This window comes from Pecten maximus, chromosome 18 (assembly GCF_902652985.1).
Source record: "Pecten maximus chromosome 18, xPecMax1.1, whole genome shotgun sequence".
Lineage (NCBI taxonomy): Eukaryota > Metazoa > Mollusca > Bivalvia > Pectinida > Pectinidae > Pecten > Pecten maximus.
In genome coordinates, this window is record NC_047032.1 from 10,370,706 (window position 1) to 10,659,063 (window position 288,358).

The 288,358-nt window shown below is 38.3% G+C and overlaps 2 protein-coding genes across 2 annotated transcripts; both read right to left on the reverse strand.

The window, feature by feature from the left end:
* Window positions 1-4,054: 4,054 nt before the first annotated feature.
* Window positions 4,055-143,000, reverse strand: LOC117316701 (adenylyl cyclase-associated protein 1-like). The gene is made up of 14 exons (XM_033871447.1): window positions 142,890-143,000; window positions 126,812-127,319; window positions 103,356-103,459; window positions 97,399-97,479; window positions 91,383-91,436; window positions 87,424-87,513; window positions 87,058-87,143; window positions 67,407-67,512; window positions 13,655-13,856; window positions 12,460-12,641; window positions 10,076-10,199; window positions 9,262-9,344; window positions 8,316-8,456; window positions 4,055-6,177 (listed from the first exon to the last, which is right to left on the reverse strand). Exons 1-14 carry the CDS (start codon window positions 142,965-142,967, stop codon window positions 6,100-6,102), a joined length of 1,917 nt encoding a protein of 638 aa, XP_033727338.1. The 5' UTR covers window positions 142,968-143,000; the 3' UTR covers window positions 4,055-6,099.
* Window positions 143,001-164,022: 21,022 nt separating this feature from the next.
* On the reverse strand, window positions 164,023-166,800 carry LOC117316820. The gene is made up of 2 exons (XM_033871595.1): window positions 166,689-166,800; window positions 164,023-165,398 (listed from the first exon to the last, which is right to left on the reverse strand). The coding sequence occupies exon 2, from the start codon at window positions 165,388-165,390 to the stop codon at window positions 164,485-164,487; it is 906 nt and encodes a 301-aa protein (XP_033727486.1). The 5' UTR covers window positions 165,391-165,398; window positions 166,689-166,800; the 3' UTR covers window positions 164,023-164,484.
* Window positions 166,801-288,358: the final 121,558 nt, after the last annotated feature.

Consider the following 288,358-nt stretch of genomic DNA (forward strand, 5'->3'; position numbering starts at 1 on the left):
CCACTTAGCAAGCTTTATTAGGTCACCTGAGACAAAGTCTCAAGTGACCTATTCTAATCCCCTTTTGTCCGTCGTGCGTCGTGCGTCGTCCGTCCGTAAACAATTTACATTTTCGACTTCTCCTCCAAAACCCACCAACCAAATTCTATGAAATTTGGCAGGAAGCTTCTATGGCTAAAGGTCAACCAAAATTGTAAATTATATGGTCCCCACCCCCCAGTGGCCTGAGGGGCAGGGCCAAAAAGGGTCAAATTGACTAAAACTTCAAAAATCTTCTTCTCTACTCTCAGATATGCTGGAATCAAACATTCTTCATAGATGGAAGGGTCTTAAGGTGCTTTACCAAAATTGTAAATTTCATGACCCAGGTGTTTCACGTTTGTCCCTGGGGAGGGGCTAAACTTTACTATAGTTTATATAGGGAAATCACATTTTTGACTTTAATTGATTTTATTTCTATTGGAATTCATTCTAATTTTGTAAACATTGTCAGCATGGGATGACAGTTTGATGGCATGCACATGTTGGCCCTGACTGACCTCCAGGGGCTGATGGGCGGGGCTAAAAAGGGCCAAATTGACTAAAACTTCAAAAATCTTCTTCGCTACTCTCAGATATGCTGGAATCAAACACTCTTTATAGATGGAAGGGTCTTAAGGTGTTTTACCAAAATTGTAAATTTCATAACCCAGGGGTTTCACGTTTGTCCCTGGGGAGGGGCTAAACTTTACTATAGTTTATATAGGGAAATCACTTTATTGACTTTAATTTATTTTATTTCTATTGGAATTCATTCTAATTTTGTAAACATTGTCAGCATGGGATGACAGTTTGATGGCATGCACATGTTGGCCCTGACTGACCCCCAGGCGCTGGTGGGCGGGGCTAAAAAGGGCCAAATTGACTGAAATTTCACAAATCTTCTTCTCTACTCTCAGATATGATAGAATCAAATACACTTCATAGATGGCAGGGTCTGAAGGTGCTTTACCAAAATTGTGAATTTCATGACCCTGGGGTCTCAAGTTTGACCCTGGGGCGGGGGTAAACTTTACTATAGACTATATAGGGAAATAACATTTTTGACTTTTATTTGTTTTATTTGTTTTTGAATTCATTCTAATTTTGTACACATTGTCAGCATGGGATGACAGTTTGATGGCATGCACATGTTGGCCCTGACTGACCCCCCGGGGCTGATGGGCAGGGCTTAAAAGGGCCAAATTGACTGAAATTTCAAAAATCTTCTTCTCAAGACTGAAATAAGGTGGAATCAAATACTCATTATAGTTTGAAGGGTCTTATGGTGCTTTATTAAAATTTTAAATTTCATGACCCTGGGGTCACAAGTTTGCCCCTGGGGAGGGGGTAAATTTTACTATAGTTTATATAGGGAAATCACATTTTTGACTGATTTGTTTTGATTTCTATTGGAATTCATTCTGGTTAACATTTTCAGCATGGAATGAAAGTTTAATAATATGCATATGTTGGCCCTGACTGACCCCTAGGGGCTGATAGGGGGGGGGGGCAAAAAGGGTCAATTAAATAAACTGAAATATTTCAAATCTCAGGTGACCGTTAAGGCCCATGGGCCTCTTGTGTTGCCTTCTGACAACTCTTGTTTTTAAGCGGATATTGTACAAAGAATCTGTGACATTACATAAACAGAATCTTACATAAGTTTCCAGGTTATGAAAGCATGTTTAATAATCTATTTTCATTTTTGCAATCCTCTGGCAAGCTAAATGAAAGAATAATGTGACAAGTTTCATAATGGTTTATAAAATAAATGGCATGTTAAGTGATCACATAAAAACATTTTATACCAAATTTGTTTCCTTCAACTGATTAAATGGAGTGATAATGTTCTGATTACGGAAAGTTTCTTTTATGGCAAAACCTCGAAAAACCTGTTGCAACACCATGAAGTGATGTAACAATTTAATATTTTCAGGATCTCAACGCTATGGATCTGTTACGTTGTATGTACACTTTTCAAGTATGCAGAAAATTTATTTTTATAGTAATGGCGAAATAAATGACTTGAATGTACATTTAGAATTGAAAAATATGGGTTTATTATCAACAAGTTTTAGCAAATAATACCCGATCAATTCATTGTTGTTTGAATTGAAAAGAAATCCAAAATATATAACGATAGGATCCACTTTGAAGTGTTCCAAAATTGATATTTATAGTAGCAGTGACCTTATCCTTTGACCTTTTGACCCAAAAAGGTATAGCAAGCAGTCAATCATGATGAGGAAGCAGTGTGTGAAGTTTGAGTTTGATTTGTCCACATGAACTCAAGCTATTATATGGAAATATTGATGTGGATGGATGGAATGACAAAATGATGAGAGGATAGAATGATGGATGGGTTAGTCCAGACACTGAGGTTTTCGTGTACAGTGGAACCTTGTTAGTCCGGACACTGAGGTTTGTGTGTACAGTAGAACCTTGTTAGTCCAGACACTGAGGTTTGTGTGTACAGTAGAACCTTGTTAGTCCAGACACTGAGGTTTTCGTGTACAGTGGAACCTTGTTAGTCCAGACACTGAGGTTTGTGTGTACAGTAAAACCTTGTTAGTCCTGACACTGAGGTTTGTGTGTACAGTAGAACCTTGTTAGTCCGGACACTGAGGTTTTCGTGTACATTGGAACCTTGTTAGTCTGGACTCTTTGGTTGGTATGTACAGTGGAACCTTGTTAGTCCAGACACTAAGGTTTGTGTGTACAGTAGAACCTTGTTAGTCCAGACACTGAGGTTTGTGTGTACAGTAGAACCTTGTTAGTCCGGACACTAAGGTTTGTGTGTACAGTGGAACCTTGTTAGTCCAGACACTGAGGTTTGTGTGTACTATAGAACCTTGGTAGTCTGGACACTGAGGTTTATGTGTACAGTAGAACCTTGGTAGTCTGGACATTGAGGTTTGTGTGTACAGTAAAGCCTTGTTAGTCCGGACACTGAGGTTTGTGTGTACAGTAGAACCTTGTTAGTCCGAACACTGAAGTTTTCATGTAAAGTGGAACCTTGTTAGTCCGGACACTGAGGTTTGTGTGTACAGTAAAGCCTTGTTAGTCCAGACACTGAGGTTTGTGTGTACAGTAAAGCCTTGTTAGTCCGGACACTGAGGTTTGTGTGTACAGTAGAACCTTGTTAGTCCGAACACTGAAGTTTTCATGTAAAGTGGAACCTTGTTAGTCCGGACACTGAGGTTTGTGTGTACAGTAAAGCCTTGTTAGTCCGGACACTGAGGTTTGTGTGTACAGTAAAGCCTTGTTAGTCCGGACACTGAGGTTTGTGTGTACAGTAGAACCTTGTTAGTCTGGACACTGAGGTTTGTGTGTACAGTAGAACCTTGTTAGTCCAGACACTGAGGTTTGTGTGTACAGTAGAACCTTGTTAGTCCGGACACTGAGGTTTGTGTGTACAGTAGAACCTTGTTAGTCCAGACACTGAGGTTTGTGTGTACAGTAAAACCTTGTTAGAACTTCATCAGTAAAGACAGTTTTTTTTGTCCCCGTGGAACCTCATCAGTAAAGACAGTTTTTTTGTCCCCGTGGAACCTCATCAGTAAAGACAGTTTTTTTTGTCCCTGTGGAACCTCATCAGTAAAGACAGTTTTTTGTCCCTGTGGAACCTCATCAGTAAAGACAGTTTTTTGTCCCTGTGGAACCTCATCAGTAAAGACAGTGTTTTTGTCCCCGTGGAACCTCATCAGTAAAGACAGTTTTTTTTGTCCCTGTTGAACCTCATCAGTAAAGATAGTTTTTTTTGTCCCTGTGGAACCTCATCAGTAGTTTGGTTTACGTAAACTGTGTAACCTCACAATTCCAAAAGTTTTCTATTAAACCTTTGGGTTTATGGATATGTATTTCCATTAATCGTGAATTTCTGAATTTCAAGCACCAATCACAAAGTTAGGTTCTGAACTGTTAATTAATTTTCTGTACCACTCAAGTGAGAAGAAACAAGGTCCCACTTTTCCTATGATATCTATTTTATATAAACAATATTTAATTGACAATATTCAAAACAAGACATACATCAGATGGTTTACAAATTTATTTATATGGTTTTTGTTCGTATACAATTTAACATGCAGAAATACAAGCAGTAGAAGTTCCTCTTTACAGTCCCTTTCTATCCCAGAATACACCTGTTAATGAGTTTGTTTAACTTTATGCTGTGCTGTGTTTTCAGTTTGGCTGATGACAATCAAATGTTTGGAGGGGCTGAATCTCCTTTTTGAGAAATTCTATCAATATTTTCCAGACTTACTCCATTGCTTTTCCTCATGTGTATTATTATAGGGGCACAGGTGGTCATTATAACTATCCCCTCTTCCATAAACATAGACTGGACTGGGTTAGTCCATCAAAGCCACATTAGGGATAGCAGGATGTGAACCTAAACAAGGGTATTGGTTAATAAAAAGAGGGAGCTTAATTAAATAGGACAGATTAATTAAATATAGGCTTTTAAATTAGATACATATATCAATAATATTACTTAACATATATTGCTTCATTACTTAAAATCAAAATGAAACCTTATAATTAATTAAATCACTTTGAAATTTCTGTTTAATTTATTTAAATCACTTTGAAATTTCTGTTTAATTTATGTCATTTTCCACAGTCTATACCAATCAGACATTTGCAGAATTGAACATAATCGCTGGGGTCACAACTGTTGACCCTACACAATCCATCACACCCTTCGTAGTGAAACACATCAGATTCATTTCGTAGCTTGTTTGGTCTCTACTAGTAATACATAAGTTACAAGCATATAGATGATGAGACATACGTAAGGAGGACAACCTTACATACCCCCTTCATTCACAATAGATTTTCCCGTGTGGATGATTGCACTATGATTTCTTAAGGGGTGCAAGGTTTACTAATCAATAATAATATGCAATTCATAGGTATACACATCAGTTTTTTTATAGTACACTTTATACATTTAAATAAGTAAGACTATTTAAATCCTCAAGACTTCTGGCATTGTCAGTTTATTTTACTCTAAATAACTCCATAATTTTAGAAGAACATTTTTACTTTAGCCTTAGCAGCTATGAATTATCACAAAAACTTGCATAGATTTTAATACCACCGTTTTGTCCATCTGATAAGCCTCAAATTGGATTAATTAATAAACAAAGATCTGTGATGAAGTTATATACAAAAGTGAATCTGTCATATTTCTCTCTCTGGGAAGACAATTCAAATTAAAGTTTCATGCAAAGCATTAATCATATTCAATACTGTTAGTTTCAGACAGAGCAGTGGTCTAAGGGAGGTAACTACAGATTTATTCAACACTGGTCTAAGGGAGATAACTACAGATTTTATAGACAATTTTGTTTGTGAAAACTTTACAAATAATGTTGTGTTAACAACACAAAAGCAAGGTTGTATCAAACACGAGGGTTGTTGCCAGGGGTGACACTATGACTGGCAATGATCATATAGACACCAGTTTGTAAGCATCCATTTGCTGTTTTTACTTTCTTACAAAACCAAACCACAATGAAAGTCTTAAGTACATTATCAGATGAAAAATTGACTGGGATTTATCAGCACACATTTTATGGGATATGAATATAATTGCACTATGTCATAGAAGTATAATTGTGTAAATCAATATTGACTGTATAATTTTAGCACTTTATGAAAAGATTTTTACTCATATTTTAAAATAATCTTAACTAGGCCTTAATATTTTATTTCATATAGAATGTTCTTCCATTTTCTTGTAAAGAATTTTAAGCTTAATATTGGATAGTCTCCTGAATGCAAACTTTTGAGCAGGCCATTTGAAACATCCTTCTATATATATATATTACTAAAGATAAAAATATGTTGGATAAACAAACATGGCCGTTATGTTAATGATTCTTACAAAATATAAGCACAAAAATAAGGCCTCCGTTGATAGCCTCTTGAAGCATCTTTGTGGACCACTGGGCTACAGAAATATTATGGCCAGATTCCAAATCTATTTTATTAAACCTGGAATGATATGAGAGCTGTCTAGCATAGTTCAAAATGTGTCCACTAGGTGGCAGTCTTCTTCACATGTGTTTAGATGTCTGAGATAATAGTAGCCATTTTTTTGCCATCAAAAGTTGACTTGAATTGTTCTGGGAGAGCAAATTCAACCTGAAACGAAAAAAATCAAATCAATTTTAAAATAAACAATAAAAAAAAATAAAGTCATGATCAGTTGTCCAAAATAACTTGAGAGGTGCTTCTGCATTTATTAAAACAAACTGTTATACAGCGAAACCTAACTTTACTGACACTGTATTGGACCGAGTCAATGTGTCGGACTGACTTTACTGACACTGTGGGACCGAGTCAATGTGTCGGACTGACTTTACTGACACTGTGGGACCGAGTCAATGTGTCGGACTGACTTTACTGACACTGTGGGACCGAGTCAATGTGTCGGACTGACTTTACTGACACTGTATTGGACCGAGTCAATGTGTCCGACTGACTTTACTGACACTGTGGGACCGAGTCAATGTGTCCGACTGACTTGACTGACACTGTGGGACCGAGTCAATGTGTCCGACTGACTTTACTGACACTGTGGGACCGAGTCAATGTGTCCGACTGACTTTACTGACACTGTGGGACCGAGTCAATGTGTCCGACTGACTTTACTGACACTGTGGGACCGAGTCAATGTGTCAGACTGACTTTACTGACACTGTATTGGACCGAGTCAATGTGTCGGACTGACTTTACTGACAATGTATTGGACCGAGTCAATGTGTCGGACTGACTTTACTGACACTGTGGGACCGAGTCAATGTGTCGGACTGACTTTACTGACACTGTGGGACCGAGTCAATGTGTCGGACTGACTTTACTGACACTGTGGGACTGAGTCAATGTGTCGGACTGACTTTACTGACACTGTATTGGACCGAGTCAATGTGTCAGACTGACTTTACTGACACTGTGGGACCGAGTCAATGTGTCGGACTGACTTTACTGATACTGTATTGGACCGAGTCAATGTGTCAGACTGACTTTACTGACACTGTGGGACCGAGTCAATGTGTCGGACTGACTTTACTGATACTGTATTGGACCGAGTCAATGTGTCAGACTGACTTTACTGACACTGTGGGACCGAGTCAATGTGTCAGACTGACTTTACTGACACTGTATTGGACCGAGTCGATGTGTCAGACTGACTTTACTGACACTGTATTGGACCAAGTCAATGTGTCAGACTGACTTTACTGACACTGTGGGACCGAGTCAATGTGTCGGACTGACTTTACTGACACTGTGGGACCGAGTCAATGTGTCAGACTGACTTTACTGACACTGTGGGACCGAGTCAATGTGTCCGACTGACTTTACTGACACTGTATTGGACCGAGTCAATGTGTCGGACTGACTTTACTGACACTGTGGGACCGAGTCAATGTGTCGGACTGACTTTACTGACACTGTATGGGACCGAGTCAATGTGTCAGACTGACTTTACTGACACTGTGGGACCGAGTCAATGTGTCAGACTGACTTTACTGACACTGTGGGACCGAGTCAATGTGTCGGACTGACTTTACTGACACTGTATTGGACCGAGTCAATGTGTCAGACTGACTTTACTGACACTGTGGGACCGAGTCAATGTGTCGGACTGACTTTACTGACACTGTGGGACCGAGTCAATGTGTCAGACAGTAATTGGACCTCATGACATCTTTTACAGTGATCTGACCTCATGACGTCTTTTACAGTGATCTGACCCCATGACGTCTTTTACAGTGATCTGACCCCATGACATCTTGATAATCAACTAGACTCAAGTTTCATCCATGTTCCATAACTAAAGGAAATTCTATACTATTGTATATCATGAAACGTTCGTTGTTGCTACGGAACCACGAATATAAATACAATGAATATTGTTGTTTGTATAATTGTTATAATTATAATTGAAAGAAAGTACATACAAACATTCCTTGTTATACAGTAACTAAAAATTGTTCAAAGATACAGAATTTAGATTTTTTTTTCTTAAATCTAATAATACTTTTGTATCAAAAATAATTTTAATCAAGGAATTTGCTTAAGTTAAGGAACATGTATGAAACAAAAGCAGAAGACTTATCTACTGTGTTATATTTCTAATACTTTTTCTGCATTTCATTTGGAATAATCAAGTATGTGCTAGCTACATTTGTATGTACCCAGTGTCTGACCTTATATGTTTGTGATAGAAATGTTAGAGATAAACATAATTTATTTTTACATTGCCAGCTTGAACTTACAAAGTCTCCGTCCTTCGGTATGACAACGTTCATTTCTGAAGACTTGGCGCTGACGATTTCCGCCTTCAAGGAGTCCTTGCTGAGGTATATTTGGGCGCCGTCTGTTTTGTCTATAGATACAGTCGGCATTGTCCCTATCACCTGTTAAATACGAAATACAGTTAATGACTGTCAGAGAGGTCAATTCTAGAATTTTATTAACAAAATGTATAGAGGATCGATATTGAATGGTTTCCTGTTTAACATATCATATATTTTACGAGTATGACAGAATATCGATATTTTCACGAGCGGAAGCACTAGTGAAAAACAGTTTAATATTCAGTCATACGAGTGAAACATATGTTATATTCAAAGGGAAACCATTCAATGTTCTTTTTATTGCATTGTATACTAAAAAAAAAAAAAAATTAATAACATCTAAAATTCATATTGTAAAAAAGTGTGGGAATCAGTCACATAATTCATGCTGTCGTCTCTTTGTGATTTTACTCATGTCAACTTGACGGCACCATTTTGAAAGGACTGATCAATGCAATTTAAGTGTTTTCTGTTGTTATCAGAGAATCTGTACATGAAAAGCTAACGTCAAGTGAGAGTTAGACAGGAGGGCATTCGTCCATACACACCACTTTCATACAATGTGATAAAATCAAATCTCAGCACTATGTTTATATAAAGCTCTTTTTTTAAACTTTGGTTGCTATCATGATTTTGCCATACCATCACTCCTAGACCTCTAATGAATGTATAAACCAAATTAGAAGGGCATGAGGTGTATACTTTTGGACTTACAAGCTTTCCAAAAACTTACCCCAAAAACTTTAAAGTTTTGGGGTGGGACGCCGACGCTGGGGTGACAGCATTAGCTCTTGGTTACTCGAAACCGGTGAGCTAAAAATAGAAACATTTGCCTACTGTGTTAAGTTTTGTGGGTAGATCTTACCTGTCCTTTGACGCTCTGACAGTTGATGAACTCCAAGGATGACACAAGGTCATCAAAAACCACGCCCACTTTCTTACAGGTGTCTGTAATTACCAAAACACATTATAAAACTATACATGTAGGTCTACTTTCTCAAAAGTGTCTGTAAATGAGAAGATATATGGATGTACATCTCACTTTTGCTTGAGTGAGTTAAAACACGGTGACATCAATCATGTCTCTCACACGAGTTGATTAGTTAACCTTTGACCTTACCTTAAATGCTGTAGTCAACTAGTTAACCTTTGAACTTACCTTCTTGCTGTAGTTGACTAATTAACATTTGACCTTACCTTTATTGTTTACTTAGTTAACCTTTGACCTAACTTTCATTGCTGTTGTTGATTAGTTAACCTTTGACCTTACCTTCATTGCTGTTGTTGATTAGTTAACCTTTGACCTTACCTTCATTGATTAGATAATTAGTTAACCTTTGACCTTACCTTCATTGCTGTTGTTGATTAGTTAACCTTTGACCTTACCTTCATTGATTAGATAATTAGTTAACCTTTGACCTTACCTTCATTGCTGTTGTTGATTAGTTAACCTTCAGCCTTAATTTCAATGCTGGAGTTGACTATAGACACTTATTCTGAATTTGACCTTATCTCAGAATTGACCTTTGACCTAAGCTTCTATGTTAGGACTGATGTTGATAGCTGACCTTTGACGTAACCTTCAGTTCTGGAGTTGATTTGGATAGTTGACTTTTTACATGAAGCAAGATAGTAGTATACCTTTGACCAAATACATATAGATTTGACCTTGAGCTTACCTACAACAATGGAGTTGACCTTGCCCTTGATCTGGATGGTTGACCTTTCACATTTGTAGATGTACACCGTCTGGTTAATGGAGGTGTTTGTAATCTCAATGCTGGGGTTGTTTACATGGTTCTCCTGTAAAATTCATTAAAACACGATTTTAATACAGAACACCTCAGTTTTGATATACTTTAGCATATTTGACCCCTGTGACCTTTTTTGCAGGTCGAGGTCATTCATTTAAACAATTTTTATAGCCCTTCATCAAAGCATGCTACAGACCCAATATCAGGTTTTAGCATATTTGACCATGTGACCTTGAATGAAGGTCAATGTCATCCGTTTGAACACACTGTGTAGCCCTTCATGTTAGCATGCTACAGCTTGTGAAGAAGTTGAAAAAGTAGATCTTGATACTAACTTTTTGTGAACCAAATCTGCTGAGGGGTTCTCAGGTAATGGCATAAATTCGAACGAGACAGGATACATGGTGTCCCGTGCAGAAGGGATCCAAGTTCAACTTTGACCCTTTAACCTTGACCAAAGATTACCAGAATGTGGCCAGGCATAGAGATTTGTTATGTTATGGTATACATACGAACCAAATCTGTTGTGGGGTTCTCCAGATATGACATCGATTCCGAAAAATGATTACTACAATCCACTTTCCCACAAACTTACCACGACCCATTTCCCCACTAACTTATCACAACCCACTTCGCCACTAACTCACCACGACCCACTTCCCCACTAACTTACCTCGACCCACTTCCCCACTAACTCACCACGACCCACTTCCCCACTAACTCACCATGACCCACTTCCCCACTAACTTACCATGACCCACTTCGCCACAAACTTACTACAATCCCCTTCACTACAAACTTATCACGACCCATTTTCCCACTAACTCACCACAACCCACTTCCCAACAAACTTACCATGACCCACTTCCCCACTAACTTACCACAACCCACTTCCCAACAAACTTACCATGACCCACTTCCCCACTAACTTATCACAACCCACTTCCCAACAAACTTACTACGACCCACTTCCCCACTAACTGACCACGACCCACTTCGCCACTAACTCACCATGACCCACTTCCCCACTAACTTACCATGACCCACTTCCCCACTAACTTACCACGACCCACTTCCCCACTAACATACCACGACCCACTTCCCCACTAACTTATCACGACCCACTTCCCCACTAACTTATCACGACCCACTTCCCCGCAAACTTACCACGACCTACTTCCCCACAAACTCACCACGACCCACTTCCCCACTAACTTATCACGACCCACTTCACCGCAAACTTATCACGACCCACTTCCCCACTAACTTACCATGACCCACTTCCCCACTAACTTACCACGACCCACTTCCCCACTAACTTACCACGACCCACTTCCCCACTAACTTACCACGACCCACTTCCCCACTAACTTACCACGACCCACTTCCCCACTAACTTATCACAACCCACTTCCTCACAAACTCACCACGACCCACTTCCCACTAACTTATCACAACCCACTTCCTCACAAACTCACCACGACCCACTTCCCACTAACTTACCACGACCCACTTCCCCACTAACTTATCACGACCCACTTCCCCACTAACTTATCACGACCCACTTCCCCACTAACTCACCACGACCCACTTCCCCACTAACTTATCACGACCCACTTCCCCACAAACTTACCATGACCCACTTCCCCACTAACTTACCACGACCCACTTCCCCACTAACTTACCACGACCCACTTCCCCACTAACTTACCACGACCCACTTCCCCACTAACTTACCACGACCCACTTCGCCACAAACTTACCACGACCCACTTCGCCACTAACTTACCACGACTCACTTCGCCACAAACTTTACCACGACCCACTTCCCCACTAACTTACCACGACCCACTTCCCCACTAACTTACCACGACCCACTTCCCCACTAACTTATCACGACCCACTTCCCCACTAACTTACCATGACCCACTTCCCACAAACTTACAACGACCCACTTCCCCACTAACTTACTACGACCCACTTCCCCACAAACTTACCATGACCCACTTCCTCACAAATTTACTACGACCCACTTCCCCACAAACTTACCACGACCCACTTCCCCACTAACTTACCACGACCCACTTCCCCACTAACTCACCATGACCCACTTCCCCACTAACTTATCACGACCCACTTCCCCGCAAACTTATCACAACCCACTTCGCCACAAACTTACCACGACCCACTTCCCCACAAACTTACTATGACCCACTTACCCACAAACTTACCATTACCTACTTCCTCACAAACTTACTACGACCCACTTACCCACAAACTTACCATTACCTACTTCCTCACTAACTTACCACAATCCACTTCTTGCCGTTCTGTAGCTCAGTGACTGGAGGTTTGGCTGCGGGTTTGGCTGCGGGTTTGGGAGCAGGCTTGGGTGCGGGCTTCACTGTTGGTGTAGCCTTGAAGGGAGCTGGCCCTTGTCTCAGTGCTGGGTTCTTGTGGGTCTTCATCGAGTCTGACACCTTCTTAAGGCCTGTTACAACAAATCATCGTGAGCAAGAATTTACCCCGGTAAATATCTAGTACACAAGTTTTATGCTTCAGAGATATCAGATGGATACCACCAACACCCAACCTTACAAAGTCAGGGTAAAAAAAGAGGCACAGTGGGCCTGTATTGCTCACCTGTTCTGCAGCTCATGAAGTTAAGACTTTGTTGACTTCAGTTTTGAAATGTGGAACTCAAATTCATACATTTGCCAGGGTTCATAAAGACTTTAAGTCATCATCAAGTTCCAAGGCTTTTTCAAGATTTTCTGTCATTCAATTCAAGGACATTTCCAAGACTATATAAAGCTGGGGGAGTGATTGACTTTAAGTGAGATACAGATATATATATTACATAACTTCTATTCAGTATTTGTACCATGTTTATATTGTAAACTTGGAAGTTGGGTATTCAGAACAAAATACCTCAAGATTGTCACATATTTGACCCCTGTGACCTTCACCTCAATATGCTGCTGGCTAAATATCATGACCTTGACCTTTGCTATTGAGAAGTCATAAGATTTTACCACATTCAACCCCTGTGACCTTGAAATATTCAAGGTCATTCATTTGAACAAACTTTGTAGCACTTCACCAAAGGAAAACACTGGGCAGATATCATGACCCAAGGCCTGAATGTTATTAAGAAGATGTTGTTGATTTCAATTAAACATGGCATAAACTCACTTCTAATTTAAGTAGGTGAGTTAAAACGAGGGAATGTATGATTTTCTACATACTCTAAATGTGGTTATTATTGGGGTTGGGGGGTTGGTTGGGTGGTTAATTTCACGATTTCGATACGTTAACTATATGCACGGGGCACATTTTCGCGATTGACCCACCTTTGTTTGTAGTTTGAGTATACTCAAATTAATATCAAAATAATACATGTGGGGGGAATTTTCGCAATCAAAAGGGATCCGGGTAATTAGCGTAAATTTCCTCCTCGCGTAAATGTCCACGTTTACAGTACTGTACCATCACATGACCTACCTTTGGTGATTTCAGTTCCCTGGTTGATAGCATCAAATAGTTTTGTCCTTCCGTCACTGTCACTGCTTTGTTCTGTCGATCCAGCTGGAGCATCGACCGCTGGTGGAGGGGGTGGTGGTGGGGGGCCTGGTGGAGGGGGAGCCGGAGGACCTCCAGAGGGGGCAGCTTTACCCCCAGCAGAGAAGCTGGCAGCATCTCCTCCCTACAACATACAAAAGGATTGGTTTGGTTAAGTATGGTTAAATGTCTTATCCACAGCTCTAATCATTAAAGGATGGATACAAAGTGACATCAATCATGTCTATAACGAGTTAAAACACGGTGACATCAATCATGTCTATAACGAGTTAAAACAGGGTGACATCAATCATGTCTATCACAAGTTAAAACACAGTGACATCAATCATGTTTATAACGAGTTAAAACACGGTGACATCAATCATGTCTATAACGAGTTAAAACACGGTGACATCAATCATGTCTATTACAAGTTAAAACACGGTGACATCAATCATGTCTATCACGAGTTAAAACACGGTGACATCAATGATGTCCATAACGAGTTAAAACACGGTGACATCAATCCTGTCTATTACAAGTTAAAACACGGTGACATCAATCATGTCTATCACGAGCTAAAACACGGTGACATCAATCATGTCTATCACGAGTTAAAACATGGTGACATCAATCATGTCTATTACGAGTTAAAACACGGTGACATCAATCATGTCTATCACGAGTTAAAACACGGTGACATCAATCATGTCTATCACGAGTTAAAACACGGTGACATCAATCATGTCTATCACAAGTTAAAACACGGTGACATCAATCATGTCTATCACAAGTTAAAACACGGTGACATCAATCATGTCTATCACAAGTTAAAACACGGCGACATCAATCATGTCTATCACGAGTTAAAACACGGTGACATCAATCATGTCAATCACGAGTTAAAACACGGTGACATCAATCATGACTATCACAAGTTAAAACACGGTGACATCAATCATGTCTATAACGATTTAAAACACGGTGACATCAATCATATCTATCACAAGTTAAAACACGGTGACATCAATCATGTCTATCACAAGTTAAAACACGGTGACATCAATCATGTCTATCACAAGTTAAAACACGGTGACATCAATCATGTCTATCACAAGTTAAAACACGGCGACATCAATCATGTCTATCACGAGTTAAAACACGGTGACATCAATCATATCTATCACAAGTTAAAACACGGTGACATCAATCATGTCTATAACAAGTTAAAACACGGTGACATCAATCATGTCTATCACGAGCTAAAACACGGTGACATCAATCATGTCTATCACGAGTTAAAACATGGTGACATCAATCATGTCTATTACGAGTTAAAACACGGTGACATCAATCATGTCTATCAGGAGTTAAAACACGGTGACATCAATCATGTCTATAACAAGTTAAAACACGGTGACATCAATCATGTCTATCACAAGTTAAAACACAGTAACATCAATCATGTCTATAACGAGTTAAAACACGGTGACATCGATCATGTCTATCACAAGTTAAAACATGGTGACATCAATCATGTCTATAACGAGTTAAAACACAGTGACATCGATCATGTCTATAACGAGTTAAAACACGGTGACATCGATCATGTCTATCACAAGTTAAAACATGGTGACATCAATCATGTCTATAACGAGTTAAAACACGGTGACATCGATCATGTCTATCACAAGTTAAAACACGGTGACATCAATCATGTCTATAACGAGTTAAAACACAGTGACATCAATCATGTCTATAACGAGTTAAAACACGGTGACATCAATCATGTCTATAACGAGTTAAAACACGGTGACATCAATCATGTCTATCACAAGTTAAAACACAGTGACATCAATCATGTTTATAACGAGTTAAAACACGGTGACATCAATCATGTCTATAACGAGTTAAAACACGGTGACATCAATCATGTCTATTACAAGTTAAAACACGGTGACATCAATCATGTCTATCACGAGTTAAAACACGGTGACATCAATGATGTCCATAACGAGTTAAAACACGGTGACATCAATCCTGTCTATTACAAGTTAAAACACGGTGACATCAATCATGTCTATCACGAGCTAAAACACGGTGACATCAATCATGTCTATCACGAGTTAAAACACGGTGACATCAATCATGTCTATCACAAGTTAAAACACGGCGACATCAATCATGTCTATCACGAGTTAAAACACGGTGACATCAATCATGTCAATCACGAGTTAAAACACGGTGACATCAATCATGACTATCACAAGTTAAAACACGGTGACATCAATCATGTCTATAACGATTTAAAACACGGTGACATCAATCATATCTATCACAAGTTAAAACACGGTGACATCAATCATGTCTATCACAAGTTAAAACACGGTGACATCAATCATGTCTATCACAAGTTAAAACACGGTGACATCAATCATGTCTATCACAAGTTAAAACACGGCGACATCAATCATGTCTATCACGAGTTAAAACACGGTGACATCAATCATATCTATCACAAGTTAAAACACGGTGACATCAATCATGTCTATAACAAGTTAAAACACGGTGACATCAATCATGTCTATCACGAGCTAAAACACGGTGACATCAATCATGTCTATCACGAGTTAAAACATGGTGACATCAATCATGTCTATTACGAGTTAAAACACGGTGACATCAATCATGTCTATCAGGAGTTAAAACACGGTGACATCAATCATGTCTATAACAAGTTAAAACACGGTGACATCAATCATGTCTATCACAAGTTAAAACACAGTAACATCAATCATGTCTATAACGAGTTAAAACACGGTGACATCGATCATGTCTATCACAAGTTAAAACATGGTGACATCAATCATGTCTATAACGAGTTAAAACACAGTGACATCGATCATGTCTATAACGAGTTAAAACACGGTGACATCGATCATGTCTATCACAAGTTAAAACATGGTGACATCAATCATGTCTATAACGAGTTAAAACACGGTGACATCGATCATGTCTATCACAAGTTAAAACACGGTGACATCAATCATGTCTATAACGAGTTAAAACACAGTGACATCAATCATGTCTATAACGAGTTAAAACACGGTGACATCAATCATGTCTATAACGAGTTAAAACACGGTGACATCAATCATGTCTATCACAAGTTAAAACACAGTGACATCAATCATGTTTATAACGAGTTAAAACACGGTGACATCAATCATGTCTATAACGAGTTAAAACACGGTGACATCAATCATGTCTATTACAAGTTAAAACACGGTGACATCAATCATGTCTATCACGAGTTAAAACACGGTGACATCAATGATGTCCATAACGAGTTAAAACACGGTGACATCAATCCTGTCTATTACAAGTTAAAACACGGTGACATCAATCATGTCTATCACGAGCTAAAACACGGTGACATCAATCATGTCTATCACGAGTTAAAACATGGTGACATCAATCATGTCTATTACGAGTTAAAACACGGTGACATCAATCATGTCTATCACGAGTTAAAACACGGTGACATCAATCATGTCTATCACGAGTTAAAACACGGTGACATCAATCATGTCTATCACAAGTTAAAACACGGTGACATCAATCATGTCTATCAGGAGTTAAAACACGGTGACATCAATCATGTCTATAACAAGTTAAAACACGGTGACATCAATCATGTCTATCACAAGTTAAAACACAGTAACATCAATCATGTCTATAACGAGTTAAAACACGGTGACATCGATCATGTCTATCACAAGTTAAAACATGGTGACATCAATCATGTCTATAACGAGTTAAAACACAGTGACATCGATCATGTCTATAACGAGTTAAAACACGGTGACATCAATCATGTCTATCACAAGTTAAAACATGGTGACATCAATCATGTCTATAACGAGTTAAAACACGGTGACATCGATCATGTCTATCACAAGTTAAAACACGGTGACATCAATCATGTCTATAACGAGTTAAAACACAGTGACATCAATCATGTCTATAACGAGTTAAAACACGGTGACATCAATCATGTCTATAACGAGTTAAAACACGGTGACATCAATCATGTCTATCACAAGTTAAAACACAGTGACATCAATCATGTTTATAACGAGTTAAAACACGGTGACATCAATCCTGTCTATTACAAGTTAAAACACGGTGACATCAATCATGTCTATCACGAGCTAAAACACGGTGACATCAATCATGTCTATCACGAGTTAAAACATGGTGACATCAATCATGTCTATTACGAGTTAAAACACGGTGACATCAATCATGTCTATCACGAGTTAAAACACGGTGACATCAATCATGTCTATCACGAGTTAAAACACGGTGACATCAATCATGTCTATCACAAGTTAAAACACGGTGACATCAATCATGTCTATCACAAGTTAAAACACGGTGACATCAATCATGTCTATCACAAGTTAAAACACGGCGACATCAATCATGTCTATCACGAGTTAAAACACGGTTACATCAATCATGTCAATCACGAGTTAAAACATGGTGACATCAATCATGACTATCACAAGTTAAAACACGGTGACATCAATCATGTCTATCACGATTTAAAACACGGTGACATCAATCATATCTATCACAAGTTAAAACACGGTGACATCAATCATGTCTATAACAAGTTAAAACACGGTGACATCAATCATGTCTATCACGAGCTAAAACACGGTGACATCAATCATGTCTATCACGAGTTAAAACATGGTGACATCAATCATGTCTATAATGAGTTAAAACATGGTGACATCAATCATGTCTATAATGAGTTAAAACACGGTGACATCAATCATGTCTATCATGAGTTAAAACACGGTGACATCAATCATGTCTATCACGAGTTAAAACACGGTGACATCAATCATGTCTATAACAAGTTAAAACATGGTAACATCAATCATGTCTATAACAAGTTAAAACACGGTGACATCAAACATGTCTATCACAAGTTAAAACATGGTGACATCAATCATATCTATCACGAGTTAAAACACGGTGACATCAATCATGTCTATCACGAGTTAAAACACGGTGACATCAATCATGTCTATCACAAGTTAAAACACGGTGACATCAATCATGTCTATAACGAGTTAAAACACGGTGACATCAATCATGTCTATCACAAGTTAAAACACGGTGACATCAATCATGTCTATCATGAGTTAAAACACGGTGACATCAATCATGTCTATCACAAGTTAAAACACGGTGACATCAATCATGTCTATAACGAGTTAAAACACGGTGACATCAAACATGTCTATCACGAGTTAAAACACGGTGACATCAATCATGTCTATAACGAGTTAAAACATGGTGACATCAATCATGTCTATCACAAGTTAAAACACGGTGACATCAATCATGTTTATAATGAGTTAAAACACGGTGACATCAATCATGTCTATAACAAGTTAAAACACGGTGACATCAATCATGTCTATCACAAGTTAAAACACGGTGACATCAATCATGTCTATCACGAGTTAAAACACGGTGACATCAATCATGTCTATAACGAGTTAAAACATGGTAACATCAATCATGTCTATCACGAGTTAAAACACGGTGACATCAATCATGTTTATAATGAGTTAAAACACGGTGACATCGATCATGTCTATCACGAGTTAAAACCTTTTTATCATGCCATCATCAATGTCTCATTAAATGTGCACTGTAATTGATGATGTCATCAATTTGTGATATGGTTATACTACATAAAATGATGATGTTTCACTAATGTGAGTGTGAGGTCATTGTGTCAGCTGTCTTTTCCTACCCCATGTGAGATCAATTTTTCTCTTACCCTGGACAGGGATATCCGCAGTTTTACCGGGGTGAGATTTTCTTATCTTTTCTTATCTCACCCTAGGGAAAAGACAAGATACACATCCTCTTTTCACGTTCTCAACAATTGTATTTCGTCACGTCAACAATACCATGACATCACGGCAACAGTACAATGACAGCACGTCGACAATTAAATCACGTCACGTCGACATTTCCTTGCATTGATGTAACGTCAATATTGGATACATAAGAGGGTAACTTAAGAATCTTCCCCTTGGGTTGAGATTCCCCTGTCTCACCCCCAAGGGGGTGAAAGGTTCTATTAATCCCATCCTAAGCAAACAAGGGATCACCATGTGAAGTATGCCAGAAAAGAAAATCTCACATGGGTAAAATTGTCAATATTCCTGTCCAGGTTTGGTTTGGTTTGGTTTATTTTGTTTAACGTCCTATTAACAGCGACATGTATGCGTGTGGTGAGTGCGTATGTGTGTCCAGAATAAGTGAAAAAGAAAATCTCGCACGGGTAAAATTGTCAATATTCCTGTCCTGGGTAAGAGAAAAAGTTAAACTAGAAAATGCCTGTAAGACATAAATGCCTCGTTGCGACTTGACATCCCGAGTTTGGTGAGGACCACATCAGCAGTTCCCGAGATTAGCTAGTTACTGATTAGCTAGTTACATTGCATCGGGACGGGACGGTTGGGACAGGTCTGGACGAACATGGGTACGAACGACCTCCATTCCAAAATCACCAGCCTTAAGTCACATTAGAGAGGTGGTCATTATACAGAGGGTCGTTATGTAGTAAAATCTCAAGGGGGATCTGAAAATCAATCATTATAGACAGTCAGTCGTTAGAACAGGTTTGACTGTACCGTTCATCCTGTAAAAAGCGCATACATGGTAATATGTCCACCAATATATTTGCAGTTTACTTAAATTGTCATCTTATCACCTGGCACTAACTCCAAACTCTGTATTTAACACCTGTAGAAGTATGTTGACCCCAGGGTTAGTTACAGGATAAATAAGGTATGCTGTAACTATCACTTAAATTAACAAACCACTACTTAAATTTATACATCTTTATCTTTTGATAAACTTTTATTTAAAATTCCTCACAGTCCTGGAGACCAGGAAAACAAAAAACAACTCCATCATGGCAGATTGTATTTGTTTGTTTTCAGTCGAGATGATACATTCTGACAATTTTATCCTCCATTTTATAATTTTAATGGCGAACCCCCATCACCTAGCTACCAATGTGCCAGAGTTATAAATGATCTTTTCGATAGTAAATGGCCGGAATCTCGCCCATCCACTCAACAAACCCGATAAAACTGACCAGCTTACTCATACTGACCACATATCTATAGAAGTTTCAATGGTCAACACTTGGAAACCATTTATCACACTCCCTTTCACTTATTATCTGAGGTATTTTCAAACCTTATGGTCCTAGAGAGTTCTACAGATGGATGATAAAATTAGTTACCATAGCAACAAGATTTAAAATCTTCCAAATGCACACAGCTTTGATAACACATCAACATTTGTTATCATTACGGTTGATTTCAACAGAATATGGATGTAAACTATTCCAATTCTAGAGAAAAGAATTCAACACTGAATTCTTATCTTAACAGAAGGCATAACTTTTGTGTGAAACAAATATTTAAATTTTTCCGATCACCTGTTGTATGTTAAAAAACCCCAAACATTTAAGAGGATCAAGACAACCAGTCCGTTCCCAGCTACTGGTGGGGTAGTCCATCCCCAGTCACCGGTAGGGTAGTCCGTTCCTAGGCAGTGGTGGGGTAGTATGTCCCCAGTCAGTGGTGGGGTAGTATGTCCCCAGTCACTGGTGGGGTAGTCCGTCCCTAGTCAGTGGTGGGGTAGTACGTCCCCAGTCAGTGGTAGATAGTCCGTCCCTGGTCAGTGGTGGGGTAGTCTGTCCCCAGTCACTGGTGGGATAGTCCGTCCCCAGTCAGTGGTAGATAGTCCGTCCCCAGTCACTAGTGAGGTAGTCCGTCCCCAGTCACTGGTGGGGTAGTCCGTCCCCAGTCACTAGTGAGGTAGTCCGTCCCCAGTCAGTGGTGGAGTAGTCCGTCCCAAGTCAGTGGTGGAGTAGTCCGTCCCCAGTCACTGGTGGGGTAGTCCGTCCCCAGTCACTGGTGGGGTGGTCCGTCCCTAGTCAGTGGTAGATAGTCCGTCCCCAGTCACTGGTGGGGTAGTCCGTCCCCAGTCACTAGTGAGGTAGTCCGTCCCCAGTCACTAGTGAGGTGGTCCGTCCCCAGTCACTGGTGGGGTAGTCCGTCCCCAGTCACTGGTGGGGTAGTCCGTCCCCAGTCAGTGGTAGATAGTCCGTCCCCAGTCACTGGTGGGGTAGTCCGTCCCCAGTCACTAGTGAGGTAGTCCGTCCCCAGTCACTAGTGAGGTGGTCCGTCCCCAGTCACTGGTGGGGTAGTCCGTCCCCAGTCAGTGGTGGAGTAGTCCGTCCCCAGTCAGTGGTGGGGTATAGTCTGTCCCCAGTCAGTGGTAGATAGTCCGTCCCCAGTCAGTGGTAGATAGTCCGTCCCTGGTCAGTGGTGGAGTAGTCCGTCCCCAGTCACTAGTGAGGTAGTCCGTCCCCAGTCACTGGTAGATAGTCCGTCCCCAGTCAGTGGTGGGGTAGTCCGTCCCCAGTCAGTGGTGGGGTGGTCCGTCCCCAGTCAGTGGTGGGGTAGTCCGTCCCCAGTCACTGGTAGATAGTCCGTCCCCAGTCACTGGTGGGGTAGTCTGTCCTCAGTCACTGAGTAGTCCAGAATCATTTGAAGAAAAGCTCAAACCTGCTACAGTATGTAGTGTATATCTACAATGAAATCATTCAAGTAGTCTGGACAGTTATAATCACCATGATGCTTAATGCAGATATCTCTAACACCATTAACACACATTTGGAATGAGAAATGGTTTAGATAGTAAATCTCCGGGGTGTTTTAATCAACACACAACTTTTGTTCTGTTGTACTTGGGTTATCTCCCTTACTCCACAAAATTTGAATGGTTTAGGTGTTCTTGCTATTGAGGATGTGGAGGTTGTGAGTTAAGAGGATACTAATGTTTTAATATAGATTACCCAGTCTGTGGGTTACAGGGGTGTGGTGTAACCATGACGGGGTTAAGAGGGTACTAATGTTTTAATATAGATTACCCAGTCTGTGGGTTACAGGGGTGTGGTGTAACCATGACGGGGTTACAGGGGTGTGGTGTAACATGACAGGGTTACAGGGGTGTGGTGTAACATGACGGGGTTACAGGGGTGTGGTGTAACCATGACAGGGTTACAGGGGTGTGGTGTAACCATGACGGGGTTACAGGGGTGTGGTGTAACATGACGGGGTTACAGGGGTGTGGTGTAACATGACGGGGTTAAGAGGGTACTAATGTTTTAATATAGATTACCCAGTCTGTGGGTTACAGGGGTGTGGTGTAACCATGACAGGGTTACAGGGGTGTGGTGTAACCATGACAGGGTTACAGGGGTGTGGTGTAACATGACGGGGTTAAGAGGGTACTAATGTTTTAATATAGATTACCCAGTCTGTGGGTTACAGGGGTGTGGTGTAACCATGACGGGGTTACAGGGGTGTGGTGTAACATGACGGGGTTAAGAGGGTACTAATGTTTTAATATAGATTACCCAGTCTGTGGGTTACAGGGGTGTGGTGTAACCATGACGGGGTTACAGGGGTGTGGTGTAGCCATGACGGCGCTAAGAGGGTACTAATGTTATAATATAGATTACCCAGTCTGTGGGTTACAGGGGTGAGGTGTAACCATGACGGGGTTACAGGGGTGTGGTGTAGCCATGACGGCGCTAAGAGGGTACTAATGTTTTAATATAGATTACCCAGTCTGTGGGTTACAGGGGTGTGGTGTAACCATGACGGGGTTACAGGGGTGTGGTGTAACCATGACGGGGTTACAGGGGTGTGGTGTAACATGACGGGGTTAAGAGGGTACTAATGTTTTAATATAGATTACCCAGTCTGTGGGTTACAGGGGTGTGGTGTAACCATGACGGGGTTACAGGGGTGTGGTGTAACCATGACGGGGTTACAGGGGTGTGGTGTAACCATGACAGGGTTACAGGGGTGTGGTGTAACCATGACAGGGTTACAGGGGTGTGGTGTAACCATGACAGGGTTACAGGGGTGAGGTGTAACCATGACGGGGTTACAGGGGTGAAGTGTAACCATGACGGGGTTACAGGGGTGTGGTGTAACCATGACAGGGTTACAGGGGTGTGGTGTAACCATGACGGGGTTAAGAGGATACTAATGTTTTAATATAGATTACCCAGTCTGTGGGTTACAGGGGTGTGGTGTAACCATGACAGGGTTACAGGGGTGTGGTGTAACATGACAGGGTTACAGGGGTGTGGTGTAACATGACGGGGTTACAGGGGTGTGGTGTAACCATGACGGGGTTACAGGGGTGTGGTGTAACCATGACAGGGTTACAGGGGTGTGGTGTAACCATGACGGGGTTACAGGGGTGTGGTGTAACCATGACGGGGTTAAGAGGGTACTAATGTTTTAATATAGATTACCCAGTCTGTGGGTTACAGGGGTGTGGTGTAACCATGACGGGGTTAAGAGGGTACTAATGTTTTAATATAGATTACCCAGTCTGTGGGTTACAGGGGTGTGGTGTAACCATGAACGGGGACATTTATGGGTGTGATAATGCTGGCATCAACACCAACACTTGTATATATGGTTACCCAGACATCGAGTTGGGGTTATGGAGAGGGGGTACAGAAGAAAAGGGACATGTATGGGGGTAACAAGGGAGGGGGGAGGTGGGGGGGACCAACACCAATGCATGTTCATATAAAGAGCTAGAGTGGAGGGCGGGGGGGGGGGGGAGAGAAGAGAAGGGACAAGTATGAGGATGATGATTAAAAACAATAGTTACATATGCATGTACTAATCAACAATAACTTTGTATGGTTAAGAGTGGTACAATATGAAGTCAACAATGGGATTTGGGAATATAATAACAATATATAACAACAGATTTTTCTATGCTTTGTTCAAACCTAACAGCAACATATTTGCACACCATCAGATCCCCAACATTCACCAGAGTTTTATTTTTTTAATTCACAGGCCCCGACTTGTGTTACTGGTCTGGAACAGCTGTTAAGCTCCTGTGGCCGGTTTTCTCCTTAATGTAACAGATCTCTCCTCCTCAGTAATTATAGGCTTACTTAAATCCAGCGTAATTTGTTATCCTTGGACAGTTTTTACTTATACCCACATCTTCATAAACAAAAGGAAAATTGAAATTGCTTGCCTGCCATAAAGTCATCGAGTTTTTGAAAATATTTTTTCGTACTTGCACATCTTTAGAAATAACACCTAATGTTGTCGGTGATGGGAATTAATGAATTATGCTGTAAATCTCAAACTGTAAGTCATAGGTGTAACAGTAACAAAAGTACTGGCTCACATATATACAACATCCCCTCCCCTCCACATATATACAACATCCCCTCCCCTCCACATATATACAACATCCCCTCCCCTCCACATATATACAACATCCCCTCCCCTCCACATATATACAACATCCCCTCCCCTTGTTACTCCACATATATACAACATCCCCTCCCCTCCACATATATACAACATCCCCTCCCCCTGTAACTCCACATATATACAACATCCCCTCCCCCTGTAACTCCACATATATACAACATCCCCTCCCCTTGTTACTCCACATATATACAACATCCCCTCCCTTGTAACTCCACACATATACAACATCCCCTCCCCTTGTTACTCCATATATCCTAAATTAACTGTACTATTTTTAAAAAAAAATGGTTAAGTGTGTCCCTTTAACCTTGGCCTTGAATGTACACCAAATTCTAATCAGTTGTATGACTTGTTGATGTGAAAATCATCTCCACCTGTTGTGTTCATATATTGTACACAAATTTTACGCTTCTGTTACGCAAATACAAGAATATATGCATTACTAACACTGCAGATAGTTACATCAAACTATAGCGCCCCGCCCTCCTCTAACACAGTGATAACTATATACCCCACTCTCCTCTAACACAGTGATAACTATATACCCCACTCTCCTCTAACACAGTGATAACTATATACCCCACTCTCCTCTAACACAGTGATAACTATATACCCCGCTCTCCTCTAACACAGTGATAACTATATACCCCGCTCTCCTCTAACACAGTGATAACTATATACCCCACTCTCCTCTAACACAGTGATAACTATATACCCCGCTCTCCTCTAACACAGTGATAACTATATACCCCGCTCTCCTCTAACACAGTGATAACTATATACCCCGCTCTCCTCTAACACAGTGATAACTATATACCCCGCTCTCCTCTAACACAGTGATAACTATATACCCCACTCTCCTCTAACACAGTGATAACTATATACCCCGCTCTCCTCTAACACAGTGATAACTATATACCCCGCTCTCCTCTAACACAGTGATAACTATATACCCCGCTCTCCTCTAACACAGTGATAACTATATACCCCGCTCTCCTCTAACACACAGTGATAACTATATACCCCACTCTCCTCTAACACAATGATAACTATATACCCCGCTCTCCTCTAACACAGTGATAACTATATACCCCACTCTCCTCTAACACAGTGATAACTATATACCCTACTCTCCTCTAACACAGTGATAACTATATACCCCACTCTCCTCTAACACAGTGATAACTATATACCCTACTCTCCTCTAACACAGTGATAACTATATACCCCACTCTCCTCTAACACAGTGATAACTATATACAGAGCAACCCGCTTATTTGCATAGCCCTTTTTCCATGACAAAATATGCAAATAACCGGAGTATTCGTATAGGCGGAGTTGGGTTTTGGCCCCTCTTATACACTATGTAGATCGTCAGGTAGGTACTCAAAACGGGCGCTATATGATTGTTTACGTTATTTGCATTAAAAACATATTTTAAAATAAACATTATTTAAAATATAAGAGTAAATACGAAATAAATGGGTTGTTATTCTTTGTAAATGTACAAATATTTGCATATACATTTGTACTTCATCGTTTACTACTTGTCACTCCGAGTCTCTGGGTCCGAAATCGGTCATACACGCATGGGTTGGCACTACGATGTACAATGTGATCGTTTCAATTAACATTCATTATCGTCTTGAGATGTGTTTTGTTCCTGCTATGAGTATATTAGTTGTTTAATCATAGATGATGAACTGCTTAAGCAATAGACTGTCTTAAATGACCGTGAGATGTGCATTGTAGTTTGGGTTTATTTTCGAAAATGGCGCACACACACAAAGAGTTGTCGTTCCTTACACATATGCCCCCACAATGCAACGCGCCTAGTAAACAATCATGGCGATCGCAACCTGCCTCAGCGAGTGTTCAAGTGCACAGAACACAGGTTTGGATCGATGTTATAATAAATAAACAAATCTCATCAAAAGATGAGACATATCAATATTTTATTCAGTAATTCTTCTTCATAATGCTACTGATATGGTCTGGATAATAACTAAATGTTGATATTGATGCATCGAACATAACCTGTTTTGACGAAGTGGGAACCAAAGATTAGATAACTTTGTACATCGTGTCGAATCAATATGTAAGTTAAGACACTTTTCTTAAAACTTTTACTACGGGAAAATCACAAAAATACCCTAAAATCAATTAAAAATTTTTGATTTTTTGGAATTTTTATATGCATATAAGCGGGAGTCGGTGTTTTAGTCGATGCAAATACACGGGATTAAAATACAAAGATAAAGAAGAAAAAAATCGGGACCTGAGAATTTTATGCAAATAAGCGGGATATTCAAATAACCGATATGCAAATAAGTGGGCTCCTCTGTACCCCACTCTCCTCTAACACACAGTGATAACTATATACCCCACTCTCCTCTAACACAGTGATAACTATATACCCCACTCTCCTCTAACACAGTGATAACTACATACCCCACTCTCCTCTAACACAGTGATAACTATATACCCCACTCTCCTCTAACACAGTGATAACTATATACCCCACTCTCCTCTAACACAATGATAACTATATACCCCACTCTCCTCTAACATAGTGATAACTATATACCCCGCTCTCCTCTAACACAGTGATAACTATATACCCCGCTCTCCTCTAACACAGTGATAACTATATACCCCACTCTCCTCTAACACACAGTGATAACTATATACCCCACTCTCCTCTAACACAGTGATAACTATATACCCCGCTCTCCTCTAACACAGTGATAACTATATACCCCACTCTCCTCTAACACAGTGATAACTATATACCCCGCTCTCCTCTAACACAGTGATAACTATATACCCCACTCTCCTCTAACACAGTGATAACTTTATACCCCGCTCTCCTCTAACACACAGTGATAACTATATACCCCACTCTCCTCTAACACAGTGATAACTATATACCCCACTCTCCTCTAACACAGTGACAAATAACCACTCTCCTCTAACACAGTGATAACTATATACCCCGCTCTCCTCTAACACAGTGATAACTATATACCCCACTCTCCTCTAACACAGTGATAACTATATACCCCACTCTCCTCTAACACAGTGATAACTATATACCCCGCTCTCTTTTAACAGTGATAACTATATACCCCACTCTCCTCTAACACAGTGATAACTATATACCCCACTCTCCTCTAACACAGTGATAACTATATACCCCACTCTCCTCTAACACAGTGATAACTATATACCCCGCTCTCCTCTAACACAGTGATAACTATATACCCCACTCTCCTCTAACACAGTGATAACTATATACCCCACTCTCCTCTAACACAGTGATAACTATATACCCTGCTCTCCTCTAACACAGTGATAACTATATACCCCGCTCTCCTCTAACACAGTGATAACTATATACCCCGCTCTCCTCTAACACAGTGATAACTATATACCCCACTCTCCACTAAACATTGGGTAATATTAAGTACATTACTTAGTACAGTAGGAATTACCCACTCCTTACCACTAACAGACACCAGTTCCAGTAAAAGCCATTTTTTTCATTAAGGTTATTTATCAGAAATTATTTTTTTTCTATTCTAGTATTTTTTAATTAGATTATAAATTTTTTCTCACGAGGAAAGATTATCAAATAATTTGATGCAAAACCATTTAATTTTAAACTGAGCAATAGCAGACTTTTCAAAATTGGTTTCACCCCAATATTCTAGAATGGAATGACCAGAGTTAATAAGTGAAATGGTTTATTACAATTAACGGGGTGTACAGGATACAAGACCTCAGATGAACTTCATCTAAAAACCTCTGGGCTCAGTGGGACCCCATGGCCATACTGCTGGCAACCCTACAGATATCTTAACATGTTTCTTCCGAACCAGATCTGAACTTAGCCCATCTGGTCGTGACTGACTCAACGTCCTAATTAATTCAAAATTTTAATATTCCATTTTGATTACACTCACCCATACGTGCAGAGATCTATGGCTACAGTACAGTTGTTTCTGTAAATTTCAATTTTCTGCCTCATCAGGGAAGATTTATTTGCATATTAGATTAAATTCTTGCAATTAAATATTATTTGATTATTAAAAGAAATATATTTTAGTAGATAGAAACAAAACATACCACCCTATTAACACACAGAAACAAATACAACACCGTATTGATACACAGGAACAAATACAACGCCGTATTGATACACAACAACAGTTGGAAGACAACGGCTTGCTGAATAGGTTGAATTTCAGAAAGAGTTTTTCAAAGGTAGATCAAAGGTCATGGTCAGCAGGTCCACAAATGTAGCACAATAGAAAGGCCTTGTCACAAGGAACATACATGTGAAATATGAGAGATTGACTATCTCGTATAGTCAACATACTGTGGTCAAGGTTAAAGATTATCAAAAGTAGGTCAAAGGTCACAAATGTAGCACAATAGAAAGTCCTTGTCACAAGGAATACACACATGAAATATGAGAAATTTACCTCATACAGTCAACATACTGTGGCCAAGGTTAAAGATTATCAAAAATAGGTCAAAGGTCACGGTCAAGGTCAGCACGTCCACAAATGTAGCAAAGGCCTTGTCACAAGGAATACTCATGTGAAATATGAGAAAATACAGTCAACATACTGTGGCCAAGGTTAAAGATTATCAAAAGTAGGTCAAAGGTCATGGTCAAGGTCAGCAGGTCAGGAAATGTAACAATGGAAAGGTCTTGCCATGAGAACAGACCAGGGGTGTATAACTTGCTCCCCTGGATTTTGTCACCGGTAAGCTAAAATGTATACTACAGTATAACATGTAAGATCCAAAACTTTGACACAAGTCACTGAGAATATCTTGAATTATATGCCAAAGGATACCGTAAATTAAGATATCTACCCCTTACCTCCAAAATGAAAATGTTTGATATTGGCTTCCATTCTTCAGAAAGTCATAGAAATTGAGATTGGATTACATCTCAATACTTGACATATGAAAAGTTCCAGAAAAGTTTGTTAAAAATTCCTGAACATAAAGATGGATTTCAACAACGGGACATAACTCCAAGGACAGTCATCCAAAATAGGTCACCAGTATAGATGACTCGACTAGATACCGATCAAGTACCCAGTTTAAGAGTATTGCTCTAGACAGTCTCCCATCAACAGACCAACATAATCCCCTAATCCCAGTTTTTCAACCCCCCCCCCCCCCCCCCCCCCCCCCCCTAGACATAAAGAGACATTTTTTTTTTTATCAGGGGACACTATCGGAAGTTAAAACAGAATACAGTAGGAAAACCCGGCCACATATAGCGAATCAACCTTTTGGAAAGTTCTAAGAATATTTGTTTTTTCTTAACTGTGCAGTTTCAATTTCTTTTTTATTTAAACATGTAATTCATCATAATTTCTTTAAAATAGGAAAAAAATACACAGAATGAAAATTGAAAAATAACAAAGACCAGCTAGAACTAAATAAATTTACCAGTGCCCTATATACCAGCAAAATGACCGTGTTATGCCAACTCCACACGATTTCTCCCTCATTCCAGGTAACTGACCTTTTCTAATAGGTTACAGAACCTTCACCATAGGTAGCCAATTGTAACTTTATTTTTCCCAGATTGACTTCAAAATTTGGCAGTCAACGTTAAATTCTTGCAAAGATGAACCAATTACCTATAACAATGAGAAACAAAAAAATCTAGACTTCGTCTTCCACAAAATTGAAAGAACATGGACGATGCCTTGATTTGTTTCTCAGATATTTTGTCAAAAATTGATGGCTTATTTTTTCAACCTGTCTATCTTGCTTTACAAAAAGTTGTTATTTACTTCCATGAACATTTGCCAGAAAAATGTAAGGAACCCATCCTTTATCAGATGATATATAAATCTTTTCAATGAGGTGAAAAGAATTAAAAAAACGAAAAACAAAAAAACAACAACATGAAGGTATCCATATCACTCGGGATAAGACTCTCCCTGACCAAGAGTAAAGATGACAAGACTCTCTCTGACAAGGAGTATATATAAAGATGACAAGACTCTCCTTCTGACCAGGAGTATATAAAGATGACAAGACTCTCTCTGACAAGGAGTATATATAAAGATGACAAGACTCTCCCTCTGACCAGGAGTATATAAAGATGACAAGACTCTCCCCGACAAGGAGTATATAAAGATGACAAGACTCTCTCTGACCAGGAGCATATAAAGATGATAAGACTCTCCCCGACAAGGAGTATATAAAGATGACAAGACTCTCTCTGACAAGGAGTATATATAAAGATGACAAGACTCTCTCTCTGACCAGGAGTATATAAAGATGACAAGACTCTCCCTGACCAGGAGCATATAAAGATGACAAGACTCTCCCCGACAAGGAGTATATAAAGATGACAAGACTCTCTCTGACCATGAGTACATAAGACGACAAGACTCCCCCTGACTAAGAGTATAAGAGTATATAAAGATGACAAGACTCTCCCTGACCAGGAGTATATAAAGACGACGTCTCTCCCTGACAAGGAGTATATAAAGATGACAACTCTCTCTGACCATGAGTACATAAGACGACAAGACTCTCCCTGACTAAGAGTATAAAAGTATATAAGATGACAAGACTTTCCCTGACTAGGAGTGTATAAAGATCATGACATTACTGACAAATTGTTGTGACTTTCTTTAACCTGCCTTAGTACATCTTATTTTAAGCCTTCAAAATCCCAGCGTGTCAAAAAAACTTGTAGCTGCCTCTGAATTCTGAGAATGAGAAAAAAACAACCTTTTGCCCATTCGTAATAATTAACAGCAGAAAAAAATGAACTTCACCTGTGATCCCCCCTTTTTTAAATGGCTAAAATGGATGCCGAGGACTTGGCCTTTTGCCCTTGGCAACCTCAGCTGGCATCCAGTTAAATGATTCAAAATAGCGTTAAGAAAGGTGAACAGTCTCAGTAAAGCTTTTAATTGAGTGACACACAAGACAAATGATGCGTAAAATACATAAAATTCTTTGAAAAAAAACCTAACTCCAGAATTGTGCCTCCATGAATACTGGAACTACTGTCTACAGAAGCCATGTTGTATCTTTGTAGTTAGGATTTGTCACACTTTCACAAAGATGTATTTTATAATGTACACAGTTTATCCTGTCAGTCTCCTTAAAAACTTGTTACATTTATTTCAGCGGTTCCCAAATTTTAGCCCTTTTTCTGCTGAAACCTTCCACTATAAAATATGATTGAGCTGTAGTGTTTCCCAAAACAAGTACCTCAGGTGAAGATTTGTGTGGTTTGCCCCACCCTACCCGTGCCGGTTTGTGTTTTTTTTTATGCGAAGGTGAGAAACAGGCCGGACTGTGCTGGTGTGGTTATGTCCATGTGCAAGACACTTTACTCTAATAGCTCTGGATGGCCTCCCATATGTTGTTCAGTGAGGTATTCACCAACTACTACAAGGAGACCCCTCCTCAAAATGACCCTAGCTGTTCACCGAACAATAAACCCAGCAAAAAAAAAAAAAAAAAAACTGCTTAAATCCAGTTTTAGAGTAAAATAAGTGCAGGGAAAATATAAAATACAGTATGATACTACATTTTGAGGTTTGTGGAGGATAATAAAGGGATGTCATTAATATAAATCCTCCCCCTCAGGGAAGGCAACACAGGGCCGATTCCTTGGTTGGGAGAGTATATAGCACACCAACACCTCGGGAGTCCTCCATGCCCCATCTCCTCCCTGTAGGGGTCAGTGAGGTGGCTTTCCAGTGACACTAACCATCAATCTAACATTTCAAGTAAAGGTCTACTGCACTCCAGTAAAAAAACAACATTTTCTAATTAGTACACAGATTTCTCATATTTGTTGTGATGCGTTTAACACTGTTGCATTACCTTTTTTTCAGATGGAAGCACAATGCATCTTTGAGTTTAAGATTGAATGTCAATGTCTATCATATGACCTTGAAGCTAGATTTAATCAGGCTACCTGACCTTGAGACTTGTAGGTGAGCAATGAGTTTAAGGAAACAATGACTTCTCACTTCCTCAAAAATACTTAAATGTTAAAGATTTTATTTCAGTGATAATATAAACTTAACTAATGACTCAAGTTAACAAAGGTAACTCAAAAACTAAACAGAAGCCACAGCACAGTGTCCGAGTATAATGTGAAATGATAAACTGTTGATGAATTGACCTTGAACTTTTCCCAGATGACCTTGACCCAGTCTGTTGACTTTCTATGACAGAATACCCCAGTAAAAAGGTACAGAATTTGACCATGACCTTTGACCCAACAACCTTGACTTTAAGTTGGTTCTCTTTTATTTTGACTGACTTTCTTTCATATCATAAGACAATGTTTACAATGATACCAAATAGGAGGCAAAAAATCTAAACTTGACATTTGACCCTAACAACCTAAGATTATTAACACAAATGACCTTGTTGTAAATCTACATATAAAAGTGCATCACAAAAATATCTGAATGTCATATTAAGAATACATCTCCAGAAACGGAGAGACATTCAAACTGATGAAATAATTCATTAGCTTCATTTATAGTTTGAAGTTTGTTTTCCATTACGCACCAATAAGATTGACAAGCTTATGCTTGGTTTGAAGATTTTTCCATGGATTTCTGGTGTTTTTATCGTTTCCTGATGGTCAGTTATTCAGTAAAGAATTCAGTCTTTGATCACTAGACCCAGGATATAGGGCTGGTACAGAAAACTCCAGCTGAAATACCAAGACCTTCCAAATTGATTACACTCCTTATAACAGCTGGACAAAGCAAGGGTTAAAACACTTAGCTCATCCTCCTTACAACAATTGGTCAGCAGTAACGGCAGTAGGCGATGTACATGTGAAACCTTTGATTTGAAGTGGGAAACCATTCACTGAGGGGGGGGGGGGGGGGGGGGGGGGGGGGGGGGGGGGATTGGTTTAGGGGGTGTAGAGGAGGAGGAGGAGGAGCTCACAAAACTTTAAAACATTTTTTTTGTAATTTTCCAATATAAATAGACAGTAGTGTTTGTAAATCAACCTTTTGTAAAATGATCCACGATTTCTCAACACTGCCTCACATGAAATATAAGTGAATGTTTTGTGTTCTGGGTTCAACCTGATCGGATTTGTGACTACTAAATTGATTGTATATTAATTTTGTACACACAATGTCATACAGTTAACACACAATGTCATACAGTGTACACACAATGTCATACAGTGTACACACAATGTCATACAGTGTACACACAATGTCACACAATGTCATACAGTGTACACACAATGTCATACAGTTAACACACAATGTCATACAGTGTACACACAATGTCATATAGTTAACACACAATTTCATAGTGTACACACAATGTCATACAGTGTACACACAATGTCACACAATGTCATACAGTTAACACACAATGTCATACAGTTAACACACAATGTCATACAGCATACACACAATGTCATACAGTGTACACATAATGTCACAATGTACACACGATGTCATACAGTGTACACACAATGTCATACAGCATACAAACAATGTCATACATCATACACACAATGTCATACAGTGTACACATAATGTCACACAATGTACACACAATGTCATACAGTTAACACACAATGTCATACAGTGTACACACAATGTCATACAGCATACACAATTTCATACATTATACACACAATGTCATACAATGTACACACAATGTCATACAGCATACACACAATGTCATACAGTTAACACACAATTTCATACAGTGTCATACAGTGTACACACAATGTCACACAATGTCATACAGTACACACAATGTCATACAGGTAGCATACACACAATGTCATACAGTTAACACAATGTCATACAATGTACACACAATGTCATACAGTGTACACACAATGTCATACAGGTAGCATACACACAATGTCAGTGTTCACACAATGTCATACAGTGTACACACAATGTCATACAGGTAGCATACACACAATGTCATACAGTTAACACACAATGTCATACAGTTAACACACAATGTCATACAATGTACACACACTGTCATACAGTTAACACACAATGTCATACAGTTAACACACAATGTCATACAATGTACACACAATGTCATACAGTGTACACACAATGTCATACAGGTAGCATACACACAATGTCAGTGTTCACACAATGTCATACAGTGTACACACAATGTCATACAGGTAGCATACACACAATGTCATACAGTTAACACACAATGTCATACAGTTAACACACAATGTACACACAATGTCATACAGTGTGCACACAATGTCATACAGTGTGCACACAATGTCATACAGGTAACATACAAACAATGTCAGTGTTCACACAATGTCATACAGTGTACACACAATGTCATACAGGTAGCATACACACAATGTCATACAGTTAACACACAATGTCATACAGTTAACACACAATGTCATGCAATGTACACACAATGTCATACAGTGTACACACAATGTCATACAGGTAGCATACACACAATGTCAGTGTTCACACAATGTCATACAGTGTACACACAATGTCATACAGGTAGCATACACACAATGTCATACAGTGTACACACAATGTCATACATGTACACAAAACTAATGTTCCATGTTACGTATTTGCCCCCCTACTCAGATATTTTGGAGATAAAATCAAATTTTGTTATAAAATAAACGGATAAATCTGGAAAAAACTGCAAGATAGCTAAGCTGATAAGGAAAACATGTAAACCATTTAACTTAAATCAGTTAACTTTGTTGACAGTCCAAAAAGAGGGATGATACATTTGTTCCGTGCAAGAATGTACAGCGACTTGAAAACTTGACATGACCTCGATTGTTGCAACTTTATAATGGTTTTCAATTTAAACATTACTTATTGCCTCCAAAATTCTCAAGGCTACCCTACAAATGGTGAATTGTGTTTGAAATGAGAACCATGACGTCTAGGTATGGCGTCTAACAGGTGTATAAACAATAAGGTCACGTTGATTCTTAAGAGATGACTTATTGAAGAATAAATTCTGGATGATATGTTTGAGAGGCTGTTCTGTTTCTAGTCAAACATTGAGTCAGTTGGGACAGAGAGCAATTCAAGTTTCCGCCTCACTGAAACTCAAGAAAATATCAAGTGCTGATGACCTAGTTAGCATTGTCTTTTCTTTTGAATATTTTCAAAGAAAACTAAAGGTTCAATCATGTGATTATGCGGCTATTATATGGAGTTATGCCCCTTTTGCTTTCAAAGTTTCCAAAAAATTCTGTAAAATGTGGTTCAGGCCAGTTTAATAGTAACCAGATTTTATGAACCACAATTTCCAAAACTTATAAGATGTATAATTTATGAGTCATTAAATTTGAGATAGAGCAAAGAGGAATACTGGATGGGGAAATAGTAATTCTAGGACTCCAAAACAGGATTTACAATTAATACTTCAACCAAGCAACCGGACACCTCAAATACACATCATGAAATTCTCATCAACAGCTCAATTTCAGGAACTTCCTCATATATAGCTATAAGCTGTTTTGTTTAATGAATATTACTTGACTTTTTTAATACCAGGGGTAATAAAATCCATGTTAACAAACACAAACTGAAATATTATCTTGATTCCTATCCCAGAAATGTCAAAGTTCAAACCAATTAAAAAAGGTCAGAATTTGTAATTGCCGTAAAAAAATATGTTTGAGCAGTTACGTTTTCCATACCAGTGAGCATTTCTGGCTGATTTCTTCAGCTTCTGTACCACTAGCTCTGGTATCTGCTAACGAGGCACCATGGATACACCAGATACACAAGATACACCATGGATACCCCATGACCAGGGATAACCATGGATACACCATGGATACACCATGGATACACCAGATACACCATGGATACATCAGATACACCATGGATACATCAGATACACCATGGATACATCATGGATACACAAGATACACCATGGATACACCAGATATGTCATGGATACACCATGACCAGGGATAACCATCGATACACAACAGATACTCCATGGATACACCATGGATACATCATGGATACACCATGTCCAGTTCATATCATCAAAACACCACAATCATGGATACACCACAGATATGCCATGGATACACCTGGATACCAAAGATACACCACAGATATGCCATGGATACACCTGGATACCAAAGATACACCATGGATACACCATGGATACCAAAGATACACCATGGATACACCACAGTTACACCATGGATATACCTTGCAAAGAGGGCCCTACAACTTATCCTCTTTATATTATTGTATAATCTTCTTTTTATGGTTCAACCTTGTTTTTCCTCCATTTCGCCTTATAATTTAAAGACATGCTACTTCATAAAGACATTGCACCTTCTATTCAAAAGAGTTTCATTATGTGAACATGTGGAACATCTTATACATCAGTTTAATGGACTAAAGGATGAAGATTCTTAATGTAAAGTATAAGCAAACATGCATGTCGGCCATTCTTTGTCATTTTGTAACTTATATATATATTAATAATTCTCTGGAAGTTTTCCATTTCCATTATCAGTATTATATTTGATTGAATTTATTCAAATTGTTATAGAAGGGTATCATTATTGAATGACTACCTTGGAGCTCACATGATCACTAAATGTAGGAATATTTCAGTGAAATCCGTTTCCAAGTATGATATACCCTTGTTTAGTATGAAATGGAAATAGAACAAGTTTCTCTATTCATCAGCAAAATAATCACAATAAGATTTTCAAATAAGAAGCACATTTACATTTCCTTATCTTTCTGATATTAAATTCCTATAGAACAAGCACCTGTCTCAAATTAAATTGTTATGGGGAAAAAAAAACTAACATACATTTAAACATTTTCACATTCCCATAATTTTAATTCGCCACCTGTCCACCTTACCCGATTAAACATTTTAAAGATGACCTTGACCTTCAGAGTTACTCGTTGTACCTAAGGTGTCGGTCTCTCGGCTTGTAGATCTAAATTCTCCGCTCCATTAACTAGATAGATAACTTTCACACTCTGTCACGTTGGCTTTCACTTAACTGTGCTGCGTCATTTAAGTGCACATCTTCGTTTACGATTGCCTCAACTTTTACGTTTTAATTAGGACAAAAAACACCTGCCATCTTGATTACAAGGAATTCTCCCATGGTTTTTATTTGTTTTTACTTAATATAAAAAAAAAACTTTGAAAGTGTTGACTGCCTTTTCTTGTGTTGTTCTAATTGAATTAGTGGTCTGATTCTCCGTATCTATAAATAGTTTGTCATTTCAAACATCAGGAGGGGGAGATAACTCTCACTAACATACAAAACATTCCAAAACTGTGTGTGAGCATGATAACAATTAATTTATCAAATGAATTTAAAACTTGGCAAAAACAATTCCTGTTTAACATTTCACCTCGGAATAAAGAAAAGCTGAACTTTAACCTTTTATCAAAACTTCTTTTATATTACTCCAATTGTAGTATTTGGTTGGTAGCTAATATTCCAATAACATTCCTGTAAAAAATTCCTTGATTAAAAAAAAAAAAAAAATATTGCTAAGAGGTTAACTGATTTAACTGTTCATGATATTGTAAAAGTACACAGGACATATATATCCTGGGAAGATGGCATGTGATATATATCATTTGATGTCTATACCTAATGTTAGTACATCATATGACAGAATACTGACTTCCCACTGCCCTGCGTAGGGCGTAAGAATTGTACCTGCTGCCCCCATTGCATGATCGTAAGAGGCGACTAAATTTGGGATCTTATCTTTTCTCTTCTTTCTGAACAACTTTCTTCTTCCTAATGTCTCCCTTGACAATGCCTCACTTTTGGCCTTTAGTTGAGCATTCGCTCCTCTTAGGAAGGCTTTGGGTTCTGTTCCCTAGTCGAGACATACTCTTAGCGCTCATCATAAACGGAGTGGGACGACTGGTTGGCCCGTTGTCAGTATAATGTGACCGGGTGGGGTGTGCTGCTGGGTGTCTTCGGCAGTATGCTTCAGTGAGGTAGCACTATAAATCGGCAAAAGTTCCGGCCTATCACAAGGAGACTTAACACGAACATACTGCAGCCTCCCAAAACACACATACGCACTCACCACACGCATGCATGTCACACGCATGGGAGGCCATCCTTAAATGACCTTAGCTGTTAATAGGATGTTAAACAAATAAACCAAACCAAACTTCCCATTGGCTACACACATGAGAACGATTGGCGATAATGCCTGCTCCTCTGGGCACCATCAAATCTGGTCCGAGATTGAACGTCTATCCACTGTGACATCACTGTCACCATTGTGCTGGACGCAGACAAAGAAAATGGCTAACAATGATCCCCCCTCCAGTTGTGAAAAATTCAGTTGAATATTGAAATTTTCAAAGTAAATGTAAGTGTGATGTGCTAAAAATATTGCCTTCTTTTTATGGCACTATAGTCTGATAGTGATGTTGAGGGATGGCATAGTACCGAAGAGGGAGTATCGAAATGCAGAAACGGTACCAAATAACAAAGGTACAACACGAGCATACCCAAGTACAGCAAAATATTTGGAATAACATTAACCATTATTTAAGTTCCATAGAGATATGAACATCATTTATGGACAGTACGTTGGAAAATACCAAGTCGATATAAAGGGCAATAACTCATAATAAGTTGAAGCAGCAATTCTATTTATTATGCGGTACTTCATACCGTACTGATTATTGATGTGAAATCTCAAAAATTTAGTTTAAAACTATAATCATGTGAAATCTCAAAAAATCTAGTTTAAAACTATAAGTCCAGTCAGATGAAAATGTTAATGGACAGACAGTGTCTTAACCCTTTCAACCCTAAGAAACTTTAGTGGACTCTGCCATTCTTTCATAAGTTGAAGTCCATTATGGTCAGTAGGGGTGAAAGGGTTAAGACAACAATAACTTCTGTTATGGCAGGCATATTAAAGAAAATGTTTCTAAATACTGAGAATATTGTTTCTTATAAAGAATTTTAGAGGTTATTGGTTTTTCTATACTCTATACTCTTACAATGTAAGGTATTGTCATCCGACCATTCTACTAATGGCCGACATTGAGGATCTAAAATCTTTTACTTTATATTATCATACGAAAAGTGCAATGGAAATTAATCAAACGTCGGTTCAGTCTCTTTTCTGACTTGTAGCCCCACCCCCAACCAAACCCTTCTTAAAGACTTTAGCGAAAATTAATCACATCGGCAGAAGTCTTTGTTGACACTCCCAGCCAAACCATTACCACTATCAGAAAACACTTCTGGTGTACTTTCAAGAAAACTTTTAGTTCCTATCTCCGATTATTGACAGACAGGTGTTATGATTTTTGACATACAGGTGGCAGCACTGTAGTCGATAGCCTTGTGGATTACATATTTGACAATCTAGTCAAACGAAATGTTATTCCTAGTTATTCCTCTACAATCAAGGAGATCGCCCCTGGTAATTACCTTCCCTGCTAAGAGTTCTCCAAACTTGATTATCCTGTCAGTCAATTGTCGGAATGGTAATGGCAAAAACTGTTGAAAAAACCTACACAATAGAAGCATGCATTATGTACTTTAATCAACAGTTTTTTTTGTTGTTTTTAAATTCACAACTATCAACTTCAGGATAGCAAAAATTACACATCTGTCCAAACCAACAGCTTGTCAATCACACCAATATACTACAGAAATTTTCTCTCGCTAATTTCTCCGTGGTTCGCTTGCTAGGATGCGGGTGAATTTTAAGCACCAGTACACCAGGTATTTCAGGTCCCCTCTGGTGTACCTGAACCAAACTCATGTCGACCACCCTCAATCAGACTTAATATTCCATCCATCGTAAAATTACTGGTAATAGTATTGACACATCTGATATTAAAACAACAATTTATACTAACATACTGTGGTATTGAAAAAAATTACACAAACTCGTCAGCTTCAAACTACATTCCTATAGATAATGACAAGCTGATTTTAATTCGAAGAAAAACATAACAATAAAGATGCTTTATACTTGACAAATATTTAGTTTAATCTACAAGGATCGATTTTCAAATAAAGACCAAACATATACAGCTGTTAGAAAAATACAGAGAAAATCTGCAGAAATTCTTAAGTCTGAATGCAGAAACTGACTATGTCAAAAATGTAGCGAACTTGTGGAAGGTTAATTTTGTTCTTTGAGCACAAGCGCGGCCTAACTTCTAAAAGCACACAGAGTGAATATGAGACCTATATTTATTTTCACAACCTAAAACATCCAGTATTGGCTAACTCTTCCAGTTCGTGGTTGGCTAGGTTTTACTTCAGCTACACAGGTTTGCTATGCCCAGCTACCGTCATCTGAATCATGGAGAGCAGGAATTTAGAGGTGGATATTTGACCCAAAGTGGCTTTACAACCCAACATCATGGTAGGGGATAAATTTCAGAAAACAGATGTCTAGTTTTAATAAACCAGACCTCCAGATATTTAGATTTATGAATGAAAATATTATCATTTCATATTTCCCTGCCATAGCAAGGTGCAAACATCATCTGTAGGTATAGTCCAACAATTTCTCGTTGCCTTCTGAAGATTCATTAATCCAATTTTAAAATTCTTAGTCAGCTGGTGATATAATATTAGAGGTTTGCAAAATGCCTTAACAAATTCCCAATAACAGTTTGATATTAAGCTTTAGAATGATTCTCTTTATAAATCAGTAAATTGAAAAGATATTTTTCAAAATTCTTAGGAGTAGACTAGAATTTCATTGAAGAGGATGCGTCGCTTGTGCCCACTAAACAGAAAAGGAGTCATTTTGAAAATTTCATGGTCACCACATGAAGCATCATGCTTTCTCTTGCTGGTTCGTTGGTTGATGACGTCACCATATCATCTGAGGTCGTATGTGGATGTTATCATGATGGCATGCTGCTATTGTGTGCGGCATAACTCCAGCAATTTAGATGGACTTTGTCACAAGGATTTATAACTTAGACCATTTTCCCTTAATCATAAAAGAGTCGTGTAGCAAGTTACATATTGATGTTACAAGTTGGAGCAAAACAGATAGTAAATAATCAGAATTTACAATGTGCAAAGGGCTGTAACTCCATCAACACATGGAATTTCTGTGGTCTGTACTTACTGATAGGGTTATCATTAGACCCCCTGGTCTGTACTTACTGATAGGGTTATCATTAGACCCTATGGTCTGTACTTACTGATAGGGTTATCATTAGACCCTGTGGTCTGTACTAACTGATAGGGTTATCATTAGACCCCATGGTCTGTACTTACTGATAGGGTTATCATTAGACCCTGTGGTCTGTACTAACTGATAGGGTTATCATTAGACCCCCTGGTCTGTACTTACTGATAGGGTTATCATTAGACCCTCTAGTCTGTACTTACTGATAGGGTTATCATTAGACCCCATGGTCTGTACTTACTGATAGGGTTATCATTAGACCCTGTGGTCTGTACTAACTGATAGGGTTATCATTAGACCCCCTGGTCTGTACTTACTGATAGGGTTATCATTAGACCCTCTAGTCTGTACTTACTGATAGGGTTATCATTAGACCCTGTGGTCTGTACTTACTGATAGGGTTATCATTAGACCCCTGTGGTCTGTACTTACTGATAGGGTTATCATTAGACCCCGTGGTCTGTACTTACTGATAGGGTTATCATTAGACCCCCTGCTCTGTACTTACTGATAGGGTTATCATTAGACCCTGTGGTCTGTATTTACTGATAGGGTTATCATTAGACCCCCTGGTCTGTACTTACTGATAGGGTTATCATTAGACCCTGTGGTCTGTACTTACTGATAGGGTTATCATTAGACCCTGTGGTCTGTACTTACTGATAGGGTTATCATTAGACCCTGTGGTCTGTACTTACTGATAGGGTTATCATTAGACCCCCTGGTCTGTACTTACTGATAGGGTTATCATTAGACCCCCTGGTCTGTACTTACTGATAGGGTTATCATTAGACCCCCTGGTCTGTACTAACTGATAGGGTTATCATTAGACCCTCTAGTCTGTACTTACTGATAGGGTTATCATTAGACCCTGTGGTCTGTACTTACTGATAGGGTCATCATTAGACCCTGTGGTCTGTACTTACTGATAGGGTTATCATTAGACCCCTGTGGTCTGTACTTAACTGATAGGGTTATCATTAGATCCCTGTGGTCTGTACTTACTGATAGGGTTATCATTAGACCCTGTGGTCTGTACTTACTGATAGGGTTATCATTAGACCCTGTGGTCTGTACTTACTGATAGGGTTATCATTAGACCCCTGTGGTCTGTACTTACTGATAGGGTTATCATTAGACCCTGTGGTCTGTACTTACTGATAGGGTTATCATTAGACCCTGTGATCTGTACTTACTGATAGGGTTATCATTAGACCCTGTGGTCTGTACTTACTGATAGGGTTATCATTAGACCCTCTAGTCTGTACTTACTGATAGGGTTATCATTAGACCCTCTAGTCTGTACTTACTGATAGGGTTATCATTAGACCCTGTGGTCTGTACTAACTGATAGGGTTATCATTAGATCCTGTGGTCTGTACTAACTGATAGGGTTATCATTAGACCCTGTGGTCTGTACTTACTGATAGGGTTATCATTAGACCCTGTGATCTGTACTTACTGATAGGGTTATCATTAGACCCTGTGGTCTGTACTTACTGATAGGGTTATCATTAGACCCTGTGGTCTGTACTAACTGATAGGGTTATCATTAGATCCTGTGGTCTGTACTAACTGATAGGGTTATGATCATCATGTCATAATGCTTGTTTTCTTTCTCTTTACATATAATAGTTCATTTTCCACAAAACTGCATTAATTAACCCTAACTTATAAACATGTTAAGCTCATTAGAATCCTAGGTTTTGTTGTTTTAAATGTGAGCTGACTAATCCACCCTGGCCTGATATGTTTTCAACACTGTAAAACTCATCAAAATGTAAGCATATCATTTCCGATCGAAAATCAGCTGAAAACAAACTTAAAAGTTTCAATAAAACATGCCTGGCAGTCTATTTTTGGTATTTGTCACTCAGGTATCGGAAAAATATTTTGTCTAAGGATGAATAACGTAAATGTATTTACCATTCTTGGGTGGGGCTAAATTTCCCTCATCTGAGCGCTCTTTATGCTGATGAAAGATGACTGGATTTGAATACAAGCAACAGACATGATCATATTAACAATAGCAAATATGAAATATGTTACTAACTAACTATAGTAGCCTAGCCAGGCTAACCTTTCTTTTAACAATTTGATCGTTACCATGGTAACCTTATTCCTCCATTACTATTACGTAGATGACTGTTTACTTTTAGTGCAACCATGGTAACCTTGATTATTACTATGGTAACCTTGATAATTACCATGGTAACCTTGATTATTACCTCTGGTTGCCTGGATCGCTACCATGGTGGCCGAGTAGTTAAGGTGTCCCAACACTTTATCACTAGCCCTCCACCTCTGGGTTGCGAGTTCGAAACCCATGTGGGGCAGTTGTCAGGTACTGACCCTAGGCTGGTGGTTTTTCTATGGATATTCTGGCTTTTCTCCATCTCCAAAACCTGGCATATCCTTAAATGACCCTGGCTATTAACAGGACATTAAAATAAACCCATTCCCATGGGGATAAATGACTAAATTTACCCTCAATATGGAGTAACGACTCCAACAACAGTCCTGAATATATTCTTTAACTTGGAAATTGACTTTAACATGCCCCAAATTTACCCTCCATGAGGTGAGAAAATGGCCTGAATATATCCTCAAACAGGAGTGAAAATGGCCTGAATGTATAATCCTCAACCAGGTGAGGAAATGGCCTGAAGGTATCCTCAAACAGGTGAGGAAATGGCCTGAAGGTATCCTCAAACAGGTGAGAAAATGGCCTGAATTATCCTCAAACAGGTGAGAAAATGGCCTGAATATACCCTCAAACAGGTGAGGAAATGGCCTGAAGGTGTCCTCAAACAGGTGAGAAAATGGCCTGAAGGTATCCTCAAACAGGTGAGAAAATGGCCTGAATATACCCTCAAACAGGTGAGAAAATGGCCTGAATATACCCTCAAACAGGTGAGAAAATGGCCTGAATATATCCTCAAACAGGTGAGGAAATGGCCTGAAGGTGTCCTCAAACAGGTGAGGAAATGGCCTGAAGGTGTCCTCAAACAGGTGAGAAAATGGCCTGAAGGTATCCTCAAACAGGTGAGAAAATGGCCTGAATTATCCTCAAACAGGTGAGAAAATGGCCTGAATATACCCTCAAACAGGTGAGGAAATGGCCTGAAGGTATCCTCAAACAGGTGAGAAAATGGCCTGAATATACCCTCAAACAGGTGAGAAAATGGCCTGAATATACCCTCAAACAGGTGAGAAAATGGCCTGAATATACCCTCAAACAGGAGTGAAAATGGCCTGAATATATCCTCAACCAGGTGAGGAAATGGCCTGAAGGTATCCTCAAACAGGTGAGGAAATGGCCTGAATAATCAAACAGGAGGGGGAAATTCCCTCAATTTGCCCTCAAATAGGAGGGAAAATGCCCTCAATTTACCCTCAAATATGTACAGTCCTTAATTTATGCGCAAAAATATGTCCTTATACAGACACAATTTATACACACTAAACTTTGGTGTTAAACATCCTCCGACATCCATCTATTTGAAAGTTGCACATTTCCTCCAACAGCGAGGACATATGTTGGGTTAATAATTAAGAGATTTACATTCATGGAAAGCTGGTTGGTAAATAAACAACAGCAAGGTCCACAGAGTACTCAGACCCCCCATAGTGTGGAAATGAACGCTGAAATGAACGCTTCCTGTAATTCTTGTTTCGTTTGTGTATTTTCTGATTCAAGAGCATTATATCCTGTGTAAAGAATGAAGTAGTGTTTTATAACTGATACCACTCCATCATCATCCTGTTTATGTGAAATCTAGATCAGAAAGTTTCCCTGTTCAACAGTACCCCTTCAATATGATTCCTGTGTTGTCCTGTGCTTATACGAAAATATTGAAACTTGATGCAAGATGGAGAACATTATTTCATTTGAAATAACCTTCACAGCTTCTTGCAGAATTCTTTTGAAGTTTTACTTACATTTATAAAGTCATTTAAAAGTCGTATTTCAATATAAACAAATGTCGAGTTTGAAACAATGGATGGTGTGTTTTTGAGAGATATATATCATTTTAAGGGTTTAAATCTTCATTAAGATTTAGATGAAAGTGTCAGACTAATACCAAAGGATCTCAATAACTCACAGTATTGACTGACAAAAGCAACCAAATGATGAACGATGAAATGACCAGTCATACTCTATCTAAACCAAAGCTGATTACCGTCTTTGAAATATAAAATGCACACAATTTCCAGAAGTATTTCACTGCAGTAATGGAGACGTAGCGTACATAGAAACAGCTGAAATGGGGAGTATAAAAGTAGCCTTGTTATAACAGTCATTTCTTGATCAAGTTTGACAATGACATAATGTTAGAGAAGATATGGTTATTCAGGTTTTACTGAAGTTTTATAATGGTGGTCTCACAAGACAGGTTTTACTCAAGTTTTATAATGGTGGTCTCACAAGACAGGTTTTACTCAAGTTTTATAATGGTGGTCTCACAAGACAGGTTTCACCAAATTTATCAAGGGTGGTCTCACAAGACAGGTTTCACCAAAGTTATCATGGGTGGTCTCACAAGACAGGTTTTTTTTTTATCATGGGTGGTCTCACAAGACAGGTTTTTTTTTTATCATGGGTGGTCTCACAAGACAGGTTTCACCAAAGTTATCATGGGTGGTCTCACAAGACAGGTTTCACCAAAGTTATCATGGGTGGTCTCACAAGACAGGTTTCACCAAAGTTATTATGGGTGGTCTCACAAGACAGGTTTCACCAAAGTTATCATGGGTGGCCTCACAAGACAGGTTTCACCAAAGTTATTATGGGTGGTCTCACAAGACAGGTTTCACCAAAGTTATCATGGGTGGTCTCACAAGACAGGTTTCACCAAAGTTATTATGGGTGGTCTCACAAGACAGGTTTCACCAAAGTTATTATGGGTGGTCTCACAATACAGGTTTCACCAAAGTTATCATGGGTGGTCTGACAAGACAGGTTTCACCAAAGTTATCATGGGTGGTCTCACAAGACAGGTTTCACCAAAGTTATCATGGGTGGTCTCACAATACAGGTTTTACTCAAGTTGTATTATGGGTGGTCTCAAAAGACAGGTTTGTTGTTATAGGTGGTCTTACAAGGCAGGTTTTGTTTAAGTTTTATAATGGGTGGTTTGACAAGACATGTTTTACTCAAGTTTTATAATGGGTGGTTTGACAAAGCAGGTTTTATTGAAATGATAGAATGAGTGGTCTCACTAGACAGGTTTAGTTGTACAAATTCTTGTAGAAAGATTTTGGAACACATCTGTGCATTCAACAGAAGTTTAGGAAAGAAACCAATAGTCTTTCATATTTATTTAGTAATACTTTATCTGATAGAGTATTTGATGAAGGCAAATTAAACGTCTAGAAAACAATTTGGAATAGATTAAGATTCAGATAAGAAGCCTTGGTCTCCATTTCTAAAACAGATGTTGTCTAGTCCAGAATTCGATCATGTATAACTAATAATCTGGATTGATGATACTGCAAGCTTTTTTTTCTCTCTTTTTGTGGGGGGAAACATTTGAAATCGTGTTGTTGAAGTAAACACAAGTTTTGTGGAACCAGAACAGATCTCTATAAACTTTTTTTGTAAACTGGGACTTTGTGGAAAATCCAAACAACCATCTTACTGCTAGCTTTGGCTTATCCACAAAAATACTGTAAAACTAAAGAGAGGCTGAGAAATACAGAAATGTGCTTAACTTACATCTAGAATGTCTCAAATAGCCTGGATCTGGTTTCAATCTTGAGTAAAAAGACTTCACTATTTACAGTATGTCAATAGGCCACAGATGGACTTACTAAACACAGAAAGTTAAGAATTTCCTCAAAACCCTGATGTTTATTTGGATATCAGGTCCAGAGATTTAGGAATATTGGAAGAGTATAATTTGATAATGAAAGATAATCTGTTCCCCATAAGAGTGAAAATAAAATAGTGCAAAATTAAAGGTCAGATCAATACGACCTGGGAATCCCTAACAAAGAAGGGTAGGAACCCAGTGGTTTCTCATCATCCACAGAGGTCAATGGGTACAGGGCTTCAGTTCTTCATCCTTTGAGAAATGAACTAGATAAGAAGTCTTTATAGACAGTAGCAAGATCCTATTGATAAAGTAATGAAAGGATACAAACTTCCATAAATATATTTTAATCACTTGATTCAAAAATAAAATATCCGGGGGCAATTTTTTTTTTTTTTTTTATGACTCTGTTTGGCTATATTACTCTGAACTCTGAGCGAGAAGGCAAAGACAAAGAAGATGGGAAAGTTCAGCAGAAAGACAGGGAAAAAAACCAACAAAAAACAGAAAGTAGAGAGGACAAAATAGCATGAAAACAAGAGGCCCATGGGCCTTACTGGTCACCTGACTCTAAAGACCATTGCACGATTGTTTTATACATACTCAGTAGCAAGTATAGTGGTTCTGTTGGCCATGGTGGCCATTTTGGATTTCTGACAAACTCAAAAAGTAACACTTGGTCAGGACCATCCCAGGATCACTGTAGACAAGTTTGAGTTGAGACCGTAACTGTTGTATAGGCCTATCTACAGACATATAGAGACTGTATCTATTGTCTGGATGATGACATGGTCTATTGACTTAATGATGCTCTATAAATGTTCTGGTCCATTTGGCATCAGGGACGATGGAGTCTGGATCTTTGGTGGTACAGAGATTGGCAATTTAATGTGGATATTTTATCATAATTTAATTTTCATATTTTCCTCGGCACAATTTATTTATTACAGGAATAGATCTACCGCAATTGCTTCATTTTTTTGTAATTTTTGTTGCAATATCATGGCATTAAAATGGGCTTACAACTGAATTCTTATTATCATGATTAAGAATACTACAGTGGAAACAGCATGATATAATTTCATATCAGAATCTGATTAAGTTATTGAGAAATTACCTAAAAATGAGATTTTTGACAGACAATGCAAATAAATGATGTTATATCTTCTTGTGGTATTTTTTTGTCGTCAGGTGATCCTGATTTGATTTTGGCTGAATATTACAATATCTGTAAAAAAAATATATACATCTATTCTAGGCACCATGTCACCAATCAAGGCACCATATCACTATTTCAGGCGTCATGTCACCATTCTAGGCACCACGTCACTGTTCTAGGTACCATGTCATCATTCTAGGTATCATGTCACCATTCTAGGTACCATGTCATTATTCTAGGTATCATGTCACCGTTTAATCAGGTTTCAAATCACCATTCTAGGCACCACGTCACCGTTCTAGGTACCATGTCATTATTCTAGGTATCATGTCACCATTCTAGGTACCATGTCATTATTCTAGGTATCATGTCACTATTCCAAATATCAAGTCATCGTTCTAGGTATTATGTCATCATTTTAGGTATCAAATCACCATTCTAGGTATCATGTCACCATTCCTGGCAATTCTAGACAAAATCATCACACACAATATGATAACACAGTGTTGGTCACCTACTAACATCAACTCTAAACTTACTCCCATGTATATCATATTCTATATCAGGTGTATAGAAACCCTACGTACCTATAACTCCGATGTATATCACATTCTATACAGAAACCCTACGTACCTATAACTCCCATGTGTATCACATTCTATATCAGAAACCCTACGTACCTATAACTCCCATGTATATCACATTCTATACAGAAACCCTACGTACCTATAACTCCCATGTGTATCACATTCTATATCAGAAACCCTACGTACCTATAACTCCCATGTATATCACATTCTATACAGAAACCCTACGTACCTATAACTCCCATGTATATCACATTCTATACAGAAACCCTACGTACCTATAACTCCCATGTATATGACATTCTATACAGAAACCCTACGTACCTATAACTCCCATGTATATCACATTCTCTACAGAAACCCTACGTACCTATAACTCCCATGTGTATCACATTCTATATCAGAAACCCTACGTACCTATAACTCCCATGTATATCACATTCTATACAGAAACCCTACGTACCTATAACTCCCATGTGTATCACATTCTATATCAGAAACCCTACGTACCTATAACTCCCATGTATATCACATTCTATACAGAAACCCTACGTACCTATAACTCCCATGTATATCACATTCTATACAGAAACCCTACGTACCTATAACTCCCATGTATATCACATTCTATACAGAAACCCTACGTACCTATAACTCCCATGTATATCACATTCTATACAGAAACCCTACGTACCTATAACTCCCATGTATATCACATTCTATATAGAAACCCTACATACCTATAACTCCCATGTATATCACATTCTATACAGAAACCCTACGTACCTATAACTCCCATGTATATCACATTCTATATAGAAACCCTACGTACCTATAACTCCCATGTATATCACATTCTATATAGAAACCCTACGTACCTATAACTCCCATGCATATCACATTCTATACAGAAACCCTACGTACCTATAACTCCCATGTATATCACATTCTATACAGAAACCCTACATACCTATAACTCCCATGTATACCACATTCTATATAGAAACCCTACGTACCTATAACTCCCATGTATATCACATTCTATATAGAAACCCTACGTACCTATAACTCCCATGTATATCACATTCTATACAGAAACCCTACGTACCTATAACTCCCATGTATATCACATTCTATACAGAAACCCCACGTACCTATAACTCCCATGTATATCACATTCTATACAGAAACCCTACGTACCTATAACTCCCATGTATATCACATTCTATACAGAAACCCTACGTACCTATAACTCCCATGTATATCACATTCTATACAGAAACCCTACGTACCTATAACTCCCATGTATATCACATTCTATACAGAAACCCTACGTACCTGTAACTCCCATGTATATCACATTCTATATAGAAACCCTACGTACCTATAACTCCCATGTATATCACATTCTATATACCAATCAAGGCACCATATCACTATTTCAGGCGTCATGTCACCATTCTAGGCACCACGTCACTGTTCTAGGTACCATGTCATCATTCTAGGTATCATGTCACCATTCTAGGTACCATGTCATTATTCTAGGTATCATGTCACCGTTTAATCAGGTTTCAAATCACCATTCTAGGCACCACGTCACCGTTCTAGGTACCATGTCATTATTCTAGGTATCATGTCACCATTCTAGGTACCATGTCATTATTCTAGGTATCATGTCACTATTCCAAATATCAAGTCATCGTTCTAGGTATTATGTCATCATTTTAGGTATCAAATCACCATTCTAGGTATCATGTCACCATTCCTGGCAATTCTAGACAAAATCATCACACACAATATGATAACACAGTGTTGGTCACCTACTAACATCAACTCTAAACTTACTCCCATGTATATCATATTCTATATCAGGTGTATAGAAACCCTACGTACCTATAACTCCGATGTATATCACATTCTATACAGAAACCCTACGTACCTATAACTCCCATGTGTATCACATTCTATATCAGAAACCCTACGTACCTATAACTCCCATGTATATCACATTCTATACAGAAACCCTACGTACCTATAACTCCCATGTGTATCACATTCTATATCAGAAACCCTACGTACCTATAACTCCCATGTATATCACATTCTATACAGAAACCCTACGTACCTATAACTCCCATGTATATCACATTCTATATAGAAACCCTACGTACCTATAACTCCCATGTATATCACATTCTATATAGAAACCCTACGTACCTATAACTCCCATGTATATCACATTCTATACAGAACCCCTACGTACCTATAACTCCCATGTATATCACATTCTATACAGAAACCCTATGTACCACACCACTATTGTTTTTTATGATCACCCTTAAACACAAGCTTATCATGTTTATTTATTTAACAATATCTTCTCATCATTTTTTTTATAAATTCAACACTAGCTTATCACATGTATGATTACATACATCGCGTCCATAACAGTAGGATATCGTGTACATAGATTTTCACCACTAGTACCAGCAGACAGCCAGTGTGTGGAGAGTAATTCTCTAATGTATGTTTAAATCTTCCTAATCAAGTAATTAGTTAGATATATCCCTCACTGTCGATGTTTCCTCCAATCAAATTAATCTCCACCACTTACAAAGTAAGCTCCATTCAGACCTGATATCAAACGCAGCAACCATTTTTCAGCAGTCAATTTTCTCAACCTCCTGACATAAATAGACAACTGCCAGTCAAATTTGAATGGCATCTTCAAATCTAGCTTCTGGTTCAAGTGCTTTCTGATTGGCTGTCTGTAAAATGTAAACATTGCCATGTGGTTTTCCTTGCTTTGATTTCTCTGTGAGCAGTGATGAGCTAGTGTATTTTTTCCTTGCTTTGATTTCTCTGTGAGCAGTGATGAGCTAGTGTATTTTTTCCCTGTTGGATTCTATGTGATGTTGGTGCTATCTTTCTGAGGGACCATACTCACAAGGGTTTAACCTGACCTATATTGAAAGCGAAAGTTGTTATTTTTTTTTTATAAATATATACATTAGTTGAGTCTAATAGCACATAAAGATCGGTCAATGTAATATTCAAATCAACAGAAAATGTATGTTTATCAGGGAGATATTTTCTCTTTATATGTAAATCGACATTGTGGAAACATAAGGAGTAAAAAATCCACATCTGGTAGAGTTTATGGTAAAGATTACGCCTGGATATTAAAACTATGAGGCTCAGTGAATCCCCCACTTATATGAACACTGCAAAAGTCCAGGTAGAAAAATTCCATTGATATGGACACTCTCAATGCATGCCCAGAAAAACCATTTCCATTAATTTGGACACTTAATTTCAGGGAAACATCCCAATGTATATGGACACTCGAAGTTTGGACACCACCTAATTTCACAGAATTTATCTCCATGTACATACATGTGTTTGGACACTGCGGCAGTTCAAACATTACCAAATTTCAGAGATAATATTCTCCGTGTGTTAATTTGGACATTGCGGCAGTTTGGATACCATGAATTTCAGAGAAACATCCCCATGCATATAGACTCTCGAAGATTGGACACTTCCTAATTTCAGAGAAACATCCTCATTTATATAGACTCTCGAAGATTGGACACTTCCTAATTTCTGAGAAACATCCTCATGTATATAGACTCTCGAAGATTGGACACTTCCTAATTTCAGAGAAACATCCTCATGTATATAGACTCTCGAAGATTGGACACTTCCTAATTTCAGAGAAACATCCTCATGTATATAGACTCTCGAAGATTGTACACTACCTAATTTCAGAGAAACATCCTCATGTATTTGGACATTATGGAAGTTCAGACTGAATCACTAAAATCATTGTCTACGTACGACAGAAAGACTGATGGAAGGATAAGACAGACAGAAGGACTAGATGGAAGGATAAGACAGACAGAAGGACTAGAGGAAGGATAAGACAGACAGAAGGACTGATGGAAGGATAAGATAGACAGAAGGACTGATGGAAGGATAAGATAGACAGAAGGACTGATGGAAGGATAAGATAGACAGAAGGACTGATGGAAGGATAAGACAGACAGAAGGACTGATGGAAGGATAAGATAGACAGAAGGACTAGAGGAAGGATAAGGTAGACAGAATGACTAGAGGAAGGATAAGGTAGACAGAATGACTAGAGGAAGGATAAGGTAGACAGAATGACTAGAGGAAGGATAAGGTAGACAAGGACTGATGGAAGGATAAGGCAGACAAGGACTGATGGAAGGATAAGATAGACAGAAGGACTAGAGGAAGGATAAGGCAGACAAGGACTGATGGAAGGATAAGGCAGACAGAAGGACTGATGGAAGGATAAGGTAGACAGAAGGACTGATGGAAGGATAAGGTAGACAGAAGGACTGATGGAAGGATAAGATAGACAGAAGGACTGATGGAAGGATAAGGCAGACAAGGACTGATGGAAGGATAAGGCAGACAAGGACTGATGGAAGGATAAGATAGACAGAAGGACTAGAGGAAGGATAAGGCAGACAAGGACTGATGGAAGGATAAGGCAGACAGAAGGACTGATGGAAGGATAAGATAGACAGAAGGACTAGAGGAAGGATAAGGCAGACAAGGACTGATGGAAGGATAAGGTAGACAGAAGGACTGATGGAAGGATAAGGCAGACAGAAGGACTGATGGAAGGATAAGGCAGACAAGGACTGATGGAAGGATAAGGCAGACAAGGACTGATGGAAGGATAAGGCAGACAGAAGGACTGATGGAAGGATAAGATAGACAGAAGGACTAGAGGAAGGATAAGACAGACAGAAGGACTGATGGAAGGATAAGATAGACAGAAGGACTGATGGAAGGATAAGATAGACAGAAGGACTGATGGAAGGATAAGATAGACAGAAGGACTGATGGAAGGATAAGGCAGACAAGGACTGATGGAAGGATAAGGTAGACAAGGACTGATGGAAGGATAAGACAGACAGAAGGACTAGATGGAAGGATAAGATAGACAGAAAGACTAGATGGAAGGATACAGGGTATAGAAACATTTTATCATCTGTAGCATGGAGTCTGACCACTGTGGCATAGATACACACACTTCGGTACTTGTACTTAAGACTTCATTTCAAATATGCGTAAAAAAACCCTCAAAATAGCAGTTGCCTCAGAGGAAAGTGTTTTTTTCTTGTTCAAATTTTGACAGTTAATATCACACATATTTTAACTTTAATGATTTTAGATTTGAATGAGGTGGAAGTGTTTTGGAGTGTAAAATAAAGTTTTAAGATATGTTTTAACTGAGCTAACACATGTTTCTGACATTTCTGGGTTATAGTTATCGATATGAGTACACTTCATCCTGCTGAAGCTCTCATTCCACAAAGATATGACCTGTGTCAGAGGTCGATTGAAACAGGACAGTTTGAAAAAATTGACCACAGTACAAAAATTTAAATTTGGGTTATAAAAAATGTGTGATAACACAAATATTTACGGAAACCCTTCAATCAAACTTATCAGGCTGGTGACAGCTTAATATGCAAATGAGGCTGCCATTATATTAAGCTCCTCTATTTCTTAAGGCAATTATTTTCCTGGTCAATCTCAAACTGCCCAATAAAGTCAGAGAAAACAGGGTTGAATATTTAGAGGCAAAAAAACAACTTTTGTTTGAAATATGAAAGTTCTCCAATATTTTTATTATGTAAGAAATGGCTACCAACGAGACACCGTTTTTAAAACTCCTCTTCATGCAATAAGACACCATTACCGTTTTTAAAACTCCTCTTCAATAAGACACCATTACCCTAAGAAACCATCATACAGAATTCCTACTATGAAAAGTTTTTCGAATATTTCATTACATAAGCAGATGTACTACCTTTAAGACACCATTTTTAAAACTCCTCCAAATGAGAAAACAGGTTGGACTCTGCTCATTTTTCCAGGTGGTTTTCAACAAAAATATAATTTAAAGATCGAAGACACACTGTAACATTCAGCTAAACGAAAACAAACATATCCCGCAGTATCGTGAGTTTGGTTTTCTTTGTGTCTAAAGCATTATCAACATCATCAACATCATCAGGTAGTGAAATAAACAAACATGCTTATCAGAAAATAAACAATTTGACATCAAACGTTACTGATGTACCGAGAACATCAGAATAAGATCTGTTTTTACCGGAGAATACAATGTAACTAATCAGGTACATCAGTTCCCCCGACACCATCAAATTTCAAACTTCAAAAGAATGAAATTCAAAAATTCTACCATAAAATATACAAAAATTTTGAAAGTTTACAATGGTAGATTTTACAAACATATACAGTTCGAATCACTTGTTCCTCTTCCATTTTAAATCATACAATATAAAGTTGACCAAACACTGGACAATAAGCTTGGTGTTGTGTACACAGGAGCTCTCTGATATCTATTTTTAAAGATGAAGGAACAATGATTTTTTTTAGTTATAAACAGATGATATTAAGCTAGAACTTTGAATGTTTTAAGTCTCTCTATAACATACCAATAACGCATTTCATGGAGAAATATGAGAATCTATAGGCATTTCAAGGACTAAAGAATGTATCTTATAAAATAAAACAGAAGTTAGAGGCTTTCAAAGTTTGGAGAACTTTAAACACGATTTAGTCAAACACATGTTTACACTATATTAACCTGAAGCTTCCATTATAAATTGGTAATTTCTCGTAGTTTTATTGTGATTTTATACACATATAAAAAGGCGTCTATATTTCAGTGAAGACTTTGTTTATCTTTGTCTATATATTACGTACAATGATGTCAGTGATTTTGTGGGTGGCATTTTGATCTTACCATATCTACACTGTAATAAGGCCGGGAGGCCTTCATGTATAAGCTTTGGTAAGAGGGTGGGTTTTATTACGCACAATAACATAGAATTTATTAGGATTTTTACTGAACTGCAATAGACATGGACTTATTACCAGACATGGGCCTATTACCTGACTAACACTGGGCTTATTACCTGACTTGGACTTATAACCTGACTTGGACTAATATTACCAGACATGGGCTTATTACCTGACATAGGCTTGTTACCTGACATGGACTTATTACCTGACATGGCCTTATTACCAGACATGGCCTTATTACCAGACATGGACTTATTACCTGACATGGCCTTATTACCAGACATGGCCTTATTACCAGACATGGAATTATTACCTGACATGGCCTTATTACCTAACATGGCCTTATTACCAGACATGGACTTATTACCTGACATGGACTTATTACCTGACATGGCCTTATTACCTGACATGGGCTTATTACCTGACATGGCCTTATTACCTGACATAGACTTATTACCTGACATGGGCTTATTACCAGACATGGACTTATTACCTGACATGGACTTATTATCTGACATGGACCTATTACCTGACTTGGACTTATTACCTGACTTGGACTTATTACCTGACTTGGGCTTATTACCTGACATAGACTTATTATCTGACATGGACTTATTACCTGACTTGGACTTATTACCTGACTTGGGCTTATTACCTGACATGGACTTATTATCTGACATGGACCTATTACCTGACTTGGGCTTATTACCTGACTTGGACTTATTATCTGACATGGACTTATTTTCAGACATGGACTTATTACCTGACATAGGCTTGTTACCTAACATGGGCTTATTGCATGACTTGGGCTTATTACCTGACATGGACTTACTACCAGACATGGACTTATTACCTGACATGGACTTATTACCAGACATGGACTTATTACCTGACATGGACTTATTACCAGACATGGATTTACTGACAGATAAATACAATTCACAGAAAAAGGAAAAACATCTATTTTGAAAGCAGACCAGATTTTTTTGTTAGTTAACAATGTACTGTATAAACAAAACAAAAACTAACATCCAGAGCGAAAAATATTTATGAAAACTGGGGAAGGGGCTTAAAATATTCATCATTCATACTCTTAATTCAGCAGCTTAGCATTTTGTGTAGAGGTGCTGGTTGATGATCCAGTTTTAATTCTTGCCATCAATTTTACACATTTTTACAGTTGATGTATACACCATTAGCCGCGGAGATGACGTGACCCTGATGTGACCTACATCTATGTCAAGGAGTGTCGTATCACTGATCCATACAAACGCGACATATTTACACCCAATTATCTCCCCTGGCAGTTGTTACCGCAGTTGCTTACCTGACCTTTCTGACATCAGTTAAGTAGAAATGATATATCTAGTTACTATACAAAAGCTGCTTGTCGCCAGTACAAGTGTAAAATTTGAACATTTATTTTCTGTAGTGCATCAGGATGTACAAGGTACACAACCCTGGGACATAGACAAAGTTCAAAGTTAGTGATCAAAGGTCACAAGTCAAAGGTCACATGCATGATTTTGAATTATTATAGCGGAGTTTGTGCAATAACTTCCATTGATTACTATTTTATGACATCAGACAAGATTACCAGCTGAATATCGTTACGTCAAGGCACCATCTAAGGTCAAGGTCTTTAGCTGAAGTTCATTGCATCAAGGTCATTACAGCTGTAGGTCATTGCATCAAGGTCATTATAGCTGTAGGTCACTGTATCAAGGTCATTATAGCTGTAGGTCACTGTATCAAGGTCATTATAGCTGTAGGTCATTGTATCAAGGTCATTACATCTGTAGGTCACTGTATCAAGGTCATATATCAAAGTAACAGCATTGTTATTTTGTTTCTTTGTTTACTTGCAAAGTTCTTGTTAGTCTTTTAGGTACAAAATATTTAATATCAAATTGAAAAATAGTTTTTCCTACTTGACTGAGTGCTGTATAATAGTGGGTTAGACATGCTCATACATAATTAGAAAGTTGTACATAGACCCAGCCACATCACTGGCTTCAACTAGACATAACTAATCACCTTAATATTATTGAAGAGATAATTGTTTCTTTTAAATGTCAAAACCATCACAGAAAATTCACTTTCCCCTTTAAGATTTTTATCTCACAATATGTTAAGTTTTCTGATAAGATACTAATTTTTATGATAGTTTAAAATCCATTTCCCTCTTAAGACTGATAGCTACTAACCATATCTACATGTGCTTTTAATTTTATGTTTACTTCATAACACAACTATTTAAAAAAAATGCAGCATTATGGGATTTATTTTTTTAACATCCGACCCAAGTACGAAGATAAGATCTAGAGGGAGAATTGTTTTCATACAATGACAACCTTTAATTGTTTAATGAGAAATTCTTCTCCATCAACAATGGTTCCAAAAATTAAAAGGGATTCATCATTATGTAGAAAAATATCTAATTGCCTAAATTTCTTCGTGCTTTGATAAGTATTTACATGAATATTTTTTCACGTACATTCCTTTTCAAGGCAAATTATGGTACAAGCTATATCAATTTTGCAGCCCTTGATCGACCTTAGAAGTTGGAATTTATAGGACGTTTAAACAATTCTAAACCAAACCAAACAATTATTTACATGGAGCAGTCAAATGATTATCATTCCTTCCAAATAACACCAGTATCCTTCAAAACAGAAACGGTACCATTGTAAGCTATCTTGGAATTTTTTATCATTAAAAACGAAAAAAAAAAAAAATGTATTTGTTCACTTGAAAATTTCAAAAAATTGTTTTTCAGGGAAAAAAACCCATAAAGAAATTTTTTTTCTTAATTTTCATACCTGACAAATCTATTTTTTCAGACAGGAAACATTACATAAGACAAATGTGACTTGGGAATCAAACCTACAGCTCTAATTATCTCCCCTGAAATTTTGGCCTCATGCTAGGCATACCTTTTAGCCTAATTTTACAAAACTTTCGAGAAAATATTCTGTTAATGCCCAGAGTTGAAAACATGTTTGTATTTAGTATTAATATTGCTTATAAAAAGTGGGATGGACTAAAAATTAGATTATTCTAACAAGGGGACAGCTTTTCAGACATGTTGATGAGGTTTTAACAAAGTAACAAAGACGTTTAGTATTGTTATTTAAAGTAAGTGAAAATAACATGTTGAAGGTCTTAACTCAGCTATAGCTATATAGAGACCAAGATATATGGTCAAGGTTTGGAAGATTTACACAATTTCTGACGCAAAAATGTGCAAACTTTTTACACATAATTCCAAAGTATTTGCGGATCAAAGTGAATGGACAAACAGACAGATAGACAAAATAGACAGGACAGACAAACTGACAGATGGACAGTTAGAAAAAAACAGGACAGACAAACAGACAGATGGAGAGTTAGAAAATAGACAGGACAGACAAACGGACAGATGGACAGTTAGAAAATAGACAGGACAGACAAACGGACAGATAGACAGTTAGAAAATAGACAGGACAGACAAATGGACAGATAGAAAATAGACGGGACAGACAAACGGACAGATGGACAGTTAGAAAATAGACAGGACAGACAAATGGACAGATAGAAAATAGACAGGACAGACAGACGGACAGTTAGAAAATAGACAGGACAGACAAACGGACAGATTGACAGTACACAGAAAATAGACAGGACAGACAAACGGACAGGTGGACAGTTAGAAAATAGACAGGACACACAAATGGACAGATAGAAAATAGACAGGACAGACAAACGGACAGATGGACAGTTAGAAAATAGACAGGACAGACAAACGGACAGATGGACAGTTAGAAAATAGACAGGACAGACAAACGGACACATAGAAAATAGACAGGACAGACAGACGGACAGTTAGAAAATAGACAGGACAGACAAACGGACAGATTGACAGTACACAGAAAATAGACAGGACAGACAAACGGACAGGTGGACAGTTAGAAAATAGACAGGACAGACAAATGGACAGATAGAAAATAGACAGGACACACAAACGGACAGATGGACAGTTAGAAAATAGACAGGACAGACAAACGGACAGATGGACAGTTAGAAAATAGACAGGACAGACAAACAGACACATAGAAAATAGACAGGACAGACAGACGGACATTTAGAAAATAGACAGGACAGACAAACGGACAGATTGACAGTACACAGAAAATAGACATGACAGATGCATGGACAGACAGAGCAACAGACAGAATGATCAATGTTCAGACAAATACAGATTCAGTTGACAGGATACGACACACTGCTGGAGGCACACTTGTTAATTCATAAAGGATGAGAAAGACATTCGTAATAACAGAGAATGAAAATTGGTATTACAGAAATACCCCAGATATATGGTGAACTAAGGACACAATGTTTAATGTTTATTTATCATACTAATATTGAGACAGGCGGTAGTGCAACACTACACCAGTTTACCCTGACAGAGCACTGACTCCATGCCAACGATGTAACAACGTGTAAATACTTTTGGAGGATCGACAATCTCCTAAGATAGATAAATATCTATGTAATTTTAGTATGATGAAAATCGTTTTGAAAGTCATTTAGCTAACGAGTCTCATCTTTTCATCTAATACCCGGTAATGAATATGCCATCAAATGTAGTCTCATTGTTTCACTGACTATATACCTATATAATTACTAGAAAAAGACATCAAATATTTGTCTTAAAAACATCGTAAACGAATGTCTCCATTTTATCAGCAGACGACATCAAGTTTACTTGGCGACCCCAGGAGGACATTCCTTTTCTTATTTATTAACAAATTTATGAAGATGTGATAAAAGTTTTTTTGCGCATTCTTGTTCATATTATCTGGCAAAATTACGACTATAAGACAGAATTTCAATCAATTTCTACTAATAGATTCACCAGAGATAAATGGTAAATGGCAAAAAAAAAAAAAAAAAATTAGGCGACTTCAAATAAGATGATGAAAATAGGTCTGTTCAATAATTGTTTTGGAGGGTTTGGAACAGTTCTGTGATGTATAATCAAAGTTTTGTTTATCACAGAGTTCATCACATACACAAAAATCATCACTGCCCTGCCCCCTGGTCTACCAAACATAAATACCATTGTTGCTCCCCCTCTTCCTTCCCCTGGTCCACCCCTAACATCACCGCCCTGCCCCCCCAGTCTACCAAACCCAAACATACTATTGTTGCCCCCCCCCCCCCCCCCCAACCATTTCTTTGCTGGGTTTACTCCCCTGTGAAAAGCTAAGGTCATACCGAGGTAGAATCTGCCTGTAGTAGCTGGTGGCTACCTCAAATGAACAACATACAGGAGGTCTGTTGCAGGCCAGCCAAAGCAGCACAGGACAGACTGTATGATCTTGAAACACAAACAGACCCAGGCAGGGATATTTTGAGGGACAAAAACGTTCTTCCTCTAAATGCAAATCCTGTACACAATCTCAAAATCAGTGTATTATGCATTCAATAACAATTTTCTAAATTCATGTTTATTTATCAACTTACAAATTAAATTCCTTAGAAACTACAAACATATTTTGATCCGGTAAACACTTCAAAACGCCACATGGAAGATGAAAATTTGTAATGTTATGTTAACTGATTTAGAGTACACAAATCCAATCTAGCCTTCTTAATTCAAACGGAATACTTTTTAGGTTATCTGAGATTGAGGCTGATAAAATGTTGATTAAATTCTCTTTGAATCTAGTCATGTTTTATAATCAAATGTTGATGTTCAATTGAGCTCCAAAATTCTCTTCTAACCATAAAACATCATATTTTATATAAGAAAAGTAATTAAGGCATATATTTATCTGTATAATATCTAAACTGTAATAAAGAAATATGTTTGAATCTGTAAATAATCCAAACTTCGTGTCGGAAGGAAACTGACCAATCTAATACTACAATATAAACTCTCAAGTGATTGATGGATCACATTGATATCTTATATAACATAGAACCTTAACAGATGTAGGACTGCATCTGGTACAAATGTAAATAAATCTTTGATGGTATTAAGTGGAGATGTTTAAAGACTTGTTAACTTAATATCCTATCTACTTTATGCAGGCACACTGGAGTTATGGTACCTAAATTGGTTAACATATATGTTGTCATTTTCATTTTTGTGAATGTGATGCATGGCAGTTTTTTGTTGGATGTATCGCCCATGAACAGCTAGGGTCATTTTGGGGCGGGGTCTCCTTGTAGTAGATGGTGACCACCTCACTGAATAACATACGGGAGGTCTGTCGTATACAGTCCTGAGAAATTAGGGTTAAATGTCTTGCCCAAGAACACAATCGCGACAGTACAGACTGGTCCGTTCTCAGCTTCCGGAGAAAAACAAATACCATAGATTGTGAGTGTCAAACCACGCACCTCGGATACCACGCACCTCGGATCTTCACCTGAGGTTACGTAATCAAACGCTCTAACTGACTGAGTTATCACCGCCCCTGGGATGCCTGTCATAATATAAAACGGTAAGAAAAGACTGATAGCATTAAAGACTTAACAAATTCTAGATAGGAATGAAATTGTTAAAATCTTCCATGAAAGAAATGCACCAGAACAAGAACCCTGAACAGCCCACCAACTGTACTTTAATAATTGATTTATAATAAGTCAAATGCAAGTCTAAAGTGAGAGGGTACACCTATCACAGAATTACAACAGTCCAATATGGACAAGGAAGAAATATTGACAACTGATCCTATTGTATAATATTTTATTTTTCAACAGTTGCTCAAGATCACCGTAAACACAATAGTAAAGGTATATATAGTCTTGCCTACATTAAAGTAATTGTTGGTATTTTATTTACACTCTTATTCTCATATATAAGACCTAACAACAACCAGAATATATAGCTATAAATGCCATTATTATCTTCAAATCCAAACTCAAACAATGCCCTTTTTCAAACATTCTTGAATGTTTTCGCTATAGAGAATGGCTGACTATTGTACAGACATTGGGCTGTGGCTCCCCCGATCACAACAGTTTATCAGGAACTCCATACATCGCTAGATCCATCAACTTTTTAACTTCACAGTGAAAATTTGCTAATTTGTCAGAATACTTCTGGCCTGGTCTTTCAAAATGTCTTTGAGAAGTGGCGTTTTGTAGAGTGTCTGTCAGTGGTGGTGATGGTAAACATCTTAACACCTGGCCGAGCCTCCTACACGTTAAAACTCCAACAAATCACGCAATGATTCTACACTTATAGTTGAATTTTCATCTTCTGTACATTTTTCAGACAAACAAAAATGGTTGAAAATGACAATTATTAGGTGTTAAATCTCAATTAGTATCCACATTAGAGGTTTCCTTCTCAATTTAAATAATTCAAAGCGCCAGCGAAATTCTTCCCAAACCCATAAAACAAGTGAAATTCTTTGAAAGAGAAATTCCCGATACTCAAATACAGTCCAGTAATAGCAAGTTATCTCATAAGTTACATTTTGTGGGAACATGTTCAAACCATTATGCTTACAAATGTTTTTGATACAACTGAAATACAATGTTAATCTTATGTTGTTTTTTTTATGTATAGTCTTCATAGTCCTAATGGGCCTGTATTTCACATCTGTTCTCATTTGTTATTTCGACAGAAGTTGCAAATGTTTCTGAAAATATTAGACCATGTAACCAAACAGAGACCAATCAGAGACCAATCAGAGACCAAACAAAGACCAAACAGAGACCAAACAGCGACCAATCAGAGACCAATCAGAGACCAATCAGAGACCAATCAGAAACCAAACAGAGACCAATCAGAGACCAATCAGAGACCAATCAGGGAGCAATCAGAGACCAATCAGAGACAAATCAGAGACCAATCAGAGACCAATTAGAAACCAAACAGAGACCAAACAGAGACCTATCAAAGACCAATCAGAGACCAAAACAGTCAATTACTTGAATGATAATTTAAGAAAAGAAATGACAACACTTCATTAGCCTTGGCTTCAAATTGAAACATCCTTACAGAATGACCCTGACCTTTTGTCCATTGACCTTGAACAGACCAGTTGTAATCTAGACAGTGTATGGGTCTGTATGTCTCTCCAGACATCATGTTATTGGGACAGAAACAAAACAGTCCCCACCCTCTAATTCATATTTCTGAGGGAAAATAATGCTTGGCTGTTTTTATCATAAAATATAGAAATACATATCACAAATTTCAGTAACTAAGACAAAATATTGGTGACATCTTTTGACAACATTCCAACAAAAGGGTGTGTGTCTCCATTAAAACAAAGTCCCTGAGTTCAATCTTTCATGTTACTTAATCAACCTGAAAACCCTAACAGACTGAAATGGAATCACCCTAGCTTTGATCTTAGGCCAGCCTACATTGCCTGCAGGGGTGCAAGGCTGGTATCTTCGTACAGTCGTTAGTCAGAAGCAGATGGGCTAATTCGGAAGGAAGGTCCAAGAATGGTATCAAAACTGATGTCAAAAGATTGACAGTCTTTGAAATGCTGAAGGTGGATTGGTAACAGGCGGGACTGGGTTTCAGCAGCTACATAATGTAATCATATATCTGGTGGGAGCCATAAGAACCCTCTGTAAGTTGTGTCAAAAGAAAATCTGTTTTACTTTGAAATGAAGATGACAATGAAAACAGGTTGGCCTGGTGTCGAGACATCAAGCTTTACATAATAATGTTTATAAAGGTTATCACAGAATTCTCTGACTTAATCGTTGTCGGAGATACATTTTTTACTTTGAAACCCAACACCAGAATGTGATTATGTTTAGTTCTCATATTGGAGACAGTTAACAATGAATTGACAGGTCTGTGTAATACATGTACTTACACTACCTGACAATTAAAGGGAAACATTTTACGACTCAGTAGTTATGTCATTAACGGAATATACTGATGGTAGGGACAAAGAATGGCTAGGAATTCCCTGTTTTATTGCCTAGGTAAGATAAGTCAAATTACAGAAAGACACTTAAAAAGAAACAATTATAGTCCATTTCAAACAAAAAAAAGTTTGAAACAACAATATTTTGGCAACAACAAAGAAGAAATGGAGCTAACGACCTGAAATAAAGAAGTGTTTTTCATAGTTCCCATAAATTTGTTATAAGTGAAGTTGCCATATAAATTACATTCAATTAGAAAACTGCATTTTTATTTCTTATTCAGAACAAAAACTTTTCAAACAATACACATCTGAAACCAAGGTTCTGAAGTGATACATGTCATTCAAAACAAATATATACATTTTATCTGTATACCGAATTCTACATCTAGGTGAGAAGCTGTCACTAATGAATTAATTTTCAAGGTATCAAATTACAAAAGATAAAATATCAGCTCATTCTTCTCTTTCTTACTCCACACATTTACTAAGACACAACTTTGCCATTGTAGGTTTTGTGGATAATACTATTTTAATTTGGAGAAAAAATTGAGTAATTCAATAAGAGATACCATTAAAGACTGGCGGTAAGACAATCGGTGAAAGGCCAATTTCACAAAACATCATCTTCGCTATAAGCGCTGCCAAATCTTGGAGATACCAGCGATGATCCTAAGAGCAGTTTTCTTTTTTTCCGTAATTTTGGTACAGTGCTACGTACATTCCAAATTTCATCATTAATGCATTTGAAAGTTTTACATTGAAACATTATAAGACAGGAATTTCTTGTTGGTATTTTGACCAATTAGGATCGATCAATGATATAACCCTGATTGGTATTAATTAAGACCAATCAGAATTGAGCTATGAGTAAACCCTTGTTGGTATTTAGACCAATCAGGATCGAGCAATGATATAACCCTGATTGGTATTGAGACCAATCATAATTATTGAGCTATGAGTTAACCCTTATTTAGACCAATCAGGATCAAGCAATGATATAACCCTGATTGGTATTGAGACCAATCATAATTGAGCTATGAGTTAACCCTTATTTAGACCAATCAGGATCAAGCAATGATATAACCCTGGTTGGTATTGAGACCAATCAGAATTGAGCTATGAGTAAACCCTTGTTGGTATTTAGACCAATCAGGATCATCATAGAATTTTGTATTATTCTGTTAACTCTTTCCATACTTTACATTCTTTCCCGATTCCGTACCGTTAGTAGTTATTAGGCTTCACCCCCACCCCACCACCACCACCACAAACAATTTTTGTGTGTTGTTTTTTTCATTAAGGAACACAGTAGATAAGTGTTATTTTCGTACCTTATTGAGAAATATTTCACTAAATTAGATATAGATGTTGCATTCAACACTATAAAGCGTCCTAGACAGTGATATATAAAATTCAAATGTAGCAAGCCGCCGTATTGTCTCAAAAGACTTGAACACACCTTTTAAATGTCACTGAATAAATGTATGTGTTGGGTGCTGTTTTAAACAAATCAACACTTAAATAACATCAGCTTAGCCTGTTGGCAATAGTCGGAAGCTGGGAAGAGAGAGCTTGGAATTATGAAGTCGACAACGGAGAAAGGGAGCACATTTTTATGTCGACTATGGAACAGAAAAAACAGAGTTAAAAGACAGATGAGATTAAGTGATGCTACTTACCTTGGGGTTCCAGGCCACGCCCGTGGTATGGTAGGCCTTTATATAACCTTGAAGATCCTTGAACATAGCATTCCAACTCTTCACCCAGTCAACATGGGTCTGGTCCCTATGGAAACAAGGGGACATAACTGTTAAAATACATTCAAATTAATGCCAAGGTCTGTTAATCATTAATAGGTCAGATAAAGCGAGAGGAATGCAGAATTTTTTATTGCATGACTTTTATTTCTTGGGACAATGTATCATTTGTACAAGCTTGAAGAAGCATTTTGTGACTTAGAGGGTTGGATTGTATGACCTTGACAGGGTTCTCTGTGACCTTGTCAGCATAATTAATTGGCTGTGAAAAATATGTTGTAACCATATTCTTTCACGAAGGACAACAAGGACATCATGTTGAATATCTACCATTACACTGTACTTATAATAACAACATCAATGAAACATCTGGACATTTCTTTTCTTTCCCATTTCTATAATGATCCACATCAACATTTCTAAAATCCCAAACATACATTTAAACACTTGGCTATCAAACCCTCCGATCATCCAACTTAAAATTTTCTCCCTTTTTTTACACATAAAAACCAGGAAATGTGAATGATCTTAACAAATGTAATACATACAATGTGTTCATAATACTTCCTTATGTGTTCTCTTTAACCTGGCCATGTGTTTCGAATCTCTAATGAAATAACTCTCTTGAATAAAAAAGAAAATAACGCTTCCAAGATTTTGTAAGTTGTTTATAGTTATTTCGACGAATCCTTTGTTACGCTTTTAGAAATTTACCTTTATTGAGGTGTAGGGGGGTAATACATTATCAACACAACTTTAAAATGGCAAAAATTATTCGAGATTTCTGTGTAAGAATCGTTATTTTCCGGTTTAATTTTCACATTCGTCAGAGTTAAAATGCTACTTTTGACTTCAGACGTACTCAGGACTCTGGAGGAGATGAATTTTAATGCCGGTCTAGTTACCTATGGAATTACGGAAATAATGCATTGCTAATCAGATCTTCCTGTTGTGACTTTAACGGTTAAGAGTTGTCAGAAATGGACGTATGCCCTCATTACTCCCACAAACCTCAAACTCCCTCTATCATCGACCTTGGGCAGGCCTCGAATTTAACTCTTTATTACTTGCTATTTGCGAGCTGAATTCTGAGATTAGCGAGTAGAAATAATATGCACTTGCTTTTTTCAGTGAGTGCACTCATCGGATACAAAATGTAACTATCATAACAAAATAATAAATAAATGGTGTTCGTGAAAAAATGCAGTTGTTCATCGCAACATTGTAACGTCAAATCTGAAAAAATGTCGGTCGGACTGGTCCTCCTGTGCACATTCACATAAACGTTTGAAACTTACTGGATTAGCCCTAATGTTGCAAGCGTCTGTCAGAGTGGTCTTGTCTTGGCAGAAAATACGCATGTTAGAAAAATTACGTCTTTTTTAAAAGGCAAACTAGTGGCACAAGCGATAGTGATGAAGTGACACCTGGCAAAAATAGTCAAGAATAATGATTCAATCACAAAATACATTTCAATGAAGAAATGAAAAACACGAATTTGTTGTTTAACTGACCAAAAGTTTTGACGCGCATCGCATTATAATGAGGTAAACACGAAGGATTTACGCTGTACGTTCGGTAGCATATGATTGCGCCTATAATTGAGATCGCAACACATTATTCAGGTTAGGTAATAACCTAGATCGGAGGTCGTCATCTGCAGCCAATCTGATTGGCTTGTTTTAATTATCGGAAAGAGATTTCTTCAGAAAATCTATGATTTTTTTTATTTATTTACAATTCAAATGTTCACTATTTGATGTACGTGAACACCAGACATTCTGTAATGGTACGACGAGTTACCTAACCGACAGCGACCCGACTTTGTTCAACAAATCAGCATGCTTTACATGGTACGAAAGATGTTCATAAAAATCAAACAGAAATCAAATGAATAAATAATTACTATCACTTATTAAGTAATGCATGATACCGTTAATAAATTGATTTCAAACGAAAATATGAGGTTAGCTATTACTATGATGTTTATACTACAGTAACATGTACATGTATATTGATATACATCCTTAAATATAAACGAAGGCTTAATAGCAAGTAAAAAATGTATTTTAGCAAGTAGAAATTTTGGACACTTGCTGTTTTTAGCAAGTGACAAAAAATGTTAATTTCGAGGCCTGTTGGGTAAGCTATAGCAATGTCAACCAAGAAATCGTTTGTTTTCAAAACACAAACAACAAGGTAATTAGTCCTAAATATAATTTAATATTGTTACTATAGTTAGTAGTAATGACCGATCCTTGCTCCCCCTAAATCTCCCAAACTCTCCTAAACCTGCAATTATTAAAACTTTCTTAACTTTTTGTTTTTAACCTTGAGGAAGCGTTTTGTGACTTAGAGGGTAGGATTATATGACCTTGACACGGCTGACTCTTTGACCTTGTTAACATAATTAAGTACGTGATATATTAAGATGACATTTGATGAAATTAAAAAAAAAAAAAAAACCTAGAAAATTCTAAATTATCAGACAGAGTTTTATTCCATTTCTGTAGCTATGTATCCAATCTGATTCATGATTCGGACAAAAACTGCTTCCTGACAAATGTAAAATAGATAATCTCAATGTACAATGCTTTCCATGCTAAGCTTTTTACAGTTGTTTTGTTGAAACACGAACCCAGCTGTCATCATCAGCAGTTTTCCTTTCAACTCCAATTCTGAAAGGATCTTGCAACTGTTTGATTCAATTTTAAGGAGAGTGAATAATATATTCTACATAAGCTATCTTTTGTTTTAACTGTAAAAAAGTTAACACTATTTTGTTCTGTGGGAAACAGGTGATAGGTAGTGTACGTGTGTCTCTAGCCTTAACAGGGAGGAAGATACAGGGACATATAGCTATCTTACTGGAGGACCTGGATGATTGGTGGGGGGTGGGGGGTGGGGGGTGGGGGGGGGGGGTTGGGGGTTGTTACAGGGACAGAGCTATTTCCCAGGTAGGGGGATACAGGGACAGAGATATTTCCCTGGTAGGGGATACAGGGACAGAACTATTTCCCTGGTAGGAGATACAGGGACAGAGCTATCTCCATGGTAGGGAGATACAGGGACAGAGCTATTTCTCTGGTAGGGGGATACAGGGACAGAGATATTTCCCTGGTAGGGGATACAGGGACAGAACTATTTCCCTGGTAGGAGATACAGGGACAGAGCTATCTCCATGGTAGGGAGATACAGGGACAGAGCTATTTCTCTGATAGGGGGATACAGGGACAGAGCTATTTCCCTGGTAGGGGGATACAGGGACAGAACTATTTCCCTGGTAGGGGGATACAGGGACAGAGCTATCTCCCTGGTATGGAGATACAGGGACAGAGCTATCTCCCTGGTAGGGGGATACAGGGACAGAACTATTTCCCTGGTAGGGGGATACAGGGACAGAGCTATTTGCCTGGTAGGGGGATACAGGGACAGAGCTATCTCCCTGGTAGGGAGATACAGGGACAGAGCTATTTCCCTGGTAGGGAGATACAGGGACAGAGCTATTTCCCTGGTAGGGAGATACAGGGACAGAGCTATCTCCCTGGTAGGGAGATACAGGGACAGAGCTATCTCCCTGGTAGGAGATACAGGGACAGAACTATCTCCCTGGTAGGAGATACAGGGACAGAGCTATCTCCATGGTAGGGAGATACAGGGACAGAGCTATCTCCCTGGTAGGGGATACAGGGACAGAGCTATCTCCCTGGTAGGGGGATACAGGGACAGAGCTATTTCCCTGGTAGGGAGATACAGGGACAGAGCTATCTCCCTGGTAGGGAGATACAGGGACAGAGCTATCTCCCTGGTAGGAGATACAGGGACAGAGCTATCTCCCTGGTAGGGGATACAGGGACAGAGCTATCTCCCTGGTAGGGGGATACAGGGACAGAGCTATTTCCCTGGTAGGGAGATACAGGGACAGAGCTATCTCCCTGGTAGGGAGATACAGGGACAGAGCTATCTCCCTGGTAGGAGATACAGGGACAGAGTTATTTCCCTGGTAGGGAGATACAGGGACAGAGCTATTTCCCTGGTAGGGGGATACAGGGCAGAGCTAATTCTCTGAAGACTCCCTGTTAGGGGGATACAGGGACAGAGCTAAGGTATCTCTCTGGAGATCCCCAGTAGGGCGATACAGGGCAGGGCTATATCTCTGGGGAGTCCCTGGTAGGGCGATACAGGGCAGGACTATATCTCTGAGGAGTCCCTGTGAGGGGGTTACAGGGCAGGACTATATCTCTGGAGAGTCCCTGTGAGGGTGATACAGGGCAGGACTATATCTCTGAGGAGTCCCTGTGAGGGTGATACAGGGCAGGACTATATCTCTGGAGAGTCCCTGGTAGGGCGATACAGGGCAGGACTATACCTCTGAGGAGTCCCTGTGAGGGCGATACAGGGTTATATTAGGGGATAAGTATCCTGTAGAGGAAAAGGGAATCTCTCGGGGAGATCTGGTACTGGAATGTAAGATCTTAAAATGTATAGGAAGAGCTGTGGGACGATCAGAAAATCACATTGGATAAGTAACTGGAAAGGAATAAAGGGATGGAGGCTCCTCAGGGGATAAAGGTTTTATTGAGGAAAGGAATAAAGGGATGGAGGCTCCTCAGGGGATAGAAGTTTTATTGAGGAAAGGAATAAAGGGATGGAGGCTCCTCAGGGGATAAAGGTTTTATTTAGGACAGGAATAAAGGGATGGAGCTTCCTCAGGGGATAGAGGATCTATGAAGGAAAGGAATAAAGGGATGGAGGCTCCTCAGGGGATAGAAGTTTTATTGAGGAAAGGAATAAAGGGATGGAGGCTCCTCAGGGGATAGAAGTTTTATTGAGGAAAGGAATAAAGGGATGGAGGCTCCTCAGGGGATAGAAGTTTTATTGAGGAAAGGAATAAAGGCATGGGGGCTCCTCAGGGGATAAAGGTTTTATTGAGGACAGGAATAAAGGGATTGAGGCTCCTCAGGGGATAGAGGATCTATAAAGGAAAGGAATAAAGGGATGGAGGCTCCTCAGGGGATAGAAGTTTTATTGAGGACAGAAATAAAGGGATGGAGGCTCCTCAGGGGATAGAGGTTTTATTGAGGACAGAAATAAAGGGATGGAGGCTCCTCAGGGGATAGAAGTTTTATTGAGGAAAGGAATAAAGGGATGGAGGCTCCTCAGGGGATAGAGGTTTTATTGAGGAAAGGAATAAAGGGATGGAGGCTCCTCAGGGGATAGAAGTTTTATTGAGGAAAGGAATAAAGGGATGGAGGCTCCTCGGGGGATAGAAGTTTTATTGAGGAAAGGAATAAAGGGATGGAGGCTCCTCAGGGGATAAAGGTTTTATTGAGGAAAGGAATAAAGGCATGGGGGCTCCTCAGGGGATAGAAGTTTTATTGAGGAAAGGAATAAAGGGATGGAGGCTCCTCAGGGGATAGAAGTTTTATTGAGGAAAGGAATAAAGGGATGGAGGCTCCTCAGGGGATAGAAGTTTCATTGAGGAAAGGAATAAAGGCATGGGGGCTCCTCGGGGGATAGAAGTTTATTGAGGAAAGGAATAAAGGGATGGGTGCTCCTCAGGGGATAGAGGATCTATGAAGGAAAGGAATAAAGGGATGGAGGCTCCGCAGGAGATAGAAGTTTTATTGAGGAAAGGAATAAAGGGATGGAGGCTCCTCAGGGGATAGAAGTTTTATTGAGGAAAGGAATAAAGGGATGGAGGCTCCGCAGGAGATAGAGGTTTTATTGAGGACAGGAATAAAGGGATGGAGACTCCTCAGGGGATAGAGGTTTTATTGAGGACAGGAATAAAGGTATGAAGGCTCCTCAGGGGACAGAGGTTTTATTGAGGACAGGAATAAAGGGATGAAGGCTCCTCAGGGGATAGAGGTTTTATTGAGGACAGGAATAAAGCAATGAAGGCTCCTCAGGGGACAGAGGTTTTATTGAGGACAGGAATAAAGGTATGAAGGCTCCTCAGGGGACAGAGGTTTTATTGAGGACAGGAATAAAGGGACGGAGGCTCCTCAGGGGATAGAGGTTTTATTTAGGAAAGGAATAAAGGGATGGAGGCTCCTCAGGGGATAGAGGTTTTATTGAGGACAGGAATAAAGTGATGGAGGCTCCTCAGGGGACAGAGATTTTATTGAGGACAGGAATAAAGGGATGGAGGCTCCTCAGGGGACAGAGGTTTTATTGAGGACAGGAATAAAGGGATGGAGGTATTCTCTGAAGAGGAAAGAGATCTACCAAACAGCATTTTTTTTAATTATTATATTTATGTCCAAACAAAACATAAATTTCTAAGCAAATAATGATTTCATGAAAAGAAACATTTGACTATATGAAGATTGAATCAATTCAGCAACAGCTGTAGCACTAAGATCACATTGGTAAATAATAAATTTTTCTTTGTTTTCATGGTAAATACTCAAATGTGATTGGTCGAAAAATTCTTTTCATTTTCTATATTTACATTCCTAATGTGGTTTGCTGATATGAACATACCAAGTGAAAACAACAAACATATGACCATGAATACACTATGAAAACCGTATGAAAACATTGTCTCTCGTGCAAATCACCTGATTAATCGGGTCATATTAATACGCCATCGACAGTAAGACAGGAAGAGTAGCTTCCCTTGGATCGATAACGTTGGTACGAGATAAGTGTTAAAAATATTGAGAGAGCATATACATTTTAATTAATAATACCATAATTCAAGAATTAAATAATAAATAAACATCTGAATTAAACAAAAAAGACCGGAAAATTCGGAACGACATTAAAACAATGGCGTGGTGCATATATATAGGCGGGATCTCCCAGCTGTTCTAATAATTTGGCGTATCGTCGTATACATGACAAATTTTTCTTTTTAATAAAATTTCTCGTTTTCTCGATATAGATTTTTTAAATCAAGGTTATGTAAATATATGAATTGAATAGATTTTTTTTAATTTTCATTGCGGCTATGAATACCAGTAGCTAGCTACATATCCTCCGAGGCGCACTACCGCGCGCCACGGGATATGTAGCTAGCTACTGGTATTCATAGCCGCAATGAAAATTTAAAAAATCTATTCAATCCATATATGAAAGAAATTCCGAGAATGGCGCGAAAAATGTGACGTCACAATACGACAATTGACGTTGCGTATTGATTTGAGAAAAAGAATCCCATTTAAAACCAGTCAAATGGTACATAAAACATGTTTTAAATTAGAAAATCATTTTCAAAAATTAATTATAAGCGTTGATGTCAATTATTTTTTAGTTTCATCGGGGTATGAAACAAATTTTGTTTACAAACTTCTGTAAGAATCTGCTACGCGGATTCATACAGTTTGCAAACAAAATTTGTTTCATACCCCTGATGAAACTAAAAAAAAATGACATCAATGCTTAAATGACTAAAGAATTATCTAGATAGCATTAAATTGTCTTCTATCACTTTGTAGCCGCTTCCTAAAGAACTATATTGAATCTACAAGAATGAATGGATTTAATTAAGTAACATATTGTTCCAACACAATTATCAAGTAAACGCCTTCCCACTATCTCTGACCGACTTTAACTCTGAATGATTGAGCGGAGAATCCTAACAATGGGATGTCCAGGACTTAAGTAGAAGAAAATTGTTTTAATTTGTTTCCAGTTGGGGATGATGCTTCCTGCCATCAACAACCAAAGCCAGATGGGATTACATGCTTAATTATTTATGTTTTCAAAGGCATTGTCAAAATACAAATTTGAAAATTAGAAGCATATTGGGAAAATTATGGCAAAATTTCCGGCTTTCCTTCCTCCCCAATGGAGATCTATATAAATTCAGAAAGAATTTGAAAATTTGCAATTGAAACCATATTTTAACAAAAAAGAGTAAGATATGATAATTTTGTATTCTTAATCATTATACCTGGAGAGAGTGCCTAAACTTTGAGAATGCCTCTTAATAAACTAGGAGAGAACCCATCGAGATAATTTTACAAAGAAATCATCACTTTTTTCTGACAAACTGCTGGAATTGAAATCTCCACATAGTTACGATATAGTTTATGATGAGAAGCAGATGTTTTCAGTGTAATGCATATTAAAACCAAGCTGTTTTTTCTGTTTGCTTGGAACTTTTTTAGGTTTAAATTTAATCAATACGCCTGTTTCCGAAGGTATGAAGCTGTTATCAGCTGGTCAGGAAAATCTTTTCTCACCTGGGTAGCAGTTTTCAGAACCATTTTTACATTTCAAAATATTATGAGGTAGAAAAACACGCGGGAAAAGCATATTCACTTTTTCCAGTAAGAGAAAAAATTACATAAATTCTGCAGTTTTGAGTTGTCTATATCATTAAATCCAACAATATTTCTGCCCAACATCATCAAAATGTTTGCTTCTTATGATGATCTCATATCATATTTGCAGATGGGGAAGCATTAAAATGACACTGATCACATGCATTCAGCATTTTGAACAGAATTTCTTAGGTAAGTGTTTATGCTTTTGTAGCCTTGATTTATATTACATATGCACTATACAGTATTATCAACCAACACGACACCTGTTGGACAAGATTTATTACTAGCGAATAATTTTATGAATGGATAAAAGTGGCTGGATTTTTATTGAAAATGTGAATCCTGGGATGTGAAATGTCTTAATGTGGTGTGGATGAAAACTTCATGGACAGACAGTTATATAAATGTTGGTATATCGCGTTGTCAACATTCAACTGTGTTAATCATACTTTAAACATTTCTGCTCGATACAGTATATTTGCCCGGGCCCAACATGTAAACTTTTTGCTTCTTTTCTAGGCTGACATTGATTTAAATCATTTGGAGAAAAAGGAAGAAATATGATAATTTAGGACTCCAGTATTAGATGTATATCAGAAGAGGATTAAACGAATTAAAACATTAATTAATGTAAAATTAAGAAATGTGATAATTTAGGACTTCAGTATTAAATATATGTCAGAAGAGGATTAAACGAATTAAAACATTAATTAATGTAAAATTAAGAAACGTGATAATCTTGGGACTACAGTATTAAATATATGTCAAATGACGATTACACGAATTAAAACATTAATTAATGGAAAATAGTATTTTGTTCAGAACTACCTGTCTCTGCCCCAATTTCATCAATGTTCTTTAACTTTAAATTATCTGTAGGAAAGAATTACAGAATTGAAGGAAGAAATCTTAGTAAAGGAACAAAAATAAGTAAAAGAAACCTGATAAAATTGGCTGACCCAAATTAAATTTGGACTCTTAAAATAAATCTTAGAGGAAGAGAAAAGTATTTTTCATAATTACTTGATGGTCCTTTAAAAACTTAATCAATTTCTCATGGGCTGTTAGTCTACAAGTAATGAGATTATCCTTAGAGAGGCAGTAATGAAACAATAAACTATTCCCTCCCCAGGCTGACAAATATACACCATCCCCTCCCCAGGCTGATAAATATACACCATCCCCTCCCCAGGCTGACAAATACAATAAACCATTCCCTCCCCAGGCTGACAAATACAGTAACCATCCCCTCCCCAGTCGGACAAATACACACCATCCCCTCCCCAGGCTGACAAATATACACCATCCCCTCCCCAGGCTGATAAATATACACCATCCCCTCCCCAGGCTGACAAATACAATAAACCATTCCCTCCCTAGGCTGACAAATACAGTAACCATCCCCTCCCCAGTCGGACAAATATACACCATCCCCTCCCCAGGCTGACAAATACAGTAACCATCTCCTCCCCAGGCTGATAAATATACACCATCCCCTTCCCAGACTGACAAATACAGTAACCATCCCCTCCCCAGGCTGACAAATACAGTAACCATCCCCTCCCCAGGCTGACAAATACAGTAACCATCCCCTCCCCAGTCGGACAAATATACACCATCCCCCTTCCCAGTCGGACAAATACAGTAACCATCCCCTCCCCAGGCTGATAAATACAGTAACCATCCCCTCCCCAGGCTGACAAATACAGTAACCATCCCCTTCCCAGTCGGACAAATATACACCATCCCCCTTCCCAGTCGGACAAATACAGTAACCATCCCCTCCCCAGGCTGATAAATATAGTAACCATCCCCTCCCCAGACTGACAAATACAGTAACCATCCCCTTCCCAGGCTGATAAATACAGTAACCATCCCCTTCCCAGACTGATAAATACAGTAACCATCCCCTTCCCAGACTGACAAATATACACCATCCCCCTTCCCTGACTGACAAATACAGTAACCATCCCCTCCCCAGACTGACAAATACAGTAACCATCCCCTCCCCAGACTGACAAATACAGTAACCATCCCCTCCCCAGGCTGACAGATACAGTAACCATCCCCTCCCCAGGCTGACAAATACAGTAACCATCCCCTCCCCAGTCTGACATATACAGTAACCATCCCCTCCCCAGGCTGACAAATACAGTAACCATCCCCTCCCCAGTCTGACAAATACAGTAACCATCCCCTCCCCAGGCTGACAAATACAGTAACCATCCCCTCCCCAGGCTGACAAATACAGTAACCATCCCCTCCCCAGGCTGACAAATACAGTAACCATCCCCTCCCCAGGCTGACAAATACAGTAACCATCCCCTCCCCAGACTGACAAATATACACCATCCCCCTTCCCAGACTGACAAATACAGTAACCATCCCCTCCCCAGGCTGACAAATACAGTAACCATCCCCTCCCCAGGCTGACAAATACAGTAACCATCCCCTCCCCAGTCTGACAAATATACACCATCCCCCTTCCCAGACTGACAAATACAGTAACCATCCCCTCCCCAGTCTGACAAATATACACCATCCCCCTTCCCAGACTGACAAATACAGTAACCATCCCCTCTCCAGGCTGACAAATACAGTAACCATCCCCTCCCCAGGCTGATAAATATAGTAACCATCCCCTCCCCAGGCTGACAAATACAGTAACCATCCCCTCCCCAGTCTGACAAATATACACCATCCCCCTTCCCAGACTGACAAATACAGTAACCATCCCCTCCCCAGGCTGACAAATACAGTAACCATCCCCTCCCCAGTCGGACAAATATACACCATCCCCCTTCCCAGTCGGACAAATACAGTAACCATCCCCCTTCCCAGACTGACAAACACAGTAACCATCCCCTCCCCAGTCGGACAAATATACACCATCCCCCTTCCCAGACTGACAAATACAGTAACCATCCCCTCCCCAGGCTGACAAATACAGTAACCATCCCCTCCCCAGTCGGACAAATATACACCATCCCCCTTCCCAGTCGGACAAATACAGTAACCATCCCCCTTCCCAGACTGACAAATACAGTAACCATCCCCTCCCCAGTCGGACAAATATACACCATCCCCCTTCCCAGACTGACAAATACAGTAACCATCCCCTCCCCAGGCTGACAAATACAGTAACCATCCCCTCCCCAGTCGGACAAATATACACCATCCCCCTTCCCAGACTGACAAATACAGTAACCATCCCCCTTCCCAGACTGACAAATACAGTAACCATCCCCTCCCCAGGCTGATAAATATAGTAACCATCCCCTCCCCAGGCTGACAAATATACACCATCCCCTTCCCAGACTGACAAATACAGTAACCATCCCCTCCCCAGACTGACAAATACAGTAACCATCCCCTCCCCAGACTGACAAATACAGTAACCATCCCCTCCCCAGTCTGACAAATATACACCATCCCCTCCCCAGGCTGACAAATACAGTAACCATCCCCTCCCCAGGCTGACAAATACAGTAACCATCCCCTTCCCAGTCTGACAAATATAGTAACCATCCCCTCCCCAGTCTGATAAATACAGTAACCATCCCCTCCCTAGGCTGACAAATACAGTAACCATCCCCTCCCCAGGCTGACAAATACAGTAACCATCCCCTCCCCAGTCGGACAAATATACACCATCCCCCTTCCCAGACTGACAAATACAGTAACCATCCCCCTTCCCAGACTGACAAATACAGTAACCATCCCCTCCCCAGGCTGATAAATATAGTAACCATCCCCTCCCCAGGCTGACAAATATACACCATCCCCTTCCCAGACTGACAAATACAGTAACCATCCCCTCCCCAGACTGACAAATACAGTAACCATCCCCTCCCCAGACTGACAAATACAGTAACCATCCCCTCCCCAGTCTGACAAATATACACCATCCCCTCCCCAGGCTGACAAATACAGTAACCATCCCCTCCCCAGGCTGACAAATACAGTAACCATCCCCTTCCCAGTCTGACAAATATAGTAACCATCCCCTCCCCAGGCTGATAAATACAGTAACCATCCCCTCCCCAGTCTGACAAATACAGTAACCATCCCCTTCCCAGGCTGACAAATACAGTAACCATCCCCTCCCCAGTCGGACAAATATACACCATCCCCCTTCCCAGACTGACAAATACAGTAACCATCCCCTCCCCAGTCTGACAGATACAGTAACCATCCCCTCCCCAGGCTGACAAATACAGTAACCATCCCCTCCCTAGGCTGACAAATACAGTAACCATCCCCTCCCCAGGCTGACAAATACAGTAACCATCCCCTCCCCAGGCTGACAAATACAGTAACCATCCCCTCCCCAGTCTGATAAATACAGTAACCATCCCCTCCCCAGTCTGACAAATACAGTAACCATCCCCTCCCCAGGCTGACAGATACAGTAACCATCCCCTCCCCAGGCTGACAAATACAGTAACCATCCCCTCCCCAGTCTGACATATACAGTAACCATCCCCTCCCCAGGCTGACAAATACAGTAACCATCCCCTCCCCAGTCTGACAAATACAGTAACGATCCCCTCCCCAGGCTGACAAATACAGTAACCATCCCCTCCCCAGGCTGACAAATACAGTAACCATCCCCTCCCCAGGCTGACAAATACAGTAACCATCCCCTCCCCAGGCTGACAAATACAGTAACCATCCCCTCCCCAGACTGACAAATATACACCATCCCCCTTCCCAGACTGACAAATACAGTAACCATCCCCTCCCCAGGCTGACAAATACAGTAACCATCCCCTCCCCAGGCTGACAAATACAGTAACCATCCCCTCCCCAGTCTGACAAATATACACCATCCCCCTTCCCAGACTGACAAATACAGTAACCATCCCCTCCCCAGTCTGACAAATATACACCATCCCCCTTCCCAGACTGACAAATACAGTAACCATCCCCTCTCCAGGCTGACAAATACAGTAACCATCCCCTCCCCAGGCTGATAAATATAGTAACCATCCCCTCCCCAGGCTGACAAATACAGTAACCATCCCCTCCCCAGTCTGACAAATATACACCATCCCCCTTCCCAGACTGACAAATACAGTAACCATCCCCTCCCCAGGCTGACAAATACAGTAACCATCCCCTCCCCAGTCGGACAAATATACACCATCCCCCTTCCCAGTCGGACAAATACAGTAACCATCCCCCTTCCCAGACTGACAAATACAGTAACCATCCCCTCCCCAGTCGGACAAATATACACCATCCCCCTTCCCAGACTGACAAATACAGTAACCATCCCCTCCCCAGGCTGACAAATACAGTAACCATCCCCTCCCCAGTCGGACAAATATACACCATCCCCCTTCCCAGTCGGACAAATACAGTAACCATCCCCCTTCCCAGACTGACAAATACAGTAACCATCCCCTCCCCAGTCGGACAAATATACACCATCCCCCTTCCCAGACTGACAAATACAGTAACCATCCCCTCCCCAGGCTGACAAATACAGTAACCATCCCCTCCCCAGTCGGACAAATATACACCATCCCCCTTCCCAGACTGACAAATACAGTAACCATCCCCCTTCCCAGACTGACAAATACAGTAACCATCCCCTCCCCAGGCTGATAAATATAGTAACCATCCCCTCCCCAGGCTGACAAATATACACCATCCCCTTCCCAGACTGACAAATACAGTAACCATCCCCTCCCCAGACTGACAAATACAGTAACCATCCCCTCCCCAGACTGACAAATACAGTAACCATCCCCTCCCCAGTCTGACAAATATACACCATCCCCTCCCCAGGCTGACAAATACAGTAACCATCCCCTCCCCAGGCTGACAAATACAGTAACCATCCCCTTCCCAGTCTGACAAATATAGTAACCATCCCCTCCCCAGTCTGATAAATACAGTAACCATCCCCTCCCTAGGCTGACAAATACAGTAACCATCCCCTCCCCAGGCTGACAAATACAGTAACCATCCCCTCCCCAGTCGGACAAATATACACCATCCCCCTTCCCAGACTGACAAATACAGTAACCATCCCCCTTCCCAGACTGACAAATACAGTAACCATCCCCTCCCCAGGCTGATAAATATAGTAACCATCCCCTCCCCAGGCTGACAAATATACACCATCCCCTTCCCAGACTGACAAATACAGTAACCATCCCCTCCCCAGACTGACAAATACAGTAACCATCCCCTCCCCAGTCTGACAAATATACACCATCCCCTCCCCAGGCTGACAAATACAGTAACCATCCCCTCCCCAGGCTGACAAATACAGTAACCATCCCCTTCCCAGTCTGACAAATATAGTAACCATCCCCTCCCCAGGCTGATAAATACAGTAACCATCCCCTCCCCAGTCTGACAAATACAGTAACCATCCCCTTCCCAGGCTGACAAATACAGTAACCATCCCCTCCCCAGTCGGACAAATATACACCATCCCCCTTCCCAGACTGACAAATACAGTAACCATCCCCTCCCCAGTCTGACAGATACAGTAACCATCCCCTCCCCAGGCTGACAAATACAGTAACCATCCCCTCCCTAGGCTGACAAATACAGTAACCATCCCCTCCCCAGGCTGACAAATACAGTAACCATCCCCTCCCCAGGCTGACAAATACAGTAACCATCCCCTCCCCAGTCTGATAAATACAGTAACCATCCCCTCCCCAGTCTGACAAATACAGTAACCATCCCCTCCCCAGTCTGATAAATACAGTAACCATCCCCTCCCCAGTCTGACAAATACAGTAACCATCCCCTCCCCAGGCTGACAGATACAGTAACCATCCCCTCCCCAGGCTGACAGATACAGTAACCATCCCCTCCCCAGTCTGATAAATACAGTAACCATCCCCTCCCCAGTCTGATAAATACAGTAACCATCCCCTCCCCAGTCTGACAAATACAGTAACCATCCCCTCCCCAGACTGACAAATATAGTAACCATCCCCTCCCCAGTCTGATAAATATAGTAACCATCCCCTCCCCAGACTGACAAATACAGTAACCATCCCCTCCCCAGTCTGATAAATACAGTAACCATCCCCTCCCCAGTCTGACAAATATACACCATCCCCCTTCCCTGACTGACAAATACAGTAACCATCCCCTCCCCAGGCTGATAAATATAGTAACCATCCCCTCCCAAGACTGACAAATACAGTAACCATATATCCCCTCCCCAGGCTGTCAGATACAGTAACCATCCCCTCCCCAGGCTGATAAATATAGTAACCATCCCCTCCCCAGTCTGATAAATATAGTTACCATCCCCTCCCCATGCAGTCTGATAAATATAGTAACCATCCCCTCCCCAGTCTGATAAATACAGTAACCATCCCCACCCCAGGCTGATAAATATAGTAACCATCCCCTCCCCAGGCTGACAAATACACATGATGCTAGTTTACTGTAAAATCTTATAATGCATTATTTCTTAAAAAAAAAAAAAAAAACAATAAAAGAAATGAAATATTCCTTTCAAAACACAATAAATTTACTTTTAAATGTGTAGTTGAAAATGATTGATAGAGAAATAAGTTAGAATTTTCTTTCATGTTATTTTCATTAGAATAGCACTCTCTTTACACCTATACCATAACTTCACACTGACAATGGTCGATGTTGACTATTAAACAGCCTCGTATCCGTAGCGACGGTTCCCCATGACAACATCAGACTAACTTTGAGTTTCTAAACAAAAATGCTGTTGAAAATACAAAATTCCAAGCCAGAAATATTGGCACTTACAAAACATGTATAATGGTTATCTGGAATTAAAGTACATGTGACTTTGAAAACTGAATGCCACTGAGAATGGTGTTTCCCACATTTGAACCTTGGCCCCAAATTATTTTTTCTGCATTATTTCTCAAAGTACAGATGACCTACAAATAACCTTTGACCTCAGTAATGATTGGTCAATGTCATGGCAAGCTGTCTGGCTCACTGAGGTAGAATGATCATTTGTTGGATCGTAGGATGAAATTAGGATGAAATATGTCCTACTCATTTTTGCATATGTAATTTTTTTTTTTTTAAGTTTAGCACATCTATTTTTGTATATGAGATGATTTTTTTAAGTTTAGCTAGTTATTTCTAAACATATGATAATATACATGTGTACAAGTTTTTTTTTTTGTGGGCTGCAATTTTTAAGTCAGAGTGCTGGCCACATTATCTCAGGTGAAGATCTGAGGTGCTTGGTTCGACACTCCCTACCCGTGTCAGTTTGTTTTTCGCGGGAAGCTGAGAAACGGGCCGGTCTATGTTGTCATGGTTGTGTCCTTGGGCAAGACACTTCACCCTAACTGCTCTGGATGGCATGCGATGGGCTTCCTGTATGTTGCCCAGTGAGGTAGTCACCAACTACTACAAGGAGACCCTGCCTCAAAATGACAATGGCTGTTAATGGAGCGATAAACCCAGCAAAGAAACAAAACAGTGTACAAGTTTAGAACAGGCTGAGAAAGCTCAGCCTACATCACGCAGGGGTGAGTGATTTTATAATTCATAGATAGCGTATTGTAGCTGGCACTACGTGTACCTCCACCCTCTTTACTTTTTGTCAATAAATCAGACAATATCTATAGTATCATCAAACTTCTATTAATACAAGAGATCCGAGAGCAATATTGGTGACCACAATCTGTCAGAGGCACTGTGGTCTAGTGGTCGGACGCACCTTGGCTATGATCGACGGGTCACTGGTTCGAGTCCCAGCATGGGCACTGTGTTGTATCCTTGAACAAGATACTTTACTCGGTTCTGTTTCAGTCGACTGGGCTGTAAATGAGTACATGGTAGGGCAGTGCAAAAAATGTCATATTTAAGCTGTTTGTGCCAAAATGGCAGCTCCGGCTGTATGTTTCACAGGAAGATGAGAAAGACATCGGCTGGTTGCTAAAGGTCCAATACCCACAGATAATAATTCATTAACCACTTTAAGATGGCTATATTGGTGTGATATAATGGTAAATGAAAAAGAGGCCGATGGGGCCTGTACCGCTCACCTGATTGGATTTGACCAAATGTCAAAATAGTGGTCATGTTCAATTCCTTTTGTTGTCAACCTCAAACAATGCTATATATGGTTACAGTGTGGTAATCCCAACTGCTTTAAAGAAATAATGAAGTCCAGACTCGCTAAGTTTACAACATGCATTAATAACTTTATGACTAGTAGCAATTTTATTATCTCTATTTCCCCTATTGATCAAAATCCAATAAGAACTTTTTGACTAGTAGCGATTTGAAGCAAATGTTGACGGACGGACAGACGACGGAAGCCGCGCCATGACATAATCCCAACTGACCTTCGTTCGAGGTGAGCTAAAAACTTAAAAGTTATCATCAATTATTATCTTCATTATAGTTCAAAGTCTGATGAAAAACTTTTCCTTTTCCTTTTCTTTAAATCTCTCTTAATGATCATGTTGTATTTACAAAATGTGAGAAATTTTAATGACAATGATGGTGGGTTAAAAAGTATTTTCCCCGAAAAGCTTTAAAAAAAAGTTATTGACTTTTATTACTGTTGCACCATTAATCTGGAGACTTTCGTTTGTGTGAAATGTTAATGAAACCCATATTTACTACTACACTCAGAGGTTGAAGAATAGGCTATTTTCTGAATCAAAACTGTCTTGGTATTTTTAGAGAAGTTTTATTTGTACAAGCCGGAATAAACAACTGACACAGGAAAGGCTTAGCAATGGCAATCCATCATTTCCTGATTGGACAGTTTCTTATCTTTCAAATAATAAGATTTTTTTTTTCTTTTTGGAACACAAAAATTTCAAATTACAAGGCCACTCGAGTTTATGACTTGAAGGCCTTTCACTCTGTCAGTTGGAAGCTTGCTTTGTTAACATATGATTACAATACAGAGGTGAAGTATTTCCTTATGTCAAGCCTCTAAGGCACACTGACCATAAACACTTCAAAATCACTTAGATGTTTGGAGAACTGACATGTATTTGTAATATTGTAATTTGGAGGTGGAACCTTTTAACATGTTGCCAGTTGAAGTTTTAGCTGGGGTCTCAGTAAGCTTGCTGTCAGGTCTCTTCAGATACAAACACTTTTTCTCTCCTTGTCATTTTGACAGATTTAAGTATTTTTTTAGTGAGAAAATTTGAAGCAAGATTTTTGCAAATTCATTTTGGCAGATTCAAGGTTTTTCTTGTGTTTGGAAACCTAAACCCTGTTTCTACAGACATGTTGAATTTACTGTTTGACATAAGTTTCGTAATTTCTCTCTTTTGTGATGTGGAGTTATTTCACCAGCGGTCTGACATAAAAATAAACAGCAATGACTTTGGTAACGGTGTGAATTATCTGCCCCTGCTATAAAGAACATGCTGCTGAGAGTTGGGCACATCAAGTCACAGTTAAACTGATGTTCACGAGCACTGGGTTCATCTCGTGTATAGTTTCATATATATTAAACGCACCAAAACAACAGCGCAAGTAATGTGATATTTGACTCAGAGATCCAAAACTTCTTAAAGTGGTCTCTTATGTGAGAAGTCTTTTAATATATTCAGTTTTCAAAGAAAATCACTCAAAATAGTTCATTGTGTCGGGATATAAACTTGACTGGTAACAAGTCAAAGGTCAGGGATAGATCTGATACTGGTCAAAGGTCAGAGATAAACTTAGTACTGGTCACAAGTCAAATAGGTCACAGGTCGGGGACAAACTTGGTATTGGTCATAGGTCATTGGTCACAGGTCAGGGACAAACTTGGTAATGGTCAAAAGTCGTAGGTCACAGGTCAGGGACAAACTTGGTACTGGTCAAAAGTTATAGGTCACAGGTCAGGGACAAACTTGGTACTGGTCAAAAGTTATAGGTCACAGGTCAGGGAAAAACTTGGTAATGGTCATAGGTCATTGGTCACAGGTCAGGGACAAACTTGGTAATGGTCAAAAGTCGTAGGTCACAGGTCAGGGACAAACTTGGTACTGGTCAAAAGTTATAGGTCACAGGTCAGGGACAAACTTGGTACTGGTCAAAAGTTATAGGTCACAGGTCAGAGACAAACTTGGTACTGGTCATAGGTCATAGGTCATTGGTCACAGGTCAGGGACAAACTTGGTAATGGTCATAGGTCAGAGGTCACAGGTCAGGGACAAACTTGGTAATGGTCAAAAGTTATAGGTCACAGGTCAGGGACAAACTTGGTACTGGTCATAGGTGATAGCTTAAAGGTCAGGGATAAACTTTGTTCTCGTGATCACTACAGGTCAAAGTTCAAGCTCTTCTGTACTTACTTTTCTTTGAATTCTTTGAGGATACGATTTGAGTAGAACATGCCAGCATCAATGAAATCCTTGAGGTATGGGCCAGGAGTCGGGGCCTAAAATAAAATACCACAATCCTGAAACTATACCATTAAAACACATTCTATCAATCTATATAATATCCTTGATGTACGGACCATTTCATCCCTCAATAAAACTTTAGTATAACACAGAGTACAAGTTTATGGAGATACTTATTCATTTGGAAACTTACATAATTATATTGTTACTAAAAATATGTGTTTACTGATGAAATAGGCACGGGACAGTAGAATCAGTAGGGGGATTATATATATATTACTTGTAGTATTGACAGTATGGTCAGAAAGTACTTACGACCGAGACCCAGCCGAAACCTGGAATGGATTCACTAATCGTGGACAGATGGTTGAAAAATGGGCTCTGTCTTTTACTCTCACGAAACTCCTGTAACAGCCAAAACCATCACATGATCATCTTTGTCGCATGATTGATTGCAGAAACCATTCACAGCAATTTGTTATAATGATATCTATACCGATACTACAGTGCTAATGTTACAATGTTTTCCTAAGATGCGACTTAAGATCAAATTTCTTGACTGTTGACTTGAAGTAAAAGTGTTGTTTAGAAGAAAACATTAACAGCAATTTAAGTAAGTGTTTTTTACAATAAAACATTCACAGCAATTTAAGTGAAAGCGTTGTTTACAAGAAAACATCCACAGCAATTTAAGTGAAATTGTTGTTTACAAGAAAACATTCACAGCAATTTAAGTGAAAGTGTTGTTTACACGAAACTGTTCACAGTAATTTAAGTTAAAGTGTTGTTTACAAGAAAACATCCACAGCAATTTAAGTGAAAGTGTTGTTTACACGAAACTGTTAACAGCAATTTAAGTGAAATTGTTGTTTACAAGAAAACATTCACAGCAATTCAAGTGAAAGTGTTGTTTACAATAAACCATTCACAGTAATTTAAGTTAAAGTGTTGTTTACAAGAAAGCATTCACAGCAATCTAAGTGAAATTGTTGTTTACAAGAAAACATTAAAAGCAATTTAAGTGAAATTGTTGTTTACAAGAAACTGTTCATAGCAATTTAAGTAAAAGTGTTTTTTACAATAAACCATTCACAGTAATTTAAGTAAAAGTGTTGTTTACAATAAACCATTCACAGTAATTTAAGTTAAAGTGTTGTTTACAAGAAACCAATCATGGCCACTTGTATTTATAAAATAAAACAACAGGTTTTAAGAAACTGTTAATTGCAATGCAAAAAATCCACAAGGAGTTATTTCCCTTCCAACATAAACAGTTCAGGTAAAAATACCATTGTAAATGAGATTTAGTTTTAACTCTAATACTGAACTAGAACTGTCGCCAGGATGGCTGACTAATACCCCCGCAATCTGCACGAGTCAATGGTGAATTGGAACTGTTAATTAGAAGCTAACTAAGATAACCCAGTAAAATAGTGACCAGTTGCCATAGCAACCATAATTTTGAAAAAAAAAAGAAAGTGGCATGCACATCTACACATGGTCCTCTATATTTGTGTGAAGTTTCATTGAAATCGGCCCTTCGGTTTAGGAGGAGTTGTCCGGACAAACTTAAAGTTATGGTTCTTATCGGAAAAACCTGTTTATAGTGACCAGTTGCCATAGCAACCATAATTTTGAGAAAAATAAAGTGGCATGCACATCTACACATGGTCCTCTATATTTGTGCGAAGTTTCATTGAAATCGGCCCTTCGGTTTAGGAGGAGTTGTCCGGACAAACTTAAAGTTATGGTTCTTATCGGAAAAACCTGTTTATAGTGACCAGTTGCCATAGCAACCATAATTTTGAGAAAAATAAAGTGGCATGCACATCTACACATGGTCCTCTATATTTGTGCGAAGTTTCATTGAAATCGGCCCTTTGGTTTAGGAGGAGTTGTCCGGACAAACTTAAAGTTATGGTTCTTATCGGAAAACCTGTTTATAGTGACCAGTTGCCATAGCAACCATAATTTTGAGAAAAGTAAAGTTGCATGCACATCTACACATGATCATTAATATTTGTGTGAAGTTTCATCGGAATTGGCCCATCTGTTTAGAAGTAGTTGTCCGGACAAAATGCGTCTACAGACAGACGGACAGACAACCTGATTCCAGTATACCCCCCTAACTTCGTTGCGGGGGTAATACCCCCCTAACTTCGTTGCGGGGGTATAATAAACAAATTTTAAGCGGAAGGTAGTTATACATCAACTCTAGACCCCTGTGTTGAAATGTTTGCAGCTAGAATCTCTTCAATGTAACTTAAAATTGAAGCTATCTGTAGCTAACACGACCTAAATCTATCAAGCACACAAACTCTATTAATATTATTTTGTTACCGCACTATTAAAAGGATTAAAAACATCACACTTCAGAGCATACCTTCATGAAACAATTATTTTATCTACGTTTTATTTTTAAAACAGCAGCATTATAAGCTTCTCGGAAAACTTTCATTACTGAACAAATTTTAATATCCATCAAATGTGCTATTCCACGATGTATTTCGGAGTATAATGTCGTAATAATCTAAAACTTTTAATTGTTTTCTAATCGGACTCATACCAAAAGGAAACACATACTGTAAACAAAGCAATGTGTATCAACATATGGAACTCTTTTGGATCAAGGATCAGTTACGTACAGCAGGAGATATTTCAAATGATTCTCAACACGAAATTTCTTACATTTCAAACGATAATTTGTTACATTTTTTTAATCTATAAAGATGATGCAATTCAACAAACACTATTTTTGTATTTTTTTTTTTTTTTTTTTATCTTTTGATGCATTTTTTTCTTTTGTATTTTTTTTGTTTTGATTTTTTGTTGTATTTTATTTTGCTTTGTATTTGTTTTGATTTTTTGTTGAATTTTTTTTCTTCCGTATTTTGTTTTGATTTTTTGTTGTATATTTTTTGTTTTTTCTTTTGTATTTTTTTTCTTTTGTGTTTTGTTTTGTTTTGATTTTTTGTTGCAATTTATTCTTTTGTAATGATTTTTCTTGAATTTTTTTTCTTTTGTATTTTTTTGGGGGTTTTGGTTTTTGTTTTTGTTTTTTGTTTTTTGTATTTTGTTTAGTTTTTTAGTTTTTCGTCTATAGAAACACAACAAAACCAAATGATTGTTTTTTTTCGTCTATAGAAACACAACAAAACCAAATGATTGTTTTAAGGTGTTTAACGACCTCACAACAGCCAGGGTCATAGGAGGACATAAGCAACAAAACCAAATATATAGTAAGAAATTTAAATGACTTAGATGTAAGTTATATAATTTCTAAAAATATTATTTGTAGCTGTACAGGTAGATTATCTACTGTAAGAGTAATCTGTCTAGCCAATGTAAACAACTTTTGTCCAGAGCTACGTGTTAATGCTATACATGTGCTTACCTAATTCAATATTTTCATTTATTCATTTATTTCATTTTTATTTAACAGTATAATATTACATATCATCTGATTTTCCTCAATTCTCATCAGATAAAATATACAGTTACATGGAAGTTAATATTTTGAGATATTGACCTGGTGTTTCTATTTTTAGAAATACTAAGTAAACTTTACATTTATGACATCATAATCATTGTGATGTCATAATGCCCATTTTAATAACTATAATAGCTGGCTGTCTATAGATGAGGCCGAGATCAACACTGACACCGGGGGAATAACATTACCTCCCCTTGACTTCATCCCAGCGGTCAAGCTAAAAAATCTAAAATAAAGAACCTTCTTGAAATTTTACAACGATTTCCTACAGATAATTTTATGTGAAGGAAATTCCTTTGTTCTAAATTTATTTAAGCATTGATGTCAATTTTTTTTAGTTTCATCGGGGTATGAAACAAATTTTGTTTGCAAACTTCTGTAAGAATCCGCTACGCGGAAAAAATAATTGACATTAACGCTTATAATTAATTTTTGAAAATGATTTTCTAATTTAAAACATGTTTTATGTACAATTTTACTGGTTTTAAATGGGATTCTTTTTCTCAAATCAATACGCAACGTCAATTGTCGTATTCTGACGTCACATTTTTCGCGCCATTCTCGGAATTTCTTTCATAGAAGAATGAAAAGAATTTTTCGACCAATCAAATTTGGGTATTTACCATGAAAACAAAGAAAAATTAATTATATTGATGTGAATATAGAAACAGTAATGCCTGTGTCCACTATGATTCAAGTGTCCAATGTTTTGTAATATTTTTATGATGCATTTTAATTTCTAATCTATTTGTTTTAGTTTTTTTCAGCCATTTCAACTCACCATAATTTCCTGTATGCCTTGTGATGTAGGCTGTAAAAGTTTGGCCAGTAGACTCTGAAAAGACAGCAAATAGATATATCACACATCAGATGAAACAAAGAACTAATGTGGTATACATGTAATTAGACTTCTTATCACAAGGACTAAGGCAATCCTCTTTAAAGTAGAATTTCCAGAGACCCAGAGAATTAACACACAAGTCTAGATGGTATTCCTTGAATGATGAGCACATGTTATGTTGTCTACTACTATGTGGTCAAACACAAGGTCGGTTAAAGGCATACCCCCCCCCCCCCCCCCCCCCCCGGGAAAAATTTTAGCAGGTAAATGCAAAATCCTGCATTCTAGTGTATTTCACAATAGATTCATACAATTTTAGGGGGCACCCCCCCCACCCTTACATCCGCCAGTTGTCAAACAATATGCCATGTTTAAGGTAGCACTTTGAAATTGCAAAAATTACATCCTACTTAAGTCGCAGGCGAGATAAAAACTGCAAAATAAATGTTAACCACACAGAGACTTATACCTACACAAGTACAGTCAAACCTGTTATAAAGGACACCTCTGTATAAAGGACACTTGTCTATAAAGGACAGACTCGTCAGACCCACTCCTTCCAATTTACTATATAATTAACCTCTGTATAAAGGACACTTGTCTATAAAGGACAGACTCATCAGACCCACTCCTTCCAATTTACTATATAATTAACCTCTGTATAAAGGACACTTGTCTATAAAGGACAGACTCGTCAGACCCACTCTTTCCAATTTACTATATAATTAACCTCTGTATAAAGGACACTTGTCTATAAAGGACAGACTCATCAGACCCACTCCTTCCAATTTACTATATAATTAACCTCTGTATAAAGGACACTTGTCTATAAAGGACAGACTCATCAGACCCACTCCTTCCAATTTACTATATAATTAACCTCTGTATAAAGGACACTTGTCTATAAAGGACAGACTCGTCAGACCCACTCCTTCCAATTTACTACAGAGGAGCCCACTTATTTGCATATCGGTTATTTGAATATCCCGCTTATTTGCATAAAATTCTCAGGTCCCGATTTTTTTCTTCTTTATCTTTGTATTTAAATCCCGTGTATTTGCATCGACTAAAACACCGACTCCCGCTTATATGCATATAAAAATTCCAAAAAATCGAAAAATTTTAATTGATTTTAGGGTATTTTTGTGATTTTCCCGTAATAAAAGTTTTATGAAAAGTGTTTTTAACTTGCATATTGATTCGACACGATGTACAACGTTATCTAATCATTGGTTCCCACTTCGTCAAAACAGGTTATGTTCAATGCATCGATATCGACATTTAGTTATTATCCAGACCATATCAGTAGCATTGTGAAGAAGAATTACTGAATAAAATATTGATATGTCTCATCTTTTGATGAGATTTGTTTATTTATTATAGCATCGATCCAAACCTGTGTTCTGTGCACTTGAACACTCGCTGAGGCAGGTTACGATCGCCATGATTGTTTACTAGGCGCGTTGCATTGTGGGGGCATATGTGTAAGGAACGACAACTCTTTGTGTGTGTGCGCCATTTTCCAAAACAACCCAAACGACAATGCACATCTCACGGTCATTTAAGACAGTCTATTGCTTAAGCAGTTCATCATCTATGATCAAACAACTAATATACTCATAGCAGGAACAAAACACATCTCAAGACGATAATGAATGTTTATTGAAACGATCACATTGTACATCGTAGTGCCAACCCACGCGTGTATGACCGATATCGGACCCACAGACTCGGAGTGACAAGTAGTAAACGATGAAGTACAAATGTATATGCAAATATTTGTACATTTACAAAGAATAACAACCCATTTATTTCGTATTTACTCTTATATTTTAAATAATGTTTTTTTTAAAGGTGTTTTTAATGCAAATAACGTAAACAATCATATAGCGCCCGTTTTGAGTACCTACCTGACGATCTACATAGTGTATAAGAGGGGCCAAAACCCAACTCCGCCTATACGAATACTCCGGTTATTTGCATATTTTGTCATGGAAAAAGGGCTATGCAAATAAGCGGGTTGCTCTGTATATAATTAACCTCTGTATAAAGGACACTTGTCTATAAAGGACAGACTCGTCAGACCCACTCCTTCCAATTTACTATATAATTAGCCTCTGTATAAAGGACACCTGTCTATAAAGGACACTTTTGATCTGTCCCTCTGGTGTCCTTTATAGACAGGTTTGACTGTATACAGTCTCATATATTAGGCTTGAAACCTAGATCAGTTTGAAAGTCAGTTTTACGACCATTTCACCATGAAAGAATGTACTATATAAAAGCAATAATTTTTTTTTTATATCACTTACATGAATATATAATAAAAAATTAAATTCCTATGTCAGATTGATTTCTATCATTATGACAAACACGCATGTAGAGAAGTGATTCAATACTGTAATGTTGATATACAGTTAAAATATGAGAAATAAAATTTATGAGGCGTATTGACATTACAAAAAGAAGCCACATTAATCTGCGATAAAATCATCGTAAATAACTTCCTGCTTTTGAGATATTTAGAATGAATTATACCTAAAAACCTAATTTTTGTAAAACCATCATTTTCACTGATTATGATTTAAAGCTTATCCTGAGGGAAATATCTCGTAGTTTTACAACGTCTCTATGTTAAAGTTAAAACACCTGATAAGTTGGTAGTAAAACTCTGGAGATCACATGACTATTTTTTTTTTACGCCAGCAGTCATCAAAGTGCCGTCCCCGTTGATTTGCGGCAGCCGTTGGTATGATATAATTTGTTTTACATACAAAAACCATGTTTATTTAGTTAATTTACTGTTACAGGCGGTTGTTAATCAGACCATAAAAAATCAGTTTCAAAAATAAGAAATTTTTGTGTGTACTTTCTTAAATCACAGAAGGGTGATATAAAACAGAAGCTGAATTTTTCCTCCCTTTCTTTTTTCTTAATACAGAAACCCGGTTACAAAGACATCAACTTTTCTGAAAAGGTGGAATACTAGTTTTCACTGTTCTTTTGAAAATTCACAAGGGTATATTCTTCAAAGATGTTTTAATCTGTTGAAATATTTCAGTCATTATGATTCATGCTTGTAACTGTTGGGATTGGCATGGATTTTAAACCAGATATAATTAGAAACATTACATTAGGGATTTTCAAAATTTTAGTAAGATTTGCCAGAAACCTCAAAGAAATTATTGGGAATCAGGAACTCCAGAGCACCCTTAGTGGACAAAATATGAGTTTAACCAAACAAATACAGTCCAATCTGCACTAAAAACCTCATGTTCACATAACAGAAACCTGTCTATAGAGGTCACATGTATATGTAACAAACACCTGTCTATAAAGGTCACATGTATATGTAACAAACACCTGTCTATAGGGACCACATGTATATGTAACAAACACCTGTCTATAAAGGTCACATGTATATGTAACAAACACCTGTCTATAAAGGTCACATGTATTTGTAACAAACACCTGTCTATAGAGACCACATGTATATATGTAACAAATACCTGTCTATAAAGGTCACATGTATATGTAACAAACACCTGTCTATAAAGGTACAAACACCTGTCTATAAAGGTCACATGTATATGTAACAAACACCTGTCTATAGAGACCACATGTATATATGTAACAGAAACCTGTCTATAAAGGTCACATATATATATATGTAACAAACACCTGTCTATAGAGACCACATGTATATATGTAACAGAAACCTGTCTATAGAGACCACATGTATATGTAACAAACACCTGTCTATAAAGGTCACCTATATATGTAACAAACACCTGTCTATAGAGACCACATGTTTATATGTAACAGAAACCTGTCTATAGAGACCACATGTATATGTAACAAACACCTGTCTATAAAGGTCACATGTATATGTAACAAACACCTGTCTATAAAGGTCACATGTATATGTAACAAACACCTGTCTATAGAGACCACATGTATATGTAACAAACACCTGTCTATAAAGGTCACATGTATATCTAACAAACACCTGTTTATAGAGACCACATGTATATGTAAGAAACACCTGTCTATAAAGGTCACATGTATATGTAAGAAACACCTGTCTATAAAGGTCACATGTATATCAGAGTCAGATTAGACAGGTTATCTGATTACCCAGGGTCAGATTAAATAGGATACCTGACTACTCAGGGTCAGATTAGACAGGTTATCTGACTACTCAGGGTCAGATTAGACAGATTATCTGATTACTCAGGGTCAGATTAGAAGATTATCTGAATACTCAGGGTTGTGTATCTGAAGCCACCAAATGATGACAGAGATGAATGTTGTGTAGATATTTAGTACAAGTCCCAACCCCTTGTCCATGCATGGGGTAATTTAAAAAAAAAAAGTAGTAATATGCCTCCTTCCTGATTAATTTTTTTTCAACAAATTCACCATATCTGTGGTTTAGAATTACGAGGCCTGCTCCCCCAAAAAGTTGATCTTGGTGTGTAAATCTGATAAACACCCAGTCGGTGGGCAGTAAAGGAGATTGACAAGGTATAGGTTTGATATGTGAATAAATAACAAATTGTAAAAAAAAAAATATATATAAACATAATGAAAACAGAAAATACAGGTTATCAAAACACACCTTAATAATATTGACTGTTGTATTAGAAGGAAAAGACAAATTTAAGTATTTTCCATGTTTTTTTTTATTATAAGGGTCTTTCTATAGCTACCAAGCATTCATCTGCCAGTCTGCCGCCGGACTTATTCAAGGTTTCGTGCTTCAAACCTGTCATCAGAACTTGTCTTTTTAAAAGTCGTAATTCTTAAGATAATTATATACCTCATGTCAGAAAACCCTGAATGACTACAATGAGAGAATTATCTCCCTTACAGGTGCCAATCATTTTAAGTGACAGTTAAAATAACAGGTTTAGGACTTAGATAGTCAATTTGCATAGATTTCTAAAATATGTCATTTCCATTCATGATTTATAGTTATTCAGTGACATATATACATAGCTCCTACCCTGCCACTCAGTGATAGGGACATTGATATCTACAGTTGAATATTTTCTAAATAATCTAACATATTTATTTGTGCTATCAATTTGTTTCTTATATCTTTTATTTTCCATTGAAACTATATATATTAATAAAAAGAAAAATTATTCTACAACAACATGTCTTTTCAGCGTTTTTGTCGCATCTTGCTGATTCTTCAGACTGAAGAATAGCCAAGATATGACTTAAGGGCTAAAGGGATCAAACTGAACAATTTTAAAATATATATTTACATCATACGGCATCTTTTATCCATCCAATTCAATGGTTGGTAAAAATTTAATAAGGAAGGGAGACATGTCTGTGAGAATGAGAGATAAAGAGAAATGAGCAGGAAAGATATAAAGAAAGATGAGATGAAATAAGGAATATTGAAGGAAGATACTCAGATGAAAGAAAATGAAAAATGAGATGTGACGGAATAATGGGGTTTAATGATGAAGTTTGATGTTGAAGATGAAATTTGATGATGAAGATGAGAAATAATGATGATGACAGATGATGAAGATGAGATATAATGTTGAAGACGAGAAATAATGATTATATAAGATGATTTAGAAGGGAAATAATGATAATGAGATATATGTATGATAAAGACTTGGAATATGTTGATGATGATGAGAAACAATGATGATGAAGATGAGAAACAATGATGATGAAGATGAGAAACAATAATGATGAGATATAATGATGAAGATGAAAAACAATGATGAAGATGAGGTATGATGATGAAGATGAGGTGTGATGATGACGATGAGCTATGATGAAGATGAGGTGTCATGATGAAGATGAAGTTTGATGATGAAGATGAGGTGTGATGAAGATGAGCTATGATGATGAAGATGAGGTGTGATGATGAAGTTGAGCTATGATGAAGAGGATAAGATTGAATGAAGATCCTAGGTACACTTACTTTGTCTGTTGGTTCTTTACACTTGGATGCCATGTTGAGGAACGCTCTCTGGGCATCGGCTGTCTTGGTAACGACATCACACTGCAAATACAAATTCACATGATATATATATACTGTAATTGGGGGGGGGGTTCAGGTAACTTGTTCAGAGTCAGGTAACTTGTTCAGGTTCAGGTAACTTGTAAAAAGTATCGAGAGGGGAAAATAAGATCACATATGATGTGGTCTCTTAATCCAGTTTAAGGTAACTTGTAAATAGTATAGGGAGGGAAAATATGGTCATATATGATCATGAGAACGAGTCGCTTAATGGCCTAACGAGTTGCTTAATGGCCTAGTGTATCTTCCGCAAGATATACATACAAAGGGTGTACATATACATACTGTAATGTCATATACTAGCTATATAGGTAATGTGTTATAAAAGTCACATTTCCTTTATGTAAACCCACCAGATAGAATTTAAGTGGCATTGATCTGTCTGTAAATGCCATTGACCATTATGACAAATATGTGTAACCTTGAGACCTTGTGATAGTGCATTCATCAATATGGCAGTTTTCATCTAACTAATCGTGCTGCCCAATAATTTGATGTCAGGGATTTTTTTAATTGGATCTTTACTGCTCAACTTGGGACACATGCATTTCTATGGGACTCACCCAAATACCATATATACTTATCCTCAAATTAGCCCCCTCCCCTAGTGTTAAAGTTTAGTAGTAAGGTTTGCCATGGAGAACACAGTTAACTTACAATTGTAAGATTGATAATTCTGCAAAAATGAAGGGGGGAGGGGTTATTTGCTGATAAATACAGTACCCAGCATACACTATATCTGTTAGTTGTCGGACTTATCAAAATTTTGAAAATGTTGTTCTGGACTTGCTTGTTAAGTACAATCAAATGTAAATCAGTTTTAATATTGGAGTTTTAGTATAAATAACCAAGACGGCCTAAACCCTAACCCGTACATTTAAAATGCCATATCGAATAAATTTGTCAAACCATACTTGTGTATGAATTTTCATCTTTCCACATCTCGCTGTGTCAAAGAAATTCATCTTCCATTTGTCATCCAGATCATCAACGATAAGAACTGCCTTATCAATGCTAACAAACTTAAATGTAGTAAAATATGTATTTGACAAAGACGTCAATAAAGCTTGATTGGTATTGTCGGGTTATGTAAAAGAACTGCTTTTTACTTTTTACGTTAATTTAACTGTAGAATATGTAAGATTCCATCATGCGGTACATTTATTTCCTCAACTGTTGTTGTGTTACACGTTTCGCATCAGATACAGCGGCCACGGTATCTCAGTCAGTTAGAGAGCTGGCCAAGTAGTCTCCGGTGGTGCGTGGTTCGACGCTCCCTACCCATGATAGTTTGTGTTTCTTGGGAAGCTGAGGAACTAGCCAGTTTGTGTCGTCGTGGTTGTGTCCATGGGCAAGACATTTTACCATGATTATTCTGGATTGCATGCAATGGGCCTCCCGTATGTTGTTCGGTGAGGTAGTCACCAACTACTACAAGAAGACATTGCATCAAAATGACCCTGGCTCTTCCCAGGATGATAAACCCAGCAAACAAACAAACATCAGCTAAAGCAGGCTTCGGGATAAATAGAATCTATCAAAGTCTTGTACACCAAGTACCTGTTGACACCAAAGTTGACCCCTAAGTTGACCCCAAAGTTGACACCAAAGTTGACCCCTAAGTTGACCCCTAAGTTGACACCAAAATTGGCACCAAAGTTGACACCAAAGTTGACACCTAAGTTGACACCTAAGTTGACACCAAAGTTGACCCCTAAGTTGACACCAAAGTTGACCCCAAAGTTGACCCCTAAGTTGACCCCAAAGTTGACCCCTAAGTTGACCCCTAAGTTGACCCCAAAGTTGACCCCAAAGTTGACCCCAAAGTTGACCCCAAAGTTGACACCAAAGTTGACACCAAAGTTGACCCCTAAGTTGACACCAAATGGACAACAATTCCAATGGGCCTTTAACTGTTTCATGAGCTAACAGGTAGTTTTTTCCTGTTAAATTTTGGTATGTCAATACTTTATAGCTATAACAATGGAAACAGATAGAGACATTCGCTATCTTCGTGAATCTATTTCCAATAGTTCAAAACATGGTACAAGTCTTTTTTTCAATTAGAAAAGACACATGACCTGAAATACTTTTAGACTTTTAAAACAATTAAGAATTTCCCTGTGAATCTATCTCCCTCATGTGTTGTGTCTCTAACCTTTACATAGCATAGTGAACTGATCCGATACAAAGAACAGAAGAACCTAAGGTGGTCGTTAAGGGTGTTGAAGGTTACAAATACATTAAGGTTAATTGTTTCACTTGTTTCGAGTGTAGAAGGGTTAATTAGGGGCAGTATTACAACCTTCAATGCCATAAGTCTAGTCCAGGAAATTACTTTTCTACATTATTTGTAAAAAGGATAATTTCCCGTGTAGAATTATTCTGTGAAAAGAATTCGACCAAAGAGTATATGACTCCAGGTAATCAAATATCACTTAGCGAGTATAAATGTCCGTCTGTGTCTGGAATAATCCGGTCCAGACGTTTCTCCTTGTCGATATGCTTTACAAACACCAAACAAGTCTAAGTGACTCTGAGTCAAACCTAATGTTATAAGGTTTTAAAATTGAAAAGAAAACAATAGGTTATTCTCTAACCAGACATATACCAACTGGTACTATAGACAAAATATGAAAAATGTTGAAATTTAAGTTTAAATCAAAGAGACAATGCTGTTTCGGAGACCAATTCAATCCCACAATGCATTCTCTGATCAATAGGGATATGACAGTGATCAAATCTTTTTAACCAAAAAAAATTGCAGAATGCTGTTATCTGATAGGTAGTGTATTATAGGGGGCGGTGAAATGGCTGTTGACAGCCTCAGACCATGGCCACCATTAACAATTTACGAAAAGAGTTTTATGACACATAACGATATTGTCATTCTAATGACGGAGGACGCACTTAAGGATCTCAACTGGACAGAAGTAGAAAGTGTACTGAAGAATAACAACAGAAATATTTAAATCCAATGACCGAATTAGAAGAATAATTAAATATTATAACATTAAACTTAAAGAATTTTAGAGCTGACAAGTGAGGACGGCTCTGGTTTATAAAACGTCCCACACAATAAAGCATTTTAAACTGTCATACTAAGTTCATCACGGCCATTTGAATAGTTTTTGTGACACTTCTGTCATGATGAAATTCATCAAAGCCTACTTACCCCCCTAAACATTTCTACAATAGGAATATTGATAACTAATGGATTTTTCATTCTCGAACGAAGTGTCTTGGTGTTTGCAATGACTTGGTGGAAAATTTTTCAACTGCTGCACAGAATTTTCAAGAACTGAAGGAGTTCTAATCAAAACTAGTGGTAAATGAAAAGACAGCCATACGCAAAGTATGTAATCCCTACAGTCGCGTAACAAATCTAAACCATAACCATGGCTACATCAACACAATCACTGAAAAAATGTCTTCATTTATTGTAAAGTTACAAAATACCATTGACATTTTCATTACCTTAGTCTAAATATGGCTCATCAATTAATTCTAATAAATATCATACCAGCTACATGAAACCTGATAATGATGTACCTGTTTCTGAAGTACAGACAACTGCCAACATCTGGAAAATCAGGTTGAAATCAAATCATAAGGATGACAGAATGATAAACAAATTCAACCATAAATATATCGGGTATTTAACGGGAAAGAACCTGTTTGTTATGTTTCCGAAAACCAATTTATTCCGAATATCTCAAGAAAATCTGCTGAACAAAGAATCTACAGTCTAGGGCTCCAGTGCTTAGATGACATTCCGGACAGAACCCATTTGTTTTTAATGAGATATTGTTTAGAAATATTCTGATTGGAAAATCAGGTTTACACCAAGATTCTCAACCTTCCGATATTCAACCACAATACAGTTTAAACAAAATAGCTCAACAAGTTTGGAAAAGAAATTCATTTATTTAAATGTACTGATATATATTTACCGTATTTGACCTAATAAGAGCACCTGCCATGATAAGTATACCCCACAATGGTTTTTTTTCAGGAAAAGATGATGTGTGGGCCAATCGATACATAAAACTAATTCTTACTTTACTGCATCATGATCTGCCTAAATAATTTTGTCTTTTTAAACAAAGATTATTTTTTTTTGATAAATGAAGGTGATTTTTTAATGTTATTTTTACCACCAAGAGGTTGAATACAGTATATATTACTGATAGTGGTAGTAAATGTCGATGTCATCCACAAAAGAGATGACTAAGGCAACAAGCATACTAGGTATTGTTAAAGATATGCGTGTCCCTAGGCCTACTGTCCCCGGGGTCCTAAAAATAGTATTTAGTGACCTTGACCAAAAAACCCTCAAACTTGAACTGGTCAGAGATTTTATGTTCTTTATCCTTGTGTAAAATCCTTCGAGAATGAAGGCGTTAGAGCATCGACAAACTTTTGTGCTATGTTTGGTTTGTTTTTGTTTAACGTCCTATTAACAGCCAGGGTCATTTAAGGACATGCCAGGTTTTGGAGGCGGAGGAAAGCCGGAGTACCCGGAGAAAAACCACCGGCCTACGGTCAGTACCTGGCAACTGCCCCACGTAGGTTTCGAACTCGCAACCCAGAGGTGGAGGGCTAGTGATAAAGTGTCGGGACACCTTAACCACTGGCCACCGCATGCAGCCCCTTGGTGTTATGTACACAGGTACAAGATGGACGGAGAAGAAACCTACAGTCCCCCCCCCCCCCCTCCCCCCCCCTATTAAAATCAAATTCCTTCTGAACAAATATTTATAATTTGCCTCGACAAGAAGCCAGTAAGTTAATCTGTTTAAATAAAGAAATTAACTTATTCTGAAATCTGACTCTATATTGAATATTTGTAGAAACATATAGGTATATATTTGAGAGTTAAGTTAATATGTTTTAATTGGCTTATTTTGTTTTTTTCTTTGTTTGTAAACAATTTGTTTTTGTCTTTTCTGTACTTCATACCTGAACAATTGAGGTACGTTTCTGATAAAGTACCCATGTACTCTCTCAACTGTTAGAATATATTCTATTTATCTAATATTGCCACGTAAAAAATAATTGTGGCGCGTGTCTTTTTAACAATAGACATTCTTTCAAACAAAAACATTGCTAGGTGTATTTTTAATTTTATCTTTCAAAACGTGCATTCATGATAGCCGAGCTAATTAACACCTTCACATGAAAACACTGGCACTGCCTCACACAGGAAATATTGTGTTTTAATCTCACCAAGTTAAAACTTTTGTTAAAATGTAGTCAACTAGAATCAATTTCATAAACAATTGGCCTTCCTTCACTGTTGTCTTCTATTGTCTGTTCCTGAGGTGTCTACCAGACACGAACAGGTGATTATTTCAGGGAGGTCCACAGCACTCAAAATTTTATTCACACCTAGGTTTTCGATAGAAGGATTCTGGTACATATGCATCTGATATTGTGTATAATGGTGTGAATAACCCTACAAACTCATGTAAACTTTACTCAAATCAAGGTCGGAAATTTAGCATTTTTGATAGACTACCAAATATGGCTATATTTGGTTTAAACTTTACATTTAGTTAGAACAATATCTATTTATTACCAAGAAAATTGAAATAAATTTTCAAAATTTTCAAATTATTTTCAATGATGATATACTTTTATATATACTTTTTTTTATATTCTTATACATAAGGAAACATAAACTGTCACAAAAAAAAATGATCTTGTTGTGAAATGTTATTAAATTCCATGCTACTTATAATGTCAACATGGGCAAGACACTAACAAAGGTCAAAGGTTAACATAGACTAAACAGCGACAAGGGTCAAAGGTCAACACCTTGGCAATGACATAGGTAAGAAGGATGTGGGACTTACCATAGTTTTGACATCTCCTCCAATCTTGGCACTGAGGGACTGGAAATTGGCAAATCCTCCTTTAAGGAGGTCATCAAACGCCTGAACATATGGGGCTGCTACATCTGTAAAAACAAGACAAGGTCATTCATTAGAGGTCATCTGTAAAATACAAGGTCATTCATTAGAGGTCATCTGTAAAATACAAGGTGGTTTATGAGAGGTCCACTGTAAAATACAAGGTGGTTTATGAGAGGTCAACTGTGAAATACAAGGTCATTCATAAGAGGTTATCTGTAAAATACAAGGTCATTCATTAGAGGTTATCTGTAAAATACAAGGTCAGTCATTAAAGGTTATCTGTAAAATACAAGGTCATTCATAAGAGGTTATCTGTAAAATACAAGGTCATTCATTAGAGGTCATCTGTAAAATACAAGGTCATTCATTAGAGGTCAACTGTGAAATACAAGGTCATTCGAATTCGTTAGAGGTTATCTGTAAAATACAAGGTCATTCGTTAGAGGTCACAAGGAGACACAACATCCCTATTTTTGAGTTTGGTACTGATCCTGATAAAACTGCTGTGAATCCTAAAAGATACCAGAGGTCTCATGTAAAAATCCAAGTAATGAGTAAGGAGGAATGATCGCAACACGGAGTTTCGTCCAGAAATTTATTCCTTGAGTTGTTTACATGTTTCGACTAGAAGGTAGTCGTCATCAGTTGACGACTACCTTCTTAGTAAGTCGAAACATGTAAACAACTTAAGGATAAAATTCTGGACGAAACTCCGTGTTGGAATCACTCCCTCCTTACTCATATACATTTACAGTATACATCCATTACAAACCAAAGAAAAGTTTAGTCATCAATTCTGTTGAAATATGAAACTATAAGGTTACAGAAAGTGATTGCACCTAGCTGACCAATATGATAAAAATTGGATAACGTTTAAATATTGACCAATAAGAGGCCAGGAAATGACCGGGTAATTTTGTTTAATTACAACATGAACAAAATATGTTTTCATAGTGCCGTATATTCTACATCTGTCTACCAATGCTGTTTATTGGGGTCCATATTTAAGTTACAAATCTGGTTGTCCTTTGGTCATGACAGGTTTCTGCAAAATTTCATCGAAATTGGTTCAGTGGTTTTTGAGATATGGATTTAAGTAAAAAATGTGAACAAGTTTACAGATGGCATGGACTGTAGTGACTGACTAAACAAGATGGTAGAGCAGGTCATTGTGACTCGATCTTTGGCCTTTCAGACAGTAATTACAATTAGTGCAATCATATTTAGCAGAATACTGGGGAAGATTCTATTTCTGAAATATAGAGGTTTATAGTATATTATAGTCATCTCCAGGAAAAGTATTGCGCCGCAAATCACTGTGTCGGTAATTCTCAGTTAATAACTTGTATTACAGGTCCACAGTAATATTGAAGATATAGAATTTCGAAGTCGGCCTTCTGTTAAAGTCATCAAGTACATCTTCATGAGACAGCGAAAATTCCTCCGCCCGACTGACGGCTGTATTTACCCGCTAAAACTAAAGTATACTATTTGAAATATTTCACCAAACCTTTTGACAGATTCAAAACTGTGTGAAAACCATCATTATAAAGCTATATAGTACCACCTTCAAAACTAAACTGAACATGTAAATAGCAACATTTATAACACAAAATCATGTGAAAGTCATTTCCTTAAAACCTTTTTTTTATAACAGACTTGTGCCAAAGGTTGAGTTAATTAGTATGATAACTACATTCCAGCATTTCATTACTTATTTCCTGTCAGGACAAATGCTGGCAAGAATGATGACATACGAGAAAAGTTAAAAGCAATCAAGAATGATGACAGAGGAGGAAAGATGAAAGCAGGCAAGAATGATGACACAGGAGGAAAGATGAAAGCAGGCAAGAATGATGACAGAGGAGAAAAGATGAAAGCGGGCAAGAATGATGACAGAGGAGAAAAGATGAAAGCAGGCAAGAATGATGACAGAGGAGGAAAGATGAAAGCAGGCAAGAATGATGACAGAGGAGGAAAGATGAAAGAAGGCAAGAATGATGACAGTGGAGGAAAGATGAAAGCAGGCAAGAATGATGACAGAGGAGGAAAGATGAAAGCAGGCAAGAATGATGACAGAGGTGGAAAGATGAAAGCAGGCAAGAATGATGACAGAGGAGAAAAGATGAAAGCAGGCAAGAATGATGACAGGAAGAGGAAAGATGAAAGCAGGCAAGAATGATGACAGAGGTGGAAGAAAGATGAAAGCAGGCAAGAATGATGACAGTGGAGGAAAGATGAAAGCAGGCAAGAATGATGACAGGAAGAAGAAAGATGAAAGCAGGCAAGAATGATGACAGAGGAGGAAAGATGAAAGCAGGAAAGAATGATGACAAAGGAAGAACAATGAAAGCGGGCAAGAATGATGACAGAGGAGGAAAGATGAAAGCGGGCAAAAATGATGACAGAGGAGGAAAGATGAAAGCAGGCAAGAATGATGACAGAGGAGAAAAGATGAAAGCAGACAAGAATGATGACAGAGGAGGAAAGATGAAAGCAGGCAAGAATGATGACAGAGGAAGAGGATGAAAGCAGGCAAGAATGATGACAGAGGAGGAAAGATGAAAGCAGGCAAGAATGATGACAGAGGAGGAAAGATGAAAGTAGACAAGAATGATGACAAAGGAAGAAAGATGAAAGCAGGCAAGAATGATGACAGAGGAGGAAAGATGAAAGCGGGCAAGAATGATGACAGTGGAGGAAAGATGAAAGCAGGCAAGAATGATGACAGAGGAGGAAAGATGAAAGTAGACAAGAATGATGACAAAGGAAGAAAGATGAAAGCAGGCAAGAATGATGACAGAGGAGGAAAGATGAAAGCGGGCAAGAATGATGACAGTGGAGGAAAGATGAAAGCAGGCAAGAATGATGACAGAGGAGGAAAGATGAAAGTAGACAAGAATGATGACAAAGGAAGAAAGATGAAAGCAGGCAAGAATGATGACAGAGGAGGAAAGATGAAAGCAGACAAGAATGATGACAGAGGAGGAAAGATGAAAGCAGGCAAGAATGATGACAGAGGAGGAAAGATGAAAGTAGACAAGAATGATGACAGAGGAGGAAAGATGAAAGCAGGCAAGAATGATGACACAGGAGGAAAGATGAAAGCAGGCAAGAATGATGACAGTGGAGGAAAGATGAAAGCAGGCAAGAATGATGACAGGAAGAAGAAAGATGAAAGCAGGGAAGTTGATGACAGTGAAAGAAAGATTACAGAAGGCAAGAAAGAAAGAAAAAGATGACAGAAGATGACAAAAGGAAAGAGAGATGACAAAGGAAGATGACAAAGAAAGAAGACAGAAGAAAAGAAAGATGACAAAAGAAAAGAAAGACTTCTTAAAACAAATCAAATTTAGAAAGTGTGTAAACATCACAGCTGATTAACATTGGATGGTTAGGGAAATGGGTCTTTATATCCAGGCTATGTAGTGTAAAGATATCTATAAGGGGTCGCTTATGTTAATGTTTAAATCCCTTTCTGATGCCGATATAATTTGATGTCAAATGTACTCTACATAAATACTCGAGACGTGGGCGGGCAGCAGTCACATCAAATGCATGTGCTTTCCATGTCACATCATAGCTTCATTACGCGACACAAAGCGAATTGTTGACGACATAGTATGGCCGCCACACATAGGAATGTAGGGTCAGTCTGCTGCATGACAGTATCAACAAGAATTTGTTTATACTTAAACATTCAAACATGTTCAAACGCAGTAGAGTCATTTTCACAACCCTCTAATCATTCTTTAGCACCTTTGTGATCAAAAGATTATCCTGGAATTTTGAATATTAATTTTCAGAACATAAATCTTTGATATTTCTCACATTGAAAAGGTTCAGACGATGATTATGGAATTTCTATAATAATTTTCAAAACAGAAATTTCACCGGACACTTAAGATTGAAGCATGCCTGGCGGATTTAATTACGCCTTTGGGTAATAATTTCTATAACCTATCTTAGACACCTATATCTTCAAACAAATTCATACTGTAATAGTGCCACTCACTTTCTCTGTGATCAGAGATTCACCACGTACCTTACAACGGAACTATTGACAGGTGGTATGTACATGTGATTATGAATTACGTACACACAAAACCCTTCTGGAACACAACTGTGCACCCCCCCCCCCCCCCCCCCCTCAACCCCCCAACCCCTTTCTTCCACAGTAAAAATACCACAACTAATGCATTTTTGTATGTGTTTACATTTCAAGACAGTCAAAAATCTTTAAAAAAATCACATGCAATGTCTTCACATTGCACCCTCCCCCATCACGCTGGATTTCCTCGACCCACATGTTTCTGGAGTTGATTACCAGATCTATGACATTTTGATTAGAGCTATGACAGGAAACATGTAACACCACCCATACCTAATAACCAATACCACAGCAGAGACATTTATAGGCATTTCTTTTGCAAGTGAATGCATGTGCATTGCATGTCATAATCGTATGAAAATTGGTTGTAGAATCGTCCTGTCCTGTTTTACGCTGTAAGAACTATGGTTTGATGTTACAGCCTTTTACACAAATACCACATGTATGAACACAGATCTAGATCATGTGTTCAGTTTTACAGAAGAACAACCAGCTGAACATTGTAAAAGAATAACCTAAACATCGTTAATGTAGAACCTGAACATCGTAAACAAACAAACTTAACATCGTTAGCTAACAACCTGAAAATCGTTAATGAACAACCTGAACATCGTAAACAAAAAACCTGAAAATAGTTAATGAACAACCTGAACATCGTTAATGAACAACCTGAAAATCGTTAATGAACAACCTGAACATCGTAAACAAAAAACCTGAAAATAGTTAATGAACAACCTGAACATCGTTAATGAACAACCTGAACATCGTTAATGAACAACCTGAACGTCGTAATCAAAAAACCTGAAAATCGTTAATGAACAACCTGAACATCGTTAGCTAACAACATGAACATAATTAGCTAACAAACCTGAAAATCGTTAATGAACAACATGAACATCATTAGCTTACAACCTGATCATCAATAAAGAACAAACTGAACATCGTAAATGAACTTGGTTTATTCATTTTTATTCATTTTGTTTAACATCCTTTTAACAGCCAGGGTCATTTAAGAAAGTGTCAGGTTTTTGAGGTGGAGGAAAGCCGGAGTACCCGGAGAAAAACCACCGGCCTACAGTAAGTACCTGGCAACTGCCCCACGTAGGTTTCGAACTCGTGGCCCAGAGGTGGAGGGCTAGTGATAAAGTGTCGGGACACCTTAACCACTCGGCCACTGTGGCCCCCTCTTAAACGAACAACCTGAACATTGTTCAAACATGGCAGGGCCCAAATGTGGATATCAATTAATAATATACCATTACTCATTCAGTTACTTTTAAGGGTTCTTATTGTTGATTTTTTTTTTTAGAAAATTAACAGAGAAAACCATGATTTGTTTCATAATTTCTTTGAAAATTTCATCAGTAAAGTTCAAACTTTTGGTAAAACTTGCAATAAAGCCCAGCTTTTACACTTCTTCAATAGTCAGAAATCCTGATGTTATATAATGGCATGGCCTCAGTGTTTAGCATAATGTAAGCAGACCTTTATCAATAATCTGTCTGATTGGTGTTGTTACCTGCAAAAAATAGATATCTATTATAGTCTGCAATTATTTTATCATATTTTCATGAAAAATACATTTCTGACATGAAAATGTCTTTTTTTTTTATTCTTCAAAATTCTGGCATTTAAAAACCTCTGTCAGATCATTGCTTTTATTACCGTGGCAACGCCTCTGAGAAAACCCCCACCTTATCATAGACAGGGATGCTGTATCAACCTTTAAGATATAAGAATCTGAAGATGTAAATTTTAAATTTTGAAATATTTTCAAATATTTTTCGGCTGAAGAAATACCTGGTCTAGCTCAAAGCAGTGACCAGATGTCGAGTGGGCGGACAGAACCATCGGAAAATAAAGATATTTCACAATGATGAACGTATGGAGTTATGACAAACCACTTTAATATAGGATAGAGAGATTACAGGACATCTCGGTGATGATTTATCGCCTACAGTGGCCTGGTTCCTGTTTTACTGTCAATACTATCTCACTACCAGAGTTTTATACTGGTACTTTTATACACAATTTGTCTGTAGGTTTTTGCACATTTAAGAATTTGAATACACATTTATAATGGTGTATAACGACCTGTTTTTATAACAAAACACATCAATTCTGTTTTCTTTGACAATCACTTCCTTTTCCTTGTTCATGAAAAAGTTTTCTAAATTGATAATTTCTCATTCCAAATTTCTATAATAAACGTAATATAGAACGTTTTGACATCAAGTTTACATTGAGTTAATTTATGTTGCATTGTTATTTTAATGATATTTTATTTTACAGAAAAAAATTGTCATAATCTATTTATTTGACTTTGATACAGCATTAATTCTTGATAAAAGATATTAATTCAAATAGCCCTTAAATAGTTTTTCCAAAGAAAAAAATAAATTAGAAGCTGTTGGTCATTTCTATATCAAAATATAATCATTATATTATTTTCAACAATCTTCCTTTGTAATAGTTTGATCAATGATATATCGGCTAACATCTTTCCTTGGGTTACATAAAATCTGTATAAGTTATATATCAATAGTTCCTACAGACTGACATCTTTCCTCGGGTTATATAAAATCTGTATAAGTTATATATCAATAGTTTCTACAGACAAACATCTTTCCCCGGGTTATATAAAATCTGTATAAGTTATATATCAATAGTTCCTACAGACTGACATCTTTCCTCGGGTTATATAAAATCTGTATAAGTTATATATCAATAGTTACTACAGACTGACATCTTTCCTCGGGTTATATAAAATCTGTATAAGTTATATATCAATAGTTACTACAGACAAACATCTTTCCTCTTAAAATCTTACTAAACAAGTCCTTCGAACAGACTGTCTTATTTGTGTGATATATCTTAATAGCATGGGCGAATTTTGTAAAAAAAAAATAATGAAATAGCTGTCTTGGCAAAAAAAAATTACATTGACATACATGGAGGGAAATATTTCCAAAAAATTATTCTGAAAACTGTCACCCAAGCAAGTGATTTCAATAAATTGTCCTTCATGAATAGGGATTACCTCCCCTTGCACATAAAACCCACTGCAGTGTTGTGTAAAAACGCCTTTTATTATAACAATATCGAGGTGACGGGCCAAGGCTACACTACAAGGTGAGTTAACACTTTCTAACTTCTCATAGCCAGCTCCCAATCTTTAAAACATAACTTGTATTTCAGCTGGAGAGCTGTGTGTTACTGCCACCTGTCCAACTGTTGTTAGACATTTGAAGATAATTTACAAGTAAGTGTGAGATTAATTTGAAAACATGATCTTTCAACTGTTTTTTTTTTCAATAGAAAGAAATATCTCTAAAAAGTACACAACAAGAGGTCTAGCGTGTTCTTTATCACTCATCTATATCAATTATTGCAGTTGATGACCTTAAAGTATGTCAAGGTCAAATACATAAACATTAGTTGAATATATATACTTACTGAATACTACATATTATATAAAACACTAATAGATATATTATTTTTGTTCAATAAAGTTATTACCCTGTGTTTAATTGTTCTTTCTTGATAGATTTTAATTTTTGATTCTGATGACCTTCAGAGTTGGTGAAGGTCATTTATTACAATAACCTTTCTCACAGTTTACACAACTGAAAAGAAAGATGTCCGAACAGATTTGGAAAGATGGACTTGGTATCTTGTTTACTGGGTTTATCAGCTCATGAACAACTAGGGTCATAATTTGTGGGGGGTCTTGTAGTAGTTCGTGACTACCTCACTAGGGAAAGAGTCTTGCCAAAGGACACAACCATGACAGCATGTACAGGCCCATTCCTCTTGAAATACAAGAGGCCCATGGGCCTTAACGGTCATCTGACTCTAAAGACCCTTATACTATTGTAGTTTACATTCTCTGTAGCAAGTATAGTGACACTTGGATTTTGCACTGAACCGAAAAAAATCAACACTTGGTCAGGACCATCTCAGGATGATTTCAGGTAAGTAAAAGCTGAAAAATAACAACACTTTGTTGGCCCCTCTTCCTTAATATCCTCACCAATGTCCAGCTCAATGGCCCCAGTGGAACTGGAGAAGAATTTTAAAATGTGTTTTTCAAGATGGCTGCCATGACGGCCATCTTGAATTTCTGACCGACCCAAAAAATAACAACACTTGGTCAGGCAAGTTTCAGCTCAATCCCACTGTTGGAATTTGAGAAGAAGTTTGAAATATGAAAAGTTTACGCACGGCGACGGACGAAGCATGATGACTATATATATATATAGTCGAACCACACACCCCAGACCTTCACCCTGAATTTAGATGGGTCATTAAGCTAACTGAAAGAACTATATCGCCACCCGATTTCCTTGTAAGGGCAGTGTATGAAATTATATATGAAAATTCCTTAGACAATATGTCTACAGAAAATTCAAATCCCATAGCCCAAGTCATTTTTCGATAGACCAATTTTTTTAAATATTGTTGAAAGTAGCGTAACTGTCACGCAAATGCTTGCATCATCCAGTAACAACACACTCTTATAGGTAAAATAAACTCTATTGTAAGCTCTGATTTCATATGATCATTTGTCAGAAAATAATGGAATGTTGTTTTCATGAATTGTAATGTAAGTCAGGACTCAAACTTTTCATAGCCAATGGGGCCAACACTTTGAAATTTTACACAGACCAACCAGGTTTTCTATAGCCTCGGACCATCGGACCACCGAACCACCTTTACTTTCCAACACTGTAAGGGCACATTACATCTGAGAAGATCAGGAAGAGAGATACAATATCGTTTAGTGATGGTTTCCTTCTAAGCAGAAAGCATAGGCTAGGAATGCCAGACGGACGTATGCTTAGGATTGTAAAAGTTCACAGGTACTTAAGCTGATATAATTATCATAACGATATATATCAGCTCACCACATACACATCTCTAAATTTTTCATCTAAACTCCTGTTGTGTCCCCAAAATAATGTCGTTTTTTTTACTTGTTCTAAAATCACTATTCAAGCATTTGTATGACTGGACAAATTCCGCATCCCCCTTGATTAAATATTTAATGAAGATTTGTTGATTTGAATTATAATCCTATTTTGGATTTGTAAGTAACAAGAGGACATGTCATATCAATGGCTGTGTTGAGACTGTGACCACCGGGAAAGCTAATAGTACACACCAGACTGTGACCATCGATCGATCGCTAAAGCTAACGACACAAGACACTGATTATACGGGATATAATGAAGTGTTGATTGCTAGATGGACTATCCTCATCTCTAAGCTGATGCAATCCCCGAAAACTCTTTAAAAAATAATGAAACTGACATCTCTGTCACAACAAAAACTGATGGCAGTTGAAATATAATTCTGTGTCAATTTCAAAATGCAGCCATGCAGTAATTTGAACTCTTGACCTCTATCTCGATCATTTAAAAGATTCTTCAATATGAACATATATAACCTGGGTGAGGAAACTACAGAACACTTTGATCTGTCCAATATTATGACCATTCATCACGATTAAGAAATCTGCTGCTAATCTATCCATTCCAATGACCACCCTGATATAAACACATTGTTTTAAGGACTGATTTTGGTTTGTTTTTGTTTAACATCCTATTAACAGCCAGGGTCATTTAAGGACATGCCAGGTTTTGGAGGTGGAGGAAAGCCGGATGTACCTAGAGAAAAACCACCGGCCTAGCTACGGTCAGTACCAGGCAACTGCCCCACGTAGGTTTCGAACATGCAACCCAGAGGTGGAGGGCTAGGGATAAAAGTGTCGGGGCTCAGCCACCGCAGCTGAATGTGATAAAGAAATAAATGCGTTTTTATAATAATATATATCTGAGTAGATATAATTGTCCCTAAAAGCTTTGATGAAAGGTAATATTTTGTAGACACACTATATATAAGTTTTTATGTTTGTTGGATAATTTGATGATATTCTGTATCATAAAAAAGTTATTAGAGAGATGGCTATAGGCTTTGCTTGATGCCCCATCCTTTTGCATTTGCAATACAATTTGTTGAAATCAAAATTGAAACAAGAAATAAAGGCTCCATATTGAAAATGTAATTCAAATTATCAGAAATTCTGCATCAACTAATGAATTAAAAGGAATCTTCTATTGTTTTTCTTTTCTTTCTCTTCATAAAATTGCATGCATGTGCAAATTATTATAAATTGTGGTTTTCTTGGTGAAGAAATATTCCTATAATGATTGAATTTCATGCTTGGGGATATGAAAAAAAATATATATAAATACTTCACTTGGTAATAGCGAAAGCAGACAGGAACAAGTAACAGGCCTATAGGGCAGATATGGTCCAACACTGTACAGTATCCATAAAATGATCCAAACATCACAGCTATTTCAATATCAAAAAACTCAAATAAACTTCAAAATCTGTATAAAGCATTACAGTACTGACACATTTTTACTGACTACACTGAATGATCCTTTATCACAGCATTGTTAGCTTAACCTGGTACATTTACCATTTATTTCATTAAATAAACATACCCTGTCATTAAAAACCAAGTTCTTAATACATAACTCATATTAGATTTTTTTTAATGATATATTCCCTTTAAATATATTTCTATTCTCAATTTATATTAAGCAATGAGTGATAACCAGGAAGCACTGTGTTAAAAGCTACTTTCATTATTTAATGATAAACCTGCGAAAAACAGGATTAAGTTCAGAAACAACACCCCAGAGTTTTCAAATTTCAGAAATAATTGGATTTACTTCTGACAGGGGAAGACAGATAAGACAGAATTATCATGTCAAAGTTTTATTTTCTTACTGGAACGGTCAGATACAAACAACCAATTATAAAGGATATCTTTGTGTAACTATATGCTGATGACAGGTAACTACCAAATCTTTATGTTTTTTAATTATGCCATTGACCTGTACACTGTATGTATATTGCTACCTTTCAATTTTATGTGTACAACTTCAATGAATGTTGGAAAACACAGATAAAAAAGAGAAAATGTCTGAGACATCAATGCCCCTGCCGCCACTTGACACCCAAAACATTTTTAGTTTGGTTTGGTTTATTTTGTTTAACGTCCTAGTAACAGCCAGGGTCATTTAAGGACTCTACACCAAGAAACACAGTTTGGTTAGGATCACATCAGCAGTTAATAAGATTATATAATTAGCTAGTTACATTGCATCAGGATAGGACGGGACGGGATGAGATGGGACGGGACGGGACGGGACGGGACGGGACGGGACGGGACGGGACGGGATATGTAGCCTTCATTATCAACATGTTGTTGTTACTTCATTCAATAGTTATAGTCAAAGATATGTTCCTATGGAATACATCAAACTACATAAATCCTTATCAAACACAAATGCTTCATCCTCCATACAAAAACAGTAACAGTGACCTTGACATTGGGAGACTGAAAACACCAACAGTAACTGTGACCTTGACATTGGGAGACTGAAAACACCAACAGTAACTGTGACCTTGACATTGGGAGACTGAAAACATCAAACAGTAGCTGTGACCTTGACATTGGAGACTGAAAACACCAAACAGTAGCTGTGACCTTGACATTGGAGACTGAAAACACCAAACAGTAGCTGTGACCTTGACATTGGAGACTGAAAACATCAAACAGTAGCTGTGACCTTGACATTGGAGACTGAAAACACCAAACAGTAACTGTGACCTTGACATTGGGAGACTGAAAACATCAAACAGTAGCTGTGACCTTGACATTGGAGACTGAAAACACCAAACAGTAGCTGTGACCTTGACATTGGAGACTGAAAACACCAAACAGTAACTGTGATCTTGATATTGGGAGGCTGAAAACATTGGAGACTGAAAACACCAGCAGTAACAGTGACTTTGTCATTGGTAGACTGAAAATACCAGCAGTAACTGTGACCTTGACATTGGTATACTGAAAATACCAGCAGTAACTGTGACCTTGACATTGGTATACTGAAAATACCAGCAGTAACTGTGACCTAGAGATTGGAGACTGAAAACACCAACAGTAACTGTGACCTTGACATTGGGAGACTGAAACACCAACAGTAACATGTGACCACAACATTGGGAGACTGAAACACCATTAGTAAATTGTGACCTTGACATTGGAGACTGAAAACACCAACAGTAACTGTGACCTTGACATTGGGAGACTGAAAACATTGGAAACTGAAAACACCAGCAGTAACTGTGAGTTTGACATTGGTAGACTGAAAATACCAGCAGTAACGTTAACTGTGACCTTCACATTGGGATACTGAAAATACCAAAAGGAACTGAGGTCCTGTGTTACCTCGACATTGGAGACTGAAAACACCAACAGTAACTTGTGACCTCGATATTGGGAGACTGAAACACCAGTGGAAACATACAAATTTGTGGGACAAAGGATTGATTCCTGAGCCGGGATGATTCCCTAATGAGATGTGAAAAGGTGTGGGGGCACCTATCTGACCACATGGGTTTTCTCTGGGTACTCAAGGTTTCCTCCCAGTAACACCCTCACACACATTTTCTGTCCAAACCAACAAAAGGATTCATGGCATAAGATTAGTTGTATTCTGATATGAATACAAACTGTATTCTGCAATAAACAATTATATTTTTATATCACCCTACTTTCCAATTCATGCACTCCCGACTGATGGATATGTTTTTCCTCTCTTCCCTATCTCCATCTGGCTCTGTACCACTGTATGATATATGTGTAGGATTATTGATTATAGATAGCTATATAGTATAACTGACTACCTGCCACAAAGGCAGACAATTTAATGATAGATGTTCTTATATATATATATATGTCTCATTTGAATTCACCCTAATTGAGACCATGATTCTGCTGTCACCCATCACTGACAAGAAACTAGCTACAAAGAATGGAGAAGTCTTCTTAAACCCAATTCCCTTCAAGAAACCTTAAAATCAGACAAAGTTTTCACTTTCTATCAATAGTTCCTGTCTACATGTAGCCTATTCTAGATACTTCTTGCGTTTAGCTTCTGTATGACAAGAGGTCCACGGGACCTGTTTAACTGTGAATAATGTGGCATGGGATCAAGCAAATTACTTCAAAATCATAGCACATAGCACAAGTAATTCATTGGTAATTATTGTCCCAAAAACTTCACGTCCAAAATGGGTTAAAAAATATTTTTAAGAAAATTGAAATCATTGTTAGAAAGTTGAATTCATATTGTCCCAGATCTAGACATGTCCAAAATTTCAATAAATGGAAATTATTTCCCAAAATTAAAACCATATTGGTCTTATATTTATCAGACCCCACATGAACATCCATGCCAAATATCGCCACAATCACATGTGATTTGACTGTACTGTACCCACTGATGAAACTTGCACCAAAACTTTCACAGTACGGACAACTTGTCGGACAAGCACAGTAAAGATTGACGGGTATACATAAGTTTTTTTGTGTTTTGTAAATTTGAAGAAATAAATGTCATTTTATTGTTTTTATGTCCTACTAACCAACTTTAAGTTTTAAGTTATAAACTTGTCTTAGATCACCACATACAACACACCTACAACACACTTATTACACACCTAAAACATGTACAACACACCTACAACATACTACACACCTACAACATACTACACACCTACAACATACTACACACCTACAACAGACGACGCACACCGACAACAGACGACTAGACACCGACAACAGAAGACACACCTACAACAACGTGACGACACACCGACAACAGTAGGACACACACCTACAACATGACTACACACCACAACACAGACACACACACAACTACACACACCTACAACACCACACACACTCAACATGACGAACGACACACCGACAACAGACGACGACACACCGACAAACAGAGAGACACACCGACAACAGACGGACGACACACCGACAACAACGACACACACCGACAACACACGACACACCGACAACAGACACGACACACCGACAACAGACGGACGACACAACGACACAACTACGACACACACACCACACAAACACGAACGACACACCACACACAGACGACTACACACCACAAAACAGACACACGAAAAACAACGACACCCCACAAACGACACACCAACCAACAACAACACCAAAGACACCCACCGAAAACAAAACGGAGACACACCGACAACAAGACGAACGACACACCACAACAGACGAACGACAACACCGAAAAACAGACTAGACCAACACCGAAAAACAGAGACGAACGACAACCGAAAAACAACGGACACACACCACAAAACGAACGAAAAAACCACAACAGACGAACACCGACAAAAACAACACAAAAACCTTTAACTACACAACAGACGAACACACACCGACAACAACAACACACACCCAAACCCAAGACACACCGACAAAACACGCCCCCACAACGACACACACCGACAACAGACGACGACACACCGACAACAGAGGACAACGAACACTACCAAACAGACAAAACACCGACAACAAACCAAAACCACAAACACACACACCCAACAACAGGACGGACAAACACCACAACAAAACAAACAACCGACAAAGACGACAAAAACCGCCCAACAGACGAACCGAAAACAACAACACAACAAAACACCACACAACAACCCCACCCCAACCACAACAACAAACACACCACAACAACACTCCCACACCAACAACCACAACCAACACCACAACACACCCACATCAATCAACACACCCCCTCACACACCACACCAGAACCACCAACTGCGAGACTTACACCTCGCCCAACCACCTCAACAAACCAACCCACTCTAAAACACCACCATATACCCCAACCCTACACCCCCACCAAACAACACCACAAGACTCACCCACCTACTCCCACAACCACACGAACCAAACACACCACACACACACACTCCCACCCTCACACCACCCATGCACCACACCACTAAAAAACCTACCCACTCCCCCATAAGTGCATTCAATAGCTCCACACGCCCTATCTATAGTTTTGACTCCTGATACATAATCTTCGAATCAACACTCCCTCCAAACCTCGCCACAAATACCCAACACCACACCCCGAACAACAACCACACAAAGCCCCAAACACCACTCAAGCAACCACCCCCCCAAACAACCAACACCACTACCAAGACCGCACCCCCCCAGGCCCCCATACCCGATCCCCAGCCCCCCACTCCTCCATACCAAGACCCCTCCCCAGCACCTCAACAGCCGACAGGACTCACCAACAAATACAAAACTCCGACCAAACACGACCCCCAAAATACCAAACAAACGACCCCCCCAATCCACAGCAACACAACAAACCCCCACCGACAACAGGAGACGAACGACACCACCGACAACAGGACGACCACACCGACTAAGAGCGACACACCGCACAACGACGACACACAGACAACAGAGACACACCGACAACAGACGACACAACGACAACAGGACGACCACGACAACAGAAGACTGCACCACCCGAACAAACAGACGACACACCGACAACCGACAGAACGACACACCACAACAGACGAACGACAACCGACAAATCAGACGACACACCGACAACAGACGAAAGACACACCGACCACAGAACACACCGACAAAACGAGCACACTCGACAACAGAGAAAGAGCAGAACCGGACAACAGACGAACGACACACCGACACAAACAGAGACCAACACCGACAAACAGACAAACGAAACCCGGATACAAATCACACGGAAGGTAGAGCGAGAAGACACGAACCTAGACACAACCGACAACAGACGACACACGAAACAGACTAACCCGTACACACAGCACAACAGAAAGAACGAACACGACAAAACCAGACGACACCACCGACAACAGACGAACACCGACAACAAAGCCACACCGACAAAAGACGACAACATCCGACAAACAGACAACGACGCACACCGGAGCACAGACGAACGACACCCGACAAACAGGTGACGAACGACAACCGACAAAGACAACGAACACCGAAAACAAGGACGAACGACACACCGACACGACGGACGACACACCGACAACTAGAGGACGACACACCGTAAACAGACGACCACACCGGACAACAGACGACACACCGACAACAGAAATAAACGACACAACAGGACACCAAAAACAGAACGAACGACACACCGGACAACAGACGACACACCGACCGACACCAGACGAACACACCGACAACAGACGACACACGACAACAGACGACACGGACAACACGGCCAAAAGACGAACGACAACGACAACAGTACGACACAACCGGAAACAGACGACACCCGACAACAGACGAACACCGACAACAGACGAACGCAACCGACAACAACGACACAGCCGACAACAGTACGACACCACCGACAAATCAGAGCGACCACACCGAAAAGACGACACACCCGACAAAAAAGGAGACACCCCGAAACAGACGAAAGACAAAACCGACACCAGACGAACGGACACACCGACAACAGACGAACGACACACCGACAACGACGAAACGACGACAAACCGACAACAGGGACGACACACGACAACAGACGACAACGACAACCGACGGGACGACACACCGACAAAGACGAAGAACACGACAACAGACGCAACGGACACACCGACAAAAACGACACACCGGTTACCATACAGACGACACCCGACCACACCCCAAGCCGAACGACACACAGACAACAGACAGAACCGACACACGACAAAACGACCCACGCGACAACGACGACACACCGAAACAAAGAAACGTACACACCCGACTAACAGAACGAACGACACACGACAACAGGACGGACACACCGACAAACAGACACACACCGATCAACGACGACACACCGACAAACAGACGAACGACACACGACACAGACAACGACACACCGACAAAAGACGAGCCAACACAAACCCACAACCGGACAAAGACGTACACACCGACAAAAGGGACGACACACCGACAAAAAGAAGAGCACACCGACAACAGGACGACACCCCGACAGCAGACGTACACACCGACAAAAGACACAAACCGCCAACAGACGACACACCACAACAGACGACCACACCGGACAAACAGACGAACACAGCACCGCCAACAGACAACGACACACCGACAAACAGACGGACTACACCGGACAACAGACGAATTAGATCCACACCCGACAACAGACGGTCGACGACACACCGAACAAAGACGACGACCCACCGACACAACATGAGACGAACGACAACCGACAACAGACGGATGACACACCTACAATACGGACTTACACACCGGAGATATGAGCGACAACACACGGGACTACACATCCGAAACATACTACACACCTACAACATACTACACACCGACACATACTTACATCACCTACAACATTACCGACACACCTTACAACAGACGACACACCTACAACATACGAACGGACACACCGACACAGACGAACGCAACACCTACAACAGAGACCACACCGACAACAGACAAACGACACACCGACAAACGCCGGACGACACAACCTGACTACAGGACTGAAGACACACCGACCCCAACATGAGACTCAACTACACCACCCTACAAAACAGACCGGACGACACCACGACGCAACAACAGACAAGGATGAGCCCCAACAACCGAATGTGTGATGAGCGCAACACACGGACGACACAACCGACAAACACACGGACGACACACGACAACAGGACGAAAGACACACCGAAAACAGACGGACGAACACCGACACAAGACGGACGACCACACCGACAACAGGCCAGACGACACACGACAACAGACGACACACCGACAAAACAGGCGGATACCAACACCCGACACGACAGACGACACAATCCGGAGGCAACAGTACGGGACGACACACCGCCAACAGACTACACACCGACAACAGACGACAAACAGACAACAGACGACCGACACACCGACAACAGGACGGCCGACAAACCGACAACAGACGACACATCGAAACTCAGACGGACGAACACCCGACACCAGACGGACGACACACAGACAAAAGGGGACGGAACGACAACACAGACAACAGACGAACGACACACCGTACAACAAACGAACACAACGAAACAGACGGAAGACACCAAACAAGACAACCACTCTAAGACGACCGACACACCGACAACAGACGACACAACCGACAAAAGAAGTGACCCGTACACGCCGACAACAGACGAACGACACACGAACAAAGACGACACACCGACAAAGACGAACGACACACCGACATACAGACGGACGACACACCGAAACAGGAAGACACACCGACAACAGACGGACCAAACCGACAAAGACGGACGACACCAACCGGAAAACAAACATACCCCTACTACCACACCTACAAAAACATACGACACACCTACAAACATACTTACTCACACATACAACCTACTTACTAAACCCCTACAAACCACACACACACCTGTACAACATACTGATACCAACACCTACAAACATAGCTAACTACACACAGACAAAAGAAGGAAGAGCAAACCGACAACAGACTGGAAGACACACCTACAACAGAAGGAATAGACACACCGACAACATAGACACACCGACCACATACGGACGACAAACTTAGAGCGACAAAAAGACGACCCACCTACAACAGGACTACACACCGACCAACAGACGGCACACGACAACATAGACACACCGACCCAGACGACACCCAGAAACAGACACACAACCGACAACAGACGAACGACACACCGACAACAGAGAACGACACACCGACAACAGGAGGACGACCCACACCGATCAACACACACACACCGACAACAGACGACAACCGACAACAACGACACACCGAACAGAAGACCCCGACACAGACGACACACTCGACAACAGACGACGACACATCCGACAAAGCCGACACGACACACGACAACAGCGACCACCGACAACAGACGACACAACCGACTAACAAGACGACCCCCGCAACAGACGGACGACACACCGACAACAGAGGACGAACACCGCCACACCCCAGACGGTACGACCACACCGACAACCAGACGTGACGTACCACACCTCAACACCCGGACGACACACCGACATACAGACGGCCGCACCACTACCGACAACCGAGAGCGAACACCGCAACAGACGGAGCCCCACCGACAACAGACGGACCACCACCACAAACAGACGGGACACAACCGACAACAGACGACACCGCGACAAACAGGACGAACGACACACCGACAACAGACGAACGACACAGCCGACAACCAGGACGAACCGACACAGACGGACGACACACGACAACAGACGACGACACACCGACAAACAGACGGACGACACACCGCGACAACACACGACACAACGGACAACCAGACGACACACCTACATACAGACGGAAGACACACCGACAACCATACGGACGACCACACCGGACAACAGACGGGACGACACACCGACAAACACACGACACACGACAACCGACGACGAGACACACCGACACCAGACGACACACCGACAAAAAAGACGACGATCTACACCGACAACAGACGGGACGACACACCGACAACGTACCGACACCCGACAACAGACGGACGACACGACAACAGACGGACGACATCAACGGACAACAGAGCGGGACGACACACGACAAACAGACGGACGACAACCGACCAACAGCGACACACCGACAACAGACCGGAACGACACACCGACAAACAGACGACACAACGACACAACCAGACGGACGACCCACTACAACAGACGAACGACACACCGACAACAACGGACGGACACAGACAACCGGGACGAACGTACACACCGGACAACCACACGACACACCGAGACAACAGAAGGACGACACAAGAACAAAAGACGACACACCGACAACAACGACGGACACACCGACAACAACGGGACGACACACAGCGACAACACAAGACATAAGACCGACAACACACGACACACGACAAACAAACACGACACACCTACAACAGACGAACACCGACAACACACGACACACCGAGCATACTAGACGGACGACACACCGAAAACAGAAGAAAAATCCGCAACAGACCGAGCCACACCTCGACAAAGACGGATCACACACACAACCCCACTGGACGACACACAGACAACAGGACGGACGGACACACCGACAAAGAAGACGACTACCACCGACAACGCGACACGCCGACACAACAGACAACGGGACACAACGACAACAGGGCACGACACAACAGACAAACAACGGAGACACACGAAACAGGACGACCACGACAACAGAACCCAGAGGACGACACACCGACAACAGAGGACGACACACCGACAACAGACGGACGACACACCACAACAGACGGACGACAAACCGATCAACACGGGACGGACGACACACCGACACAGACGACACACGACAAACAGAAGGGAGCGACACACAGACAAATCAGACGAAACACAGACTAACGGACCGACACACCGAAACAGGACGGACTACACACCTGACAACCAGTACGGAAGAACACAGACAACAGACGGACGACACCCGACAACATACGGACGACACACCGACAACAGGACGGAAGGAAACACGGACAACAGCGGACGACACCACCGAAAAGAAGACGGACGCACACTCGAAAAAAGACGGCGACCAGCACGGACAACAGGACGACACACCGAAAAGACGGACGAAACACCGACAACAGACGACACTACGAGACAGAGGACGCAACACAGACAACAGACGAGAAACACCACAACGAAGGAGACACACCGGACAACAGAAGACACACCGATAAACAGACGGGACGACACACCGCCAACAGACGACACACCGACACAGACGAACGACAACGACAAAACACGGACGACACACCGACACAGACGGACGACACACGGACAACAGGACGACACACCGACCACAGACGGACGCAACAGACAACAGAGAAACACGACAACGACGACGTAGCCACCGACAACAGAGGAGAAACACTCGACAACAGACGACAACACCGACAACAGAGGACGAACCCACCGAACAGACGGACGACACCGCCAACAGACGGAAGACACACCTACAACATACTACACACCTACAACATACTTACTACACACCTACAACATACTTACTACACACCTACAACATACTACACACCTACAACATACTTACTACACACCTACAACACACTACACACCTACAACATACTACACACCTACAACATACTACACACCTACAACATACTTACTACACACCTATAGCTACAACATACTACACACCTACAACACACCTAGGGATTTTCATTGATGTGAATGTAATGTGATAAATGGTTATATATGTGGAGCATATACTACCAGCTAGACATTATGCTGTATCGAGTGCTTGTTCAGGGAAAATTAAGCCATATTGAATATACATCGAATCTGTCCCAACGACCATCTCAATTAAGCGACTCTCTGTTCTAAGAGACCATTTCAATTCCTCCCGAGCGTTTTTGCTATATATTTTAACTCTATTAATTCAACCCTCTCTTTACGCGACCAGCAACCGCAATTTTTTTATTCCTAGCTGTGATAACAATAACTCTCTTTTATAAGCTACCAGAAGTCTCCAAAATGCCTTTCATTACCATTTTGTCCTTGATAACACCCAAGTAGTTTTACTTTTCGTGAAAAAGGTCGGGAAAGGAGGCGTAGAGACGGTCTAGAATTCTGACATTTTTCAGATGTTTTATATATAATATATAAATTTGCATGAGAAATATAACAATGAAGGAATGCATATATTACTGTTAAATTGTGATTTGCTATCTTTTTTGAGACATTAAAACAGGTATTTGCCAGTGAAAAAGTCGCCATTTATAAAGTAGGAAACGCAGTAATGTAACTAATAATCAGGGCGGATATATGGACCAAGAATTCAGGAATTTAAAAAAAAATGCATAAATAATTCGAAAGTAATCTAATTAACCAGTAAAACATATTTCTAATGTTAAATCGATTGTTTTGCTATACTAAAAGGATTACAAAAAATATATATAAAATGATAAAAAATTAGCATGATAATATTAATAAAAAAAAAAAAAAAATTTTGATTGGTTCAAATGGATGGTTTATTTTTCATTTATATATTATTTAGCATTATTGTCAATTTATAAAGTGAATAATAAGCTTATGAATATTGATCAATTCTAAGATACCATCTCTATTAAGAGACCGCTCTCCATTAATTAATTAAGCGACCGTTTTTCAACTTCCCTTGATCATGAGTGGGCGCTTAATACATGTATACAGATTCGACTGTATATAGCTACTTTATAATTACACCAAGTTATATTAATATACCTGGAGCTATATATTGGCCAAGCTTAAGGTAATCAATAAATTTCTAATATATTTTAAGAAACCCAGACCCGACATAATTTTTTTCTTCTTACATAAGTTTCTTACATAAGTTTCAGTATTTTAAGTAATTGTTATATAACCATGAACACCGGGTGATACCAGAAGTTACGAATTCGTATTCCCCGTCGGATTCAGATATTGGAGAGAGATTTTCCCCGTCGGAATTTTTCGTGTCATTATAATTAGCCAATTAAGTAACTTTATAGCTGTAATCCAAACGAATTGTTGATTACTAATAGTTTATTGCAGTCAATGTTCAATACCAAAATTCTGTCCATCGTGTTTTGATCGCGATTATTGGGTATTTTTGACAAAAATCATAGCAAATTCGTCGTTTGACAGTAGGGCAGCCAGATAATATTGAGCATCAATCAAACACGGCATGTTTATGAGATTAACGAATTACTGATATGTATAAAGGAAATAGTGTAGAAATCCGTGGGTATCATCATATTTCCGATAGTATGTTAAAATGCCATGTATGACTATAAAACATACCCCAGCCATGTCCTTACGCCCTTCGGGTAGATACTCCCGTCGGATTTGTATATACTCCCCGTCGGATTCGTAACTTCCGGTATCACCCGGTGATGAAGAGTAAGATGGCAGGAGGATACTTAGCTAAAGAGGCTTATGTTTGGTTTGTTTTTGCATTGTTAAACAATGTTTTATGACCGCCTCATAGCAGTCAGTCATTAAGGGTAAAAAAAACACCTGAAAATCTAAAGGCTGTCGTTTTATATATATCAACATATATTGTATAAATCAGGGGTCAGGGGTCAAGACTGGTGTGATTACAGCACGTACAGACTTACTTAATGAGAATTCAAATTATTTCTATACTTCAGATTTTTTTTTTAAATTATATATATACATAGATAGATAGATAGATACCTGGTTCAGCACTTGATGCCCTGCTAGATGGCGCTTTCAAAGCCAATGCTTCAAGTCGGGTAGCTACTGCTTCAAGCCGATTTACGGCAGATGCCAAAGCTTCACCGGACATTTCGCTTTCTTCTGCTCTTACTCGTTCCCAAACTTTAGCTAATTCCTCCTGCGCTTGTTGTATTTCAAAGTCCAATTGTTCTTCTTCCTCCCTCTGAATGTCTTCCACTACTTTATAACTTACTTCCTGTTTCTGGATTTCAATTGCTTTCTCCTGAACTTCAACACTTACTCCTTTCTCTGGCCCCTCACCTTGCCTTAATTTATCCCCTGTGCTGGACCCCTGAGTCTTACCCACTTCCTGTTCCTGTGTAGGGGAGCTACCCTTTTTGAGACTTACTTCCTGTTGAGGGGAGCTGTGCAAATTACTCACTTCCTGCGAAGGGGAGGTAACCTCACTGAAGGATGTGCAGGTTGCACTGTTCGTGGGCTGAGAGGATTCGGTTCTTTTTTTGTCCTGAAACGATTCAGAATCTGAGTCACTTGGTTCACCGCAACAACAAAACATGATTATATAATTATATCACCTGTCAATGGCTGAGTTAATGGAGGAAAAATCCCATCACTTCATCATCAACACTTCCTATTAATTACAACCACATTGTCTATGTAGCCAGGGTACGATTAGTCACATATATTATATTGTATGTACAGGAATAACATACATTCTTTGTCAAGTACAACAATGTTGTACACATAGAAAATTGTCTCGCAGTACAACAATGTGTTATTCACAGAAAACTTCTCCGAGTTTATAATCCTAGGCCATCACCATTATAATCCTCACTCTTTCCTTCTTATAAAAATGTGCGACATATGTACATACTTAATATACACACATATATAGTTATAATGTGGACATTTAATTCACAAGAGTAATTTTATATCGGTGGTTTTAGTTACAACAGCCACAGATCACAACCACACACAAAATGAAATAGCCTCCAGGAAGTATCGGCCTGTTTATAGGTAAAAACTTATACCACAGATATACACTGTTCAATTGTCAACATCACATAATATTATGAGTTCCGGTCACCAGTGCACACATACAGCAGGCCCTTTAGAAGTACTCAGCTGTTCATGATTTTTAAATGTTTACATTTCCTTTCCACTGAGTTGAAGTCTTCATCATGCATATGTCTATATATAAAACCAATTTAAGTTGATTTTTATATCAAAATTGTCATACAATGGACACAGGTAAACAATTATTTGATTCACCTGCAGCCGTGTGCCAGGTGAGAGAATTACTCCAATTTTTACACCACTTCCGGATCAGGTCAAAGGTCAAAATATCTGTATAAGCTTATATGTTAAAAATCCTAAAGTCAACTGTGGTCTGCTCCTTATAATTACTAAGTATGACTCGACTTTTATGTCCCAAAGTCTGAAACTTCCAAAACTTCTATAGCTAGATCACAGGTATAGTAATGTATGTCAGATATTCCAGTCAACACATGTACATCAAGCTCCTTAAACTTTTATCGTAATTTTTCTTAAATTGCCTAACACTGTCCTTACAAAGTTTAAACTCAGATCATCACAAAACCAGTTATAAGATCGTGTCTCTGTTAAATCCGACTTGTATGTCCTATTTAGGCCAAATTGTTTATGTAAACAAATGTCTACCTTAGTAATAGTTTTACTGTATAAAGTTCTCACACAAGTATCGTGAAACTTCCTCACATGTTGAACAGTATCACAATTTAGAAATTAGAAAAATACATCCCACAGTATCACCAATACGTTACTACTTCACAAAGCCTATACCGTCACGCTGGCCGCAGACTGGACAGGCCTAGTATATGGTACGAGAGTCTCATTCAGCATGCGATCAATAATACTGCTAATAGTTTATCACAGAAAATCACTTCATCACTTTCTTTACACCTGTGAGTGTGTAGCAATTTAAACTAAAAGTCTAAGCTAATCCACGCCCAACAGAACAAATATTACAGAAAATTTAATCTCGAAGGAGTAGCTCGAAAAACAACTTTCCCTGTTACAGGTAAAAAGGGTAAAGGTAAATTCCAGACAGGTGAGAAAGCTCGTCACTGTGTGGATTATCCTTACCTGTATAGTTTATACAAATATTACAGACAAGTTTCCATCTTAAAATAGATTTTCAGTAACAGGTTTGATTTTACTTGATGTATTACTATATTGAAGAATGATCAAACTCGTCCCCTTACCAAATCTATAATTAGATTCTATCAGGTATGTCCTGTATGCTACATGTTAACTTAATGTATTCAGTATACGTACCGAACATAATTTATATTTTGAGTTATGGATATTATTAAATCTGATTATATACCTATTCAGGTGTGAATATTGCAGCCTTACAGGTGCATTAAATGAACTTATATGTATCAACTGGATAGATAGGTGCACCTAGGTCGCTCACACAAAGGATCGTATGTCACCAAATTTAGTCTCTATCCTGGCACCAACGACACTAATAATGTCTCTAACGCCCCTATATCCTCACACCAAGGTCACTAACGTCCCTATATCTACAAACCAAGGTCACTAACGTCCCTATATCCTCACACCAAGGTCACTAACGTCCCTATATCCCTATATCAAGGTCACTAACGTCCCTATATCCTCACACCAAGGTCACTAACATCCCTACTTCTACAAACCAAGGTCACTAACGTCCCTATATCCCTATATCAAGGTCACTAACGTCCCTACATGTATATCGTCACACCAAGGTCACTAACGTCCCTATATCTCACACCAAGGTCACCAAAGTTGCTATATCCTCACACCAAGGTCACCAGAGTTGCTATATCCTCACACCAAGGTCATGCACCAATGTCCCTATATCCTCACACCAAGGTCACTAATGTCCCTATATCCTCACACCAAGATCACCAAAGTTGATATATCCTCACACCAAGGTCACCAAAGTTGCTATATCCTCACACCAAGGTCACCAATGTCCCTATATCCTCACACCAAGGTCACCAGAGTTGCTATATCCTCACACCAAGGTCATGCACCAATGTCCCTATATCCTCACACCAAGGTCACCAATGTCCCTATATCCTCACACCAAGGTCACCAATGTCCCTATATCCTCACACCAAGGTCACTAATGTCCCTATATCCTCACACCAAGGTCACCAGAGTTGCTATATCCTCACACCAAGGTCACCAACGTCCCTTTATCCACAAACCAAGGTCAATAACGTTGTTATATCCTCACAATAAAGTCACAATATAACTTCCACATATTCCTGCACCAAGGTCACTTATGCTTGTGCTTGTCTCTATTGATAAGACACTTTATACACTGTTAAGAGTTGATGATTCTGCTCTCATCTGAAGGCACCCTTTACGGTACTGTTTCTTCCAAATATCCCGAATTGAATAAGGTGCAAATCTTTGTTGTCAAAACAAGTGTTTTTCGAACCTGGCTGATATCTCTTCAAATCACCACATATAGTTCAGGACATAGAAATCAAGATTTCCAAAAGTTCAGCCCAAAGTACACCAATCTTTCAGTCCTTGACATTGACATCAACATATCTATTTATAAACACAGATTAGAGGAGGATTGTGGCAGAATATAGCTGCAACCGCACTTTTAAAAATCTTCTTTTTCAATGGCGAAACCTCCACGTGTTTGCCTAGCCAGATTTTGAGTTCAAGATGAAATGTACATCTGTATATGTGTGTGTGGGGATTGGTGAGGGGCATGTGTGCAGATCGACCAGACAGCTGTGAGAAATATTGTGTATTTCTCTTTAACTTGTGTTATTTTGACCCCTAAAGCTACAAACTGTTCACTGTGATAGCGGATTGTTGCGTTGATAGGTCAGACTGGTTAATTGTAAAGCAGTGGCTAGAACTATGGGAAGCGATAGTTTTAAAGATACTTGTACAAACAATTTTTATTGTGTGTTATGATAGATATTTCCCCTGAGTAATTTAATTTGAATTAGACCCATAAATTAAATCTATCAAAGAAAACAAAAAATCTTAAATGAAACTGCATATGTAGATGAGTAAGGCTATATATATAAAGTATACATGTGAAAATATTTAAGGATACTTGTACCTAAAGATTTTATCCTTGAAATCTAAAGCATACGTACAACTGGTGGTACTGAAAAGGTTCTTTAAGGATACTTGCACCAAAACATTCTGATCACTTTATTACTAGAAAGAAGAAGATATATATTTACCTATGAGAGTTACAAACCCAGAGAAAAAACATGAAGAAGTTTCATACTTGTATTCAGTTTTCTGGGTTTATGGCCCAACAACATATAAGCATAGGCATTTTGAGGTGCTTCAAAATGTAAACTTTATTTTACAACGATTGCGAAACATTGAAGTTATATCAACTGCTATTAATCATGCATGTTGGCCTAGATGGGAGCTTGTGAAAGGTTTTTCTGTGGGAGAACCAACATGATCAGACAGGTAGCCCCATACCTTTTCACGTCCGATCTTCCGGGAATCGAACCCGAAGCTGCCTAGCTAGGTGAAAGACAAGTGTGTTACCAACTGTGCCATCCGAATACCCAGTGCTTTGTCGGAAACACTTTTTTCATTAAAAAAATTATAAGCTGTAAAGTTGAGTTTGAATTGTCTCAGATGAAATCATTAAAATCACAGTTTAGTCTCAAAAGTACATTGTAAGTGTCAAAACAGAACGACAGCTTGATGAGGGATATTTACTATAATTATGTTACAATATATCATGGTTTTTTCGCGGTTGTTGTTGTTGTAATTTGATTTTATCTTCAAAATTAATGAAGAATAGAATCCCTTGATGGTAACAATTTTTAACAATCATTTCTTTCAGTTGCCATATTGCAATGAGTATTGAACAAATTCCTCCGACCATCATGTCAATTAACAAACCTAATTCCTCACAGTTGATTAAAACATCAAACGTAATTTTGTTTATGTTTCTCTCTCGACGTAATTACTAATGTACTTTAAACTGTCACAATGCTAACTTATACCCCTAGCTATATGTTTATGTTGCAAAAAGTCCTCACTGAAGTACACTGCTGAAGACATCCAGCAGGACACCCCACCTGGTCACATACTGGGGGCACCCGGTGGCTGAGGGTTAAGGTGTCCCGACACTTTATCACTAGCCCTCCACCTCTGGGTTGCGAGTTCGAGTTCGGAACCTACGTGGGGCAGTTGCCAGGTACTGACCATAGGCCAGTGTTTTTTCTCCAGGTACTCTGCCTTTCCTCCACCACCAAAACCTGGCACATCCTTAAATGACCCTGGCTGTTAATAGGACGTTTAACAAAATAAACCAAAAACATACTGAAAACAGCAAACAAGGCCACCAACTCCCAAATCGCTGAACGTTACAGGAAAAAAGCATATCATAACATTACATTAGTAATTTGTTGGGATTTCCACTGAACAGTAATTGGGTGTGTGTATTATACCAGCCATGGGCTTATTGTCCCCTGTTACCATACAGACTACTGAAATCACTACATTTAATTCTGTACAGTGAAGTAAGGATTCTTAACAAATTCCACAATATCAAGATTTTGGTGCAGGGTGACAAAAATATGTCGATAAGTTATCTGTAAAACTTGTGTCATAGATATACAGACTCCTCTATATGTATGGCTGGCAAAGCCTCTTTCTTGTTTAACCCTAAATCTTCCTTTCCATTCTCCTGAAACATTTAGGGCATTTATCTAATCATTACATCTGTCCATATTTCAAAAATATACCAATCTGTCTGCTTATAAAATCTACCAAAAACTCATTTTTTTATAAATATATCTGAAAACATGATTTAAAATAGATTTTTATTTGATAAAATTGTGAATACCTATAAAAAGACAGGAATTTTCAAGTTGATGGTTTTGTTATATTCTAACTGAAGAAATAATGATAATAATACCTAGCTAGTAATTGTACATACAATGTTTTAGTGCAGAAGAGTTTCCAACCAGTACAGCTAAAAGCATTGTCAGTTTGACATCAAAATTATTTACCAATTTCTTTTCGAATTTAAAAAAATGAATAAATAAAATGTCTGATTTACATGTGCATCTTGTTCAGTTCTTCATTAATGAGTCTTTCACAACATTTTTTTTCAAAAATCAATGTATTTACTCTTTAGAAAATACATTGAAAAAAAAATGCTGAGAAATTGTTAAGTTGACTAGACGTGTAAAGATGATGGCAATGTGTTTATTATTAGACTACTTACAACTATGTGTGGTTATAGTAGAGCATTCCTCCTGGGGAGTATACACACATAGAGGATAGAGTTACTACACACATACAACAGGTTTAAAGGGCCTGTATAAGTCTGTAGGGTCGCAGTTACATAGCACACATGCAACAGGTGTGATGGGCCTGTACAAGTCTGTCAGGACTCAGTAACATAGTACACATACAACAGGTGAAATGGGCCTGTATAAGTCTGTCAGGACTCAGTAACATAGTACACATACAACAGGTGAAATGGGCCTGTATAAGTCTGTCAGGACTCAGTAACATAGTACACATACAACAGGTGAAATGGGCCTGTATAAGTCTGTCAAGACTCAGTTACATAGTACACATACAACAGGTGTGATGGGCCTGTGTAAGTCTGTGAGGCCTCAGTTACATAGTACACATACAACAGGTGTAATGGGCCTGTGTAGGTCCATCAGGACTCAATTACATAGTGCACATACAACAGATCTGTGTAAGTCCGTGAGGCCTCAGTTACATAGTACACATACAACAGGTGTAATGGGCCTGTGTAGGTCCATCAGGACTCAATTACATATTGTGCACATACAACAGATCTGATGGGCCTGTAGAAAGTCTGTCAAGACTCATTTACATTGTGCATATACAACAGGTGCAATGGGCCTGTATATGTCTGTCAGGACTCAGTTACATGTAGTACCATACAACAGGTGTATTGGGCCTATTGTATAAGTCTGTCAGGACTCGGTTTCATAGTACACATACAACAGGTGTAATGGGCCTGTATAAGTCTGTGTGGCCTCAGTTACATAGTACACATACAACAAGTGTAATGGGCTGGTGTAAGTCATACAACAACAGGTGCAATGGGCCTGTATAAGACAGGAATATTTCTTGACTCTCATGTAAGAGTTTGGCCTGTCAGCACAATAGGGATATCTCAATCCTTGTATAAGAGTTTGGCTTGTCAGTTTGACAGGGTTATCTCAACCCTCGTGTAAGAGTTTGGCCTGTCAGCTGGACAGGGATATCTCAATCCTTGTATAAGAGTTTGGCTTGTCAGTTCAACAGGGTTATCTCAACCCTTGGCTTGTCAGCTCGACAGGGTTATCTCAACCCTCGTGTAAGAGTTTAGCTGGTCAGTATAACAGGTATATATCTTGACCCTCGTTGATGAGTTTGGCTGGTCATGATCAGCACAACAGGGATATCTCGATCCTTGTGTAAGAGTTTGGCTGGTCAGAACCTCGGATATCTCGATCCTTGTGTAAGAGTTTGGCAGGTCAGAACCTCGGATATCTCGATCCTTGTGTAAGAGTTTGGCTGGTCAGAACCTCGGATATCTCCATCCTTGTGTAAGAGTTTGGCTGGTCAGAACCTCGGGAAGCCTAATGTGCTAACTGGAGATATCCCTGTCCATGGAACAGACCCATGTTAGATTCAATTTATAAGTCAACACATACACAGCGATACACCAAATCAACATAGACTATATATATAGAGACTTTTACTATAGAACTAGTAGGGGCCGCGGTGGCCGAGTGGTTAAGGTGTCCCGACACTTTATCACTAGCACTCCACCTCTGGGTTGCGAGTTCGAAACCTACGTGGGGCAGTTGCCAGGTACTGACCGTAGGCCGGTGGTTTTTCTCCGGGTACTCCGGCTTTCCTCCACCTCCAAACCTGGCACGTACATCCTTAAATGACCCTGGCTGTTAATAGGACGTTAAACAAAAACAAACCAATTATATATAGAACTACAGCTATTTTATAGAGGTTAATGATGAGTGAAGTCATTTTCGAACCTTTTCTTTTATAAATTGTTCTTATATGTTAATTTCAATAAATAATATACAATTAATCCATGATTATCCCATAAAACAGACTGATGAGATCGTGTGGATTTAGACATCTCTGATCATGTCAGGACGATATTGATTTAACTGGTTTTATTGTTGTAGGAAGTGACAATGCTTGAATGTTAATCACAGTGAATCACAGTAATCTGTAATAAAGTGTGGTTTGTATATAGTGTAACAATACACAGGAAGGATGTCAAGACAACCAGGAAATGATGGGCAGTAATAACAATACCTCTACTTGACCCAACTTGTATATACCAGGAAATGATGGGCAGTACCTTTACTTGGCCTAACTTGTATATACCAGAAAATGATGGGCAGTACCTCTGCTTGGCCTAACTTGTATATACCAGGAAATGATGGGCAGTACCTCTACTTGGCCTAACTTGTATATACCAGGAAATGATGGGCAGTACCTCTGCTTGGCCTAACTTGTATATACCAGAAAATGATGGGCAGTACCTCTACTTGGCCTAACTTGTATATACCAGGAAATGACGGCCATGATGGCCAGTACCTCTACTTGGCTGAACTTGTATATACCAGAGAAATCTGCATGTTATTATATAATTACTGACCGATATTATATGTCACTTATATTATAGAAAAAAAACAACTAGAAAATGTCTGTAGTAGGTAATTATATATTGGTACATAACATGTACGACTAGGAGCATTATAATTTAATTGTGTACTAATCAAAACGGTCAAAATGCAAATCACCATGGATCATCAAAGATTGTTTGTTTGTTTGTTTGTTTTTGTTTAACGTCCTATTAACAGCCAGGGTCATTTAAGGACGTGCCAGGTTTTGGAGGTGGAGGAAAGCCGGAGTACCCGGAGAAAAACCACCGGCCTACAGTCAGTACCTGGCAACTGCCCCACGTAGGTTTCGAAACTCGCAACCCAGTGGTGGAGGGTTAGTGATAAAATGTCGGATCATCAAAGAACAACTAGAGCTAAAAAGGCCGAAATTGGGCATCTAATTTGCATGAGACCTCCAACATTTTGTTTTGCAGCAGACATATTTGCATGAGATAGGGAACTAATATGAAGAGCACTGGCTTCATTTTAAGATGCCGTATTAATGTCCTTTCCTTAATAAGGTCAGTAGAAACCGTTTAATATTTTGTGTACTTATTTTTCTATCCGTCTCCGCTTAAAAAAGTGACAGTGACCTTGACTCAAAAACCCTGAAGTTTGAACTTGATCTCTGAGCTACTCACACTCAAGTTACATACCAACTTTTTTAAAATATGGCTGAGAAAAGTGTGGAAGAATACGAAACCTGTATTGAGCCCCCCATTGACAGCTCCATCTGCAGTAAGGATTTCTCTTACCCAGGACATTTGCGTCAACACTTTTCCTACGGTTGATCATGAGTTGATACAGGGGACAAGGACATTCCTCATGCAGACATACATCATTTTATGTATTTATTTTTTTATTGAATTATCTGATCATTCAATACATAACGGCCCCAATAACCAATTACAAAATAGACATTTTTATATCTTAATGTTGGATGTACATGTTCTTCGCTCAATTTTCAGTTAATATTTAAAATTTGATTTTGGTTTCATTAATGAAAGACAAATTACACTCCTATATGAGTGAACTAAAGCTACACGTTGATATCTCCCGTAAGTTCCGTTCAGGGTCTGCCTACTCTTCCAAATGACAGCTCCTTGAATTGATGGTTCTCTATATTTCCCATGGGACTCTATATAGCTATCAAAGACAAAGTAAAGATGAATGGTTGTCTACCGAAGTGTCAATCTTAACCCCGAGGACTTTCTATTATATATGTACAGACATAATAGGTAGAATAACCAGATTTCACATTGACAACACGTACCTTCAGTGTGACCTTCCTGCCCCCACCTCCTTCCGTATGTTAAGATTAACATCCATCTAATGTCCTCTATGTAGATTTTTATAAATGTTCCTATGTCTCTTGTCTTTACTATATATTGGGCATAGTTTGAATTAACCAGAGTAAGAATTAGATCTATATATAACCCTGACGATATTTTACCAGTATAGTTTCTAGTTCTGGGTAGAAACAATCATTCATATTTTGAAGCATGCATCACTATCATAAATATAAGGATGGTTTATAAATTGATGTCAAGATGAAAATTGTCCCCGACTTTAAATGATGAATGTCTAGGTTCTCATCCCACAGTGATGACGAGTTATAAATGACTATCACATACATATATATTGCTAAGGATACTTGTTAAATTCAAAATTGTTGACTCCATAAACGGAAGTCATCCTGGCTTAGGATAATATGTGTATATACTCAACCCAATAAAAGGATGCATATGTCGGCAAAATCATTTGATAAACATATATACAAGTTACTGGAATATGCACACTTTAAACTACTGAAAATGTTCTAAATTTGGGGCACTCAATTTTTAGCACAAAACCAAATTAAACCAGATTAGCGGAATGATGAATTAATTCACTTATTACCATGTCCAGACATGGGCTTATTACCAGACAAGGGCTTATTATCAGTACCAGACATTGGCTTATTACCAGACATGGGTGTTATTACCAGACATGGGTGTTATTACCAGACATGGGCTTATTACCAGACATGGGTGTTATTACCAGACATGGGCTTATTACCAGACATGGGTGTTATTACCAGACATGGGGTTATTACCAGACATGGGGTTATTACCAGACATGGGTGTTATTACCAGACATGGACTTATCACCAGACATGGGTTTATTACCAGACATGGGTGTTATTACCAGACATGGGCTTATTACCAGACATGGGCTTAAGCTTATCACCAGACATGGGTGTTATTACCAGACATGGGTTTATCACCAGACATGGGCTTATCACCAGACATGGGTGTTATTACCAGACATGGGGTTATTACCAGACATGGGGTTATTACCAGACATGGGGTTATTACCAGACATGGGGTTATTACCAGACATGGGTTTATTACTATACATGGGTTTATTACCAGACATGGGCTTATTACCAGACATGGGCTTATTACCAGACATGGGTGTTATTACCAGACATGGGTGTTATTAACAGACATGGGCTTATTACCAGACAAGGGCTTATTATCAGACATGGGCCTATTATCAGACATGAGCTAATTATATATAATTACCAGACATGGGCTTATTACCAGACATGGGTGTTATTACCAGACATGGGCTTATTAACAGACATGGGTGTTATTACCAGACATGGGTGTTATTAACAGACATGGGCTTATTACCAGACAAGGGCTTATTACCAGACATGGGTGTTATTACCAGACATGGGCTTATTACCAGACATGGGCTTAAGCTTATCACCAGACATGGGTGTTATTACCAGACATGGGTTTATCACCAGACATGGGTGTTATTACCAGACATGGGGTTATTACCAGACATGGGGTTATTACCAGACATGGGGTTATTACCAGACATGGGGTTATTACCAGACATGGGGTTATTACCAGACATGGGTTTATTACTATACATGGGTTTATTACCAGACATGGGCTTATTACCAGACATGGGCTTATTACCAGACATGGGTGTTATTACCAGACATGGGTGTTATTAACAGACATGGGCTTATTACCAGACAAGGGCTTATTATCAGACATGGGCCTATTATCAGACATGAGCTAATTATATATAATTACCAGACATGGGCTTATTACCAGACATGGGTGTTATTACCAGACATGGGCTTATTAACAGACATGGGTGTTATTACCAGACATGGGTGTTATTAACAGACATGGGCTTATTACCAGACAAGGGCTTATTATCAGACATGGGCCTATTATCAGACATGAGCTAATTATATATAATTACCAGACATGGGCTTATTGCCAGATATTGGTGTTATAACCAGACATTGGTGTAATTAACAGACACGGGCTTATTACCAGGCGTTGGCTTATTAGGCAAAAAAAACAAGGCACTGCAGAATGATACTAATCTCCTTAGAGCAAACCCTGACGATGAACGTGAATTATGAATTGAACAGGCTGACACAAGTGGAATGTGATTTGTTAACAACAAATTGATACTCAACTGCATTTGTATTTGAACTCCTGGAATAGGTGTTGGTTGTGTTAGCTTTTAACGTACTGCTCCATATATATATATATATAGCTGTGTGTGGTCAGGGTAGTATTGAAATACTCTGTGAAAACCAAAGCAAGAGTTACGGTTCTTTCTCACTGCACTCCGCCTCGATGTGGGCTTGATGTGTATGAAGTTTGAATAAAATCATGCATGGTTTGAAAGTTATACTCCGAATAAAGTAAAAAAAAAATTAAGGGGCACAACTCTGTCAAACCAGAAGCAAGAGGTATGGTTCTTGCACACTACACTCCAAATGGATGTGGTTTTGACGTGTATGAAGTTTGATGAAATTATCATGCATACCTGTCAAGGATCAAATGTTGACAAACTGGAGATCTCCAGTTTGAGGACTTTCCTCAAACTGGAGATTGTGCGCGGCAACATTTTTACTATACATATTGAATTCATCAACCAAAAAAAAAACACAAATTAATTGATTAATAATAGTATTCAATTTGATAACAAGTGAATGCAGCTGAGTTATTATAACTTGCACTGAATAGTGAATGAAACTACTGAACAGTAAATGAAAGTAGGATCAAACTCTCAGGAGTCAGGGACTCTCAGTTGTAAAATAGAGTCAAATAAAAATCCTGAGATGTATACTGATATATATATACGTCAATTTTGAATTTAAAAAAAATGAAGCATATTCAAAAATATTAGTTCAATTGAATTTACCTTCCAATAATTCCATATATTGAATCAATATTTTTTTTTTAATAATCTAAATATAGAAATTGAAGGCTCTTCTTTTTAAATCAAATCCATGTATTAGTTTCCTTAAAAAAAAAAAAAATTAAGTATATTTCTTTTTTAGTTATGTTATTTTCCAGAAAACAATTGTCTAAAATCAGGAGAGAGAAAAAAAATATCCTGAAAAAAATTGTCCATTTCCGGATTCCGGGTCCATTTTTAGAATATTCATCACAACAATCATGGCTGCCGTCAACAGCATGGTGCCGATTTTTTTGAGAGTCTGACTGCAGTTCTTTGCCAACATTCTTAAATCAATAAAAAATTTAATGATTTGTTGGCAAATATGGCTAGTTTAGGGTTTGTATAACTTCTTTGGAAAAATCTACGTTGCAAATAGCTTATTTTACTACAGGTATGTTGATTATTGGAAACTTCACCCGACCCAATTTGGTGACAGTCGGGATTTGTCACAGTTGACCGACTCTTTTAATTAACCCCTAGGGGTCAATTAGTGTCACTGACCATAGCTAATTTGCCCTTTGTTGAGTCTGTATATTGGATAACGTTTTAAGACTTATATACACTAGTTTTAGTCAGAATTTGAAGCGTCAAATTGACGCACGTCATGTTCGAGGTACTTGGGCCAAGCAGGAGAAAACTGGAGACACTTTGGGACACGCGCAGGTCATTAATTTCAAACTGGATAATTTGATTTTTGTATTGAATATTCGGGAATCTCCAGTCCAATGCGGGAAACTTGACAGGTATGATCATGCATGGTTTGAAAGTTATGCTCCGGACAAATATATTACATACTTACGTACAGGCAGATCCCTATATACCCTTGGCGACTCGTCGCGCAATTGCAAGGGGATAATAAAAAATTTGGCCTATTGCCACTTCTTGAAACCTGTACATGTGGCCCTTAATTGCAACCATGCACCTATTACTATTTTTCAACCACCTATATATTCTAAAACTTACTGAAAACCCTGACAATGTATCTTAATAGTATATTTTGACTCCCCAAAATCATATTTGACTCTATCTTGGGTTTGGAGAATATGTTTTGACCCTTCTTTAGTTTCTGCATGGTTCTATGGATAATGATGTGCATTTTGCAAAAAATGTTTCATCTGGGGTCAAAAATGTACTCATCATTAATAAACGTCCATTGTTACCCTCTATAGACTACAACTGTACACCAGATACCCTTATTATCATCATATACAGCTACATTTGTCAACATTTGCATCATGAAAAGGCCCATTGTCTGAGAAAGTTCTAACAAGATTTTTCTGTTTCTGATAATGAGATATTGCACTGTACTACAGCCAGTCATATTAAGTGTGACAGCATCACATGCTTATAGTGTCATATTGTAAGACAATTCAAGTCATATCTGCTACAACGGTTAAATCTCCCGACGCTACAGCACCGTAGGACCAGAGGAGATATGATTAACGTTTTTAAGATAGTAAATAACATATACGATAGTAGAATAACAAAACACTTTTTCCAAATGGACAAGATAAGTAGAACCAGAGGTCACGATAAGAAAATATTCAAAAAGCGATGTCGTCTTGATGGGAGGAAACATTTTTTCAGTTACCGAGTTATTGATTTATGGAATAGCTTGCCACAAATTGTTGTCAATGCTGATTCTGTCATAAAATTTGAAATAATGTTAGATGATCATTGGAAAAATAAACGTTTTTATTCATGAACGTACAGGAACTAATATAAAGCCATTAATTACATAGGAAATATTTATATTATACTATGTATTGATATTGATATGGATATAGAGGCTACAAGCCTGCGTCCATTATTTATGCTAATGATAATGTTTATATGGATTTAACGATTTCAACAAGTGTAGATCTGTCACACGGATTATTTTTGGTTACCAAATGGATCTAGGTTATCTAAAGAAAAATGACTATCTGTAATATAATTTATGGGCCATTAACAGAAATTTAAAGGATTTTTCTGAATTGTATTGTGGGTTATTCAGGAAAATTGTGGGCCAATGGCCCCATCCTTGTGACTGGATTTTTCATCTTGAAACATTGGCAACACTGCAAAACAACTAATAAAACAACAATGTACACAGTCACTCATAATAGAGTTTTGAACTCTTGCTGTTGGTGAAAAAAATAGCTATCAGATAAAAAAACATTTTAATTCTACGATTCACAATTCAAAAACAGATGCCTATTGAAGGTGGGTTTGATATGTTGAAAACTGTCACACCTGCTTCACAAACTTTAAATCCTCATGATTAATCAATATGGTCTTCACAGAAGGCTATGTCTGAGAACTTGAGTCAGTGTCTGTCTACATAGACTATTTGTGACCTAAAGGAACAGGATTTTTCTGCGAATTTTGAGATACTTCAATTGACCAAATTGGGAAATTTTTACATGTAAATCATATTAAAAAATAGCATGTCAACAACTGTTTTATAAGTGTCGAACTCATCAGTTTTATGATGCACTATCAATTTGAGTATTACATGATGGCATACACATGCTTGGACACTTTGTAGTAATACTTGCCATATTAATTTCTATAATATATGACCTTTTAAAATTTACCTCGAGTCGATTCATACATATAGTTAAAGAAAGATAGTCAGAGAATAAGCACATCATAAATAAGTATTCGTTAAACAGATATACAATGTAGATCTATCATAGCGACACCGCTGGGGCTACCGCCTACTTCATATCGCCGACCAAATACATGGAACTTCCTCATCGTGATCAGAGATATTTCATGTTTAGACCAAATAAACCTTTCTGTGTATGAATGCACACTAAATAAAAAGCATGATACATATGTGGTAGATAGTGAAACAATAATGCATGGATAGGTTTGTATTCAACCGTCAAACAAAAGATTTTACACCTAACCAGGAAATGGGCATGAATCACTCATGGGCGCCGCCATCTTGGATTATACTTCAAAAGATACTTTGAAAGTGACATTGCTTCCATGTCACTCAAATTGCAATATGAACAGTCAGAGTTATTGCATAAACATTACTCAAAACCAGCATATCAGTCTAACATCATTTGGAAAATGATAACTTGACAGAAACACAAATAGATGCTTACCGAAGTTACCCGGCTACGCTTCCGTATAGAGGGCGTGTTGAACCGGAAGTGGGCTGGTGTAATCTGCAACACGGTCATGTGATTATCTAGCTATGTGTCACGATCGGACTGATTAAACAAATTAAAATATAAGCTGTATTTTGGCGAGGGTAAAGAAAGACAAAAGTGGCGAGCCTTGACTTTTGTCTTTCTGTCCCGAGCCAAAAATACAGCTTTAAGACACTGACCATGTATTCTATTTATCCTGCAACAGACATAAAAATGATAACGGTGTCAAAAATGACAGAAATATGTTCGCCTTTTAAACGTAGTTTCACTTTGAAGTAGGTCAGTCGAGCTGACGCACGTTTTCCGTCACTGCCAAATACAGCAAAAATATATATGGTGGGTGTATTCCGACAATGCGGTGGCAGTTGCAGGATCAATTTTTATATTTTTTATTTTCTTTAAAAAAATCAAGTGTTCCATTTAAAAAATATTTTTCATAACAAATAGTTCTTCCAGTTGCCTATAAAAATAATATGTTTACTGTTTACACGAAAAAAGTAAAAGAATAAAAAAAATATTATGATTTTCACAACCAAACCCCCGGACGGTGTCAAACATGGCTGCACCTAGGTAAATCAAAAATAATAATCTTTTAAATTTTCCAGTTTTCTCTGTGAAAGAAAATAGCACGGTATGTTAGGTCTATCCAGAGATCTATCATATGAGGATGGATGACAGGGGAATGCCATATAAGGACGGTTTTCTAGAGAGACAACACCAGCCAGGGTCATATATGAGGACGGGTGTCTAGGGGAACACCTCCACCCAGGGTCATATGAGGACGGTTGTCTAGAGAGACACCACCAGCCAGTGCCATATGAGGACGGTTGTCTAGGGCGACACTACCAGCCAGGGTCATATATGAGGGCGGGTGTCTAGGGGAACACCAACACCCAGGGTCATATGAGGGCGGTTGTCTAGGGCGACACTACCAGCCAGGGTCATATATGAGGACGGGTGTCTAGGGGAACACCTCCACCCAGGGTCATATGAGGACGGTTGTCTAGAGAGACACCACCAGCCAGTGCCATATGAGGACGGTTGTCTAGGGCGACACTACCAGCCAGGGTCATATATGAGGACGGGTGTCTAGGGGAACACCAACACGCAGGGTCATATGAGGGCGGTTGTCTAGGGCGACACTACCAGCCAGGATCATAAATGAGGACGGTTGTCTAGGGGGATTTGGTTTGGTTTATTTTGTTTTACGTCCTATTAACAGCCAGAGTCATGTGTGGTCTAGGGGGTCACCGCTAGCTATGGTCATATGAGGACGAATGACTGGGGACAACACCAGCCAGGGTCATATATGAGGACAGGTGTCTAGGGGGAAACCACCAGCCGGGATCATATACGAGGACGGGTTTCTAGAAAGACCCATTAGCCGTGGTCATATGAGGAAGGATGACAGCGAACACCACCAGCCAGGGTCATATGAGAACGGGTGTGTAGGCATATTGGAACACCACCAAAGAGGGTCATAAATGAGGACAGGTGTCTGGAGGGACACCAACAGGATGGACAGGTGTGCATCACAGGCGCTTGCATAGAAAATATCACTTTCGATTTTTTTTTATATGACAGCGGTATGTGTAATGTGTAAGAGGGAAGGTTGGCAACTACGCCACGAGCGAAACGGCACCCCATCTCACTTCAATCGACTAAAAAACACATTTATTCAAACTGACACGGCGCACACTACATGCGACCGTCATCAGAAAACATTCATCTTTAACCTACCGTGCCACTCAATACGAATTGTTACATCCAAAACACAATAATCCGTGAAAACATCGCCGAATTCCTCGCTCAGAACGCAATTTCTCAAACTGCTCCCTGAGCCTGTCCAGATTCTTCATTTACATACGGGGTTCAAAGGTCATGCGATTATATAATCGACTGTCACCAGGTGCACTTTTTTGGGTAATCTCGGCATACTTTATTTCACAGGTGCATGCACAGATCACGGACTAATTAGATAGCATGTTTTAATGCCAGTGATGAGATCGTCCTTTCCTTTTCTTCAACTGCATCATTTCGGTAGTTGTTGAACTTCGTTTTCAATAAAAAAGATTGCATATAACGGTGCTCAATAACTTGTTCAAGACAGGGCCGGGACATTATACGTATACCATGAAGGAGCAGTATCAGTTGGAATTTTTCGAAGTTAAAATTTTGATGGGGTAATAGCTGATAGTTGTTTGATATTTTGATTTTTTATTATACTTGCCATCTATTTAGGGCTATGCCAATCTTCAATTTTTAAAAAATGGACCCCTACATGACTAGTTAAAAATGTATATACCACACACAATACCGATAAGAATAAGAGGTTGTTCTGGGTATTCTGGCGTTAGCCCTAAAATACTATAAAAGTCTGGCGTTGACACAAAATAACCACTACTTCCCCCTCAAGTATTCTCTTTTCTCCCCCCCTCATTTTTAATTCAGTTTTATAATTCTGTAAGCACTTCAGCCAGCTTGATTATTATTAGAGTAGCGCGATGCTTACACACTCAATTAATCGGTAATTCATCAATAACTTAAAATTTTATATATGCGAGCGATGAAAGTGGAATAAATGGATAATGAGTACAGTATTACAAAGAATACATTTTACAATGCGTTAAACTCTTTGACATTGTCACTGGCGGATTTAAAGCCCCGCCCCCCCCCCCCCCCCCCCCTCCTAAAATTGTCAAAGTAAGGTTATCTTAAAAAACGAATTCCCGTATCAATCAGCGAAATAATAATATAAAATCAATAAAAAACATCTCTCATATACTTGTTTTTATAAAACACACCAGGTATGAATCTATCGTGAAATACACTAATACACTAGAATGCAGGATTTTGCATTTACCTGCTATTTTTTTCAGGGGGAGTACCCGCGGATACATGTATTTGTAAAATGTGCAGAAATAAATGAACTGGTCTGAAGTAAGTAATGTTGGTACACATGTATACGTTTCAGTAACCTGATGACGGTCTTATTCGTGATTCACTTTTCTTTTTGTTCGTCCAGATTTCAGTAAACTGACAAAAGTTAATCAATAAATAAGCATTTTGTTCTACCTTTGTGATAATTATTTTATTATTTAGAAAACGATACGATAGTGACGTTCTGTGTGAATCAATTTATGCCCCCTCCCCCTTTCCACATTTCGAAAATCTTATTCTCGAAAGATTGCGAAATTTGCTATTATCATTTAATCATTTCATTTTTCCGAAATTTTGTTCCGAAATTTTGGCCCCCAGACCCCTCGCCAAAAAATTCGGCTCCCGCCTATGGCGCACGCATTACCACATTACCACTAAATTATTGGACGAAACTCTTCAAATAATCGTAAATTAGATGAAACTCTTCAGCGAGCCGAAGCATTTTCCGGACAAAATGCATGCGGAGATGACCCCTAAAACTGACGACTAACGATCATATAATCGCATGACCTTTGAACCCCGTATGTAAATGAAGAATCTGGACAGGCTCAGGGAGCAGTTTGAGAAATGGCGTTCTGAGCGAGGAATTCGGCGATGTTTTCACGGATTATTGTGTTTTGGATGTAACAATTCGTATTGAGTGGCACGGTAGGTTAAAGATGAATGTTTTCTGATGACGGTCGCATGTAGTGTGCGCCGTGTCAGTTTGAATAAATGTGTTTTTTAGTCGATTGAAGTGAGATGGGGTGCCGTTTCGCTCGTGGCGTAGTTGCCAACCTTCCCTCTTACACATTACACATACCGCTGTCATATCAAAAAAAAATCGAAAGTGATATTTTCTATGCAAGCGCCTGTGATGTGCATGGGAACATCACCAAAGAGGGACGGTTGTCTAGAGGAACACTAACAGCCAGGGCCATATGGGGACGGTTGTCAAGAGGAACACTAACAGCCATAGCCATAATAGGACGGTTGTGTAACGCGCAGCACGTGTACCGCAGGGGTGCCACGTGTGTCGGACTGCTACCAAGTTTTTGCCCAGGGTTCGACTGCCGCTTTCGCTTGCAGATTCCAAACACAAATGAATTTTCAAGTAATAGACAGCATTTAGTAAACTGGTGAGAAAGAAAATAGACTCGTCATATAAAGTTCAACAATTTATTAACATGTGTAAAAATAACAAAGTACCAAAATAATACCCGCGAGGCACAGTGAGGAATTCACAATTATATACGTCTAGCCTGAAACATTTACCAACCATCTTTTAATCACAACTAACCATATAAATGAAATAAATGTAGTTTACCCCGAGTCTCAAGCACGTGGCATGTCCGGTCAGAATACAACATTTGCTAACCACCCGTCTTTTCTCCCGTATCTACTTACGAGGTTACCAACAACCATCCCTCGCTTAACCGGTATAGAAACAGCCCGAGAGGCGGAAATATTCACTAGCCACTCCGCGAGTGCTCTCAAAATGGAATAACTCCTTCAAGCAACAACCTGACTTCCGACATGACACCGGCACACGAGACTCAAATTAAACAAAGTTCTATACATCGAAAATACATCAAAATACTACACGTGAAAATAAAAATACATGTACGATAGTGGCAAATAATATCCAGCAGACAAATTAATATGAAATTTAGGAAAGGATGGGCGACGGTTATCTAATTAATTTCACAGATTAAAAGTCAACACCACTTACCCTGCTGACACCCGGACGAAAAGTGATTGACCCCGGAGCAGCACGGGTATCTTACGTAACCGGATGTTACAATTTTCCGGAACGAGTCCAAAAATAAACGAGCGAAACGCAACTGCGTTACATACCCCCCAACCACCTGAATAGGCTACGACCCGTAGCCGGTAACAGTCAAAGGGGAGATAATTTACAAACAGCCAAAGGGAGATAATCTATGTGAAAAAGCTGGACATCAGTTGCCACATCAACATGTTACCTAACTGCTTACAAGGAAAAAAAAATTAGGTTCACAAGAGAAGAAGTTCCTCACTGGCCCACAATACATTTCATTTTTCACAAAAATACACCAGATAACAACTGGTACAACATATTGAAAAAAAAATGGAGGCGACTCCCTGCAATCAGGTTTTACAATCACACAACTTTAGTTATATCAACACATATACATTTGTATCATTTAAATTAGATTCTTATGCATTGTAGTTAACACAATATCAATTCATGATCAATAATTATACCTATATTTCCTTTGTATTGTCAATCTACAAGGACAAAGTTAGTTTTACAGGCAATTAGTACAGGGGTGATCATAGCACCCTAAGTCATGATCATCAAAAATTGTACATAATGACAAACTTTCCATAAAATGTCTATTCAGAGAATGTTAAATTTTAAAGGTTCAGCTGCTTTTTATACAGTGTTTCTTTCTTTCAAGCTCCTGGGAATAATCTAGTTCAAGGTGTCATTTCGGATTACACAATTCTGTATAGTGGACATACTCAACATCCTTTTATGTTTTCACATAAATTTTCTTCCAAATTATGATTTTACATCCCACATGCTCGCCCATTATAGTTGCCAGTTTACATGATTCAGCATTTCTTATGCCTAATATAAAACATGCTCGCCCATCATATTTGCCAGTTTACATGATTCAGCATTTATTATGCCTAGTATAAAACAATATTTTTGTTGTTGTTTTTTTTTCCCTGGCAGCATTTCTTAGGCCCAGTATCAAACAATGCATAAATGTGTTTAGCATTGATAATTAGGCCTCAAGCCCTCTGAGCATGGAATATGTAGACCTTGAGCATTTCCATTCAAGTTCTGGATCTCAAGCATATTGAGATTCAAGTATAAACAAATTAAAGTATATGTTTAGTATTTGAGCCTTGAGCATTGACATTTGGCCTTGAGCATTTTGAGATTCAATATTTGAGCCTTGAGCATTTTGAGCATTGAATATTTGAGCCTTGAGCATTTTGATTCACTCCTGAGCACATAAGTATTTCAAATCCCAAAAATGAATATTGACATTTCTTTTCTATTTTCCAGCCTGTTCTTCAATAGGGATATAGTAACCATATAACAGCTAGTCACATAAAAAAAATTAGTTACACATGACATTAACAAATTGCACATGTTACTTTCCACTGTGCAACAAAACTCGACACAATAAAAAAACCTAGACTTTCACAGTTGATGCTGGGTTATACTCAATAATATGTAGACAAGTGCCTTATTTCATTAGCAGAGATCAAATTCTAGGTATAACTGGTAATTTCTTTATCTTACAGGAACCCTGTGGCCAAATATCAATTTTAGGAGAACTAGGTGTTCCTTATAGAACAGTTAATGACCTTAAATTTAACTGGAGAGAAACCTCAAGGATGTAATTTATTTATAAATTTCGCACATGTAGAGTCAGCACATTTGTCAGGGGTCCAGCAACAACTGTTAGTTTGCAGGGATTTAGCTGTAGTTCACCTCCATAACTACATATTACACCAAAAAAATAACACATTACACACTACAATACAAACATAAAACCCCAAAAAAATGAAAAAACATGGACTTTTGTCCGGTGTCAGCACTTAACCCCCCACCCTGACTAAATTTGGGGAAGCCACTCCCCATTATATATAATTAACCACTATAGACATTCTAAAACAATTTTAACTTCCTCCTTGAACTAAATATTTTGCCCGATCAGAGTTGACACAGTAGCAGACTATACCCACCCAACCTATCTATAACCATGCAGTCGCCCATACCCTGTGTTGGTCATATCAACTCTAGCCACAAGGACCAGAGCTCCTGCAACGGTTACACTAACCTATGTGCCAAAGAAAACCCACCCGAACAATTTAGGGGAGGGAGTGTCTTGGTTGAGTTTGCCTCTCAGTGTTGGTCATATCAACGCTAGCCACCGAAGGGACAACCCCAAACCGGTGACCTCCCAGCTAAGAAAAAAAACCTCTAATCTACAATACCCTTACTGAACCCCCCCCCCCCCCCCCCCCGTCATCTCTGATTGAGCCCCAATATCTAGTAAATAATACATTTAGTGATCACTTACACACTACTACAAATAAAGTGACTCCATACACCAACTATTGAAAAATTCCTTCCCCCTCCAGTATCCAGTTGATGTCTACCCCCCTCCCCTCCCCCACTCCCATTCTACCTACTTCAGAACCCCCCCCCGCCCCCAAACTAAATCTTTCTCAACTCCCTGATGGCCACGTGCTGCAGCTCATGGTAGTATCTCCTCATGCCGGTTGGGTTCAGGTGAACCCCATCGGCCAGCAACCGAGGGGACATGAGGCGCCTCCGGGCGACCCAACTTTGCCCACGGTCCCTGAGCTCAAGGGACATGGCAAAGTTGAGACGCGCCCGGCGCGCCCCATATTCCGCCCCAGTTACTGCCCGAAACCGGGTGCGAGGGAATACCCTCATGACCGCAACACGGGCCACCCCCCACCTATCCAACTTATCTAAAATCATTCGCAGTACCCCCATAAACTGCTTCCACCCCTCCCCCCGTGAATCTAGGTCGTTCCCCCCAATTTGTAGAATAACCACCCCTGGCCGAAATCCCTCCCCAATCATAGTATCCACTAACCCGACTACGTCCCATATCCTCCCCCCGGACCTGCCATACATTCTAACCTCCACCCCCCTCAATCCTAAATTCTCCCTATAATGCCCACCCCTGTTAGTCTTTATCAAACCCCCCACCCGGTTGACAAAACTATGCCCCACAAGGGCCACCTTGCCTGTTACTTGTCTATCCATGTTTAATTGTACCTACAATAAAAAAAAAGAAAAGAATTGTTACAATTCACCTCAATACATTACCATACTCCTCACATCCAGATTAATACAACTATAATTACTGTCCATGGTATTACTGTCACTAAAGCGTCACTGGCACACCTCCTGGGGAAGGGAAGGAATTCCAGGGGTCGACTCCAGTGTCCTCCAGGCCCCTGCCCATGTTGCCTGCCCGTGCCAACAACTTCACTCAACCACCACATGTATTAGAACAACTGTACCTGTTATATTTCTATGAAAGTTCCTCCAGCCGTCTTTGGATGGACCTTCCAGTCACATATATATATAAAGCACTGCGCGGTTGGGGGTCACGGTCAACCAGGGGGCAAAGTTGACTACCCCAATGTCCTGTGTTCACATCCACCACCATACAGCTCAACCCTGGCGGCCGCACAAGGTATTTTGCAAAAGTTTGTATGCAATTCCTATGTGGTTATTTCACATGCACCATCAGTTGATCAAACGCCATGTGCTGTCTTAAGGTCATAATCATGGTACCTCTGGAAGCTGAGTGTCTATGTCCGGGCAGGTCTACTGCATGCAGTCGTGTTGGAGCTCCATATGGTCACAGGGGCCTGGGTCCTCTTCCATGGTTCCCTCCCCCAGGTCAGAGGGGTGCCAGCAACACAGGATTTTACATGAAAGTAAATAACAAATCATCTATTAGTTATATAATTATGACTTAAAACATTCTCTCACATGATAAATATCCTACACTACAGGAAGTGAAAATTCTAATTAGGTGAGGTCATAGGCCCCAGACCTCATCCAGTCGGCGGACGCCTCCGACGTCCCCCGGCCCGAGGGGCTGGGTATCCCAATAAATTCCAACTCCGGCTTAAGTCCCAAAGGATGATCTATATTACCCCCAACCCCCAAACTAACGAGTGGCTTCCCCTCGATAAATCCGTCGCCCATCCTTTCAGAACCTTCCCTTCTCACCAGTTTTTTTTTTTCTTTTTTTTTTTTTTCCCCCAACAAAAATTATCCCTGCACGCTAAATATTACATCCAAATTTATTCCTCAATAAAAAAAACTACTGCTTTACTTTACCAAACGGAGACCGCAATATCACAAAAATAAACCGGTCCCGCCGGAGGTTCCAATTGTAACGCGCAGCACGTGTACCGCAGGGGTGCCACGTGTGTCGGACTGCTACCAAGTTTTTGCCCAGGGTTCGACTGCCGCTTTCGCTTGCAGATTCCAAACACAAATGAATTTTCAAGTAATAGACAGCATTTAGTAAACTGGTGAGAAAGAAAATAGACTCGTCATATAAAGTTCAACAATTTATTAACATGTGTAAAAATAACAAAGTACCAAAATAATACCCGCGAGGCACAGTGAGGAATTCACAATTATATACGTCTAGCCTGAAACATTTACCAACCATCTTTTAATCACAACTAACCATATAAATGAAATAAATGTAGTTTACCCCGAGTCTCAAGCACGTGGCATGTCCGGTCAGAATACAACATTTGCTAACCACCCGTCTTTTCTCCCGTATCTACTTACGAGGTTACCAACAACCATCCCTCGCTTAACCGGTATAGAAACAGCCCGAGAGGCGGAAATATTCACTAGCCACTCCGCGAGTGCTCTCAAAATGGAATAACTCCTTCAAGCAACAACCTGACTTCCGACATGACACCGGCACACGAGACTCAAATTAAACAAAGTTCTATACATCGAAAATACATCAAAATACTACACGTGAAAATAAAAATACATGTACGATAGTGGCAAATAATATCCAGCAGACAAATTAATATGAAATTTAGGAAAGGATGGGCGACGGTTATCTAATTAATTTCACAGATTAAAAGTCAACACCACTTACCCTGCTGACACCCGGACGAAAAGTGATTGACCCCGGAGCAGCACGGGTATCTTACGTAACCGGATGTTACAATTTTCCGGAACGAGTCCAAAAATAAACGAGCGAAACGCAACTGCGTTACAGTTGTCTACAGGGACATTGCCAGCAAGGGCCATATGAGGACAGTTCTCTAGAGGGATACTAACAGCCAGGGCCATATACAGTGTATGAGGACGTTTGTGCATAGGAACGCCACAAGAGATGATCATGAGGACATGCGTCTAGGGGACACCACCAACCAGGGTCATATATTAGGACGGGTGTCTAGAGGAACACCAACAGCCAGGGTCATATATGAGGACGGGTGGCGAGAGGAACACCAACAACCAGGGTCATATAATGACGGGTGTTTAGAGGTATACCAAGAGCCAGGGTCATATGAGGGCGGGTGTTTATAGGTACACCAACAGCCAACTAGGGTCATATGAGGGCGGGTATTTTGAGGTACACCACCAGCCACGGTCATATGAGGGTTGTCTAGAGGTACACCAACAGCCAGGGTCATATGAGGACGGGTGTTTAGAGGTACAGCAACAGCCGGGGTCATATGAGGGCGGGTGTTTAGAGGTACAGCAACAGCCGGGGTCATATGAGGACGGGTGTTTAGAGGCACACCAACAGCCAGGGTCATATGAGGACGGGTGTTTAGAGGTACACCAACAGCTAGGGTCATATGAGGACGGTTGTCTAGATGGACACCAACAGCCAGGGTCATATCAGGGCGGGTGTCTAGAGGAACACTAACAGCCAGGGCAATATGAGGACGGTTGTCAAGAGGAACACTAACAGCCATAGCCATAATAGGACGGTTGTCTAGAGGAACACCAACAGCCAGGGTCATATACATTGTATGAGGACGTGTGCGCATGGGAACACCACTAGAGATGATCATGAGGACATGCGTCTAGGGGACACCACCAACCAAGGTCAAATATGAGGACGGGTGTCTAGAGGAACACAAACAGCCAGGAACATATATGAGGACGGGTGTCTAGAGGAACACCAACAGCTAGGAACATATATGAGGACGGGTGTCTAGGGGGATTTGGTTTGGTCTATTTTGTTTAACGTCCTATTGACAGCCAGAGTCATGTATGGTCTAGGGGGGCACCGCCAGCCAGGGTCATATATGAGGACGGGTTTCTAGAGAAACACCAACAGCCAGAGTCATACATGTATATGAGGACGGGTCATGTGTGGGCGGGTATTTAGAGGCACACCAACAGCCAGGATCATATGAGGGCGGGTATTTAGAGGCACACCAACAGCTAGGGTCGTATGAGGACGGTTGTCTAGAGGTACACCAACAGCCAGGGTCACATGAGGGCAGGTATTTAGAGGGACATCAACAGCCAGGGTCATATGAGGACAGGTATTTAGAGGTACACCACCAGCCAGGGTCATATGAGGACGGTTGTCTAGAGGTACACCAACAGCCAGAGTCATATGAGGGCGGGTATTTAGAGGTACACCAACAGCCAGGGTCATATGAGGATGGGTATTTAGAGGTACACCAACAGCCAGAGTCATATGAGGGCGGGTATTTAGAGGTACACCAACAGCCAGGGTTATATGAGGACGGGTGTTTAGAGGGACACCAACAGCCGGGGTCATATGAGGACGGTTGTCTAAATGGACACCAACAGCCGGGGTCATATGAGGACGGTTGTCTAGATGGACACCAACAGCCAGGGTCATATGAGGACTGTTGTCTAGATGGACACCAACAGCCAGGGTCATATGAGGACGGGTGTTTGAGGTACACCACCAGTCAGGGTCATATGAGGACTGTTGTCTAGATGGACACCAACAGCCAGGGTCATATCAGAGCGAGTGTCTAGAGGAATACTAACAGCCAGGGCAATATGAGGACGGTTGTCTAAAGGAACACTAACAGCCAGGGCAATATGAGGACGGTTGTCTAGAGGAACACTAACAGCCATAGCCATTATAGGACGGGTGTCTAGAGGAACACTAACAGCCAGGGTCATATCAGAGCGGGTGTCTAGAGGAACACTAACAGCCAGGGCAATATGAGGACGGTTGTCTAGGGGGATTTGGTTTGGTCTATTTTGTTTAACGTCCTATTAACAGCCAGAGTCATGTATGGTATAGGGGGACACCACCAGCCAGGGTCATATATGAGGACGGGTTTCTAGAGGAACACTAACAGCCAGAGTCATATACATTGTATGAGGACGTGTGTCCATGGGAACACCACTAGAGATGATCATGAGGACATGCGTCTAGGGGACACCACCAACCAGGGTCAAATATGAGGACGGGTGTCTAGAGGAACACAAACAGCCAGGAACATATATGAGGACATGCGTCTAGGGGACACCACCAACCAGGGTCAAATATGAGGACGGGTGTCTAGAGGAACACAAACAGCCAGGAACATATATGAGGACGGGTGTCTAGGGGGACACCACCAATCAGGGTCATATATGAGGACGGGTCATGTGTGGGCGGGTATTTAGAGGCACACCAACAGCCAGGGTCATATGAGGACGGGTGTTTAGAGGAACACTAACAGCCAGGGCAATATGAGGACGGTTGTCTAGAGGAACACTAACAGCCATAGCCATTATAGGACGGGTGTCTAGAGGAACACTAACAGCCAGGGTCATATCAGAGCGGGTGTCTAGAGGAACACTAACAGCCAGGGCAATATGAGGACGGTTGTCTAGGGGGATTTGGTTTGGTCTATTTTGTTTAACGTCCTATTAACAGCCAGAGTCATGTATGGTATAGGGGGACACCACCAGCCAGGGTCATATATGAGGACGGGTTTCTAGAGGAACACTAACAGCCAGAGTCATATACATTGTATGAGGACGTGTGTCCATGGGAACACCACTAGAGATGATCATGAGGACATGCGTCTAGGGGACACCACCAACCAGGGTCAAATATGAGGACGGGTGTCTAGAGGAACACAAACAGCCAGGAACATATATGAGGACATGCGTCTAGGGGACACCACCAACCAGGGTCAAATATGAGGACGGGTGTCTAGAGGAACACAAACAGCCAGGAACATATATGAGGACGGGTGTCTAGGGGGACACCACCAATCAGGGTCATATATGAGGACGGGTCATGTGTGGGCGGGTATTTAGAGGCACACCAACAGCCAGGGTCATATGAGGACGGCTGTCTAGAGGTACACCAACAGCCAGGAACATATATGAGGACATGCGTCTAGGGGACACCACCAACCAGGGTCAAATATGAGGACGGGTGTCTAGAGGAACACAAACAGCCAGGAACATATATGAGGACGGGTGTCTAGGGGGACACCACCAATCAGGGTCATATATGAGGACGGGTCATGTGTGGGCGGGTATTTAGAGGTACACCAACAGCCAGAGTCATATGAGGGCGGGTATTTAGAGGCACATCAACAGCCGGGGTCATACGAGGACGGGTGTTTAGAGGTACACCAACAGCCAGAGTCATATGAGGGCGGGTATTTAGATGTACACCAACAGCCAGGGTCATATGAGGGCAGGTATTTAGAGGTACACCAACAGCCAGGGTCATATGAGGGCAGGTATTTAGAGGTACACCAACAGCCAGGGTCATATGAGGGCGGGTATTTAGAGGTACACCAACAGCCAGGGTCATATGAGGGCGGGCTCTTAGAGGTACACCAACAGCAATTTTCAAAATGATGAAGACGGGTGTTACTAACAACGCACCCCTAGCCTGCCTCCTCCGCCGACACTGTTCCTGATGGGGCAATAGGAGCCACGCACGCTGGTTACCTCATAAGAAGCTTCCCCTACCCCGTACGGGTTAATGATATTTATCTATTACAACTAATGATTGACGTGTGAATATGATCTAAACCTTGTTATACGTAAGCGATGGAACAAGATGATAGAGCCAATTTGCCCTAGGTCATAAAATCGTTTTATACCTTACGATAAAGATTTGGCATCCAACGTGACCTATATTTTAAATTATATAACGCCAGCTTAATTTATATCAGGAAATGATTCCAGTTTGTACTGTTGTAAATTTCTCGTTGAATCACTTGATATATTTTGTATCACGGGAAGACATTTTGGAGTATACAGATTAAATAGGTATTAATTGGGCTGTGGTAAAGAAATCCGTGTAAGAAACCTGGTATTTAGGTAAGTAAAAGAGTTCATAATAAAATGAATTAAAAGCTCTTTTATGGTGTATTAGCCCCGAAATAAGTTAGTTTTAAACTCTTTTTAAATACTTCCTCTTACAAAACGAAAAATCAATTTCTCTGTAGCCGTGGTATTTCATGCCTACTGAATTGATTTAAGAGATTTATCCTGATAAACTGTACCTGTATCGGAGGCGCGCTGATCTAGTGGTAGAACGCAGGGCTATGTGACTGAAGGGTCACTAGTTCGAGTCCCGGCCTGGGCGCTGTGTTATATCTTTGAACAAGATACTTTACTCCGTTGTGTTCCAGTTGACTCAGCTGAAAATGAGTATATGGCAGCGCAAGAAATGTGTTTAAGGTGTTAGCGACGAAATGGCAGCTCCGGCTGTATATTCCCCAGGTTGTCGGAAAGACATCGGAAAGCTTGTTTGTTTTTGTTTATGTCCTATTAACAGCCAGGGTCATTCAAGGACGTGTCTGGTTTTTGAGGTGGAGGAAAGCCGGAGTACCTGGAGAAAAAAAACACCGGCCTACGGTCAGTACCTGACAACTGCCCCACGTAGGTTTCGAACTCGCAACCCAGAGGTGGAGGGCTAGTGATAAAGTGTCGGTACACCTTAACCAATCGGCCACCGCGGCCCCTTTTGTCGGAAAGACATTGGTTGGTTGCTAAAGGGCCAATAACTACGGATATTAATTTGTGAACCGTTTCGAGACAGCTATGTTGCTGTGATATAAAAGATTATAAAACTCCAAGTGATTGTTATTATCATTATAATCAAATTAATTTAATGAATCGTACCAGGGGCGTGTGTATATGGTATTACTCAAATATTAAATATTCCCTCCAGGGTGTTTAGCATCCTCTTATTAGCCAGAGTAATATGAATGGGATATATAGATTTTTGTAAAGTTGACAGAGGAACACACACGTAGAGTAATATCCCGGTTGCCATTAAAGCCATTGCCAGAGGGAAATTTACAGAATAGGGACAGCTAAATGGGCATACTGTGCTCGATGGAAATTTGGTTTTTTAAAACGTGTGAACAATTGTGCTGGAGTTATTAAAATATTGGACTGGTTTGAGATGAACACTAACGGTGTGATTGTAATGAAGATGCAAGACCACGTGAAGATATATTATATATATACAAAAACGGCGCTTTAGATGAGAAAACAAGTAAAACTTTCTTTAGACAAATTGTGGACACACTTCTCAACATTCATAGAAATGGTTTACATTCAAGGCGGAAACATTCTAGTAGACTTAAAACGAGTGATATAAAATTGATTGACTTTGGATAAGAAGCTTTCCTTTAAGACACATTGTATATCGCATTCGATGATACACGAGTGAAAAAGACCTCCAGAATGGATCACGTTCCTCGGGTACCATGGCCGACCTACAGCTGTTTGGTCCCTTGGAACTCTCCTGTTCGACCTCGTCTATGGGGATATCCATTAGAACAGGACGTCCAGATAATGAAGGACGAAATGTCATTCAGAGGACGAGTGTCTCATGAAGCAGAGCAATTCGCCCATTTGACCGACCGGCCTTAGAAGAGATCCTACAATGTAACTCATCTATGGTTATAGCTTCAACAGACAACGAAAAGGCCCAATCACATAGCAGTCAAGGGAGCGTGAACGCTTTTTAATGAGTAGCCAGGAAAACATGTGATGCCGGTATTTAATTAGGAACATGGTTCAAGTAAGAAGTTTATATTTATAAATTTCATTAACTAGAAAAACTGCAGCGAAGCAATTTATTACTAAGTGTGAACCTATTCTACAATTCAGAGTAGCAAGGACAAAAACGCTGATTTATTGTCCCCTTGACACTAACTATTTCCCTCGGCTTCGTCTCGGGGAAATAGTTCATGTCTCCGCCGACAAAAAATAAAAGTGCTATTTCCCTCACACCCATAGACTAACTGTATATTATTATACCTTTTCTTATTTTACACTATATGAAAAGTAGACAATAGAAATGATATTTAAACCACATTCTTCAAAAATGCTATTAACCGGTTTAATAGTCAAAATTGCTATTTACCCGGAATGAGCGGTCATTTGGTCATTTCCCTTCGGATCGTCTTTTCCGTCATCCTTGTATTACGATAAAGTCCGAACGCGTTTTCGAGACCAATACGAAGCAGGCACAGTTTGCTACAGGAACATTTCAGAAAATGAGAACATTCCAACAAGCTTTGTCAGGGTTAATACGAGACTTATAAACAGCATTTCCTCTGATAAAGTAGTTAATGTAAGTCTTTTACAGGCATGTTTTAGTATTCTATTTAGTAACATATGAAAGTATATAGACGGTTAATCAAATCTAATTAAATCTATGAATAAATCAAATATAATTATTTAAAAAATTGTTGTCAATGTGTACATCTCGTTTTCAAATGTGTGAGTTTTTATGTTTAAAGGAATACAGGGTCTTATAATTAATTTTTTTTTCAGTCATAGAAAAAGAAACGACAGAATTATCAGTATTTTAATAAAGCGAAATGTTAAACACAGATCGTGTGGCATAACGAAGCGTGTGTGTTATCGCTACGATAACAGTTGTACATGGATCCTCCGTGTACACGTTGTAAATCGCTTCACATGTCTGGCACGGAAACGAGTGTTTTACGTTATAATTTAGCAGTAAAATACCCTAGACGGCAAAGTGACGTCATTAATGGGTGACATCAGCTGTTTTGTAAAGAAAGAAAGACCCACCGGAATGAGAAATACGAAGCGGAGATCGAGTGAGCAGTGTTGTTTATTATAAACTCGATTTCTTTGATTATTTTTACGCTATCATTAATTTCGTGTTATCACACTCCTGATTGTTACAGGACGACTCTTCTCTGTGGCGAAATTCAAGTTAGAAATGGAAACGGATGTCTGTTGTAAAACTGAGTATATGCTATCGTGTCTTTTGCCCGGAGACACGAGGGAAACCAAAGCACTGCCCCCCCCCCCCCCCCCCCCCCCCCACCCCCACCCCCCACCCCCCCACCCCCTCCCCATTACACCGGTCGGCGGGGTCTATGTTTTCTAACAAATGCCTAACTTGACAATAATTTAGGTTTGACTCTAGAATTGGACGTCCAGCAAAGGCAAGGTAGTTGTAAGGTTCTGTCCGCAGGGCCGAGACAAACCAAGGTATTTAATTTTAAGTACATAGCAAGGACTGGTTTGTCCGTTGTCGTGACAATGTGACCACGTGGGGTTTCGCGCTACCGTGTCCAGGTGTGACATTTCAGTGTGATAGTACTATAAATGTGTCCATCAGTGGCCCCATAATCCACGGACACCGTCTTTATAGTAACTGTTTCAAGGAAGTACACTAATGAACAAACCAACACGTCCATGTGACGTTATTGGTAAATGAAATATGAAGGAGACAGCGGGAAAAAAATGGAGTTTGATTGCAATCTTTACCACAGTGTCTAATGATTCTAACGATATCGAAAATATCAGCTCTGCCTTCTATCGATCTCCAACAGAGACTTGTCGCTCCAATACGGACAAAGAAAGGACCGATAACACTTCGAAATGACTGTAACAAAAAAAAATTCGTTATATCGGTCGGGACGAAATAACGAAAAGTCACATATCAGCCACCTTAATCTCCTCTTGTTTTGAATTTGTGGAAACAATGGTTGCATACTTGTTCTGCCAGAATTATGATGACGTGTTTTTTTTTTTAATTTCGAATATTGACAGGGAGCGAAATGAATTAGTTAATCTTAAAATGCTTTCGCCCAGGACAAGTCGGTCAGATTTGAGTTGACCTAGTGATCTTTCGATGACATGCCACCTCCACATAGTCTCCATGTGCCCCTTTTATCTGTAGACACCTCCGCTATTTTGACCTTATGTTTTCGAGGGCGCAGACAACAAAATTGACTGTGTTTGGACGACATTTGTATTGATTGGTCGTTACAAGTTTTCTAAGTCAGCCTATCAACCTTTCCGTTGGTTTGACTGTATTATGAAGTGTCAGAAGGAATATAAGAAAGATTGTAATACTGCGAAAGAAGATCTGAAGTATTTGATTGTCCAATCACCCAGCTGTGACGAGCCTTCGTCTGGGAGATAGGCATGTCCAATCACCCAGCTGTGACGAGAATTCGTCTTAGATATATGCGTGTCCAATCACCCAGCTGTGACGAGAATTCGTCTTAGATATATGCGTGTCCAATCACCTAGCTGTCACGAGAATTCGTCTTAGAGATATGCATGTCTAATCACCCAGCTGTCACGAGAATTCGTCTTAGAGATATGCATGTCCAATCACTCAGCTGTGACGAGCATTCGTCTTGGAGATATATGCATATCCAATCAAAACTAAGACACAAAACGGATACCCCGTACCTGGCGCCGGATACTATCAGTGCGTCGGTTTTTAGGTGACGTCAAGATTTACTTTTCCATGTATAAAACATTATTTAGAATTTGAAAAATTCAACAACCAAGCGTTTCTTAGACTCTGATGGTAGTTTTTTTGCACTCGGCACCAATCGTAGTTTCACACCTCCCAGATTTATTGCTTTGCGTTATGGAGATTTATTCGTAAAGAGTTCCTCGGTCCTGTTGCTGCTTTGTAGGTTGGATTTTACATGTGTTTCTCTGAAGTTGAGCGATTTTCTATCTTTCTATGTGTCTGATCTCATGATTTGACCCTGATAAACAGAGTGATGTCATTATCATGACCTTGACTTTTTTCCGCTGATAACCTAATTATCTCGGTATTGTGTATGGAATGCTGAACAATTAAGACCGACAGGCAGTTCAATCTCTCTTACACAATAAACACGATATGTTCCGAACGGACATTTTATTAAACCAGTCCAAGGCAGGCGTATTACTGAATGAATGTAATGTGTTATATTTCTATCTATAATTTATTATTATTACAACTTGTAACCATTGTAGATCTGTTTTTGTTCTTTATCAATTCATTTGTCTCAATTTTATCTAACACCTAATTTTTTATTGAAAGCGTCTTATACCCGGTGTTTCATTTGTACAACCCTTGTATCTGTTGGCAAAATTATGGACCTACTGTCTTATAACAAAGCTAACTACAGACGGAAACATGTCCCAAAGCAATGTCGTCTGCTGTCACCAATTTAAGACATTACTGGTGGTGATATGATTTTCGTGAAGTAAATGTCAGCTATAAGAAGAACAGGAAATGACGTCTGCCTTATAAATATGGTTAGGAAATGTTTCGTGTAAAAACCAGCTTCCATGTAATAATGTGGATTGTTCGAAAGTGTCAGAGATCTATTTGAAATAAAATATCAATATACACAACCTCATTATCTCGAAGTTAGTGGGACCAGCGTGGGAAAAACCGCGTGATATCCCGAGTATTCGACAAAATTTAGTATAATTTCTATATATTTTTTACTGCTGGAAATGGATTGTTACTTCGAGTAAACAGAGTCTTCGAGTTATCAGAGTTCTAGGTAATGAAGTTTGGTTGTAACTTCATCGAAAAAGAAACCAATTACTTTATATACTTTATATGACTTAATATACAAGGTACAAATCATGTATATCAAAAACAAAGAAATTCAAGAACCCCATGTTCATGTACATGTATATATGTTAAATTTTGCACTTACAGTTGTTCAAACATGATATTTCTTGGGTCATGTTTCAGCCTCCTCAACAAACGTGCAGCAACTTCAGTATTTTTAATCTTCTTCGTAACTTTTTGTCGAATTCGTGCATGGTCATGTATATGTTATCTTGTTTAATCACCTGACACTTCAAGATAACCTGCTCACTTTACCTATTGATGTTTGAAAAAATACAGCCAGGATCATTTTAGGTGGGGTCTCCATGTAGTAGTTGGTGACTACCTCACTGAACAACGTACGAGAGTCCTATTTCATGCCATCCAGAGTAATTAGGGTAAAGTGCCTAGCCCAAGGGCTCATCCATGACAACACAGATCGGCACGTTTCTCTCCTTCCCGGCCACGTCAGGTGAAGATCAACGGTGCGTGGTTCGACGGTCCCTACCCGTGTCGGTAAGGGGCCGCGGTGGCCGAGTGGTTAAAGTGTCTCGACACTTTATCACTAACCCTCCACCTCTGGGTTACGAGTTCGAAACCTACGTGGGGCAGTTGCCAGGTACTGACCGTAGGCCGGTGGTTTTTCTCCGGGTACTCCGGCTTTCCTCTAACATCCAAAACCTGGCTCTTCCTTAAATGACCCTGGCTGTTAATAGGACGTTAAACAAAAACAAACAAACAAATCCGTGTCGGTCTGTGTTTCTCGGGAAGCCAAGAAACGGGCCGGTCTGTGCTGTACTGGTTGTGTCCTTGGGCAAGACGCTTTACCCTAATTACTCTGGATGGCCTGCGATAGGCCTCCCGTATGTTGTTCAGTGAGGAAGTCACAAACTACTACAAGGGGACCCGCCTCAAAATGACCCTGACTGTTCACGGGGCGATAAACGCAGCATACACTCAGCTTCCGGAGAAACACAAACCGACACGGGTATGGTTTCACCGGAAGGTATTGTAACTTTAATACCCTTATTAATAAATAGGAAAACCCGTGAACCCATGTTTATCATCCTACACTTACAAATGCTAGTGTTTCGGGCTGCCATGAAGGTAGAATTTCTATTTTCATTAAAGACATGCTTGTGTTTTGACAGAGGTCAGGGACATGCACGATACCAGATGGACCGACAGACAACGAATGATGATAAGGCTTGATTATGTTACTAAAAATATATTACCCTCATGACCACTTCAACACGGGGAACCAGGCCTTACAATAAAAAAAAAAACATAAAATGTATTTTTGTTGTTGTTGTAATATTGCTTGAATCTCATTTGGTCGTCAGCTGTCAATGTCACCACGACAAAGTGGACATTCGAGTTAGCTCCCTTCTCACGTTGAAAAATTTTGGATTTTTTTTTGCATGGGTCCACTGGTACATATGTATTTGAATAAATAAGATATATATGGACTGTCGTTCCCTGGCAAGAAAACTTCACGTCTGATCAGCAAATATTGGTAGAAGTTGAAAAGAAATATGGAAATAGAAAACGGCCCATTCGTTTCTTAATCGCCCATAACGAGACGTATCCCTCAATGTCAAACTCCTGGTTCTAACATTCAAGCCTGATTTTATGTATCAAAATACCGTATCATAGTTAATGATTGATTAAGTCTTCAGAGATGTGTATCGATAGGTATATTAAAATTTATTTTGTAGAAAGTGCAGCTTTTGTATACTGTATACCTGCCCCTCCCCCAAAAATACGGTGAGTATTTTATGTGCCATATAGAGCAATAATCACACTACTACTTAACATGATACATGTAATTGAGGAAAGGTTTTTTGTCCGTTACCACTTTTATTATTATGACGTCATCAGTGCTGCTTATAGAGAACATGCACGTGCAAGATAATGTTTATGACATGACTGATATTTTGCAATAATTATGGAAAAAAAACCCACATGTAAATCGGACTAAGTCTTAAATTGACGATATTCTCACCGACTTAATGCTTCTTTCTTCGGTGACGTCTCCGTGTACGTCACGTCAAAGAAGTCATGACGTCACATTTGAAAATATAGGTCCCAACGAACCAACATTATATATACGTGTGTTCATATCAAATGACGTTATGGCACTGACAACGGGAAATTTATATATAAATTAAATATATATAAAAAGATAACATTATTTTCGGAAGTTGAAAATATGGTTACATCTTGTTCCGGAGTCTCCAAACCTCCCAGGAAAACTTTTTCTGGAACAGAATTTCATGAGTCAACGGAAGTAGTTCCTGATAGGTACAGTACTTATGGATCATTTCTTGTTCATGACCTTTGAACCTGTGTGATCGAAACATAATGACCCGGATGTAATGAAGCACGTTCGGTGATTTCACCAAATAGTCCAAAACGTCATACTCACAACCTTCACAGTCCAAAATCAGTAGGTCGAGTTGACCTCTGACCCCATCAGTACTACCGATGCCAATTTCCTTAAAGAACCTTTCAACACCGATGATATTTATGTCGGCCATCTGTTCTGGTTTAGTTCCATTATCACCATTTTCACTTTGCCAGTTTTTGGTTTGTCCATTATACAGGCCCGTCCAGTTTCCTGTTGTTTTGACCTTAACCGTGTCGTCCTTTTCTCCCAAGCCTATATTGAGGGCCTGGATTCGTCCCTGTGGTAGATGTTTTGATTTTTTAATTAACGTTTTGTAATATTTCCAAATGGGTTCAACTACAACATAAAATCCAATATCATAAACCTGGAAAAGTGTCCTCATCGCTTCTCCTTCGAAGCCTCCGACTTCTATGACGAAACAATCAGAATTTAAATGAAGATTTTCATAAATCCTCTGACTAGCATATGCACTGACTGTCTGGAATTCGACATTGTACGTCTTTTCACAAACCTCGAAACTATTCTTTTCACGTCCTCCTGAAGATCGGTTTTTGTCATGACCAGACACAGAGTTTTGATACCAACCGGAATTGACGTCGATGAATTCGAGTCTGGCGTACGTTTGACGCTTGTCAATGCTATGGAGAAGTAAGACAAAGAACGAGAATCCAATTACCACAAGGAAGCGGGCAGCTCGGCTTGGAGGGTACATGGCAACATCTGAAACGGAAACGGAAATGTAACACAGGAAGTGATGTCATAACAACCACAAAGCAAACGGAAGTTGTAATACGATACTTTAAATCAAAATGTAGTGGTGATTTTCTTCTTCTTAGAACCTGAAGTGGATTTGGTTTGTTTTTGTTTAACGTCCTATTAACAGCCAGGTTCATTTAAGGACGTGCCAGGTTTTGGAGGTGGAGGAAAGCCGGAGTACACCTGGAGTGGGTTTTAAGTACTGGGGGATCAAAATGGGTGACATCATGGGGACTTTTGTAGCAACATGACAGTGCACGTACGATATACGGCAGTCCAGAAACGAAGGAAACACAGAACTTTGTACACTGTACGTAGTTTTTGGGTCAGGACACATTTTCATAAAGTACTGCTGGCTTTAAAAATAACGTAGGTTTCATTATCAAAGGTGATTTCAGCCTATTAAGGATTGAATGTTTCAATTCCAAATTCGAGCATCACTATAAACTAATATAATTTTGAGTGCGAGGTTTGCAAAGAAGCAAAGGAGTGGGGGAGGGGGGGGGGGGGGGGGGGGGGCTGTACAATGGAATCGCGATGAACGTAGTGATCGTGACAGAGGTTTATATAGTCAAAAGATTTGCCACGATTATTGCCGATTCTCACGAGAGCGTGATGGAACAAGGTTATCTTAGATGAGCTAAATAGATCTAAAGACTGATGTCGCAACAGACCTAAATCGCAACAGACCTTGATGCACTAGCGTTGGGAATCTCGATGAACTTGGAAACGTGGTTCCAACACGTTTCTTCGATGTTCTTTTTTATTTCTCGGGGACAAATAAGATACTTAAGCGTGACGATATTGCGCAATTCGTGTCCATAAATCGTAGGCAGCTCGCTGAGCTGATCGTTACGAACCTGAGAGGTCGAAAGAGAACGTGAGATCACGTGATCGAATATCGTGGCGAAGACTGAACTTGATGAAAATCGCGGTAGATCTTGAGCAGAACCGTGTTTGATTTGTTTGATTTGTAACAAAACGCTGCAGGTAGCTACAGTAATATTGAGGAGGTAACATAGAAATGATATTCTGTAATATGTCCTAAACATCGTGGTCAAATCAGAGACCTATATAGTCTCTGGTCAAATGTAAATCCCGTATATTACACCTTCATTCAAATACTAACATGTGACCTTACCCGCAAACACAAGCGTAATAATTCGCTAAAATATCACTACTGCCAAAAAAGTAGTTTTATAGTACAAATAAGTTAACTGAACTCGATAAGAAATGTAATAAGTTTTGACTCACATGTGCACCGCTACATTCTCCAAGTGAATTTCAAGTGATGATCGAGTCCTTGTCGCTAGACATTCCCCTCTAATGTAGTGGCCATTTTCTACTACGCTTCGATACCATCTTATCGCGGCGATCATATGAAAGTGGGGGTATTTACTCGGCATTCTGTAGCCCGCCTTTGTGGACCGATTCAATTAAAACATTGCCATGAACAACGGGCGTCGCCACTCGACCCGATACCCCCGGGGAGTGTGTGGTGTCGTTGGTACATTTAGATAATGTCATATGAATTGTCAAAACTTTCACTTGAACGGGTGACTTCACAGTTAACCTAATTGATGTAAATTATCAATTTCTTGCGGTGATATCATAGCTGTGTGTTTTTCTTCCTTAGGAAGTAATATACCCTATTTGAATGTGCGTACAAAGAAATAGCAAGCTGAATCATTATATTGGTAAATATGTTGCCAACGTAGCTTGAGTAAAGTATAACAAACGCCTACAGCTGATTTAGAATTCGTCACATGCACTTAAATTAATTTGTCAGGTTGAGATAGCACGAACGTACGGCAGTTTCTAAATTATGATAATTTGGGCGACAAAAAGTTTGTTCGTAGTTATATATTCACACTCGCAAATGAGTATTATAATATGTATGGTTCCACGGTGGAAAATCAAGGAGAATTGTAATCCCAATATCGAAGTAACTCGAACATAAACTTTAAACATATCTAATTTGTTAATGAACAAGGACAATGGCATACAAACAAATTTTCCTATACAGAAACAGATGTTAAACTATTTATGTTAATCTATAACACGAAAACTTCGCTACCGTGTGTTGCAGATTAATTATGTTAGAAATTAACAAATACAAATTAGATTTTAGTACTGTTTTGTCATTAAAATATGTAAGATTGAGAATTAAAATAGTTGTAGTACTTTATATTGCCCAATAACTGCATTTTCTGTTTTAGTTGTTCCCAAAAGTTGTTCCAATCTGACAAAAAATCCGGAGATTAATTGCTGCTCCCTTTTTCATAATACATTTGCAAGTCATCACGTGACTGGAGGGTTTTAATTAATGACTGGTAACAACCGTTACACACATTAGATACATATTTGTGTCAATTCAAAAATGTTTTATATAAAACTATATTTACTGTACACCGTGAAAAATATCGAACCATCTTAAGTAGATTTGTCTATACCGGTACATACACGATATACCGGGCCGATGCTGGCTTCGAAAATAAGCCTGGGATTATTTACCAAAAAAAGAAAATATGCCGCGGCTTATTATCGAGATTTTAGGGTATGGAAAAAAGCGACGGAAAGCGTTTTTGGGATTTTCATATGTAAGGCAGAACCAGAACAAAATTCAGAATATCTAATTGCTATTTTTCGGCATAGCCGTATAGTATTATTTTGGCCCCGGATATGACGCGACAGGTGGCGTTACTGGTAAAGATGAAGTACGTGATTGGTCAATGTAGCGGTAGATGCAAAATGCAGATATGCAGTTAAAAACGAAACAGAGATAAGATTGAATGCAAGCTGAATAAGTGAATGTATCTTTTTCAAATGACATATTGATACAATTATATTCCTGATTCAAATGCAGTCTTACTATCACCAAAAATGATTCAAACTGATATACCGGTAATTTTGTTATCCGTGCTGAAACGCATTAGTTCGTTGATTTATTTCTACAGCAGTTTTACATTATAACTACCAGCATTAAAACTATGCCGTTTATCTTTTTTAACGATATTTCTTGCTTATGAATTACTGTACTTCCTAAGTTGGGGTAGGTGGGAGGGGTTGTTGTTGTTGTTATTGTTGGTAAAAAGCTTGCTAAACAGGAAATAGACCCACATCTGATTCACTCGGCCGACACATAATATTTTCAGTATATTTTCCTTTCACTGGACAAGTCGGTTCCCGTTAACCTTCTTGTCGGGCCGATATCTACCTGCTACACCTATTAATCAAGGGACGTAGCTCGAACTTAATTTTCTAACTTGGGTCGTCTCAAAACCGAATTTTCTTTAGAGGATTTGATACATACACACATTATAGGTAAATTCCTCTCGGTGGACAGTGGCCATCAGTTCTCATTAATATTCTGGTCAAGCCGATTCCTACATAAGTCATTAATATCAATAACATTATTCAAAGGATATACGTAGCTCGAACAGTGTTCTCTCCGGGGTCGTCTCAAAACTTAATTTACTTGAGAGTGCGTACACTGCACAGGGACTCGACACATATGTAAGTATTCCGAACCTTCGGACCTTAAATATAAGTTGAAAATGTATGCCAAGTCCCTGTGGTCCCGTATATAAATTTTGATTGAAATCGGTATTTTAAAACGGCACCTTCATCCCATTGCTCCGTTAAAAATACGCATGTATATGTATCTGCATGGTTCAAGAGAAAAACAAGAGGCCAATGGTCTTGTAGGTCTCTGGTCAAATTTTATACTGTATAGCGGCTTATTTCGCGAGCGCATCTTTTCCAGCACAACTATAACACGTAGAGTATTTTGTAGTCTCGCATTCCGCAGACTCTCGTCCTCACTCGAGACTGCCTCAAACGAGCGAGGACGAGAGTCTGGGGAATGCGAGACTAAGTACATGTATTTTGTGTATTTGACAAGTTTTAACAATGCGTGCGACTTGGTCACAACAACTTTTAATCTAAAAAAAAAAACAAAAATAAAAATTCTTAAAAACTGACTGAATATATTTTATTCATTTTTTTTAAATTATTTTTTCTTGATATCTAAACCAAGCCAGAGAACTAAAAATGCAGGGAGGTATAATTTATACAGCGCAGTCGTGCCCGGTTACCAGCTCCCAAGGGAGACAAACCTTACAAGCCTTTTTACATATTGATTTGATATCTATCTGTACATGTTTGCACATTTTTTATTTACTTTTTAATATATCTTAACTAGTTATAAATAATCGTGTAATTCGCCCGATTTCATTGGCTTGACGAGCGAGATACTGTCACGGAGAATGAAAATAAAACAAAACAAAAGACAGAAAATTAAAAATGAGGATCAAGGTCAAATAAGGACAACGTATTCTTTAACATCAAAAAACGATTCCTTTGCTTAAAAATAACTTTTCTTCGTTTTCAAAATACAACTTTCTAGAACGTATTACGTTTCGTAACAAAAATAAATAGATAAACAAACGAATAAATAAATAGGTAAAACATATTCAAAATTTAATTCTTTTTATATTTGAAAATACAACTTTTTCGGGAAGGGAGATACGATACAACCTTGATTTAATGAAATTGATGGCAAAAGATGATAAAAGAGGACAAATGAGGACAAAAGAGGATAAATGATGACAAAGGGGGACAAAAGAGGATAAAAGAGGACAAATGAGGACAAACGAGGATAAAAGAGGACAAATGAGGACAAAAGATGATAAATGATGACAAAGGGGGACAAAAGAGGATAAAAGAGGACAAATGAGGACAAACGAGGATAAAAGAGGACAAATGAGGACAAACGAGGATAAATGATGACAAAGGGGGACAAAAGAGGATAAAAGAGGACAAATGAGGACAAACGAGGATAAAAGAGGACAAATGAGGACAAAAGATGATAAAAGAGGACAAAGGAGGACAAAAGAGGATAAATGATGACGAAGGAGGACAAAAGAGGATAAAAGAGGACAAATGAGGACAAACGAGGATAAAAGAGGACAAATGAGGACAAACGATGATAAAAGAGGACAAAGGAGGACAAAAGAGGATAAATGACGACGAAGGAGGACAAACGAGGATAAAAGAGGACAAATGAGGACAAATGATGAGGGACAAATAATGACAAACAAGAACAAATGATAAAGGAGAATGTTTTTACCTATTCTTTGACCTGGACTTGGCTGAAGGCTTAAACACGGCCAATGTGGACACCCTGTTGAAGATGCATATCATTTCTTTTTTTAATGTAATAATTACTCTGTTCAGCGTTTGCAACTGTTTCGTGATCTAAATTATTTCATCCCACTAGACCTGCAACTTCTGCTATTCGGAAAAAAATGAACTTTATTCTCATCAAGAAAATGTAACTATATGCCAGTCAACCCAACTATTTATTAAAAATACAAATAGATTTAAAAAAATATCTTTATTGGAAATTAATGTACATTGTATTTTTGTCTTTGCGGACTCTGGTGACATTCGGGTGTGTGTGAAATGTTATAAATGAAGGACCAGAAAAGAAAAGGAGGAAGACACCACTGGCATGGATTATCATAGACATTAGACAAGTTTGAACGAAAGGAAAGTCGAATTGTGTACCAAAGTGATTGTTGCCCGAGTCCGCTTAGGTCTACCACAAAACTATTTGTCTTTATAAAGTATTTAGATATACATGTATATCCCATATATATAAGATTATTTGTATTAATATCTTATAAAATATCTTTCTGTCTCTCTCTCTCTCTCTCTCTCTTCTTTCCCCTCCAACTCCCCCTCTCTTCCCCTTTCTCTCCGTCACTCTCTCCGTCTCCCTCCCCTTCTGTCTCTCTCTCTCTTTCTCTCTATTTCTTATAAAATTATATTGTAAATATGTAAATAAAACTGCCATCATGTGAATTTTCTCTAAATGTAAAATTGTATCGGGAGAGGGCTTAATATAAGTTGGAAAACTTGTACCCAATCCCTTTGTAACAAATTGTAAATTACAAATAAAATATGTTTAAATCAAAATCAAGCTGATCTCCATATAGCTAATGGTCAATAGTCAGAATAAGACGTTTTACCAACCTTGTTTTATTGGTGTGACGTAGATAGGTTCATCGACACCAGGCAGACATTATTACCTTATATGGTAAATTGACTACTGACCAACTACAGAACCAAGTAAAATTGTATGTTTACAAATATTACTTACATCAAGTGTGCAAAGCAGTTAGCTTTCGGAGACCGACAGGGGCTCCAGCACCACATCCAGGTACTATGGGCTTGCTCTGGACCTATCCATCAGCCTGATGGCTGGAATTTGAAACGGTAAACAATACAAACCAACTCCAAGACATATATTATAAGGCATTGAACTTGACATCTCATCAAACATTGTTTTATAAGGTTATAACCTTTTCATCGGGCATAACTAAATATTCTTCATGTCAATGAAACAAAGGCGAGCAAAATCTTTTTAAAGCTACACATATCAGCAAACATATTCGAAAGGGAAAAGTGCGACACAGAACAAAATGTGCCTGACTAGAGGTCCAATTTTGTGAATAGAACAAGTTAAAATTGTTTGCACTCATACGACATTGAGTTTAAAATTGGTGACCTACTTATCAAACTCGATATGAGTGCTGCATATATATTTCAGGTTTCATCAAGATATCATTAACTGTTTAAAAGTTAAACTCCAGGCATTGTATATAAAAAAAATTGCATTAGAGTGACCTTTCACCTTGACATGAATATGGCAGTGACCCAATTAAGAATCCATTGTACATATATCATTTGTGGCTTATGCACATTAAGTTATAACCTTGACAAGATTGTAAGAAAAGGAATACAAAAAATATCAGTATTGAAAATAAATAAAACTAAATGTATTTACATTTTTCATGTTAAAATCTAGAATTATAAGGTTATTCTAATTTAAAGATTTCCAGGTACCGCAGATATATATATACGAATCCGAATTTCCGGACTGGTGAGTACAAATAACGTTACGGAAATCCGTTCCCGTGCAATTCCGTCCGGACTGTGAGTTTTTTCCGGACTATCGGCGTCCGGATTATCGCGGGTCCACTGTACCTATAATTTCTCTTGGACAAGTGGAAAATGTACCTTAGATCCAGGCAACCACAGCTTTATGGAATAAACAGATTACTGACACTCTGTCCATCCTTAAGGGCCTTTATCGACTTATTGACAAAGGCCCTTTTGATGACTGGCTCTACACTGCTCCCTAAAAAACAGAAATTGAATGGATAAAGACCCTACACATTTGATAAATTCACCAATACAGTATCTAGCACTTTTTGCTAAACTTTTATCAGACATTGCCCAAAATTACTATCCATATAGCTGGACACAGCCATTTACAAGTATGTATGTCCCGCGAGAGTAGGAATTTATCTTGTCAAAGGCCAGACAAGACACCTAATTACTACCGTCTAATTACAAACTATGAAATTTGAAATTGTAAACAACACCAAAATCACTGAATATTATGTTATTTTTACCGCTAGTGTGAGCACAGCCAACTTTCCGAGACCTGGCAGGGTTCTCCTGATGCCACCTCTAGGCACGTCCCCCGGTTCTGAAAAAATAGTAAAGATAACATGTTTATTAAGCAATATATTTTAAATCATATGATAAATCTTCAGAATTTAACGTGGACTTTGCTTTGTGTTTGAACTAAATTATCACTTAAATTTACCTTTTCCTGTTTAATATCAGGATAAATATTCAAATTGCCAATTAATTTTTTATTTAACATTTAGAAAGAAAATTATATCAAATTGGGTATTTTTTTTATCAATGAAAAAAAATAGCGTTAAATCTGTTCATTACCTCCCTTGACCGAGGAGCTCGCTGTTCTGTCAGACCAGAGACGACATATGTATGTATACATGTATATGTCTCTGGTCTGACAGAATAAGTTGACCCTTAACCCCAATCAGACTTTCCAACACCGGAGTATCTTTCACTACAAGAGACTTTTTGCAGATAAACTACACTGTCCCGCCCCGATTACAACAGAATTTAACCCCGAAATATCAGTGATAAAGTACTAGAACCTAGACAGCCACATGCTCCCCTTAAGGACCATCATGGAGGGGATCATGATTTTCCCTAACATGCAGCCATAAAGGCCCTAGCACCTCATCAATGATATTTCCTGCCTTAAAAACTACCGCAAAAGAAACGAGAAATGTGCTCAACGGTAATAAATCTATTGAGCTCCAGATACCACCGGCACCAGATCACACAACCAGAGCTAGGACCACCTATCCTGACCAGGATCTTGTCCTTTTTGCCTGTGGACAGTCCTGTCAAAACATATATGGTCTGGGTTAACAAAACGTTTATCATTGAAAAATAGATGGGGTGCATGATTTACGGTTTTACAAAAATCAGCTAGGAAATCAAGTCGGGTAAAATCAAGATGACAAATTTAATATATAATACAGTAACAAATTAACGATAACCTCACTTATGTCAGCCGGAGTTGGAGGCAAAAACTAGGTGTCAACCAAAAGTCCACATGCAAGTCAAAGTGACCTACTTTTTTGGGGGGGGGGGGGGGGGGGGGGTAAAGTGACCTACTTTTTGAACATGACATTGCCTCATCAAGGTCGACCCTTATCCCAAATTACTGAAGTTCCGGTGACTATAAATATATGAATCTAAACTTATGTAGGTCAAAGGTCAAAATACCCGATTAATATTCAAATAATGAAATAATGTAGAACCAAAATCGCATTCAGGGGAAAATACAACTATAAAGCCTACTAAATTTCAAAAAGATCAGCTAACAAAGAAATCAAATACTGAAACACACAAATGACAATAACTTTTGCAAAATAAAAGTCAAATAAAATAATGCCATGCAGCAAAAGAATTTTAGTTCCAAAGAGTAGTTCCAAAGAGAGAGGACAGACAACACCATACCACAATCAGGTTGGGGAAACCAATTATTCACAACCTTGCGTATTATATGCCAATTGAGGTTTATTGTTACTAAATAGCCAAAATCACAAAATGAAAATGAATTTAACTTTTAAAAATTGTCTTCCAAGTTGCATTTATTTAGTCATGAAATATCATACAAACATGCAAAAGTAAGTACCTGAAATTGACAATACTTCCGGTCGAGTAACACGTTTCAAGCTATATATAGGTAGACAATGTTTTCAGTAAACATATTAGTAAAATATTATTGACCTTTTCGTAAATTAAATCGCTATTAAATATATTTTAAAATTTACTGTTCAATCGATTTTGGCTATTTTTAGTAACAAATTCATACTCCAACTTAAGTACATTTTGTATAATACGCGAATTTGCCATTCCCTTAAACATTACCTGATACCGTATATCAATTTATGAAATAAACCTATTTAAGAAATACATGTAGTACCAAACATTTTTTACAAAAAGTTTCCTGTATTTATACACAAATGTTTCTATAAACAGTTCTAATTGTTAAAATTATAGACTTAAAATGGACATACATTTGAACATGGACTTGCAATACCCTGCAGATTTTCCCAAAAAATGATATTTTAAAGTATCATTAATAAAAAGGTGTGTAAAGATGAAAAAAATACCTACCAGTACCACTAACAGACTTCCGCCCGTCATGGACCTGCAAAGATTAAAGGCTTATTAATAATTATGTCAAGAATATATCACAATTACAATTACAATTGAAGAAGTTTTTACCACCAGTTTGTCTAATTCTCATATCTGTGAAATGAAATTTGCTATGTATAATTATTATGTATTAATTGTCGAAATCCAAAATGGTTAATTTGTTGACCGTCGCGTGAAAATGACTACTGTACGAGTTATTTCCCTTCATTGATGAGTTATCCCCCTTGCTCATCCTAAACCCGCTTATAACACAATTTGGCCAACCGATCCAGACAACTGTATCATGCAACCTTTGAATGTCTTGCTCAATCTCTGTTAAGTGGTTTCCATCATTTTTTTTCTTTGTATGATTGCATATTATAGTCGCCATCAAAAATCAATATTGTAGATACGTGATTTTATCAAGGTTTAAATAACTACTCCTTCGACAGCCAGCCGCAAACCTTGAGTTGTCAAAATATTTGACGGTTTACTTCAGAAAGAAAGAAAAAAAAAATAAATAAAAAACACATACACAAAAAGCAAAAACAAAAGACGTTTGATTGAGAATACTTTGAAAATGTACTAAAAATAATAGTGATCTTATCTTGTAGAGTATATAGCAAAATACTTTACAAGATAAGATCACTATTATTTTTAGTACATTTTCAAAGTATTCTCAATCAAACGTCTTTTGTTTTGCTTTTTGTGTATGTGTTTTATTTTTTATTTTTCTTTCAAAATCAATTTTGTCATGGACAGTTATAATGCATATTTTAATATGTATCTTATCCAGAGACATAGAATGGAAGCATCTGATTTTCATCTAAAAACGGAAGTATCAATTTTCAATCACGGTATTTTTAATGTGTTATGTTTGTTCTGTATGCAATTAAAAAAAAAACAAACAAACAAACAAAATTAGAATTTAAAAAAAAGGAAAGAAAAAAACCCACTCAATTTACATCATTACCTTCAGGGGGATACCATTTCATGCACAATTAATGTATACTTAATTGTCTGTCGGCTGTAGCTGGCGTTGTCAGGTCTGAAATTTACTGTTGTCTTCTGGTTTTGATGATTTTTGATTAAGTCAATGATAACGATAAAATATGTTACCTTTTTAAACAACCGTTTTAATGATAACTTTATCCAAAGATGGATGAGTTTGCTGAAGATTCATCAACATGTTATTTGTGTAAATTCTTAATAAGATAATTTTTATCTCTATCCATCTTAAACTGATCCCTTCACGTGAGCCAAGTACCCGAACCGGCTAGGCTTTATTAGTACGTACCCTGTTACCAAATATAACCAGGGGAAAATCCTACGTCACCAACGCTAGGTGGCGCTAGTTCCTACTACCCAGCATGGCCGCCAAGCCGACAGACGATCACGGAGGTTAAAATACAAACAAAACCAATCCTGCTACATTTCTATTAGGAAAGAGAGGGATATCGTAATGTTTTAAGAGAGTATAGATTATGTATTTATTGTAGCCAGAATTTGGTAGAAGAGTTCTATAATATTCTAATTTGTACAATTTATGTAATTTTACATAAAAAAAGGTTTATTAAAAACGATACTATTGACATCGACCCTAGTCATGTTTACTGTAATGTTCACTTGATAAAGATGCTACAGCGCCGACAAAGAGTGATTATGATCGATTTGAAATAAGAAAAGCCTGTAATAGCATGTTCTAATATTGCTTATATATGTTATATGCTATCTTCAAAGGTTGTAATGAAATTATAAAATATTTAATGTAAAAATAGTTCATGATTTATGAGAATAGTATTTGTAATAGCTTGCATGTATTATTGCGAATACTGTCAAACCAATTGGAATAGAAACATATTTTGATTCTCAGATTTGATTTCTTTTGCATTAAACTTTCTTCGGCATAGCCGTATAATATTCTTTTGGCCCCGGATATGATGCAGTTGTCGTTACTGGTCAAGATGAAGAATGTGATTGGTCAATGTACATGTAGCGGTAAATGCAAAATGCAGATGTGCAGTAAAAAACGAAACAAAGTTAAGATTGAATGAAAACTGAATAAGTGGATGTATCCTTTCAAATGATACATTGATAGAATTATATTCCTGATTCAAATGAAGTCTTATTATCACCAAAAATGATTCAAAGTGATGTATTTTTTTTTATCCGTGCTGAAACGCATTAGTTCGTTGATTTATTTCACCAGCAGTTTTACATTAAAACCACCAGCATTAAAACTATGCCGTTTATTTCTTGTATAAATTAAATTCTACTTTTTCAGCTTATCACACAATCGATACATAATTTTAACAGTCAGTTGAAATTTATGACTTTCATTCATTATCTGATAAGTTTTGAACCAGCATTTAAAACTAATCTTAAAACCGACTTCCGGATCACGAAGTACATAATAATAATCTTAATAAAACACTATCATTTATTGGATACGCAATTGTTCATTATAACTTGGATTCTTTCTTGAGTGTTTGATAAAATTTAGAAAAGGAAATAAGTTTATAAAGTTTATAAATGAACGTAAATACAATCTTTAGATGTGAAATTATACAATGGCGCCTTAATGATAGAGGGCGCTGTGTGTATTACGACCAGACGCAGGCAATAAAATTAAAGTTAGCGATAGCAGCATTTGTTTTTAATTTGGTGATTTTTGTTCCATTCTTATCCAGCTTATCAGACAAACGTATTTCACGCCTCAGTAAACATGCCTTGTCGATAATATGGCTCGTGCCGACAATGATTCTTCTGACTTTTTACAAGGGGAGGGGGTGGGGGGTAATAGGTTCGAGGGCGTTTTGTCTACATGGATGTACATCAATATAGATTTTGGCCCAAAGGGATAGTAGTATTTTAATCGGTGGCTGTACCAGCCATGTTGTAGGGATTTCACAAGGATATAAATAGTCTGTCTACGATTGTCTGATTGTCTGGTTACCTGCTGTATGTGATATCACCTCCGTAGAGGACAGTTGGGAAAATTAATTGCAAACAGAATTTGATTGATAAATCAGAGAGATCCGAATGTTCATACAGGACTTTTGGACACTGTTCTGTCATTCCACGCAAGGCGGCGCTGTTGTTTGGTTGTGTTCGGAGATCGACAAAATCAGAGAGATCCAAATGTTCTGTCATTCCACGGCGGCGCTGTTGTTTGGTTGTGTTCGGAGATCGACAAAATCAGAGAGATCGAAATGTTCTGTCATTCCACGCACGGCGGCGCTGTTGTTTGGTTGTGTTCGGAGATCGACAAAAACAGAGAGATCGAAATGTTCTGTTATTCCACGCACGGCGGCGCTGTTGTTTGGTTGTGTTTGGAGATCGACAAAATCAAAGAGATCCAAATGTTCAGGTCAACAGTTGTCCGTTCTTGGACCCACTTAACCACAAATAAGACCATTCCTAAATAAATTCTCAGCATAACTTCACGAGATTCTACAAACCCTTCTATCTCAAACAAACCCTTCTATCTCAGACTTTACCATAACTGCTTACTAACAAAAAAAATGCCGGTGGTAGCCCTTTTAGCTTTTTGGGAAGCCAATTCTTGTTCTAAGTAAACTGTAGCGATGATTTCGACTGCATGGTTAACACAGGAATAAAACTCACAAAATATTAAAACTGATTGATTTCTTCTTTGTCGACCACTTATCTCGATATTTACAAGTACACCGATAATAAGATTGTAACAGGAGAGGGAAAATGCAACGACCGGACCGGGACTCGAACCCCGGACCTCCGAACTCTAGACGGACGCTCTCACCAATTGAGGTAACAGGCCACCGGCGTTCAGCCCAGTCCAGTTCCACTACAAGATAATGGTCATCTTGCTTCCAAACTCCAGGACAAACATAGAAGTTTTTGCATAATGATATTTAGCTTTCCCTTTCTTTGCAGTAGCATCGCGTAATATATATATATATACAGTATTGTCAGGGTCAAGGGTCAGGATGACCTATAACCATCGTGCTCCTTCCGTCGTCGTCAACCGTCTGCCGTGCGTAAACTTTTTATCACATTTCAAATTTCTTCTCAAATTTCATCAGAGGGATTCATCTGAAAATACCACAAATGTTCTTATTATTTGACAGGTCTGAAATCCAAGATGGCCGCCATCTTAAAAAACACATTTTAAGCTTCTTCTCAAGTCCCAGTGGTGCCAATGAGCTGAAAATTGGTGAGGATGTTAAGGAAGGGAAGCGGACAAAGTGTTCTGATCGTTTGGCCTTATCAAAAAGTTCAACATGGCAGCCACAGTGGCCATTTTGTAACCTTATTCAAACGCGGTGTGTGATCTACCGCTTTAACGTAGAATTTCTTAAAACATGTATGACGTTGTATTGAATCTTGTTTCTGCCAAATAAAATTAAAATCCAATAACACACGTATTCTTTGCCAAAGACGTTAGTTCTGGAACGTTAACACCTAGTTAAACTATCAGGTCGCGTCCAGAATAGTTTACACCATACATTCCCCACTCGTTTATATAAACGTCCAATTGAGAAATAAAGATAACTTTCCTCTTTAGCCAAGGACGTACTTTCCAATTGCAGGAGAAGGCCAAGCCCGATTTTTAAATCGTTACAGTTTTACCTAAAATGACTCCTATATTTTACATCGTATTTGATTTTCTGAATCTATAGATGGTATATTGTTAACAATGGTTGACTAAGTTAATATTGTCAAGACCACACGTAATGGGGAATACTATACAGTTATTGTCTTTGGCCGATGTGGATATGTATATTTATTAACATGTATGTTGCTATATTAACCGACGAGAAGTCATAAGGGCTCATAAGTATTCATATTCTTCCGAAGTCAAAGAGTGATGATTATGTTATAAACATATCATGGAGTTAGGAATGGCGTTTTCAGAAAATTATCTGATATTTAGGATGTCACTCACGTTTGTCAATCGGAGGCCGTCGGCACTTTCCGTAAACGAGAAACGAAAGTGCCGACGGTTCCCGATTGTCACGTTCGTCTTCAAAATTACATCACGGACGATAATCCAGTGTCCCAAAAGTGATACCTGTATTTCAGAACAAATCGAGGTCAATTTTATCATTTATACTTCGTCCAATCACAATTGTAGAACACTCATTTGAATTGTAATTGTCTGTAACTATCAATTTCACCCAACAGTGTAAATTACAATTAAAATGTTGTTTTTTTTTCACTCTGTTACTCGGAATAAATTTCCTGATTAAATAGCAAATACATCAGTTAGATAAACTATGTTTTATTAGGACTGATTTGTAGCCTAAACACTTACTCTGTGTACGCCTATTCCCTCCCAGTCAAATGAGATCATTCCCTACAGAATATCGACTGCAACATTATTTCATTAACGTAATACCAAGACTGGATACACATCGGATCTCATATATGTTGTATTTCTCCTTTCCCGTTTATATATTTTTACATTAAAATTCTTTATTTGTTTTGAGCATTCACATCTCAACATGTTTTCTTAGTTTGTTTGGACTGCGTGCGTGAAGGATTCGCTTTAGTTTGTAATCATTTGTGTTTTGTATTTGCATTGTAGGTGTGAAAAGAAGTAAAAACATATTTAAAGTAATAGAAGTAATAATGTGTTTTTCTGTCCTGTAAACAATGAGTATGATTTCATGTCCTGTAAACAATGAGTGTGTTTTCCTGTCCTGTAAACAATGAGTGTGTTTTCCTGTCCTGTAAACAATGAGTGTGTTTTCCTGTCCTGTAAACAATAAGTATGTTTTCCTGTCCTGTAAACAATAAGTGTGTTTTCTGGTCCTGTAAACAATGAGTGTGTTTTCCTGTCCTGTAAACAATAAGTGTGTTTTCCTGTCCTGTAAACAATGAGTATGTTTTCCTGTCCTGTAAACAATGATTATGTTTTCCTGTTCTGTAAACAATGAGTATGTTTTCCTGTCCTGTAAACAATGAGTATGTTTTCCTGTCCTGTAAACAATGAGTCTAATTTCCTGTCCTGTAAACAATGAGTGTGTTTTCCTGTCCTGTAAACAATGAGTGTGTTTTCCTGTCCTGTAAACAATGTGTATGATTTCCTGTCCTGTAAACAATGAGTGTGTTTTCCTGTCCTGTAAACAATGTGTGTTTTCCTGTCCTGTAAACAATGAGTATGTTTTCCTGTCCTGTAAACAATGAGTATGTTTCCTGTCCTGTAATCAATAAGTATAATTTCATGTCCTGTAAACAATGAGTGTGTTTTCCTGTCCTGTAAACAATGAGTGTGTTTTCCTGTCCTGTAAACAATGTGTGTTTTCCTGTCCTGTAAACAATGAGTATGTTTTCCTGTCCTGTAAACAATGAGTATGTTTCTGTCCTGTAAACAATAAGTATAATTTCATGTCCTGTAAACAATGAGTATGTTTTCCTGTCCTGTAAACAATAAGTGTGTTTTCCTGTCCTGTAAACAATGAGTATGTTTTCCTGTCCTGTAAACAATGATTATGTTTTCCTGTTCTGTAAACAATGAGTATGTTTTCCTGTCCTGTAAACAATGAGTATGATTTCCTGTCCTGTAAACAATGAGTGTGTTTTCCTGTCCTGTAAACAATGAGTATGATTTCCTGTCCTGTAAACAATGAGTGTGTTTTCCTGTCCTGTAAACAATGTGTGTTTTCCTGTCCTGTAAACAATGAGTATGTTTTCCTGTCCTGTAAACAATGAGTATGTTTCCTGTCCTGTAAACAATAAGTATAATTTCATGTCCTGTAAACAATGAGTGTGTTTTCCTGTCCTGTAAACAATGAGTGTGTTTTCCTGTCCTGTAAACAATGAGTATGTTTCCTGTCCTGTAAACAATAAGTATAATTTCATGTCCTGTAAACAATGAGTATGTTTTCCTGTCCTGTAAACAATAAGTGTGTTTTCCTGTCCTGTAAACAATGAGTATGTTTTCCTGTCCTGTAAACAATGATTATGTTTTCCTGTTCTGTAAACAATGAGTATGTTTTCCTGTCCTGTAAACAATGAGTATGTTTTCCTGTCCTGTAAACAATGAGTCTAATTTCCTGTCCTGTAAACAATGAGTGTGTTTTCCTGTCCTGTAAACAATGAGTGTGTTTTCCTGTCCTGTAAACAATGAGTATGATTTCCTGTCCTGTAAACAATGAGTGTGTTTTCCTGTCCTGTAAACAATGTGTGTTTTCCTGTCCTGTAAACAATGAGTATGTTTTCCTGTCCTGTAAACAATGAGTATGTTTCCTGTCCTGTAAACAATAAGTATAATTTCATGTCCTGTAAACAATGAGTGTGTTTTCCTGTCCTGTAAACAATGAGTGTGTTTTCCTGTCCTGTAAACAATGTGTGTTTTCCTGTCCTGTAAACAATGAGTATGTTTTCCTGTCCTGTAAACAATGAGTATGTTTCCTGTCCTGTAAACAATAAGTATAATTTCATGTCCTGTAAACAATGAGTATGTTTTCCTGTCCTGTAAACAATGAGTGTGTTTTCCTGTCCTGTAAACAATGAGTATGTTTTCCTGTCCTGTAAACAATAAGTATAATTTCATGTCCTGTAAACAATGAGTGTGTTTTCCTGTCCTGTAAACAATGAGTGTGTTTTCCTGTCCTGTAAACAATAAGTGTGTTTTCCTATCCTGTAAACAATGAGTATGTTTTCCTGTCCTGTAAACAATAAATGTGTTTTCCTGTCCTGTAAACAATGAGTATGTTTTCCTGTCCTGTAAACAATGAGTGTGTTTTCCTGTCCTGTAAACAATGAGTGTGTTTTCCTGTCCTGTAAACAATGAGTATGTTTTCCTGTCCCGTAAACAATGAGTATGATTTCCTATCCTGTAAACAATGAGTATGATTTCCTGTCCTGTAAACAATGAGTATGTTTTCCTGTCCTGTAAACAATGAGTATGTTTTCCTGTCCTGTAAACAATAAGTATGTTTTCCTGTCCTGTAAACAATGAGTGTCTTTTCCTATCCTGTAAACAATAAGTATGTTTTCCTGTCCTGTAAACAATGAGTATGATTTCGTGTCCTGTAAAAAATGAGTATGATTTCCTGGCCTGTACAAAAAAAAATATTTAGCAGAATTCTGAGTATTTTTAACTTTTAAAATATAATATTTGGCAAGTTTTAAAATTTTGAATTTGAGAAAATAAGTTTGATATCATCGCGTATAATCCTAAAAGTATAAGAAATTATATCCCCACGTAGAGAGCGATTATTACACTGTAGCTTTTCAAACGAGCAATTAAATTGACAATTTTAGATATTTATTCAAATGAAGTTTTATATGTTACGGAAATGACTTATAATAACTAACACAATTAAATATCCATTTCGTTATAACACATACAAATAAGTGGCTGGCTGACTCAGATGTAACACACCGTTGACGGCACACAAGCTATAATCCAGACCATTGTCTATATTTAGTTCATATTAAGTTACTTGGATATCTTAAGGGGAAAAAAAAAACCTCGATTTGTATATGCTTTTTCACTTACGATTCAAGTTAAAAGTGTGAACACATTTCAAAGCAGTGTTCCCAAACACATTTTAACATAATAAAACCTACTAGATGTATTTTATTTCACCTTTTCTGTGCGTAACTTAGAAATGCGATATAATCTTTGAAATACAATTACAACAAAAAACATTCGTCAAAATTAAAAGGATTTCAAAGAATTTCAGCAATGTTCATTAGCAAAGAAGTTAATATCGGAACGACAGGACTTTACGATATTTCCAGTTTATTTTGTCAATATTTACAGAACACGAGTACAAGAAAACCATCTTAAGTTTAATTCACATTTCAAATCTTCGTTTTCATGCTCATCACCTCGTATCGCCTCTTTTTAACAAGCCTCTGAAATTCGGGTTTTTTGCAGCCCTCAGCGAAAGTGATGTCTTAATGTTGAAATTTTCTCCGATTTGTTTGCGCAACAAAACACATGTTAACTTTTTGTAATGACTGTTTGGTTAAATTTATACTTTCTATAAATGTTTTATTACATCCATTTGTGTTTTAAAACTGTTAACACCATCAAACGTAATAACACTACCAAATGTAATAACGCCGTCAAATGTAATAATACCGTCAAATGTAATAATACCGTCAAATGTTATAATACCGTCAAATGTAATAATACCGTAAAATGTAATAATACCGTCAAATGTTATTTCACTATCAAATGTAATAATACCGTCAAATGTAATAATACCGTCAAATGTAATAATACCGTCAAATGTAATAATACCGTCAAATGTAATAATACCGTCAAATGTAATGATACTGTCAAATGTAATAATACTACCAAATGTTATAATACCGTCAAATGTTATAATACCGTCAATTGTAAAAACCGTCAAATGTAATGATACTGTCAAATGTAATAACGCCGTCAAATGTAATAATACCGTCAAATGTAATAACGCCGTCAAATGTAATAATACCGTCAAATTTTATTTCACTATCAAATGTAATAATACCGTCAAATGTAATAATACCGTCAAATGTTATAATACCGTCAAATGTAATAATACCGTCATATGTAAAAACCGTCAAATGTAATGATACTGTCAAATGTAATAATTCCGTCAAATGTAATAATTCCGTCAAATGTAATAATACCGTCAAATGTAATAATACCGTCAAATGTTATAACATTATCAAATGTAATAATACCGTCAAATCTTATTACACTATCAAATGTAATAATACCGTCAAATATTATTACACTATCAAATTTAATAATACTATCAAATGTCATTACACTATCAAATGTTATTACACTATCAAATGTAATAATACCGTCAAATGCTATTACACTATCAAATGTTATAATACTATCAAATGTCATTACACTAACAAATGAAATAACACCGTCAAATGTAATTACACAAATCAAATGTTATTACACTATCAAATGTAATTACACTATCAAATGTTATAACACTACCAAATGTTAAAATACCGTCAAATGTTATAATACCGTCAAATGTAATAATACCGTCAAATGTAATAATACCGTCAAATGTTATAATACTGTCAAATGTTAAAATACCGTCAAATGTAATAATACCGTCAAATGTAATAATACCGTCAAATGTATTAATACCGTCAATTGTAAAAACCGTCAAATGGAATAATACTGTCAAATGTAATAATACCGTCAAATGTTATAATACCGTCAAATGTAATAATACCGTCAAATGTTATAATACCGTCAAATGTAATAATACTACCAAATGTTATAATACCGTCAAATGTAATAATACCGTCAAATGTTATAATACCGTCAAATGTAATAATACCGTCAAATGTTAATAATACCGTCAAATGTTATTTCACTATCAAATGTAATAATACTGTCAAATGTTATAATACCGTCAAATGTAATAATACCGTCAAATGTAATGATACTGTCAAATGTATTAATACTACCAAATGTTATAATACCGTCAAATGTTATAATACCGTCAATTGTAAAAACCGTCAAATGTAATGATACTGTCAAATGTAATAATACCGTCACATGTAAAAACCGTCAAATGTAATGATACTGTCAAATGTAATAATTCCGTCAAATGTAATAATTCCGTCAAATGTAATAATACCGTCAAATGTAATAATACCGTCAAATGTTATAACACTATCAAATGTAATAATACCGTCAAATGTTATTACACTATCAAATGTAATAATACCGTCGAATCTTATTACACTATCAAATGTAATAATACCGTCAAATATTATTACACTATCAAATATAATAATACTATCAAATGTCATTACACTATCAAATGTTATTACACTATCAAATGTAATAATACCGTCAAATGTTATTACACTATCAAATGTTATAATACTATCAAATGTCATTACACTATCAAATGAAATAACACCGTCAAATGTAATTACACAAATCAAATGTTATTACACTATCAAATGTAATTACACTATCAAATGTTATAACACTACCAAATGTTATAATACCGTCAAATGTTAAAATACCGTCAAATGTAATAATACCGTCAAATGTAATAATACAGTCAAATGTTATAATACTGTCAAATGTTAAAATACCGTCAAATGTAATAATACCGTCAAATGTAATAATACCGTCAAATGTATTAATACCGTCAATTGTAAAAACCGTCAAATGGAATGATACTGTCAAATGTAATAATACCGTCAAATGTTATAATACCGTCAAATGTAATAATACCGTCAAATGTTATAATACCGTCAAATGTAATAATACTACCAAATGTTATAATACCGTCAAATGTAATAATACCGTCAAATGTTATTATACCGTCAAATGTAATAATACCGTCAAATGTAATAATACCGTCAAATGTTATTTCACTATCAAATGTAATAATACTGTCAAATGTTATAATACCGTCAAATGTAATAATACCGTCAAATGTAATGATACTGTCAAATGTATTAATACTACCAAATGTTATAATACCGTCAAATGTTATAATACCGTCAATTGTAAAAACCGTCAAATGTAATGATACTGTCAAATGTAATAATACCGTCAAATGTAATAATACCGTCAAATGTTATAATGCCGTCAAATGTAATAATACCGTCAAATGTTATAATACCGTCAAATGTAATAATACCGTCAAATGTAATAATACTGTCAAATGTAATAATACCGTCAAATGTAATAATACCGTCAAATGTAACAATACCGTCAAATGTTATAATACCGTCAAATGTTATAATACCGTCAAATGTTATAATACCGTCCAATGTAATAATACCGTCAAATGTAATAACGCCGTCAAATGCAATAATACCGTCAATTTTTATTTCACTTAAGGATTGATTGTCAATTTTGTTGCTTGCATGGACTGATGAAGGGAAGTGAACCTCGTGCGAAGCAGTTTATGTACCATTTGCACGAGGTTCACTTCCCTTCATCAGTCCATGCAAGCAACAAAATTGACAATCAATCCTTATATTTACGTTAACCAAATTTAAAACTTCGCCACCAGATTGCAAAATTCGGTCGCAACAATGTGACGTAAGTGCGTCACTTTGTAACATTGTTATACTTATCGTACATGTGTGCACAGTAGTGGAACAGCAGACAGTCAACTATTCTCGTCGCCAAGGCAACACAAAATATAGTGCCATACACGTTTTGATTATTACGATGTTGATACACATAGATACGATATTTTCAAGGTAAAATATTCATTTATAACAAATATTGATGATATTGTATAATAAAAACTTAGCAATACCCATATAAATACGAATTTAAAGTGCAGTGTTGACAGTATAGTATGTGTGTGGTTTGGTCACTCGAGACACAGGGACTCGGTTAAAAAAATGATGTGATGCAATCTAGGCCTAATAGCCGGATATTCAGAGCTCGAGAAAAAGTGTAACAATGTGGATTTTAGTCGCAGGTTAGCTGATGATGTACATGGTGTTCTTGACATATTGGATTTCATTGTCGCACTGGCGTTTTGGGATGTAAATTCTGATAATAGTAAGTAAAGAAACATTGATTTGAAAATTGGCAGTAATCGACGGCCGGAAACTTGTGTCCTCCATATGTTTAGATCGAGTCAAATTACGACAATAATGTGTCCCTGTTCTCGATATAGCATACTTCTGCTACCAGTCTGTTTTGTGTTGTTAAATAGTGTTTAATGTAATAATACCGTCAAATATTATAATACCGTCAAATGTAATAATACCGTCAAATGTAATGATACTGTCAAATGTAATAATACTACCAAATGTTATAATACCGTCAAATGTTATAATACCGTCAATTGTAAAAACCGTCAAATGTAATGATACTGTGAAATGTAATAACGCCGTCAAATGTAATAATACCGTCAAATGTAATAACGCCGTCAAATGTAATAATACCGTCAAATTTTATTTCACTATCAAATGTAATAATACCGTCAAATGTAATAATACCGTCAAATGTTATAATACCGTCAAATGTAATAATACCGTCATATGTAAAAACCGTCAAATGTAATGATACTGTCAAATGTAATAATTCCGTCAAATGTAATAATTCCGTCAAATGTAATAATACCGTCAAATGTAATAATACCGTCAAATGTTATAACACTATCAAATGTAATAATACCGTCAAATGTTATTACACTATCAAATGTAATAATACCGTCAAATATTATTACACTATCAAATATAATAATACTATCAAATGTCATTACACTATCAAATGTTATAACACCGTCAAATGTAATTACACTATCAAATGTTATTACACTATCAAATGTTATTACACTCTCAAATACTATAACACTATCAAAGGTAGTACACTATCGAATGAAATTACACTATCAAATGTTATTACTATCTCAAATGTTATTACACTATCAAATGTTATTACACTCTCAAATGTTATTACACTATCAAATGTTATTACACTCTCAAATGTTATTACACTATCAAATGTTATTACACTCTCAAATGTTATTACACTATCAAAGGTAATTACACTATCGAATGAAATTACATTATCAAATGTTATTACACTCTAAAATGTGATTACACTTTCAAATGTCATTACACTATCAAGTGTAATAACACCGACAATTGTAATTACACTATCAAATGTTATTACACTATCAAATACTATAACACTATCAAAGGTAATTACACTATCAAATGTAATTACACTTTCAAATGTAATCATACCGTCAAATATAATTACACTATCAAATGTTATTACACTATCAAATGGTATTAAACTATCAAATGTTATTACACTTTCAAATGTAATAACACTTTCAAATGTAATTACATTATCAAATGTAATAATACTGTCAAATGTAATTACACTATTAAATGTAATAATACCGTCAAATGAATAACACTATCAAAGGTAATTACACTATCGAATAAAATTACACAATCAAATGTTATTACACTCTCAAATGTTATTACACTATCAAATGTAATAATACCGTCAAATGTAATACACTATCAAATGTAATTAAACTATCAAATGTAATAACTCTTTCAAATGTTATTACACTATCAAGTATAATAACACCGTCAATTGTAATTACATTATCAAAGATAATTACACTATAAATAATATGTAATTACACTATCAAATGTTATTACACTCAATGTAATTACACTATCAAATTTTATTACACTATCAAATGTAAAAACACCGTCAAATGTAATAACGTTGTCTTACTATTGTGGGTATTTTCCAGGATCCATAGGTAATAAAAATTGACAGATAAATCTCTGGCGAACCTCCATTGATATGATTTTACATATAGAGAAGTATCTGACGTGTAGGAGACACTTCACACCTCCAGCCGAATATCTACACGACTCTTCACATCTGTCGTCTGGAGTGGGAACATAAAGTGGGACTATTTACTCACCTCCCACCCGAAGGCGGGTCATGGTTGACACACATACTCACCTCACACCGGAAGTCGGGCCATGGTTGACACACAGATTTGACCTTGACGTCTAGACTCAGGCCTTGCAATTTTTTATTTATTTTTTTTACAATTTTAAGATTTTTAAAAATTTTGTTGTTCAAGTTTGTAGGAAATTTGAAATGATACACACAAAAAGTTTCTTTACCCGAGGACATGTCTTTCAATACGAAAAAGAGTTTTCTACTCAACATCCAAGATCAACAATATACTATCTTATAGTGATTACCAGTGTGTATTTTCATACATGCAGCTGAGCGATAAAAAAAAACTACCCAATTTTACAGTTGAGTGATTACGAGTGTGTAATTCCATACATGTAGCTGAGTGATAAAAAAAATTACGCGATGTTATAGCTGAGAGATTAAAGGGACTATTACCTTAGATTTCAACCTCAGGAATAGTAGAATTCGGCCTATGAATAATAAGATATATCAATAATTAAGCGATACACGCGCCTACACCAATAGTGTTTTCTAGCCATGTAGTCCCTTTAAGACAATTGCAAATCAGAGTACTGAATTTTACAACTTATTGATAAGAACTTAACAATATTCCAGTCGAGTGATGAAAATTTCGCAAATTTACAATCGAATGATTAGAGTACACATTTGCACGGTTGCGTGATCATTAGTAAGCAGGAATCGGCGACTATATATTTATTAGAATAAGGCTATTTTGTAATTGTGTGATGAAGGCTACGGACTTCATAGCTGATTGTTTTAAACCACACAAACTTAAAGTCACGTGATTAAGATTGGACATATTTACAGTTGAATGATTATGAATACGCAATTTTACAGTTGAGTAGTAACGGCTACGCATGATTTACTTAGCGATGTAGTGATGAAAAGCGGGGATGCTTATTTATTTTTATTTTTTTATTATTTTTTTTTTTCTATATTTTTATTTATGCAAACAACCTTTTTTTTCTGATGAGATACACATGTGCTTAAGTATTTTGCACTGTTGGAATTTCATATTTACATCTGTGTAAACTTGTGAGTTTATAAACAAAAATTTGATATTTTTTTTAATTCATAAAACATTTTTGACATTTTCATAATGTACTCAAGCTGAGTCTAGCCACGGATCCAACCCGTATCTCGGTTTTCAATAGTGTAGAGGGTTGTACCGTTGACTAACGCCAGTATAAGTCCCTGTACGCTTGGAGATACCCACGGTTCTTCAATGAGGTAAATGTGTTTTTTAAAGGTTGCATCGAGAAGATTCTGTATGATAAATGAACTTGCACTTTTCATTCACTATAAATATAAGCAACAAACCTTCCATACACTTTAAGTACGGGATACATTTTGGCACATTTTTTTTTTTTTTTTTACACTTTGATTTTGGTATTAATGTAAAGTTTGTTTACAACTCTCTACCTCCGGTGTTAAATGAATGCATTGTTTACTCAGAAGGGACTGGACAGTCACAGCCTGACCTATATAGATTCTCTGTGGTATAAGTTTTTTTTCTAGATTATCCATTTTGACCCGATTCCATATCAAGTACAAATGTACTCTTGTAAACTTTTTTTTTTTGCTAAAAAAAGTCAAATACTTGTCCACTATTAATTTCAAATGTTAAATGTACTTTAAAGAAACCAAAGCATATGTCCATCTTTAATCTCGCTGCAGATCTCGCGGTGGCGTGAACATTCCGTCGAGTGCGAGATTCGGGCCACGACCAGCGTTATCAATCAAGGCTGTGATTAACTTTTAACACACGAGATATACTCTTAATTATTTCAGTAGTCGGCGAATTTTTTTGGAGTGGAAGTACTTTCTCGGTGCTGCTACGCCACCGAAAAGCATTTGCCGTCATTTGTTGATAATTTCTCTGAAACTGGGGCCAACGGAAGGGATGTTGATCAATGGAATATATATATGACTAATTCGTTGTATTTTTACGTCATGTCATTCACAACAAACTGTGAGTGATGTTATTGTAATAATTAAGATAATTGCATTGACACACATTTAAACCTGCTGTTACTGTTCAACAACAACAGTTAATCACGATATGTACATTGTATCACCACTTTCCCTAAAATGCATTGTCATCGATTTTGATGATGGATACAATCAAAAGAAGATATGATATTCTAATTATTTATTTACTTCGATTTCTTTTCCTCAAAAATGCTGCACATGCTTATTTTTTCCACACAAAAGGTTAAATTCATAATCGTGCATTTCTACCACTTAATAAAGTTTTCAAATTGAAAATAAACAAATAAATAAAAAAAAATGTGTTGCCCTTCATTGGCCTCAGAAATGAAGCTCTCAAAATTTGCAACAAACGCTCAGCAGACTTTGACACCGCCTGGATTCCGGAAGTGGATGAGATGTTAGCTCGTCAATCAGAGCGTATATAGTGAAATTGACGTCCTCATTAGAACGCTTGAATCCAAACAGATGTTTTAAAAGAATAAAATAGACTGGCAATTTGAAACAACTGACGTGTATAAACACGCGCGCGCGTGAACTCATTTGCATATCACTATCGATCACCACCATCACTGACGGCTTGGCACATTGCATCGCTGTGTAGAAAATAAAATAATCTTTTCACAACCGAAAGATAGACATTTTGAAGCTTAGAGAAATGATTGAAATCCAAAGGCAAAGATCATGGCAACTTACATTTGATAGGACTAATAAGAAAATTAGTATATCTTATGATCAGAGATTGACGACGAACTTTCGTGTACCATAGGGAATGAGTGACTTCAGCAGTTGGTGATTCTTGGCAAATAAATACAGTGTGCTCTTGTTTGCCACCACTTTCTTAACTCCTTCAATATTCAAGATAGCGTCGACGAAACGAGACACAATACCACAGTAAGTATACATTGGAATGATAAGTAAACAATACACAACATAAATAATAAAATTATATGATTCACGAAACGGTGAATGTTTATCTTCTGGCGTGCATTTTGCATCATATGTATTAAATTGCTTTTCAATATATATGCTTTCTATAGTGAATTGCCTCCTCTTACATATTTTCTTATCGATTGTCTCCCCGTACATACGAATATTTAACCGATTGTCTTCTCTTACACACAAATATAAAATCGATTCTCTTCCCCATACACTGAAAAGAAGAATATTCAATCGGTTGTCCCCCCTTACAGACATTCATTTCGCTAAGTACCTCCCCCCTCACACAATATCAAATCGATTCCCCTCCCCACCTTGCACTTAAACGACGAATACTCAATCAGTTGCCCCCCCCCCCCCCCCCTTACAGACGTTTATCTAGCCAATTACCTCCATTACACACAATTATCAAATCGATTCTCACTCCTTATATTAAAAAAATTTAATCGATGTGTACCCTTACAGACTGTTATTTAACGGATTGCGATTGCCTCTCCCCCAGACGATTATTTTACAGAAGATCCTGCCTTAATGTCAATTAAAAACTTTCAATTATTTTAAATCCTATTGACACCCCCTCTCCTCAACGAACAATAGACATGCAAGTTTTCACTTTTAAATAACCCTTAGAATTAAAATGCCCTAACGGATAATCTGGATTTCTTTTAGGCCTATACCCCTCAGCTTGATGACCGACTGCGGTTTTTGCTGAGTACCTCATTGAAGTACCTTCCCATTAATTCGATATCGGGTTCGGCCTATCACAAGGAGACTTAACACGAACATACCGCAGCCTCCCAAAACACACATACGCACCCACCACACTCATACATGTCGCACGCACGGGAGGCCGTCCTTAAATGACCTTAGATGTTAATAGAACGTTGAACAAAATAAACCAAACCAAACCAAACCTCCCTGTTACAGACCTATAGGCGTTCTGGGTTGTCAATTGGTCTGGGTTACCTCCCCTTACATACTCCCGCGATGGCTCCTATTCGATTTGCACCCCCCCCCCCCCCCCCCCCCCCCTTATAATTATTACAGACAGTCTGAGATGTCTCCCCTTATAGAGGGGCTATCTTCCCTTACAGACTATCTTAAATGTCTCTACTTATGGAGGGTCTGTGTTACCTCCCCTTACAGACCACTCGGAACTCCCTCAATGTTACGTGCTAGTGCAATCGGAACCCCTCGTCATTTCTCTGAAACTAGAACCGCAATCGGAACCCCTTCGTCATACGTTCGTAGACGGAGGCGAGGTGTTCCGATTGCTAGAACCGCAGACGGAGGCGAGGTGTTCCGATTGGTGCTTGTGTTGTATACTTACTAATCGGAACACCTCATGTATCTATGTTGATGGGTACAGACAACCATGGTACATCAATAATTACCTCCAATTGCTGTGACGTGCAAAAGAAGGTTTCATGTTGTTTTTTTCATTCAGAAACTCCTATCAATAAGACATTCGTCAATATTGCGATAATTGTCACAATACCCGTTAATTAAGGAATACTTTTCCCGTCATAACATACGAATTCTCGTGTCTGATTTTTGGCCGTCTTTGATACCTATGTGAACCTCTGTAAGCACTCTCTCGGAATAAATACTCTGGCAGACTATCAAGGTTACGAGGAGAGGGTAGGGTGTGTGGGGGAGGGGGCCGTCGTGAGAGGCAGGAGCGGGGGTGTAGCGATAACAGGCCTCATATCATTTAGTCTTGATTTATTTACAAATTGGTTTTTAGTAAACATAAAAAGGAGTTTTAAAAACGTTTGTGCCGTGTACTACCACCGCACCGTGGTAAAGAAAACTACACAACACAGAATTGTATATTTCTTGTTTATTTTTAAAGCTGAGAATGTAATACATGTACATTTCCTTGTACGTCCGCCAATTTGAAATCAATTTAAGTGCTAGCATTAGAGGTAGATAAATATATCCGCATTTAAAAATACGTAAAGTGAACCGTATCTGAGTTTATTAAGCTCATGTGGAGTTTGATTCGGTGAGGATATCTGTCATCCATCTGACATTACAATGAAATTTGTTTCTATATACAATATACAAAGATATACATGGTTTCTTACGCAATTTGATTGACTCGGGATTCTGGGGGGGGATGGGGGGGGGGGGGGGAGTAGGTTATCAATCGATATTTCCAAAATTTGGAGAAATGAAATATACAGCGATGGTATATTCATGATAACTTTGTAGTGTAGATTTCTACGTATCTCATGATCATATTTAACCGAAAAATTAATTTTGACATACATGTACTATGCATTAATTTATGGGTAACGGGATAAATGGTTATTTCATGGTATGGCATGGAGTGGAGAGGGGGTGTTACACATAGCTAAGGTCCCGCCCCGAAATATATACGACCTTAGCTATGTATATCACCCCATCCCCACCCCGAAATATATACGACCTTAGCTATGTATATCACCCCACCCCCACTCCGAAATATATACGACCTTAGCTATGTATATCACCCCACCCCCAACCCGGAAATATATACGACCTTAGATATAGATATCACCCCACCCCAACCCGGAAATATATACGACCTTAGCTTTGTATATCACCCCACCCCCAACCCGGAAATATATACGACCTTAGATATAGATATCACCCCACCCCAACCCGGAAATATATACGACCTTAGCTTTGTATATCACCCCACCCCCAACCCGGAAATATATACGACCTTAGATATAGATATCACCCCACCCCAACCCGGAAATATATACGACCTTAGCTTTGTATATCACCCCACCCCCAACCCGGAAATATATACGACCTTAGATATAGATATCACCCCACCCCAACCCGGAAATATATACGACCTTAGCTTTGTATATCACCCCACCCCCAACCCGGAAATATATACGACCTTAGATATAGATATCACCCCACCCCAACCCGGAAATATATACGACCTTAGCTATATATATCACCCCACCCCAACCCGGAAATATATACGACCTTAGATATAGATATCACCCCACCCCCAACCCGAAATATATACGACCTTAGCTATGTATATCACCCCACCCCCAACCCCGAAATATATACGACCTTAGATATATATATCACCCCACCCCCAACCCGAAATATATACGACCTTAGCTATGTATATCACCCCACAAATATGTATTTCGGGTTGGGGGTGGGGTGATATATATAGCTAAGGTCGTATATATTTCCGGGTTGGGGTGGGGTGATATATATAGCTAAGGTCGTATATATTTCGGGGTGGGGTGTGGTGATATACAAAGCTAAGGTCGTATATATTTCGGGGTGGGGTGTGGTGATATCTATAGCTAAGGTCGTATATATTTCGGAGTGGGGGTGGGGTGATATCTATAGCTAAGGTCGTATATATTTCGGGGTGGGGGTGGGGTGATATATATAGCTAAGGTCGTATATATTTCGGGGTGGGGGTGTGGTGATATATATAGCTAAGGTCGTATATATTTTGGGGTGGGGATGGGGTGATATCTATAGCTAAGGTCGTATATATTTTGGGGTGGGGATGGGGTGATATCTATAGCTAAGGTCGTATATATTTCCGGGTTGGGGTGGGGTGATATCTATAGCTAAGGTCGTATATATTTCCGGGTTGGGGTGGGGTGATATCTATAGCTAAGGTCGTATATATTTCGGAGTGGGGGTGGGGTGATATCTATAGCTAAGGTCGTATATATTTCGGGGTGGGGGTGGGGTGATATATATAGCTAAGGTCGTATATATTTCGGGGTAGGGGTGTGGTGATATATATAGCTAAGGTCGTATATATTTTGGGGTGGGGATGGGGTGATATCTATAGCTAAGGTCGTATATATTTTGGGGTGGGGATGGGGTGATATCTATAGCTAAGGTCGTATATATTTTGGGGTGGGGATGGGGTGATATACAAAGCTAAGGTCGTATATATTTCGGGGTGGGGGTGGGGTGATATGTATAGCTAAGGTCGTATATATTTCGGGATGGGGGTGGGGTGATATACAAAGCTAAGGTCGTATATATTTCGGGGTGGAGGTGTGGTGATATACAAAGCTAAGGTCGTATATATTTCGGGATGGGAGTGGGATGGTATATTTCATAATGAAAATAAAAGTACAGTTAATTTCCCGAATTAAAATTGGAAATTTGACAAACGGATTGCCATGTGTGTAAACCCTATCAGCAGGCCAGGAAACTATTTATATTTTGACTTTAGACATGGTTTAAACCAAGCCACACAATTAAATAGGTCATCAACGAATAGCTAGCTGTATCCTGATTGAGAGAACAGACGTCGTTCTGTCAATGTAAATATATTTTTTTTCTAAAAAACATCCCGTTTCTGGCTCTTAATTAAGTTGTTTTGTTAAACATATTGATACAGGCGTACGTTTGTGGGGTTATTACGTAGAGTACACCCATAATGTACTACGTCACCATTCATTGACCCTATACCAGAGTTCATGTACGGGTATGTGTTACAACTCCGTGAAAATGATTGGCAAAAGGTGGTCGATTTACTGATGTAAAACATGACAGGCAATCAGTTATAGCATGACGTCACTGAAGTAATAAATCATAACGTGACGTCACTGAAACAGTTAAACATAAAGTGACGTCACTGAGGCAATAATAAATAACATTACCTCACTGAAGCAATAAGTGATACTGTGACGTAGTTGAAACAATTAGTCATAACGTGGCGTCACTGAAGCAGTTGAAAATAAAGTGACGTCACTGAAACAGTTAAACATAAAGTGACGTCACTGAAACAGTTAAACATAAAGTGACGTCACTGAGACATAAAGTGATGTCACTGAAGCAATAAGTGATTACATGACCTCACTGAAGCGATAATTCATAATGTGACGTCACTGAAACAGTAAAAAATACAGTGACGTCACAGAAATATTCAAAAAAATAAAGTGACGTCACTGAAGCAATAAGTAATGGCTCCAATAAAAAAAAATTAAAAAAATAAAACACGTACACAATTAAACAATAAAAAAAAAAAAGGCGGTAAAATTTATTTTCAATGTAACTTGAGCAACCGGAAACTATAATGTGTCTGCTCGTAACATGCTTGCGGCACCACCTGGTTAAGTTTTTCTTTTTTCTTTTTGCAAATGTTAATATATAACTTCTTATCCATTTATATAGCCTAGGTTTTTGGGGTCATTAAAATAACATTACTCAAACATAACCTCGATCAGAAATGAATTTTCTGACAAAATCCTGAAAAAAATAAGTGAATATCTAATTTTTTAGTTTAAATTATCCAGATTTTGGCAGAAGTTTCAGCGATAAGTGAAATTCCTCTTACAAATATGTTTTAGATACTATAAACATCAGCTGTCTGATAGATAGCATCAAAAAATCAAACTTTATTACACTTCAATTTTAAGATAATGATCGCCGCTGCATTCCACTTTTCTGTTCGTCATTTTATATAATTATAGTTTATTTTTCAATTCATAGATGGAATCGAGAGTTAATAGAAACGATAATTTTAATAATTACAACGCAATAAATATAGCACTTTAAATATCCATAGTTTAGCATCAGCTATAAATAACCTTATGATTAGCGGTACTAAAGCTATGCTTTTAATATTGTCATGTAAGTCTTAATGTGCTGTGTGTCTGTGTATATTCTAGTGTTGTCAGGTAAGTCTGAAAATGTGCTGTGTGTCGGTATGTTTGTTTTAATGTAACTCGTGGAGCTCAGGGGACTCATGACCGACAGAGGGCTGATGATCACCCTACTGGTACTGCGCATGCCTCTGTTCAAGCTGAACTTTGACTTGAGGAGCTTTGGCGAAGCTCGTCAGGAAAGGGCATCCTGGCTTCCCTAAGACTAATCCATCGCTACTGAACACTACCCTCCAATATTTACCCTAGTGTACAAAACAGAACAACAAACTTACTGCAAACGTAGTCCAAATCTGCTACATATAAGTCCCAAGTTGACCCTCTTTGACCGTATTGGCAATAGTGTTTACCGTACATTTGTAATTGACCGTGATGACGTCACAAATCGATCAACACATGCCACAGCACTAGTGGAATTTGGCATCTAAAAAGTGAACGTACATATATTTTGAACAAATTGAAAATATTTGGGCGAGTCGCGGTTTCTAGTATTTCAAACTACGTAAGAGACTATGTCGAATTATGGTTTAATATGCCTAAAATGCCTAAATATGCTTTCATTAAGGTCAACCAGGGTTAACTACGTCAACTACGGTCATCTCCATCTGCGGTCAACCTAAGATGTGACCGCTGCTTTATATACAGCCAAAAACTACGACACACCGACTCCCCACGTGATCAATATCCATAACTTTCATGTTAGCGCACCTGCATAGAAGACGCAAACGAAAAAAGAAAATATTTTTAAGTGTAACCGTCATGCCAAAATATCGTCCGATCTTCTTTCCGTATTGCCAAATTGTGGAAATTCTTTATTTTGATAGGAAGAATCTTTAAAGTATTCTACCGTGTACGTAAACGATCCTTGTTATGCAAAGGTACAAAGAGATATCCTACTACAGGAATAACTTGAGGGAAATTTGGTACATAGGAAAAAAATTACTAATATTTTAATGCAGTGTTAAATGATGCTAATCGACATTTTCTAGGCAGTAAATGGCGCAAAGTCAGAAAGTAAATACAAACTACTGAAGAAAAAGCTGGGTTACATATTACGAGAAAATGATAATAATAATAAAAAAAATCGTTCTTTACATTTATAATCATATGCTTCAAAGTGGCCTAGAAACGTATAATATGGTAGCAAATTTTAGACAATAGTTATGTTAACAACTGAGTTTCGTTTCATCATTAAGTGTGGATTTTTCGTTTGATGAATACATTTGTTGAGAAAATAAAGATAATTCTCTTATTATTTTTGTATATTATAGTTAATTACACAAAGATAAACTACAGAAGAACCATTTTTTTTTTATCCAAATACATGTACTAAACCACGACACTTGGGTAGAATTCGTGAAGGAATCGCGTTATCCGTAAAAGTAAACAGAAATTAATGTAAACTTTCATGTTAGGCCAAGGGTAACTACGGTTTGTTTTATCTTAAATTTTGCTGCATATTTACACATGTATTTAATTAAATGACACCGGTTACGCGACCACCACGCACGCGAAGCAACTATGACGTATTCAAACTTTACAAGGAAAGAAGAAGCCTTACCAAATATCTGTCTCTTACAAGCGTTAAGGTGACATAGATGTTGTTAATTCTCAGCCCGCCCACTCGTCATTTGGCATATGTCTAAGCCATTCGACCACAAGATTTCCTATGATTAAGGATGCTATGAAGGCATTGGGATATTTGAAGCATTTATCAATGAAGTTGTTTAGTTTTCTCTTTCTTTGACAACAAACACTGCATCCTAGCCAAGTGGTCTGGCCGTAACCGCGTACTGGATTATCAAAGTCGGTGGCCTTTTCAAACAAGTCACAATATGAAACAAAAGAAAACATTTAAAACTTAGTGCATAATTTCCCCTTTCCCTGCACAAGACCTCCTCCTTGTACACCCATAAGACCTCCTCCTGGTACACACAAAAGACCTCCTCCTGGTACCCACACAAGGTCTCCTCCTGGTACCCACACAAGACCTCCTCCTTGTACCCCCATAAGACCTCCTCCTAGTACCCACACAAGACCTCCTCCTGGTACCCACACAAAACCTCCTCTTGGTACCCACACAAGACCTCCTCCTGGTACCCACACAAGACCTCCTCCTGGTACCCACACAGACCTCCTCCTGGTACCCACACAAGGTCTCCTCCGGTAACCCACACAAGACCTCCTAGTACCCACACAAAGACCTCCTCCTGGTACCCACACCAAGACCTCATCCTGGTACCCACACAAGACCTCCTTCTGGTACCCACACAAGGCTCCTCTGGTACCCACACAAGACCTCTTCTGTACCACACAAGGCTCCTCCTGGTACCACACAAGACCTCCTCTGGTACCACACAAGCTCCTCCTGGTACCCACACAGACCTCCTCTGGACCCACAAAGGCTCCTCCTGGTACCCACACAAGACCTCCTCCTGGTACCCACACAAGGTCTCCTCCTAGTACCCACACAAGACCTCCTCCTGGTACCCACATAAGGTCTCCTCCTGGTACCCACACAAGACCTCACCCTAGTACCCACACAAGACCTCCTCCTGGTACACACACAAGACCTCCTCCTGGTACCCACACAAGACCTCCTCCTGGTACACACACAAGGTCTCCTCCTGGTACCCACACAAGACCTCACCCTAGTACCCACACAAGACCTCCTCCTGGTACACACACAAGACCTCCTCCTGGTACCCACACAAGACCTCCTCCTGGTACCCACATAAGGTCTCCTCCTGGTACCCACACAAGACCTCACCCTAGTACCCACACAAGACCTCCTCCTGGTACACACACAAGACCTCCTCCTGGTACCCACACAAGACCTCCTCCTGGTACCCACATAAGGTCTCCTCCTGGTACCCACACAAGACCTCACCCTAGTACCCACACAAGACCTCCTCCTGGTACCCATACAAGACCTCCTCCTGGTACCCACACAAGACCTCCTCCTGGTACACACACAAGGTCTCCTCCTGGTACCCACACAAGACCTCCTCCTGGTACCCACACAAGGTCTCCTCCTGGTACCCACACAAGACCTCCTCCTGGTACCCACACAAGACCTCCTCCTGGTACCCACACAAGACCTCCTCCTGGTACCCACACAAGGTCTCCTCCTGGTACCCACACAAGGTTTCCTCCTGGTACCCACACAAGACCTCCTCCTGGTACCCACACAAGACCTCCTCCTGGTACCCACACAAGACTTCCTCCTGGTACCCACACAAGACCTCCTCCTGGTACCCACACAAGGTCTCCTCTTAGTACCCACACAATACCTCATCCTAGTACCCACACAAGACCTCCCCCTGGTATCCACACCAGACCTCCTCCTGGTACCCACACAAGACCTTCTCCTGGTACCCACACAAGGTCTCCTCCTGGTACCCACACAAGGTCTCCTCCTGGTACCCACACAAGACCTCCTCCTGGTACCCACACAAGACCTCCTCCTGGTACCCACATAAGGTCTCCTCCTTGTACCCACACAAGACGTCCTCCTGGTACCCACACAAGACCTCATCCCAGTACCCACACAAGACCTCCTACTGGTACCAAACAATACCTCCTCCTGGTACCCACACAAGACCTCCTCCTGGTACCCATACAAGACCTCCTCCTGGTACCCACACAAGGTCTCCTCCTGGTACCCATACAAGGTCTCTCCTGGTACCCAAGCAAGGCATCCTCCTGGTACCCACACAAGACCTCCTCCTGGTACCAACACAAGGTCTCCTCCTGGTACCCACACAAGACCTCCTCCTGGTACCCACACAAGGTCTCCTCCTGGTACCCACACAAGGTCTCCTCCTGGTACCCACACAAGGTCTCCTCCTGGTACCCACACAAGACCTCCTCCTGGTACCCACACAAGGTCTCCTCCTGGTACCCACACAAGACCTCCTCCTGGTACCCACACAAGACCTCCTCCTGGTACCCACACAAGACCTCCTCCTGGTACCCACACAAGGTCTCCTCCTGGTACCCACACAAGACCTCCTCCTGGTACCCACACAAGGTCTCCTCCTGGTACCCACACAAGACCTCCTCCTGGTACCCACACAAGACCTCCTGGTACCCACACAAGACCTCCTCCTGGTACCCACACAAGACCTCCTCCTGGTACCCACACAAGGTCTCCTCCTGGTACCCACACAAGACCTCCTCCTGGTACCCACACAAGACCTTCTGGTACCCACACAAGACCTCCTCCTGGTACCCACACAAGACCTCCTCCTGGTACCCACACAAGACTTCCTCCTGGTACCCACACAAGACCTCCTCCTGGTACCCACACAAGACCTCCTCCTGGTACCCACACAAGACCTCCTCCTGGTACCCACACAATACCTCCTCCTGGTACCCACACAAGACTTCCTCCTGGTACCCACACAAGACCTCCTCCTGGTACCCACACAAGACCTCCTGGTACCCACACAAGACCTCCTCCTGGTACCCACACAAGACCTCCTCCTGGTACCCACACAAGACTTCCTCCTGGTACCCACACAAGACCTCCTCCTGGTACCCACACAAGACCTCCTCCTGGTACCCACACAAGACCTCCTCCTGGTACCCACACAATACCTCCTCCTGGTACCCACACAAGACCTCCTCCTGGTACCCATACAAGACCTCTTCCTGGTACCCACACAAGGTCTCCTCCTGGTACCCATACAAGGTCTCTCCTGGTACCCAAACAAGGCATCCTCCTGGTACCCACACAAGACCTCCTCCTGGTACCCACACAAGGTCCCCTGGTACCCACACAAGACCTCCTCCTGGTACCCACACAAGGTCTCCTCCTGGTACCCACACAAGACCTCCTCCTGGTACCCACACAAGACCTCCTCCTGGTACCAACACAAGGTCTCCTCCTGGTACCCACACAAGACCTCCTCCTGGTACCCACACAAGGTCTCCTCCTGGTACCCACACAAGGTCTCCTCCTGGTACCCACACAAGGTCTCCTCCTGGTACCCACACAAGACCTCCTCCTGGTACCCACACAAGGTCTCCTCCTGGTACCCACACAAGACCTCCTCCTGGTACCCACACAAGACCTCCTCCTGGTACCCACACAAGACCTCCTCCTGGTACCCACACAAGGTCTCCTCCTGGTACCCACACAAGACCTCCTCCTGGTACCCACACAAGGTCTCCTCCTGGTACCCACACAAGACCTCCTCCTGGTACCCACACAAGACCTCCTGGTACCCACACAAGACCTCCTCCTGGTACCCACACAAGACCTCCTCCTGGTACCCACACAAGGTCTCCTCCTGGTACCCACACAAGACCTCCTCCTGGTACCATCACAAGACCTCCTGGTACCCACACAAGACCTCCTCCTGGTGCCCACACAAGACCTCCTCCTGGTACCCACACAAGACTTCCTCCTGGTACCCACACAAGACCTCCTCCTGGTACCCACACAAGACCTCCTCCTGGTACCCACACAATACCTCCTCCTGGTACCCACACAAGACTTCCTCCTGGTACCCACACAAGACCTCCTCCTGGTACCCACACAAGGTCTCCTCCTGGTACACACACAAGACCTCCTCCTGGTACCCACACAAGACCTCCTCCTGGTACTCACACCAGACCTCCTCCTGGTACCCACAGAAGACCTCCTCCTGGTACCCACACAAGACCTCCTCCTGGTACCCACACAAGACCTCCTCCTTGTACCCACACAAGATCTCCTCCTGGTACCCACACAAGGTCTCCTCCTGGTACCCACACAAGACCTCACCCTAGTACCCACACAAGACCTCCTCCTGGTACCCACACAAGACCTCACCCTAGTACCCACACAAGACCTCCTCCTGGTACACACACAAGACCTCATCCTGGTACCCACACAAGACCTCCTCCTGGTACCCACACAAGGTCTCCTCCTGGTACCCACACAAGGTCTCATCCTGGTACCCACACAAGGTCTCCTCCTGGTACCCACACAAGACCTCCTCCTGGTACCCACACAAGGTCTCCTCCTGGTACCCACACAAGACCTCCTCCTGGTACCCACACAAGACCTCCTCCTGGTACCCACACAAGACCTCCTCCTGGTACCCACACAAGGTCTCCTCCTGGTACCCACACAAGACCTCCTCCTGGTACCCACACAAGGTCTCCTTCTGGTACCCACACAAGACCTCCTCCTGGTACCCACACAAGACCTCCTGGTACCCACACAAGACCTCCTCCTGGTACCCACACAAGACCTCCTCCTGGTACCCACACAAGGTCTCCTCCTGGTACCCACACAAGACCTCCTCCTGGTACCCACACAAGACCTCCTGGTACCCACACAAGACCTCCTCCTGGTACCCACACAAGACCTCCTCCTGGTACCCACACAAGACCTCCTCCTGGTACCCACACAAGACCTCCTCCTGGTACCCACACAAGACCTCCTCCTGGTACCCACACAATACCTCCTCCTGGTACCCACACAAGACTTCCTCCTGGTACCCACACAAGACCTCCTCCTGGTACTCACACCAGACCTCCTCCTGGTACCCACAGAAGACCTCCTCCTGGTACCCACACAAGACCTCCTCCTGGTACCCACACAAGACCTCCTCCTTGTACCCACACAAGATCTCCTCCTGGTACCCACACAAGGTCTCCTCCTGGTACCCACACAAGACCTCACCCTAGTACCCACACAAGACCTCCTCCTGGTACACACACAAGACCTCATCCTGGTACCCACACAAGATCTTTTACTGGTACCCACACAAGACCTCCTCCTGGTACCCACACAAGGTCCCCTGGTACCCACACAAGACCTCCTCCTGGTACCCACACAAGGTCTCCTCCTGGTACCCACACAAGACCTCCTCCTGGTACCAACACAAGGTCTCCTCCTGGTACCCACACAAGACCTCCTCCTGGTACCCACACAAGGTCTCCTCCTGGTACCCACACAAGACCTCCTCCTGGTACCCACACAAGACCTCCTCCTGGTACCCACACAAGACCTCCTCCTGGTACCCACACAAGGTCTCCTCCTGGTACCCACACAAGACCTCCTCCTGGTACCCACACAAGGTCTCCTCCTGGTACCCACACAAGACCTCCTCCTGGTACCCACACAAGGTCTCCTCCTGGTACCCACACAAGACCTCCTCCTGGTACCCACACAAGGTCTCCTCCTGGTACCCACACAAGACCTCCTCCTGGTACCCACACCAGACCTCCTCCTGGTACCCACACAAGACCTCCTCCTGGTACCCACACAAGACCTCCTCCTGGTACCCACACAAGACCTCCTGGTACCCACACAAGACCTCCTCCTGGTACCCACACAAGACCTCACCCTAGTACCCACACAAGACCTCCTCCTGGTACACACACAAGACCTCATCCTGGTACCCACACAAGACCTCCTCCTGGTACCCACACAAGGTCTCCTCCTGGTACCCACACAAGGTCTCATCCTGGTACCCACACAAGGTCTCCTCCTGGTACCCACACAAGACCTCCTCCTGGTACCCACACAAGGTCTCCTCCTGGTACCCACACAAGACCTCCTCCTGGTACCCACACAAGACCTCCTCCTGGTACCCACACAAGACCTCCTCCTGGTACCCACACAAGGTCTCCTCCTGGTACCCACACAAGACCTCCTCCTGGTACCCACACAAGGTCTCCTTCTGGTACCCACACAAGACCTCCTCCTGGTACCCACACAAGACCTCCTGGTACCCACACAAGACCTCCTCCTGGTACCCACACAAGACCTCCTCCTGGTACCCACACAAGGTCTCCTCCTGGTACCCACACAAGACCTCCTCCTGGTACCCACACAAGACCTCCTGGTACCCACACAAGACCTCCTCCTGGTACCCACACAAGACCTCCTCCTGGTACCCACACAAGACCTCCTCCTGGTACCCACACAAGACCTCCTCCTGGTACCCACACAAGACCTCCTCCTGGTACCCACACAATACCTCCTCCTGGTACCCACACAAGACTTCCTCCTGGTACCCACACAAGACCTCCTCCTGGTACCCACACAAGGTCTCCTCCTGGTACACACACAAGACCTCCTCCTGGTACCCACACAAGACCTCCTCCTGGTACTCACACCAGACCTCCTCCTGGTACCCACAGAAGACCTCCTCCTGGTACCCACACAAGACCTCCTCCTGGTACCCACACAAGACCTCCTCCTTGTACCCACACAAGACCTCCTCCTGGTACCCACACAAGGTCTCCTCCTGGTACCCACACAAGACCTCACCCTAGTACCCACACAAGACCTCCTCCTGGTACACACACAAGACCTCATCCTGGTACCCACACAAGATCTTTTACTGGTACCCACACAAGACCTCCTCCTGGTACCCACACAAGGTCCCCTGGTACCCACACAAGACCTCCTCCTGGTACCCACACAAGGTCTCCTCCTGGTACCCACACAAGACCTCCTCCTGGTACCAACACAAGGTCTCCTCCTGGTACCCACACAAGACCTCCTCCTGGTACCCACACAAGGTCTCCTCCTGGTACCCACACAAGACCTCCTCCTGGTACCCACACAAGACCTCCTCCTGGTACCCACACAAGACCTCCTCCTGGTACCCACACAAGGTCTCCTCCTGGTACCCACACAAGACCTCCTCCTGGTACCCACACAAGGTCTCCTCCTGGTACCCACACAAGACCTCCTCCTGGTACCCACACAAGGTCTCCTCCTGGTACCCACACAAGACCTCCTCCTGGTACCCACACAAGGTCTCCTCCTGGTACCCACACAAGACCTCCTCCTGGTACCCACACCAGACCTCCTCCTGGTACCCACACAAGACCTCCTCCTGGTACCCACACAAGACCTCCTCCTGGTACCCACACAAGACCTCCTGGTACCCACACAAGACCTCCTCCTGGTACCCACACAAGACCTCCTCCTGGTACCCACACAAGACCTCCTCCTGGTACCCACACAAGACCTCCTCCTGGTACCCACACAAGACTTCCTCCTGGTACCCACACAAGACCTCCTCCTGGTACACACACAAGACCTCCTCCTGGTACCCACACAAGACCTCATCCTGGTACCCACACAAGACCTCATCCTGGTACCCACACAAGACCTCATCCTGGTACCCACACAAGACCTCCTCCTGGTACCCACACAAGACTTCCTCCTGGTACACACACAAGGTCTCCTCCTGGTACCCACACAAGGTCTCCTCCTGGTACCCACACAAGACCTCCTCCTGGTACCCACACAAGGTCTCCTCCTGGTACACACACAAGACCTCCTCCTGGTACCCACACAAGACCTCCTCCTGGTACTCACACCAGACCTCCTCCTGGTACCCACAGAAGACCTCCTCCTGGTACCCACACAAGACCTCCTCCTGGTACCCACACAAGACTTCCTCCTGGTACACACACAAGGTTTCCTCCTGGTACACACACAAGACCTCCTCCTGGTACCCACACAAGACCTCCTCCTTGTACCCACACAAGATCTCCTCCTGGTACCCACACAAGGTCTCCTCCTGGTACCCACACAGGACCTCACCCTAGTACCCACACAAGACCTCCTCCTGGTACACACACAAGACCTCATCCTGGTACCCACACAAGATCTTTTCCTGGTACCCACACAAGACCTCCTCCTGGTACCCACACAAGACCTCCTCCTGGTACTCACACAAGACCTCACCCTAGTACACACACAAGACCTCCTCCTGGTACCCACACAAGACCTCCTCCTGGTACCCACACAAGACCTCCTCCTGGTACACACACAAGACCTCCTCCTGGTACCCACACAAGACCTCCTCCTGGTACCCACACAAGACCTCCTCCTAGTACCCACACAAGACCTCCTCCTGGTACCCACACAAGACCTCCTCCTGGTACCCACACAAAACCTCCTCCTGGTACTCACACCAGACCTCCTCCTGGTACCCACACAAGACCTTCTCCTTGTACCCACACAAGGTCCCCTCCTGGTACCCACACAAGACCTTCTCCTTGTACCCACACAAGGTCTCCTCCTGGTACCCACACAAGACCTTCTCCTGGTACCCACACAAGGTCTCCTCCTGGTACCCACACAAGGTCCCCTCCTGGTACTCAAACAAGCATAATCTGCCTGCTAGCAATATAATTTGCCGACGTTCACGAGTAATATAAGTCAAAATGCTATTTGATCGATTGAAATACGAATCAGGGGATGGCGGTATATAACTATCGGCGTCTGTATAGGTTCTTAAAATCGCCACAAGTTAACAATTTCTTTGACAGAGTTGGGTCGAGGAAAAGCACGTTCGATCATTAATGTACCGAGATAACGGCCATGTTTTTCGTGCTTTCGTCAATTTTTATGTGACTTGACGATCCGTAGTGGTCCCTTCTCGAGGATTGGCGTTCTGGGTGATGGATTTGAGAAATAAAACTTCAATTTTGTCCAAACACGTACCCCAGTGAAGATACCCCAGCCAATAACATGACATCTAATTGATATTAATTTAGCGATAAAGTCAAATCTCGGCCTCACGCAGCCCGCTCTTACATCTGCCATTATAGAGCATATTGTCACAACAGACAACGAAGTTCCTGTTGGAGATACGCCATCGGATGTACTGTCTTAAATTCTTTATACACATGTAGAAAATTTTATCAAAAGAACTTATTTAAACATTGGTCTCAAACAATGAATAGGTGAAGAACAATCTAAATGGGCACCTGTCCTCTCGCGAGGTTCATCATTTAGTCATGTGACCAACTTCTACTGTCAGGCGACACGTCAACACAAGATGGCCACAATCAGCCATCACAGAGTTCAGAGTCGTAAACAGATTCATAATATTCCCATGAACGATTTTTTTTTATTGAATACAATTTTTGTATATGTATATATTTTGGTTACTGAAACGCTGTAAACCTTTTCTATAAGATACATGCTTCATTAGCTGATAGATTTTAGTTTTGATATTTTCTTTGATCATTTTTGAGAACATCTTTTTCTAGGATTACTAGGCCTAAATGACAATGAAAAAAAAGATCTACGATTTGAAGAAAAAATATTTTAGCACCATTAGCCATTGGGATCTGGTGAAGTATGTTGTTTGTCTGGCCTCGTGCCTCACGCGTATTTACTGGCACGCTCCGATGATACCTATTACACGTGTATTTGCACATGCATTACATACATACATGTTATAAACCTTTAATTACCACCTGTTTGAGTGACATTTGCCCCACTTCCGCATTATTAGGCAAAGTCACCTCGAGTTAAAAGTGCGCGTGACCTTGACAATGACACGGGATCTAACAAAAACGTGCGCGGTACATATGTATGTATGTATAACATAATCTTCTGTCAGTTTTGTATAAAACATAAAAAAAATAGAAAAATATTAGAAAAAAAAATACAAATATATTATAAACAGGTACACAGCTCGGTATTTGACCTTTGTGATCATTTTTACTTGAGTAAAAAGATTTTTTTTAATGCTGATGACTTTAATCTCTCAGGATACAATTCATTTCCTTCGTAATATATTTTTGCTACGCTATAAAGTTGACATTATCTGTTTGTACATCAATATTCAACAGAGAACAATGAAGACTTGATTTTACACCCAGACATCACTCGAGGTCAGTGTTTTCTATCGCTGAATGAATAAATAGATAAATAAATAAATAAATAAATAAATATCACTGTATAACCAATAAACTAAACTAATCAAATTTTGGTAACTAACGACCATTTATCAGAATTTGTTTCATGACATACATGTATTTATACTGGAAAGCGAATATGGGGCCAGACACTTCGACGGAACATTCCGACTGTTTTGGACAATATTTCTAACAGCACTCCCGGCAAAGTGCCACATTTTACCTCTCTTCTATACAATTAATTCTCAAGTAACTTTCTTTGACTTAGAAATAGCATTGATGCTGCACACACATTAGGCAGAATGTTTAATTGTCAAAAGGTCTAAAGGCGGACTCTGCTGCCTCCATCTTCCTTTAAAATTACCGTTTCTGACCTCGCTGGCTTGGTTCGTTCTAATTTTCGAGTGTTAATTATAAACTGAGAGCTCTCATTATGTTTCCCTGTAGTAGCCCTTGAATGTCAAAGATAAAAGTTTGGATCCGTCGTCTTTCGCCAAGAATACAAAATAATTAGTTGAAAATATAACTACCTCAAGCAAATGATATATTCATATTATTATGTAATTACGTATAATTCTTCAAGACGCTTTGATTTTCAAAGTCGAGGTCCAAATTTTCTACATTATAAAATATACACCGCATAACCAGTCATTTTCTTATTAACTTTGGGGATGAAGTAATATGGCGGCCAAGAATTTTTGGATGACGTCATTCGGCATGAACGCATAATAGATTTTAACCAGTATCTTTTTGCTTGGCGAATTTTATGAATTTTGTCTACTCTTCTGGCATAATAGAGGCTTTTGTTCTATAGAGATGTGTCTAGGAGGTACAGGGGAGGCAGACAAGGGTCTGCTTTTATCCTTCCATACATTTGCGATAATTTTTAAAATTTTCATTTTTTTTTTCACTAAGTAAATAATGATAAAAATAGACCTGTTTGGATTAACATACTGATCAAGAGTTGAAAGTTGTTTATCAAGAATTCAACCATTCAAATATACAGTGTGTTTCTGGGAAACCCCTAAAAGCCCGTCTTATAATTAAATAGACGTTAACTGTGAAGATTTGTGTTATAATTTCTGATGTCATAAAACGCAAAACTCAATAGGCTTTAAGAACAATTTGTTTTGATGATGTGCCAAGCGAGAATGTCGAATAGTGCTTACTTGTGTCGTATCATTATGGAATTAAGAACGCATCTTTTAGGGACGATTTAATAGAAAAAGCGGAGAGAAATGACTCCCTGTGAAGTCCGGACTATGTTTTCACACCCGCTGGGTTATGGAGGGCAGTGAGTTGTGGTTAAAAGATTTGTCATCTTAATTTTATTTTGCACACTATTTCTTTTAATTATAAACTTCATGTGTATAAACTACCAGTGTATTTGAACATAAAAATACCTTTTTCACCTTAAATTTTCTACGATATCAGAAATTATTATCGAAAAGTATAACATATCACGATCCCTAACAAAGAGGAAAAAATATTGGCAATTCTGCAACCTAACAAGTCTGTTTTAACAACGTAAACAACAATTACTTTACTGAAGTACATGGCATTCTGTCTGCCATAAAACGTCCCTGATTAGCACCGGAAATCGTCATTCGTCTACCCTTTAAACGATGATAAAAACAGGGAGAACAAAGATGAACCTTAATAAAAATGGCGACCACTGAACCTGAGTCCTGAAGAACACCAAAGATAGAACATGTTAAGATGAACAGCGGTGGCCTCTTAACTTCAGAATAACGTTTGGTTCCATTTACACATGTTTCAGTCACAGAACTATTATAGGTTAAACTTTACTTTGGTTTATACGGATGAAGTGTCCAAAGTGTGAACAGGTCTGATCACTTATGTGAATACGGATTCCATTTAGGTTTTAATGTTTTATATAAAGTACATTTTGTAAGCAATATGTCATAGCAGAGACCTAGGTATTCAGTTTGTGTAGACAGTTTATTATAATTCTTTAACGTAACAATGAAATATCTGTTAATTAAAGCAAAGGACATTGCTGATTGGGTTCACCTTAATTATGTCCTATCACGACGTCATATTCAACTGACAAGAGAAATGTATGAAGACGGAAGTCAAAGAGGCGCCAATGGGCATGGTCATATGAAAACAGGTGTCAAGGGGCAACACAAATAGCCAGGATCATATGAAAACATGTGTCAAGGGGATACCAATAGCCCTGATCAACTGACAAGACTACACATAGACTTACCTGTGTGAGGGTAAGCTCTGTTTAAATGCATGTGTAGAAAAACAAAACAAAGAGAAAAAAAAACACAAACAAACAAACAAAAACTAGAAATGGCGACGTGCAAACAAACACGTAATTCAAATTTCAAATTGTTCAAACGAATCAATTAGACAGAGGCATACACACAATACAGGAAGAATACGACCAGGTGTTTCGGAAGAGTAAGCATCCATTGCTTCATCGACGGCACATGTCTTGTACATCATTCAATCATAATTATTCCCAAATATAATCTATAAGCATATCACGACGTTTGTTTGAACCTAGCTGCTCAATAGGTACAAATGTATACTTTACGAATATACAAATAATCAAAGATTAATAAAAAGCGTCTCTGATGGAAGCAAACTGAACTACTCAAATCTGAACATCTGTAATAAAACAAGGTAAGAGAGGTCTACGTGGCGGTCATTGAAAAGTACAAATGAAATAAGACCAGGCGTTCAAGGAAGGCAAGCGTCCTCGGCTTCATCGGCGACACCGGCCATACAAATCCAGGTCGTATCCAGGTACAGTCGCGCGCCTAAAACCAGGTTATAAAATCGTGACGGTTACAACGGAACCACCAGATCAGGCATATCAACAAAGATCGACCACGTCTGACTTTATTTCGCGCCAAGAAATTAGAATAGTCACCAATGAGATCAGATGTCGACTATAAAGCGTTCCAATGGTCGTTAACAATCTGCATCTTTGGAAACCCCGTGTTGTAAATTTCTCCGCCAGCAGTCATCAGATATCATGAAAATCGTGAATTTTGGAACAGCTCTCAGCATCAGCTGCGACAAACGCACGTAAATCACATTGTTGGAGAGGCCGGGTTCAGCTAGAAATTAATGGAAAGTTATCGATAAGAATTTGATACAACTGAGTTGTAAGTTCTCCATGTTAGTTACGATAAATGTAGAAGAGTCTGCATTGTCTTTGATTAAACTTCTTGAGGTATCTTGCTATTAAGAAAACACATTGTCAGTAAATCATAAAGTTAAATTGAAGAACCTGGCAATGAGTTTGACACATTGATTGTTGGGACGATCCTCCGTTTATTTATTGTGCTGCCGGGATACTTTCTCCAGTAAATCTCCCGATGTTTTGTATTCAATGCACATTTCAACATAAATTTTATTTTTATTTACCTATACAGCTTCATCTCACAAAAGGTTATCGAAGACAAAATCACAGGGACTTGGTATAGATTGCCACCCCCGTACGATCCGTATATACCTGGTATTATAATAATACAAGAGAGTTGGGAAATTGTTCCAAGTCCCTGTGCATACCTGGAAAACGGTTACTAATGGTTCCTAAAAAAAGAAAAAAGAAAGGAAAAGAAACTACTATGCGTTTCAGAAATGACAGGAAATCTTTGTGTTGATGAACACAATGTGAGCACTCCAAACGACTCCAAAATACGGGATGCTAAATGTTTTAAGCCTCTTTTAAGTACAAACGTACCCGGGAGGTATATTGGCCAACGTTTGGGAGGGTATTACAGAATTATTTTAACTTTCACATCGTGCCACCTTGCCAGCTATCACGTGTGCATTTCACAAACTTTCTTCCAGCTTTTTACATGTAATTTGATTACAGATAAAGCTGCAACATTTTTTCCTCGTCGTTTTTCCCTCTTGGAAATACCTCTCGACTCCTTGGCAGATGATTATAATTTTTTTGAGGAATGATTGTGAACATGAAGAGGTTTATAATAATTACAAATGCTCTCCTTTCATTGTTTATTCACCAAAATTCCGGAAAGTATTGCTTTACAAATTGCTGTCTTCCATTTTGGAATATATTTCCAAGACAAGGTGAACGTTGATTTGTTGGTTTAAATCTAAACCCTTTCTGACTAACAAAAACCGACAAAAAAGACAAAGTTGATGTATGGTGATGACGCTCTATTTCGGGAGGACATTTATGCCTGGTTGAGTCAAAATATATAGTTTTTGTATGCTGTTTGGGTCGGTATAGCCCCTCAAAGACAAGCGTTAAGATGACCCGGCTTTCTAGTCTATGACCGCGTGCTCGTTGTTGAAATACCTACATGAAGATGGGACTGTGCATTATTCATTTTATCCCACTTTTTGTCGTCGAGCCAAAGGAAACATTTTCACGTCCAAACTGGCAAAAGAATTATTAGAAATCTTCAACATAATTAGGCAACTTCAAATGTAATGGAATCATTCTCTTGTACGAGAGAATAGGTATGGTATGTGATGAGTGATTGTCTTAACACTTCCCATAACCTTTGTCGCTGTTATACATTGTACATGTATGTAGGTCCGCTTTAATTCCTTTTAACAACCATAGAATAGAACTGTACAGAGGGTTGGTTATCTTTGCTTAATAAAGAGAGAGAGAAAGAGTGAAAAAAAATTAAAGAAAGAAGAGAAAAAAATGACGAAGACCATAATTATCACTATTTATAAGTTCTTTCTTTAAAACATGTCTGACTTTGATCTGCGGTCTTTCTCTCCTGTTTTCTATTTTCTTTTCGTGATGTCTCCTCAATACCCGTTCTCCTGTGCGAGGACAATGACCTCGTGAAACAAAACAACAAATGTTTAGTTAAAGTTTAATTTCAATTTTAAATATCATCGCCTGTTACACACATGGCTCTTAAAAGTAGGAATGTTTTCAGAGTAACTAGTCGGATCCGCCAGAAATGAGTGCCCTTTATGTTCATACTAAAATGTCGGACGCCAGTATAGAAATCAATTACCAGTGTTAATTGGTATTTACTTTCTTTTCTCTGCATCGGATATTTTCTGTCTTTGAAACTAGCTTTGTACAACCTGATGTGCATGTTTTTCATTATCACGCTTCATTCATTTACCGATATTTAATTAAACTTTCGTCCTCTATGTTAAAGAATATTGTATCATTACCCTGGCTAGGTCTGTATCGTTATTAGCAGTGCCATTGGCAAAATCATTTACGCCGAAAAATGAATCCCTTTTCGTCTACTGGTTTTCTATCTCTCTTTCTACTTGAATCCGTCACATTTCTTTTAAGTGGCTTCCATGTACTCCAGTTAACCCCCCCCCCCCCCTACCCCCCCCCCCCCCCCTTTCTGCCGACCGCCGCACATTTGTAACGCTTACGTTGCGTCATTAATTATTCATGATAGTTGAGTTATCTCCCTTTCTCTCCATTTTTATCGCCATTGTTTCCCCTTTTTCGTAACCTTCACCAATTATCTCCTTTCCCAATCATTCATTCTTTCAAATACATCACATCACTTCTCGCCTTTTTCTTTGTGCTCGTAGATAAGTATTTTTTCTCTCTTATAATTGCCATCTTTTTCTCTTCTGTTAATTATCTCCCTTTGGTTTCATACCACCAACAGTTTTCGGCTTCCTTCTCTTATACAATGGTGTCTACATGTATGTTTATGAATCATTTCTCATTATATAGTGACCCACATATATCTAGATGTCTGTGGTTAAACATTAATTCTTCCCCGCAGCCAAAACACTTTTAACCTTCGTGTTTATTTGCTTTCTTCTTTTTCTGGTAAATCGTATAACATCAAATATGTATAATATCGTACCACTATGAACCATTGGCGAGGTTGATATAGTAGGGGCGATGGCAAAGACTGAGGTCAATATCTTAAATTATACCAGGTTAGTATAACATCATATCGACCGACCAAGGGTCCTTGATTTTTATATTAGATATAAAACTTGTTTGAAAACGGAGGAATTGCATCATATCTATCTTTATAACAGGAACTTTACATTTGGGGCATCGTGACGTCAGCAATGATCATGACGTCAAAAACGCACAATTAACTTGGTGTCATTAAATATAGAAATATTAACTTCCACGTGGCCATGTTTTAGCTTTTGAGCATGGAGGAAAATTGGACCATATCTAATATTATGCTATATAAAACATTACAAGATTTCAGAACGAAAAAAAGGAGATATTTAAGAGGGGAGATTGAACAGCTTGTTTTGTTTAGTAGTTTTGTAGTAATCGTCAAGTTATGTTTAAATTACGGTCTGATGTGCTGATGATTCAAGCTTCAAACTGACACTAAATTCATTCCGTAATTTCATCTTGTCCGGTCTAATTTTGTTTGTTACTTAAACAGCTACGTACTGGAGTGTAAAGGGCGAGAGTTAGCAGTGTTTTATGGCTGTTCTCTTCAATTGAAAACACTTTCCTCCCGATAAAGTCTTCATACTTAAGTAGATATATTAAGGCAATGTGTACTCTTACATTTACTTTGAAATTGATTTGAAAAAATACATGTTGACACAATTGATCTAAAAACCAATATTTTTTATGAAAACTTACTTTACTGCAGGCTTATATGATCCTTATGTATATTTCAGGTATAACAAATATATCATTTTATTTATGATAAACACGTATAATTATGTAAAAGGAGCAAGTCGATGTGGCTTGTACATAGGGCTAAATAAGTCCCTATCACTCAGCTGATTGTACGGGTCGGGGTGGCTTGTACGAAGTGTTAAATCAGTTTTTTTCACTCATTTGATTGTGTACTATGTCAGTATTATACCACTATGTCAGTAGTATACCACTGTGTCAGTATTATACCACTATGTCAGTATTATACCACTATGTCAGTGTCATATCACTATGTCAGTGTTATACCACTATGTCAGTATTATACCACTATGTCAGTATTATACCACCATGTCAGTATTATATCACTATGTCAGTATTATACCACTATGTCAGTATTATATCTATATGTCAGTATTAAACCACTATGTCAGTAGTATTATACCACCATGTCAGTATTATACCACTATGTCAGTATTATACCATCATGTCAGTATTATACCACTATGTCAGTATTATACCACTGTGTCAGTATTATACCATTTTGTCAGTATTATACCACTATGTCAGTATTATACCACTATGTAAGTATTATACCACTATGTCGGTATTATACCACTATGTCAGTATTATACCACTATGTCAGTATTATACCACCACTATGTCAGTATTATACCACTATGTCAGTATTATACCACTATGTCAGTATTATACCATCATGTCAGTATTATACCACTATGTCGGTATTATAAACACTATGTCAGTATTATACCACCATGTCAGTATTATACCACTGTGTCAGTATTATACCATATGCAGTATTATTCGACTATGTCAGTATTATACCACTATGTCATATATACCCTAACTATGTCAGTAAGTATATACCCCACCATGTCAGTTATACCACTGTGTCAGTATTATACCACTATGTCAGTATTATACCACTATGTCAGTATTATACCACTGTGTCAGTATTATACCACTATGTCAGTATTATTCCACTATGTCAGTATTATACCACTATGTCAGTATTATAACACTATATCAGTATTATACCACCATGTCAGTATTATATCACTGTGTCAGTAGTATATCACTATGTCAGTATTATATCACTGTGTCAGTAGTATATCACTATGTCAGTATTATATCACTATGTCAGTATTATATCACTATGTCAGTATTATACCACTACTTCAGTATTATACCACTATGTCAGTATTATACCACTACTTCAGTATTATACCACTATGTCAGTATTATACCACTATGTCAGTATTATACCACTATGTCAGTATTATACCACTATGTCTGTATTATACCACTATGTCAGTATTATACCACTATTTCAGTATTATACCACTATGTCAGTATTATACCACTATGTCAGTATTATACCACTGTGTCAGTATTATACCACTCTGTCAGTATTATACCACTATGTCAGTATTTTACCACTATGTCAGTATTATAACACTATATCAGTATTATACCACTATGTCAGTATTATACCACTCTGTCAGTATTATACCACTATGTCAGTATTATACCACTATGTCAGTATTATACCACTATGTCAGTATTATACCACTATGTCAGTAATATACCACTATGTCAGTATTATACCACCATGTCAGTAATATACCACTATGTCAGTATTATACCACTATGTCAGTAGTATACCACTATGTCAGTAGTATACCACTATGTCAGTAGTATACCACTATGTCAGTATTTTATCACTTTGTCAGTATTATACCACTATGTCAGTATTATACCACTATGTCAGTATTATACCACTATGTCAGTAGTATAACACTATGTCAGTAGTAATATACCACTATGTCAGTATTATACCACTATGTCAGTAGTATTATACCACTATGTCAGTATTATACCACTATGTCTGTATTATACCACTATGTCAGTATTATACCACTATGTCAGTATTTTACCACTATGTCAGTATTATACCACTATGTCAGTAGTATACCACTATGTCAGTAGTATAACACTATGTCGGTATTATATCACTATGTCAGTATTATACCACTAAGTCAATATTAAACCACTATGTCGGTATTATACCACTATGTCAGTATAATATCACTATTTCAGTATTATACCACTATGTCAGTATTATACCACTATGTCAGTATTATACCACTAAGTCAGTATTATACCACTATGTCGGTATTATACCACTATGTCAGTATTATATCACTATTTCAGTATTGTACCACTATGTCAGTATTTTACCACTATGTCTGTATTATACCACTATGTCAGTATTATACCACTATGTCAGTATTATACCACTGTGTCAGTATTAAACCACTATGTCAGTATTATACCAATATGTCTGTATTATACCACTATGTCAGTATTATACCACTATGTCAGTATTATACCACTATGTCAGTATTATACCACTGTGTCAGTATTAAACCACTATGTCAGTATTATACCAATATGTCTGTATTATACCACTATGTCAGTATTATACCACAATGTCAGTATTATATCACTATGTCAGTATTATATCACTATGTCAGTATTATACCACTGTGTCAGTATTATACCACTTTGTCAGTATCATACCACTATGTCAGTATTATACCACTATTTCAATATTATACAACTATGTCAGTACTATACCACTATGTCAGTATTATACCCCTATGTCAGTACTATACCACTATGTCGGTATTATAACACTATGTCAGTATTATACCACCAAGTCAGTATTATACCACTATGTCAGTATTATATCACTATGTCAGTATTATACCACTATGTCAGTATTATAGCACTATGTCAGTAGTATTATACCACTATGTCAGTATTATACCACTATGTCAGTAGTATTATACCACTATGTCAGTAGTATACCACTATGTCAGTATTATACCACTATGTCAGTATTATACCACTATGTCAGATTATACCACTATGTCAGTAGTATTATACCACTATGTCAGTATTATACCACTATGTCAGTAGTATTATACCACTATGTCAGTATTATACCACTATGTCAGTAGTATTATACCACTATGTCAGTATTATACCACCATGTCAGTATTATACCACCATGTCAGTATTATACCACTATGTCAGTATTATACCACTCTGTCAGTTACATCAAGGTGTTGTATTAATTAAGCTTAGTATAAATGATGTTAGTACTTCTGTAATAAAATTACTGATGTATTGACCTGTGAACTGGAGAATGTCTATTAAAATTGAAATTGAATTCTTCTGGAGGAGTATATGTATAGAAATTCACAAAATCATTATCTTACTCCAATCTTCATTTAGGTGTTATATGCATATTAATTTATCTCTGGTGAAAATAAATGAATATATCTATCCAACTCCAAACTACAAAAATGTTTGATGAAATTAGAATGAGAAAATCATTAATAAATCCGTAATATCATTAACACGTTTGCTGTTGATTTCGAGTGTTATTAATTATATAGAAATGTAACACAGTGTGTAATTACTGCCTGGTTAGTATTGTAAACAGATGTTTGTATAACAGATAGAGTGTAAACATCACCACGTGTTTACCATGTAAAACTAATCAGCGTGGAATTAAAGCCAGCATGGTTATCTTAAACTCAAACTGACCTAAAGTGTCATCTGATACATAATTTATCAAAATAGTGAAATATAAAACAAATATTATCAAACATGTTAAAAAATGACTTTAAAATTCAAAATACAGAACCATTTAAAAGTTTTAGAGATTAATACGACAAATGGTATTTCAGATTTGATTTTTTTTGTTAAGTTGACAATGCGATGCATGGACAGGCGATCTTGGCTCGTAAACTACCAGTAATCGTACACATTCATTATGAGGTCAGATGAATTATCAGACACATTAACACTGTTTTCGCTAGCTGGCAGTTTTATACGGAAATATTTTTCTATACGTATTTCCCAGGAGGTAAGTAATATTTCTTTTGATTAGTAAATAAGTCTTATAACTAACTTTATTGATTCCAGAGATGTGAATGGTTGAATACAGATTATTTTTCTAGTAAAATGTATCAACAGGTATGATGATTAAAACGAAAATGATTAAATTAGTGTCGTAATTGGCTAGCGTACTACGTAAGGGTACACAGGCTAGATTGTTTGTTTGTAGAATAATGCAAACTTTCAAATATTAATGTAAAGAAACACTTGTCAGTTTATTCAAGTTTCTTTTCTTTTTTTTTCTTTTGACATTTTTGTAGCGACTGTTTACGTTTTTCTTCCTTTACTGGCCTTTCAGTCAACATCTACACTCCAAATATTCAAATTTCAAAATTTGTTTTAGTTTTTTTTTATTTTTTAATATTTTTGGCCAAAAATCTAAAATAACAAATATCCAAATGGTTTTGAACTTTTGAGTTTTTTGATTTTTTTGATTTTTTGATTTTCAGACATTTACCGTTCAAAGTTCCAAAAACTCAAAAAACATCACGTTGGTCTTAAGCACCTGAGTGATCACGATTCCGATATGAGAAACCGAAAGTAAAACACGTGACCCATATATTGTTAGATTAATGTCATGTGGCCAAGATGTTCCCCAGTTGAGAGACAGTCTCCCAAATGAAAGACAGTATCTTAAACAATTAAAATTGGAATCGTCTACTAAATTGACTCGCTCTCAAAACAGCCACAATCGTGCTGCTTGTTCCATTAGCACGTCTACACGGGATAAACATATCGGTGGTTCTAATTACCCTCGCATTAATAATTAGTAATTTTATCGTCAATGGGCCGGTGTTTTCCCTTTTACTAGTGTGTGTATTTCAACAGTACAATATATTCTGTGGTAAACATTCATCAATAAAACATATGTGCATACAATTTACAAATGCGCCTAAAATTAATGTGATTGCAATTTTTTAATCAAAAGTGGTGTGCTCTATTTTGGCCCTCAACCATGCGACAGTCTCTTGATTGCATGGTAACCCCAAACAAGGTAACCCCAAACAAGGTAACCCCAAACAAGGTAACCCCAAACAAAGGAACCCCAAACAAGGTAACCCCAAACAAGGTAGCCCCAAACAAGGTAGCCCCAAACAAGGTAACCCCAAACAAGGGAACCCCAAACAAGGGAACCCCAAACAAGGTAACCCCAAACAAAGGAACCCCAAACAAGGGAACCCAAACAAGGTATCCCCAAACAAGGTAGCCCCAAACAAGGTAACCCCAAACAAGGTAACCCCAAACAAGGTAACTCCAAACAAGGGAACCCCAAACAAGGGAACCCTAAACAAGGTTACCCCAAACAAGGTTACCCCAAACAAGGTTACCCCAAACAAGGTAACCCCAAACAAAGGAACCTTAAACAAGGTAACCCCAAACAAGGGGACCCCAACAAGGTAACCCCAAACAAGGTAGCTCCAAACAAGGTAACCCCAAACAAGGTAACTCCAAACAAGGGAACCCCAAACAAGGGAACCCCAACAAGGTAACCCCAAACAAGGTAACCCCAAACAAGGGAACCCCAAACAAGGTAACCCCAAACAAGGGAACCCCAAACAAGGGAACCCCAAACAAGGTTACCCCAAACAAGGAAACCCCAAACAAGGTAACCCCAAACAAGGGAACCCCAAACAAGGGAACCCCAAACAAGTTTACCCCAACAAGGTATCCCCAAACAAGGTAACCCCAAACAAGGGAACCCTAAACAAGGGAACCCAAACAAGGTTACCACAACAAGATAACCCCAAACAAGGTAACCCAAACAAGGGAACCCTAAACAAGGTAACCCCAAACAAGGTAACCCCAAACAAGGGAACCCAAACAAGGGAACCCAAACAAGGTAACCCCAACAAGGTAACCCCAAACAAGGTTACTCCAAACAAGGGAACCCAAACAAGGGAACCCAAACAAGGTAACCCTAAACAAGGTAACCCCAAACAAGGTAACCACAAACAAAGGAACCTTAAACAAGGTAACCCCAAACAAGGGAACCCCAACAAGGTAACCCCAAGCAAGGTAACCCCAAACAAGGGAACCCCAAATAAGGGAACCCCAAATAAGGGAACCCCAAACAAGGGAACCTAAACAGGCTGTCTAATTTATTATGATGAGCTTTCTCTCAACTTTGGAAGTTATTGACTTGAATTGCATCACACGTCCAAAATTTGTACCTAAAAAGTCATCTTTTTTATCCTCTATGTAAAATTAAGACTACAGATTCAACTTCCAAAATTGGGTCTGTAATATGGCGCCTACATACACGCGAATCTACTTTCGGTTTCGGTTTTGCCGATCAGGATCATCATCACTCGGGAACTATGAACAGACCAACGCGATGTTTCGAGTTTTTAGAGCGTCAGAGATGTAAAAATCCAAAAAATCGAAAGCTTATAATGATATTTTGAATATTTGATATTTTAGGTTTTGGACAAAAATCTTCAACCTCAAAACGATTTTGGATATTTAATATTTTAGGATTTGGATCAAAAATTCAAAAATCTAAAAACTCAAAAGTTTTTGAAATTGTTTTTTTTCTTAGTTTTTGGTCAAAAATATAAAAATATAAAATTTCAAAACGTTTTAGAATTTTGAATTGTTGAGTGTTACACGGGCCAATAATACATGATGTACATATTGTATACTTTACTGTCGTGAAAATTATGGGGTCATCTGCCTGACCACGTGGGTTTTCCTCGGGTACTCCGGTTTTCTTTCAAAGTAAGGTCCCTCAACGCTGTCATAATGAGGGGAAAACATTAGTTTACATTAGTATAGTCCGTGTATTTATGTTTGAAAGACCGTGATATTTATGTAGCGATATGATTGGACGAATACAAACCATCTCGTTAAGTCTCACCTCTGTACCTTGTTACCTGTATTCCAAAGACTAATTCAATACGAACAGTACCGAGGTTGTGTAAGGTGTTACCTTAACAATCAAAACAAAAAATGTCAAATTTGACGTACAGACACCAACAAAGTAATATGATGTAAACTGTGTTTCTTTAAAAACACTTAAACTCGCTCACATTGAATAGTCCCCCTTGTTTTCAATTAAGACGCATCACCCGTGTAATGGAATCACCACATATATTGTTTATATTTACATTCTTCAGCCAATATCGTGTATCTTGGAATTTGCACGCAGATGAACAGAGAGGCGGTGTACTTTAATATCAAAGGCTAGCTGTATTGGTAAACTTACCACAGAGCCAGAATCTGTAGAGTTTGTTCCGGAGTTGATAAATAAACAAGTTACTTATATCCCGGCAAGTTTTTTACCTGCGAGGGCGCAGTGTTTCATAAAAACATAAAGTCACTATTTCATAAATTGTCAGTGACATTTCTTCATGTGAGGGCTATGTGTTTTCCAAAATCCCAAATTCGCTGTGCCAAAGATCGTCAGTGACATTTCTCCCTATAATGGCTGTGTTTCCCAAAATCCCAAATTCGCTGTGCCAAAGATCGTCAGTGATATTTCTACCTGTGGGGGCTGTGTTTCCTAAAATCCCAAATTTGCTGTGCCAAAGATCCTCAGTGACATTTCTACTTATGAGGGCTATATTTTCCCAAATCCCAAATTTGTTGTGGCAAAAAACGTCAGTGACCTTCATTTCTGCGGTGGTAAAGGTGGGAGAGATGCCGATGGTGATTGCAGTGGATGTACGGGGAAATTTAGGACCAATTACTTATTACTTCCCCCCCCCCCCCCCCCCCCCCCCCCTATGAAATTCATTAACTTCTCCCTGTGTATGTGGTATTGTTTGTGTTTTTGAGTATAGATGTCTTGTCACACATAAGGATAACATTATGCAAATAGACTATCCATAAAACATTTCTAAATAGAACTGAGCTACCTTATTAGTTCTTCGGAAGTGCTTTGTTTTGTATAATTGGTATACTATTTTAATACGGTTTGGATTTGGAAACACTTCAAATACAATTTGAATTTGGCTAAACCGTACTGAAATGTTGGAACATTTTCTGGTGAAGCTATGACCATATCTGAACGGCATTCTTATTTTTTCAGAATGTTCCTCAAGACCATGCCCACTGCTACACCTGAAGTCAACGATAGCTCAGTCTGTTAGAGCGCCGGCCACTTAACCTCAGATAATGGTCCTAGGGACGAGGTTCGACGCTCCCTACCCGTTGCTGTTTGTGTTTCTGAGGAGGCTGAGAAACGGACCGATCGGAGCTGTCGAGGTTGTGTCCTTGGACACGACAATTTACCCTAATTGCTCTAGATGTCATTCGACAGGCCTCGTTCTTATGTTCTTCAGTGAGGTGGTCACCAACTACTTCAAAGGATACCCCGTCTCATAATGATCCTGGTTGTTCATGGGGCGAAAAAAACAACAACTTTGCTTTATCTCTTTAATGATAAAAAATAATCGTCACAAGCTTAGCTAGAGATGCAAAAAATTGTCATGCAAAGTATTATCATATACACGTTATCCCCTGAAGACGCGCCAATTGAAAAAAGAAAATCTTCATTGGTGACTAAATGATAAGATGCCGAGCCTTGATCTGTTTCAAAGACAACTCTGTGTACATGGCACAAATTATAACCGGATTCAATTAAGTACTTAACGACCCATACATAATGCAGAACTCGCACCAAAGTAGGAGGGCCATAACCACCACGCGCACCTGTCAATCAGAAAGTGTTCATTACGATTCTAATTCTATTAACGATGTTATCTCGGACATATCGTCGGTATGTACTGACACTTTCACTGACGTCACTGTTAAACTGATTCGTCAGACTTCATTTACAGACTAGTAAATGATAAAGTTGATGGACAATTAATCAGAAATAGATTACCTAGCTCTTACAAAGGATTGACATTCTTCTGAATATAGACATAGAATATCATCTAGATGTGTTGACCTTTGCTTAAGATTGGGATGTGCAATGAATCGTACATATTTTCGATTTATTACGACTCGCGGCCACTGTTTACGGCGTCCGAGATTTGTTCATTCTAGGTTTAAAATCGTGATAAGTGTAGTTAATCTTACAATCAATTGTAAAATAACGTTTTCCATTACCATGTATAGTTGATGTTGTTTTGACACAATTCGTCATGTTTCTAAGTATAAAATAAGGAAGTCGTACCTGTAGTCGACTGCCGTTATCGCACGCGCAGTACCCCTACTGGACGTGATTACCATACCTCACAAACAGGTTTTCGGATTTTCAGCCCAATTATAGAAAATAAATGCATTCTCGTATACAAAAACGGATTCCTCAAACGTGGCGTACATACATCAGGTAGAATAATGATGTACCCAGCACTCTTACTAGAGATGGATGCTCCATTTGCACCCTTATTTTGTAGTTTGTTATCGTTTAGAAAATCTAAAATTCAAGAATCAATTTTGCTTGTGTTGCTGATTCAAGGAATTACAATAATTGAACAATTTCAAAGATTTTAGAAATTCTGAATTTTTCTCTATGAGATTTTTTTACATCCTCCCAAGTTGACTCATGTAAAAAACATATATTTTGCTTTAAAATATTTCTCTACGAAACTGCATCATTGAAAATGCACATGAATTAATGAAAAATATCTTCCGGAAGTCTCCCTTTTAAATATGTAAAGAAATAATTAAGTCGTAGTATAATGATGCTGTAAGTTACAAATGCATCTTTAATGAAACTTTTATTACAAATGCTGCCTTCAGTTTATATAAGTTGCTGTTTGCCAAGGGTTCCTGGCTGTATAATGAGGAAGATATATGAAGTATTGAAACTATTAGGCTGTCTTTGATTCGAAAGCTTATAACAATCTGTTTAACGAAACTTCATTTTTTTCTGAAACGTGTTTATTTCACAACTAAATACCACAGAGAAAAGCTGTATGTGTGAGGATGTGTAAGGATGTGTAATTAGGTTAAAAGTGTAGGAGGGTAGGCCGGGCCTACGAACGGCTGTACTACAGCCATTAACCGTATAGAAATAGCTCATTCAATATATCATCTAGGTGATTTATAACGCTTGAAATGATAAAATAACAATGAGTGATAAGCTACCTACAAGCCTTTCACTGACGCGGACGATTTGTTCTACCGGTGTGCATCGATGATACCGTAGTCACGTCTATCGACACAACGCTCCAGCTTGACTTTGCGAGATTTGAAAATAATTTTCCATCTGTTAAGAACTTAGTCGTTTTTTTTTCATTTGAAGAAAAGGAAATTGCTGCGGATGCCTAAAATTGTCTTGCCAAGAGCTTGGAAGTTTTTATTCATTGAAGTGTAGATAATTTCTTTCTGAGGAGATAAGGAACGCCCCTTTTCATCTCCCATGAAATCTTGTCTTTGATAAAAAACTGAACTTGAAAATGAAAATTTCAAATTATAGCCGAAGAAGTTATAAGGAGCAAATTACAGTGTACTTAAGTAAAATACGATTGATGAATGACGGTGACTTTTGAAGGTGGAAACATAATGACTCCCGTATCGTCCAATGAGTTTCAGATAAAACAATGAAAGTATGGTATACCCCTCCCTTCAGGATCAGGGCTCGTCTGTTAAAAGAACGTTGTGGAATTCTTTACTGATCGTGGGTGTATCCTTGTAGGTTCTGCTCCCCCCCCCCCCCCCCCCCCCCCCCCCCCCCCCCCCCCCCTCCCCGGAGGATATTAAAGTTACTAAAACATGTCTGCTGTCCAATTCCCAAGACTTAGCTAACGCTACTTGCGTTTTCTGTTTTCTTTCTCGGTTTATTTTGTCGCTGCCTCCTTGGCACCCGTCCTCGTATGACCCTGCTTCTTGTGAAGAGTTAAACAATATGACAAATTTTATATATGAACTACTTTGCTACTCATTAACAACATGCAAAAATATCACATACAAATTTAAGATAAAAAAAATCCCAAAGAATTTGTAGCTATGCAATGCCTTTCTTTCACTGAACAAATATATCATGAACCAATTATGTACATGGTTTACACACATACATGTATACAAAAAGTATTGAATATTTTGTCTTATGTGGTGAAAGTATGGTATATTTTGCCGTATGTGGTAAAATATTGTATATTTTGCCGTGTGTGGTTAAAAGTATTTGATATTTTGCCATTTGTGGTTAAAAGTATTGTATATTTTGCCGTATGTAGATAAAAGTATTGTATATTTTGCCGTGTGTATATGTGGTTTGTTTATATATTTTGTCTGGATGTGTCGACAGTATTACATATTTTGTCTTTGTTAATTTTACCGTTGTCTGTTGACGATATTTTACATTTCATCTTTGTTTGTACATTATATCATTGTGTTTGATTGTATTGTATAATATCTCTTTGTATATGTTGATGCCATACAATTATGACACCCATACTCGTTTTATTACATTTCGGTATCAAAACAAGAGCACAGAATGTTCGGGGTATGATCCCATATCATTAAATTTTATTTTAAGCCATTCTATTCCTCAAAGCGTTATAAACACAGAATCTATGATGAAACATCGTATTGCATTCTCGCGCAACTTGGTTACGACAAATCTGATTGGCTGAAATAGCTCGACGTCACAGAACACTCGCACGAGCGTGCAATACGATGTTTTATCACTGTCGCAGAGTGATATCGATGTTAAATTGAATAACACCTTTATCGGATGTACACCAATAAGCATCTGATACAAAACTGAAAATGTAATAACAATGTTTATTGATTTGTTTTGAGGATGTCGGATATTTTGTCTTTGTTTATTTTGTCATTGTTTGTTTTGTTTTGTCGTTGTGTGGTAACTTTGTAGTTACCTGTATTTGTTTATTTTTTCTCTGCCACTTTGATACGTAATAAGACTTAGGTAGATAATTATATAGAACGATGGGAAGTACAGCCGCCCACTCCGAGATAAGATGGAGGTGTCGATGACCCGTCATTCCGATGAAGATAATACGGAGGCCATTGACGAGAGAGACTGTCTTAGTTATCACGCGTTTCACTTGTCATTATGGCTATTTGAAAGGTACAGCACGTGCATTCGGTATGGCATCGTTTTCCGTGCCTGTTATAAGCAAATACACGTGCATTTTCAAAAGTAATACTATATTCCTTATGTAAATAAATATACAATGCGCGTGTACTTAAAACCACGTCTCACCCAATGAGGCGTGTCTATGTGTATTGTGATATATACCACAGGTGCCTGACTCGTTTTATAAAATAATAACATATAGAGTACATATAAATGAGAAAGGTTCTGAACTCCCTCAGGCTTGAAATCTGATGTATTTATTTCTAAGTTCCGTAGCTTCGATTGTATTGGGTGGATGTTTTTCGAGGCAGGCCTTAAATTGAAGAGAAATTGCCAATCTTAAAATAAGCCATAGCATGTTGTCGATTTCTCGATAATAGTGCACGAAATCGGGCGTGAAACTTCAAAATTCTCTCGATTTTATGTACTCTATATGTTATTATCTTATAAAACGAGTCAGGCACCTGTGTATATACGTACCTAGATCACAGAATAATGTCCCTATTGTAATTTGTTGTTGACTCTGTAGTAGTATTCTGTTCCAGAGAATGACTATACTTATGACAGATTCACCAGACAGTTCGTCAGATTTCCATTGACCCGTTTAACAGGTAAGTTATTTCAAAATATAGTACCGGTACCGGTGTTAAATAATCTAATTAAATATGTAAAAGAGTATCTTTAAAGCTGATAAAGGTTCTGATGTTTTCTGTCACATATGGGTCGCTAATAGGTTCCGTTTGACTCCGTATGATATAGCATTTGGGATGGTTTAGATATTATTTCTGCTGTGGAACCGGGTTGGTACCAGTTGTACCAAAAAGGACGGTAACATATAATGGAGCGCAATGGAAATATCAAGCGAGTTGCCAAGATGGCGACTGTCGCTCATTAAAAACCTATTATCTCTCCCCCCCCCCCCCCCTCCCCCTAACATCGTAACAAGTGTTAACTATATACCTTAATAGTTACGTCAAACATTGACTTCTATAATTTATAAAAGTTCACCACCAATGGAAGAGACGACAGTTTTCATAGCCGACTCATTTTCCATTCTTGTCCCTTGCTTTGAAAAAAATGTTAATGATATTGCTGACGTTTTCGTTCTCTGCCTCTTCTTTTTGCTGATGATTGCTCTATCTTAATATTTTATAATCGCCCGAATCCTGGACAAAGAAGTGGCTAGTACGTCTTAACCCTCGTAAAACGGATATTTTGTTTATAACCTTTTCTGTTAATTCAATTGGTCAACTTGACATTATCTTTGGTGATCAATCCTAAGTTTAATTTTACCGAAACGCATAAACACGTGGTGTTGTTTTTCAAGGGGCACTTCTTCGTTCGAACGGCAGATATGAGTTGCACAGTAATTTATCAAATTTATAAATAAAATATGCTTACATTCATATCTGTACCTAACTGTGATTGGAATAAACATCATATTTAGGGCAGAACATCCGTAAAACGCCATGGCCTTTCGTTCACACTTGAATATTCCGCCACACCTCCTCCTCCGCCTCATTACGGTATCACGTGACACCAGACAAACGTACATTATGTAACGTAGGTGTTTTGCTTTTGTTGTGATGATAAACAAGATGTTTTCGTCGAGTACTTCTATTAAGGTATCACAAACCAACTCGTACACAATCGCATATGGACCCCACAGGACACAAAAACTTGTGCCAGTGAATAAAGGAATTGGCTACATACATGTATGCAGTACCAAGAACGACAAATACAAAATATATTTTTAATATCATTTATTGTGGTTCTTTCAGGTAACATTTAGTTTTATTTTCAGCACGGTAGCCAGGGTAACTTCGGGCATACGATCATTACGAACATCCAGGCTGCCGAGTGTCAAGCTGAAGCAAGGCGAAATATCTTGTTCGACTCAACCGAGGCAACCTCCATCGCTCTCCTTCATCTTTCCATATGGTTACCGATATCAATACGACTTTTTATGACGTTTACTGTCTTTTTGTGTCATTTTTCTTGCTGATTCCGTTTTAAGTTACCCGTTAGCTAATCACTCACTGCCGAGAACCGTCCGTCATGTTTTCTTCTTTTCGTGAACTATAGCACCTCCTCTGCGCATGCTCGTGTTGATGGTCGTTCGCGACGATTAATTATCGTACTTTTAGGTGTAAGTTATATTTTTAAATAGTCTAATTTTTTTTAGAACTTTGTGTGACTTTTTCAAATTGTCTAATTTATAAGAGCATTACGTCATCTCTGGACTTTGAATGTCCTATCAAAGCGACTATATCTGTAAATTCCATACCTATTAAACGATCTCTTATTATAAATTATGAAATAGGTTTAAAAAAAGAGCATATGCAGTAAAAATTGTTCTATAAATACATGTTTATAGGTTTTAAAACAATCTTTACCTTGGTTGATGTTTTTTAACAAAGCTACATGGACAAAGTCAAATGAAGTCACGTGAGTAACAGGTTATTTAGGTATTTACAAAACCTGATTGCTGACACTATCAATTTTCATAATTAAGGGAAAGTCTAAATTATATGATTTGAAAAAGAGTTACTCCCGATAACATTTTCCAACACTGATTTTTACAGTAATATTTTTATGATAAAATTTATAACTTTTACTAGTTTAGAAAAAAATACAAGATTTCCGTTTAATTTTATTCTTATAGCGCAAATTTTCTTTGATTAAAGTAGAAAATGATTTGATCATGTCAATTATTTTGTTAATTCGGTAATGAAAAAGATGCATGCTATCAGTAATTTAAATATCTATTCTTAATAGAAAATACTTTGTGGAAAATGTATTTCAATTCTATTTTACCGTTTTTGAATACGCCAGTGAATTATTGGACGGTGTACTCTTAACGTATCGTAATGATGTGAAAAGACTCAAAAATAAGCTTCATTATACTGGGTTTCCGTCATACATAAACAATTCTGCTTTATACATTGAAACAGGTTTATGAAAATTATCAGACCAAAGAAAAAGAAGATAATTCCAGATATTGTAAAGATTAAAAATAGTATTACTCCTTATTTTCTAAATTTTAACAATACCAACCCACTTAGAAACACCGATGGTTTCATTGTTCCAAATAAAAGGCTTTCTTGTACACACTCTTTGTTTTTGCCATGAACATTATTTCCGTGTAGGTTAAACGTTAAAACATGATCAGCTCCTTCTCTTTCTACTTTAAAAACGACCAGTTAATCAACCAGAAATCATATTCTTTCTAAAGCTTTGGAGAAAAGAAGCTAATATCCATGTATTATATACAAATTTGATGTATAAATGTAGTTGAATTACGATGAAGAGTAAATCTGACGGAGAAAATCCTTATGAGATGTCAATCACTTTGTTATGTTATTTTTTGTTTTGTTTTGTTTGTTTGTTTCTGTTTTATTTTATTTTTTTATTTTTTTTTATTTTAGGGGTTTAACGTCCTCGCAAAAAAACATGGTCATATGAGGACGGGTGTCAATGAGACACCTATAGAAGAAAACAAAGGACAGAGAGACACCTGTGAGGAAAGTTGGGAAAGTTTTAAGATACCAAGTGTTGCTTGTTATAATATGTAAAGACATGCCTTATTATCACATATCAATTATTTAAATCAGAATGTGTCGTCATTAATATACTGTTCCTAGAATATGAAAATATGTCAGTAGAAACAATAACTGGATCTTTTAGAAATGTGTAAAAGGTACATAAAATCCGTCCCAAGGTTTAGTTAATGTCATAGTAAATTTACTCTTATCGTCTAATATCTGCTGCATGATTACATTTATTGTATGAATCATTGGTATTCATTGCGATCAGATTAGGCCATATAAGCATTGATGTCATTTTTGTTTTAGTTTCATCGGGGTATGAAACAGATTTTGTTTTCAAACTGTAAGAATCCGCGTAGAAACTAAAAAATAATTGACATCAACGCTAATAATTAATTTTTGAAAATGATTTTCTAATTTAAAACATGTTTTATGTACAATTTTACTGGTTTTTCTCAAATCAATACGCAACGTCAATTGTTGTATTGTGACGTCACATTTTTCGCGCCATTCTCGGAATTTCTTTCATAGAATATATATAAAATTCATTGTGGAGAGGGTCATTGTATGTGTTGAAATAGCATGTACCCTATTCGTTTGCTACATAAACGCAGTGGAATACATTTAAATCAAAGCAAGCATAACATATATTGTTCATGTCATACGAGAGGGCAATCTGTAAATACAATTCAAAATGATATGGTAAGCCGTAAAATCATCATCATAGACAATATCACATTTTACTTCATGATTCTACACTGAAGGATCGTCATAATGACATAGTAATTAGTATGACTAAAATATAGCAATCGCTAAATCGCTATAGTAAGTCATTGTTATACAGATGGAAACAAATCGAAAAAGTACAAAAAGAATAAGACCAGGTGTTCATGAAGAACTAGCGTCTTTTGCTTCAGACCAGGTGTTCATGAAAAATAAACGTCTTCTGCTTCATCGCCGACACCCGCCATACAAATCTAGGTTTAATCTGGGTTATGTCATACTCCCAAAATCAGAAATACGGTGGTGACAACGACACCACTAGGTTTTTCAACAAGTATGAAAGTCTGGCGTCCTATCGCGCAAGGAAATAGAATATTTTTTCCAATTGAGATCGATATGTCGACCATGAACGTTCCCGTGGTCTTTACAATCTGCATATCTCGAAACCCTGTGTTGGTAATGTCTCCTTCAATAGTCGAGAGCTGTCAAGGAAATCGAGATAATGGAAATAAATCTTTGCATGCCGAATCAACTGAGACATGTAAATACCATAAGTGGGGAAAGCAGGAATGTTACTTTCAAGAAATGGGACATTAACAACTGGGAAATTAAAACCATCATGCTTGTAAATATCCTATATGTATTTTCACAGTCTGTCTGTTTCTATTAATGAACAAATATTATAATGAAGAAATATAATTTGATTTTGATTGTGTGTAATTCCACAAAGACACAATACTTTTCGTTAATAAGAATCCGTCCGTATCATCTTTTTTTCCCTTTGTCGTTTAAGGTTTTTAAAAAGTACAAACCTGGATGTTATGGTAATGACCGGCGACATATCTAGGACATTTGGTCTTTGTTATACCATTAATTTTCTCAGTGTGCTTAATTTTACCACATGGCTATCAGTTTTCTCTTCTCCACATCTTATGTGCATTTTATCGACGCAGCAATGTGCACGCTAAGTATCCACACACGCGCTCACGTGCGGAGCTTGTAATTCTAGAATTCCAATTCAGCGTAAAATTGTGCATGAACTATTGCAAGGGCATATTGTCGTGAAGCTTAAAGAAATAGTCTCTGGTTGGTAACGACAGCCGAGGACACCGTATGGGTAACCTAACGACGGCATCATCGGTGTTATGGCGTTTATATCTCTATTGCGCATGCGCGAATTGTGGACCAAGGCCATTACACGACGGGGTTTGTAACGTTAATCCTTGCAAACACATTGTACAAATTGTGATAAATTTTTGTGAGTTTTTTTTATGTAGTTGTTAGGTATGTTTTTGTGTTGCTGTTTTGTGCCGTAAACCTTGTGAATTCTCGTATCCTATTTCTCTGGAATGGTACACAAATATCTCACTGACATGTCTTCCATCATCAATTTGTAGAATGAAGAAATCGTCACAAACCTTCTTAAATATTTTAAACTTCCAAGCGGAATTCTGCTATTTATATTAAATTTGGCGCCGAGGAAATGAAGAAATATTTGTATATGTTGAATATCTTATATCACGATAATTCAAAAACCTTCTCAATATATGTCTTGAAACTCCTAATCAGTATTATTCTATATTTATTTTATTTCAAACCAAGAAAATAAAGAAATATTTGTGCATGGTCAATCCATTCATTGCCATCTATAAGTTGGAAAAACTTACTGACTAATTCCTCTGTCATTTTGTCATTTAATATGCCAATAAAATATGTTTAAACATAAGAAAAAACTAACAAACTAACTAACTACGTGTACATACCAATGTAGTTTATATCATACATTAGCCATTTAACCAGTAAACTTTAATGTGATGCTCTCCAATAAATGATTCTTTTGTTTCTGTTTCATTTGTATCACTAATTAAATATATCAGTTATTTGTGTTATATCATGTCAATGCTATGTTATGTTCATGATATATTATGTGTATGCTATATTACGTTCATGCTATATTATGTTTATGCTATATTATGTTTATGCTATACTATGTTCATGCTATATTATATTTATGCTAAATTATATTTATGCTTTATAATATTTATGCTATATTATGTTCATACTATATTGTGCTCATGCTATATTACGAGGTCTTAAACCATGTCAATTTACAATCTCTGATATTTTTTCTTAAATGTTTAAACTCTAAAAGACAATTGATTCTCTCGCGTAGGTTTGACTCTCTGTACATTTTATTTTATGTCGTGATGGTAATGAAATACCAATAAAACATCTTTATTTTTTCTTGATTGGAAATCGATAACTTGATATGAAATAAGTAACATATTCATTTTCCCTTTTAATAACATAATGATTCAATAGAATTTTCTGAGCAATAGCGTGATTTTCAAAAGTGTAAACAAACCTTAATACGGTTACGTCATGAATAATTTAATCTTGTTTGTAACGAGCCTTCTGATTGGCTTAACAATGATGTTATCGGGACATAACGTCGTCTTTGTAACGTTGCTTTTGATTGGTTAATACAGCGGCGTAGTAGTTTCTAAGACAAAAGAGTTCATCAGTAAAAGTGGATTTCGACAGAAATTGTTTACAGTAAATTAGATTATAAGTATTTACTTTGATATATTTTTATGTTATGGAGCTGAAACACAAACAAAAAAGAAAAAAAACCGGAGTGTATATCCCCGTTACTTAAAAAATATATTCAAGTTAGTCCTTAAATTTCGTAGGACAAATATGTAATAAAACTATCATGACGTCATATAGATAATTTGTGACGTCACAATAACTATATGACGTCACACGATAGTCTCTGCATATCGTCAAATTGATTTGAACGTTTTAACTTTATTCTCAGAAATATGAGTTCAACAGAATTTAACACTCGTGGTTAAGTAATATTGAAACTCCTTCAATACGTCTATTTACCATCCCTTTGATAAATTCCACATGACATAGCGACTCAGGTGTGATCCTGAACTTATCCTCACTATATTTTTCATATGACATTATCTCGTGTGAGTTCCCCTACTTCTGTTTACTTTACTTTTTGCGGCTGTCTCCTTTAGATTGAAATATATTTACAAAGTAAAAAAAAAAAAAAAGAAAAAAAAAAAAAAAAATGTAGACCTACACAACAAATTTAAAAGCTGCAGAAGGGAGATGATTTCAACAAGGGAAACCTATAAAGGTAGCACTGATAGAAATCAGAACAGCTGTAACCCAGATTGATTAAAAGTGCAAGACTACAGAGTCTTACATACCTACAATGATGAATGGTAGCATTATGGTAATAACGAATACTGTCCTGGCTAAATGGCACATAATCCTGATGACAATCCACCCTCGCTATTATTCATTACTTATTTTATTACCCAATAGTAACGAGTATTATGCTACATCACCTGTACGGACTGTATAAATCAGTATTTGACACGTGCTCTCTATTTGGTAAGAGGCAGGGTACAGGACGTTTGTAGGGGGTAACAAGTACTTACTATTAAGATGAAGGGGAAAGATAAAAAAAAAAATAAGAAAATCATAAAACGCACAATCGAAATCATTTTGAAAGTGATTTTATTTTTTACAAAAAACAGTGAGAGACTGAACGGACAAAAAAACAGTGAGACTAAACGGACAAAAACAGTGAGAGACTAAACAGACAAAAACAGTGAGAGACTAAACGGACAAAAACAGTGAGAGACTAAACAGACAAAAACAGTGAGAGACTAAACGGACAAAAACAGTAAGAGACTAAACAGACAAAAACAGTGAGAGACTAAACAGACAAAAACAGTGAGATACTAAACGGGAAAAAAACAGTGAGAGACTAAACGGACAAAAACAGCGAGAGACAAAACGGATCAAAACAGTGAGAGACTAAACAGACAAAAAAAGTGGGAGACTAAACGGACAAAAACAGTAGGAGACTAAACAGACAAAAACAGTGAGGGAATGAACAGACAAAAACAGTGAGATACTAAACGGGAAAAAAACAGTGAGAGACTAAACGGACAAAAACAGTGAGAGACTAAACAGACAAAAACAGTGGGACTAAACGGACAAAAACAGTAAGAGACTAAACGGACAAAAACAGTGAGAGACTAAACAGACAAAAACAGTGAGAGACTAAACGGACAAAAACAGTGAGAGACTAAACGAACAAAAACAGTGAGAGACTAAACGAACAAAAACAATGAGAGACTAAACAGACAGAAACAGTGAGCGACTAAACGGACAAAAACAGTGAGAGACTAAACGGACAAAAACAGTGAGAGACTAAACGGACAAAAACAGTGAGAGACTGAACAGACAAAAACAGTGAGAGACTAAACGGTAAAAAACAGTGAGAGACAAAACGGATCAAAACAGTGAGAGACTAAACAGACAAAAAAAGTGGGAGACTAAACAGACAAAAACAGTGAGAGACTAAACAGACAAAAACAGTGAGAGACTAAACAGACAAAAACAGTGAGAGACTAAACGGACAAAAACAGTGAGAGACTTAACAGACAAAACAGTGAGAGACTAAATGGACAAAACAGTGAGAGACTAAACGGACAAAAACAGTAAGAGACTAAACAGACAAAAACAGTGAGAGACTAAACAGACAAAAACAGTGAGAGACTAAACAAAAACAGTGAGAGACTAAACAGACAAAAACAGTGAGAGACTAAACGGACAAAAACAGTGAGACACTAAACGGACAAAAGCAGTGAGACACTAAACAAAAACAGTGAGAGACTAAACGGACAAAAACAGTGAGAGTCTAAACGGACAAAAACATTAAGAGACTAAACGGACAAAAACAGTGAGAGAATAAACAGTTCAGCGAGCAAATGAACAGATAAAACAGTGAGCGACTTGAAATTGAAAATGAGTGAACAACTCAAAGGAGAAAATGAGTGAACAACTCAAAGGAGAAAATGAGTGAACAACTCAAAGGAGAAAATGAGTGAACAACTCAAAGGAGAAAATGAGAGAACAACTCAATGGAGAAAATGAGTGAACAACTCAAAGGAGAAAATGAGTGAACAACTCAATGGAGAAAATGAGTGAACAACTCAAAGGAGAAAATGAGTGAACAACTCAAAGGAGAAAATGAGTGAACAACTTAACAGAATCAGTAAATAAAATTACAGGTAAAGGAGGAAACAAAGTAACAAATTAGATATAGAAGTAGGAAAAGAGGCAAAAATGAGAGAAAACCAGAAAATTGACAGATATTGACACATACAAACAGAGAGAGTATTCTAATGATTAAGAACTGTAACATCTGTCAACTACTATATTGCCTGTTTAGAAATATTGATTACAAATGGAATTACGCCTCGTAAACATGTATATCAGAGACAAATCTCAGCTCATTCTTTGTCTATTTGCCAAACCGTACATTAAAGGAGACTCATTTTACCAAGCTGTAAGTTGTAAGTATGCTTTTGAGTGATAGGGTATCATTTTATGCTACAAAAATGTGTTTTTGTTAAAAAGATACAAACTGAATTGATAAAATATGACATTTTGTCTCCACAAAAATAATCGTTTTGGTCTATAACTTACAAAAATGAAGAAACTTACTTGACGGATTTCTTCACAAAACGTTAATGTATTTTGATAGAGTTCAGGCTGAAAAGTAGCACGGGATAGGAAAAAACATTTTAAATGTCAAAGTTAATATTCAGACATTTAATCTAAACAACACTGACATTTTGCCACGTGAAGACAAAAAACTTACAGTAAAAAAGCCTGAAGTATTATATTCAACACTAAACAAACTATATACTTTTTTTTTAAATTTTGTCCACGTTGACTTAAACAATCCAAGACAGTACTGAAGCTAGATGGATGAAATATGAAGTTTACCTGAAACACTTATACAAACTGTATCTGTTCCAGAAAAAATGTGTATTTATATAAAAGTTTTTCTTTCTGTTGTTGAATAACACCGTTGCTGTGTGTTTCCAGCAATAAAAAAAAAGAAAGAACGGATTGCGAAAGAGAGAACAGAAAAGGGCATTAAACGGGGAAGAGAAGAAGAAAGAAAACAACGAAACTGGGAGGGGGAGTACATATTTACCGCGTACGTGAAAGGGATGGGAGGAGGAAGATCGTGCGCCCTCGGAAAGCCAAAATTACTGTATAAAGAAAGAAGAAACTTTCAGATGTTATTTCTTACTCTTAAATCATAATATAATTATTTCTTGATGATTAGCACTTATTTAAATATATTTTATATTATATTATGTGAATGTATTATCTCTGTACCATAAAGTTGGATGAGAAATAAATGAATCTTGAATATTGATACATATATAATAACACGAATTAGAATTTTAATAAAAAACATCTTCTTTTGATCATATACTTTAAGATATGGACATAGAGGCGTTTATGTTACTTGCGTCCATACTTAACTTTCATATCATTTTAGAAATCCTTTTAAACCTTGAAAGTACGAAACTAACGGATTATGCTATTAAATTTATATTGTCTGGATCGAGTTTCCAATTGTTGTCCGCTTGCGATGTCTGGGTGCAAACGTTACAGAAAGAAGCTAACCGTTTCTACCCACAAAACATGTTCCTATAATTACATGAAACCCGTTTGCACCATTTGGAAAACAAAACCATTGTCGGCAATTAATAAAAATATGTAAACATATAATTTTCTCGCAGTTTGTTCCACTCACGATATCAAGACTTAATTCTAGAATACATAAAATGTATATCTACCAGTCTAATATCAATTGATAAAAATATACATATTTCTACATCACACGTGCAGTTACGTTCGCACGGCAAGGTGTATGGTTGACATATGGTTGACATGTAAACGTGCAGCACACACGCAGAGTATTATATGTTAATTAACACAGAAGATAATTGGGCGTGAAGTGAAACGACTACAAAACGGCACCAGTGTAACTGAAGACGTTTACGACATTGTAACGACATTCGACAAGTTTTGTGGTATGATTTTATGTTCGGTTTACGACATCATTACAACATTTGACAAGTTTCGTGCTATGAATTTATACCAAGTTTACGATCTCTTACCTGATCTTATCGTGGGGTATTCAGCTAAAATCACCACAGTAGCGATACGTATCAACAAAGAACTAAACAGCTGTTTGATGTAGCTTCATAATGCAAAGAACCTGCTATTTAATACAAAATATGCCTGAAGTGAGCGCAGCGGCTACAGTTGCTTTTTAAATATGATTTTCTAAAACTCATTATTTAAAAGATTTTCTATTTTATTCGTCTGATTCGGATTAAGCAACTAATGTAAAGTGTATGATAAGTAAAAGATCAGAAGAAAAATGTTTTTAGTACTAAAACCGTTAAATCATCCGTCTATGGCCTCAGCGTAATGTTGCGGGGGCTGTGAGACTCAACAGGCTATTATATAAACCATTACTATCAGTATAATTTTCAGTTACTTATCTCGACATGACATATTTCTATCGATCTCTTCGAAGTTTTGTAGAAAAAAAGAATCACAGTAGCTGAAATATTTCAGGATTTCTATCAGGTTTGGTAGCTAGTGTGGGCTTCCGGTTTGGACGAATCGCCTGTCGTATTTTTTCTACTCTCCACTAAGTTTCGCTCAGCGCAGTCTAGCGGAGAGAACCGGTACTAATGCAGGTAATCCAGTCTAGGTCGGAGAGAAGAAGGAACTGAAAAATTGAAAGAGATGAAAGAAAGTTGTATGCTTAGTACATTTACATTTCCATGATCACAATTGTTCGTTAATGTTAGCAGTCCGAAACGAGCTTCGTTCCATCGTCAGCTTTGCCAACGTCGAGCTGCGCTGGTATTAAAATGTGCCGTTCTCTTAATATACATACAACAACAGAAATGAAGGAGGAAGACAACTTGATGACTCGTGCTCTGACCGGGCCTCGAACTCACGATCTACGGCACCAAATCGTATAGCCAGAAATACCACAGCTTATACCACTGCGCCGTTCTTAAAAATTACGTTTCAATGGCGTAGTGATGGTCGGCCCGATATCCTGACATGATCATAGTGGAAGTCGTCTATTAGATGATATGAATACCTGGATCGCAATGTATTTACATACACGTATTAATCACAGTACAACTGCGATAGGAAATTCAAATATTTAAAGGTAAAAATTTGAATTTCCTGTCGCATTTGTTCGAGTTCAATCAATTGAGATATATCACTTTATACAACAAGTGACATTATACAAGATATCAATCTTAGGGTATGTCTCTAATTTATCGGAACAAAACAGACTCAACTGCTTGAAGATACTCTCTTAATTTATAACGTAGCGGTTGGACTAAATGAATAATGTGGATGGTAAAGTGATATAGGATTTTTATATATTTTTAAGGTACATGTATCATTTTATACTCATTTTTTCCCAAATGCTACCAACACAGAACAACAGCTTGACTTATATATTTATAAAAGTTTACCTCGGCTTTAATAAATTTATGACAGAAAGTGTCTTGAAGGAAGGTGCCTTGACAGAAGGTATCTTGACGGAAGGTATCTTGACGGAATGTGTCTTGACAGAAGGTGTCTTGACGGAAGGTGTCTTGACGGAAGGTGCCTTGACAGAAAGTGTCTTGACGGAAGGTATCTTGACGGAATGTGTCTTGACGGAAGGTGTATTGACGGGAGATGTCTTGGAAGAAGGTGTCTTGACTGAAGGTACCTTGACGGAATGTGTGTTGACAGAAGGTGTCTTGACAGAAAGTGTCTTGACGGAAGGTGTATTGACGGGAGATGTCTTTACAGAAAGTGTCTTGACAGAAATGTGTGTTGACAGAAAGTGTCTTGACGGAAGGCTGGATTTTTCGATTGGTCTGGTCTCTTTAGTCTGGTCTGGCCTCTTTGGACTGGTCTGGCCTCTTTGATTTGGTCTGGCCTCTTTGGTCTGGCCTGGCCTCTTTGGTCTGGTCTGGTCCCTTTGGTCTGGTCTGGCCTCGTTGGTCTGGTCTAGCTTCTTTGGTCTGGTCTAGCCTCGTTGTTCTGGTCTAGCTTCTTTGATCTGGTCTGGCCTCTTTGGTCTTGTCTGGCCTCTTTGATTTGGTCTGGCCTCTTTGGTCTGGTCTAGCTTCTTTGATCTGGTCTGGCCTCTTTGGTCTGGTCTGGCCTCGTTGGTATGGTCTTGCCTCGTTGGTCTGGTCTAGCCTCGTTGGTCTGGTCTGGCCTCGTTGGTATGGTCTTGCCTCGTTGGTCTGGTCTAGCTTCTTTGGTCTGGTCTGGCCACGTTGTTCTGGTCTAGCTTCTTTGGTCTGGCCTGGCCTCTTTGGTCTTGTCTGGCCTCTTTGATCTGGTCTGGCCTCGTTGGTCTGGTCTGGCCTCTTTGGTCTGGTCTGGCCTCGTTGGTCTGGCCTGGCCTCTTTGGTCTGGTCTAGCTTCTTTGGTCTGGTCTGGCCTCGTTGGTCTGGTCTGGCCTCTTTGGTCTGGTCTAGCATCTTTGGTCTTGTCTGGCCTCTTTGATCTGGTCTGGCCTCGTTGGTCTGGTCTGGCCTCTTTGGTCTAGTCTGGCCTCTTTGATCTGATCTGAAAATTCCAAAATCAATACGATTAACGATCGCGGAAAAAAACTCTCAATTTTTAGAGCGCACAAGATCAAGTTTTGGCACCCGACCAGACCAGACCAGGCCAGAATTTAAAGTATGCCCTCATTGGAAGTGATGTAAAGGTGTCGGATCAGAAAGACTCAGTAGGTCAAAGGTCGATTGAGTACAGGGTCATTGTACTAGCTTCCGGGGACAGAAAAAATAAGGTGGAACCCAAAATAAACACGGCCGCGGCTGTGATAAAGACCTTTGCTGGTTTATAAAGACAGGCCCCGCTTTCTTACTGTTTACTTTCTCATTTTGTAAACAGTTATCTCCGTAATTTTAATCCAGTGTCGTTTCAAATATTATTTTCATTGATGGATTTCCGTTTGAAGTATAAACGATTGTGTAGGTTTTGTGTCACCTGTCCCAGTGTAACCTCGTGTACAGACGACAGCTGCATCAAAGCCATGGTGTCATTATTACTTCCAACAGTAGCTGTTATATTTCAATTCACTGGGCGATATTAATATATCACCTACATAATAAGTTGATCTTCAAACATTGAATCTTTGGGCGTTCCTTATGTTACATAAGATTTTTTTGGTATTCTGACACGAGAAATAATCAATCGTAGGATAGGTTCCTTCTCCAAAGGCCTATTTTATCACGTATTTATGAATTCGCTCGTCTATTGAAAAAAAAACTGAAAAAAACAACTGAAAAACCCCCCAAAAAACCCGATTTGTCCAAATGACTGATTCAGTATTGTCTTTCCGTGCGCATGTATAAAAAGCGACAATGTCGTGACATGTCTTCAAAGCCAAACTGTGTCCCAGCGTCGTTTTAACGGGCCCCTTCAGAGTAATTCAAGAGGACAGGTTACACCGAGAGAATAAATCTAGGTGATAAATGAAGTGTTTGATAAAGCTATTCAATGCGCAGTTGCCAAATGTATGCATAAGGGCCCTTCACGTCTACACATCGAATGTGTCGTGTTTGTTTTCTGCTCGTGAGAAACATGTAAATCCGCGCTGCAGGAGTTTAAATAGTCCCTGCTGAATGCGACACTGGTTTTAGATGAACCATTGTCTGTATAGCGTACAGACTAGGTCAAATTCTGATAAAAAAAACATTATTATTGAATCGCCGCGATATTGTTCCTTCGTCAGAAAAGTTTCGAATGCTGTGATTTAATACGATTTGATACTATAGAAAATACAACGGACTTTAACAAATAACAAAACGAGTACATTAATTAAACATTAATCAAACCTTAATTATACATTAATTATGAATTCATTATACGTTAACTTCGAATTAAAGTGTCCGTTATATCAGTGCTTGCATTTTCAATCAACTTTAACATGGTTTTAAATCAGTTGAATCAATAACATGTTTCTTGGAAACTTGAAAGTTTTTTTTACTGTTTTCTAATCTACAACATTTCACTATTAATTTCTGTGTATTTGCTATTGTTCTATTGTTAAAATCTAAAAATATCTTGGATATGACACGTTTGTCACGTTATTTAGAATTTTAAATGTTTTGACAAAATCTCCTCAAGTCCGACTATGATCCGGTGTCTAGTCGTTGGATAGGTCTCCTGAGATTCAAATCTTCTTCAAATGATACTCCGTTTGTAGATACGTTACTGTCCAGTTATATTTGTTCGTCCGCAGTTCCTTTTATGAAGTATTTCCTTTTAAATTGATTAAAATTAAAAGATACTGTCATATAAAGTCCATGTATACGACACGCAGTTGTCCTCCTTTGTCTGTGCTTCCCATACATTCTTCCAATACCATCAGTAGTTGTAAGGGCGAAGATATAATTGAAACCAAATTGATTACTAGTATTACTGAGTAGGTTGTTTCTGTCCATGTATTTAACTATGCTATCTCTTACTAGCTCGCCGAGCCTGACGAGAAGTTTGTACTACGTAGTCCTGAAGCAGCGACGATGAAGTTAACAGTCGTCACCCTATAGACGAACTATATTTCTCTCTCTATTAAATCAAACAACGCCATTCATTATTCTTGTTTGCTGTGTACTCATTGAGATAATTTTAAACTTTCATCATTTATTGAAAATTAATACCAAGTCTAACAATTCATTTAATGCTGTAAAGGCGTATCAAGATAGTATGCAAAGAAGAAGAAGAAGAAGAAGAAGAAGAAGAAAAAGAAGAAGAAGGCGGCTACATATCGATGACCTCTTTATCAGATAATGCTTTGACATTTAACCGTTGATTCCTGACGTTCGATACGATGCTATTATCAATGTCGCATATCATGGATTTGGTATGGGCATAACTGTGTTGTATGCCATCATACATTTACGAGTAGTTTTCATTTAAAACTACAAAGAAAAACTATTTCAGAATTCTTATAAGCTATTCATCAACTATTAAAGTGGCTATTTTAGTGAAGAAAATAGCCGCGTTTCTACAACTACAGAATTTTCACAGATGCTTCGTCCTCGGTTATTATTATTTCTCGGGTTAATGACACTATGTATAGACCACAACGAAAGATCATAGCTGTATATAAAACAATAGATACATATCGCCATGGGATTATGGCGTTAGAATCAAGACAATACATAGCCGCCATGGGATTATGACGTTATAATTAAGACAATACATTACAGCCATGGAATTATGTCGTTTGAATTAAGAAAATACATAGCAGCCATGGGATTATGGCGTTTGAATTAAGACAATACATGACAGCCATGGGATTGTGACGTTAGAATTAAGACAATACATATCGCCTTGGGATTATGGCGTTAGAATCAAGACAATACATATTGCCTTGGGATTATGGCGTTAGAATCAAGACAATACATATCGCCTTGGGATTATGGCGTTAGAATCAAGACAATACATATCGCCTTGGGATTATGGCGTTAGAATCAAGACAATACATATCGCCTTGGGATTATGGCGTTAGAATCAAGACAATACATATCACCTTGGGATTATGGCGTTAGAATTAATACAATACATATCGCCTTGGGATTATGGCGTTAGAATTAAGACAATACATATCACCTTGGGATTATGGCGTTAGAATTAAGACAATACATATCACCTTGGGATTATGGCGTTAGAATCAAGACTATACATATCACCTTGGGATTATGGCGTTAGAATTAATACAATATATAGCAGCCATGGGATTATGGCGTTTGAATTAAGACAATATATAGCAGCCATAGAATTATTGCCCTAAAATTAAGACAATACATAGCCGCCATGGGATTGTGGCTTTTTCAATCACCACATAAATCCCTTTCATATTTAAGGATTTCTACAAAGCAAATATCATATCGTGTGTCAAATCTTAACCTTGGACGGTGTTTTGACAAGCATGAATCATTTTTAAGTATCTGAGACCTAGATTTGGACCTCCTTAATATAAGTTCCCGATATATACATCGCCTATCAATTGACACAGTCTTGATTAATGGTATTTTTTTAGCTCTCGCATGTGTTAATCAGAAATTGATTTTAAAAAATTCAGTTATGAAAAAACCCGTCCAATATGGATAAAAATAGTTTCATGTTATGTAATTCAAAACAAAGTCGAGTGTACAATAAATTTGTATCTCATTCACCACACCAAGGCAAATATGCCCGATAACCTTGGGGAATTAATCAAAATGTCCTCAAAATTTATCTGAGTAGCGGGGATTTCACGCCTACCTGAGATCTCGATGGCTAGAAAAATAACTAAATGCACACAAGATTAAAAAAAAATACCAAAAAAAAAACCCACGTATTTCAATTGAACAGACTTTCGCGGCAGAGTGTGAAGTCATTTTTGGCTTCCTCTATTTCTAATCAAAGTTAAACATGTTGAGAAATTAACTGCTTAAAGGGGAAACTTAAACAAATATCATAATATTTATTTTCATCGTGACAAAGATAACAATATTCGCAATTTGTTTCACGAATCTTACATGAAATGGAAACTAATATGTTCTTTTCTGTTTATCACATTACCGATATTCCTTTTAGACGTGAAACAAATTTCTGGGCCTCAGTCCCCGCGGTAGCTCAGTTGGTACATGCACAAAACTAAAAATCGAAGGTGAAGATCTTTGGTTTGTGGTTCGAACCCTTGTCGGGACTTTCTGTGTCTCTCAGGAAGCCGAGATTAGGGACCGCCTTGTAATGTCAAAGTCGTGTCCCTGATCGTTCTTTTTTTCAAGGCAATTTTTTGAAAATTTCGATTTTTTAGTTGTGACACTATTGTGAAATATTCATCATTTTACCACAGTGAATCTGACAGAAACATTAACAATAGTTTAACAAGAGGTTGTAAATGATAAATGAGATTATTAAGTTGCAAAAAAAAGACTTTTTTTTTAATGATATTGGTCTTTATGAAATATGATAATAAAAATGCCACATCATTCTCGTGAAAATAAATACCGATCAATATCGTCTACACAGGGCCTAGAACTGTTGTATTGTAGCACGTTCTATACATGCGGTCCATACTATTGGACAATGCAAGGGCGAGTCTGAATTAAATTCGGAACATATTGTTTCTTATATATAAAGGGCAGCGTCGCTCGAATATAACTCCTACGAAGTACAGACTATAGGTGTCAATCATTACTTTTGATATACGAACAAAATATATACATTTTTCATTCCTCTCATTATGACGAAATAATACATATTGTTCATGGTAAATATTGAAATGATAAGAAATGTTTTAAACCCTTTCACTATCATTTGCATGTTTGCCGGCAAAATGTATAGTTTGGTACTGTACAAACACTCCATTGAATTAGAGTTCGTCAAGGTCATTGACATGTTTGCATTACTCTCGTAGTTGACAAGAGTTGTGCCGCCTATTAAGGTTTCTCCAAGTCGATGGCAACATGTTTCTACCTGTCTCTGTAATCTTCAACTGATCTTGTTTGATATGATAAACGAACTTTAAAACATTACCGATTTGTATCATTATAAAACGTTACTATGACGTATCATGGTTTGTCTCTTAAATCACGAAAATTCGTTCGTTTCAAGAAAATTATCTTACTTTGTTCTTTGTAAATTAACTGTTTCCAATTCTGTAAATTAAACACCGAGAAGACAAAGTTTCAGATTAGATATTTTGAGACCAAAATATTTTCCAATCATTAACTACAGTATTCTATAAAACTAGTTTTTTTTATAAGAAAACTTAATTGTATTCAAGTACTATTGATTCAGTAAGTCAATCATATATCTTGGGGAACTAGCATTCAAGACAAGGTTTATATGAAACATTTTGGGACCGAAGAACATTATCTATAGCGCTATGTTGTACAAGGAACGAGAGCCAAAGTATTTGTGTTCAAAGTTGATTAGTGGTTCATCCCGCCCTCCTCATTGTTTCCTTTACATAATTTTACAACTGTACACAATACATTTATAAGAATATCTATTGGAATATATTACCATTTACATTCATTGTTACTTGGTGCCATGGCAACACCATATACAATTGTTTATTTAGCGCATTTGTTTGGCATTTCCAAACTTTTGAGCATCAAAATGAGCATCTGCCTGGGTGATTTGAAGATATTGGTGTTGGTCATAATCTGAACCATACCTTCAATTGATGGTATTTATTGTCTGTATTGAAGACGGTGCTTGATGGGCATAGGGTCTGCCAGTGTCCGTTGTCCCGTAGTGGTATATGTAGTAAAATATGATAACATATACAAACTACTTGTTTGAGATCCTAAATGTGATAACAAACATCCCTGAGATCCTGAATATAACAAACATTCCAGAGATCCTGAATATAACAAACATTCCTGAGATCCTGAATATACGAACATCACTGAGATCCTGAATATAATAAAGACATTCCTGAGATCCTGAATATAAAGAAAAACATCCCTGAGATCCTGAATATAACAACAAACATCCCTGAGATCCTGAATATAACAAACATTCCTGAGATCCTGAATATAACAAACATCCCTGAGATCCTGAATATAACAAACATCCCTGAGATCCTGAATATAAAATAAAACATTCCTGAGATCCTGAATATAACAACAGACATCCCTGGGGGAATCAATGGACAACACTCATGGCATTTATTATATTTCTCCTTCAAGGACTTTACGTCAAGTTTGATAAATGCTACTACATCTCACAGCTCTCTTTAAACGTATAAGTGATTTATATTATATGACCTTGTCGGTGTCAAAGAAATAATGCCATACGAACAGCCTTCATTTAGATATCGTCTGGACTACACATTGGATAGCACTTTGTTAGCTTTTTGCATCATCATGTTTTGAATTAAAAAGATAAAAAAAAAAAATGAAGAAATAATAAATACAAAATCATTTCTATGTCATGTATTTCCGTATTCTTTGCTTTCAATCGATTTGAGTATTGTATTTGGTACTTCCGGTAGGCTCTTCTGGAAGAGACGCTGAATTGTGTGTCAATATGGATTACTGTACAATATATATAACATGGTCATGTAAATATTGTAATGAAACGATGAAGTATTAAAAGGGAGGATAAATACAAAGCAATATCCTTGGAATTACAGCGCTATTATGATACAGATTATTGTCCTACTGCTGGACAAAGGATTTCTAAAATCAATAGAAGTCTAAAAAAAATTTTTTAAAAATCAAAAAAAAATCAGGTTCCTTTCAGTTTACTTAGCTCGTTGAGATTATTGACAAGGCCGACAACTCTTGTCGACAAGGATGTTCCATCGTCGTCTATGGCGATCAAATAAAGTCTATTTCATAATGACTTATTGGAGTACCATTTTGAATGATGCGCGTATACTTAGGCTTTCTCTTTGATCTGCTGTCGTGCACTTTGTGTGAAGTATCGAGGCGGGCAAAACATTACAGTCCGAGTGTTAATACTGGTGGTGTTAACAAAGTATTTCTAAAAAAAAATAAATATTGAAATGTCTGAAAGGTTACAGAATAGAAAAGTACCATTATCTAAGACCACCTGACTGCCAATCTGCATAACGACCTTCTCTTCATTAAAGGCCATGTTCTAGCGAGTAATTCACAACAGTTTGCGCGTTGATAACACGTACATGTAACCCTCGGGGATTCACTTACAACTTTTCTCTCTTAACTTGTCTTTGGCGATTTGTCCGTATTTGTCTTTTCAATCATTCAGTTTCTTTCCTTACCTCGTGAATCTTAATGCCTGTAGTTTCTTTTTTAATATAAAATCTGTTCTGTCTTAGTGAAATTTAGTGTCTGTCCTGTCTTCGTGAACGTTAGTGTCTGTCCTTTCTTCGTGAACGTTTGTGTCTGTCTTTTCTTAGTGAACGTTAGTGTATGTCTTTTCTTAGTGAACGTTAGTGTATGTCTTTTCTTAGTGAACGTTAGTGCCTGTCCTGTCTTGGTGAACGTTACTGTCTGTCCTTTCTTCGTGAACGTGAGTGTCTGTCCTGTCTTCGTGAACGTTAGTGTCTGTCCTTTCTTCGTCAAAGTAAGTGTCTGTCCAGTCTTCGTGAATTTTAGCGTTTGTCCTGTCTTCGTGAACGTTAGTGTCTGTCCTTTCTTCGTGAACGTTAGTGTCTGTCCTGTCGTCGTGAACGCTAGTGTCTGTCCTTTCTTCGTGGACGTAAGTGTCTGTCCTGTCTGCGTGAACGTTAGTGTATATCCTTTCTAAGTGAACTTGAGTGTCTGTCCAATCTCTCTTCGTGAACACGAGTGTCTGTCCTGTCTTCGTGAACGTTAGTGTCTGTCCTGTCTTCGTGAACGTTAGTGTCTGTCCTTTCTTCGTGAACGTTAGTGTCTGTCCTTTCTTCGTGAACGTTAGTGTCTGTCCTTTCTTCGTGAACGTTAGTGTTTGTCCTTTCTTCGTGAACGTTAGTGTCTGTCCTGTCTTCGTAAACGTTAGTGTCTGTCCTGTCTTCGTGAACGTTAGTGTATGTCCTGTCTTCGTGAACGTTAGTGTCTGTCCTGTCTTCGTGAACATGAGTGTCTGTCCTGTCTTCGTGAACGTTAGTGTCTGTCCTGTCTTCGTGACCTTGAGTGTCTGTCCTGTCTTCGTGAACGTTAGTGTCTGTCCTTTCTTAGTGAACGTTTGTGTCTGTGTTGTCTTCGTGAACGTTAGTGTCTGTCCTTTCTTAGTGAACGTTACTGTCTGTCCTGTCTTCGTGAACGTTAGTGTCTGTCCTTTCTTAGTGAACGTTTGTGTCTGTGTTGTCCTCGTGAACGTTAGTGTCTGTCCTGTCTTCGTGAACGTTAGTGTCTGTCCTTTCCTCGTGAACGTTAGTGTCTGTCCTTTCTTAGTGAACGTTTGTGTCTGTGTTGTCTTCGTGAACGTTAGTGTCTGTCCTGTCTTCGTGAACGTTAGTGTCTGTCCTTTCTTCGTAAACGTGAGTGTCTGTCCTTTCTTAGTGAACTGAAGTGTTTGTCCAGTCTGAGTGAACATTAGTGTTTGTCCAGTTTCTGTCCGTCTTTTCTTCGTGTTAGTTGTTTTCGTTTTCGAATATCACAAATGTAGGTAGTCTAACAAACGTACAGACTTCTTGAAATGAATTTGTGTCCTGTCTTTGTGAAGTTTAATATTTGTCAAGGTTTCGTGAATTTATTAGTATTTTTTTGATACCAGGTACATGTACATGTATACATTCTACCAAGTAGGAATTAAAAATGAATCTGCTGGCTCATTATTTCGTACCTTGACTGATTTTTTTTTTTATAAAATGTAACCACGTCGAAAACAAGTGTTTGATTGAGCTATATTTGTGGATCCTAGACATATGTTTTTAAAGTATAAAATAAAATGAATCAGCAGCAAAAAACAATATCGGATATAACAGGTAGCGGCATTATGTTTTCTTCCCATTTAAACGTGATGGCAATTGACAAGTTCTAAGTGTTTCCCCCGAGGAAATATCAATTTTGATCAAAATTATATCTAAGTGCAAATAAAAGTACCTGCCAATTAGAGACCGACAGTTGAAGGAATGTTAAGAAGGAGGTAACAACAAGCTTTTGTTTATATTACGTATTGAGGGATGTAAAAATGGAATGGAAAAGTGCAAAGACATGTCGACTAAACAAGGATAGGATTTGATTGATATTTTATGTTAAGCGATTCGGTAAGTGTCACGGGGGCTAGACGAGCAAACAGCTAGACATGTAGTAGAGATAGGCTTGGACCAATCAGGCTACGTCTGATGAAAGAAAAAACTTTATATTCGATTTTTTTATTTCCAATAACACAAGTGTAGGAAGTTTGACCAACGTCCTCAAGTGATAAATCATTATTTGAACTTCCAACTTTAATATCATCAAACATATACATATATATATATATCTGAGGAGATATATATGCTCAATGGACACTGTAGACATTGTAAATAATTAACGCTTATCAAATATGGCCTTCTATTCGTCAGTGTGTGTGTGGAGGGGGTGGGGGGCAGAGTACCCACAGAATAACCATTCGAAACCATTCGACAAACCTCGATAGATTCCGCTACCCTACATCTGGTAGCGGAATCTGCCGAGGTGTGCCGAATGAAAAACCACATCGGAACCGGAGTACCCGCAGAAAAAAACCCACGTGGTCTAGCATATCACTCCTAGTCTTTTCTTCACTTCCGATCAGGGAATCGAGCCCCGGTCGCCATTATCAATAATAAAAAAGATATAATTGAGCTATATTAGTGTTGATCAATACAGACGTGATGTGGCTCCTTCCACTCGTCACTAAATAGTTCCCTAGATTATCACGACTTAATCATATCATGTTAATGTGATGTTGGTAATGGACCGCAAACATTCCTGTGAATGCGCGTGCATTTCGCGACAAGTATGTAGGTTTTAATGCAGGACAATAACATACACTGCTAAGATAATGATGACATTTGCTTATGAATTCAGGAAGCAATGGGCGTGCATTTCAAGTCTACAAATGACATGTATGTTTTCCTAGTTGATGATGACGACTGGTATTTTACTTAGCCTTGGAGTGTACCAAGGTGAACGTGTCACGTGTCCTCTAGCGATAGTAAAAGAGCACGTGCACTCTTAGACAAATAATGACGATTGCATAAGAAAATATTAATGAATAACAGAACACTGGTATATGTATGGCCCTGATTATGTCTCTTTCTACCCTAAATTATATATATATATTATCTATGTTTCTGACATACTGTGGGGTGAAAAAAAAACTCTTTACCATTTAACCGTCTAGTTGTCATCGTATATTAATTATGGTCTATAAAACGATGAAAGGATTTGATATCTACTTTACTTTTAATGTAAAGTTGAAAGCTGTCTTTCATGTTGTTGTTTTTTATTTTGTAAGTGACCGAGAACAGGAAAATTAAAATGTCTTGACAATTGCTTCTGATTCCTTTTTGTATAATTTGCATGTTGTATTCATTACATGGAAATTTGACAAATAAGACACAGGTTAAACTAAATGACAGTTTACCTTTATATAGGTCAATAATTTACCTACCACACAGAAAGGATAGGTAATCATTTATTTTTGTATTGTTTTACAGCTATCGACAGCTAGTGAAGGCTAAACAAAACAGTAAAAAGACAGGAAACAAAACAAAACAAAACAAAACAAACAAAAACAGGGAAAACAACAACAACAACAACAACAACAACAACAACAACAACAACAACAACAGCAAAAGAACAAAGAAAGCAATCATCAAACAATTGAAAAAACCTCAAACGATTTAAAATCTGATCGGAACATGAAAATATACACTTGTTACATTTAAGTATATAAAACATTCATTGCTATCGAATTGGTTCTCAGCAATTATGTCTTGTGATATAGAGCAACAGCGTGCAAATATAAAATGATATTGACGGAGAAACCGTATCGAACAGTTTTCATTGAAATAACGTTTTAAAATCTGCACACTGTATCATCGTTTGAAACGGTTCACGGTTGGTCACAAGCGTAACGTTAAGGTACATTTATTGTAGATAGGTAACGTGGGTATGCCTATGCGCAGTTGCGAAAGGACAACTGAACGTAAAATACATGTTTGCAGAGCTATATTCTAGTCGCCGGATAGTTCAGATAGGTAAAAAAGACTAATTTTAGTAACTGGACAGAGAGGATAGTATGCTTTCAAAGTCTTCCTTAACATCCCTAGCGGAATCTTATCCCCTATCTGAAGGTAAAGTCAATTTCAGTAAAATCTTACTTTCATATCTCCGACGCGTGAGAGTTCCAACGTAAAACTTGCTGGCGGTGATTGACACAATCTCAATCCATGGCCATGTATTCTGTTTCAATCAGCGCTTGTAATCTACGAATGCATCCAAACATTTACGGACTTAACTGATATTTGAGTATTCAGACAAATGTTGTGGGAGTATCGTACTGCGGGTTCAAAAGTATGGTTCACTTAACGAACCTTCACATCGCTTGATTAACAAAAAATAAAAATGTATCGACATAAAAAGTATAAGTTACCTCAAAAAGCGCTTCACATATGACCTGCACACAGAGGATACACTGCATCTTTCTTTCTTTTGTTTCTTTCTTCTTTCTTTCTTCTATTCTTTCTTTCTTTTTTACTCTATTTTTCTTTCTTTCTTATTTTCTTTCTTTCTTTCCATCTTTCTTTCGTGTCTTAATTATTGTTGAACCTGTTACAATTTTTTTTATTTTCCATTTCTTTCTTTCTTTCTTTCTTTCTTTCTTTCTTTCTTTCTTTTATATGTGTACACTTATTATTGTTTTATTTTATTTTGTATCGAAAATATGCCGTTTTTATAGATAAAAAACTAATCGAAGATTATTACAACGTTAAGCCGGATAATGTGTAAGATATATAGCATTCATTTCAAATAAAACAAAATTCACGTATAGTGAAACCTGGCTACACCGACACCGAATGGAACTGAGTCTGCGTGTCGGATATGGCAGTTTGTCGGTAAAGCCAATATCGGGAATGACTGTGGAGGATGTCGCCGGTATCATGGACGTGGTCGGATATTACAGGATGATGTTATAGTCAGTGGTCGGTAAAGTCAGGTTTCACTGTATATAATGCATATGATATATAGCGTAACGCCTTCACCCAATCCAAATACATGTATGATGTGTGTATAGCATAATAAATAATGTACAACTTTTACTCTAAACGAACCATAGGGCAAACTAGTATAACAGCTCTATAAACCGACTTATATCCTCATGGATTTGAACTTTCTTGGTTTTTCTTTAGATTCAAAATCATTTTATTAATCAAAAACATGAAATGCATATAAGTGGTGCCCTCGAACATGAGGAGATTACAAATCAACATACACCTTTTTATTCATATTCATATATTTGATTTCTTTTATATATATTCCGTATATGTTCCCTATGAAAAATAAAAAATACTAAAGATTCCATCACAGAGTTAAACTTAATTTGGAGTCACTCCTTCCCTTCAAAAATAATTAGGATGGGTTCAAGATTTACAGTTTATTTTTGTCTTAAAGCAATTGCAAATGTCTAATAACCATTTACCAGGAATCGTAGAGTCCAAACAAACCGAAGAACTGTTATTTTGAAGATTTAAATTAGATCCTTTTAACACACATGCTGTGTAAAGTAACTGATCGAGTCATTGTTCTAGATGAATTGTGCACATGTTCTGCTTGTCACACACATACACAGCAATGACACAGACAGAAACACGTGCAAAATAAAGTCCAAAACTGTAGTAAAGATATATGTTCAGAATGTGCGTACATCTCAAACTCGATATAGACAACATGCGCGTGCAGAGCTTAATCTAATCTATAAAAACATTCACATTTAATTCTAAGACATGCACAAGTATACGTCGAATAAAAAAAGAGATAAATTATGTGGCTAAATAAAGTGAAGACAAAATGGAGTCCAGCGATTATGAAGACGTGTTGACGATTTAAATATGGAAGGGTGTTGGTTCGTTTAAACTATAATTGAGATAGAGAACGACTTCAAGCTCAGCAAGAGATCACCTCTTTGGAAACGTTGTTAATTTCAAAGAATCGTTATTAATTATGGAAACATATTAGTTACTTTTTCGACACACAGACGTCTTGGAGAAAAGAAAGAAAGACAAAAGAACGATTCACTGATAAAAGGCTGTTGTAAAACACCATGTCGACCAGGGCTTCCCCTTGAAACTTTGTAAAGCACATTTCAGCTTCATCTTCGCTTTATGTCTGATCTAAACATTATTAAGGGTAACATAATTCTCTCTTGCTTTTCCATAAACTTGATCGGGTGTTTTCTCATTCTCATTTTCAACGAAAATTGTGAGAATCTTTAAATGAAACTAACATGTAACTTCCACCAGAACGTTTTATGACGATATCAAATCGATCAGGATGAACAGCCAGGTTTCTATAGGCCGCTGGCGATGAAAGACTTCTCTCTGATCCAAGTATTCCTGAAGCGCTGGAGATATACAGACGGAAAGTCCCGATAACGAGGGGAGATATGACGGGGCGGACGGGATAGAGGGGAGGAAGATCCCGCCTTATCTCCCCTTGTTTTCATCCCTCCTGGGCAAAATGGAGAAATTAACGCCTTTCAGTTTTCAGTTAAGATAAATAATTTCTCTGACTGTTGGTTTGATTGTGTCACTCATCACATCTTAAACTGTCCTAAACTAGCGGATATAGAATAATAATAACTAGAAACTAATATGTCCTAGGAGAAACTCGGCCCCCGGTACTGGCCAGAGCTCATCAGTTGTCTGCCAGACGTAGATTTGAATTCTTTAGGGCCAATCAACACTGAATAAAGACATCCATGAAGGGTCACGGACAAAACCACAGCTAAACAAGAGGTCCATTGGGCCCTTATTGTGTGATATACACTGCCTGTATATAAAATGCCCTTTGTGATTTTGCTCTCATGTATATATATTATCATGTAAACATATCAATACACAAATTGCGGACTGATCGATCTACTGCTACAAATTGTCAAAATGCAATAAACCGCCTTATCGAACATCTAGTATATAGATATAAAGTTTAAGAGCATTTCAACTGAGCTGGTTAAAAACGAAAAATATATTCGAGATAATATGTCGAGCGCACGAGATGACGGATATATAAAATGATACTGTTAATGTGCTAAATGTACCACCGTACAGAAACACACGTGCAGAGTCATTTCTTTCGATCATGAGCCAATTCTGCATCAGTAAACATAATAAAATTATTGGAATGGATTTGTATTAAAGACTAAAATATTCTTTTATGTTAAGATTGGTTTGTTTATTTTATTGAATATTGAATATTAAAGCCATCCCCGGCGTGAAGAATCAACGTCACTTCAAAAGTAAGAATGACTGCATCATACTCTTCATGTCACGTGTTGATGTGAAGTGCCCGGATGTCACTTTCATCCTCTTTCGGTTACGCAATCATTTATGAAATCAATATTACTTAACACGACTCCTGCATTCCAATGCAACCAAAGTCTTTAGGATGACTATCGAAATAGGACGTTTGGCAGGTAAAATTAAGGTGATTAAAATCTTAATCATTATTGGAATGTTACAAGGACAAATTGCAAAACGTCGCATTTCAGTAATACAACTGTTGTATGGACTCAGACGGAAGCTTGTCATTATACATCAAAAGGGCACAATGTTACGCATTACGTCAACAGAGCTTAGCAGTTGATATAAAATAAGATGTCTAGATGTCGGCCACAAGTGTTTCTCAAGGCCAAAAAAATAGTTAAGAATCGTTCGTGTTCTTATGCTCATGCTAAAAATATTCGATTTATTTTCCAAGTTTTCATAAATCCCTCACACTCATGACGAGTCATGTTCGACTTTTTTTCTACATAGACATTTAATATATACACTGCAACATTAACTTGGTCTACTTGTGTACTAGTAACAGACAATATATCCCAAACGTGACCTGCTCATTGCTAAACGATTTTCATAAAACGACGTAGAACTGGCACTGTCAATCATTGGCCTAGTTTGACCTTGATCGCAGTTAGTGTGACACAACATTAGTATCCGGGCAGATTGTCCGGGTTTTACCCCCGACCGCTATAGAGATTACTAGAGATTATCGCGGATATGAGTTATATCCAACTTGTCATAATTGTTGTGTAAAATCGATATTCTGACATTTAGGATCATCTCTAAACTCGTATGACGCTCAGGTCACGATAATCATGATAATTTATCTAAATTATTCTCTCAGTTACAAGGAGTTCATGATCCCTTAAAATTTCGCCGGTGTTTTTAATTCTGAAAACGTGACTCCCCTTATTTTTCGTAGTTGTCGCCCTTTATATAAGATCTACAACCAACTTCGCAAAATATACATTCAAATGTTGAATGAACAATATAAACAAATTTACGGAGGATTTTGTTTATTGATATAATAATTTTTTTTTTGTAGAAGTCTGACGGTTTTTTTTTATTTGTGAACCTCTCTGTATATACATGTACATGTATACACTGTGTATATATAATACAGTGTGCATTTTAATTACAATTTTTAACAATTTTATTTTGAATTATTTCAATTTACCATTGTTATCAATTTTTGTTGTTAATTGTATAAATATCAATAATGTCATAAAGGACAAAAAAAATACGTGCAAAACCACTTGTGGTCTTAAAATGAAAAATATTTAAATCAATAAATGTATATATATATGTATACATTCTTTATCTTATTTCTTAATCAATTTCAAAATGACACTTGGCGTCATAATAGATAGAATCTCCGGTGATTATCGACCGTAAATATGTCATAAATTACAAACAAACAAATTTCAAAACGCTTAGAGATAATTTATCCTTGATTGTTTTGCGGAGGTGTAACTTTGCTGTCTTTACGCGGGATGAGTGGTAAATCGACAGAGGGACAAATCGATGTGTACTTGTTAAATTGGTGGCCACGGGGAAAGATAAAATGATTTTGACGGACGAGTATAATAAACATGGTAACACACAACCCATTGATAGGGACCTGTCACATCGTTGACGTCACAGCTGTTTGTTTTGTGTGAGTGTTCAACACGAGTTTGTGATATGTCCGTATAACATGTAGTCGGTAAACACAGAAAACCTCCTATGAAACTGTTAACTAAAATATGCGCTTATTTCCCTCACAATACAAGAAGCTGTGTAAAGTATTTGGTCAAAATAAGCGGTGAATAAACCAGTGTTCGGTGCTCGATTACAATAAAGTGTTGAGTGATTTATCACAATAGACGATAAACGAACGAGAAATAAATGATTAATTGCAATAAGCGGTAAACTAACGAGTGTTTGATTACAATAAGCGGTAAACTAACGAGTGTTTGATTACAATAAGCGGTAAACTAACGAGTGCTTGATTACAATAAGCGGTGAACTAACGAGTGTTTAATGTTTGATTACAATAAGCGGTAAACTAACGAGTGTTTAATGTTTGATTACAATAAGCGGTAAACTAACGAGTGTTTAATGTTTGATTACAATAAGCTGTAAACTAACGAGTGTTTAATGTTTGATTACAATAAGCGGTAAACTAACGAGTGTTTAATGTTTGATTACAATAAGCGGTAAACTAACGAGTGTTTAATGTTTGATTACAATAAGCTGTAAACTAACGAGTGTTTAATGTTTGATTACAATAAGCTGTAAACTAACGAGTGCTTGATTACAATAAGCGGTAAACTAACGAGTGTTTAATGTTTGATTACAATAAGCGGTAAACTAACGAGTGTTTAATGTTTGATTACAATAAGCTGTAAACTAACGAGTGTTTAATGTTTGATTACAATAAGCGGTAAACTAACGAGTGTTTGATTACAATAAGCGGTAAACTAACGAGGTTTTGCTTACAATAAGTGATGAAAGATCGTAAATTATGTGTTTCATTAAACTAAAAAGTAAAGATAGTTTATTTGGTGATAGTTATAATGAAGAACGATTGTAGATTTCCCTATAATAAGCGGGAAACAATATGTTTTGCTCTCTCATTTCATCAAAATGTTCGTTTGTTTGCTGTGTGTATCGTCCCGTGAACAGCCAGTGTCATTTTTAGGCGGGGTCTCCTTGTAGCAGCTGGTGATTACCGCACTAAACCACATAGGGGAGGCCAGTCGCATGCCATCCAGAGCAATTAAGGTAACGAATTTTGCCCAAGAACACAACCACGATAGCATGGACAAGCCCGTTTCCCAGCTTCCCGAGAAACACAAACCAATACGGGAAGCTGGGTAATGGGTTTGTCTGTGCTGTCGTGGTTATGTCCTTGGGCATGACACTTTACCCTTATTGCTCTGTATGGCATGTGATGGACTTCTCGTATGTTGTTCTGTGAGGTAGTCACCAACTACTACAGTTTTGATGCAAAGTCCTTCTAGGGCTTCGCTGTGACATTAAAGAAACATATTTGTATGCTACGGTACCTTGAGAGATTACACAGGCAAAATGTCTTCAGGTCAAATTCAGGTCAATTTCAGGTCATCATTTTTTAGGTCAAATTGTTCAGGACACGAGTCATAAAACTGTCTCCCTTCGTCATGTATGTATATACCGGACTATTTTAGGTGCTTTCATTGTGTTTTATTTGATGTTAAGACGAAATTGTTAAGATGAAATATGTAGTCCTGTCGAACGTTTAACCCAGGTGTGGTTGGGATTTCTGTGAATTTACGAGAATAAGCTGTAAAAGATCGAAATCAAACAGTCGGATGTTTAAATGCGTCAGGAAAACAAATTGAAATATCCATGTTGTTATTTCTTCTACATCTGTTTTATATTTCAGAATGCTTTGTAGAAGAATTAATAGGAATGCTTATTTATGTATAAAAACTCATTCAAATGGATTTTTTTTCATTTGTAATAAAATAACAGGATTTTAGCAATGAGATAATGGTAACTTTCAGTCTTATAAAAATATCCATACAAGATTGATGAATTGTTGATGCGTTGTGAAAGTATTCTCATCTCAGAGGAAGAAAATCTGGTTCCGATTTGATGGGTTAAAAAGAGATTTCAAAAGCAATAAACATTTTTGTAGCTAACTAATTTTAACACGAGTTACACCCAGATCTTGGGAAGGGGAATGCAACGCTAAAAACTGTAATCCTCGATCGTCTACCTAAAGATTTTAAATACATTTTTTTTTTTTCATTAGATCACGTGATCAGTAGATGGATTCGTCAACCATCACTTCAATGACGCTACGAAGCGGCTATTTTATTGATTTGCATATATATACAAAAATGACTTAACTGTTTTTAGCCGTTCATGAAAACCCAATTATGTATAAACAAATGTGAAATGACAGAGGCTTGTGAGCCAGGAAGAGATATTTCTTTGTGAACATATCAATTCTTACACAATAACACTTTCGAATAAAAGTAAACAATACCATGATTTTGTTGATAAGACAGACTTTTGTTTTGTGATGTTTATTTTTTTAATGATAATGTTTTTTTATGTTTGACAAATTCAACATTTGATCTTATTTAGCAGTAAAATTAAAATGTAAACTTCCCCTCATCGCGTTTCATGGGGCACCGGAAGGCAGCTAGATGCAGAACCAACCAGTGAAGTTCATAGATCATATTCGATTTTGAGACAGTTTCTTCTTAAAAAAATATTAGATACCAACATAACAAAGCAACGTTTTACAAGCAAATGATAAAAAAGATTTATTAAAGTCGATGGCGCACATTATAGGTCTCTTTGTGAGATTCATACTTTGGGGGGAAAATAAAATTAAAATAAAAACGCGCTTAACTCGCGAGACCGGAAACCGGATTGATGGGCATTTCAGAGTCAGAAAATTCTTTCAGATTTGTTTTAAGTCGAGAGCGGCTGTCGATTGTTTAATGATCCTAAGCATTACAATTCGTTTGATAGTTTTGTTATATGAGAATTAACATATGAATCGTCTTAAGTCTTTAACCAATGAATACACGCGTTTATGAGACTTCAAGCGTTTTATGGATGACGTCAGAGTTATCTGTGTCAAATTACGGCCTGTACAGATGGCCGCCGCGCCATTAAAATGTAAGGCTTTGATATCTTGCGTAATCTTACAAAAAAGTTGATATTTCTCATCAAGAGAAAACATAAATACCTTCTTTATCTTCGAATCATGTTGATAGTGATTTGACCAAACGTTAAGAATAATTTAAGCAAGGAGTGATATGAATTTGAGAGAAATATCTATCGCATGGACAGAGGATTGGTCTTAATGTCTGCGGAAAATCGGTGAAAAAACATACTCACATTTAAACATAATTTTATTGGCGCGTTTTCTTCAAAGAACAGACGAAACAGCTATTTATGTCGACTGTGTGTGGTCAGCCTAATCGATGTTACAATGTACAAAAGTTTATGTACAAGAACCACTTCCTTATTGTAGTTTTTAAAATGCTTTATTGTTAATATAGCGTATAACGACGTCCTTCACGAACACTTTTATATATCATATGGACAGACTTGGTGACAGTGTCGATTTGACGTTTCTCCTCTCGCCTTTTAATATCCTGAAAAACAACGTAAGAAGCAAACATTTAGGTGACATTCGGCAACAGCATATAACAGTTGTGCAAGTGTGATCTATACTGGTTACTGGGTACAGAGACTTGCATGGGTCTGTTACGTATGGTGGCTGATATGTGCCATTTCTTTATTACGTTATTTCGCCCCGCTAATCATCGTCTTTTCGCAGCGACAGAACGAAATAACGAAAAAAAAGTAAAGCGAAATAATGAAATTTTAAGGTCGCTGTTTAGCGACCCGAAATACTTCGCCCCGCTGTTTATCGTATTTCGCCCCGCTAATCATCGCTCTGGCGCCCCGCTGGACGAAAAGACGATAATCATCGCTATCTCGTCCGGCGGGGCGAAAAGACGATAAGCATCACTATCTCGCTGCGAAAAGACGATGATTAGCGGGTCGAAATAACGAAATAACGAAATGGCACATATCAGCCACCATAGTTACGTGAACAAGCATCGTGATGGCCAGCCAAACTCTTACACGAGGGTTGTTATATCTCTGTTCACGGTACGACCCATGTTGGATTATTTTCCTCACATGCCTAAAAAAGAAAGGTGTTGTGAAATATATCCATAGCGCCTTAATATTATGTTCAAGGAAACGAAATGTATGACGTTGTCAATTTGAGACGTAGTTACATGAAATGATGACGTTACGTTATTGTGGGTAACGTCATAGCGCGTGTCTGCTGTCTATCCCATCCCTAGCAACCACGGGATTACCATGTGAGAAACGACGTTCTTCTCCGTACGAGGGGGCCACGGTGGCCGAGTAGTTTAAAAGGTGTCCCGACACTTTATCACTAGCCCTCCACTTCTGGGTTGCGAGTTCGAAACCTACGTGGGGCAGTTGCCAGGTACTGACCGTAGGCCGGTGGTTTTTCTCCGGGTACTCCGGCTTTCTTCCACCTCCAAAACCTGGCACGTCCTTAAATGACCCTGGCTGTTAATAGGACGTTAAACAAATACAAACCAAACCAAACCAAATCTCCGTACGAATGACTTGAATTAGACCCCGGGGGTATGACATATGGCAATAGACAATGGACGATACAATAATGATATTTAGATGGACATATATCGGCATACAATCACGAGAAACTAACCAGGCGCGTGCTTGGTGCTGGTCAGTTGCAGAGTAAAGAACTAGACAGTAACACAGATATTGTAGACAGTACGTAGATTATACAAGCGGACATCCGTGTTAATTTTATTCCTCTTAATTTCTTTTTCGTTTTTTTTTTTATCTCTTTCTCTTTAATAACACCAATGTGTTCAATGATCGTGATAGTTTTGGAGTAATCAATGTTATCATATGTGTGTTTGGTGACTGGATATAAGAGTACATTCCCAGATTCCGCTCGGAGCCATTGTTACCCGGATGTCGGGAATGTATTCCGATCCGAGGGGGTTGTATATCTTGGGATGTATTGACACGTTTTTAAACCTTAGGTGTTGTTCCATAGTTATGGTATGCAGACTACCCTATACTGTCGACATACACGGCCGACCCCGACATTGTCATGTTGGTTGGTATGTAGACCTCCCCACAGTCGTAGCGACCCAGACGGTCAAAGCTGACCTCACAGGTCACCTCGAGCAAATGTTTAGTTAAACGTCATATTAACAGCCAGGATCATTTAAGGACATGCAAGGTTTTGGAGGTGGTGGAAAGCCGGAGTATCTGGAGAAAATTTACAATGATAATGATTTACACAGCTAAAGCTTAGTAGTTCCTGCTAATAAACTGGAAAATATGTGAATTTTCTTGACAGATTATGATGCGAGTATTGGCTATTATTTAAAATCACGTGATGTGACACGTTATCAGCCATCATCTTATTGTTACTCGCGGTCACGTGACTGTCAGCATAGGATAGATCCTCACATGTTGTCGTGATGTTAAAAAGGTTCTCTTTCAGCTCACTTTGAGTGTTGGCGCACCTATGATGACTTTTGTTGTGTATTGGCGCACCTATGATGACTTTTGTTGTGTATTGGCGCACCTATGATGACTTTTGTTGTGTATTGGCGCACCTATGATGACTTTTGTGTTATGTTTGCGCACCTATGATGACTTTTGCTATGTGTTGGCGCACCAATGGTGACTTTTGGTTGGTTTTGCTTTGGCGCCACTATGGTGACTTTTGCTTTGTGTTTGCGCACCTGTGTTGGCTTTTGTTGTGTTTTGGCACACCTTTTTATCTTTGTTCCTAATTGCTTGTGTCTGATTTCGCTCCCATACGTTCGAATCCTCAATGGTGACATATAATCAGATCCGAGACGGATTGTTGTTTAAAGCGGAGTAGACAAAGTTTCCCGATCTACACGACGAGAACTAACCTGTTTAATACGGCTATTGGTTTGATAGTCGTGATGACGTCCCGACAATTTATCATGTCGTTAAAAAGTAAATTCCAAACCAAAATTTAAACAAATGGCTCTTTCAAAATGGACATCAGGGCCGTAATGTTTAAGGAGAAAACATGATATTTGCTAAAGGCAGTTTTATGGATGAATGAATTCAAGGATGGCTGAAGTCTTGTCGGTGACTCTCCTTGAGAGTAAACTTTCCGCTATTCAACAGTCTACATTGGACATATCATCCTGCACACGACCTTTGACATTCTTGTTGATATTAACCTTGAATATCTTAAAAGAAATAATTCTGAAATTCATCCTTTACTTCGTGTGAATCTTGTATTAAATCGTCTTTATCTACATGTATAATTCACGTATATAAAGTACTTTTTCCCCTTTTTTGATGAATAGTTTGCTTAACTCATTTTAAAATGATTACGCTTCCAATGAAAAGCCTCGGTCATTAGACGGGGAATGTGTGCTGCAAGTATTGTGTAATGTAACACTGTATCAACTCAAGTGGATGATCAAGATACCGTGTTACGTGTTTAGACATAAAAATATCAACTATACGCATAAATAAAGATTTATATACAGTTCAAAAACAAATTATCACATGTATATCGTCTAAGGATGTGGTAGTCTACATCATCACCCCTGTTTTCACACAGGAGTAAATTATGTTCGTATCTCTGCCACCTCCAGGTGGTAGCGGCAAACGCACACGGCATATTGACGGATTATTTATACGGGCTAACACCTGATTAAAACGTCTAGATATTTAAACATCCTTGTTACGTTTGATTTTACGCAATAAGATAGGTGTAACACTGTTGATGAAACACCCATCGATATCACTGCCCTACTGCATCACGAAAGTCGTATCGTGTGATTCCTAGAGTTATTCCCCTTGTCTGGGATCAAAAACCATCCCAAATCATCAGAAATCGAAGAAAATCAATTTCAACCTGACTAAATCACACCAGTAATCATGAAGTTCAGTGTGTAAATTGATCGTTTATTTACTTTCGGTGTTCGTAACACACGAGTTCATAGCATACAGACAGTTAATTACCTCCTTATATTTAATAGCGTAGACAGTTAATGACCTCCTTATAGTTTATAGCATACAGACAGTTAATGACCTCCTTATAGTTTATAGCGTACAGACAGTTAATGGCCTCCTTATAGTTTATAGCGTACAGACAGTTAATGACCTCCGTATAGTTTATAGCGTACAAACAGTTAATGACCTCCTTATAGTTTATAGCATACAGACAGTTAATGACCTTATAGTGTATAGCGTACAGACAGTTAATGACCTCATTATAGTTTATATCGTACAGACAGTTAATAACCTCCTAATAGTTTATAGCATACAGACAGTTAATGACCTCCTTATAGTTTATAGCGTACAGACAGTTAATAATCTCCTAATAGTTTATAGTGTACAGACAGTTAATGACCTCCTTATAGTTTATATCGTACAGACAGTTAATGACCTCCTTATAGTTTATAGCGTACAGACAGTTAATGACCTCCTTCTAGTTTATAGCATACAGACAGTTAATGACCCGCTTATAGTTTATAGCGTACATACAGTTAATGACCCCTTATAGTTTATAGCGTACAGACAGTTAATGACTTCCTTATAGTTTATAGCGTACATACAGTTAATGACCCCTTATAGTTTATAGCGTACAGACAGTTAATGACCCCTTATAGTTTATAACGTACAGACAGTTAATGACCCCTTATAGTTTATAGCGTACAGACAGTTAATGACCTCCTTATAGTTTATAACGTACATACAGTTAATGACCCCTTATAGTTTATAACGTACATACAGTTAATGACCCCTTATAGTTTATAGCGTACAGACAGTTAATGACCTACTTATAGTTTATAGTGTACAGACAGTTAATGACCTCCATATAGTTTATAGTGTACAGACAGTTAATGTCCTCCGTATAGTTTGTAGCGTACAGACAGTTAATGACCTCCTTATAGTGTATAGCGTACAGACAGTTAATGACCTCCTCATAGTTTATAGCGTACAGACAGTTAATGACCTCCTCATAGTTTATAGCGTACAGACAGTTAATGACCTCATTATAGTGTATAGCGTACAGACAGTTAATGACCTCATTATAGTGTATAGCGTACAGACAGTTAATGACCTCCTTCTAGTTTATAGTGTACAGACAGTTAATAACATCCTTTTAGTTTATAGTGTACAGATAGTTAATGACCTCCTTCTAGTTTATAGCGTACAGACAGTTAATGACCCCATTATAGTTGATAGCATACAGACAGTTAATGACCTCCTTATAGTATATAGCGTATAGACAGTTAATGACCTCCTTACAGTTTATAGTGTACAGACAGTTAATGACCTACTTATAGTTTATAGCGTACAGACAGTTAATGACCTCCTTATAGTTTATATCGTACAGACAGTTAATGACCTCCTTATAGTTTATAGCGTACAGACAGTTAATGACCTCCTTATAGTTTATATCGTACAGACAGTTAATGACCTCCTTATAGTGTATAGTGTACAGACAGTTAATGACCTCCTTATATTGTATAGCGTACAGACAGTTAATGACCCCTTATAGTTTATAGTGTACAGACAGTTAATAACATCCTTTTAGTTTATAGTGTACAGATAGTTAATGACCTCCTTATAGTTTATAGTGTACAGACAGTTAATGACCTACTTATAGTTTATAGCGTACAGACAGTTAATGACCCCATTATAGTTGATAGCATACAGACAGTTAATGACCTCCTTATAGTTTATAGTGTACAGACAGTTAATGACCTCCATATAGTTTATAGCATACAGACAGTTAATGACCTCCTTATAGTTTATAGCGTACAGACAGTTAATGACCTCCTTACAGTTTATAGCGTACAGACAGTTAATGACCCCTTATAGTTTATAGTTTACAGACAGTTAATGTCCTCCGTATAGTTTGTAGCGTACAGACAGTTAATGACCTCCTTATAGTTTATAGCGTACAGACAGTTAATGACCTCCTTACAGTTTATAGTGTACAGACAATTAATGACCTCCTTATAGTTTATAGCGTACATACAGTTAATGACTTCCTTATAGTTTATAGCATACAGACAGTTAATGACCTCTGTATAGTTTATATCGTACAGACAGTTGATGACTTTCATATAGTGTATAGCGTACAGACAGTTAATGACCTCCTTATAGTATATAGCGTACAGACAGTTAATGACCCCTTATATTTTATATCGTACAGACAGTTAATGACTTCCTTTTAGTTTATATTGTACAGACAGTTGATGACTTCCTTATAGTTTATAGCGTACAGACAGTTAATGACCTCCTTATAGTGTATAGCGTACAGACAGTTAATGACCTCCTTATAGTTTATAGCGTACAGACAGTTAATGACCTCCTTATGGTTTATAGCGTACAGACAGTTAATAACATCCTTATAGTTTATAAAGTACAGACAGTTAATGACCTCCTTATAGTTTATAGTGTACAGACAGTTAATAACATCCTTTTAGTTAATAGTGTACAGATAGTTAATGACCTCCTTATAGTTTATGGCGTACAGACAGTTAATGACCTCCTTACAGTTTATAGCGTACAGACAGTTAATGACCTCCTTATGGTTTATAGCGTACAGACAGTTAATAACATCCTTATAGTTTATAGTGTACAGACAGTTAATGACTTCCTTACAGTTTATAGCGTACAGACAGTTAATGACCTCCTTATTGTTTATAGTGTACAGACAGTTAATAACATCCTTATAGTTTATAAAGTACAGACAGTTAATGACCTCCTTATAGTTTATAGTGTACAGATAGTTAATGACCTCCTTCTAGTTTATAGTGTACAGACAGTTAATGATTTCCTTATAGTTTATAGCGTACAGACGGTTAATGACCTCTTTATAGTTTATAGAGTACAGACAGTTAATGACCCCCTTATAGTTTATAGTGTACAGACAGTTAATGACATTATAGTTGATAGCGTACAGACAGTTAATGACCTCCTTATAGTTTATAACGTACAGACAGTTAATGACATTATAGTTGATAGCGTACAGACAGTTAATGACCTCCTTATAGTTTATAGTGTACAGACAGTTAATGACCTCCTTATAGTTTATAGTGTACAGACAGTTAATGACATTATAGTTGATAACGTACAGACAGTTAATGACCTCCTTATAGTTTATAGTGTACAGACAGTTAATGACTTCCTTATAGTTTATAGCGTACAGACAGTTAATGACCTCATTATAGTTTATAGTGTACAGACAGTTAATGACCTTATAGTTGATAGCGTACAGATAGAACGGACAGTTCTAACGCGGGATATCGGGGTTTACAGTTCCATCTGTATAAAAAGATATTGAAGTTCGCCTTCATTGAACGCGTACAAAATCTAAATATACATCTTTAAAAGAACCCTGTGTCTTCAAGTTAAATCTCGTTTAAATCAGGTCGGGGTAATTATATTAAACGGTTACAAATGTCGAAAAGAAAACGACAATACCATTACTAAAGAATCGCGATTATTTAGGTGCATTGCTGCAATAAGACACCGCGCAAGCTTTGAAACGTTTTAATGACTATGACGATTCCATGTCATGGCGTTGTTTTATTCTGAAACATGAGTATTTAACAATAGAGCGATGTTATCGAGATATATAGCGACATGTCTCGTTCGTACGAAAGCCGGTTGGGACCATTTTTGTAGAAGAAAATAAAAAAAAATTCGCGTTATTACGCGAAACTAACGCGTTATATCGCGAAACTTTCGCGTAATTACGCGAAACTAACGCGTTATTACGCGAAACTAACGCGTTATATCGCGAAACTTTCGCGTTATTTCGCGAAACTAACGCGTTATTTCGCGAAACTAACGCGTTATTACGCGAAACAACGCGTTATTTCGCGAAACCTACGCGTTATTACGCGAAACTAACGCGTTATATCACGAATATATATTGATAGTTATAAGAAGTATCGGCTACTTTTGAAGAGTATTGACATGAGGCACGACAGTTTAGTGAGTTTTTATTTTGAGCTTAGCCTCCTATCCCAAGCTGAAATTTTGAGTTTTTTTAACAATAGTGGATAGTGCTGTTTTAAGCAATTCAACACGTAAACGAACTTTCAAAACGATAGTGTTTAACAATAAGGAAATTAGTTCTCGGATATATACGATGTTGCATTATTCATTCTCAAAGAATTACAAAATTCTGGACAGAAAAAAAATCTTGGTTCTCGCCCTCCATCTTTACAGTCAGTATCTGATACTCTGAAACCATTTCATCGTCTGATATAACCTGCTGCGCGTTATAACGCAAAAGTTTCGTGATATTATACAATTATCGACCTGTTTTCAGGTAAATATGATGATTTATAAACAACTCGAGAAAATGATATTTCCAGAGGCCGAAGGTCATCGTATTCACCTGAAAACAGGTTGATAACTGCTTTATTATATGACAAAACTGCAACATTTTCATATTACAGAATGATTATCATTACCTGTCATAGGATTGAAAAAATAATAGTGATCGACTGGAGAAAGGTTCAAAATGACATTTAAAAAGTCAAAGTCAACAATGAATTTAAACTTCATTATTTATTATTGCTTAAAATTCAACAAAATGTAAATGCTAAAACATCTAAAAATTCAGTCTATTAAACTCTGTCCGGGAGTACATACCTACACGTACATGTAAGCATGCATTTTTGACGACACGGATAGTTGGACATTCCCTTGTTACTATATTTGGGTGTGTAATCGAGTTGTTGGATTGTTATGTCACCCTGGATTTGACGTCACGGATTGCGGGAGAGTCCCTGTTATTATATTTGGGTGCGTATTCGAGTTATTGGGTGGTTGTATCACTCTGTAGCGAGAGAGGGTACGGACAAAAGCCCCCCCCCCCCCCCCCCCCCCCCCCCCCCCCCCCCTAGACATTAGCCCCTAGGACAAAATCCCCTTCATACTAATCAAAAAGTGGACAAAAGCTCCTTTATATAAAAAAACAAAAATTAATTTCAATATACAGTCAAACTTCGATGTTTCGAAGTTCAAGGGACTAACAGAAAAACTTCGATACAGCGGGACTTCGAATTATTCATGGTTGACAATAGATCAATATTTTCTTGATAATGACCATATCTGTTAACGTTACATGTCCTCAGTTAGCTGCGATAACGTAGCTCTAGACGACGGAAGGACAATTTCTGACAGCCGGAGAGCAGTGTAGGCAGGGTATGAATATTCGTTCTAGTCCTCAGTGTCTTCGTGTTGATCGTCGCCTGTCAGGCTCACATCGAAAAGTTTAGTTAATTTATACCTCAAACACAACAAAATAAACATTCTTTTCATTAATTATACCTAAGCATTTGATTAATTAAACAAAATATGTATCGGTTACAAAACACTCCTATATCGCGTTTAACAGATAAAACAAAAGAAGTACAATGCACACTTACGTAAGTCGTTAGGCTTTTCTGCTAAAGACACGTGCGTTTACGTTATGTGCATATAAAATACGGAATGCCGATCGGTTGGAGAATGCATGATTGAATGACAAATAATCGATTTACTTGGATATGTATGTATAAGTTTGAAACGTGACACTTTGAATATGAGTGAAGCCATCGCTAATTGTTTGTGTTTAAAATTGGTCAGGTTGTTTTACAGTTCCGTAAAATTTACTCACCGACCGCTGATTTCAATGGCGGCGGAGATTATCAGAGACGACTACCGAAATGTTTAACCGGAGTGATTAAATGTCATGGCTTCTAAATACACTTTTTATCTATCAATTTGGTCTGATTATTAATAAACCCCATGACCGGGAGTGACAACACACGCTATCGTTATCCCTATTGTCAGTCAGGGCATTTGGGGGAGAGGTGTGAAATCTTGCCGCAGGGGTCACGACAAACACCTGTCCAGTGGTCAGTACAGGTAAATTTTTTGTTCGAATCATGAGATGTCAATTACCTATAATATCATAGCTAACGGGTCATGAAAAAAGTTCGATACATCGAAAACTTCGATTTATAAAAATTCGAATCATACATAGTTTCGTTAGTAGTGTTATATAGTGAGAAAATTCGGGACCAAGCAAAAAGTTCGATACAGCGAGAAATTCGAATCAACGAAGTTCGAATCATCGAGGTTTGACTGTATGTACATTTTCATTGATGTTGTATTCTCATGAAAAGAAATATATCATTAATGTCTTCATGCGTATCAACAGTGAAATGTCTTTATTTGCACAGGTATCATTTTGTTTTTTTATATGATTTCTTTGATTTTAATCATTCCTAAAATTAAAATGATTACAAGACAGAGCAACATGTTTGGTAAGGCAGTCATTATATTATAACTTGAGACACAGATACTGAAAAGGGAGATGTTTTAGGAACCTGATGGCACCATGTAATCGATGATTATTGATAAAATACTATTAAAAAATACAGATTTACTAATAGTATATAACGTATACCAACTAAATTTATATAGAAGGGGCTTTTGTCCGGGGGGTGGGGGTAAGGGACGGGGGTGTTTTGTCCTACACTGAGGCACGGATTCGGGGTTGATAATAATATTTGATCAAAGGGATAATGTTTAGAATTGCCCAATCTGGAAAGGGGGGAAATCACAGTCATATAATAATATTTCGCGTAATTACGCGTTAGTTTCGCGTAATAACGCGTTAGTTTCGCGTAATAACGCGTAAGTTTCGCGATATTACGCGTTAGTTTCGCGTAATAACGCGAAAGTTTCGCGAAATAACGCGTTAGTTTCGCGTAATAACGCGAAAGTTTCGCGATATTACGCGATAGTTTAGTTTCGCGATATAACGCGATAGTTTCGCGTTATTACGCGAATTTTTTTTTATTTTTTTTCTACGAAAATGGTCCCAACCGGCTTTCGTACGTTCGTACCTCCAATCCCGTAACGACTTTTTTAATTTTAAAGCAGGTTCACAATAAAACAACCATTTTGATTTGATAAACGACTTTTATTGGTTTCAAGTTTAATTAAATTGATTTGTAATGAGTGTGTTGTAGATAGGGGTCCGTGGGAATGTCCTTCAATGGCTACTTATTAACAAACGTGTGCTTATTTTCTATAAATAGAAAACTCGAAATTGCATGTAATAGTGAAAATCTCTGCTAACTACCGCTTAACCTATATAGCTACTGCCACAGACATAAATATCGTTTGAGTGTTTCTTTGGGCCTTAAAGAAAATTTGTAACACTAGAAAGTTTTTTTTTTTCTTTTAACTTAAACTGCGTCTATGATAATATTAGTCGTGAGGTTACCACAATTAATATAATTTATGGATAAGCCAGTGAAATATAATTGCATAGAAACATACTAGCATCCCTACGTATTATAAAATTTTGCGCTTCTTCGTTCGTACGCAGTATTTTATTTTCTGTACCAAGCAACTATATTCGAGTATTAAATATAAACAAATAACTTTTCATAACTCGTTAGCAATATATGCTGTCATATATATGTACATGTATATTTGATATACTTTCATATTATACTGCATTGATATGGATTATGTTACAGCGTATATTTTAATCCGGATAACTAGTCAGGAACTGAGGGTTCGGTTTATGCCACGGAAATCACAAGTCCGGAATATGGCGTACAAAATCTACCAGTATACATCACAAGTCTAAATATACATGTGCACATTTCCACTCCGGACATGGATGTGTCGATATACAGAGGACCTCAATGATCCGGATGCTCAGGTGTCTGAGAATTGTGAACTACAATAGTCCGGATATCGAATCGTCTGTAAAAAGTATAATGATTTGTCTGTATGCAATTAAACTCGTAAGTCCGGACACCGATGTGTCTGTATATTACGAAACTTGTTAATCCGGAAAACCACATGTCTTTATACAATGAAACTCGTTAGTCCGGATACTGATATGTTTGTATATAACGAAACACACTAGTCCGGATGCTGATATGTTTGTATATAACTCAACTCGTTAATCCGTAAACCCACATGTCTTTATACAATGAAACTAGTGAGTTCGGATACTGATATATTTGTATACAACGAAACACACTAGTCCGGATACTGATATGTTTGTATATAACGAAACACACTAGTCCGGATACTGATGTATTTGTATATAACAAAACACGTTTGTCCGGATACTGATATGTTTGTATATAACGAAACACGCTAGCCCGGATACTGATATGTTTGTACATAACGAATCACACTAGTCCGGATACTGATATGTTTGTATATAACGAAACACGTTTGTCCGGATACTGATATATTTGTATACAACGAAACACACTAGTCCGGATACTGATATGTTTGTATATAACGAAACACGCTAGCCCGGATACTGATATGTTTGTACATAACGAAACACACTAGTCCGGATACTGATATGTTTGTATATAACGAAACACACTAGTCCGGATACTGATATGTTTGTATATAACGAAACACACTAGTCCGGATACTGATGTGTTTGTATATAACGAAACACACTAGTCCGAATACTGATATGTTTGTATATAACGAAACACGCTAGCCCGGATACTGATATGTTTGTACATAACGAAACACACTAGTCCGGATACTGATATGTTTGTATATAACGAAACACACTAGTCCGGATACTGATGTGTTTGTATATAACGAAACACACTAGTCCGGATACTGATGTGTTTGTATATAACGAAACACACTAGTCCGAATACTGATATGTTTGTATATAACGAAACTCGTTAGTCCGGATACTGATATGTTTGTATATAACGAAACACACTAGTCCGGATACTGATGTGTTTGTATATAACGAAACACACTAGTCCGGATACTGATGTGTCTGTATATAACGAAACATACTAGTCCGGATACTGATATGTTTGTATATAACGAAACTCGTTTGTCCGGATACTGATATGTTTGTATATAACGAAACACACTAGTCCGGATACTGATGTGTTTGTATATAACGAAACACACTAGTCCGGATATTGATATGTTTGTATATAACGATACACACTAATCCGGATACTGATATGTTTGTATATAACGAAACACACTAGTCCGGATACTGATGTGTTTGTATATAACGAAACACACTAGTCCGGATACTGATATGTTTGTATATAACGGAACTCGTTAATCCGGATACTGATGTGCATAACATTTTTTTGTGTTACCGAAGACATGTCCCCGTTAAGATTTTCAACATAATTGCTAGATGATACACATCTCACTTAAAAGTTATTGTCATTGCCTTAGTACGACCATTTGAGAAAAGAACACAATAGAAAGAAAGATTTAAGTTTGGTAATTTTCTAATTTGTCCTTACGGGTTATATCACACCACAGAGGTAACATAGAATACTAGACACTATGTTTAGTAATATATATAGCTGGCCGTACTAGAGTCTGGAATTTTATTATGAATTATGCATCAAGGGAATTTTTCACGAGAGAAACATACTTCTGAGTTCATTAATTGCGGATTAAATTACGTAAGGGATAAATGGGTATGTACATTTTTAGCCTTGTATATTCGGTGCTTTATACTAAAAATAATTTTAAAAGTTAATGAGGCGATAAATGTGTATAGACCTTGATATGCAATAGCCTTATTCATAGTGTGATTTTAAATTGATTTATTATACGCAAAATCACAGTGCCAGTTCTAATTATTGAATAGAAAATGTTTAGATGAACTCTTCTCGTAGTCGTCGACAATTTGACTGACACTCGATTGCATTTCCGATTAAATGATAGCCTACCGAACGCGCCTTAAACAAGTGCGTTCGATAGACAACACAAAACACATGCCAGGCCCGACTAAGAAAGAACAAACTGAGGGGTGCCATTTTGTGTTTTCTTGATTGAAGGTCCTTGAACATATCTTCCTAATAGACGGTTACACAATAAGGATCACGTATATCTTAGTAAGGCCATCGAGTTCACATTTTGATAAGTCCAATGCACTCTTAAACTGTCAAATGGTATATATATATTGTATGTCCCAATTATTTACACTTATATTCGGGTTCGTCATAACATTAGTGACATTGTGCAATCAACTTGGCTAATTTTCTTCAATTAGAAAAACCTTTGCGATGGTTATCATTCTACAATAGAGATTTAATGTCGTTCCGATCATTCTCAATTATCGTTTCTATTGCTTAGAATGTTTAATATACCAATCTTTGAAGAAGAAAAAAAATAGTAATTGATTAACTAATTCTGATCAAATCAATATCATGAGGCATGTGAATTGACAAACGCCTTCCTAGAAATAGTATATAAGCAATATACCCGGTTTCGACCTTTGTTAACATTGTCATATAATCGTCAGCTTTATATACAAGTAGTACATGTACATGTATGTAGATATATCAAATACATTATACATGTTTAATATTTGTTTGTTTGTTTGTTTGTTTTTTTGCTTGCGTTATCGTCCATTGAACAGTCTGGGTCATTTTTATGCGGGGTCTCCTTGTAGTAGTTGGTGATTACCTCACTGAAACAACAAACGGGAGACCCGTCGCAGGTCATCCAGAATAATTAGGATAAAAAGCCTTGCCCATGAACTCAGAAGAAATGACTTACCTGTCCACGGGTTGTTATACATGTAGTTCCTATTCTCAGTTTCCCGAGAAGCACAACCCGACCAAAGTAGAGCGTCGAACCGTGCACCCTGGATCTACACCTGAGGTTGTGTGGCGGCGCTCTGACCGACTAAGCTGTCCCGGTCCCCATGTTTTATACAAAGCCCAACAGTTGTCGTGATAAACAATAGACTAACCCATGTCGTCATAATCGTCATAACCTCTGTAGCTGTTCTATTATAACCTCGATGGATATGTTTTAGCATGTATCTTTTCAACATTTATGAAGACAGTGTAACGGTTGCCATTGCATGCTTTGTTGAACAGTTCCAACATAATCCCTTGTACCATTGCGGATAGTCTAGTGAAACCTTTATACAATTATTGAATGGACTAATTAAACCTTTGTTTCCTTGTTGAATAGTCTAGCGGAACCCTTGTATCCTTGTTGAATAGTCTAGTGGAACCCATATACCATTGATAAATAGTATAATTGAACCCTTGAATCCTTGTTGAATACTCTAGTGAAAACTTTTTATTATTGTTGAATAGTCAAGCGGAACCCTTGTATCCTTGTTGAATAGTCTTGTGGAATCCTTGTATCCTTGTTGAATAGTCTTGTGGAATCCTTGTATCCTTGTTGAATAGTCTAACGAAACCCCTGTATCCTTGTTGAATAGTCTAGTGGAACCCCTGTATCCGTGTTGAATAGTCTAGTGGAACCCCTGTATCCGTGTTGAATAGTAATGTGGGACCCTTGTTTCTTGTTTAATATTGTTTAGAAGGTGTCATTGTAACTTTGCTAAAATGCATAAACGTGTTCCAGTCAACCATTTTGATTTGGCGGGAACTCCTTTACCTTATTAGATATTATAATAGGACCCCGTTCATCTTTGTTGAATATCGTCCGGCAGGAACACTTTTCTTTTGTTGAATATTGTCTTGTGGAAACCCGTTCATCTTTGTTGAATATCGTCCGGCAGGAACGCTTTTCTTTTGTTGAATATTGTCTTGTGGGAACCCGTTCCTCTTTGTTGAATGTCGTCCAGCAGGAACGCTTTTCATTTGTTGAATATTGTCTTGTGGGAACCCGTTCATCTTTGTTGAATATCGTCCAGCAGGAACGCTTTTCATTTGTTGAATATTGTCTTGTGCTTGTGGGAACCCATTCATCTTTGTTGAATATTGTCTTGTGGGAACCCATTCATCTTTGTTGAATATTGCCTTGTGGGAACCCGTTCTTCTTTGTTGAATATCGTCTAACAGGAACACTTTTCTTTTGTTGAATATTGTCTTGTGGAAACCCGTTCATCTTTGTTGAATATCGTCCGGCAGGAACGCTTTTCTTTTGTTGAATATTGTCTTGTGGAAACCCGTTCATCTTTGTTGAATATCGTCCGGCAGGAACGCTTTTCTTTTGTTGAATATTGTCTTGTGGGAACCCGTTCATCTTTGTTGAATATCGTCTAGCAGGAACGCTTTTCATCTGTTGAATATTGTCTTGTGGGAACCCGTTCATCTTTGTTGAATATCGTCCGGCAGGAACGCTTTTCTTTTGTTGAATATTGTCTTGTGGGAACCCGTTCATCTTTGTTGAATACCGTCTAGCAGGAACGCTTTTCTTTTGTTGAATATTGTCTTGTGGAAACCCGTTCATCTTTGTTGAATATCGTCCGGCAGGAACGCTTTTCTTTTGTTGAATATTGTCTTGTGGGAACCCGTTCATCTTTGTTGAATATCGTCCATCAGGAACGCTTTTCTTTTGTTGAATATTGTCTTGTGGGAACCCGTTCATCTTTGTTGAATATCGTCCATCAGGAACACTTTTCTTTTGTTGAATATTGTCTTGTGGGAACCCGTTCATCTTTGTTGAATATCGTCCATCAGGAACACTTTTCATTTGTTGAATATTGTCTTGTGGGAACCCGTTCATCTTTGTTGAATATCGTCTAGCAGGAACGCTTTTCTTTTGTTGAATATTGTCTTGTGGGAACCCGTTCATCATTGTTGAATATCGTCCAGCAGGAACGCTTTTCATTTGTTGAATATTGTCTTGTGGGAACCCGTTCATCTTTGTTGAATATCGTCTAGCAGGAACGCTTTTCTTTTGTTGAATATTGTCTTGTGGGAACCCGTTCATCTTTGTTGAATATCGTCTAGCAGGAACGCTTTTCATTTGTTGAATATTGTCTTCTGGAAACCCGTTCATCTTTGTTGAATATCGTCCGGCAGGAACGCTTTTCTTTTGTTGAATATTGTCTTGTGGGAACCCGTTCCTCTTTGTTGAATATCGTCCAGCAGGAACGCTTTTCATTTGTTGAATATTGTCTTGTGGGAACCCGTTCATCTTTGTTGAATATCGTCCAGCAGGAACGCTTTTCATTTGTTGAATATTGTCTTGTGCTTGTGGGAACCCATTCATCTTTGTTGAATATTGTCTTGTGGGAACCCATTCATCTTTGTTGAATATTGCCTTGTGGGAACCCGTTCTTCTTTGTTGAATATCGTCTAACAGGGACACTTTTCTTTTGTTGAATATTGTCTTGTGGAAACCCGTTCATCTTTGTTGAATATCGTCCGGCAGGAACGCTTTTCTTTTGTTGAATATTGTCTTGTGGGAACCCGTTCATCTTTGTTGAATATCGTCCATCAGGAACGCTTTTCTTTTGTTGAATATTGTCTTGTGGGAACCCGTTCATCTTTGTTGAATATCGTCCATCAGGAACGCTTTTCTTTTGTTGAATATTGTCTTGTGGGAACCCGTTCATCTTTGTTGAATATCGTCCATCAGGAACACTTTTCATTTGTTGAATATTGTCTTGTGGGAACCCGTTCATCTTTGTTGAATATCGTTTAGCAGGAACGCTTTTCTTTTGTTGAATATTGTCTTGTGGGAACCCGTTCATCTTTGTTGAATATCGTCCAGCAGGAACGCTTTTCATTTGTTGAATATTGTCTTGTGGGATCCCGTTCATCTTTGTTGAATATCGTCTAGCAGGAACGCTTTTCTTTTGTTGAATATTGTCTTGTGGGAACCCGTTCTTCTTTGTTGAATATCGTCCAGCAGGAACGCTTTTCATTTGTTGAATATTGTCTTGTGGGAACCCGTTCATCTTTGTTGAATATCGTCTAGCAGGAACGCTTTTCTTTTGTTGAATATTGTCTTGTGGGAACCCGTTCATCTTTGTTGAATATCGTCCAGCAGGAACGCTTTTCATTTGTTGAATATTGTCTTGTGGGAACCCGTTCATCTTTGTTGATTATCGTCTAGCAGGAACGTTTTTCTTTTGTTGAATATTGTCTTGTACGAACCCGTTCATCTTTGTTGAATATCGTCTAGCAGGAACGGTTATTGCTTCATTGTGGCCTTTATTTTCTTTGAGGAATCCTTGTATCCTTGTTACAAATTGTTCAGATTGAGCCTTCAGAACATTGTCCTTCTGTTTGCCCTTGTAGCCTGGTTGAATATTTTTTGTACGCAGGAACACGAGGCCGTCCTTGAATGACCTTAGCTGTCAATAGGACGTTAAACAAAATTAACCAAACCAAACCAAACACTTGCATCCTCTTCAATCATCGTCATGGGTGACGTAAGATACCTCGCTTGTCTCTAGTATAAAGTATCAAAGCTTCCACTTTGAAAATCATGTCAGTACCTGGTGTGTTTAGTATACAAATTTAGGTTCTAAAATGTTCGTGATCCCTACTGTGTTTAATGTGAACTGGTGCCGACACCTGGTGTGAGATTGCTGCATATCTATTATGCGAACCCTATACAGGTACAACTGTACAGGTGTCACATTCAATAGTTGTTAGTAATAACACCCATTTAATATAAACTGATTTCGACATTGCATACAGTCAAACAGATATTTTTTTATTAAAAAAATCTGTCAAAGAAAGTTTACATTTAACATTTCTTTATGTCATTTTCGACCGTTTTTTATCATTACAAAATTATCAAAAGCGTAATATTTTTATTTGTTGGCGGTATTTATATCTTATTGCTTAAATTGAATAAATGCTTACACCTTAGGCTGAGTTTATACATAATAAAACACAACTCTGCATGACTGCGTGCCATTCCCCCGTGTACTTGTAGCGTACTTGAACTCAACACGAAACTTACTCTACTGTAGATAGGCATTATATAAAGCACGGTCAGGTTCATATTACAAAAAACACATATATTTTAATGTCACATTTTCCCACATACACAACAAAAAAAACATACATGTAATTTCTTAAATAATGTTGATCGAGAATCAGATCCCCCCCCCCCCCCAAAAAAAAACAACAACAACAAAAAAACACAAAAAAGCAGAAATAAACATTACCCCCAATAAGGATCACGTATATCTTAGTAAGGCCATCGAGTTCACATTTTGATAAGTCCAATGCACTCTTAAACTGTCAAATGGTATATATATATTGTATGTCCCAATTATTTACACTTATATTCGGGTTCGTCATAACATTAGTGACATTGTGCAATCAACTTGGCTAATTTTCTTCAATTAGAAAAACCTTTGCGATGGTTATCATTCTACAATAGAGATTTAATGTCGTTCCGATCATTCTCAATTATCGTTTCTATTGCTTAGAATGTTTAATATACCAATCTTTGAAGAAGAAAAAAAATAGTAATTGATTAACTAATTCTGATCAAATCAATATCATGAGGCATGTGAATTGACAAACGCCTTCCTAGAAATAGTATATAAGCAATATACCCGGTTTCGACCTTTGTTAACATTGTCATATAATCGTCAGCTTTATATACAAGTAGTACATGTACATGTATGTAGATATATCAAATACATTATACATGTTTAATATTTGTTTGTTTGTTTGTTTGTTTTTTTGCTTGCGTTATCGTCCATTGAACAGTCTGGGTCATTTTTATGCGGGGTCTCCTTGTAGTAGTTGGTGATTACCTCACTGAAACAACAAACGGGAGACCCGTCGCAGGTCATCCAGAATAATTAGGATAAAAAGCCTTGCCCATGAACTCAGAAGAAATGACTTACCTGTCCACGGGTTGTTATACATGTAGTTCCTATTCTCAGTTTCCCGAGAAGCACAACCCGACCAAAGTAGAGCGTCGAACCGTGCACCCTGGATCTACACCTGAGGTTGTGTGGCGGCGCTCTGACCGACTAAGCTGTCCCGGTCCCCATGTTTTATACAAAGCCCAACAGTTGTCGTGATAAACAATAGACTAACCCATGTCGTCATAATCGTCATAACCTCTGTAGCTGTTCTATTATAACCTCGATGGATATGTTTTAGCATGTATCTTTTCAACATTTATGAAGACAGTGTAACGGTTGCCATTGCATGCTTTGTTGAACAGTTCCAACATAATCCCTTGTACCATTGCGGATAGTCTAGTGAAACCTTTATACAATTATTGAATGGACTAATTAAACCTTTGTTTCCTTGTTGAATAGTCTAGCGGAACCCTTGTATCCTTGTTGAATTGTCTAATGGAACCCATATATCATTGATAGATAGTATAATTGAACCCTTGAATCCTTGTTGAATACTCTAGTGAAAACTTTTTATTATTGTTGAATAGTCAAGTGGAACCCTTGTATCCTTGTTGAATAGTCTTTTGGAATCCTTGTATCCTTGTTGAATAGTCTTGTGGAATCCTTGTATCCTTGTTGAATAGTCTAACGAAACCCCTGTATCCTTGTTGAATAGTCTAGTGGAACCCCTGTATCCGTGTTGAATAGTCTAGTGGAACCCCTGTATCCGTGTTGAATAGTCATGTGGAACCCTTGTTTCTTGTTTAATATTGTTTAGAAAGTGTCATTGTAACTTTGCTAAAATGCATAAACGTGTTCCAGTCAACCATTTTGATTTGGCGGGAACTCCTTTACCTTATTAGATATTATAATAGGACCCCGTTCATCTTTGTTGAATATCGTCCGGCAGGAACACTTTTCTTTTGTTGAATATTGTCTTGTGGAAACCCGTTCATCTTTGTTGAATATCGTCCGGCAGGAACGCTTTTCTTTTGTTGAATATTGTCTTGTGGGAACCCGTTCCTCTTTGTTGAATGTCGTCCAGCAGGAACGCTTTTCATTTGTTGAATATTGTCTTGTGGGAACCCGTTCATCTTTGTTGAATATCGTCCAGCAGGAACGCTTTTCATTTGTTGAATATTGTCTTGTGCTTGTGGGAACCCATTCATCTTTGTTGAATATTGTCTTTGTGGGAACCCATTCATCTTTGTTGAATATTGCCTTGTGGGAACCCGTTCATCTTTGTTGAATATCGTCTAACAGGAACACTTTCTTTTGTTGAATATTGTCTTGTGGGAAAACCCGTTCATCCTTGTTGAATATCGTCCGAGCAAGGAACGCTTTTCTTTGTTGAATATTTGTCTTTGTGGAACCCGTTCATCTTTTTGAATATCGTCCATCAGGAACGCTTTCTTTGTTGAATATTGTCTTTGTGGGAACCCGTTCATCTTTGTTGAATATCGTCCATCAGGAACTCTTTTCTTTTGTTGAATAGTGTCTTGTGGGGAACCCGTTCATCTTTGTTGAATATCGTCTTAGCAGGAACCTTTCTTTGTTGAATATTGTCTTGTGGAAACCCGTTCATCTTTGTTGAATATCGTCTAGCAGGAACGCTTTTCTTTTGTTGAATATTGTCTTGTGGAAACCCGTTCATCTTTGTTGAATATCGTCCGGCAGGAACGCTTTTCTTTTGTTGAATATTGTCTTGTGGAAACCCGTTCATCTTTGTTGAATATCGTCTAGCAGGAACGCTTTTCTTTTGTTGAATATTGTCTTGTGGAAACCCGTTCATCTTTGTTGAATATCGTCCGGCAGGAACGCTTTTCTTTTGTTGAATAATGTCTTGTGGGAACCCGTTCATCTTCGTTGAATATCGTCTAGCAGGAACGCTTTTCTTTTGTTGAATATTGTCTTGTGGAAACCCGTTCATCTTTGTTGAATATCGTACGGCAGGAACGCTTTTCTTTTGTTGAATATTGTCATGTGGGAACCCGTTCATCTTTGTTGAATATCGTCTAGCAGGAACGCTTTTCTTTTGTTGAATATTGTCTTGTGGGAACGCGTTCATCTTTGTTGATTATCGTCTAGCAGGAACGGTTATTGCTTCATTGAAGAATGTCCAGTCGGGACTCTTGTGGCCTTTATTTTCTTTGAGGAATCCTTGTATCCTTGTTACAAATTGTTCAGATTGAGCCTTCGGAACATTGTCCTTCTGTTTGTCCTTGTAGCCTGGTTGAATATTTTGTTGTACGCAGGAACACGAGGCCGTCCTTGAATGACCTTAGCTGTCAATAGGACGTTAAACAAAATTAACCAAACCAAACCAAACACTTGCATCCTCTTCAGTCATCGTCATGGGTGACGTAGGATACCTCGCTTGTCTCTAGTATAAAGTATCAAAGCTCCCACTTTGAAAATCATGTCAGTACCTGGTGTGTTTAGTATACAAATTTAGGTTCTAAAATGTTCGTGATCCCTACTGTGTTTAATGTGAACTGGTGCCGACACCTGGTGTGAGATTGCTGCATATCTATTATGCGAACCCTATACAGGTACAACTGTACAGGTGTCACATTCAATAGTTGTTAGTAATAACAACCATTTAATATAAACTGATTTCGACATTGCAGACAGTCAAACAGATATTTTTTTATTAAAAAAATTTGTCAAAGAATGTTTACATTTAACATTTCTTTATGTCATTTTCGACCGTTTTTTATCATTACAAAATTATCAAAAGCGTAATATTTTTATTTGTTGGCGGTATTTATATCTTATTGCTTAAATTGAATAAATGCTTACACCTTAGGCTGAGTTTATACATAATAAAACACAACTCTGCATGACTGCGTGCCATTCCCCCGTGTACTTGTAGCGTACTTGAACTCAACACGAAACTTACTCTACTGTAGATAGGCATTATATAAAGCACGGTCAGGTTCATATTACAAAAAACACATATATTTTAATGTCACATTTTCCCACATACACAACAAAAAAAACATACATGTAATTTCTTAAATAATGTTGATCGAGAATCAGATCCCCCCCCCCCCCCCAAAAAAAAACAACAACAACAACAACAACAAAAAAAACACACAAAAAAGCAGAAATAAACATTACCCCCCCCCCCCCCCCCCCCCCCCCCCCAAACAGCAAAAAACAACAAAAACACACACACAAAAAAAAGCAGAAGAAAAACATCATCCCCTCATTTCGTTTACACGTTGTTGTTCTTCGTGAACTAGTTCTAAAATATTTGATATCTATTCTCGCATTATATTATCATAATATTGTTGTTTTTTTCATTAAGTGACCAGTTTTGACATCTGATTGGGTTACATGTATTTAGGCTTGTTGTCCACCTCAGACCATCATCACAGCTACAGAATCATTTTTAAGCCAAATTTCGGAACTGTATTTAATTATTGTTAAACCATTAAAACTGGGAAGATATCGATTTGTAAAAATACCCAAATAAAACAGCAATATCAAAATGCATTAATATTCATAGATATATTTATGATAATCAGTCTGTATTTTTTTACGACTGATTAAGTTGACATAGCTTTATAAGCACGTGCCCGCTCGTTCTACATGTGGAGCGGGGGCATCCTCGTACTATGTAGGTAGCGTTGTAGGTAGTTGCATTGCAGACGCATAAACCATAGATAGCAGGCAGTGATTAGGCACAGATCTCAGTAGGGACGTCTAATATTAAATCAGACTAGTGCTATTTCTGGTATCAATTAGTATCTCTTGTTACGCAAGGTGTCACGTGATGTTACGTAGGATTAATTGAAGCTGTACATGGTATAATAACTTCTCGTTATTTTTCGCCAGTCTCGAGATCTGACAAAACAATCCGCACGAAAGTGTGAAATTTGTATTATGTACATTATATATATATATATATAAATATAAAACAGTCTAAAAGAGGAAGGACTCAAAACATGTGATGAAGGTAAGCTACCTGATTCTGATTCTGATTCTAGATATATTATTGTATTGTTGTTTTTACAAGATGTTGTGTTTTATTGCCAATGAACGTCCAGGACCACATTAACTCAGCTGCAGGTTTCTATTGTTTTGCGTTTTGTTTTAAATAATTATTATTGTATTTGTTAAGAGTATTAAAACTGCCTATTTTTAACAAAAGTTAAATCAAATATGAACATAACAAGGTTTCACGTTTATTTATAAATGGATATGGACCTAATTTTAACTGTACCACATCGTATGACCTAATTTTAACTGTACCACATCGTATGACCTAATTCTTTCTGTACCTGATCGGTTGACCTAGTTCTAAATGAACCAGATCATTTGACCTAATTGTTACTGTACCAGATCCTATGACCTTTTTCTTACTGTACCAGATCGTATGCATCGTATGACCTAATTCTTACTATACCAGATCGTATGACCTAATTATAACTGTACCACATCGTATGACCTAAATTTTACTATACCAGATCGTATGACCTAGTTCTTAATGAACCAGATCATTTGACCTAATTGTTACTGTACCAGATCGTATGCATCGTATGACCTAATTCTAACTGTACCACATCGTATGACCTAATTCTAACTGTACCACATCGTATGACCTAATTCTTAATGTCCAGGATCGTATGACCTAATTCATAATATCCAAGATCGTATGGCCTAATTCTTACTGTACCACATCATATGACCTAATTCTAACTGTACCAGATCGTATGACCTAATTCTTAATGTCCAAGATCGTATGACCTAATTCTTAATGTCCAAGATCGTTTGACCTAATTGTTACTGTACCAGATCGTATGCATCATATGACCTAATTCTAACGGTATCACATCGTATGACCTAATTTTTACTATACCAGATCGTATGACCTAGTTCTTAATGAACCAGATCATTTGACCTAATTGTTACTGTACCAGATCGTATGCATCGTATGACCCAATTCTAAATGTACCACATCATATGACCTAATTCTTACTATACCACATCGTATGACCTAATTCTTACTATACCACATCGTATGACCTAATTCTAACTACCACATCGTATGACCTAATTCTAACTGTACCAGATCGTATGACCTAATTCTTAATGTCCATGATCGTATGGTCTAATTCTTACTATACCACATCGTATGACCTAATTCTTACTATACCAGATCGTATGACCTAATTCTTACTATACCACATCGTATGACCTAATTCTAACTGTACCACATCGTATGACCTAATTCTTACTATACCACATCGTATGACCTAATTCTTACTATACCACATCGTATGACCTAATTCTAACTGTACCACATCGTATGACCTTATTCTAACTGTACCACATCGTATGACCTAATTCTAACTGTACCACATCGTATGACCTAATTCTTACTGTACACGATCATGGGACCTAATTCTTACTATAACAGATCATATGACCTAATTTTTACCAAGTTTCATCAATTAAGATTATAGCCTCTGCGTTTTGCTTTGATAATCTCCCCTAGTTTCATCAATTAGGATTTTAATCTCAGCGTTTTGCTATAATTTCCCCTAGTTTCATCAGTTAGGATTAGAATTAGCTTTGCTTACATTTCATATTCTTCTTTGTTTTCTCTTAATGTTCTCGATCACATCACTTACATATTTATGTCTTATTCCGAGTAATGAAGTAGACAGCATTCCGGCTAAATCAAAGTAGGTTAGAAGGAAAGACTACGTATGTAATTACTACACATACAGTCGTAAATTAGGTATGTAATGGAGCGTTAGCGAAAAATAAAAACAGGATATTTTTTCATTCACTTTTAACATAAAAGTTAAATAACGGAAGTAAATATGCGTCTGGCCACGTGTTTATAATGTACAGTTCCAGGAGAATAGTCAGTTGAAAAAAATAACATTTTTGTTGTAGTTTAATTAATAGTTTGACACAAGAGTTTTGATATCCAGTGTTACAATGTCTTAATATGTATACATATATGGGATGTTTATGTCGAGATAAACCACCGTCAGTCTGTCAGGGATGCGGTTTAGATGTTGACGAGGAAGCTAACAAACGGTAAAGGTAGGCAGTAATCGAGTTACTACACGGTTGATATCAAACCTCTGGCCGTTTTATTGCGTAAAACGCTTTACATACCATGCATATGAATTCTTACAAATGTATCTTACAAATGTTTTTATCTTAAGGGCAAGTGCATAAAATATAAATAAAACACTCAAAACCTGTATGGAATCGACAGTTATAGGGAATGCTGTCCTAAGTCTGCAACATCAAGCTGTTTTAAGTGAACAGCTTGTACTACACCCACGAATGGAGACTTGGTGAGGCCATATAGCTATCAGGATTGAGAGAATTTAAAATCTCAATTCCGTGTTTAAAACTGCTATTATTTTTTTTATTCGTTTCTTATTAGATTGCGGTACACCGGTTTGCGATAAGAGTTGTAATACATCACAAGGCGTAATATAAAAATTCCACCAAAATAACAATTACTGTCCTGCATTGTATTTTGTTTTGTTTTTGTTTTTTAAGTTTTTTTTCCTTCCAAATTTGTAGTGTTTAAGTCATCGACAATTGAAGATTTGACAATTTCATAAAGCAAAAAAAGGCAGGACGTTCACAAAAAGATTTCGGTAGTGTGCTGAAAATTCTTTGTAGATGTAAATCGTGCAGTAAAACAAAGCAGAATTAATCAAACGATAACGATTTGTAGTTACATTAAAAGTTATACATAAACTGTCAGTAAGCAACAGGCCGTTTGGGCTCTTCAAGGCCTGTCTTTTTATTCCTGAGTGTAAAGTTGTAGGACATCGATTTGTTAATGTAAAGGTCGCAGGGATTTTATTATATATGATTCAATATTGATTGTAAAGATCAAAGGGAGTTAGATATATGATTAAATGTTGATTGTAAAGGTCGTGGGGTGTTGACTTGTTAATCTAAATATTCAAGGTAAAGATCGTAACTGCATACTCGCTTACTATGACGACAGTTGCTCAATGTTACTTAAATGTGAGCAATTGTACAGTCTCGATTATATTCCACTGAGTTACACCAGAGGAGTGTCCTAACAACAGCGAAGGTCATAGGAAGGTGGTTGTCAAGGTGACTCAATAAATAACAACAAAGAAATGATAGCGCAAAGATTTCAATAAAGGGTCTTTTAAATGTCTCCCTTAGTAGGAAACACAGAGGAAATTCCCCGGATCTACACAAGGACACTTGTAGTTTGGGCATTATTCTTGGGTTGTCCATATCCTCGAACAGAAGTTACAGAAGAATTCGTCCTAGACCCGCAGGGGGCTAAAATAAGTCACGTTTTATGATATATAGAGAGACAAAGTAGGCATGGCGAAGCAGGGCAGCGTATGATTCCTAGGCAATACCATTCAGCCACCTCCTCAGGTACAACACACAGGTATAACACTCGGGTACAACACTCAGGTACAACACTCAGGTATAATACTCAGGTACAACATTCAGGTACAACACACAGGTATAACACTCAGGTACAACACTCAGGTACAACACACAGGTATAACACTCAGGTACAACACACAGGTACAACACTCAGGTACAACACTCAGGTACAACACTCAGGTACAACACTCAGGTACAACACTCAGGTACAACACTCA

Excerpts from the sequence above, each read along its gene's own strand:
- LOC117316820 (XM_033871595.1), bottom strand. The coding sequence starts at position 165,390 with ATGTACCCTCCAAGCCGAGCTGCCCGCTTCCTTGTGGTAATTGGATTC.
- LOC117316701 (XM_033871447.1), bottom strand. The coding sequence starts at position 142,967 with ATGACCGTGTTGCAGATTACACCAGCCCACTTCCGGTTCAACACGCCC. Across the intron at positions 67,513-87,057 it reads CTCAAAGAATTCAAAGAAAA|GGACCAGACCCATGTTGACT; the intron begins GTAAGTACAGAA and ends TTGTTTCCATAG. Across the intron at positions 9,345-10,075 it reads GGTCAACTCCATTGTTGTAG|ACACCTGTAAGAAAGTGGGC; the intron begins GTAAGCTCAAGG and ends TGGTAATTACAG.